The sequence below is a fragment of the Mus caroli genome, unplaced genomic scaffold (assembly GCF_978045245.1).
Source record: "Mus caroli unplaced genomic scaffold, Mus_caroli_1 scaffold_2, whole genome shotgun sequence".
Lineage (NCBI taxonomy): Eukaryota > Metazoa > Chordata > Mammalia > Rodentia > Muridae > Mus > Mus caroli.
In genome coordinates, this window is record NW_028227257.1 from 434,697 (window position 1) to 678,593 (window position 243,897).

Sequence of the window (243,897 nt, forward strand, 5' to 3'; positions counted from 1 at the left end):
TATTGAGACAGGTCTCATGAAGCCCAGGTCTTATCTCAAACTTGATATGTTGCCAAATATGACCTTGAACTACTAATCTTTCTGCTCTATTTCCTCCGTGAGATTACAGGTATGTACTACTACACCTGGATACCAGCAGATAAAGGCCCAAGAGAGGGTTTGATCCAAAACGAGACTGCATAGAACAGGAACTGAGATGGCCTGTAGGAATTAATCTTCAGGGAATGGACCTGGAGAGCCCCAAGGTTGAGGGAAGTTGGGTATTTTGGAGGTATGAGAACAAGGCCAGTGGGTTGTAGAGACCTAGGATGGAGGTAGAAAGAAGGCAAGACTTGCAGACCAGGGCACAGAGCTTGAAAGGAAGCTGCCACTAAAGGTACCAGGCTTTCCAGTCATTGTTGTATTTCTTTCTCTCTCTCTTTTTTTTTAAAGGTGGGGCTTGACCACCTTTTCTCCTTCTCCTCCTCCTCCTCTTCTTCCTCCTCCTTTTTCTGCTTCTTCTCCTCTTCTTTTTAAGAATTATTTATTTTATGTATATGAGTACACTGTAGCTGTCTCTAGGCACACCTGAAGGAGGCATCAGATCCCATTACAGATGGTTGTGAGCCACCGAGTGGTTGCTGGGAATTGAACTCAGGACCTCTGGAAGAGCAGTCAGTGCTCACAATCATTGAGCCATCTTCCCAGCTGCCGTTGTATTTCAAAAAGGTAATGGACCTTCTTTCTCTGTGCGAACTGATCTGATTTAACTAACCTTAGGTTTAAAATATTTGGAAGAAGAATGAATTCATAACTGAGAATACAATTTCTTTTTTTATTAGATATTTTCTTTATTTACATTTCAAATGTTATCCCCTTTCCTAGTTTCCCCTCCAAAACCCCCCATCCCCACTTCCCCTGCTCACCAACCCACCCACTCCTGCTTCCTGGCCCTGGCATTCCCCTACACTGGGGCATAGAACCTTCACAGGACCCAGGGCCTCTCCTCACATTGATGTCCAACAAGGCCATCCTCTGCTACATATGCAGCTGGAGTCATGGGTCCCTTCATGTGTACTCTTTGGTTGGTGGTTTAGTCCCTGGGAGCTCTGGAGGTACTGGTTGGTTCATATTGTTGTTCCTCCTATGGGGCTGCAAACCCCTTTAGTTCCTTGGGTCCTTCCTCTAGCTCCTCCATTGAATGCTGAAAGGTTAAGAGGCTGTTCTTATAGAAGTTTTGCAATTTTATGAGGTCCCATTTGTCAATTTTAGATCTTAGAGCATAAGCTATTGGTGTTCTATTCAAGAAATTTCCCCCTGTGCCCATGTGTTCCAGGCTCCTCCCTACTTTCTTTTTTATTAGTTTCAGAGTATCTGGTTTTATGTGAAGGTCCTTGATCCACTTGGACTTGAGCTTTGTACAAGGAGATTAGAATGGATCAATTTGCATCCTTCTACATGCTAATCACCAGTTGAACCAGCACCATTTGTTGAAAATACTGGGTTTTTTTCCCCCACTAGATGGTTTTAGCTCCTTTGTCAAAGATCAAGTGACCATAGGTGCATGGGTTCATTTCTAGGTCTTCGATTCTATTCCATTGATCTCCGTGCCTATCACTGTACCAATACCATGCAGTTTTTATCATTATTGCTCTGTAGTACAGCTTGAGGTCAGGGATGGTAATTCTGGCAGAAGTTCTTTTATTGTTGAGGATAGTTTTCACTATCCTGTGTTTTTTGTTATCCGAGATGAATTTGCAAAGCTTCTGAAAGGCAAGAGACACTGTCAATAGGACAAAATGGCAACCAACAGATTAGGAAAAGATCTTTACCAATCTTATATCTGATAGAGGGCTAATATCTAATATATACAAAGAACTCAAGAATTTAGACTCTAGAGAACCAAATAACTCTGTTTAAAAATGAGGCACAGAAGCCGGGCGGTGGTGGCGCATGCCTTTAATCCCAGCACTTGGGAGGCAGAGGCAGGTGGATTTCTGAGTTCGAGGCCAGCCTGGTCTACAAAGTGAGTTCCAGGACAGCCAGGGCTACACAGAGAAACCCTGTCTCGAAAAAACAAACAAACAAAAACAAACAAACAAACAAACAAATGAGGCACAGAGCTAAACAAAGAATTTTCAACTGAGGAATACCAAATGGCTGAGAAGCACCTAGAGAAATGTTCAACATCCTTAGTCATCAGGGAAATGCAAATCAAAACAACCCTGAAATCCCACCTCACACCAGTCAGAATGACTAAGATCAAAAACTCAGGTGATAGTAGATGCTGGCAAGGTTTTGGAGAAAGAGGAACACTCCTCCATTGCTGGTGGGATTGCAAGCTGGTACAACCACTCTGGAAATCAGTTTGGTGGTTCCTCAGAAAATTGGACATAGTCCTACTGGAAGATCTAGCAGTACCACTCCTGGGCATATACCCAGAAGATGTTCCAACTTGGAATAGGACACATGCTCCACTATGTTCATTGCAGCCTTATTTATAATAGCCAGAAGCTAGAAAGAACCCAGATATCCTACAACAGAGTAAAGGATACAGAAAATGTGGCACATTTACACAATGGAGTACTATCAGCTATTAAAAACAATGATTTTATGAAATTCTTAGGCAAGTGAATGGACCTAGAAAATATCCTGAGTGAGATAACCCAATCATAAAAGAACTCACATGGTATGCACTCAATTGATAAGTATTATTATTACTGATATTATCCCAGAAGTTTGGAATACCCAAGATACAATTCACAAACCACATGAAACTCAAGAAGAAGGAAGACCAAAGTGTGGACACTTCAATTCTTCTTAGAAGGGGGGACAAAATACTCATGGAAGGAGTTACAGAGACAAAATGTAGAGCAGAGACTGAAGGAATGACCATCCATAGACTGCCCCACCTGGATCTCTATCCCATATATAACAGTATCACCTAACGCAGACACTTTTGTGGATGCCAACAAGTGCTTGCTGACAGAAGCCTGTTACAGCTGTCTCCTGAGAGGCTCCACCAGTGCCCGACAATTACAGAGGTGGATGCTCTCAGCCAACCATTGGACTGATCACAGGGTCCCGAATGAAGGAGCTAGAGAAAGAACCTAAGGAGCTGAAGGAGTTTGCAGCCCCATAGGAGGAACAACAATATGAACTAACCAGTATCCCCAGAGCTCCTTGGAACTATACCACCAATCAAAGAAACACATGGTGGAACCTGTGACTCTAGCTGTATATGTAGCAGAGGATGGCCTAGTTGGTCATTAATGGTAGGAAAGGCCCTTGGTCATAGAAGGCTCTATGTCACAATTTCTTTATAATGTTATAAGTCATCTACAGGTTAAAGTCTATGATTAGGGGATGGATGAATCTTAGTGGTAGAGTACTTGCCTACCTAAAAAAGATATATTAAAGTTCTAAGCATTTTTGTTTTGTTTGTTTTTGAGACAAGATCTCACTATATATAGCCCTAAGTGGCCTGGAACTTGCTATTGTAAACCAGTCTGGTCTCAAACTAACAGAGACTTGCCTGCCTCTGCAAAGCCTACATTTTATACAAGGAGTTTAATCATCTGATATTGGTGCCTATGGAATTCCTGGGCATTCCCTCTTACAGCTCTATGAACAAATGCACAGCTCTGGGGGATAGAGATTTTGGTAGTTAATGCTGGGAGAGAATCAAAAAGATATGAGAAGGTTTAAGACTAGACTATCAAGTGATGTGATTCTAGATTGGAAATGTACTTCAGCTGTAGAATACTTGCCAATCCCCAGGTTCAATACTTAGCACCACTAAGAACTGAGTATGGTGGTGTGTGCCTTTAATCCTAGCACTTGGAAAGTAGAGACAGGATGATCTAAAAATTAAAGTCATCTTCAGAAGTTTGAGGATAATCTGGTCTTTATGAGATCTTAGCTTAATTTGTTTTTTTCGAGACAGGGTTTCTCTGTATAGCTCTGGCTGTCCTGGAACTATTTTTTTTTTTTTTTTTTAATGCATGGTTTTTCTGTGTAGCTCTGACTGTCCTGAAACTCACTCTGTAGACCAGGCCAGCTTCAAACTCAGAGATCCGCCTAATAAATGCTGCCTCATGAGTACTGGTATTATAGGCAAGCACCACCATCACCCAGCTGTAAACAAACAAACAAACAACAACAAAAAACCCCACCAAACCAAGCAAACAAACAAAACCAATATTTAGGACTGGAGACATAGCTCAGTGATTGAGAGCACTGGTTACTCTTCCAGAGGACCCAGAATCAATTCCCAGCACTTGTAAGTCAGTTCACAACCATCTGAAACTTCAGAGGAATCCAATGCCATTTTCTGTCTTCCTGGGCACAAAGCGTGCACACTGTGAACACATATACATGTGTACCAAACTTACACATGTTAAATAAAAATAAATCTAAAACTTGTTCTTGTTTTTGTGTGTCTGTTTTGTTGTTTGTGAGACAAGGTTTTACTATGTACTTTGGCTTTCTGATCACTCTGTAGATCATGCTGGCCTCAAACTAAAAGAGATGTATGCCTCTGCCTCCCAAGTACTGGGATTAAAGGTGTATACTACTATGCCTGGCTTAGAAAAATTGTTTAAAAAGTTTAAATACACAAAAAACCTAAGTGTTTAGGAAAGATGGCGCGATTCATGGTGCCACAGGCTTCTGAAGTTGATGTCTTGACATCTGAACTGGCTGAGGTGCTGGCCTAAGTTCTCAGATGGACACTAAAGGAAGACCAAAATTCAAATGCTTCTGGTATTTTCAGGGAGTAATTCTTAACAAAATCAAACTGGCTGAGAAAGCAGCTAAAAAGTACAGAAGGATATCTGTGGAAAGCAGGACATTGTGCGATGTAATAGTCTTGGGCAGTGAACATGACACTGAGGGTGTAAAAGTGGTTATTTTAGTGTGTCTATAGAGTGTGACAATAGGATCTAAGGGAGCGGTTCTCGACCATCCTAATGCCGAGACCCTTTAATACAGTTTCTCAATGTGGTGACCCCCAATCATAAAATTATTTTCATTGCTACATCATAACTGTAATTTTGTTCCATTATGAATGTAAATATCCCATATGCAGGATATCTGATATGTGACCTTGTGATAGGGTCATTCAACAGCCAAAGGGGTCTCAACCCTCAGGGATTTTACTCTAAGGTGTAACCCAAGTGTTATTGGAAGGAAGTAAAGAGACGGGGTGTGTGGGTGGGGGTGGGCTCACAGGATATTTCCTAGGTTACTTTAAGATGACCTCCTGGCATCTCCAAGGGGAGACAAAATGGTGTGAGTCCTTCACCATTACACACCACCTCTAACACTGTTCACAGCCACTGCTATTTTCACTTGCCCCATTTATGTTGTCAATATCATCTTTATTGCTTCCACCTCCATTGATAAAACCAAAAGCCATCATTCATTCACTCACTCACTCATTCATTCATTCAAGAATATTCTCTTGGTCAAGAGTTATGCTTTAGTTCAGTTCTCTTGTCATATCAGTGTGTACTGGCTGGTTTTATGTGTCAACCTGACACAGGCTGGGGTTATCACAGAGAAAGGAGCTTCATTTGGGGAAGTGCCTCCATGAGATCCAGCTGTGGGGTATTTTCTCAATTAGTGATCAAGGGGGAAAGGCCCCTTGTGGGTAGGACCATATCTGGGCTGGCAGTCTTGGTTCTATAAGAGAGCAGGCTGAGCAAGCCAGGAGAAGCAAGCCAGTAAGAAACATCCCTCCATGGCCTCTGCATCAGCTCCTGCTTCCTGCCCTGCTTGAGTTCCAGTCCTGACTTCCTTGGTGATGAACAGCAGTATGGAAGTGTAAGCCGAATAAACCCTTTCCTCCCCAACTTGCTACTTGGTCATGATGTTTTGTCCAGGAATAGAAACCATGACTAAGACAAATTGGTACCAGAAGTAGGGTATTCTTGGGACAGCCTGATCTTGTTTTGGGGAGGACTGTGGAAGGACTTTGGAACTTTGGGCCAGAAGATCCATTTGGTGTTAAGAGCTCTGTCAAATGTTGTGTAGGAGCTTGGAAGATAATGTTGAGAACAGTGCAGAAGATGGAGGCCTGGCTTGTGAAATTTCAGAGGGAAGATTAAAGACTTTTTTCAGGGCCATTGCTAGTTTGATTTTGAAGATTCTGTGGTTCTGATTAACTAGGGTTGAAGAATCAGCGTGATTAACAAGATACCAGCCGGGTGTGGTGGCGCACGCCTTTAATCCCAGCACTTGGGAGGCAGAGGCAGGCGGATTTCTGAGTTCAAGGCCAGCCTGGTCTACAGAGTGAGTTCCAGGACAGCCAGGTCTACACAGAGAAACCCTGTCTCGAAAAAACAAAACAAAAACAAACAAACAAAAAACAAAAAACAAACAAGATACCAGAACTACTAAAGCAAAAACTTTGCATTACTGGGACTACTGATTCTGGTTAGCTGGAGCTAAGAAATTAGCAGTGATTAAGAAGAGACCAGCATGATTGAGGTGACATCTTCTGGAAAGTGTTTTCTGAAAGCACAGAGGCTGTGTTCCAGAGATAGTCAAGGTTGTACCTTGTGTTGTGGCTGGACTTGGTAATGTGTAAGAGTTACCCAGGTGGTTTTGAAGGCATGAAGGGGTCACGCAGAGCAGCTGAGACTTAGCACTGTGAGGGACCATGGAAGGCCATTGGTGAAGGTGCAGCCTCAGTCACAATTGAGGGCCTAGGACTGAAGGGGTCATGCAAAGGAGTTGAGGCTTGGCACTAAGAAGAGAGCCTATGAGAGGCTATTGGTGAAGCCTAGTTACAGTGGAAGACAGCAGCATTTTGGAGATGCCAGTACCATGAGATGACCACCAAGAACAGCAGCAGCAGTGGAGTACAGGCAGCTGGAGCACTGTTCTCAAAGTTATCTTCCAAGCTCCTATACAACACATGACAGAGCTCTTAACACTGAATGGCTCTTCTAGCCCAAAGTTTCAAAGTCCTTCCACATTCCTCCCCAAAACATGGTCAGGTTGTCACAGAAATACCCCACTCCCAGTACCAATTTGTCTTAGTCAGGGTTTCTATTCCTGCACAAATATCATGACCAAGTAGCAAGTTGGGGAGGAAAGGGTTTATTTGGCTTATACGTCCATGTTGCTGTCCATCACCAAACGAAGTCAGGACTGGAACTCAAGCAGGTCAGAAAGCAGGAGCTGATGCAGAAGCCATGGAGGGATGTTCTTTACTGGCTTGCTTCCCCTGGCTTGCTCAGCCTGCTCTCTTATAGAACCAAGACTATGAGCCCAGAGATGGTCCCACCCACAAGGGGCCTTTCCCCCTTGATCACTAATTGAGAAAATGCCTTACAGTTGGATCTCATGGAGGCATTTCCTCAACTGAAGCTCCTTTCTCTGTGATAACTCCAGCTGTGTCAAGTTGACACAAAACTAGCCAGTACATGACCCAAGCCCTTGGAGGAGCCCAGAAGATCGTGAGTTGGATCCCAGACATTGGACAGTTGGAGTTTTAAAGTTTTGCTTTTGATTGTGACTGTGCCCTGATATTTTTTCCCTCTTGAAGGAAGAAAATATTTTAGTGGATCCCACAGTTAAGAGACTTTTAATTGTAAAAAGACTTTGGATTTTAAAAGATATTGGATATTTTAAAAGGATTGAACTTTTAATATGTAAAGACTGTGGGACTTTTAAAATTGTTTAGATCTTGGGGATGAATAAGAACTAAGGGTTGAGGTTTATTAGTGATGTGTTTGTGTGTCAAGTTGACAAGAGGTCAATTGTACTGACTGGTTTTATGTGTCAACTTGACACAGGCTGGGGTTATCACAGAGAAAAGAGCTTCATTTGGGGAAGTGCCTCCATGAGATCCAGCTGTAGGATATTTTCTCAATTAGTGATCAAGGGGGAAAGGCCCCTTGTGGGTGGGACCATATCTGGGCTGGTAGTCTTGGTTCTATAAGAGAGCAGGCTGAGCAAGCCAGGGGAAGCAAGCCAGTAAGAAACATCCCTCCATGGCCTCTGCATCAGCTCCTGCTTCCTGTCCTGCTTGAGTTCCAGTCCTGACTTCCTTGGTGATGAACAGCAGTATGGAAGTGTAAGCCGAATAAACCCTTTCCTCCCCAAGTGCTTCTTGGTCATGATGTTTTGTCCAGGAATAGAAACCCTGACTAAGACAAGTGAGTTTTTTGTTTTTGTCTTTTGCTTTTTGTTTTGTTTGTTTTGTCAGCTTAACACAAGCCATGGTCATCTGGAAAGAGGAAAACCTCAATTGAGAAAATGCCTTCATCAGATTAACCTGTAGGCAAGTCTGCAGGGCATTTTCTTGATGAATGGTTGATCCTGGAGAGGCCGGTCCACTGCAGGCAATGCCTCCTCTTTGGAGGGTAGTCTTGGGCTGTATAAGAAAGAACAAGGAATTGGGTATGGCAGTGCACACCTTTTATCCCAGTACTTTGGAAGCAGAGGCAGGAGGGTCTCTATTAGTTTGAAGTCATCCTGGTCTACACAGCAAGTTTGAGGCCAGTTAGCACTACACAGTGAGACAAGAAAACAAGAGAAGAGAAAAGAAGGAAAGGTTGAGCAAACCAGGAAGCAGTATTCCTCTATGGCTTCTGCTTCAGTTCCCTTCCTCCAGGTTTCTGCCTTGAGTTTCTCCCCTGACTTCCCTTCATGGTGGACTATAAACTATAAGATGAAATAAACTGTTTCCTCCCCCAAGTTGAACAGAGACAGAAATCAAACTAAGACAATGAGCAACAGAAATGAGATCTCTACCTTTAAGGATCTACAATTGATGTGGGAAAACAAAAATAAATATACAGTAAGACTTAGGATACAAGGCATAGAACAACCTACCCTTAAGGTTTTCACTTCTGTTATTTTGCAGAGCTGGATACTGAAGCCAGTACCTAGAACATGTGAGGCAAGCTCTCTACCACTGAGCAACACAGCCTCTACTTCTAAGAATCTATCTAAAAGAAATTAAACATGTTTATACTTTTACCCAAGATGTTCATAGCATGGGTCATAATTCATGAAACTAGGAAAACCCAAGTATCCATCTAGGGGTGACCAATAAACAAGCTACATTTTCAAAACAATGGGAAGAAAAGCACCTCAGAAATATTCTGCTAAGTGAAATAACCATGCACAGAAGACCAAGTATGGAGCCAGGGTTGGTGTTACAGGTCTTTAATTCCGACTCCTGGGGAAGTTGAGGCAAAAGGATGAAAGCCCAAGATCTGCTTTGACTACAGAGTGAATTCAAGGACAGCTTAATTGACTTAGTGAAACCATGTCTCAAAGAAATAAGAGGAAAATAGGTTTAGGATGTAGCTCAGTGGCAGAGCACTTGCCTGGTGGACACAGGGTTTTGGATTGATCCCCAGTACTACAGGAAACAACACACACACACACCAGGACCATACAAAGCATGATTCTATTTGCATGAAATCTTAGAACTATAGTGTTCTATGATAGTGGGCATGGTAATGAATTTGTTAAAATTCATTTGTATTATGATTAATATGGGTGAATATCATATGTACAAATTAGACTTTAATAGAGATTTTTTTGAAAAGACATAAAAATTGGTGGGGGTGGGGGTGGAGACATGTTTCAGTATTTAAGAGCACTTGTTTTTACAGAGGATCTGGGTTCAGTTCTAAACACGAACATAGTGGCTCAAAACTGTCCAGGGGATCCAATATCTTCTTCTGACCTCCATGGGCTCCTGCACACATATAGTATGCATACGTTGACTCAGGAACATACACATAAAATAATATTTTTTAAAAATTATTTTATGTATATGTGTTTTGTCCTCATGCATCTCTAGATACCATTTTCATGCAATGCCCTTAGAGGTCAGACGAGGACTTAGAATCCTCTGGGATTGGAGCTACAGTAGTTGTGAGCTTCCATGCGGGTGCTGAGAATGAATACTGAACCCTGGTCCACTGAAAGAGCAGCCAGTGCTTGCTTGCTTTCTCTCCCCCCCCCCCCCCCCATGGCTCTGGCTGTCCTGGAACTCATTTTGTAGATCAGACTGTTCTGGAACTCACAGAGATCTCCCTGCCTCTGTCTCCCGAGTGCTGGGATTAAAGGCATATGCTACCACCACCAGGAGCACAATCAGTGCTCTTAAACACTGAGCCATCTCTCCAATCTCAGTATTATTTATTTATTTATTTAAAAAGTTGTAAAAGATTGCAAGAGAAACCATGAAAAAAGGAAGACAGACATAAAGGTGAGACATGGAGGCTGTTTGGGAGCAGTCTTACCCCATCACAACAAAGGGGTGGTCTCACGCACTATTGTCTCGCCAGCAAGAACACACACGTGAGAAACCGGATCCTTCTGCAGCAACTTTATTACACCAGCTTCAACATGAAGAGGAAGACCCCAAGCACTAAAAAGGCGCTGCTTATATACACCTTAGTGTGGCATGTCCACACATGATTGGCTGCTCTCCCAGAGCCTCATCACCACACCCCGGGATGGGCCGTGACTTGGCGCGAAAACACTCTTGCATATGCGCACATTGCTTGTTTACCAATTAGGCCAAGCAGGCACAGCAGTAACCGCTTCCCACAGGGTGGGTTCTTTCCCTTTCTATCTTTTCCCTCCTACTTGTAGAGCACATGTTATGCCCTTAGTAGAGACCCCGGGCCACTTGTCATCCTCTTAGTAAGGGGAACAGGCAACTCCAGATTTGAGCTCTGTGTCAAAGTGCTCACAGATGCCATTTCCTTCCCAGGGTTAGGTCAGGCATACAGAGGTGCACATAGACAGCAAGTAGGTGCTATGGAAGGTGTGAAGAATAGCTAGGTGTCTGAGAGAAACTTTCACGGATACTGGAGAGAAACACTCACAGATCCTGTTAGAGGATGGGGCTTTCATGAGTCCTGGTAGGAGAGTTGGCTATCTCAGGTCCTAGTAGGGAAATAGGGGCTCTCACAGGTCCCACTAGGGCCAGTGTAGTGAAGCAAATTTTCTGTATGGTGTCCTCCAGCTTCTTCAAGGACCACTGTCTCCTAGGGTAGGGTTCAAACCCCTAGGTTAGAATTAGCCAGTCTTGGCTCCTGGAGTGAGTGTGGGAGAAAGATTCCCATGGCTTTCAACCCCCACTGGATTGTACTTTGTTGGCCTTCTTCCAAGGGCAGTGGGCTTGCCTTCAGTAGAAACGTCTAGATGCAAATCCAGTTAAGTAGATATGACTGACCAGGCCCTGGTTTCTCCCACACATTTGTGATGCCATTTTCAGGAATGGTGCCTGTGTATGTGTGTCAGTGATTGTATTTTTCCTGGATATGTGGGTAGTTCCATAACTGAACTGGCTTGAATCCAGAGGCAGCGCAGTAGCTCGGGTATCCTTTTGCCATTCCACCCTTTCACTCTGAGAGCCCTGGCCTGGGTACTGCGGCACTATTAGTTAGCCCTAGGCCCCAGTGACCTTTTCCCCTATGGCCTTGACAGGGTCTGGGAACCTCCGGTCTGGCATCCTGTGTCTTGCCAAAAGGATGTCCTGTCCACCCCCATCTCCCCACCCTTCTTATTCCTCTCAGGAGCTGCCCAGGGGTGGAGATGGGGGTGAGAGGGTGGAGGGGAATTGGAGTCATGCATCCTGAGCCCCCATTTCTCCTGCTGCCTCTTCCTTCTGGACTTGATGTGGATGAGGCCCTCAGCTCAGCCCCTGGGCATGGAGATCAGACTCTAGTTCTCTCCTAGGTCAGACAGAGGCAGTCTGTTAGGCAAGGGCTGGGAGTAGGGGAATAGGAATGGGGAGAAAGGAGGAGATGTTACTGTTACCCTTCTGGCTAGTCTTGAGTTTCCTGAGTATGAGGGGTCTGCAGCTTGCCTTCCAGCTCAGCTCAGTTCAGCTCAGATTCCTGGGAAGCCTGTTTGTTATGGGAAGAGTGAACCAGAAGATGGTCCCAGGGTGGAGAGAGTGCTGAAAGTGCTGTGAATCCTGGAGCATCCCTATTGGGTTAGTATTTGTGGATAAGAACAAATTGGGCCAAGCAGTGCCCTCCTTTACTTCAAGCGAGTCAGCTCTGGGCACTTGTGCTTGTGCCTCTGTCTTCCAGTGCTTTATTTGAGTGAGTGTGTGTGTGTGTGTGTGTGTGTATAAAACACACACACACACACACACACACAGAGAGAGAGAGAGAGAGAGAGAGAGAGAAGAAAATAAATATGAATTTGGGTACAGTAAATGTGTGCATTTGATGTGTGTCTCAAGTGTTTTCCTAAACCTCAGATCTGTGTGGCCTCCCAGATCTGTGGTTGTGAATGGAATACCAATTCTTATGTAAGGTCAAGAATGACCAGTGATCCTAGCATGCCTGGACCTCTGGAGGGTGGGGGATGGACAGCAACTGCTAGGCCCTTTCTCCTGGGCCCTTCCCACTGGGCTTGGTCCACCTTCTACTTTGGCAGCTCAGCCAAGTTAAAAATAGCCCCTGGGCCTCTGGAAGCGGAAGGGGTAGAGGCTGCAGAGATCAGACCAAGAGGGAGGAGGTAGGAGGCAACCCCTAGTGGGTGAGGTGAAGCAGTTCCCTTGTCTCAGGCTAGTGCTCCTGGGCCAGTTGCCCACGTTAGTGAGGTGGGCTCCACATCTGCTGGCCCATTCACAGTTAAGATCCTTCCAATTTAGGCAGCGGTGCGGGAAGCTGTTCATGAGCCTTGCCCAGCAAGGAAGAGACATCCTTGGTGGTCAGCCTAGTCAGCTAGGCCCTGCTCCAAGCCACAACTCCTCCTAACACCCTTTTGCTCTCTGGGTTTGTTCACTTTCTGAGGGCCCTGTGACTTCCCTGAAGGGAGAAAGGTAGCTTCAAGGGCTGACCCAGTCAGGATGTGGGACATGCAGTCCTCAGGGACACATTCCTCCCTCTGGAAGGGTCTGTGAAGGGTTTTTTTTTTGACCATTGCCCCGCCCCATGTGTAACATATATCATATGCCTACAGGAAAGTGCACATGTTCCAGGGATATAGCTTGATAAATGTTCCTAAGCGGAAGACATCTTGTTTAGCACACATAACAGAATGGTGCTATTCTGTGTTTTTGTCCCTGTCATGGATGTGGTGTGGTGAACCTACGCATGCATGACTGTGGGACACATCTCTTTACCTGCATAGGCCACAAGTCCCTCTGGGCATCTGATGGGGCTGCTGTGGCCTCTCCCCTGATGATGTTGGCACTGGCAGAGATTTCAGGGACTGTGTGCCCCTCCCCCACCCCCAGGCTTTTGACCTCCAAAGTGTGGCCTGGTTTGTCTTAGTGGTCTAGAGTCTCCCAAGGAGAAGATGTCTGTCCTTCAGGAGGAATGGCAGATTGTATGTCCCTCTTTACTGGGCTAGGCACACCCAAAGAGGCGCCTGTTCTGGAATACACACCCAGCCTTCCTTCCTCAGGAAAACCTGTGGTCTGATAAGGCCTCCAGCCTCCACCCCGGCACCAGGACCCCCAAGAGGGAGGAAATGGAGCCTGCCACCTGGGGCTGGGGGTCAGGGAGCCTGGCTCTTGGTGTTCCACCCTTGTAGAAGGGCATAGTACTTCCCATAGCTCTGGGGAAAGAGTACTCTGACCACCTACACCATGTGGGTTTGGGGCTGTGAAGTAGAGGGGTACCAAGCAAGGTAGAACAACTGCATGCATCTAGTGCTTAACCCAAGGCTGGGCCTCTACTCTCCCATCAGGCCTTAACAAAGGCTCCAGCCCCTTCCAGCCCCCAATGTGGGGTTTCCTTGGACGCCAGCTCATCCTGGGTTGGACTTGAAGATGGCAAAATGCCCAGGGGAAAAAAACCCTCAGATCTTGCTCTTTGCTACATATCCACAGATCTCAGGACCAGGTAAGTCTGGGTTTATAATACAGCTTTCACCAAAGGTCCCCCAGCCACAGGCCTCCCAGGATCCCAGTAGTAACAAGGATGACTTTTGAGTTCATTTTGTTTGTTTGTTTGTTTGTTTGTTTGTTTTTGACAAGGGTTTCTCTGTGTAACCCTGGCTGTCCTGGAACTCTCTCTCTGTAGACCAGGCTAGTCTCGAACTCAAGAGATCCATCTGCCTCTGCCTCCTGAGTGCTGGACATGTGCTACCATGCCTGGCTTGAGCTCAAATCTGAACAGGAAGAAAAACGTCTGTCAGTTATCTAAGATTGAAACACCCTACAAAATCTCAGCCTATTCTCCAGTCTCTTCCCCAGTTTTCTTAGCCCTCAGCCACCTGCACCATATGGTTTCAACTCTCCTATGGTAATGATGCTAAAAGTTAAGATTTGCAGGTAGTTCTTCAACTATAGCCCATAACTGCCTAGCACCATGGGGGCGGGTGTGACTCCAGCTTTGGTCAGGATGGCTGCAGAGCATCGGGGACCTTAGGAGCCAGGAGGGGAAGTGAGCAAGGTACCCAGGGAAGCTGGACAGGACTTGATCTTGGTGGCTAGGATCCAGGTTTAGGGTATCGCTGGGACAACTAAGAGTCACCAAAGGGCAGGAGCAAGAAAAGCCTTAGGGGGTTGAGGGGCTCATAGAGGTAAGGACCCTAGATTGTGTATGGGTTGGAGTCAGGGCCGGCAAGTAGAGCAATTGAAGAAGGGTACAGCTGGTCTGGTAAACAAAGAATGAGCTGGAAACCTTTTATGTCTGAAGTTGGGTGCCCAGCTGGGATTCATGTTCCTTATAGTGCAGAAGACTGGTAGTGATCCCATCTGAGCAGTCCTGGGAAGGTGGTGGTCTCAAGAACACTGAAGGAAGGAATGGCCTTTCACCTTCATTTCAGGTGTTTTCTGCTTCCTTCAGATCCTAGATTCTGAGCTGTGGGAACCTCCTGGGTTACTGAAGCTTCAGCCTAGAACTCTGCAGCAGGGGGAAAGAGGCAGCAGTGGCTTTGTCTCACACAGCCACAACTGGAAGTCATCCTGCTAGGGCTTTTTGTTTATTTGTGTGTGTGTGTGTGTGTGTGTCTGCCATCACATGTGTTCAGGTATCCAAGGAGGCCAAAAGAAGGGATGGGACCTCCTGGAGCTGGAGTTACAGCTGTGAACCAGCTAATAATCTGTGCTGGGAACTGAACTCTGGTTTTCTTAACTACTAGGTTATCTCTCTAGCCACAAATGAAAAAAAATTTTTTTAAGCAGGACCTCACTCTGTAGCTCTGTTTGCTCTGTACCTTTCTACGTGAACCAGTCTGACTTGGTTGACCTCACAGAGAACCTACTGCCTCCACCTCTGTCTGCCTCATGAATGCTGGGATTAAAGATGTGTACCACTGTGCCCGGGTATTTTGATAGGGATCCTGAAGGGCATTACCTACTGTGGGATGATGCTTCAAGTCATGCTGGAGTCTAGACCAGGGTCCTACTGTTCCATCCTGTGGGGCAGGATGTAAAAACTCAATAGGGGCCAAAATGATCCAAAGACAGTGCACTACCCTATCTCCTGAGTAACCACCTCTGAAAACATCAGATAGGAAGAGGAAGAAGGAGCCACAGGTTACCTAACTGCCACTGTCTTCCAAGTCTCAGCCTCCCAGGGAGTTCAGTGATCAATGGCAGTGGATTGTTTCCTCTTAAACTTGTTCCTTCTGACCTTGTGGCCCTGTTTTCTCTCCTTGAAGCCTGGCCTGCAGAACCTATTATATGTTTACATCTGCACCTCCTTGGCTTCCAGTTCCAAATACAGTCAGCTGTCACTTAGCGCCATGTGGAAAGACAAGTAGTTCCTCTAGTTTCCCCTTTATCTCTTACCTCTACTCAACCTAAGGCCACATCAATCCTAAACATTCCTCTGACTAGCATGATTGAGGTCATGTCTATCTCTTGTTCAAAAATCTCAGAGGTATTCTATGGAAACCCTATCTTGGCTATAGCTGGAACCTGGTTCATCCTACATAGTCCTTGTGGGCCATGGAACCTCATCACAGCTGTCAAACGCTCTCTTGTGGCTCAGTCCACTGAGGGAACTCCCTGCTTGGCTTGAGCTGAGGGCTCCCAGTCCTCAAATCTCTGCAGAGATGTATGTTACACTGTTCTGAGACTAAGCTCATGGATTAGTCTGCTTCTTAGACTTAAGAACCCCTTAAGGCAGGACCATTCGAATGACCAAGGTCCAGATTGGAGTTGGTAGAGGGTACATAGAAACAGGTAAGTGCACTTGTGTGTATATAGCCTGTCAAGGATCTGTGAACAAGCCGGGCGTGGTGGCGCACGCCTTTAATCCCAGCACTCGGGAGGCAGAGGCAGGCGGATTTCTGAGTTCGAGGCCACCCTGGTCTACAAAGTGAGTGCCAGGACAGCCAGGGTTACACAGAAAAACCCTGTCTCGAAAAAACTAAAAAAAAAAAAAAAAAAAAACACCAAAACAAGGATCTGTGAACAATCTGTGAACAATCACCCAGGAGGCTGGAAGTTGGAGAAGTAGATTGGGCTACACAGTGTGTTCTAAGCCGGCCTGGGTTACAAGTGAGACCCTGTCATAAATCAAACCAAACAGACACACAAACAAAGAAATCAACCACATAGGCCTCTACAGTAAGACCCTATCTCAGAAAAAGGAGAGGAGGAGATACCAACAAAGAAACAAAATAGGTAAAGATATAGGTAAAGGCCCATAACACTGGCTGGAGATGGCAGGACAGATCGACATTGACCCAGACCATTGTCCTGGGAAAAGACACATCGTGCATACTCAATGACAACGTAGATAAAATAGCAGAGGTGTTATCCTCCCTTTTTAAATTCTTCTGTTTTTTGTTTGTTTGTTTTTGTTTTTTGTTTTTTTAATTTGAGACAGGGTCTTACTGTGTGGCCCTGGATGGCCTGGAACTCACAAAGATACACCTGTCTCTGATTTCCCCATGTTGAGGTTAATGGTGTGTGTAATTCTTTGTATTTTTCTTAAACTTTAACACAGCATCTTTTATGATTAGCTGGGGTGTGTGTGTGTGTAGCTAGTTTGGTCCTCAGAGCCTTCTCTATGTGTAAAATCATGTGTAGTGGACTCTGGCTACTTTGTGGGTTCTTTTTTCTTCCACCCTTCTCCACCACTTTTTCCACCCTTTCAACACCCCTAGTACTAGATAGGAGAGGGAAAAAAAAAAAAAGGATAGAGAAGAAACATGATGACATTATCCTTAGACTAGTTCCTGCTGATTAGGGGTGTTGAGTTCCTTGGGGCAAGTTGTCAGTGTTTCTTTGCTCAAATCTAGGTAACAAAACTGTAACCAATAGCAACCAACCAACAGGGACCAACCAACAACCCACAATGCCTCTCGGGTCCCTAGCGTTTATATACCCTCTCAATTCTGAGAGTTCCCAGAATTCCAAATGTCACACAATTGCAGAAGCTACCTGCAGCTCACAAAATCACGCTCCTGCTAGAGCACGAGGCAAATTATAGTCAGCTGCTCTGGACAGTCTGAGGCAGCCCCATGTCCCACGCCTGAGCTTAAGATGAAACTGTATTCCCATAATATTTATGTTTTTTAAAAAAAGTCTCACTACTACATGTATATTTACATACAAAATTTGTATGTAGACATATATGTAACTGAGGTTTTTTTTTTTTTTTTTTTTTTTTAACCAAGACAGTCTCATAGCATTTACTGTTGCATGATAATAACATAGAGGCTGTTGTGAACCACTAGAAACCGACTGGGAGCCAAGAGCTCCTTAGGAGCTGTCCACCTTCTATTTTATTTTATTTTATTTTATTTTCTGCCTCTTGCTGGGATCTGGGCTTCTGATTAGGCCAAGATAGGCTAGACAACTAGCCAACTAACTTCAGGGGTCTATTTGTCTTTCTCTGTCCGGAACTGAGATTACAGACACACAGGTGCCACTACACCTCAGCTCTTTATATGGGTGCTGAGGATTGAATTCAAGTCTTTGTGCTAGCATGGCAAGCACTTCACCAGCTGAACTATTTCCCCAGCCCCAAATGGGAGCACCATTAAGGCTGTGCCCATGTAGATAGAGGCTAGCATGGAAGGTGGCAGGCTCTCTAATTCAACAGTGTTCAGGTAAATCTTGTGTGTAGCCTAAAGGCAGAGAGTTCACCACACAACAGCACTCAAAAATATAAGAGCAGTATCCCTGAGTGTGGTTTGTACCCATGAGAGTGTTTTGGGGATGGGTTGAGTACTGATCATTCTCAAGTACTAATTCTTAAAACTGGAAATAAAGACCTGGGCTGAGATATACTGTGAGTGGCCACTCAGAGCTCAAACCTAGAACTGATAGGAGCTGTTTCGTTTTTGTTAATGGTTGGTTTTGCTTCTCTTCCCCCTTTCAGAAAAAAAGTGAACTTTTATTTTGTAGTAACTTTACATTTCAGAAAAGTTGCATGTTGTGCACCACAGAGAATTTCTTGTGTGACCTCTCAAGGTTCCAAGTTTCTCTAAGGTCATTTGCCATTTCCACACGCCTTTGGGAGCACCAGGAAGCCCCGGTTGGCACAGCTCTCCACTGACTTGAGACTTTCTTTGGACATTCCCACCCAGTCCCCAATATCCTCCTCTACCCTCAGTCCCCTCCATGGTACCAGCCCCCAGCATGCCTAGAGATGTCACAGCTCACGTTTGTGGAGGCTGAGACAACTTCTCAGGCTTCTTTTGTTTCCTGTGAGCTTCAGTTTTAAAGGCTTGCTGGTCAGGCATTGAGCAGACAGTCCTGCACGTAGGATCTATGGGGTGGACTTTCTAATCACTAAGGTAAGGAATTTTAGGAAAGAATCTCCAGGACATGAGGTGTCCTCTTGTCGTATCACCTTAGAGGTACCTGACACCCACAGGATTACTCCTAGTATGGGGTGGTACCTACCAAGAATCTCCACAAAACTCATATCTTTCCCCTTCCTTGTTCCTTTTTTTTATGGTTTCATTTTAAATTTATGTGTATCTGTGTTTGGGTTCATATATGCAAGTGCAGGTACTTACAGAAGCTAGCAGTGGGTGTCAGAGTCCCTGGGGCTGGAGTTATAGTTGTGAGCCACCCATTCTAGGTGCTGGGAACTAAACTTGGGTCCTTTGCAGGAGCAGTACATGCATCTAACTGCTGAGCCATCTCCCCAAGCTCCTTCTGGTTCTTCTGGGGGGACTCCAGAAAGTCTTTCCTGGTGGGAGGAAGGGACTACATCTCAAAAAGCATGTCAGGGCCCCATTCCACAGGTGTCTGTGGGCCACGGCCACTGTTCACTTTCTGTCCCAGGCCCGAGTTCAGAAGGAAGAGCCAGGTGAATCTAGGAAAGTAACTCATTACATGGGGAGATGCTGGACACATAGTAGGTACTCAGAGAGCAGTGCTGCCTTTTCCTTCCTCCTAGGACAAGTCGGACACAACAGTTTTCCTTCCTCTAGCATGTCTCAGGTAGGCAGGCTTGGGAACTCCCAGATGGGACACCTGGTAGAACCAGGTGTCCCTTTTCATCTGTGGTGCTATCTGCAGAGCTATCGCCAGCCTGTGCAATGTGAGCTCTGAAGGTTGCAGCCTCTGGGGAGCAGTGGCTTTAAAGCCCCTATTGCCTGTTTGGAGCTACTAAGATGGAATTACAGCCCTAGGCTGCATTGGTGAGGGCAACAATGTATCCCTCCCCAAAGCCTGGTGAAGACCCCAGGTACCTCTGTGTGTCCCTGGGACAGCCAAGGCCTGTCAAGTTCAGGGAAAGATTGACTACTAGGGCTTCTGAGTGTGGTTGGTTAAGGCAAATATCCCTTTATAGAAGTGAAATGTCAGACTACTGGGTAAAGGTAGAGAGGGTGTTTGGGAAGAAAGAAGGGAAAAGAAGACCATAGCAGCGACCTAGAGAAATGGCAAGTTGTGTGGAAAATCTACCTTAAGAGACAGTACACTATACAGTACAAGTGTGCCCAGCTGAGATGGAGGAACAGGGTTTTGCTTAGATTATGGAAGGTTGGTGGACACCTGAGGGTAAGGTGGAAGCAGGTGAGTTCCTAACTTCTGCCAGAACCTTCCCAGGGCTGGTGGTTGGGGAAAGCTGCTTAAGAAACTTTCAGAGGAAGGGACTATGACAGGGTCCAGCTCCACACCACAGTCTAGTGAAGTTTGCCTTCACCCAAAGTACTTACTTGTTTCTGACTAGGCACTGTGGCTGCTTCCTGCCCTGCGCTAGGTCTAGCCCAAAGGTCTGGCTGATCTACCCTCTGCTTCTGCTCTGTTCTTTCCCTGTTTCTTCTCTTTGGTCTGCTGAGGCCTGACCCCTAACCTATTCTCTTGGTCTTGAACTCAGTACCTCTCCTTCCCCCAGCCCACGCTTAGCCAGGCACACAGCAGGTGTGGCTTCACTCCTTCCAGTATGGTTGGAGATGCAAGGAACTCTGGAATGCTAAGCTCTGGCCCTGTAGCTGGTAGGTGGGAGGCAAGGCTTAGAGAGCAAGGGGCTGCCAGTTGGCTATAGCACTTTGGAAGAACGGTTGGGGGTGAGGGAGCACTTGGAATAGAGAAGGGGCGACAGTTGGCAATAGCAGCTGGAGTGGCAGTTGGGGCTTGGCAGGGGCACAAGCCTGGAGGACAGTTGGGGTGGGGCAGCCAGGGTTGGCTTGTAGCCCCTGGCCCTGGAGCAGCTCTGGAGGACAGTCTTGCAGAAGCCTGGACAGGAGGGCAGGTCCAGATGGCTCTAGACCTGGCCAAGCGATGCCCAGGAAGCCCCTCCTATGGCCATGGATCAGTCTTTGCTGCAGACTCAGGCAGGCTTCAGCTCCACTGTGGGATCAGAATGATGTGTGGTGGGAGGTTCCCCCAGCAGCCCCGATATCCTCAGCCTACAGCAGTAGCCTTTCTTCCCTTCAGCTCTTGGACTCTCTAGATAGGGACTTCCAGCAGAGTCCTGGAGAGGGCTGGGACAGGTTCTGGGTGGTTTCTGGGAGAGGGCAGGACTCCCCGGGCTGTTGCCATGGGGACGACTGAGCAACACCACTGGCTGAAGGATAAACAGACAGCCTCTCTGACCAGTGACTGAGACAAAGACAGCCACAGAAAAGCCAGCTGGGGGTGGATGAGGAAATGCTGTCTTGGGAGAAGGTGCCTAGCAATGACAGGGTAGGTGGGTGCCCCCTCTATTAGATAGATATATAAAGATATTTGCTGTTCTGGAATTTTCTTTTCCAAAGCTCCTCCCAAGCTACTCCTTACAAAGCAGACCCTGAGGCTAAATGCAAGTCCCTGATTTCTCTATTGTTTCACAGTAATTAGCCTGAGGTTGGACCCCTTCCTTCTCCTTTACCCCTTGAAAGCCACAGGGTGTGTTGTTGGAGGGCAGGTTGCCATGAAAGCAAGTGGCATGGAGGTCCCTAAGGTTTGCAGAGGACAGTGGGCTTGGTCAGCCACAAGGCACTTAGTGGCTATCACGGTGGTGTCCCAGGGACATAGGATAGAAGGGAGCATATTCCGAGGGGCCTTCTAATCCAAAAGCACATTCATAGCCTGATCAACTTCTGCACCCTTTTTCCTGGCCCCCAGCATCTCTGGCCTGTTGCTAATTCCCTTAGGATCTCCTGACACGCTCATACAGGTAGCTGGGGGGTGACTTTTTTGTTGTTGTTACTATTTTTCAAGATAGAGTTTTACTGGATGACCCCTGGCTGGTCTGGATCTCCTTCTGTAGACCAGGTTGCCTTTAAATTCTGAGATTCACCTGCTTCTGCTTCCCAAGTGCTGGGATTAAGAATATATGCCACCACACCCGGCTTGACTTTCTTTAGAAAAACTGTGTATGTGCATGCATATGTATAGCTGGCTGCCCACTGAGGCTAGATGAGGGGGTTAGGTCCTTTGGAACTAGAGTTACAGGCAGTTGTGAGCTACCCATCATGGATGTTGAGAACCAAACTTAGGTCCTCTGTAAGAGCAGCAAGCGAACAACCTTTTGTTGTTGTTGGTGGTGGTTTTTTGAGACAAGGTTTCTTTGCATAGCCTTGGCTGTCCTGGAACTAGCTCTGTAGACCAGCTGGCCTCGAACTCATGGAGATCTACTTACCTCTGTCTTCTCAGTGCTGGAATTAAAGGTGTGAACACTTTTATAAAACACTAAACGGTCTCTCCAGCCCTTGGGGGGTGACTATGGAATGACTCCAATGGATGGCATGGATCCTTGGTGGCTGCAGGGCCCTTACCATCTGTCTCTTCACATGTCTTGTCTACTACTCACTGTAGATAGCAAGGACCATGCCCATCTTCACGGCACTTTGACCAACCCCTGCAGTAGATGCTGAATGCCATGGTCTGAGTACAGCTGAAACCAATCTATCTGTCTATCCTTGAGAGCCATCTCTAGGGCAGGTCACTTGGTGTGAGGAACTATGGGTTGTGAGTTCCTGAGCCATTCTGGTTATATAACCAACAAAGCAAACACCTCAAGGTGCCTGGGCCAGCTCAGCCATGAACCCTCAGGTCTGCCAAGAGGTTGCAGCTACTACAGTTTTGTTTTTTAAACAATCATGGGGCTTATTATCGTGAAGAACAGTGATAGTATGGAGATAAGGAGTCTTTGTCTCATCTCCAGGGGATTGTTCTTGAGCCTTTCTACAAGCTATATTGTCTTTATGTCTAGGCCTTGTGACCTGCTGTTGGCTTTTGAAGCAGAGAAGACAGGGAAGGAACTTGGTCCAGTCACTGGTACTGCTGCTGGGGTGGAGGTGCAAGTGTGTGTGTGTGTGTTAGAGAAAGGGATATCTGCTCTGTCCTGGCTCATTTCTGAGCTCACCATGACTTCCTATGAATAGCCCTTCTGGCATATGGAGTGGGCCTGTTAGTGTTAGACACGGGGTTTATATGGACTCCCTGAGAGATGACTGAGCCTCATTGTGTTCACAGGTAAGACTCTTCTGCTGCTCCCAAATTCTGCATGGGAAACAGACACAGCATATCATTCACACGATCCTCCTTGAAGGATGCTTTGGGTGCCTAGTTACCTTGGGAGAAACTGGGGCTCTCTCTGAGGGACAGTGACCTTAGAGGTCTCCCCATGCCTCCCTTCCTTCATGGGCTGCATCCAAGACCAAATTGAGAAAGGGAAATGATGGGAAATACTATCTACAGACAGTAGATAGTGCCCTTTGTCCCCTCAAAGGGAGGTTTACATAGCCCGACCCTCCTGGAGGTCAGGAGCAGTGTGTCAGCAGAACTATGCCAGCCATACTTCTCCAAAGATAGAACATAGAGGTGGGCAGAAGTAAGTTGTGGGGGGTTCACTTCAGATAAGATGTGCCAAAAGGGTCCTCAGCAGAAAACCTGAGGCTATGGGCACCTTGGCCACTAGTGCCAGCCTAGATGGGTGGTGAGGAGTGGGCAGGGCATGTGCACAGCCATCTCCTGGAACCCATGAACAGTGAGGGAGTATCCCAGGTTTCATCTTTGGCTGGCAGATGTCTGTTTGCCCTTGCTCACTCAAGGAGAATCCCCTCTGGCCAGCCCTCCCACTGCTGCCTGTGAATGCCTCCTCACACATGAGAAATCCTCCACCAGGGCGGGAGCCTCCCACCTCCCGAGGAATTCCGCTGTGCCTGCCCCTCCTTGAGGCAGGCCGCGGACAGCCCAGGGAGCCTCACGATTGGTTGGCCAACCCCGGTTCAACTCCTCTACGTCCCTGGCCATCTACAGGCTCACCCCCCTTCCCGCTGCTGCGCTTGAGATGTACCGTGGTGGCCTTTAACCCCTACGCAGATCAGCCGGGAATGCCCGCTCCGGGTTCTGCTTCTCAGCGGATCGAAGACACTGGAGGCAAGAAGGACCTGCGGGCCTCACTGCACCACTGGGGGCGGGGTGAAGAGACCTATCCGTGGCTATACCGAAATCGAGATGCCATCACTGGCTAGGAGCTGCGGGCCAAGACAGGGTGGCGAGCACCACTTGTCTGAGCCCCACACCCTCACCGGCAGTTGGATGACAAGAATGACAAGACCGACGTGTGGCAGCCAATGCTCCTAGTTGGTCAAATATGAGTCCCGCTTGCAGACATCGCCACGTGGCCCGCTTCCCAACGCTCTCCTCTGCGAGAGTGCCCAGGTCCCCGGATGGCGGGGGTGAAGACTGACCAGCCCCTTCTGGGCACCGCGCCCCTAGAGCGCGTTTTCTCCGCTCAGCGCGCCTGGAAGTCGCTAAGTTTGGGAGACGCGCTTTCCGCGACGGTTCCGCGGGGCTCGGGCACAGTCGTGACCCAGTCTCGTGCGTCCCCAGGGACAGTGCACAGACATCGCGGGGTGCGCCTACCCGACCCTGCTGCGGTGAACTTGCCCAGCCCACCTCTCCCATCAGGTGGTCTCTGGTTGTGAGACTCTCGTGGGGCGCGAGCGTCGACCCACGGACCCCATTCCTTGCCACTCGCAAGCCCATGGGAGGGGGTTTCCCACAATGCCCAGCGAGCTCCAGCCCGCACTTCCGCTGTCCAGCCCCGCGGGAGGGGGGCGGTGGGCCGCCGGTGCTCCGGCGGCCACTCGGCCCCGGCCAGCCCGCTGCGCCCAGCCGGCGGAGCGGGGGGCGGGGCCGGCAGGCGGGGGCGGGGGCGGGACTGGGGCGGTGGCCGAGGCCAGGGCGCAGTGCGGACCAATCAGCGGCGGCCGGGCGCGCGCCGGGGGCGGGGTCAGGGTCCGCGGGCGGGGTGCGTGGGGGCCGCGGGGCTGGAGCAGCGCGGGGGCGCGCGCCGGCCTGACGGACGGACGAACGGACCGGCGGGCGGACCAAGCCACCGGAGCGAGCGCGCAGCTCGGACCCTCCCGGACGCAGCTCTCGCCAGTGGCCGCGCGATCACCGGTCCGCGGCCACGGCGCCAGCCCGCGCCCGCGCCCCATGGGGTCACAGGTAAGCTGCGCCGGCTCATTGTCCGCGCGGCCAGGCTGGCGCACCACGCCGGGGCTGGGGCTGAAGCCCTGGCGGGAGCCGGAACCGAGTCCGGGGCGGGAGCCGGGCAGCTGCAGCCCTGGTTACTGTGCCCCGGGCGCGCCCCCGCCCTGCCACTGGCCCCCCGTCCCGCCTGGCGGGGGCGCCCTCCTGGGGGCGATGGCGCCCGGGGACAACGCGGCCGGAGACCCAGGCCCGCGGGGCCACGGCCCGAGTGGCGTGGGCGGGGCGGCACGGCAGGTCCCTGCGGGGTTGAACGTAGAGGCGGCCGCGGCGCGGGGCTTCCCGGCCCCTTGGCACCTTCGGTAGCCTCTGCGGCCGCCGGGGTCCCTCTTCGTCACCTCTGAAAGGGGATTTTTCCAGCTGGTAATTTCTGCTGCGTCAACGCCTGGCCCCGGGAGGCAGCCCGGGGGCGTCCCTGCGCCCCCCGCCCTCTCCGCCCTGTGCGTCCCCCGCCCGCTCAGCGGAGCCGCACCCGGACCCGCCCGCGCCGAGTTTGCCAAGAGTCAGAACTGCAGGAGGTGGGCCCTGCGGGGCCTTGGGGGGTCATTGTCTCCCCAGAAGCTAGATGCCGGTTGTTTTAGATTTTCATTTTAATAATGGGCCGAACTGGGGTTCCGGGCCCTCCCAGTGCGATGGAGTGGGCAGCGCAGATAAGACGCGGCGCTCGGAGCGCACGGGGCGCGCAAGGGAACCGGGTCCGCTACAAGTCGCGTCTTTGTTTCCCAGTAAATAGACCTGTCAGTTTCACAGGTTAGCGAAAGTCAGTATCAGACAACTCAATCCCGAGGGTAAAACTGGAATTTTCTGCACCATGGAGAGGGTTCTCGCTAGTTAGGGGATTTCTTGATATGGCTAGCGATTACTATTAGTAGGCGGAACCAGCTATACACAATAGGATTGGATCTGGGAGCCCCGGAGCAAGCTAAATGGGGCGAAAAACAGATAATTTCTAACCCAAAGAAATATAAACAGAAGAAAGTTTGAAATTCTTAGCGAATTTCCTCCGGCTCACTTTGCTACAAATCTCAGCGTGCATTTAGTGAAGGTCACAGTGCGAAGATTGTTATCAGAATGTAAAGAAATGCTAATTAGAAAATGTTTAGTGTACTGCCTAGGCACTGACACCTGTGAATGGTGCACTCGCGCGTGTGCATTGCCTCCCTCGCGGAACGCTGGATTGGATTCCTCCTCCAGGCTAACTTCCCATTTGGGTGCAGATTCGCGAATTTCGCTCTTGCTGGTCCTAGTCTTGCCAGTGCAAGGCAGTGTTTCTACTCAGTAAGAGAATAGTTCGTTCATCAAAAGGAAATTTATAGATTTTCCACGTGAACAATGAAGTAAAGTTTATTGTACTGGGATTCCTCCATTTTGGTATAGTTTATGATATTAGGTACTTTGAACTGAAAAGTTTAGGATACATCTCCATATTATTGCAGAAAAGATAGTGACACTTTGGTTGAAATTATTGCAGATAGAAGTTTAGCATTTTCTTTGGAAACCTTGTAATCTTTTTTTTTTTTTTTTTTTTCCTGAAAGGGAACCATGTTGGCTGTTATTGCCAGTTTCCTCTTTAGAATAGTAGAAAGAACTCACTTTGAGAGCCTAGAAATCCAAAATCCAGACTTGCCACAAGCCTGCCCGAGGACAACATTTAATTAAGATTCTCATGACTCTACCTTGAATGTAAGACTTTTGCTTTCGTTAGATAATTTCTATTCATGAGGTTGGTGTTGGTGGTGCATGCCTTTAATACCAGGACTTGGGAGGCTGAAGCAGAGGAATCTCTGAGTTCAAGTCCAGCTTGGTATACAGAGTGAGTTCCAGGACAGCCAGAGCCACAAAGGGAAACTCTGTCTTGGAAAACAAAAACCTCAAACAAAACAAAAACCCCAAAACAAAACAAGAAAGATAGTTTCTATTCATGTCCTGTTGCTTTATGTAAGTGTACAGTTATTCTGAGCCCAGACCCAACCTCATCTTTTTCTGACTGGTCTCTGTTACCAGGGCCACTGGTGACACTTAGTTCCCTGCAACCCAGTATGCCAGGGTCAGGCTAGTCCATGTCCCTGTGACTTGTGATGCTCCTTGGTCCCACAGAGGAACCAGGGCATAAATGTCAAGAAATGGAGAAAGTGCTTCAAAGATGCATAGAAAATGCCTGAAGGACACGAGGTCTGTCACCGCTGAGGATGTCTTATTTACAAACACTGCTGAACTGAATTATGTTGTAACAGTGAACTTTGCGACTTTGTGTGGAGGTTTTCAAATTAAGGAAAATTGGGCCACTCTGTCCCTGTGGTCTGGTTTCTGGGGCGCTGATCAGCTGCTGTGCTGTACTCCTTGAGGTCTTAGACCAGCCTCTGAGATCTGAAGAGGCTCATTTAATGTACAGGGCAGACAAATACTTGAGCTAATTTCTCACAGAAGTCACTTTCTGTGCTTAGGCATTCTCTTAGCTGTTAGCAAGAAGAAAGTTCTAGAAACAATTGTCTCCCCTTTAATCTGAACACCAGAGTCCTTGCACCTGCCTTAGGCAACTTGTTTCAGGAGCTTCGTGTTCTTTTGTTTTCTCATTTTGAAAAAAAAAAAAAATAAGGCTTTGATTCTGCTTTGAAAACATATGCTAATTTAAATTCTCTGGAGTGAGATTGGATTGTTAAGAATTTGAAGCTGGATGGTGGTGGCATTTAGGAGGTAGTGACAGGTGAATCTCTGAGTTCAAGGCCAGTGTAGTCTAGAGTATGAGTTCCAGGACTGGCAAGGCTACACAGAAACCCTGTCTTTACCCCCTCCCCCACCACTCACAAAAAAAAAAAAAAAAAAAAAAAAAGAATTTCCCTTTGAACCTATTACATCTGTGGGTGGGTAGATTGTTGTTGTTGTTCTTTTTCAAGACAGGCTTTCTCTATGTAGCCCTGGTTAACCTGGAACTCAAATCTGTCGACCAGGCTAGCCTCAACAGAGATCTGCCTGTCTCTGCCTCCAGAGTGCTGGGATTAAAAACATGTGCCACCACCACCTGATGAAACTTTTGTTCCTAGAGTTTGCTGAGTGGCCTGACCCCTAAAAATAAACAGATAAAGGAAGTGTTCTATTAAGACCAAAAGACAAGTCTTTGGAACACTGCCAACCCTTTCCACTCAATCCTCTGTCCTGTTGCTGCTGTCTCTGGCCAGTTCTGGTCTTGAACATGTCCTAAGAGCTGAGCTCTGAGAACATGCATTTGGTGGAGGATCAGATCCTTTCTTCTCTCCCCTTCTCTTATTTTTTGGCTAGAATCTTATTCTTTAGCCCAGGCTGACTTCAGTCTTTGTATGTAGCTTAGGTTGGCCTCAGATTTGAGGCAATCCTCTCAGTTTTTTAAGTGCTAGAATTAGAGCTGTCTGCCACCACACTAAGTCTTCTTTTTGTTAGTTTTGTTTTGAAACAAGGCCTCATGTAGTCCAGGCTGGCCTCAGTCTTATGATATAGTTAAGGAAGTCCTTACACTCCTGATCCTTTTTGCCTCCTACATAATGAGCATTCTAGATCACAGGAGTCCGCCATCAAGCTTGGCTTTCCTGCCATAATTGCTTAACCACCTTTTTATTCCCCTCAGGTTTGTGCTCTGGTTTACAGGTGTGGAGTGTGCCTGACGGTATTGCTTGTAGGTAGAGAAGAGAAAGAACACTTCCTGACCAGTTCTATGAAAGACTGAAAGGAAAGCAAAAAGAAGTCAAATCTGACCTAAGTATGACTTATGTAAGATTTTATGCAGACTAATTTAATTTCAGGGTTTCATTAGTGCCATTTAGCTTTGATTTATATTTTTTAATTACTAAGGATTTATTTTTTAAAGACAAACTTTCTCTGTGTATATAACACTGAGATTAGAGACATGTGCTGCCTTCTCCCAGCCTCTAAGTATTTTAAAACATAATTTGGATTTTAAAAGTTACTAAACTAGTTATCAGTAGCCAGTTGGGAAACATCAGTATGTTTTCAGCATCACACATGTAGCTCTCTGGGTTTTGACAGATATGTTTTCTTAATTGTGTTAGCAGACATCCTAGCAGATGTTAGCAGACATCCTTTTTTCATTCTCCCCCCCCTCACTCCCTTCAGTTTTTGAGACATGGTCTTGCTATGTAGCCCGTGCTGGTCTGAAACTCAAGTTCCTCCTCTCTCTCTCTCTCTCTCTCTCTCTCTCTCTCTTTGTTTTTTGTTTTGTTGTTTTGTTTTTTAGAGACAAGGTTTCTCTGTGTAGCCCTGGCTGTCCTGGAACTCATTTTGTAGACCAGGCTGGCCTCGAATTCAGAAATCCGCCTGCCTCTGCCTCCCGAGTGCTGGGATTAAAGACGAGCGCCACCACACCCGGCTGTCCTCCTGTCTCTTAAGCACTGGAATCAGAGATATAGACATCATCATGCCTGTCCCCGGGGTTTTTATTACTGTTTTTTGTCAGTCAGAACCTTAGGTCATTCGGGTTATAGAAAGTCACGTGGTAGAAGGATGTAGGGGGTGGCCACACAGATGGCTGATGTGACAGTATGTGTGGAAAAGAAGCATCTCAGAGAATGTAGGCAAGATGAGGAGCAGTTTTGGAGTTCCTACAGACAATCCAAGGAAAGGGCCTTCAATATTACACTCAGAGAGACGGTACCCAGTAAACTGCTTTGTCAATATTGGATTGCTGGTGAGAATCGGCAGATCTGGGAACGAAAGGTGGTCTTTCTGCTGGGCCTGAGCAGTGATTAAGGGCATATTGCAGCTTGTCTAGGCACACAGCCCCTTGTGGGCCTATATGGGAAGATCCCTCTTTGCTTTTCGAAAGCAGTGACATAGTTCTGCAGCTGTCTTATTGCAGTGTGTGCGGGTGTCCAGGGTGTTTGCCGAGTTCCTTCTACATTTCCTGCCAGTAGTGCTTTAACTTCTGGCTGTCATTTCACTTGCTCATGAAATAGGAAAGATCTATACATTCACATGAATGATGGATTTTAGATTTTTTTTTGAGATATAGCTTTTTATTGTTTTTTTTGTTTTTGTTTTTGAGACATGGCTTCTTTGTATCTTGGACTGTGTACAGAGGGTTTAAAACTTGTTGCTGGGCTGTGGTGGCACACGCCTTTAATCCCAGCACTTGGGAAGCAGAGGCAGGCAGATTTCTGAGTTAGAGGCTAGCCTGGTCTACAGAGTGAGAAACCTTGTCTGGAAAAAAACCAAAAACAAGACAAAACAAAAAAACCAAAACAACCCCAAAACTTGTAAGTAAGTGTGGGTTTAGTTGTGTGTGTGTGGTGGTGGTACTGCTGGGGATTTGGCTCAGTACCTTCCACTTAGTTTATCACTGAGCTGTAACCCCTAGCCCAACATATCTAAGAGCTGTCTCTATGAAAAGTGGATACACTTGCCTGGCATGGCCCACTTGCTTGTGAACAGGTTACTTGTCTTAGTGTGGGTCACTTAGAGAACTGGCAGTTTAACCCACAGTCTTTGATTTCCGAGATACAAAAGCAATGTTCTCTGGACCTCTACACATAGGGATAGGCATGGGGCCCAAGGTACACATATATTAGTAAAGAGGAAGATGTTGTATTAAGTGCATGAGAACATTTTCTTCAGAATTATTAGAGGAATCAACGAACCAATGAAGGAAACAAATATGAATCACAAACAAAAACTCTACCCTATGCAAGAGCACTGTTCTTTTTAAAGTTTTACATTTATCTACTTGTGTGTGTGTGTGTGTGTGAGAGAGAGAGAGAGAGAGAGAGAGAGAGATACAGAGAGACAGAGAGAGAGAGACAGACACAGAGAGACAGAGACACTGTCACCTGCCTACCATGTGAGTGGAGGTGGCCAGAAGAGGGCGCCAGATCCCTTAGAGCTGGAGTTAGAAGTGGTTTTTCCCAGGGTACTGGGAACCAAACTCAGGCCTTCTGGAAGAACAGCAAGTGCTCTTAACCACTAAGTCATCTTTCCAGACCCAGATATTTTCCACTCTTAATTTCCACTTGCAATATTTACTCTGTATAATCTAATCTAGGCCTAGAATGTTTTCACCCTGTGAGACATACTACTGAATAAGTTCACCCTTTCTTGTTCTTTCTGATTTCTGGCTGGTTGATTCAACTCACCTATTCTGGCAATTAAATCTGGCTTCTCTTGGTTTCTCCTGAATTGCTCTGCTTGGCCTTATACTAACTTGGCAATACGTTCTAATTTTATGGTCCCTTCTCATTTTCTGGCTTATTCTGTCTTCAACTGTGTCTAGCTTGTTCTCTCTGCAACCTGTCTCTGTACAACTGCCCTAGTAAAACTGCCTTCTCTGCTGCTACCTTCACCTCCTCCTCCTCCTCCTCCTCCCCCTCCTCCTTGTCCTCATGCTCCTCCTCTTCCTTCTCCCCCTCGTCCTCCTCCTTCTCTTCCTCCTCCTCCTTCTCTCCTCTCTCTCTTTCTCCCCCTTCCCCCTCTCTGCAATGCTCCCTTAAGAAGTTTCCTTTTTCTCTCCTTGTGAGAATGGGGCATATCCTATCCTGTCAAATATTTCTTTGATTCATCACTTTGTCTGCCATTGAATTAGATATCACTTTCAAACATGGATGCTTCCTTCTACAAATTAATTCCATCTCCATTGTATGTGATTAAAGTTGTGTACTAAGGGCTTGTCTGTTTTCCAGCCTGAGGGATTAAAAGTGTGTGCTAAGGGATGAACCACACCACAACTATAAACAGGTTTTTTCCCAGTAAATAACATAATTTCTGGGTTCACAGTGTGATAAAATATCCTGCAATGGCGCTCCATGTGTGCTATAGTGCTCACTCACACACTGAATAAATACTTGAAAGCAGAAATGGAGTCAAGGACTAGGAGGTAGCTCAGCAGTGGAGCACTTGCCTACTGTTTGTGAGGCCTTGGGCTTCATCCCCAGCACCCTGGGGAGTGGGAAATGAGGCCATTCTGGTTGTAAGAACAACATGAACAGTGATGGGTCCAGAAAACAGAACTGCTCACATGTGCAGTGCAGATGGACAGAGTGGGGATCTGAGTCTCTGAGGAACAAAGATGAGGGGTAAGATTGCTTACAGCAAAACAGGGGCTCCAGGCATGCTGCACAAAACTCTGGTGTGTGCAGTTTGAGTGGGGTTATGATTCATGAGTGTCCGCCAGTCCCTGAGATTTCAGGGTAGTCATCCCAGGAGGTTCAGGTCTGTGAATACAGGACTGTGTCTCCACCATAACCCCATTGAGAATTTGAGAATGAGCTGTAAAGAGAAAGTGGTCCAGTCTTGTTTTGGTGCTCAGAATCGATCTGTTCCGTGTTCTCACTCTATCCCATTTAAAGCACTGAAGCCTGTGAGTGGCAGTATGCTTTTATTTAGGAAGTTCAAAGCCAGTTTGGGAATTTCTGAAAGAAGCAATTACTCATCTTCATTTAAAGATGAGGAGGAACTGGGAACAATTTGCTGTAGCTAGCATTCTCCATCTCCCCATTTTAAGCAGAATCTGTGACCTTCTAAATTCTTACAGTATCTTATGTATCAAGGGTACATGCTCAGCATCAAGGTAACTTTATCTGTATGGTTGTTATCTTTCTAGAAAGCTAAGACACCTGACTAAGACTACCCAGAGTGGTCTTGAGGAAGACTTACATCACCTAAGCTTCTGCAGCGTTCAAAATCTCCTTTCAAATACAACTTTGTCATTTATAGTACCCATTCCTTAGCTAGCATTCCCCTGTGTCTACAGAAAAAGGTGTGGCAACAGAGGACAAGTGCCTAGAGTTCCAAGACACCAAAGATCAGAAAGATGCTGGGGCAGAGGAAAAGGGATTAAAAGGTGCAGAAAGGAAAAAAAAGTATTCAGAGGAACATACATGATCATGGGTGAAGTGTTCTAGTGAATGTTGCCTTTTCCCTTCTTCATGTATTGATGCCCTTAGAGGGCTTCATCTTTTTGTAGCTGTGCATATAGCATGTAGGTACTCTGAATATGGTGTATTTTCACTGCGTGTATTATATGAGTGCCGTGTGTGCAGTGTGATGGTGCTCTCAGTTCAGGGTGTGGGCATTGTGTGTGCAATGTGTGAGTTCTGTGTGCTTGTGTGGATGGTGCTCATGCTTTTTGAGTGCCGTGTGTGTAATGTATGAGTACTATGAGTTCAGAATATGGGTACTGTGCACACAGTGTAAGGCAGCTATGTGTGCAATAGGGTAATTACTTTGTGTGCCCTGTATTAGTGCTTCGTGTGGCTGTGTGGGTACTGTGTGTGTATATATGTGTGTATAGTGTATGGATACTGTACACACAGTGTGTATACTATGAGTATAGTGTGTGGGTGCCATTCTTTTTTTTCTTCATTGACCGGTGCCTATCTGTGAAACCTTGTTTTCAAGTCCAGCATGGGAGCATGAAGAAGGTGCCAGGCCTGATGGATGGCTGAGCTTGGTCTTGTGGTCCATCAGAGAACCCAAGTCTTGTGAACCTAGTTGTTCACAATCTCCTCATTGGGCATCAGAAATCCCTATATCACTCAGACTTGTTTTTCATATTTGCTCTGGGATGTTTCCAAGGCTTTCAGCAAATCCCCACTTGGGACCTATGTCCCACAGGAAAAGGTTGCACCCTGGCAAGTGTTTTGGGATTTACTTCAGGGCATTGGCCTCCAGCTGGGAGGTACTCAGCAGTCAGTGCCCTGCCATCCTAGCTGCCTCTGCTTATCAGAACCACTATGGCAGCCATCTGTACAAGGATGTCAACTTCCCAGCTGTTCTCCTATGTGCCAGTTCCAGTTCAGCTTTCTTCATCTATTCTTCCAGTGTTAACAGCTCTGAGAATTTCCTGCACATTAGAGCTAAAAGGTGGTTTTCCCACAGTAAATTTGCAGAAGAGAAAGTTCTCGGCTCCTGTGCTCACTGAGTGAGATTATCCTGGGCAGTATGATTTGGGCAAGCCTTATGTTCTGAGATCTTGGAGTAATATCCTGAAGATACTGTTTCCAGGGATTATTAACCCTGAATTCATTTGTAGTATGATTCTGAAATGAAACTAAAGAGAGTCGAGATTCTTAAAACCACACAGGTGCTTATTAAATACCAAGAATGCCCTGCATGGAACAAATAAAGCCATTGAGATTGATGACACTCTACAATTAGATGTTTCCTTTTTCCTTTTTCTTTTCTCTTTTTTTGTTTTTCAAGGCAGGGTTTTTCTGTGTAGCCCTGCCTGGCTGTCCTGGAACTTGCTTTATAGACCAGGTTGGCCTCAAACTCAGAGATCTGCCTGCCTCTGCCTCCTGGGTGCTGGGATAAAAAAGTATATGCCACAATGGCCTGGTGTTTCTGTTTATCATTGATTCTTTTTATCTTTTTTTTAGAATTTTTTTTATTGTATGTATATGCGTACACTGTAGCTGTTTTCAGACACACCAGAAGAGGGCATTACAGATGGTTGTGAGCCACCGTGTGGTTGCTGGGAATTGAACTCAGGACTTCTGGAAAAGCAATTCGGTCCTCTTAACCACTGAGCCATCTTTCCAGCCCTTATCATTGATTCTTAAAAGTACGCCTGCTTATGCACTCTGGCTTTGTTTGTTTGTTTTTTTGTTTTTGTTATACTTGGGTAACATTGTATGTGAGAAACTTTTGTGTTTTCTATAAGGAGATGGTTTTTGCTCATTTTCTAGAAACCTACCACACACAAAGAATAATGAAGCAGGAAATTTTCTTTTTTTGTTTAATTTAATTTTTATTTATTATTATTTCTTGGGACAAGATTTCATTATGTAGTTCTTTCTGTTTTGGAGCTCACTGTGTAGACCAGGCTGGCCTAGAACTCACAGTAATCTGCCTGTCCCTGTCTCCTAAGTGCTGAGATTAAAGGTGCATACCACCATCTCTGGCTAGCAGGGAGAGTTTTACTCTTTATGCCCAGGGAGTTTTTAAGAACTTTTCAGAAACCATGAGCACCCTTCTGTGCAACACATGTTCTGTGGCTAGCCCACATGACAGCTGAACAAGGAGTCTTTAATGTTAGGTTCATTTTTTTCCCCATTTTTCTTATGTTGTTGGCAGATGAGACAAGAGGGAGTAGACAGTGACCTAATGACTCTTTTGGTTTAAGCAGTTTTGTTATGGTGGCGCACAGCTTTTGGAAGCACAAACACATCAGAGATGGGAAGCTGGCGTTGACAGTTCCTTTGCTGCTTGCTTCTCTGCTGGTCCGACCTTCTCGTTATTGTTGATATTTTACATTTATTCCGTGTGAAATTGCAGGAGATCCTGAGAAGTGCGTGTAGGACCCAACTAGTATCCCTGCTACTGTGTGGCTATAGGAGGCATGTGCAGTGACAGCATTCTCAGGCTGGAGCTAAACGAGGGACACTCACCAGTGCCTGCTGGTGCCTGAGACAGAGGGATGGAGATTCAGGACCAAGAAACAGGAAGCTTGGGGTGGAAGCAGGCAAATCCTGGTGTGCGCCGAGTGTTTTTCTCTGAGTTCAGAAAGTCCTTGTTCCTTGGGGAGGCACAACTGGACACTGCGTCTGTCAGCTGTCGGCTCACTTGTGGACCATCCTGTTTCTTATCTAATTTATCACAATATTTTTTAAAATTTATTTATTATATGTAAGTACACCATAGCTGTCTTCAGACGCACCAGAAGAGGTCATCAGATCTCATTACGGATGGTTGTGAGCCACCATGTGGTTGCTGGGATTTGAACTAGGGACCTTTGGAAGAGCAGTCAGCGCTCTTAACCGCTGAGCCATCTCACCAGCCCCACAATATTTTTTCAGTCAAGTTGATTTTTGCCTTGTTTAAAAAACATCCATGGAGTTACTTACAAGTTTGATGTCTCAGTTTATTGTTATTATTTTTCTTCCTTTCTTCCTTTCTTTCTTTCTTTTTTTTGAGACAGGGTTTCTCTGTGTTGCCCTGGCTGTCCTGGAACTCTGTAGACCAGGCTGGCCTTGAACTCAGAGATCCACCTGCCTCTGTTTATTATTTTTTATTTTTATTTTTATTTTATGTGTATACGTTTTTTGCCTCTATGTATATATGTGCACCATGTACATGCCTGGTACCCATAGAAGTCAGTTACCCTCCTGTAACTGGAGTTATAGATGGTTGTGATTCACCAGATGGACGCTGGGAACCAAACCCAGGTCCTCTGCAAAAGCAATTGCCTTTAACCACCTAGCTATCTCATACCCACCACTCCCCTTTAGTTTTTCAAGACATGGTTTCTCTGTATTGCCGTGGCTGTCCAGGTTAGCCTCAAACCCAAAAAAGATCTGCCTCTGTCTTCCTAGTGCTGGGATTAAAGGTGTGTACCACCAATGCCTGACTTGGTTTGGTTTGGTTTGGTTTGGGGGTTTTTTGTTTGTTTGGTTTATTTTTGTTTTTTGTTTTTGAAACAGGGTTTCTCTGTGTAGCCCTGGCTGTCCTGGAACTCACTCTGTAGACCAGGCTGGCCTCAAACTCAGAAATCTGCCTACCTCTGCCTCCCAAGTGCTGGGATTAAAAGCATGCGCCACCACTATGCAGTGATATTTTTTAATAATGTGTGTGTGTGTGTACATGTCTGCAGGTGCATGTGGAAGTCAGAAGTTAACCTGTACTGTATCTCTGAACCCCAGACTCTTTGCAGGGATTTAAAGGGATGTACTTTCCAGCCTTACCATAAAACTGCTCAATGAGAACTTGGCGGCTGTGGTCATGTGGCTCCCAGGAAAAGATTACTAATACCATTTATATTTGTTGAAAGTCGTGTGCTGTTTGTATGGGTGTCCATTTAACTTTTAATACTGCTTAAGAATAGCCACAAGGTACTTTACATATACTTATTTTTTGGTGTTTTGGAAGTCAGAAGTCCCGAGATTAAAGTATCTATCAAGCTCTCCTCTACTATGGCCCAGGAGAGTTCTTGTTTTGCTCAGTATCGGGTATTGGTAGCTGTTTTTCAATTGTAAACATGTTTCTCCATTTTCTGACTTCATCTTCACTTGACTTTCCCCATTGTGTGTCTGTGCACAAGGATACCAGTCATAGTGGTTTAGATCCATCCTACTCTATAAGGAGCTTATCTCAATCTGACCATGCCTACAGAAACTCTTTTTCCAAATGAATACACATTTAAAATTGCTGGAGGCCAGAGCCCCCACAGACCTTTTGGTTTCTGACACTTTTCCTATATAGATTGCTCAGTCTAGCGTTTATCAAGGCCTCTCCAGGTATCACTAGCTGTCACCTTCATCAGCCATGATATCCTTGATGGAGTTGTTATTTATAGCAAAGATGGCAGTTAAGCCCCAAATCAGCTAATATGTTCTGCAAACCCATGTGTTCCCCAAGCCTGCAGCAAGCGGGGTTTTCAGCTTGGGAGTCACTAGTGGACAGTGAATAAACACTATGGCAAGGGTAGCAATGATGTTAAGACAAATTGTAGTGTCTCTTTTACTGACAGGATCCTGGGAGATGCAGCAGAGGAAGGAGCACAGAGGAATGAGATTGATTGACACTTTGGGTGTGATGAGTAGACATGGACCCAGAGTACTAGCAGGCAATTGGCAGCTGAGCTATTGAGACTGTGCGCGAGTCCTTATCCAGACAGGATGAGGGTCCCATCTGTGCCACCAGATCATAACAGGTTCCTGGCTCTTCTTCATCCTTGCAACCTTTTTCAGAAAAGCATTTTGTGTGAGTGTGTATATGGTGCTAGGGATCAAACCCAGGGCCTTGACACATGCTAGACAAGTGTTTTATGACTAAACTGGGTTCCCAGACCCAAAATGGCATTTTAAATATCTTCCCTGAAAGTGAACAGCAAATCCTGAAGTATAGCTAAGGAAACTTGGAAATATTTGGTTTGTGATATAGAAACATAAAATAAATTTTTGTATGGTGGAACTAACACTGAGCATTGAAATGCATATGGATATAAAGTTTTCCAGGGTTGCATACGTAGCTTAGTTGGTAAAGTACATGCTTAATATACCTAAAGAGCTGGATTTGATCCCCAACACCCCATGAAACCAGTGGGGTAGGTGTTGTGACACATGCCTTTAATCTCAGCGCCTGGAAAGCAGAGACAGGGTCATCTCTGGGAGTTCTAGGCCAACCAGAGGGTTAATAGTGAAAGCCTGTCTCCAACAACAACAAAATCAAACATAATAAACTGGTTGTGGTAGCACACACATATAATGTCAGCTCTTAAAAGATGAAGACAGAAGGATTAGACAGCATCCTTAGCTATGTAGTAAGTTTGGGACTAGCCTAGGCTATGTGAGACATTGTCTTTTTTAAAAAAAAAAAAAGAGTAGGAAATGGGGCTGATGAGATGGCACAGCAGTTAGAATGCTTGCTGTGCAAGTCTGCCAACCTGAGTTTCATCCTTGGAATTGTGAAAGGCGTGTTCACAGAACCCATGTGAACGTGGAAGGAGAGAACCTGAATTTATAGAAAGAGTTTTAAAAGGGCATTCCAAGGCACCTGCAGCAGCCATAGTCAGCTCTGAGAATGTGTCTTGTCTAAAATGGACTCCTAGGGTCTAGCATGCAGCACTCCTTGGCCTGGAGGGATGGGCCTGCTATCTCTAAGGGTCACTTTGAGTGTGGCCCTGGCTTGAGGTAAGGGATTAAGCAAGGTGGGTCCTTCTGCAGATACGGGTAGGTCTTCCAGAGGGATAAGTGTCTAGGAGATGAGAATCATATCTGTAGAATCTGGTACCAGATTAGAGAGAGTCTGACACACTTGATTACATACTTTCTCAGTTTTATAACAGTGGCATTTGTTTATAACTTGGTTGTATTTAAAAAAATGAAAAGCTTTAGATAGGCTGGTGAGATGAGCTCAGCTGGTACAGGTGCTAGGTGCCAAGCTTGAAGACTTGAGTTTGATTCCCAGAACCCACAAGGTGGAAGGAGAGAACCAGGCCAACAGCAAGCTGTCCTCTGACTTCTACACACGTGCCGTGGCATGGTGCTCCTTGCATAAATATATATATATATAATTTTAAAGCTTTAGATGTTTTTGAATGTACACAAACTTAGCAGACATGTGTCTGTCCCCAGCTGCAGTGACTCCTGGGTCTCTGCTCTGTCCCACTTGTCTCTTTTCCTTTTGAGTAATTTAAACAAATCTCAGACATTCAGTTTTGTCTCAGAGCATTTTATACCCTGTAGGTCTAGCATAGTCAAACACCCAGAAGCCTGAGCATGCCCAGGTTGGGTCCCTGTTTCTCAGACTGTCTCACAGTGGAGTGGGGCCTCTGAACTTTCTTTTATTCTGGGAAAATTCCCTCTTTGTTGTTAAGGAATCTGTCCTGTGGGTTCTCTATGTGGAGCTCATGACATAGTGACCTGGAGCAAGTGTCTTGGGCTAGAGTAGTATCAGAGGGAGGCTGGAAGTACAGAGACCTTTAGTGGGCAGGTGTGGGGCAGGTCCTTCTGTAGATGTATAGTAGTAACACTTCGCTTGAACTCCAAAACCTTTGTGTATATGGTATATGTGCATGTGCAGAGGTCAGAAGATGTTCAGTTCCCACTCTATTGCTCTCTGCCTTATTCTCTTGGGAAACAATCTCCTTCAGAACCTGGAGCTGAACTGTAGCCAGCAATCCCAATGGTCCTCCTTTCTGTCTTCCACAGTATTAAGGTTACAGGGACATACAGGCATGCCCAGCTTTTTATATGGCTGCTGGGGATTTGAACTCAGGCCCTTAGGCTTACATAGCAAGTGCTTTTACCTGCTGAGTAATTTCCTCACCACCCCCCAATTGTATCTCTTATTCTCTTCTCCTCTCCCCCCTCTTCCTCCTCTCTCTCTGCCCTTCCTTCCTTCTTTCCTTCTTTCCTTCTTTCCTTCTTTCCTTCTTTCCTTCCTTCCTTCCTTCCTTCCTTCCTTCCTTCCTTCCTTCCTTCCTTCCTTCCTCCCTCCCTCCCTCCCTCTCTCCCTTCCTTTCTCTTGGTGTGTGTGTACGTGCACACATGCATGGGTCTGTAAAGGACAACTTGAGGGAGTCAGTTCTCTACTCGTACCATGTATCCCAGGGACTCAGCTTGAGTGTCAGGCTTGGTGGCAAGCACCTTTACCCACTGAGACATCTCATCTGCCCTGGTCCTACTTTAAAAAAATATTTATGCCTTTGTACTTTAGCCAAAAGATAAGGAAACAAAATGCATGTGTCTTATTTTGAGGAGACATATATAGATTCTTTAAACAGATTATCACCTATGTGATAATAAGTCCAAGTGTTAAAATAGGTTCAAAAACTTGTATTCTTTCAAAAATTCTAAATTTGCTATTGGCTAATAAAGCATAGGGATATCTTGTGAAATTTTTTAAACCTCAAACATGTCTCAGTTCTTTCATTTTTCAACTGGTTTCTATTTAATTTTTACCAAAAGCAAATTAGGTTTGCTTCTCCTTCCCTTCCCACCTTATCAAAATTAGCCTCCAAGTGGCTCTGTAACTCAGGACAGCCTTGGATGACCTTCTTCCTCTACTTTGGAAGCCTGGGATTACAGGAGAGAGTATCTGCACCTGCTCTGCCTTTACAGGAGGAGAGACAGATGTGTAATTTTACTTAAACATAGTATTTTCCAACTAGTGGGAATCTTCTTATGAAAAGATGGCCGCTTCAGTGGTCAGCACTGGACATTTAAAGATGGCTGCTTCAGCGGTCAGCACTGGAGATTTAAAGATGGCTGCTTTAGCGGTCAGCACTGGACATTTACTTTGAGATGCACTGGATTGTTTCCTTTCAATATTTTCATGTCCACTTCTCATTTTGGAATGAAGACCTATTTTTGCTGGTTTTACCCCCCTTCCAGATGAATGGTCTTTATCTATAACAAGCACTGGGTCTCAACACACATATTCAGTTCTCCAGAAAAGTAGAATTGATGAACCAGACATAGCACTTGAAGTAGAGGGTTTGCTTCTAGGAACGCTGGAACTCTGGGAGGAAAGTGGGCTTGCTTATAGTGTGGTCCGCTCTCTGATTCACTGGCAGGAAGGGAGCTGTCTTCTGAGCAGGGAGGAGCTGAGTTAAGAAAGTATCTGACCCAGCCATCCCAGAATCCTGGTAAATGCCATGGCCTGCCAATCTAGGCAGGTTAAGGTGGTTGGATATTGAATGCCCAGGTGACTCATAGGCTGTCAATCTGGGTCTAAACTGTATACCATAAATTCTGTAGGAACTGAGACATTCTGGCTCTCATATTACTTGTGGCTTTGGGCATGGGGCTCCCGGAAACCTTGCACCAGACATGTGGTGAGGGTACATCCTGCCAGAGCTACCCACAGGCCTGCGGGGGAATTTCTGTCTGTTCTGGGAAGTCAGTGCTTTGGGCAGCTTCTCTGTGAGGGGCAGGTAGGGAAACCAGTCCCTGTCTTTTTAGGAAAGATGCTGCCCCATGATAGCTTTGGGTTCTAGGTGACATAAGGGCAGCAAACCTCACCTGACTCGTGGCCTTCATTCATGGTAGGGACGTTTGTGGGAAGTCACAGATATGTGCTCTGCCTGGCCTTCCCAGTTCCAGCCCTCACAGGAGGAATAAGGTGTTGGGTTTAACCTCCTGGGCACTGACATCTCACTTAGTGGTCAATCTTTGATTTTCTTCATGAATAAGGAACTTCTCCAGAGAAAAGAGTTGAAGCAAATATCTTAAGTATGACAGGCCTGTCTCACCTATAGGGGAAGGGACACACACACACACACACACACACACCTCTCTCTCTCTCTTATAATTTTGGTGTAGAATAGAGTTTATTAAGGGCATGGGGAGGGGAGTTATGAGCACATGGAGGGGGGTAAGGGAATGGAGTGGGGGAGAGGGAAGAGCAAGAGAAAGCAAGAGAGCAAGGGTGTAATTTTAAATTTTTAAATTATATTTTTAATAGTGGTTCTTAAGTGTTTTAACCTCCCTTTTAACCCACCACCCACCAGAGGTAATGGAAAAGAAAGGATACGGAGGAAGTGTACTTGTTTAGAAATGGTTCTTTAGAGTAACTTCCATCTTTGTTGTCTGAAAATCAGCAGCTTAGTTCACATAGAGGATCATTTCACTCGAAAACACTTGACGTATATATCAGTTCGGTAGATTTGGGTTGGTAAACATGAATCAGTAGAGGTGGCACTACCTAACAGAGACAGTCAGATTTCAGCCTCAGCCAGTAGCAGGAGGGACCAGCAGGAATGCCAGAAGTTCTTAGCTGTGCCTCTCTCGAAGCTCAGTGAAGACTTGAAACCAACAAGCTCTATAAGCAAGCGTAGCTCGGCCTCCATCACTGTCCATTGAGTCTTTTTATACTCCCTCCAAACATCATGTGTCCTCTGCAGGTCTTGCTTCAGCATGTGTCTAGCCTCAGTAGCTGTCTGATCACTCTGTCAATCAGTCTGAGTCCACGGAAGTGGCAAGAAACTGTGTCACATCACCAGAACTTTTTCAGTGTGTTTCTCTCTATTGAAGTCCCAACAAATGGAGCTCAACTATGGAATGTAAGGTGGAACAATATCTGTCGTTAGCGGAGACTCTTTCATCCCGTGTCCTTTCACATGCTTGCTTTAGCAGTTCATCCTTTCACTTGTGTCTACTTTAGTTTCTTCACGAGTCTGTCTTAGCTTTTCACCTGTGTTCGCTTTAGGAAAATATCCCTTCACATGCTTGCCCCAACAAAACACCAACACAACTGACTTTCCAAAGAACCCTTAAGTTTCCACTTGATGTACACTCTCTTTTTGTGCGGTTAGTTCCACATGAACAGCTCCCTGAGCACTGAGACACACAGTGGTCAGTGCTCCACCATTTTCTGGTTGGTGGGCATTTGGGAGTTTTTATTTTCCATGATAGACAGAAATTCGTAGAACAGTGGAGGTTTGGGGTTGTTTCCTTTAAAGAGTAGAGTACCAAAGTTAGAGTCAGCGGGCCAGAGATGGGGACATGTTAGTGCACTCCATCCTCAAATTGGCCGACCCAGGACAAGAAGGCACAGCACTGGCTAATGTACCACCATCTTTAAGACCTCACTTCACTTCTGACTAGCAATATGCATCTAGACCTCATGGAGATCTTAAAGTCTAGTACATTGCTCCTGATTTTTTTTTTTTTTTTTTTTTTTTTTTTTTGGTTTTTCGAGACAGGGTTTCTCTGTATAGCTCTGGCTGTCCTGGAACTCCCTTTGTAGACCAGGCTGGCCTCGAACTCAGAAATCCGCTTGCCTCTGCCTCCCGAGTGCTGGGATTAAAGGCGTGCGCAACCACGCCCGGCTTGCTCCTGATTTCTTTAGGTGCTTGTTTATTTAAGGTTTTAACATTAAATTAAGCCAAGCTGTCCGTTTTAGAATTAGCTTTGACCTTAAAAGAATAAAACAAGCCCATGAGTGGTGGCACATGCCTGAAATTCCAGAGGTGGAGGCAGGAGGATCAGTGTTCAAAGCCTTAGCCACAGGTTTGAGTTTGAGATCAGCATGGCCTACATGAAATCCTGTCTTAAAAAACATCAAGGGTTGGAGATGATGGATGGGTCAGTGGTTAAGATGATAGACTGCTTTTCCTGTGTCATATAGCTCACAAGCTCCAGTTTCAGGAGATCTGATCACCTCTGGCCTGTGGGCGCCTGTACTTATATGTACCTAATATTACACAGGCACACATATAAAACACAAATAATAAAATAAATCTCAAAAATATACAATATCATAACAAAGGGTGAGGGATAAACCAGGCGTGGTGGTGTTTACCTGTAATTCCAGTGCTTCAGAGGCTGAAGCAAGAGGATGGCCATGGTCTGAGAAACCTACACTACATAGTGAGTACTGGGCCAGCTGAGGTCTCACAGTAAAACTCTAACTTCAAAAACAAACCAAAAGAGATCAAAGAAGACTTTGGGGCTTGCCTGGCACCCAGCTAAAACTACAAGTTTGGCAGCTGCAGGTATCCCTCGTGTCTTCGTCAGACTTTTATCAGACTTAAGTGGAGCATTGGATGGGTTTGCTCTTACCCTGGGAGGCTTAGGCCCCATGGTCAGCTTCATTGCTTCTCTGATTATAATGAAAAGGAATTAAGGGTTCTTGGGACCCAGAACCACTAAGTATGTACATACAATTCCCATTTCTGAAGCAGGAACTGCAGACTTCTGGGCGTGACCCCAGGTGGGTAGCCCACTGAGAACTTTTGATTCTCGTTCCCCTCAAAGAGACTGGGCCTGCTTGCTCTCTGTCTTTCATTTTCTCTCCTTCATTAATTTCCTTCCTCTTTCCCTTTGCAATGGACCTTGCTATACAGCCTGTGTAGCAGAGGGCTTATTAACCATAAGCCAGAAGTGAAAAAGGATAGATTTGTGTTAGAATGCTGTTTCTTGCTGTTCATCCATTCAGTGTCTGTGGTCTGAGGAGCACCTGTAGCTGAGAGACCTGTGCCCGTGCACCAGGAACTTTTGAAACAAGAGGTCTAATTGCTGAGGGACCATGACAGGGACTTGTGGGTCCTACGCTGCTAATCGAGCACTAGAACATTTTTTAAAAAAAGATTTATTTATGTATTTATTTTATGTATATGAGCACACTGTTGCTCTCTCCAGACACACCAGAAGAGGGAGGGTATCAGGTCCCATTACAGATGGTTGTGAACCACCTTGTGATTGCTAGGAGCCGAACTCAGAACCTCTGGAAGAGCCGTCAGTGCTCTTAACCCCTGAGCCATCTCTCCAGCTCATGAGCATTTCTTTCTTTCTTTCTTTCTTTCTTTCTTTCTTTCTTTCTTTCTTTCTTTCTTTCTTTCTTTCTTTCTTTCTTCCTTCCTTCCTTCCTTCCTTCCTTCCTTCCTTCCTTCCTTCCTTTCTTCCAAGATTTATTTTATTTATATGAGTACACTGAAGCTGTACTGATGGTTGTGAGCCATCATGTGGTTGCTGGGAATTTGAATTCAGGACCTCTGCTGGCTTTGGTCGGCCCCAGCTCAGGAGCATTTCTACCAACAGTATCTGTATACAAATGGATTCCTGTGCTTCCAGCTAGTGCAGCTAAAAGCTTACTTATTTGAAATTCATTCTCTCTCTCTCTCTCTATCTATCTATCTCACTCTCTTCTGTGTGTGTGTGTGTGTGTATGCATTATTTTAATTTTGAGAGAGAATGTCATGTCATGTAACTCAGGCTGACCTTGGATTCAATATATAAATAAAGATATTCTTGAACTTCAGATTCTCCTGCCTCGATCTTCCAAGGGTTGGGATCACAGATGTGTGACACTCTGCTTGGTTTATGAGGTACTAGGAATTGAACCTAGGGCTTCCTGTATGCTATGCAAACATTCTTCCAACCCAGCTACATTCTCAGATATTATGGTTTCTAAGAAAGAAGTTAAAAATCTTAGACCTCATCACTCACTTGCAAGCACAGTGATCTTGGAATGTGACTAACTTCTTGATGAATCCTGCTTGAGTCTGAGTGACCAGGAACCCAAGTTGCCATTCTAACAGCATTTAGCTGTTTGGAGATGAGCTTTTCGCCTTGTTAAGCTGATACCATCTTGTTAAGTGGCTGGCACCTACGTTTTCTTTTGTCATTTTTGTCATCTGGAGAGATGGCTCAGCACTTAAGAGTACTGACTGCCCTTCCAGACACCTAGGTTCAAACCCCAACACCAACATGACAGTTCACAACTCTCTGTAGCTCCAGTTCCAGAGGATCCAGCATCCCCACACAGTCAAAACACCAATGCACATGAAATAAAAATAAATTTAAAAAATTGTAAAAAAAAAAAAAACCAATAGATTTTTGGGTATGTGTGTGCATTTGAGGCAAGTATTCTGTTGAGATATGTATCTTATCATTGCCTTACTTTGTAGCTCAGACTAGGTTAGAAGTTATGATCTTTGTGCCTCTAACTTCCAACTGCTAGGATTTCCGATGTGCATCCCCACACCTGGCCCTGATCAGCCTTTTCCTAATAAAAACCACTCTGTAGCTTGTGTCTAAGGCCTGGAGATGCTTCTGGTGGGAATTTATTCTTGACTGGCTCTGGCAGCCAGGGGCCCAGGGTTAGATTGTGACAGAAACATTCTCTCTTAGGTCTGTGCTGTGGTTTGCAAAGCATCCTTCCTCCTATGCATCTCTGTTTTGAGTTCCCCTTTCTATAAGGATACTAGTCACATCTGGGTGGGATTGTCATCTTAGTTTGGTCAATGTACTTAAATAAGGTTCCATCCTTAGTTATCAGGTTAATTTGAACAAACCTTTAAAACAGGATTTAAACTGTGACAGCAATGGATGTGCTCTCAAGACAGTGTAACAAATAGAGTTTTTACTCTGCCTTGTGCGGGCCTAGGCTCTGTTTTCCTTGTACAGGGCTGGGACTCAGCTTTCCCAGGCTCCCATTCTCATAGTGGTAGCTCCTTTCCCTCCTTCACGTCTTCTCTTTGGTTTAAGAATTTGCCACCTTACTTTGTTTCTCTAAGTACCTAAAATGGAAGATTTCAATATTTCGGGTTTAATGTGAACAAGGTTTTATGGGCTTTTGTTTCATTTTCTTTGAACCCAAGTGATTGAAATAAGCCTGTGTGCTGTTAGGATATGGTCCCCAGGCTGAAATGTCATTGGTGGATAGTGAAGGGTTGTATACTACTGGGTGTGCTGTCTGCTTAAGGACAAAGTGGCTGACAAGCCTGGAGGGCTTCCTAGAACATGAGACACTGTCTTGCTGTTAGGAGATGTGTCCCATTCTTCCATTGTACATCAACAGATGATGTAGTTGAGCCTTTGGACTTAGGTATGGTCTAAAGGTGGAGGCATAGAAGGCAGATTCTGGGCTCAAAGGGACTCTTGGATCCTATGGCTCACAGAGGGACATCTTCCCTTTCCCATTCTACAAAGCAGAGAAATTTCCCTATAACAATTTCCTTTCAGCCAGAGACAGAGCTGGCAATTCCCAGTGTGTGGTCCTAGTTGATGAGGCAGGAACAGGGGTCTGTTCTAGGCTGGTCCTTTCCAATCTCTGGGGCGACTCTTCTGTGAGGATATTCATGCATGGCCTTGCCTAGTGGTTTTCCATGTTCCCAATATCCCTTGAAGTAACAGAATTCAACTGATTTCCCGTGTTGTGACTAGAGTCTCAACCACTTGATTCCTGATAGCTTTCTTGTCTCCCAGCTCATGCTGACCATAGCTCTCCTTAACCTCATTTTAGGCTGTCTTCAGGCAGCCTGATAGCTGTCTTTGCCACTTCTGTGCTGGCAGCTTTAGGCAGCTCTTTTGTTGTTCCTTGCATTGACCCACATGAGATCTGCGGGGCAGTTTTGTCTGAGCTTTGCAAAGGGGGGATACTCTGGGCCAGAATTGCCACACACACTACTTAATGACATGGTCCTTAGCAGGATGCTGGGTGGTCAGTTTTTCTCCATTCCTGGAGGCCCAGGAAAGACTGTTGGGGAGTTGCTTTAGTCTTATTCTATTAGTAGCAATCACAGGGAGGGTCACAGTAGGAAGGGCCATTCAAGGTTTCGAATCTCACAGTGATGGCTTGTAAAACCACCTACCACCTTTCACTTGGAAGCTGTTTTCTGTCTCTTTTGCGTTCTCTATTCTTCTGTACTGTCTGGTCCTTTCTCAAGCTGGAGTTGGCCTGACAGCTGGGATGATCATGGCCTCCACCCAGTTCTGCTACAGGCTCAGCTGCAACATCAAGGCTTACCTACCTGGCTGGAGCTGGATGGTGCTGTTGAGACTTAGAGCCCCTCTCTTGCTACCCAAATGGTCTTCAATGGCCTGAGTCCTGGGGAGAGGGACAGGCAAAGCAAGAAGGGAAGAAAATTAAACAAACCCCTAACTGAAAAGAAATACTCCAAAAAATTAACCAATATTATCATAAGATAGTGAGAAAGGAGAAGCAACCAAAGTGATCTGGGTGGGGTGCACCCCTTAGAGAGGATGTGACATAAAGCAGGTCAAAGAGGGAGGAACAAGGTAGCCCCAGTTTGAGAAGCCAGGCCGGTGCAGAGGGAACTGAGAAAGGGTAGCACCGAGAGGAAGAGGGAAGGGCAAGTGGTGTATGGGGAAGAGGAGTGGGCAGGCAGCAGGTACAGGTTTGTGTTTCATCAGATCTCACTGGCTGCAGAGTGGAAGCAAAGTTCTCCACTGGGTGATGAACCAGTTTCTGTTCCCAGGAGAAAATGTGGGTGAGGCCCCTGTCTCATTGTCTTATGACAGTTAATCAGTTAATGCATTTTGGAGTATTGCTTTCCAGTCAGGAGTTCATTTAATCTCCCTCTCCCTCCCCCTCCCCTCCCCCTCCTCCATCTCCTGCCAACCTCTCTCTTTCCAGCTTTGAACTTAACACAGAGCCCCAGTTAGTTTCACACTTTGAATCCTCCTGCCTCAGCCTCCTGAGTTAGTACTCAGAATTACAGGTGTTCACCACCATGCCTGGTGCTTATTTAACTTTTTAAAGTACTTCTGTGAGGAGCAAAACTATGCTGTAGTGGAATTCACTTTATGCAGCCATGTCATGTCATTTGGGGCTTCACCTTGTGTTTTTCAGGAGAAAAATGAGCCCTTTAAATATCTGTGTGGAGAGGACTGACCGAGCCCAGGACAGGACTATGTAGAGGGATATTTTTTTTTTCTGGGAGAGATTAAGCAGGGCAGCCTTTGCTTTCCCTGGTATTGGGTGGCTACTTGGTAGAAGTGTCGTATGGCTGTCACAAATGCCACAGCTTGAATTTGTGAGTCACAGAACTTTCTGCTCCCTTGGTCCTGACAGGCTGCATTTATGAAAGTACTGGGAACTTTGCTCCTGAGCCCGTGACTTGGCAGAGTCTGTACAGATGCTCTCTGCTTTCCCTTCTCAAAAAGGCATTAATATTAATCATGTGGGATCAGGCCCCAGTGCTCATGGCCTTCCCCTAACTAATTACATCAGGATGACCTATTTCCAAATATGGTCACATTCTGTGGAATTTACATAAGTTTGGGGGCACAATTCAGCCTATCACAGCTGAACAAGAACTTTACAGAATTCTCTGCCAGACATCGTAGAGCACACCTGTCATCCTTGCTAGGTTAAGATAGGTGGTGGTGCAAGCTCCCAGCACACTGGAGGTGGAGGCAGGTGGATCTCTTGAGTTCGAGGGCAGCCTGGTCAACAGAATGAGTTCCAGGACATCCAGGGCTACACAGAGAAACCCTGTCTTGGAAAAACCAAAGGGGGAAAAAGTTATAGGACAACACGGACAACTGAGTAAGATCCTGTCTTAGAATAAAAATAATTAAATAAATGGGTGCTGATGGTATGTAGCTCAGCTGTGAATACTTAACATGAGCCCCTGGGTTGCCAATTTTTTCATCAGCTGTATTGAAGTATCATTTGTATACATACACACACAGACATACATGCACACACATATACACACACACAAACACACACACACACATACACACACATACACATCTCAAACTGCAGTTGCATAAAGTGTAATTTGATGATTCTTTATTCTATCAGACGTTTCCTATGAGCTTTTCACTACTCCTCCCTCATTTCATCTCAGGCTTGGACCTCCTCAAGCTCTTCTTGAGCTTGCCCTCCTTTGGTTTAGCTTCCTCGAATCAATACACTTATGTTAGCAGCCATCCTTCTGTGGTGGGAACCGTCAGGGTGTGCAGGGCATCGCTTCAGGAATACAGGCCTGTACTAGAGTCACAGACATCCCTTCTTTTGATGAGAGGATCTGTTGATGGGTGTTCTCTTGGTTCTGTCTCTTCACCTCTTGAAGGGCATCCGGGCCATTTTCAAATGCAGCTGTTGAGTGGAACTGATATTTATGCACACATCTTTTTGGTCATCCTTGGATTTCATTGGTTCTGACTTTAAGTCATGATTATGTGGCATTGGACATTTTTGTCGTCTATTTTGATGTTTTGAGACAAGATCTTGTTTTATAGTAAGATCTTGCTCTAGCTGACTTTGAACTTATGACCCTCCTGCCCCGACCTCATGAATGCTGGAATTATAGGCATCTATAATCTGGCTCTGCTCTTCAAGATACTGCCAGGTCACTAAAAAATGACTGTGTCCATCCTTATTCCCCTCAGCAGCGTATGAAGCTTCCCATTGCTTTCGTGTCTGGCCATTGTGATTGTGGCGGCTCTAGTGGGTGTGCAGGGGCCTCTCGGGGTTTACGTTTGTGTCTTGCTGGTGGCTGAGTTTAGTCATTGATGTATCTTTTCTGTGCCATATTTGTCATAATGTTTTTCCCTAAGAGTTGTAGAAAAGTGATCATGAGAGAAGTCTTTGTACCCATAGTCTCTTCCAAGTCCATAGGGTCTGTGGGTCACTGGCAAAAGAATCTGAATAGTTGGGCTTTGAGACCTATTTGTGACATTTTTAAGCAAAAACACTTTTTTTTTTTTTTAAAAAGATTGATTTATTTATTTTATGTATATGAGTACACTGTAGCTGTACAGATGATTGTGAGCCTTCATGTGATTGTTGGGAATTGAATTTTAGGATCTCTGTTAGCTTCGGTTGGCCCTGCTTACTCAGTCCCTGTTTGTGCCGGCCCAAAGATTTACTTACTATTTATTTATTAGATATTTTCTTTATTTAGATTTCAAATGTTACCCCCTTTCCTGGTTTCCCCTCCAAAAGCCCCCTATTCCCTCCCCCCTCTCCCTGCTCACCAACCCACCCACACCTGCTTCCTGGCCCTGGCATTCCCCCTATACTGGGGCATAGAACCTTCCCAGGACTAAGGGCCTCTCCTCCCATTGATGACTGACTAGGTCATCCTCTGCTACATATGCAACTAGAGCCATGAGTCTCACCATGTGTTTTCTTTGGTTGGTGGTTTAGTCCCAGGCAGCTCTGGGGGTACTGGTTAGTTCATATTGTTCCTCCTTGGGGCTTGCAAACTCCTTCAGCTCTTTGGGTCCTTTCTCTAGCTCCTTCATTGGGGACCCTGTGCCCCGTCCAATGGATAGCTGTGAGCATTCACTCCTGTATTTGTCAGGCACTGGCAGAGCCTCTCAGGAGACAACTATATCAGGCTCCTGTCAGCAAGCTCTTGTTGGCATCCACAATAGTGTCTGGGCTTGGTGGTTGTATATGGGAAGCATCCCCAGGTGAGGCAGACACTGCGTGGTCATTCCTTCAGTCTCTGCTCCATACTTTGTCTCTGTAACTCCTTCCATGGGTATTTTGTTCCCCTTTCTAAGAAGGAAGATTTATTTATTATCATAAATAGGTATACTGTAGCTGTCTTCAGACATACCAGAAGAGGGCGTCAGATCTCATTACAGATGGTTGTGAGACACCACGTGGTTGCTGTGATTTGAACTCAGGACCTTCAGAAGAGCAGTCAGTTCTCTTACCTGCTGAACCATCTTGCGTGCCCAGCAAAAACATTTTTTAATTGGTGTTTTTATTACTATCGTCATCACTATTATTTTATGATGCTGGAGATTGAATTCAAGGCCTGGAAAAACATGCTGAGCAAGCTTCATTCCCTGTACGTAAAGGAAATTTCAAATAAAATGTTTAACTGCAGTTAAGTCAGATGTGAGAAAAAAAAGTGAGATGAAGTTTGCATGTGGTCAAAGTGTTTGATGTTTGAGAGGAATGTTTATATCTGAAGTGTCATTCAGAACAACAGAGGGGCTAGAGAGATGGCCCAGCAGTTAAGAGCCCCCACTGCTCTTCCAGAGGTCCTAAGTTCAATTCCCAGCAGCCACATGGTGGCTCACAACCATCTGTGATGGGATCTGATGCCCTTTTCTGGTGTGTCTGAAGAGAGCAATGGTGTACTCATATACATTAAAAAAAAAAAACAAAACCCACTTTAAAAGGGATCGGGGGAGGCTAGAGAAATGGTTCAGTGGTTGAGAACACTGGCTGCTATTCCGAAGGTCATGAGTTCAATTCTCAGCTACCACATGATGGCTCACAACCAGCTGTAATTGGATCTAAAACCATCTTCTGGTGTGTCTGTACTCATATATACATAAAATAAATAAATAAATCTTAAAAAAAAAAAAACCCAAAACCCAGAGCTCCCAGGGACTAAGCCATCAACAAAGGAGTACACATGGCTCCAGCTGATCTGTAGCAGAGGATGGCCTTGTCAGGCATCAATGGGAGGAGAGGTCCTTGGTCCTATGAAGGCTTCCCCAGGGTAGGGGAATTGAGGGTTGGAAGGTAGGAGTGGGTGGGTGGGTGGAGGAACACCCTCATAGAAGCAGGGGGAGGGAGGATGGGATAGGGGGCTTCTGGGGGGGGGGTACCGGGAAAGGGGATAGCATTTGAAATGTAAATAAAGAAAATATCCAATCGGGCAGTGGTGGTGCATGCCTTTAATCCCAGCACTTAGAATTTAGGAGGCAGAGGCAGGAGGATTTCTGAGTTCGAGGCCAGCCTGGTCTACAGAGTGAGTTCCAGGACAGCCAGGGCTATACAGAGAAACCCGAGAAAAGCGATAGAGAGGTGTTGTTGTTGTTGTTGTTTTCAGGAATGTGCCCAGGGAGAAGATCCTGAACCTAAGGCTTCTGTGGCACTATTGGAGCCCAGCTAGTAGGGAGTGACTTGAAGTTGCTGGTAATGAGTGAGTCTCTAGGTCACCAGCCCTGAGTGTGAAAGTGCCTAGAACCAGCATGTTGGGATGTGACAGGAACACTAGATCTAAATTATATCCAGACTTTGTTGAGACTTTGTTGAAGCTGACTTTGAACATGAAATCTTGCTTCTACTTCTTTAGTTCTGGGACTGTAGGCATGTTCTACTAGTCTAGTCAGGGTTTGACATTTTCATTAAAATCATTAGTTTCATGGAAGAGCTCTATAGGGCCAAATGAAACACTCTACCCAGTCTGTTCCTTACCTCAATACGTCAAGCAGCAAATTAAGTCAGTGCCTGGAAGTGTTTTGTGCATTTTAAGGTGTGCTGTTTGGCCTTTTCCTATGGGCATCAATCATCACATGAGAGACTGGGGCGGATAGTAGGTATCCCATCTCTAGTAGGATAGGTCTTGCTTGTAACTTTTTTTAAATCATATTTTACATTTACTTTATATGAAAACTAATATTTGTGACATAAAATAAAGTCCTTAAAAATTCATAAACTTATATTTTCTTTGTTTACATTTTATTTTTTTATTGTTTTGCTTACATTAATTTTTTCTTTTTGTTTTTTATTGGATATTTTCAAACATAACATTTACATTTCAAATGTTATCCCCTTTCCCAGTTTCCCCCTAAGAAACCCCCGACCCACCCCTCTCCCCCTGCTTCTCTGAGGGTGTTCCCCCACCCACCCACTCCCGCAGCCTCCCTGCCCTGGCATTCCCCTACACTGGGGCACCAAACTTTCACAGAACCAAGGACTTCTCCTCCCATAGATGCCCAACAAGGCCATCCTCTGCTACATATGCGGCTGGAGCCATGGGTCCCTCCATGTGTACTCTTTGGTTGGTGGTTTAGTCCCTGGGAGCTCTGGGAGAAGGGGTGTCTGGTTGGTTGATATTGTTGTTCTTCCTATGGGGTTGCAAAACCCTTAAGTTCCTTCAATACTTTCTCTATCTCCTCATCAGGGATCCCATGCTCAGTCTGCATCTGTATTTGTCAGGCACTGGCAGAGCCTCTCAGGAGACAACTATATCAGGCTCCTGTCAGCAAGCACTTCTTGGCATCCACAGTAGTGTCTGGGTTTGGTAACAGTGCATGCGATGGAGCCCTAAGTGGGGCAGTCTCTGGATGGCCTTTCCTTCAGTCTCTGCTCCACACTTTGTCTCTGTATTTCCTCCTGTGAGTATTTTGTTCCCCCTTCTAAGAAGGACCAAACCATCCACACTTTGGTCTTCCTTCTTCTTGAGCTTCATGTAGTCTGTGAATTGAAAAAAAAAAGTTTTTTATTTATTATTTTTATTTACATGTATGTGTATGTGAATATATACCATTGCAAGCCCAAGAAGGCCTGAAGAGGGCATCAGGTTCCTTGGAGCTGTAGTTAAAGGTGTTGCCAGGTGCTGGGAAACAAACTCAGATCCTATTCAAGAGTAGCAAATGCGGGCTGGAGAGATGGCTCAGCGGTTAAGAGCGCTGACTGCTCTTCCAAAGGTCCTGAGTTCAAATCCCAGCAACCACATGGTGGCTCACAACCATCTGTAATGAGATCTGATGGCCTCTCTGGTGTATCTGAAGACAGCTATAGTGTACTTAGACATAATAAATAAATAAATCTTTTTTAAAAAAGAGTGGCAAATGCTTTTAACCTCTGAGACATCTCTTCGGCCCTGCTTATAACTTTTTATGACCGAGGACCCTTTACCATCAGTGTTGGGTAGACATAGTTCTGTTCCTGCCAGGGTAGGACCCTCATGGTTGGAAAGTGAAGGCTGCACATGACTGAGCAAGTGTGCCTGTCATTTCCGCCCCCCCCCCCCCCCAGCAACACCGCACCTCACACTCCTGCCTCTCACATCTGAGGGATTCATGTTTGCACGTGGTTTCTTTTGTTGGAGATGTTGGGTCCCATGACCTCACTGCCTGGCTTGAATACACTTGCTGTCTCTGTTTGGGTGTGTGGGCACCGACTGGAGACTCCAGTGTAACGGTTTTCCTCAGTTTTGGCGTGGAGTTAAACTCCTCTTGTTCTATTGGGTCTGTGGTTTAAAGTGACACTCACAGAAAGGTCAGACACCTTATTGGCTGGCAAAGACAGGCCCTTCAGCTGCCACCCTCCATTCTTTGGAGTCATGGATATATTTGCACTGTTCACAGTGTCCTGAGAGTTTGAGTGGAAAATTTCACAGGTCCTTGTCAGCTCTCAACTTTAGTCCCAGCACTCAAGAAACAGAAGCAGGGGAATCTCTCTGAGTTCAAGACTAGCCTGGTCTACATAGTGAATTCCGGGACAGCCAGGATGGCATAGAGAGACCCTACCCTGTCTCACAAAATAAACAACCAACAAAATCCCGAAGTATCTTAAAGTAAATGAGTTGTGGATAAAGCAGGTACCAGAGAATTTGTAGGGGAAGAAAAGCCACTGAAGTTTATGATTCTTCTATATCATCAGAATAGTGTGGTAGCATCCACCCCAAGCAAGTCCATGTCTCCCCAAACCTTCGACCCTTTCTTATACTAATTTGGCATCTTGTCCTTGTGATAGCAAGGTGCTTCTCTATCTAATGTTACTGGTTTTAGCTACTTTGTGGGTTCTTCTTTCTTCTCCCCTTTTCCTTCCACCCTTTAAATCCCCTAGCACTAGATAAGAAGGAAAAAGGATAGAGAGGAAAGGAAAGAGACCCCTGAATAAAGTCAAGGGTTGGAACGGGGAGCAATATCTACTTCCTGCTGATTAGGGGTATTGAGTTTCTTGGGGCAAATTTGATCTTCACCATCAGGATATCTAATTTCTTCTTGTTTTTTCTTTGTGCATGACTACTTAACAAACAGTGACCAGCAACAACTATCAGCTCCCACCTCTCCTCTCAGGGCCCAACATCCATAGACCCTTTGAAAATTACCCACAATTCCAGGCATCACACAATTGCAGCAACTATCTGCAGCTGACAAAATCATAATTCTGCTAGAGCACGAGGCAAATCACAGGCAGCTGCTGAAGTCAGTCAGAAGCAGCTCCATGCACCCACACCTGGGATTAAAATGAAAGCACATTACTGTGTGTGTGTGTGTGTGTGTGTGTGTGTGTGTGTTTTAAAGAAATCAAAATTCTCACTGCAGTACCACAACACAGGTTCTTCTTGTCATTTGCAGGGGTGTGTCTCATGAGCAGGTCACCAGGGTAGTTGTCTATCCTCCTCTCCATAGAGATGTAGGTAGCTGAGCTTGTTGTCAGATTACTATATAATACCACTCCCAGGTGCCCAGTGCAATAAGTTTTCAGTTCCAAAACACAGTTGTCAAAAGCCACTAGAAGCAGATGAGCAGCTGCCATAATTCTGCTTTGATGAAGTTGGCATGACATCCACAAATGTCCTTTTGCTGTTGAGAAACCTAAATCAGTCCTGTCAAATCTCTTGGGCTTTGAGAAACTGCCTGTCCTGTGCATCCCCATGACATACGGACCTCCAAAAGATCATCTCTTTACCCTTTCAGTTACAACGGACTCTTCTCCTAAATAAAAATGTATCCCTTTTCTTACCACAAAAACTACGAACATACTGCTGACTTTACGTTTCCGATAGGATGATAATACATTAGTAATTTTCAGCTTATGTTGAAATTATTTTAGAAATGCAAACCTGGGCTGGCGAGATGGCTCAGTGGTTAAGAGCGCCGACTGCTCTTCCGAAGGTCCCGAGTTCAGTCCCAGCAACCACATGGTGGCTCACAACCATCCGTAATGAAATCTGATGCCCTCTTCTGGAGTATCTGAGGACAGCTACAGTGTACTTACATATAATAAATAAATAAATCTTTAAAAATCCTTAATTCATATTTATCCCCCTTCCCCCCTTCTCCCTTGCTCTTTTCTTTCTGTGCTAGAGATGGAACCCAGGTTTTTACACATACTAATCATCTACTACTAAGTCCTATCTCCAGCCCTAAGAATCTATTATGGGGGATGGAAAGACGGCTCAGCAGTTAAGAGTAGACAGTATTCTTTTACAAGACCCAAGTTTGCTGGGCAGTGGTGGCTCATGCCTTTAATCCCAGCACTTGGGAGGCAGAGGCAACCGGGTCTCTGAGTTTGAGGCCAGTTTGGTCTAAATCGTGAGTTTCAGGCCAGCCAAAGCTACATAGTGAGGTCATGTCTAAAGTAAATAGATAAATAATGAAACATACACTTCCTGGTTTGAATGTAGGGTACTTAAAGTTTCTGATGTCCCCTGTCACTTGACTGTCACTTGCTGTGGACTATAGGCATCAGCTGATACTAATTTAGGTGATTTCTTCCATTTGAAATAAGCTTTGATTCCTCCTTCAACATGAGTTAATCTGAGAGAGGTAAAGCCGAATGTGAAGAATAAAGCCACACCTCAACCAAAACATGAGGGTTGGTATCTGGAAGTGACACCTGCCCTCAGGGCTCTGGTGAACTCGGGGTGTTGACTTGTTCAGTCTGTGAACACACGCTCCCTATGGCCAGTCCTGAGTACAGGTCACTACCTTCTTGGTTACCTGTTGGGAAATTTGGCATTCATGCCAGTGTGGTAGGGCTGATGCACAGTAGGAACACTTGAAACAGATAAGATAGGATAAGGAAGGTCTTCTTGTTCAAAGCCGTTCCCTTAGAACCTGCCCAGGGGCCTGCTGGAGTTTATTCCTGAGCATGAGGAGATAGTTTTCTGCGATGTCAGTGGGAACTTAGGCTGGCAAATTTGGACTCTGCAGATGCACCTGTACTGCCATCAGCAGAAGGAAGACAGACGAGGGTGGGACAGTCTACGTACACTCTCAGGTCAGATGAGAAGAAAGCTGGGAACCTTACTGTGAGTGAGGGGCAGGAGTTGGGAAAGGGATCTGAGGAAAGGGAAGGGTTTCCTGTTTTATTCTCCCAGCCTGTGAGATGAGATGGAACACAGAGTTACTGATTCCCCCCTGGGGATGTTTGGCAGGTTATTTCAGGTGGTGGCTTGGGGAGGGTACAGTGATGAAGCACATTTCAGTTAGTCAAGAAGAGATGGTGCTGGGCCTGGTGGTGCATACCTGTGATCCTAGCTCTCAGGAGGCAGACGCTGGAGGACCTGAGAATTTAACCTCGAAATATATGGTGATACTCTAAAAAAAGGGCCTAGCGCACTTGTTTTAGCAGCATGAGAATAATACAGAGATTAGTATGGCCTCTGTATAAGGATGACATACAAATCTGTGAATTGTTCCATATTTAGAGGGTAAAAAAAAAAAAAGGCTGGAGTTATAGCTCTGCAATAAATAAAATACTTCCAAAGCATATATGAAGCCCTGGGGTCAGTCTCCAACAATACCAGAATGAAAAGATAAAATAAGTCCCTGTCCTCCCTAGAGGGACAGGAACTTATTGCATGGTAGCCCCTCTCATAGGAAGCTGCTGAGAGGATTCCATCTAGTGTAACTCCTTTCTAAGAGTTTGTCATTTCAAGTGAGCACAGCCATTTGCTGATCTGGTGGGGATGTGGAGTGTTTAAAGGGGGCAAATGAGGCTGTGTAATGGCTTTGCCCTTTTCAGGCAGTCTTAGGGGTTGGATTTACCCTTAAATAATTCAAGTGTCAAAATTCTGACCACCCCCAGCACCTCAGAATGTAACCGCCTTTGGGAATATTATTGTTGTAGATATAATTAATGAAGATGAGGTCATTTGGGGAGGCTCTGGGTTCCACTAGGAGGGGTGTCCTTACAGAAAGAGGAAATTTGGACCCAGAGAGCACACAGGTAGAGATGGAATGATGTTGCCACAAGCCACAGAACACCAGAGTTGGCCAGCAGCACCCAAGGCTGGGAACAAAGCAACAGGGGTTGATTTTTTTTTTTTAATCCAGACTTTAGTGTGGCAGCCTGGGTTACAGCAGCCACAGTGGATATAGTGTGACAAATGGTAAGAGTGACTGAGTCAGGAGAGTCACCGTGTATTCCATGGTTCTTGTTGTAGGCCTGTCTTTGTTGAAGGGCAAACTAGAATATAATTGCTTTTTCTATGTTCCTTGGACTCTGGAAGCCCCTGATGAGCTGAGCTGTGGTCAAGCCCAGCCCAGGGGATGGACAGTGAATAGCCATAAGCAGAACCTCTGCAGCTGTATAAATCCAGAAATTTGGAAAATTTTTGGGTCTAATTCTGTGTTTGTCTGCTGTGAATTCTTGCTCTGTATGGGGTTGGGGTTGGGGTTTATTTTTATTTATTTATTATTTTATTTTGGTTTTGGTTTTTCAAGATAAGGTTTCTTCATATAGCCCTGGCTGTCCTGGAACTCCCTCTGTAGACCAGGCTGGCTTCAAACTCAGAGATCCATCTGCCTCTGCCTTCTGAGTCTTGTGATTAAAGGCATGCACCAGTACTGCTTGGCTTTATTTTAAAGTATGTTTCATCAAATGAGAGGGATGGAGACTGCAGGCTAGATTGTTGAACCTAGTTTTTCAGTTTGGGTGAGAAAACAACTTTGTCTACTATGGGTAGCTTTATTTTATCTGAATATTTTAGCTGTTGTATGCAGAAATCTGTCTTGAACTTCAAGTCCATTATGGTTCTAGAAGTTCTTCAGATGTCTTGCCCAGGGACAGGGCTGGTGCCCACCTGCCATTTTCATGACCTCATACTTCCTTAACACATCTGTGCTGCAGAGCCTGTGATGATGATGGCTGCTGTCAGCATTTGTCTCCACTCTGTCCTGGCTTGGCAACCTGGGTGCTGGGTGGGTGCTGACCCTCTGCATGTCCATGGCTGCCATTTACCTTGACTCATTTCACAGCAAATGGTTTTATGTGTGGGTAACTGTTCTCTTCTTCTCCCCACAGAGTCTATAGAAGACACAGCAGCAAGACTCCCAGATGAACAACCGAAAGGAAGATATGGAAATCACTTCTCACTACCGGCATCTGCTTCGAGAGCTCAATGAGCAGAGGCAGCACGGAGTCCTCTGTGATGCGTGCGTCGTGGTGGAGGGCAAGGTCTTCAAGGCACATAAGAACGTCTTGCTTGGGAGCAGCCGCTACTTTAAGACGCTCTACTGCCAGGTACAGAAGACATCTGACCAGGCCACCGTCACTCACTTGGACATTGTTACAGCCCAGGGCTTCAAGGCCATTATTGACTTCATGTACTCTGCCCACCTGGCTCTCACCAGTAGGAATGTCATCGAGGTGATGTCAGCTGCCAGCTTCCTACAGATGACTGACATTGTGCAGGCCTGCCATGATTTCATCAAGGCTGCACTGGACATCAGCATAAAGTCAGATGCCTCAGATGAACTCTCAGAATTTGAGATTGGCACCCCAGCCAGCAACAGTACAGAGGCATTGATCTCAGCTGTGATGGCTGGAAGGAGTATCTCCCCATGGTTGGCTCGGAGAACAAGTCCTGCCAATTCTTCTGGAGACTCTGCCATTGCCAGCTGTCATGAAGGAGGAAGCAGCTATGGGAAGGAGGACCAGGAACCCAAAGCTGATGGCCCTGATGATGTTTCTTCACAGTCTTTGTGGCCTGGAGATGTAGGCTATGGTTCTCTGCGCATCAAGGAAGAACAGATTTCACCATCACATTATGGAGGGAGTGAGCTTCCATCTTCCAAGGACACTGCAATACAGAATTCTTTATCAGAACAGGGTTCTGGGGATGGCTGGCAGCCCACAGGCCGGAGGAAGAATCGGAAAAACAAAGAGACTGTCCGACACATCACCCAGCAGGTGGAGGAGGACAGTCAGGCTGGCTCTCCAGTACCTTCATTCCTACCCACACCGGGATGGCCTTTCAGCAGCCGAGACTCAAGTAAGCCTTTCTTGCGACAGGCTGGGTGTAGGCAGCCCAAGTCACTGTGCTGATAACCTCATGGATGTTGGTGAAGTGGCACATTCCCATGTTCACACTAGTGGCGTCCTATAATCACATTTATTTATTTATTTATTTATTTATATTTTTGTTTTTTTCCAAGACAAGGTTTCTCTGTATAGCCCTGGCTATCCTGGAACTCACTCTGTATACCAGGCTGGCCTCAAGCTCAGAGATCCACTTGCCTCTGCCTCCTAAATTCTGGAATTAAAGGTGTGTGCTGCCACCGCCCATGGTCACCTTCTAACGCCATGAATTAGTATGACTGCAGGGAACATGCTCTGCATAACTCAAAGGCTAAGATGACTTTGGGTCCCTAACAATCCTGGTGTATCCTTCACATCAGTACAGCTCTAGCATGCAGAAGCTGCCTGCAGGGAGCTTCCATGAAACCAACAAGATAAGCTATGGTAGGATCTGTCGCTGAACAGTAGGGAGTCAGTTGAGCAAGCTCGTCCATTTTGAGTTGGCTGCTTTTCTTCATGCATTGGACCTTTCCTTGGTATGGCCAGAGCCACTCAGAGTCAGACTAGAGGGGGTCTCAGCTCTGTTCCCCACCCCAGACTTTGGCTTGGCTCTTGTAGTACTTGGTCTTCAGTTTCTTGCTGCCTCAAACTGGGATGTTGTAACTGAAAACAGCTTTACACTGAGGGAGGAATGTGTCTCATGTCACAAGTTGTCACAAGCACGTTTTACTCTTGCTGAGGACTACAGTTCAATTCCTCGCATCCATGTCTGGCAGCTCACAAACACCTGTAACTCTAGCTTCAGAGAGGTCTGATGTATCTGGCTTCCGTGAACATCTATGCATATACCACCACCCGTATACTTAGATTTTGAAAACTTTTTTTTTCTTTTGGTGAAGATTTATTTGTTTTATTTTATGTGTGTGGGTATTTTACCTGCATGCACAGATACATGTACCACACGTTCCTGATGAAATGAATCTCCTGTAACTGGAGCTACAGACAGTTGTGAGCTGCCATGTGGGTGCTAGGAATTGAACCCAGGTCCTCCAGAGGAGTGGCAAGTACTCTTAACTGCTGAGCTGTCTCTCCAGCCCAGACTTTTATCATTTATTTTATTTTTAATTACATGTGCATGAGGGGGAATGGGGATTATATGTGAACATGACTCCAGGTATCCGCTGAGGCCAAAAGGAGATGTGAGCTGCTCAACATGGATGTTGGGAGTCAAACATGGGTCCTCTACAAGAACAGTATACTTTAACCATCTCTCCAGCTCCCTCCTCCTTGTAAATATTTTAAACTGAGCACTTCACTGGCATTAAGTATATTCATGTTGTACTCTTCTATCCTTCTCTAGAACTTAAAAAAAATTTTAGATTTATTTATTTTGTATGTTTTTATTTCATTTGTTTGTTTTTATTTTTTGCTTCTTGAGACAGGGTTTCTCTGTGTAACACCCCTGACTGTCCTGGAACTCACTCTGTAAACCAGGCTGGTGCCAGACTCACAGAGATCTGCCTGCTTCCTCCTCCCAAGTGCTGGGATTAAAAAAGGCTTGCGCCACTATTGCCCAGCTTTGTATAAATATTTTGCCAGCACTGAATGTGTGTGCACCATGTGTGTGCTTGGTGTTGGTGGAGGTCAACAAAGGGCATCATATACGCTGGAATTGGAGTTGTGAACCATGGGAATCAATGGGTGTGAACCACGGTGTGGGTACTGAGAATGAAAACTCTGTATCCATCAGCCAGTACTGTGTAGCCTGTGCTGGAAGGCCTCTCTGCTTTGACATTCTGTTGCTCTTACTCATTCAAATTCCCAGGGCTGATTAAGGAGGCCAAGAGTACAAAGTCTCTTATCTTACAAGCTGGACAAACTGAGTGTGATCCTTGAGACCTCCATGAAGATGGAAGGAGAGGGAGAACCAGCTTCTCAAAGGTGTTCTGTGATCTCTGCATGGGCACATGCCTGTGCATATGTTCACACATACACAAGTACATGCCATACAAACTATTTTGGAAGACTTTTAATTTTTATTCTGTATGTATGAATGTTTTACCTGCATGTGTGTATGTGCATCATATGCATGCTTAGGGCTCACTAAGGTCAGAGGTCAGAAGAGGGTGCTGGATTACCTGATATTGGAGAAGGTGGTTGTGAGCCACCGTGTCAGGACTGGGAACTGAACCTGAGTCCTCTGTAAGAATAAGGTCCCTTAACTGCTGAACCATCTCTCTATATGTACTTCAATTTTATTTTTTAAAGTTCTTGTACTTCCAATACTGAGCTACAAAGTACAGAGCTAGAGCCAGACTCTGAAATGTTTGTAAAAGTTGGTTTTGCTCAGCATTGCTCCACCTTGGGCTGAGTCGTTTTCTTTGCTGGGTATCTTGAGGTTGGGAAGATACTGAGCAGAGTCCCTGGGCTGTACTGACAAGGTATCAGTGACATTTGTCACAGTTGTGACAGCCACAGATATCTCCTGACATGTACACATGTCTCCAAGTAGCCCCCATGCTCCCTAGGGATGGACTGAGCTGAATCAGAAGAATGTCAGTTATTTCCTGCAGGTTGTCCTTTGGAGAGGTGCTTAGGGCAGTAGACATGGATAGTGATGTCTGCCTACTGGATTTGCTTATAATCCTTAATCAGTTTTGACCCAAACTTGGTGAATGCTGAGACTTTTGGGGTCATTTAGAGGCTCAGGGATCTTGGGAGACATCCTCCACTTGTCTCAGAATACATGTGTGTGCCCAATGGGTTATCCTGCAAGTGACAATGCCGGGGGCACGTATGCCATGGGAGTCAGTGGTAAATTAGGAAGTGGAACAATTCCAGAGCCTGTGGGCTGGAGGTTTCAAATGCAGCCAGTGAGCAGAAGGTGTTTTCAGAATCCAACAAGTGATTTTGGCTGTATACTTTCCTTAGTCTTAAATCCTTGGGTTGCCAAGGCAACTGTGAACTGCCTTTGCTTGGGGATTCTGAAGGCAGAGATAAGGATGTGAGATGTAGGCTGCAGCGTGGGATGCTTCCTGCATGTCACGGTAATGTGTCATCCGTCGAGCCTCTGCCACCCTGGCTCTCAGATTAAGATTAGGAAACATACATCATGACACTTGATGGAGGTCAGTTTGTTTTCATTAAAGACTTAGAGATGGATATTTATAGTAGGAGAAAAGGCTCTGTTCTGAGGATACACATCAGACAGACAGACACATGACAGGTGCCATTTAGGACTCTGAGAGCAGTTGCTCAGCTGTGAAACCGTGAGGTAGGTCCTGACCACTTGCCACGTCCTCTCTGTGTGTCCTCATCCTGGTTCCTGGATCACTTAACTTTTACAAGTGATTTTCAAAACAAAACTGCATTAAAATGCGCAGGTCTGAAAAATCAGTGTTAGAACTGATTTTGTTCATGTGTTAGCTGGTGGAAACTGCCTTAAATAAGCATATCGTAAGTAGTACGTAGCCATGTGATGGACACAGGCAAGCCTTCTGGCTACATACTCATCGTTCTTCTCTGGAGCCTCCTAGGGTGGAACCTCCCCTGATCCATCTGCAAGAGAGGTCAGTGACGGTTCTCATGGTAGCTAGTGACTCGTCTACGAGGTGCAATAGTAACTAGCTCAGGCATGGTGAAGAAACATTCCAGGGCCTCCAGCTACGCTCCTTCCTAAAATATATCGCAAGCATCGGAATGCGAAGCTGTTTTAAAGTTAAACGTTTTGTTGAATTAATGTACTGGCCTTTGGGAAGATTGAACCTCCACATGTTGGGATTGATCAAGATCCCAGTGTAGCTCTAGCTGAAGATGAGGGATTTGGGGATGCAGTGTGACCACACTCAGTGGAACCTCCTTGCCTGGGGGATGGATGGCACGTGCTTTCAGGATGAGCCTCTTTCTATTCCTCTCCGGGTCAGATGCAGCCTACATTTCTCTTCCTATCTCATCCTAGCAGTGAATGGGAGCTAAAGGAAGGGTTCAACGCCTCCTAGACTATCATAGCCATCCTGGTCCACACAATGCAGATAGGAAGACTTACAGGATAAAAACCCTGTGAGCCTATCTCTGTTGCACATGTACAGATTTCGTGGTTGTTAGGAGTATGCCAGGCTGCCCTGGTGCTGACTAGGCTTGAACATTTACTATGCTGTTGATAAAGTCACTTTTTCATGCTGTTGTTTAGACAGCATAACAAATTTGATCATCTTTGTTTTTTTTTAATTTGTTCTTCTTTCATACATTACATCCCAACTGCAGTTTTCTTTCCCTTCACTCCTCTCTCATCCCCAGGTCCACTTCTCTTCTGTTTTCCTTCAGAATTGATCTTTGTAAAGAAAATACTCTGAGCCTGGTGTGGCTTTGAGGAGAAGGTGACGCCACCTGGGTCAACCCGCCCACATCCCACATTCCATAGCACTGATCTGGGCTTCACCTTTCTCCGCTTTCTCTGCTCATCATCTTGTCTGTGTGGTTTTCCTCTGAAATATGACTGACAGAACCTTCTGAAGTCAGTTCTGACTGGACCTTGTTATAGTGTTTAGGTGGCAGTTGGTGACCAGACAGGCAAAATCTTGCTCTTTTGGGGGTGGCTTTGTTGAAAGGAGGACCTGGCACTGAGGTGGAAAAGTTGGTCATACCCTCCTGCCAGTCCTGCCAATGCTCTTGCCACAGAACAGTAAGGAGGCAAGAACAAGAGGCAAGTGAAAGCATAGGTCAGAAACATGGAGTTTTATGGGAAGGGGTGTCCTGGCATTCATGAGTGCTTATGACAGGCTGAGCTCCAGGATCTACTTAGATTCTGATATACCCAGTCTATACAAAGCAACTTCATGAAGGGGGGCAGGTGGACTCCACCCCACAACCTTCCCCTTTGCATCTCTAAGCAGTCCTTAGCCAGAGCCTCCTGGGTCTCATTGCCCCTCCCTCTTCAGGCAGAGCTCTAATGGGAGTGTTTGTTTAGTCATGCTGTTTTCTAAAAAAAAATTGAGTTTACAGAGGGTGAACTCACAGACCGGCCTAAATGTTCTTTGAGATGAGGAGACTGTTGAGGCAAGTGTCCAGTAACCCAGGGGTATCTGGCAGAGCTGGTCGTGTATGGACCCTACCCGAAAAGCTCAAATAGTGCCTCCTGGACTGGTGGAATGTGTCACCTTGGCTGAGAAATGAAAAAACAGGACAGCTGTGTGGATCGATATGCTTTTGGGAACCCAGCAGCCACTTGTTGAAGAACTGGCATCCCAGACCCTGCAGGGATTTTCTGGTTTATTGCAGAGAAGACATGTTCTGGTATGATGCCAAGTTGGTGGGATAGTCACCTTGAGCTGAGCCGCACTTGTCTGTGGTGGTATTCGTTTGTTTTGCTTTGTTTCACTAGATATCTCACTCTGTAGCCCAGGCTGGCATTGAACTTATGACTCTCCTGCCTCCACAGCTCAAGAGCTGACATTAAAGGCACAGGCTTATAGTGGTGCTTTCTACTGTAATGTAGGTCTGTAGTTTGATCACCATGCTATACTCTAGGTGAAGAAGCATCATTGGCAAGGTTCCTACAGAGAGACACTGCCTTTTGGTCACATCCTGGGACATAGGTTCTCCTCTAGCGGCTCCTGTAAGACCCACCCACCCGGCTGGTCCTGTTTTCATATGAGCTTGGAGTTTTATTCTCTTTTTTTTAGAAGGCATAGGCTGTGCCACAAAAGTGCCATGCTGATGCTGGTGCCCAGTGAGCTGGCCTAGTGTAGCCAGTGATGCTTCATTCCATAACAGCACACCTCAAAATCAAGGAACTTACTTATGTTGACATGTTCAGGCTGACAGGTTTGCTTTTTTTCCAAGGCTCCACAATCTGTAATAATTCAGATTAAAACATGGATACATGAGTGAGAAATCAGTTGGTAAACTTATATCTAATGAATTTATTTATACTACTTTAAAAATTATTATTTTTTTTATTATTGTTGTTATGTGTGGTGGTGCACACACACCTTTAAAACTAGCACTCGGGAGGCAGAGGTTGGTTGATCTCTTGAGTCCAAGGCCACCTTGGTCTACAGAGTGAGTCCAGGACAGCCAGGGCTACAAAGAGAAACCCTGTCTCAAAACAAAACAAAACCTGATTATTGTGTTTTACGAGTATGGGTATTTTGTCTGATTCTTGGTCCTCTGAAAGAGCAGCCAGTACTCTTTTTTTTTTTTTTTTTTTTTTTGGTTTTTCGAGACAGGGTTTCTCTGTGTAGCCCTGGCTGTCCTGGAACTCACTTTGTAGACCAGGCTGGCCTCGAACTCAGAAATCCGCCTGCCTCTGCCTCCCGAGTGCTGGGATTAAAGGCATGCACCACCACGCCTGGCAAGCAGCCAGTACTCTTAACTCTGAGCCCTCTCCTCTCCAGCTCCTAGACTCTTTTTTTTTTTTGTTTTCGAGACAGGGTTTCTCTGTGTAGCCCTGGCTGTCCTGGAACTCACTTTGTAGACCAGGCTGGCCTCGAACTCAGAAATCCGCCTGCCTCTGCCTCCCAAGTGCTGGGATTAAAGGCGTGCGCCACCACGCCCGGCTTCCTAGACTCTTGATACAGGTTCATGAATTGACCCTCCTTCCTCAGCCTCTTGGGTGTTGGGATTGTAGGCTTAAATCCACTATGTCTGGTATAATTTCATGTGCTAATTTGAAAGCTTTCGTGTAACGGCTTTCTTCAAGGACTTTTAAGGTTCAGTGGCAGAGGTCCCAGAATTGATCCTTACTACCACAAGATAAAAGAAAATAGCAAACATAATGAAAGTCATTTAAAAAACTGAGGTTAGCACATGCTGGAATGGCTCACTGTCTAAAGGCACTTTTTGCTCTTGTGGAAGACTCAGGTTCAGTTCCTACCATCTACCTCATTCACAACGCCCTGCACCTCCAGTCCCACAGCATATAATGCCTTCTAGCCCCCACATGTACTGCATACACATCATATGGCAAGACACCCATGTATCTTAGATAAAAAGAAATCTTTTTTATTTGTTTTCATTTGTTTTTGAAGACAGGGTTTCTCTGTGTAGCTCCGACTATTCTGGAATTTACTCTGTCAACCAGGCCTGCCTCAGTCTCAGAGATCTGCCTCCTGAGTGCTGGGATCAAAGGCATGCGCCACACTGCCTGGCAAAAATAAATAAATCTTAGAGAAAAGAAAAACTGAGGTGTCAGATGTTGCACCCAGTGTCTTACCATGGGTATTTGTGAACACATATGTACTTGCTGCAAATAGGGCAGCAAGAGCAACCCAAGGTGATTCTATCAAAGCCAAATTTGGTGAACCAATGACTTCATCGGGCTTACTTACTTACATAGCCTGGGCAGGGGTGACCCCAAAAGAGCTACATCACCAAAAAGTCCTATTGCAGCTGGATGATGACCACGTGGATGGAGTCCCTCATTCAGTTAACCATTGACACTCCATGTGCTTTATCTTTTTTTTTTTTTTTTTGAGGCCACAAGACCACATAAGGAATCACATTTATCTGATAGAACGGTGCTTTCTTCTATGAGGAAACATCAGCAAGCCCAGTCTTGAGGTTCACTTTCAAGTATTCACAGCTGTGCCTAAGATAGTCATAGCTATTGGGTCATAAGGACAACCTTCTACAACAAATATTCAGCAGAAACACAGGAAGCTGCTAACCCTGCAGTTCACTGAGATGGCCAGCGCCTTCAGCCTGCAACCTGGGGCTCGCCTATCCCGGAGCTGATTCACATGGCTTGGCCTTTGTCCTGCCGGGGGCACTTTGCCAGGTCTGAGTTTCCACACGAGCTGTGGGCAGCTGTTCTCCAGTCAGAGCTTCACGCTCCTGGTGAGTTGACTCCTTCCCCATGAATGCAGGGCACTGAGATATGAACACATTACTAGACTGTTTGGATTGCCACAACTGGCACTTCAGGACCCCAGCCTTTGTATAATGTGCCACTATGTTTTGTGGCTTAAAGCAACACATTTGAGTTACCTGCAGCTCCAGGAGTCTTGCATGGTCAGCAGACAGTAGACAGATTTCTGCAGCCCTTGGTAATGGCCCACTCCATTCCTACCCTCCCTCCATTCTCATTCTTTAACTCTCTTGCTTCTTCCTTCTGCTACTAAGAATCTTGTGACTCCAGTTAAGGCCTGGGATGGTGTGCCTTCCTTTCCATCCTGCTGACTTCCTCAGAAGGTGACATAGTCACAGGCTCTGGGGATCAGACTGACATCATTTCAGGCTATTGTCAGCTTTTCCGTGGACACGTGTATTATGAGGCAGGCGAGCTCTTTGAAAACTACTATTACCTTTTGAGGTATAATACACATATTATAAACTGGAGCTTTAAAGTTTACAATTAGAACACTATTGTTTGTAACTCTAATATTCTATTAGAGAATTATTCACAATTAAGGAAAATTTGAAGCTAATATGGTGGCACACATCTGTAATCCCAAGCATTCCAGAGGCTGAGGCAGGGGGATTGTTTTGAATTTGTGGGTGGTCTGCCTTGTATAGTAAAACCCAGTTTCATATAATAATTTTTTTTAAAGCTGAGAAAATGAAATAGTGGGTTTATCTGTTGCTGAATCTCCCAATTAACATTTTGTTCTATTTTATTAAATGCCTTCCACTTGAGGATTAGAAGAGACAGCTCAATGGTTAAAGGCACAGAGGATCCAGGTTCAAGTTCCCAGCATCCACATGGTGGTTCACAATCATCTGTAACTCAAGTTCTAGGGAACTCAATGCCCCCTTCCTCACCTTTGCAAGCACAAGGCACATACATAACATGCAAGCAAACCACTCATGTGCGTAAAATAAATAAGTCTAAAAGTGTCTACTTATGTGAAATCCCACCTTATTTTTCAACATATTTTAAAGTGTCGCCAAATCTATTTGCCTCAAGCACCTGAGACAGCAATGGTGAAGGGCTCAGTCAGTCATGTTACATGTGAGCTTCAGTCAGCCCCCATATATAGCTTGATAAGGATGCTTATGGGTATGTTGACTCTTAGTAAGTTCACAGTAGCCTCTATAGGAAGTAATCTATTTACCTTGGAGTTATGTTTTGGAGAAAGTAGGGACAGTTCTTGTCACAGTTGGCTAAATGACATAAGTCTGGAAGCCAATGACAGAGATGCTATCCAAGTACCCACTTGTTTCTAGATCCATGGGTTAGCAAGTTAGATGCTATAGAGAAATACACTTCAAATTCTTTTTTTGTTTGTTTGGTTTTTTTTTGTTTTATCGAGACAGGGTTTCTCTGTGTAGCCCTGGCTGTCCTGGGACTCACTCTGTAGACCAGGCTGTCCTCGAACTCAGAAATTCACCTGCCTCTGCCTCCCAAGTGCTGGGATTAAAGGTGTGCGCCACCACCGCCCGGCACACTTCAAATTCTTATTAACCCCTAAGTGTTAAGTTGCTAAATACTGTTGGTCTGGAAGGATGATTTAGCAGCTAAGAGCACTTGTTGCTCTTATAGAGGACTTGGGTTTGATTCTTAACACCCAATGGATGTTCACAGTCATCTATATATAACTCCAGTTCCAGGGGAACTGATGCCCTCTCCTGACCTCTGTGGGCATCAAGCATAAATGTAGTATGCATATATACATACATGCAGGCAGAGAACACATACAAAATAAACAACATTTTATATATATATATATATATATATATATATATATATATATGTCTTATTGTTTTTCTTAAATCCTAGATCATCCAAAGTACATGCTAGCGTCCCACAGGTATTTGAATAATTTTTAGCTCTTTAAAACTGTGTCTTAGGGAACTCCAGACTCTTCCCTAGTGATGAATGGCTTTTCTTTTTCTTTTTTTATTAGATATTTTCTTTATTTACATTTCAAATTTTATCTCCTTTCCTCATTTCCCCTCCGAAAATTCCCCCTCCCCTCCCCCTCCCCCTGATGAATGGCTTTTCTATTGTGGAGTTTCCTTTCTGATACTGCTATTAAGCATTTCTTTTTGGATGTCAGCCGTGGTCTAGGAGGCCTTGAGCACACAGAAGCATTAATATTTTCTTTATTTCTAGTGTTTTCTTTCTATTCTGTGCATCTGGGGAAAGGGTCTGGGGGTCATTAGCACTTGTCTTCCAGGGGACTTCTCACTGAGGCCTCAGGGCTGTCTTCTCATTAGGACAGGAGCCTTCAGCAGGACGGTGGGCTTCGGTAACAGGATGGGCTCAGGTCACATGTGACATTTCCCCTCTCTTTACTTTCTCACATAAAGGAAAACAGATTCCCTTGTTGGTCACTACAGCTGTTCTAGCCAGAGTGCCTTAGGCCAGTTCACTTTTGAGAAACTGCCAACCTTTCACAGCATGATTCATGTTCTCAGTTATGCCAAGACTCCAGGTTCTCTGTCTCCTCAGTAATACTTGCTGTTTTCTGTTGGTTTGGTAGATGCTGTTCTCACAAGTGTGAAATCATTTTTCTTACAGTGCTGGGGATTGAACTCAGGGCCTTGAGTATGCTAGGCAAGCACTTGCCACAGTCATGCCTGACTTTTTATGTAAGGGCTAGGGATTCAAATTCAGAGCTGCATGCTTTAATGGGAGGTGTTCTTAACCCATTGGGCCATTGCCCCAAACCCTTTCTACATTTTTGATTTGCATTTCTCTGATGGCAAAGATGTTTGAATGTCATTTTGTGAGATTATTGGCCCTTTGTGTCTTTAGATAACTGTCTAGTCAGATCTGCTAGTTGTTTTTATTTACCTTTATTATTGAATTATAAGATATTTTAAAGTCTTGATCTATGTCTTATCAGCTGTATAACTTTGGGATGGAATGTGGTTCAATGGTGGAGTGCTTTTCTAGTATTCATAGGAATTAGATTCAGTTTCCAGCATCATGTAAACTAGGTGTGGCGGCAAATGCCTGCAGTGCCGGGACTTAGGTGAAGGGAGGAGAATCAGGAGTTCAAGGTCATCCTTGGCTGCAAAGTTAGAGGCTAACATAGCACACTGGAGACATCCTGTCTCACATATGTACAGGTAACTATGTGAGCTGTACATCTTCTTTCCAGTCTGTGGGTTGTCATCGAAGCATATCGGCTTCTATTTATTTATCTTGTATTTTGTTTTATTTTTGAGATAGAGCCTCATATATCCTAGGCTAGTCTCAAACTCACCATGTAGTTAAGAATGACCTTGAACTCTCTGGTCCTCCTGCCTCGTCCTCCTAAGTGTTGGAACTACGGGCATATGCCATCATACCTGGCACAAGGTTTATAATTGTGATAAAGCCCAATTTTTATGTTTTATTGCTAGTGCTTCTGATGTCTGACAACCCATCATCAAACCTGAGTTTTTTTTTTCTTCTAAGAGTTTTATAGTTTTAGCTCTAATGGTTATTGGTACATGTTGAATGCCCCCTATTTGAGAAGAAGAGATCCTGTAGCCCCAGAGCTGGGCCTTTGCCCCCCGCCCCCATTGGGAGTCATAGACCTTCTACCTTTGTTATGAGTGAAGCTCCCACTGGACTGTACATTTTTCTGTGCTGTGTGGCATGTTATAGATCTGGGCAGGTGGGATCAGTAGCACAGTATACAAGGCTTCATGTTGCTCTGGGCAAGTGCACAGTGCATAGGGTTGGATTGGATTGACGCTTTATTGCCCTTATTCTCCTGTCTTCATTCCCCAAATGACCTATGTGTACCTCCCTGTCCCTAGATGTGGACCTGACGGTCACTGAGGCCAGCAGCTTGGACAGCCGAGGCGAGAGAGCAGAGCTCTATGCTCACATCGATGAGGGCCTACTAGGAGGAGAAACCAGCTACTTGGGCCCACCCCTCACCCCAGAGAAGGAGGAAGCACTACACCAGGCTACTGCGGTGGCCAATCTTCGTGCTGCACTCATGAGTAAGAACAGTCTGCTGTCACTCAAGGCTGACGTGCTCGGTGATGATGGCTCACTTCTGTTCGAGTACCTGCCCAAAGGTGCCCACTCACTGTCTCGTAAGTGCAAGTTCTGGTGTGTCACTGTGTCTTCCTTTGATTTAAGCACCTCAGTTCAGCCCTTCAGACCCTGGTGTCACTGAGGATGAGGCTTGTAGCTAACCTGTCTGTCAGGCAGATTGCTGCGGGTTGCAGCCACCTTCCAACTCAAGGTCTTTCAGGAAGTAGATTGGCTTTGAGTCTTCTGGGACCAGCATACTTGCTTAACAGAACAAGAAGGGTGTTAGTATGTGGTTATTGGGCAGCGAGAGGGATCAGTGAGCATTTGTTGGAATGGTTTGTGCTCAAATTTGAAGCATCTAAACCTAAAATCCACCAAGCTTACAAATTCACACAATTAGTAAACTTAAAACCACAAGTTCCTTTTGAGCCAGTGGCAGGTCTGGTGCAAGGTGTCCAAGGGACAAGCACTGGCTCCCTCTACTGGTCCCTGTGCCCAGCCTTTGTGCTGGGATTTGTGTGTGGGAGACATGCAGAGAGCCACTGACCCAGGGGTGTGGAGCTTGCTTTGTTCTTGCTAGAAAGTGCCGGTGACATGTGCGTTTTAAAAAAGGAGTTGGATGCTACATTTAAGACCTTAGTGTGTCTAGCTGAAATACAGACCACAGACTGGCTATGCTGCAGCTGAAGAGCAGCTGCTATTAAGCAGCTGGCTCCCCCCAGCTGCCTTTTCCTGTGAGACAGGGGGCATTAGCATCTGCAGAGCTCATAGCCACAAGACAGGCTGCTTCCCTTGTCACAGTACATGCTGACTATAGCAGCCAACTATGTGATGCTGGGAGAGTAGTATGACTATCCTGGGTACCAATCTAGCCCCAGAACTTCCTGTTTGTTTGGTACTCAGCATGAGTGAGAAAATGACTTGATACTTTTCTCTCTGTGGGGGAGGAAGAGATACACCTCACACTGGGGAACATGAGGGGTATGCTATTCCAGGAAGCCTAAGTACATATATAATGGTGACTGGTCATCCTCCGGGCCGCTGAATTACAGGACAGTTTCCAGTCACCTTTGATGCTGGTTCTTTGGAGCATGTTTACAGTTTTGTTTCCATGTGCACTAACATATGATTGGGGTTTTGTATCGGTTTGAGGAATTATGCAGATTACTTATGGCAAATAAAGACCAAAGGTGGAAAATGATGTCTGCTCTCTTTATTTCCAAGTTCCCTATCAAGTGGCCATGAAGGCCAGCTGGGATTAGGCATACTTTCAGAAAACACTTTCAGGCCTTGCTTTCCATGTCTGAGAAGCAGGGGCGGGGCCAATTCATAGCTGTTATGATGTATTGAACAAACAGCATCTGAGAGTGTTGAACATGGCTTGGACAACCCAATGTGGGTGAATGTCTCAAGAACAAACTGTATTTATGGGTAGAGATTGTTGGATTCCTCAAGGTCCCAGAGTATTGGTACAGTTCATGGGGGTGGTTACAGGGGATTTGGAGCACCTGGAATTCACATGAACGGAGGATTTCTGAAATTCAGCAACTTTTGTGGGTAAAGTGGAACAGTAGAGGTGAGGCGAGATTATTCTCACTCTTCCTACATACTCATGAGACATGTATGTCCAGTGTACCGTAAACTCCCCGCTCAGGAGAGCCTGTGGTAAAAACTCCACTTTTGTTCCTTGGTTCCCCAGATACTGTTTGTCCTTGAGAATAATTTTGGAATGCAGGTTTTCTATCATTTCTGTATCTGGTAGCTTCACTTTGGCATGAGCTCTGTTCAAAAGAAATTTTAGCCTGTTTTTGCTGGGGACCTGCAGTAAACAGAGTCAGAGGGCGTGGCCAGCCCTAAGAGCCGACTTCACTTTCTATTTCAGGATCTTTGCTGTCTCTAGGTCTGACGTCAGAAAACCCTTCCTGTCCTGCTGTCTGAGTGACCCTGGTCTAGGCCCTCCTTGCTTTAAGAAGTGCTATAGCCAGCCGGGGGCGGTGATGGCGCACGCCTTTAATCCCAGCACTTGGGAGGCAGAGGCAGGCGGATTTCTGAGTTCGAGTCCAGCCGGGTCTACAAAGTGAGTTCCAGGACAGCCAGGGCTACACAGAGAAACCCTGTCTCGAAAAGACCAAAAAAAAAAAAAAAAAAGTGCTATAGCCAAGCCAGGGTAGTAGATGGCTGGGATGGGGCTATAAATGTGTATTTTCTTTCTTAAATCTCTCTTCTGGAATGAGGTACTTCTCAGTTTGTATTTCATAAGGCTTAGAGGTGGTACAGGGCAGCAAGGTAACCTTGTGAGCTTCTTTGAGGCTTAGCATATGTACCCCGGTACTTCTGCAGATTGCCAAGGCTTTTCCTGATCTGTCCTTAACAGGTGGAATCAGTTTTTGGGTTTGATGTTTTGTTATTTCAATGATGTTTTAAATTCCTTGTTTTTAATATCCTAAATATGTCTTCATATACATTTGTCCTTTTATTTTCTATGTATAGGGCAGAAGTTGACAGAATCTTTCTGGGTATAGAGGTAATCACCTGCATTCCCAGCATCGAGGAGGTTGAGGCAGAAGGGTAGTGAGTTTGAGTTAACCTAGGCTATATACTGAGATCCTGTTCTTTCTTAAAGTGGCAGGATTTGGGGTTTGAGCCTTGACAATGTGTGGTACAGGAAACATACCTGCTGGGCTGGTAGATGCTAAAGAGCAAGTAGGTTATTTTAAACATTATCTTCTAACCCTAAGTGAAGTCTGCCTCCTTCTGTGCTACATTAGAACGAAACACGGAAATATCCAGAAATAAATTCTTGTTTCCCAAAATGTGTGGTTTGTCTCACTGTAGCAAGAAACCACCATGCAGTGGTGTACAAGGCAGTGCCCCATGTCCCGTTCTATCAGCCAAGTGCACAGGTGTGGCCCGCCTGCCTGCCTGCCTGCTCGCCTAGCTCCACGCACCTGGGTAGAACAGAAGCAAGGACTATCAGTAGAATATGATTGAGGTCCATGTGTCTGTCTACGAAGTCATCTGTTGCTTTGGACACCAAGAGAAAAGAATCCGGCTCTTTTCTCCATCGCTTTGCAAACTTTCAGGACTTACGTGGTTGGCTGGCTGGACAGTGTGCTGGGCTGGGTTGTTATGAGTTTGGGAGAGGTGAGTGACTAACTTGGGTAGAAGGGGAGCCCTATTCCATAAACCTGCTTGTGTACTCTGACTAAGCACCCAGTTCACCTTCCAGTTCTAGAAATGAATGCATCCTTTGAGCTGCAGATGTCTTGAAGGATCTGAAGCCTCCTTTATAGGGATGTATAACCAGGAATGTCAAATATGTTTGAAAAGAAATACCTAGTGTTCGGTTGGATATGTTTCGATTCCCTTCATTGGGGGAGCTCAGGGGGCTCGTGCTTCAGCTCTAATGAGTTCCAGGGAGGCACCTGGGAAAGAAGATTACCCTTGTGACCAGGGAGTCAGGAGTCTGACTGTGCTGTGTCTGTCTGGACTTGGTTTTCTATTGGGATTCGGAACTACCACATGAGTTGCTGGCGGCAAGCTTTGTCCAGGCGGGGCTGAGACTTCCACTGTAGGACCCGAAGGACACAAGTCCTGGTGAATGTGGAAGGTTGTTGGAGAAAGGTGACAATTTAGCTCCTTGATGTGGTTTGGTAGCAGCTTTGTGGTACAGGACATGAAGCATAGGTGCCTAGCTATGACCTGACTGTCTGCTCACACATTGATATAGATCTGGTCTGGTCATGGCAATTTTGTATGGAATTCAATAGTATTTAAAGATTTTATTATTGTTATTTTGTATTTTATTTGTATTGTTATTTTGTTTTATTGTTATTTGTTATTTTGGATTGACCCTAGGCCTTGCCCATGGTAGACCAGTGCTCTGCCACTGAGATACTCTCCAGTTATTTTTTTGATTTTGAGACAAAGTCCGAATTTTGATAAATTGACCAATTGGCTGTGTAACTCAGACAGATCTCAAGTCTCCTGTCACATTCTTTTGAATGCTATGATTACAGTCCTGTCTAGTTATGTTGCAGATTTTTCTCTTATTGTTTTTGGGGAGCAGGGTCTCATGTAGCCCAGACTGGCTTCAAGCTTGATATGTAGCTGAGGCTAACCTTGAACTGCTGACCCTTCTATCTCTGCCTCCCAAGTTCTAGGATACAGGAATGTGTATCATCAAACCCTGCACTTGCTGGTTTTTAAATATATACTTAATTTTTATGTGTGCCTTGTGCTTACAGAGGCCAGAAGAAGGTGCTAGATCCCTTTGGAGCTAGAGCTACACCTGATATAGGTGCTGGGAACTGAACTCAGGTCTTCTGGAAGAGAAACATACACCCTTGACTGATGAGCCATCTATCTCTACAGCCTCTCTTACAGTTTTGTTTCTAAATGAATGTAATATGAGTACACTGTTACTCTCTTCAGACACACCAGAAGAGGGCATCAGATCCCATTACAGATGGTTTTGGCCACTACGTGGTTGCTGGGAATTGAACTCAGGATCTCTGGAAGAGCATCAATGTTCTTAACGGCTGAGCCATCTCTCCAGCCCACTGTGCTACTATTTTATAACTTGTGGGTGCTCATTGAGCTGTCTGAGGCCTTGATACCTTTATTTCCTTCTGTTGTACCTGAAGAAATACTGTAACAGCTTGAGTCCATGATTTACAAGAGCAAATAAGACTAGCTGGCCTTAGGAGTCTATGACACCAGACTCTGCCACCGTCTTCACTATCTTTGATGACCCCAAAGTGCTAAACAAAGTGCACACTGATAGATGGTCCCCTGAGAACTGCATAGCACAGTTAAGTCCTGTGTGAATTTTCTATGTTCCTTTCAGGTCCTAAGGGCTTAGGTATCTACCTTAAAAACCTACCCACTGTTGAAGTTGGCACTGAAGCTGGCATACTACTGGACTGTGGACATACTTCTTTCTGTGGCCACAGGCCCCACAGGGCAGAGGCCCAGGAACCTATCTACAGAGAACAAAGGCAGCTTGTTTTGGCTTACAGATTGTTAGAGAATATTTCCTTATGGTGTTGAAACAAGCATTCCAGTACAGTAATCTAATTCTAGATTCACCTGGAATTTTTAGTTCATTTGACAAGCTATATGTTCAGCTGGAAACAGACTGGAACATCTTAGCGTTCTCGTCAGGAGTTTGGTTCTCAGAGGGTAGATGCTGTAAGTTACAGCTTTCTGTGCTACTTCCTCTGTTGGACTCATTTACTTTTAGAAAGAGACCCACCCCAGACAAATCATAAGCAAGGATCCATGCTATTGGAATTGGCTGGTTTGGGGGGACGTTCCCCAAAACATCTCCCACCAACCCTGGCATTATGCACTAGCCAGCTGCACTTTGAGGACATTGACAGTGCTTATGAGATGCCCATGGGGAACACTGGAGTAGAGTGTAACATTTTTACATTATATACTCAGAACTCCAGACAGAGCTCAGGGAGCCAGCACTGCTGCCCTAGTCCAGGTAAGATGTAAGGGGCCACCAGCACACCTGGACAGCCTAAGGCCAATAGTGTATCCTGGGACTTGTCCAGTGAGAAAAGTGTAGAATGAGGACTTGGAACAGCCTCACATAAGGGTCTTAAGAGCCCTCTTGCTAAGGCTAGAGAGATGGCTCAGTGGTTAAGAGCACTGGTTGTCCTTCCTGAGTTTAATTCCCAGTACCACTATAACAGGATCTGATGTCCTTTTTTGTCATGCAGGGATACATGCAGATAGCAGTCATATACATAAATAAGTAAATAAATAAAATTTTTTAAAAAAAAGAGCCCTCCTGCCTCCAGCTTCTCTTTATGCTCAGCTCAACACTCCAAGTGAGCAGAGCCATAGGCTTTCACTAATGCTGACTTCATCCCACAGTGACAAGTGCTAAATAGCTTTAGGTTTAATTTGAATATTTCTCTGAGCTATGTGAAGAGATCTTGATTTCTTGTTTTGTTTTTTAATTCTAACAAAGACATCTGGTTCATATAGCACCTATCATTAAAGATGAGGAGAATGGGGCTGGAGAGATGGCTCAGCAGTTAAGAGCACTGGCTGTTCTTCCAGAGGTCCTGAGTTCAATTTCCAGCAACCACATGATGGCTCACAACCATCTATAATGGAGTCTGATGCCCTCTTCTGTTGTGTCTGTAGACAGCTAACAGTGTACTCATATACATAAAGTAAATAAATATTTTTTAAAAATGAGGAGAATGGCCATCGCTGTTAGGTTTATCTGTGTTAGCCTAGTGTGAGACTCTGCACTCATATCCAATCCTGCCTGGGACCCAACGGTGGAGTCTTTCTCCTCCTGTTCCTGAAGCTTCAGGGGTCACTACCAACCAGGAAGAGGCCTGTTTGTTTGCTGCCTTCAGAAAGAACAGAAGTTTTCAAGAAGAACATGGCTTCAAGCACTGGACTCAGGCGTTAACTAGGTGCCCTTCCTCAGTAGCCTTTCTAAGGCGGTAGCACCAGTGTTAGTGCTCTACTGGTGGCTTGTCTTCTGCGCGTCTGTTCTTGTGGGAATTAATGAGAGCCTTCCTTTCCAGGTGGCCAGTGGCTGGTTGTCTTTGTAGAGTCTGGACAGTGACCAGGTGAGTGACTGGTGACAAAGTGTGTCGTCTATAAAAATCTCACCCAACTTTTTCTCATCTGATGGTTTGTAACACATCTGTCTCTGATTTTAGGCTGGCACCTCTTGTGACCTGGACGATAGGCTGGGCCATTGTTGCTGGACTTGGCTCCAGCTGGTACTCTCCAGCCAGTTCTCTCCAGCCAGGATGCTGGGAACAAGCATCTAGCACCCCTTTGGCCAGTATCTCTCTCATAGGCCTGGATGCCTTTGCCCAGCATGGGGTAGCTGTGCTAGGCAACCTTAGGTACAAACCGCTCTATTCTGAAGTCATCCAAGGAGCCTACAACGAAGATGTTCCATTGGAACAGAAAGACTCATTGTGACTTGCCTTGATATGGGGCAGGAGAGATCTCCTCAGGCACCTTTTGTCAACTCTGAATCGTGTGTTCAATTTGTCTTGCCTGACTCCAGTATCCTAGGCTCTACTACAGTGTCCATTTGCTGCAGCTTGCCCAATGGAAGAACTTGAAGTGTGGCTTCATGTGGCAAAGCAGGTGATGGCAGGTGTATGTGTGGGACACAGAGCATGTATTGACAGTTGTCTGGTCTCCAGTTCTCTACCAGCTTCCAGGTAAAGTTATGTCAGTGCCCTTTTGGTAGGTGTAGCCCAGCTTCCAGGTGTAGCCCAGCTTCCAGGTGAGGAGTTTCACATTGGGTTGCTGACACAAGCAGGCAGAGAGTCCACAGTTCATGGGAAGCAGAGCCATTTACCCCTAATTCTGCTTTGTTCTATAAAGATCTGAGGACTAAGTACAGTCATGACATCTTGCACCTTGCTTCCCTTCAAAGTGTTGAGTTACTGGGAACTGTACTTGTTTTTTTAGAAACTAACACTCTATGTATGTGTCTGTTTTTGCTGGTCTTTTGACAAATGTGTTGGATTTGATGCTAGCTAAACATTAAGAGCAGGTAATTGTGAAGTTGATGGGTGACAGGAAGCCAGGGGAGGACTCACCTTTTGTCAAATAGCAGGAGGGCCCAGAAAGATTCTGAAATAACCTGGGCAGCCCTAGGGAAGAAGTATTCTTGGGACATATTTGAAGATCTACAGTCTGGAGGTGCCCGGTGTGCCCTTAGCCAAGAGCTGATTTTTTTTAAAACGACTTAAAAATGTGGACAGGTTCCAGAGAACCTGAAAAGTGGTTTGTAGTAGATAGTAAGTGACAGGGATGCAGACACATATGGGCTACATGGCTGTCTGCATCATGGTACTGCTAGTGCTATCTTCTTTAAAACAGAAGCCATCAACTATGTGAAATCTCCAGCAGGATCTTGGACACGCTTTGACCTGGTGTCACTGAAATGTTTCACTAAAGTATTGTTGTTGAGGGTTGATTCCACAGCTTTAAAGGCTGCATCAACATGTGACATTCATCTTTCTTGAAGAGTTTCAGTGGTCGGAAGTTGGCTTTATCTGTGTTAGACAATTAGCTGCTACAAGATACTCTGTGTTTACAAACTCTTAAAACCACAGAGGTAGTCTCTGTGGATGGATGTCTACTGCTGGAAAAGTAACTGAGTATGTATGCATTTACTTGTCAACATTCTGCAATAGGACATTGACTCTGTAAGTCAGACTACCTTAAATGAATAATGTAGTATCCACCATAATCATTTTGGCAATTTGTCATGTACTAAGAAAAACACACTCTTTCTAAGGAATTTATTTGTCTAGAGACAGTCTGGGTTAGCCACAAAGTTACTATGTAGTTGAAGATAACTTCAAACTTCTGATCTTCCTGCTTCTATCTCCCAAGTCTAGGGAGTCTTATACAAATATGTCACCATGCTTAGCTTAAAACTTTTGAAAAACCTCTTTGAGCTTCCAGTTTCAACCACAATCAACTTGTACCTTCCAGGCAACAAGCATTTGAAAAACTGCCAGAACCCCTAAAATAACCATCAAAATCCAGCTACAGAGACGTACAAAAACCAAGATGTTACCAGGCACAAAGTTCTAAGGCAGTCCTGTTGGGAGGCCTTGAGGAGGGACACCTCCATTCTAGGAGTATCACAGATACATTTACTAGAGTGAGCACAGAGAGGCTGTATTTTGGGCCACTGACACAGAGGTGGATCTTCAAGTTGTTACCAAAATTACCAAAAGCAAGAAACTACAGATAGGGTACCCCAACTCTGCACACATGTACCTCGGATGCCCTTTATACACAGGAGAGTGCCACTCCAGAAGATAAGTAAAATCTGGAGGTCATGCCAGTCAAATAGCAGAACCAGAATAAGCAAGAAGCTAAGCCTAGGCCAGATGAGAAGATGAGGGGACCCTAGGCTCTCAGGTTAGGGTCTAACCCACCTCAGCCCTTGGAGCTGAACTGGAGCATCACTAGATCAGGCCATTCTCCAGGGTCTGTCTCCATGAGAGTCAACTACAACAGAGGGCAGCAGCCTTTGCCATCTTTGGGGAAAGATCATCCAGCTTGAGATTCCTCTGCTTTAACACTGAATATTCAACATTGAATAGAAAATAACAGAGGATTATTCTTTCCTGACATAACTCAGGACCCTGTAGCTTCATGGATGGACTACATCAGGACAGAAGACAACTATTACTCAGAGACACACAGGCAAGGAAATCAAAGAAAAGAAGACAGGCTAAATGATAGAAGATCTCAAGATAATTGGATTCTCTAAAACAGTATTAAGTGGACAATTTAGAGCTGGCAATGCAGTATCTAAAGTGAAGAATTTGCTGTAAGCCAGACATGGTGTTCACAACTATGAACTCCCAGTACTTGGGAGGTAGAGGCAGGAAGATCAGGAGTTCAAGGTCAGTCCCAGCTGAATATGAGGCAAGTCTGGGTTACAAGAGATCCCCCAGCCCCCAAAAAGGGAGACAAAATAATTCATTAGATAACTTGAAAACAGTTGACATAGCAGAAGACATCAGAAAGTAGATTGGTCAGCTAGAGGTAGGCTGTGGTAATTGTCTGGGCTCAACAGGGATTGTCAAACAAAGAAACAGAACACAGGGACAGTGGCTCATTTACATGGTTGACATTTCAAAAGGGAAGATAGAAAAGAGACAGAAGCAGTAACTGAGAAGATAGCAGCTTTGAATTCCCCCAGTGGCAAAGGACATGAAGGGGTTCAGAAGCTTCATGAATAGCAAACAAATAACAGCAGCAGGGAACAGCCTGCAGGTGCATTGTAGGAAAGGAGTTTTAAATGCAGCCAGAGAAACTCTAAAGTGGATGGTTGTGTCCTTTGGGAACCACAGAGCCAGCGAGCAAACCTGTCTTTGGGGAAAAGTCACCTTGGAGCCTTGACCCACAGGAATAGGATAATTTCTTGGTCAAATACACAAGTAAAGAAAAGAGAAGGCAGTGTTAGATAAGTGGGCCTCAGGCTGAGGGAGAAGTCTTCTAGGTGCTAATGTAGAGAGAAAGTGGAAATGGGGGGGGATAGGAAGTGGGGGAGGCAGCAGCAGTGGCAGCTGATGTGGAGAGAGTGACTCTGAGCAGTACAAGCTATGATCCTGCACAACAGTTAACATTTGTAGTGTTTAAACCTAAATAGAAGTAAAATGATAACAAGGGTGGAGGCTGGCCTATTGACTGGCTCTTGAATTCTCTACATAGCCACAGAGAATAATGACTAATAATAATAATAACAACACATTAAGGCTTTCACAAACAACTGAAAGGCTTAATGGAGAAGAAAATAGAATGACATTTGAACACACACACATACACAAAAGGGTAAAGGACAAGGGTCTAGGGAGGTAGTGCTAAGCACAAGAACCTGAGCTCTATCCCAGATCCACATTACAAAGCTGGAAGTGCAGACATGCATGCTTGTAATGCCAGCAGTGGGGAGGGAGACCCTCTGGCTCACTGGCCATTCAGTCTAGTTTAATTGGTAAGTTCGAGGCCAAGAAAAGACCCAGTCTTGAAGGAAGTGAATGGTTTACCTGAGGATGACACCTGAGGCTGTCCCCCAGCCTCCACATACATGTATATGCATGTGTGTGTGTGTGTGTGTGTGTGTGTGGTATGTGGGTGGGTGGTGTGGTATGGTGTGTGTGCATGCGCACAGGCACACATCACATTAGAAGAAAAGATGATAAATAGAACATCATGGTGGTCTTGAGCCTAGTTGTATTAGTAATAGTATAAAGTGTATTAAACATATACTTTATAATATATAAGTACAAACCAGCACTCAGGATGCTGTGGTAGGAAGAATATGGCAAATCTGAGGCCAGCCTGGGCTACCTAGCAAGCAAATCTCTTGCCTCAAGACAAGGAAAATAAATAAATCCTTATATTAATATAAAAAGATTAAATACCCCCCCTCAGAAATTTGTCAGGTTCGCTCTCTCACACACACCAGACAAGACCTCACCAAGATTAACCTTGAATTCCTGGGTTCTTATGATCCTCTCGCCTCAACTTCCCAAGTGCTGGGGTGACAGGTATATGCTGCTGTATTATTTTTTATTAATTTATTTATTAGTATTATTTCTTTTTAAAAATCTGTTTGCCAGGCAGTGGTGGCACATGCGTTTAATCTTGGCACTTGGAAAGTGAGCAGATGCCAGCCTGGTTTACAGAGTGAGTTCCAGGACAGCCAGGGCTACAATGAGAAACCCTATCTCAAACAAACAAACAAACAAACAAGCCCAAAACAAATTAAACAAGTAAATACATAATACAACTATTTACTGTTTTAAAATTTAACTTGTTTGTTTGAAATAGGGTCTCCTGTGGCCCAGGCTATCCCTAAACTTGCTAAGTTGTTGAAGATGACCCGAGGAACTGATCCTTTTGCTTCTATCGCTACAGTTTTGGACTGCAGGTGTGAGCCACCATACCTGCAGTTTATGCAGTGCTGAAACCCAGGTTCTGCACCTGATAGGCAGCGCTCCATCAGCTGAGCCACATTCCTACTCACGTTTTGTTTTGTTAAGAAAGAGAAATTTATTCAGTCTACTCCTAGGAACAGTGGGCACTAAAGTATTGCCTGCCTATTTGTTTGGTTGGTTGGTTGGTTTTTTCCTTTCAGTTTATATGTGTTAGACACAGAAAAGTTAAAAGAAACACACACACACACACACACACATATATATATATACACATATAAACACATACATGTATATATGTGTGTATATACATATATGTATATATAACAAGCAAACACTATCCTAAAGAAAGCAGATACTTCACAGTAATTTTTTTAAAGTCACTGCATGGTGATAGAAAGGATAGTTATGGATGTGTGCTTTGTAGCTTAACCTTTAGATGCAGGGAGAAGTTGGGAGAACTGGGAAACACGGAGAAGAGTGTAGTTATGACTGGGCTTTTGCCATTCTTTGTAATGGACAGAGCAGCGAGCAAAAATCTCAGTGAGGACAAGATTTGAACAGTTTTCAGTCCTAAACCAACCTTGAATTCCCAGAATAAACCCATCTCGTTGCAAGATGTTATTCTTTTTCTCTATTGTTGTATTCAACTTTATGTTTTGCTTAAATTCTGTGCCTATATTCACAGACATGTTGGCCTATAACAACACAATTAGGAACTCTACAGTATAACAACAAGTACAGAGTATTCCAAACTCATAGGAGGAAAGTTTTACCAGTACAGACCAGCTGGGGCCATATACACCAGCATCAGAGGCCAAGACTGCAGAGCAGGTGCTTCTACTTACCTGCACACTGAGGTTAGACTCCAGCAGTGGGAAGACACTAAACAGCACCTAAACACTCTTTCCTTCCTTCCTTCCTTCCTTCCTTCCTTCCTTCCTTCCTTCCTTCCTTCCTTCCTCCCTCCCTCCCTCCCTCCCTCCCTTCCTCCCTCCCTCCCTCCCTCCCTTCCTTCCTTTTCTGTAGTTAATGTTTTGGAACAATAGCCTAGGTTGATTTCAAACTCAGGATCTTCCTGCCTCCACCTCAGAAGTGCTGGTATTGCAGAATGACCATTTTGTCTGGTTTTTGTCTTCAGAGTCTGCTATATTCAGACTTGCCCCACACTCACTATGTAGTTGAGGATGGCCTTGTACTTCTGATTTTCTTGCCTCCACCTCTTAAGCACTGAGCTTAATGGTGTGTGCTAGAGTGACTACTGTTCACAGCTGTATTTTGTACTTTATGATAAGGTTTTTTGTTTGTTTGTTTGTTTTTGTAACCTAGGCTGGCCTCAAATCAGAATGCTTCTGCCTCTGCATCAGTGATTACTAGGATTACATTCTGTTCAACCTGTAGACCACATCCATAATGGTCTAATAAATAATTGCCCTTTACAGAAAAAAAAAAGAGAGGTTTTAAATTTCTATGTCAAGAAGGAAGAGGGGAAGCCGGGCGTGGTGGCACACGCCGTTAATCCCAGCACTCGGGAGGCAGAGGCAGGCGGATTTCTGAGTTCAAGGCCAGCCTGGTCTACAGAGTGAGTTCCAGGTCAGCCAAGGCTACACAGAGAAACCCTGTCTCAAAAAACAAAAACAACAACAACAACAAAACAAAAAACAAAAACAAAAAAAAGAAAAAAAAAGAAGGAAGAGGGGAAAGAAAGCAAAATTTAAAGAAAGTAGCAGGAGAGAAGTAAAGGTGTCATGAAACAGAAAGCAGGCACACAGAGCACAGAAAAAAACAGAGAGAGATGGCTCAGTAGGTAAGAGCGCTTGCACACAAACATGGGCCCTGCCTGCATTTGAGTTTTAATCAAGTGTGGCAAGTCATGGACATAGAAGTGACTGCCCTAAAAGAAGAAAATTATTATACTCTCTGACCCCCAGATGTAGGAGGCACGTCTCACCACACCAAGGCACAACTGGTTCTCTGGCACCTGCCCTAGGGATGTAGGGCAGGCAGCAGTGGACCTAGGTGTGGAGTCCCACAGAGAAGGCTAAAAATGGGAATATTACTTTTCTCATTGCTGTGATCAAATGCCTGACAAGCAACTTAGGGAAAGAAGGGCTTATTTTGGCTTAGAATTCAAGTGTGCAAGTCCATCACAGAGGCACGGTTGAAAGTGTGAGGAGGCAGCTAATCACATGTGCCTGCTGTCAGGAAGCGGTGACAAATGCCGGTGCCCAGCTGGACTTGTGCTTGTTGTGTGTGCACTCTGGACCCCAAGCCATGAGATGAATGACGCCACAGATATTTAAAGAAACCCAATTTAGATAACCCTTCACAGGCATACCCAAGGGCTTTTTGGCGATTATATATACATACCATCAAGTTGACAATATCAACAATCGAAGGTGGGCTTACTTTAGGGAATGATCACACCTGGAAGTAGCTATCCCTCAAGGGTCCCCTATGTCAAAGCTTCAAATACAGAAATTAGAGGCCATGGTTGGTAGAAAGCATGGGGGCACTTGCTACGGGCTGACACTGTGTAAGCTGTTCAGATTTGCTGCAGTGGAGACTGGTGCACAAGGATGAGTGGATGTGCTTGAGGCAACAGTACAGATCATGTGACTGATATACGCTACTGAGAGAACTGGAAATATACCCACGAGAAAAGTCCTGTGCCTTCCTTCTCACCAAGCACAAAAGGTAGCTTGAGTTAAATTGTAAACTTTTGAAAAGCTGCTTAGCCAACAGTCTATGGCACATTCCCTTTTTGGGTGTGCAACAGAGACAAGGCATCCCTGTCCACCGAGAAACACATGTAGTCATTTCAGCACCACGACTCGACTCTCGAGGCTCAAGTGAATCTGCAGAAACGGGCACACCATGATTTGATTGCACAAAGGTAAAACACTATGCTGCAACAAGCAAGAATGGACTGACTGCACTTCCCCAGACTGTTGTTGACTGAATCCAGCCAGTTTCGAGCAGATGACTCCAGAGACACACATCCTAGAATAGCAAAACAAAAGAGTAGGACAGATCTCAGGGCTGGCTCTGGTTGGCTTGAAAAGATTCTTTGATTATGCTGCAGGTGATTCTTAAGATATGTACACTTTCGGGAGGGCAGTGAGTGGGATGTAAAGTGAATAATTAAAAAAAAGATATGTACACTTTACATAAGATTAAAGTTTTCTGAAGGCCAGACAAGACGTCTCGGCGGGTGAAGGCACTTACGGCCAAGCTTGACTATCTGAGTTTGATCCCCTGAGCCTACACAGTGGAAAGCAAGAACCAACACCCACAAACTCATCTGACTATTCCATATATGCGCCCCCAACTGTGTAAATAAATATAATAACAAATGTTTAAAATTTTTCTGAAAATAATTTTAATGTCTTCATATTTTATTTTGTTATTTTAATACAAAAGGTACATGTATAAATGGAAAAATGAGGCGTAACTTTTTTGGATCCATTAATGAGATGCATCACAAGTACAGTGTTTTGGAAATTGTCACTTGATGAAGAAACACACTCTGGACCATTTATGATTGGTGACTCTGGAAGTACCCACTGACTTCTTTGCCTGCATGTAGCAAACCTGCCCATCCCGTCTCACTCACTGGCAGTTCTCTGCATTCTTGACAGTAATGAAGCGGTCCCTGAGAGACCACTTGTGGGTTCTACAGCTAGAGGGGTTTTGTTGATGTCTGAAGGACAGCCAGGCTACACTGTGAGACCCTGTTTCCAAAAAGGAAAAAGGCTTTCTATTTACAAGTACTTATTTAACATGTATTCTGAATTATGTACTTAAATGTAAATGTGCAGTTACAACATTTATTTTTGTTTTGTTTTGTTTGTTTGTTTTTTGTTTTTCGAGACAGGGTTCCTCTGTGTAGCCCTGGCTGTCCTGGAACTCACTCTATAGACCAGGCTGGCCTCAAACTCAGAAATCTGCCTGCCTCTGCCTCCCAAGTGCTGGGATTAAAGGTGTGCGCCACCACTGCCTGGCCATTTAAAAATTTTTACAGATTTTTATTCACCATGAAAAAGAATATGGATTGAATTTTACCAAATAATTTCAGGTGTATTCAGGATGATTACAGTTTTACTCTTAATTACTAGCGTGGTGAATTTGACCGGTCATTTCTCACAATGAGCAGTCCTTACCTTTCTTTTTTTGTTGTTTTTGTTTTACAGTGTTCTGTACCCCCTCCCCCACGCCCCCTTTAGGTCATTGTCTCATGATTTTTACTTGTCCCATTTACATTTTAAATTTTATTTTATTTACCTGTATAAATGCTTGATTGCATCTATATATGTGCACCATATCAATGCCCAGTGCTCACAGACAACAAAGAGGGCATCAGATTCTCTGGAACTGGAATTACAGACGATCATGAACTACTTAGGTCTTCAGCAGCAAGTGCTCTTAAGCACTGAACATTTCTCCAGCCCCTATAATTTAAAAACTTCAGTATTTTATTTTTATAAATGTGGGGATGGTGGTGGTACCTATGGAGGCCAGAAGAGGGTGTTGGCTCACATGTTGCTGGAGTTAGAGGTGTCTGTGAGCTGCCCAATGTGTGTGCTAGGAACCAAACTAGGACCTCTATAAGGATACTGTGTACTCTTAACTACTGAGCCATCTCATCAGTCACTCTATAGACCAGGCTCGACTCAAATTCAGAAATTCTCCTACCTCTGCCTCCCAAGGGATGGGATTAAAAGTACGCTTGACCACAGTACTTTAGTCTTTGATTATACGCAAATAGGAAGTGTGGATATAACCCCAAGACACAGTCAAAGAAAACATTGTAGAAACTTGGCTCCTTGTTTTCCCTTTCTGTCTTTGAGTGGCTCATTTATTTTAAATGTGATAAGCGGAAACTAGGAATCATGGGAGTGAGAATGGCCATTGTGGAGGAATGTGCCAGGCAGTGTCTCTGCCTAAGGAACAGGGCTCCATTGCCTGGGATGTGAGCCAAGTCAAGACCTAAAAGGAAAGGACAAAAAGCAGCTCATGTTTTCGCTTTTGGGAGCTTCAGGACTGATGACGAGTGTTCCTTTTGTTACATGGCAGATGTCATGCAGAGTTACATGCCAGCTGCTTTGCCTCAAGGTCTCCTGTCTAGTATACACAGAACCCTTGGGATCACAAGGCCATCACTGCCACATGCTCCAGTCTCCTACTGGGATCCATTTTGGGGAAGGCCTGTCTGCAGGAGCTGCACTGCTTCACACACTCCCCTGGCACTGGGCACTGGGGTTGGCTAAAGGCACAGTAAATGGAAACAGGATCTGCCTCTCGGGAATTATTTGTGAGACCCCCTGAAGCACTTCTTTCTTTCTTTCTTTCTTTCTTTCTTTCTTTCTTTCTTTCTTTCTTTCTTTTTTTTGGTTTTGGTTTTTTGAGACAGGGTTTTTCTGTGTAGCCCTGGCTGTCCTGGAACTCACTTTGTAGACCAGGCTGGCCTCGAATTCAGAAATCCGCCTGCCTCTGCCTCCCAAGTGCTGGGATTAAAGGCATGTGCCACCACTCCCAGCTCCCTGAAGCATTTCTGTGGGCAAAAAAAAAAAAAGTAAACAACGTGGATGTCCAATACCGTCATCTCTAATAAGTTACAGATTATTCAAACACTTAGGATATGTGGTTAAAATGATGGCTTCAAAATGACATCACAATATGCTGCGTATGACATTCCACCCAGTGTACATATGATCTTAGCTCTTGAATAACACAGTGTTCATACAAGGAAAAGAGACCCATAAGAAACCAGATTGCTGACCTTAGTGACTGGTTTCCTACCTGTAGACCAGCTTGACTTAAACACACACTCAAAGAAAATAAATCTTTTAAAAATATTTTTGTTTTGTTTTTGTTTTTGTTTTTGTTTTTGTTTTTTGTTTTTTGTTTTTCAAGAAGGTATTTCTCTATGTAGCTCTGACTGTCCTGGAACTTTCTCTGTAGACCAGGCTGGCCTCAAACTCACAGATATCCACCTGTCTCTGCCTCCTAGGTGGTAGGATTAAAGACCTGCACCAGCATGGCCTTACTAAGAACTTAAATCTTAAAGAAAAGGAAGTCTTGAGGAGAGTGCACTCAGCTTTCTGCAGGAACTCAGTATCCTTTTTAGAAACACAGAGACTGGGAATGTGGACAGTAGCTCTGGGAAATGACCTGTTGTGATATATCAGAGCCTGGCTTACAGACACTAGGTACAAACTCAGGGCTTCTCCAGGTCTAGCACAGAGTGCTCAGTGTTCACCGGCCTGAAGCCTATCCTAGGTACCTAGAATGGCAGGAGATTTGAGAATAAAAGACTGTCACACAAGCATGGGGCTCCCTATGACTTAAAGAGGGTCTGCCTGACATTATCAGGCCTGTGCATACCTGGGTGCTCTCGGGGCTGTTCTCTGTGCTCATCAGTTCCAAGACGCACACTGTGACTGTGACTTCAGGAGCAGAGTAGCACTGGGGACACTGGAGGATCCCCTGAGCTCTTGAGGTTGATTGTATCCACTTAGTAGAGATGACAGTGAAGTGTCCTTGCCATAGTGTGCTGTCTGGTCGTCAGGACAGAACTATATTAAACCATGTGGTTCTTCTTTCTAGCTTTTGGGCTTGTGCCATGCTTGGGTGCTGTTTTTTTGTTTAAGGGTTTTTGTTTTGTTTTGTTTTGTTTGTTTTGTAGCCCTGGCAGTCCTAGAACTTACTTTATAAACCAGGCTGGCTTTAGAATTCACAAAGATCCACCTCTCTCTGCTCTCCAAGTGCTGGGATTACAGGTGTGCACCACCACTGCCCAGCTTGAATGCTAGTTTTTCTTATCTTCCTCTCTAGGGTAGTATTTAATGCACCCTTGCCAAACATCATGCTTTGGCATCCAGCAGGATCATGGGTATAGGGAAGCTCTGAACAGGGTAAAGACAGCTGTAAAGGATGACTTGTTCCCATAGCAAGCTGCTGATCTGTTCTCAGCAGACTCCTGGAAGGTTGTCTGTTTTGTGACTCCTAAGAGCTGTGTAGCCACCTCCCTGTACTCTGATGAGTGAGTAGACTGTCTATTTGGAGGTGAAGTGAGGTGGTTGGTCATGTGGGGTCAGGTGCTAATGTCTCTTCTACTGTCTTTCAGTGAACGAATTCACGGTGATCAGGAAGAAGTTCAAGTGCCCCTACTGCAGCTTCTCAGCCATGCACCAGTGCATCCTTAAGCGACACATGCGCTCACATACTGGAGAGCGGCCCTACCCTTGTGAGATCTGTGGCAAGAAGTTCACTAGGAGAGAGCACATGAAGCGGCATACTCTGGTGAGTGCAGGCACCAGTGCATGAGGGTATATGATAAAATGGTCTCTGATGTCCTGACAGGCAGGTCAGGAGTAGGGTGTAGACTACCCACCCCAGTAATAGGTGCCTTGCAGAAGGGAGTATGGAACAGAACAGGGAGAGCTGCGCCCCACTCCCCACCCCGATCCCATTACTGTGCCTCTCCTCAGGGGCTCCAAGCCTGTCTGAGTCTGAGTGCAGGGAGTGATAGCACATCGCTTGTTGGCTTCCTCAGTCACTTTAGAGTGCACACCGCTACCTATACTCTGGCCTGTCTTATTTGCATTCCCACTCTTGTGCCTGGCTCTTAGTTCCTAGCAGGCTATTTTCAAGTAGCAGGTGTTGAATCAGTCTGGCCAAGAAATGACAGAAAGAAAAAGTTGTCCAGAAACAGGTAGGTTGGTTCTGGAAAGATACATCAGCAAAGTCAGGCAGGCACAGGCAGCTTAGGGCAAGCTAGGGTCAAGGACTTAGAGCTCCTAAAAATTAATCAGGGTTTGGGGAGGGGCACATTTAGAGGAAGATGGAGTTAGGGGGTCTCAGGTTTCCCCGGAAGAGCTGGCTGCTTGCTGTGCCATTCTTTAGTTCACTGACCCTGACTGCAGGCCTGCAAGGCCTCCCCCTCCCCACAGGGGCTTATTCAGAACAGGGACTTCTAATGAACCTGCTTGATTAACTATGAGCAGAACCCCAGCCCCTGCCCCAACCTCAGGTCCTAGAGTCCTGTGTACTCATAGCTGCTTGAAGTCTTAGAGCTGGTTTTAGACCTTTTTACTAATGAGACCAGGGAGGTAGCTCAGTCAGCAGAGTGCTTGCCTAGCATTCGTGAAGCCCTGGATTCAATCCCTAGCACCACGTGATGGTATATTCCTGTGATGCCAACACTTGGGAAGGGAGTAAAGAATATCGGAAATTCAAGACATTTAGTTGGCTCAGGGAATAAGGATGACTGCTACCAAGCTTGACTACCTGGGTTTAATTCCAGGACCCACATGGTTGGAAGGAGAGAACAGACTTCCTTCTACAGGTTGTCCTCTGTGTGGACAGTTATGGTGTACACACACACACACACACACACACAGAGTAAATTTTTTGAAAAGTTCAAGGCCATCCTCAGTTAGTTACTAGCAGATTCAAGGCCAGCCTGTGATACCAGTGACCTTGTCTCAGAAAGAGAAACAAAATAACTTTTCACTCGCTCTGTTTGTGCTGAGTCCACAGAGACTGCTTTACAGACTGAGGGGACGCTTAAGTGGGATGTTGCCACCTCCACACGGCTTTTCCTACTCAGAGAATACTGGGTCTTGTTTTTCAGCTCGTAGGTAATGAACAGTCTTGAAAACTCTGCATTTTCTTACCCAAAACAACATTCGCCCTTGATTGAGGATGGGCCACTCTGCCTGCCCTTCACGTGGGGTAGCTGTTCCTACTTCAGGCGTCACCTCATTTTAGAGGAGGAGGCAGAAGAATGATAGGTTCTAAGCCAGCCTGTGTACCAGGCTCAGAATCGGCTTCATAGTGAGATCTTGTATTTAATATTGATGATGCCCCATATGTTAAGACTTGCATGAGAAAAAGGTCTATATAGTTTATATCGTTTCCTTGGGATGCCTATCTTTGAAAAAATAGAGCCCTCTGCGTTAGAGGCAGCTCTGCAGCCCACTATGTTCACCATCTACTGCCCTGACTTCTTGGCAAGCAAAGCCCTTCCAAGCCCCTCCAGAGGTGGAGACAGTGCTGAGGGCCACTCTGTACATTGCCAGGGATCAGGAAGGCGTGGGTTTGTAATATTCTAAACACCATTGTCAAGGAGCATGGCAGCAGATTGCATGATGCCCTTCTCTTGTGCTTCTTCCTGGGCATGTCAGGATGGGCGAGTGTTCTGAGGAGAGGCTCCATGAAACATCTTTGTCACCTCTGAGCAACATAGTACAGCCAATAGTTCATGTGGTAGTCCTCAGGCCACAGGAATCTTAGTAGTGCCAGACTCCTAGGCCTGCTCCTGTCTGATCAACACTGCTGTAACTTGGTCTAAGTTTTGTTCTTCTGTGGTAGAGAAAGGGGGAAACTCTGACTTAAAATGGCAAAGCAAGGGCTTGAGGGGATGTGTAGTTCAGTTGGCAGAGTATTTGTCTAATTTGCAAGAACCTCTGGGTTTGAGCCCTAGCATTACATAAAACCAAGCATGGTAAAACATGTCTGTAATTGCAGAATTATAGAGGCTGAAACAAGGGTATTGAGAATTTCAGGCCAGTATGAGAGAGGGAGAGAAACACATAAGCCAAAGAAATCAAAAAGTGCCCTGTGTACCAAGTTATTAGAGGTCTCATTTCTAGAATCAAACTTTCAGGGAAGCGTGTGAGGCTGGCACCCCAGCTTCAAGGGCCACCAGTTCCCCCTAGTGACAACTCTTTTCAAGTCATACTGTGGGCTTCTTGAGTTTTTCTTAGGTGGTGTATATTTGAGTCTTAATTCAGAGTTCTTCGGAAAGCAACTCTACCTGCAAGAAAGGTGTACTCAAGAGAGGGAAGGCTGGGTGTTCCATGAGATCCTGAGAAGCCCAGGATGGGAGGGTAGCATTCAAGGTCCAGACAGAAACACAGTGCCACCTTGTGGCCAGATCCTTATGAGTGGTGGTGCCCTTTTCAGGCATGCTTATAGTTGGAGAACTGGCAGATTCAGAATAGTGGGAACAAGTTATAATCACCCTCTTAGCTGTGTGCAGCCTGTTCCCCAGCAGTCCTGGTGGCAGCATATGCGGGAAGGAAGAGAGCCTAGAGTCTGGGGAAACTTCTGTTTAAGGAAACCTATTCTAGGGTGTTGACCACCAATCCACCTGTGTATGGCCTAGGGCTGCCTGGCCAGAGACAGTTATGGGCTCCTCTGGGTTCCTTAAGCTTCTATTAAGCTTAGGGTCAGGTCTTATATACAAGGAGGTACAGGTGGCCAGGCTGATACTCCTATGAGTACCCCACACATCCCATCTCTAGGGAGGAAATTCTCCACAGGCTAACTTTCTACAGAGTACACTGGTTCCTATGCACACTTCCTCAGGCCCAGACCTCCTGGCTTCCCTCCAGAAATCCAGACTTTAGTGTTCTGTACCTCAAGGCCCCTCTACTGAGTACTGTGTCTTCCTGCTAAGTACTACAACGGGCAGGGCACTGACTGCCTCTGTCCCTCCCTGGCTGCCACATTTCCTCTGTCATCTCTGTCCTTGCCTTTCAGTTGAGACATAGGACAGAAGGACTTGCCCCTTTTCATGGAAGCAACGTGCATAGCAGCCAGGCTGGGGTTCAACTCCGTTGCCCTGTGTCAGGCTCCATTATGCTTTCCAGTCCATCATCTTCACGCTGAGCCCTCTCCCTCCACTCTTCACCTGTAGCTCCCATGCTGCCCAGCCTACCAAGCTAGCCTGGGCTTCCTTGAAGGCTCTTGCAGCTTCCAACCACAGCTGTGTATGGGCTCCCTGTCCCATGAATCCAGGAGAGCAGTGTTGCATTTCTTAGCTCTGCACCATCTGGGTTGCTAGGCCAGCTCCTCTGCCTGTACAGGGTTAACGTCAGCTGGGCTTCAGAGCTAGGGTGAACCAGAGCCTCTCAGCTCCCCCCACGCGAAAGTTTGTAGGAAGGCTACTTCAGGCAGAGGGAGTAATATGACCAAATGAGAATTAGAGTACTTGGATACAGATACGTTGGGCTCTGGACCAGTTTGTAGCTGGTGGCATGACACCATTTCCCCTGGTGCCTATAGCATCCCCAAGATGGTTTGCTGTCTCTAGTGATATTGCCCATGGGCTCCAGATAGACCTGTTCCCTCCGGTCCCTGTCAGGGGCTGTCCCTCCTGTGTCTCTCATGACCTAACAATGACTGTACTCCTCACCCAAATACTTCACATCTCCACTGACTGCTCTGTTCCTCCAGGTCCACAGCAAGGACAAGAAGTACGTGTGCAAAGTGTGCAGCCGTGTGTTCATGTCTGCAGCCAGTGTGGGCATTAAGCACGGCTCTCGTCGCCATGGGGTGTGTGCAGACTGTGCTGGCCGGGGTGTGGGCACGCCGCTGGACCATGGTGGAGGTGGCGAGGGCTCCCCTGAGGCGCTGTTTGCTGGTGAAGGGCCGTACCTGGAGGATCCGGATGATCCTCGAGGGGAGGCTGAGGAGGAGCTGGTTGAGGATGAGGATGAGGACATGGCCAAGTGGAAGGACGATGTGGGCTTGGCCCATGAGGATGCACTGCTGGGGGATGACAAGGATGATGAAGACTCTCCACAGGGGCCTCACAGCCCCTCTGGGGAGCCTGATAAAGACTTTGCCTGGATCTCCTAGGGGCTCTGCTCTAGTGGGCAGGGTGAGTGATGGCTGAATCGCTTTGTCCACCTGTGTGTGTGTCTTAGTGGATCTTTACTTACCCAGGAGCAGGACCATGCTTACTCCTTGAAGCTCCTCCTAAAGGCCCCTCCTCCGTGCTATACCCCTCTCCATTACAGAAACTGGTCCTGTGAGCTAAAAAGTGGGTGTGACTCGTGACTGGGGAGCACTAGGACTGAACACGAAGTGAGGGGTACAGTGTGGGTTTAAGAAAAGGGAGAGTGCATGCTCCCACCTGTCCAGGTATTAATGGAATCCCCAGCAGGTGTCTAGATGTATGGGCAGGGCTGCACCAAGGCCTGGGCATGCTTCCTCAGGGTATCAAAGGAGCCCTTTGTTGTGAACCTGGCTAGGAATGCAAGATGACTCGGAGTATAGGTCAGGGTCAGCACTGGATACGGTCATGAGGGCAGTCCTGCAGACTGCAGGCCTGAGTAAGTGTTGAGTTTTGCATAAACACAAACTGCTCCATCCACAGCACTGCTCAATCTCCTTCTATCCCCCCTCCCCAAGCAGTCAGGTTATGGGCTATGGCCCTATGTCACTCTGTCCTCTTGGTTTCTGCTGCCCTATGGCAGCTGGTGGAATCTATTGGGCAAAAAGTCCTGCAACCCTCTTACCTCCAGGCTTTGGTGCTTAACACAAAATGACTGCAGATGCCTCTCTGGAAGCCCTAGGCTCCAGGTGCTATCTCTGTGGGAAGCAGCTACCTAATTGGCAGGCCGAGGAGGAGTGCTGTCTGTCCAAGAGGGGACCTGTGGCCGGATACTTTCCACTTTAGGCTCACAGGGTTGAGTTGCCAAGGTCACAGCTCTTTGTTCTGTGTGCACTTTCTTGGAGAACCCCATTGTGCACCCTGAGTTCTGCCTGTGCTTCGGCTGATCCCATATTGGACTGGATAGAGCTCAGCTCTTGCCTTTGTTGCTGCTAACACTGGAGGTGGGTGTTCCTAGCTGCAGTGTGCTGCTATGCCTCTCTGCCTAGGAACCAAATTTTAAAGAAGTCAGAGACATTTTGAGGTGGTTACTACAGATTACTTTGTTTCACATTGTTTTCCTCACTCGACAGGACTGACAGGATTATGGGGGTGGTTCCTTTAACTCTTCACCACGTCCTCTAGCTGTATTTCTGAAGGCTCTCACACTTCTTCTGTGAAGCGTGGGCTTCATTTCCATGGCTCTGAGGCCCAGAGAGACAGCTGTCCACTTATCGGCAGGGTAGTCATAGACATAGATGCTGCAGCCTGCCCTCCTCTTGAGGCTGTTTCTGACAAACTATCAAGACATTCCGTCCCTCATCCACCTCAGCTCCCAAAGGCCCACTGCAGTGGTGTTCAGTGAGCACTCTGATGAGTGCTGATGGGCTAACCCTACCCTGTACAAGGGCTCATAAGGCTACTAAGCACTAGGGCCAATTAAAGAATTTTGGTTTCCCTTTCTCAGACAAATAGCTTTTATACTTTTTTTTTTTTAAACTGACACATCTGTTCTGTTGGTAAGTAAGGAGACACCCGGTAAAACTAATTTAGGTTCCAATGGTTGTGCAGAACTTGTGTTTCTTGGTGGTTCTCCTCAAGTACTAGCTGCCTGAGCTACAGAGGGCACTGGCCTGCTCCTACAGAAGGAAGCAATCATAGCTTCTATTGTTTTAAACAAAACAACAGGAAGAACAGGGCCAGGACTCTCCTATACACAGTGTGTAGGGACAGCTGCCTGGGAAGCTGTGTGTCCGTCCCTCTGTTCACTACCCTCTTGCTCTGAGGCACGCTGGTTCTGGAGTATATTTCCGCCTGTGACGACATAGCTAGACCTCCTTTTACCAACAAAACTCCAGGTTGAGACTCTCTAGCCTTGCCAGGGCCCACTGAGAGCTCCCAGACTCAGTACATCTCTCCCTCGTTTAAAACACCTTTTCTAAACACTTTCTTATAAAATGCATTTGGAAACTAGACCTTTGCTACCACTGTCTCTGGGTTTTTGTATCCGTCCCAACTTCTCAGGCTGTCCTGCCCAAGATGCAGGACCCCTAGCCCACCTCCCAAGGCACCTGTGCCTCCACTCAGGATGTCTTGCTCTGACTGGCTCCCCTTCCAGACTGCCTTTTCTGGCCTTTCTGGGGTTCCCTGTTGGTGCCACAGGGCACTTCCTTAAAACCAGTACTGTACCAGAAAACTGAGGGTCCCAGTTCTGGTCCCACCACCTTCCAAGTGTTTGCCATGTGGCAGGCTTTGTTCTGGCTCAGTTTCCAATTAGAAAGTGGAAATCTAGAGATCCAGATGAACATATCCATCTCAGGAGGCACGGAGGGAAAAGATGTATGTATTGAAGTTTTTTTTTTTTTTTTAAATGTGACTTTTTTTAAATCAATGTTCAAACTAATAAATATTTTTTTATGAAGAAGAAAAATGTGTAGATTACATTTCACATTTTGTATTTTTTTTTTTTTTGTATGTGTGTGTGTGTCTGTATTCTGGTGTTTGTAACACCAAAGTGGAAAATACAGCCCATGGCATGGGTGCTGTGAAGTTGAGATGAGAAAATGATATGACCTTGCTGTGGGTCTCTGGATCCTGACCAGTTTGTGTATTTGGACTCTGAGTTTTGGGGACCAGGACACTGCGAGGACAGGGACCTGACCCAAAAGACACAGCTATGCTTCCAATTTTGCACATCTTCCTTTAAAAACAGGCAACAAAACAAAACCTGAGAAAATGCAAAACTGGAACTTTTTGCAATATTCTGAAAGATAATCTTCCTTTGGCTCATTCTATGACATGTACAACTCTTAAGAAAGCCATACTTAATGGTGATGTTATTTTTTAGATCCTATTGTGATTTGTATGTGGCTCTTTTAGAATCACTTGTAGTGAGGGTGCTGTGTGTGCTTTTCTTAAATATTTATTTTTTTCAACATGCTTTCAATCTGTCAACAAAAAGGAAAAAAAAAGGCAGTGTTTAAAGATTGTTGATTTTTTTCCTGGGAATAATCTATATTATACTGACTTTATATTAATTATTATAAAACTGTGTTTGTACTGAAGATGTGTTCAATATTTGTGGGAGGTTTGTCATAATCAGTTGGTGGGGTTCACTGCTCTGTTGTCCTGCTCTCTAACCACAGACAGGTAAGGATTACCTGCTCTAGTGGTTCTTGCGATTTGTCTGCCTAGGTTGCCTGTGGGTTTCCTTTCTGTGATGGGATTTAGTGTAGACATTCTTGCAAAACGGTCACTTTAAATAAAATGGGAAATTGCTGCTCCATGCAGATGCCTCCTGTGTGGTTTGAATATAGTATTCCTTAGCTCTCACGCTGGGTGGAGGCAGCTGCCAGCTCTTTTGCTTATCATTCATTTCTATTTCCCTCCTAGTTACACTTCTTTCCCCGGGGAGATAAACTTGGTATTTGGAAAACTAAACAAGCAAACAAATAATCCTCAAAATTTTTAATTTTTCTTCTCAACTACTATGGCCAAGACACAAGACACCTGAGCTTCATTAACATGGTAAAATGTCAGCCCCACGGTCCTGGAATCACTGCCTTAAATGTGAGCACGAGACTCCTCTCTCCTTGACCCCTCTCAAAGTGCATCTTAAACAGGCTCTAGTGGGGTCCACTGACATCTTCGACAAGTAGCTAAGTGACAGACAGGGAGGCAAACTGCCCCTGAAGTCAAAGGACAACAAGCAGTTTGGTTTTTGTTTTTTTTCCAAGGCACTTGAGTATTCAGTCACCCCTCCACACCCCCCCCAGAGTCACATCCCACCACAGGTTTGCTGTAGGTTCAGGTTAGGCGTGAGAAGAAGGCCAGGCAGTAGTAGCATCACAGATTGGCTCAGTCCAGAAACTGCTTAGCAGGCTTTCTTCCAGCAGCAAACTGAGCACCATGGGTCCCATGCTATAAACTCTCTGGCACTTTTTGGCACCAACTTTTTGGCGCTTCCTGGAGGGGACATGCAGGGGGTATGGAGAATTGTCAGCTGAGACCTTTACCATGTATTACATGCCCAGCCCCTCAAACTACACACACCTTGGATTGGCCCTGAGCTTGCCAGGCAGGGCTGGTATGTAGGCCCTGGCCTGTGGCTCCAGGTGGCCAGACAGCTCTGGAATGAGCCACAACCCCTGTACTGTTTCTCTCCAGAGTGCTCTGAGACTTGACCCCAATCTCTATCTGTGGCCTCACTTGGCTGATCGGCATGGTCACCGTGGCATGCCTGTGGAACAGCTGAACAGCTGAGCTTAGGAGGCAGAGACAAAGTTAAGAGCTGGCTGTAGGGCTGGTGAGATGGCTCAGTGGGTAAGAGCACCCGACTGCTCTTCCGAAGGTCCGGAGTTCAAATCCCAGCAACCACATGGTGGCTCACAACCATCCGTAACGAGATCTGGCTCCCTCTTCTGGAGTGTCTGAAGACAGCTACAGTGTACTTACATATAATAAATAAATAAATCTTTAAAAAAAAAAAAAAAGAGCTGGCTGTAACAGGTTGGGAAGAGCTGGGGGCTCCAACAATTCTGGAAGCTCCAGATGAGGAAAGGTGAGTGGCATGAAGACGATAGGAGACACTGGGGTCAGGCTGAACAACCCATCAGGCAGCACAGCCACGCCAACATAGAGCTCCGTGTAGTGAAGTCCTCCTTGTCATCACTCTGCACTGGCTGTCTGCCTCCTGCAAGGAGTAGATGTGAGGGCTTAAAAGTTTTGGCAAGGCCTGACCCCACCCTGGCCAAATTCCCAGTCCTACCACATCCCAGGTGCACCAAGTGGCTATGTCTCTGCATCCCAGACACTGTGCGCAACACCTTCCCACAGCTCTTCCATAAGCACTGGAACACGACCTGAATAGAGTTCTGAAGTGATTGGGGCCTCGGTCAACAGTGAACACCCTGTCCTGCCCAACCTAGAGGGTATTTCCCCAGGCCTACCTTGCTATTTTCTCAGAGTGGGCTCCCCAAGCAGAGAGTGGGCTGCTTTAGGAGGCAGCAGGGGTAATGGAGTGGATGGAGAAGACTGGCTGCTGGTCAGGTCCTAGCCCCAGTCTCCTCTGTTGCTGCTACTGCTGTAGCTGCCTGGAGGATGAACCACGACTTCCTTCCAGGGCTCCAAGCCAGATTTCTGCAGGGAAATTCCATGCGGGAACTCTGAAGGCTCAAGCTGCTCTGCAGACATTCTGCCTGCTGGTGCTCTCCAAGTCTCTGATTATGAGTTGCCAGCTGTTCAGGTGAGCCTTGAGGAATAGGGGCAGCTAGCAGAATCTGGCCCCAGAGACTCAGAGAAAGGCCTCTCCAGCACAAGGTAGGGATGTTTGGCATGGCCAGGAAGCAGCATGGCCACCCAAGTGGCCTCAGTTAGGGGCACTCAGGACCCAGATATCTCTTAAGAGTCCAAGAGGCAAGCTTAGAAGGTGGCACATCAGGTTTGCGGGCACTGCTTGTTCCATAGAGGCTTAGAGGCTTCATTGTCCTGGAAAAACAAAACAAGCAAAAAAAAAACAAAAAAAACAAAAAAAACAAAAACAAAACCCAGAAGTTTTGGACCTTGCCCACCCCATACTCGAGCATAGATTTCTGAGTCTCACCTGGACTAAAGGTGACAGCTGGGCCCCCTACACAGAGGGGGCTGGTAGACAGGGTTATAAGGCTTGCAGCAGCCATGACCTTTTCCAGCCGTTTTTTTTTTTTTTTTCCTGGGGGGTATTCTAGAGATGAGGCTGCCCAGCATACATGTGTAAGCATGGACATGTGTGTGGACATCAGGCAAGAGGCCTGGCTCCACCCCCCAAACCCAGGTTGCAAAGCTGAAAATCCAGGAATCATAGGACAGGGGTCCATGAAAGGCCTAAGTTCTCCACGGCACGTGCTTCCTTCCATGATAGCTCCTTCAGACGCTGGTGCTGAGCAGTTCTGAAGGACCACTTAGTGGCCAAGAACAGCAATGGCTCAGCCCTCCCAGCCAACACAGCTGTGGGCCAAGAGCCAGGCCTAGGAGAGTGGAACAGCAAGGCTTTGGCAGCAGTTAAGGAGACTGGGCTCAAAGCACAAGCAGATCCCCAGGGGGTTGAATAGTCAGCCCCTGCTACATAGCCATTCAGCAGTATAGGACTGCCAAGTGTTGAGGTGGAGGCTAGGGCCTAAGAGATTCCTAGTCAGGTTGGGACTCCTTTTACACAGAGGCCTTTAAGACTGACATCTGTGCTGGCGTCTACCACTCCAGCACACATTGGGTCACATATACACACACACACTTGGGTACCAACCACCACCTCACCTCTTTACTGGCATTGGAATATGAACAGAAGGCTTTGGGAGCTGCACTGAGGCTCCAGCCTTGGTTTCCTAAGCTCCTGGGTTCATGGTCTGAGGTTCCTGCAGCTCTGAGACCTTCAAGCCAGCCAGGCCACCAACCTATATAAGGGTCCTGAAATGGGGGTGGGAGCCAGGGGGTGTTGCCTGGGGACCCCAGACTCTACCTCAAATCTGTCTGGTGCCCAACTCCCACACCAGATGTAGCTGGTATGGACTGCACAGCCCCACCCCAACTCAGTCTCAACAGGAATCGTCTGCTGACCTCTCAGCTTAGCCTGGCTTGACCCACAGATACACACTAGGCGAATGTGCACCCCCAGCTGCCACGCCCTCAATGCCCAAAGTTTGCAGACCCGGTGCCATCTTCACAAAGAAACAAACTTTGGCAGTACCCCTGCTCACCAGTACCTGCAGTGATGTGGGTACAGTAACCAGCATACCAGCATAGCACACTGACCCAGGTCCTCTGCACTCAGAATCTGGGGAAACTACAGATGCTAGGTCCCAAACTTCAAGAGTGAGGCAGGTAAGGTCCGCAGACTGGTCTGGCTAGGGATGGGGGGAGCGCTCAGCTTCCAGAGCCTATGCTGCAGAACTGACGCCAGGCTTTCTCAACTTGGCCCCAGGTTGGGGCCAGGCAGGTCGACCTCCGCCCAGGATTTGCCCCTACCTCTGGCCCCCTCCAGATGCCTGACTGGCCATATCCCCCACTCTGCTTTCTTCTGGTGCCTGTGTCTATTGATCCTCTCCCACAGCAACACCTCAAGGAGCCCATGCCTCACTGTCAGCATCCCCCCACTTGCAGGATGCTCCAGGTCAGACTAGTGGGGGCTGGGGGTGTGTGGCTCAACTCCTGAAGACAACTCCAAGACTCACAAGAGCCCTACAGCCCAAGAGGGCATGTTTTCCCAGGGAATTGGGGTGCCCGCAAAGCTACCACCTACTTGACTGGCCTCCTGCAAACAGGTTATTCTTTAACTCAGGACTGTCAACAGCCACCTACTTAAGTAACTTCAAGGGCTGGGGATAGAGGTTTCAGGAGGATCTGAGGGTTCAGACCCCACTGGCCATGTTGTTCCAGACCCTCAGGCCTAGAAAACCACCATGGCAAATAGCTTGTCTTCTCCCTCCTAATCACTGTCAGAATTCTGAGTCTAACAACCAGCTCATGACCTCAGGGCAGGGGTCAAGGACAAGAATCAAAGACTAGAAGGGGACATCTCTAATCCTTTCAGAAAACTCCCACTCCAACCTTCCCAGCTTTCAAAATAAATAGATAGATAGATAGATAGATAGATAGATAGATAGATAGATAGATAGATAGATAGATAGATAGATAGAGATAAAAAGCAACCAAGAGCCAACCTTATTGAACAGAGGTTTAATTAGGCCTCAAGGACTGGCTCTGATATCTGTGCTGTCAGCTGTGGAGGTGGAAGGACACAGAAGGATCTGCAATCAAACCATCCTGAAGCAGAAGCCTTGATACTCTTCCTAACCCATGTTAAAGACAGGATGTGAGGCCTGAGCTGCTCACAGGCCCATCTCCTTGATGCTTTCATACACATTTTCTAAGGGCCCTTGCTTCATATCCTGGCCCCTGAGATTGATAGCCTCGTACTCCACATCACTCCCAAGTGGCAGACTTGTTCTCCCATCCTGCAGGTTCATCTGGTCTGTGACAGGTCTTGAGTCTCTTCTTTTAGGCTTGCAGACCCTAGAGTATAGGACGTCCATCTGGAGAGAAGAGACAAACCCAAGGAGGGCTCGGCATTGTCCTCTGCCAAGGACGGGCTCAGCTCCATCTACCCTGCCCTACCCAGGCTGACGTTACCTGAGTAGCTGGGATCACCTTAGCCTTCTGCTGCAATTCTTGGCAGCCTTGCTCTGTCCCTTTGTGCTTCTGGATGCAGGCATATTCGGCCCCAGGACCAAGCCTGGCACAACTAATGGTCAGCTGTGTTCCAGCCCACACCACAGGGCTAGCAGCCAGGCTGGCCCTGGGAATTGCAGCCAGCCCCACATTGGAATAAGTGGCCTCAGGGCTAGTAGAAGGTGCAGTTGTAGGAGCAGCAGGAGGGGCCCTGGGCAGCTGCCGTGGTGGGAAGGCAGAGTTGGGTACCTGAGACCTGGTGCTGCCCCTGGACATCTCTAGCCAGCGTGGATGCAGAAGATCCATGCTAGCAGGCCGTGGGGCTAGGGATGAAGTCAAGGCAGAAGTCACTGAGGGGCCAGCTCTAGTGGTGGGAGGCTGAAGACAGCCCTACACTTATGGTTTCCCAGGAGCTCACCTATGCTGGAGCGTGGGCCTCGGTGCAGCTCATGCAGTCTGGTGTCAGACTTGCTGAGGGAGCAGAGGTGGGTCTGTCTCAGCAGTGGCTAGGGGGCAAGGAAGGCTGGTTGATTCCCTGCTGTCTTCACCCTGGCCCCTGGGACAGTCTGGCACTCACCATTTCCACTGGTACCAAACTGTCCTGCAGCCCAGTTTGCTGCCTCTGAGCTCTCTTCCTGGGGGCAAGAGTGCTGTTAGTCTAGTAGGCAGAGGAAGGTGCACAGATGCTGGCCCAGGCTCAGTGTGGAAGCACATGTAGAGCCGTCATATGGACTTCTCTATTGTGACTTCTGGCTCTGAACCATACAGGGTGAGGGCAGACAGAATCCCAGGCACATACCTGTGGCAGGCTGTGCACAGTGCCCATAGCCAAAGGAGCAGGGAGAAGCAGCCCAGGACCCAGAGAGCTAGTGGGGCTGAAGGCACTGGTGGCCTCATCCTGTGAAACAGGGAAGAGAGCCCTGGGGACAGAAGAGATGAACACTGGGGGGCTGGCTGCGAGAGCAGTGTACAGCTGCAGCCTACTTGCAGATCTTGCCCACTAGTGGGTTCCTTCTCCCTGGTTGACTCAGCACACCGGAAACCCCCAAGCCTTGCATTTTTGCCGTGCTCTAGGGGGACCCACCTTTCCCTCTCTAGCTAGAGTTCCTGGTAAGAAGTGCTCTGCCTATCCCTGTTAGTTATCAGGAATGGAGATGGAGATAGAGATAGAGGAGCATGGCCAGGGCAGCTATGACCTCAACTGAACAAGGCTGTATGACTAGAGTTCAAGCCCATCACCTGGGGAATCTCTGACTTCACTCTGACTCTGAGCCACAGACCACAGACCTTACCTCCGGCCACCAATGCTCACAGAGTGACCCCTGTGTCAGGCAATTTTCCTAGACTACTCACTATAGAAAGGGAGGGAGGTGTGTGTCAATGAACAGGAGGAGCTGCTATCAGGGCCACGTACTCCCACCCTACTCCTCCCTTCCCGGGGCTCCTGCCTTCCCTGGAGCTGCCCTTTGCAGAGCTGATTAGGGTCTCACCCAGGAGTTCAAGGTAAGTAAAATTAGGGTGAACAACACCCTGCTGAGGTGAGGGCCTGTCTGTTCAGGCTTGGAGTGTAGGCTTCTTTCACTAAGTGGGCCCAAGCTGACTAACCTGGCTACAGCCAAGTTATCAATGGCCTAATCAGGCAGGGACTAACCCTCCCAGACCCCAGAGCATGGAGAGGCTTGGGGGCTGGCCCAGGATAGAAGGTGGGGGAGCACTTACCGAGGCCACCGGGGATTTGCTGCTTGGCCCTGTCTAGGACAGCCAGGAAGATCTTTGTGGGCTGCTGGTGACGCCTCACCTCACTTCCTGTGTTTCTCAGAGCACCTCCCAGCAGCCACACAGCTCTTGCGCAGTTGCTCCCACAGTCTCTGCCCTTCTCACACCTACCTCATCATGGCTAATGCTATCACTAGGCAATTACCACAAAGACCAGCACAGTCCCCTCCACCCCAATGAGGCAGATACCCATTAATGAGGTGAACAAAGCAGGTCAACTGGATGGATTATCGTGGCAGCCAAAAACCAGAAATGAACCCCAAACCCACCCAAGCCAGGTCTGCCTGCTTTTCTCACTGACTATATTCCTAAGGTGTTTCCATCTCACACACCCTACCTGCTTGTGAGTACTGGGACTGAAGAGCCACCTTAGGTTCTTACCCACTTGGTCAGAGAAGGGAAAAGGGAGAATGTTTTTCTCTTGGACTCTTGGACCCTAGACAGAGGCAGTGGCCTCATTTGGGACTCCCACTGCCCACCTGTCTACTCCCAGGACCTACACAGATCCCTGTGTCCCCAGAAATCCTGAAGCCAGCTGAGTCTCCACTGAGAGAATTGTGATGAAATCACTTTAATGTCCTAAGGAGACACCCCAAGACACTGGTAGGTGGGCTTGGTGGGCAGATAAGTGTTCAAAATCAGCCCTGATGTCCCATCTCTACTCAGCAGTGTTCACACTCTAGGCTGACAAGGCTAAATAAGGGGCATCCTAGGAAGGGGCTGGTTCCTCTTCCAGGTGCTGTTTAGGCATCAGGGTGACAGCTGTCTTTCTGCCAAGGCAATTGGGAGCTGGGTCCCAGGGCTTTATCCACAATACAGGCAGGGCCGCTAGAACTCTGTCATCTTCCTGTGAGTGTCTGCCTTCCGCTGTTTCCTCTGTAGGTCGGCCTCCTGAGCACGCAGCTGACCCAGCTGCCGCTGGGCTCCCTCCAGCTTCTCCTGCAGATGGGCTGTCGTCATATTGTGCCTAGGGAAAGCCTGCTGGTCAGCATTGCCTCCTGGCTCCCCACTTCCAAGCCCTCAGCTGCTATAACCAATGCCCATCCTCTAATATCTAGACCATTTCAGACTCAGCTGCTACTCAGGTCAGGTGACCTTTAGCAGGTATCCTCTGGGCATAGCCACTGGAGCCCATACTGCCTCAGCTGGATCCCACACATACCGGCCAGTGTTCCGGGTTAGGGCCTCCTGGATGCCCCGGATGTCCCGTTGGGTCCGCTCAATCTTCTCCTCAGTCTGGAAGAGCTGCAGGCTCAAAGCCTGCTTGGCGCTCTTGCTGGCATGATACATGTCTTTGTTCCTTCTCTCTGGGGTATCCACCCCAGCATCTGGGGTCCCAGGAACCTGGCTTTGCAGTTTTTCATTCAAAAAGTCAAACACATTCCGGGGGGGTGGGCGGCCCTCAGGTCTACTACCACTCCTCCGGCATTTTGGAGGCCTGTTGGACCCAGCCTGGCCTCGCTTTGTCTTCTTCTGCAGTATCTCTGCGCACTGGTCCAGTGATTTCCCTCTAGGCAACACTACAGCATGGATGGGCTCCACCCGGCCTTCTGCATGCCGGCCCAAACCTGAGAAAGACAGAGGCTGTGCTACCTGCTAGACCTTGAGCTGTGTTGAGGCCTCCCTCTCATCTCAGAGCAGCAGGCACTCACCCTTGCCAAACTCATAGCCCATCTTGACGAGGAGTTTGGAGCCAATGCCCCGTGTGTGTACCTCCCAGCCAGCAAAGGCGGAACTGCAGGTCCCAGTGTCCACCGTGTTTGGTTCCACTACTGCAGGAGACAGAGGATTCCAAGTTGTGGGCTCCAGCCAAGGCTACCCAAGAACTTAGTTCCTGTGTAGGGCCTGATCTCCTGGACTTGAGGTCCCCTCGAGTTCCCCAAGCATGCTGTGTGCACTCCTGACAACTCTGTCTTTAGAGATGGCTGTATTGTAACCAATTTCCCTGCTTTAGCTTACTATCTGCCACCATGGACCAGAGCCCAGAAACCACCAATTCACTTCACAGGTTCCCAGAAACATCTTCCTATCTTTATCCTAACCAACCCCTCGGGAAGACTATATGTTACCTACTAGTTCATTTCCTGAAACCTCTATCTCACCTGGATACATTTTCCGTTTGCCAAGATCTCTTCTGCCCTACCCACCAAGCATCCAAGCTCTAAATCTGGGAAGACATCTGAAGAACCCACTCTTTCCTATATCTTACACTCAGTTACTTCCTGTGACTCCTTGGTAGGTCTAGCAACAGTATTCTCATCTCTCTACAGTGTGGTGCCACTTTGCTTCAGGGAATTCTGACTGTTGCATGCAATTGCTTTGTCTCTTTCTTAAATGCCAGCCAGGCCAGCACACACGCTCGGATCCCTCAGGTCTTCACCAACCTGCTCTATTCCCTCACCACTCTGGCTTCTAAGCACTCATTTTTGCCATACCTCTGGCATAGCTGGAGTCACCTGCATCACCAGTGTCTGAGTCAGATGACTCTGTAGCCTCAGTGCGCAGAGGAGGCAGGATGCTGTCCCCCTCCACTACAGTCTCCTTCAGCAGCAATGAGTCAAACTTAACGGTATAATAGCCATTGTCCACATCTAGGGTGACAGAGACAGGCTGTAGGTCAGCAGTTTTTACAGGTTAGGCAACCAGTTAGGAGCAAAGTGGGAAACAGGAAGGGAAGGGGCTTGGGACAAAGGCAGACCTGCTCTTCTTGGGCCCAGATGAAGTCCCAGAGCCCAACCCAGAGGAGGTGGAGAATGGCTGTATGAAGAACAAAGAGGGTGTTTCGAAAAGGGTCCCACCAAATAGGTCCTTGTTGGCAGTCTCACCAGTGATCCGTGCTGGGTGCCACAGGCCATCCTGGTGCTTGGCCAGACATGCAGAGCCAGTCTGCAGTAAGCTTAAGTCTGGATCCTGAAAGGGACGCAGCTCATCCACAGATACCACCTGCCCATGGGAGAACCTATAGATACAACCACAGAAGACAGTGGCTTAGACATGGCCCACCAGGAGCAAGTAAGACCAAGAGCACAAAGGCCATCGCCAGGACACTGCCTGTAATGGAATGATATTCAAGAAGTCAAGACAGGCACACCAGCAAAACACCTATACTTTCATGCCTATGCATTTATGTATACACATGAGCACAAATACATATACTCTTACTCACATGTGAATATATAGGTAGTCTCATATTCTCTCATGCATATACATACACTTAGTTATGCCCAATTACACTTACATATTCATATATACAATCTCTCATACATGCCTGCACATAACTACCATATAGGTACATACACTAACTACACATGTACACATACATATAAATGCACAGAATGTACCCACACATTCACATATACTTTCACAAGACACACATGCATATACACTAAATACATAAATACATAATGTACTCAAACATATATACATATTCTCAACACACACACATACTGAAGTTCTCTCTTAGTACACACAGGGCCTTTTTGGGAAGATGGCTTGTGTTTCTACTCAGCCTTTTAGGTGAACGACAATGTGGCAGAGAGCCTGTGATCACCTCTGTTGATGCTCTTGACACTAATATTCAAGGCAGATGTGTTAGCAGTTAGGATATGCTGAGTCTTCCCCGGGGAAGGGCACTTGGAGGCCAAGGCAGGGTGATTATGAGTTTGGGCCAGTTTGAGCTACAGAGTCCCTTTCTCAAAAATCAAAACAAAAGCTAGAAGAAGGGCTGGTGAGATGGCTCAGTGGTTAAAAGCGCCGACTGCTCTTCCAAAGGTCCCAAGTTCAAATCCCAGCAACCACATGGTGGCTCACAACCATCCCTAATGAAATCTGATGCCCTCTTCTTGGAGTGTCTGAAGACAGCTACAGTGTACTTACATATAATAAATAAATGAATCTTTTTAAAAAAAAAAAAGCTAGAAGAACTTAGTTATAACAATGGTGCTGTCTTTTACATCAGTGCACCTGTAAAATTAAAACCAAAACCAAGGCTGACATAAATCAAGAGGAAATGTGGGGACACATAAGACTGCAGCCATAAACTTTGCCAAATAAAGGCATGAAAAGTTAACCACCAACTACCGCTGTATGTCATCCTTTTCATACAGGAAGTTGTTTTAACCCCAAAGACCAGCTGACAGGATTCACTCTTGGATAGCTGGGGCTTCTTCCTAAGCAGTGATTAGTGGGCAGTGAAAGAGGAAGAAGGAACAGAGAAAAGGTCAAAACTTCTCACAGGTTCACACCGACAGCCTCTGCTACCACACGCTCAGGCCAGGATGTCAGGAAGCGCCTTCTTCCACCAGCTATCTTAGACACACAGCTGTGAGACTGTACTCCCAAAGCACAGTGAAGACTAGCTAGAGTCCTGTTCAGTTGAGAACTGAGGACCAAAAGGATGCATTCAAAAGGAAGGCAGGAACACAGACACAACCTAATTAAATAGTCTATACTCCACTCCCTCACCTTAATCCTTCCTGGAAGTATTTCTAGAAATGTTAGAAGACTTAAAATTTGACAAACATTGACTGTTCCCTAGCTAAAATACTTAGGCAGGTTGATGAGAAGGCTCAGCAAGTAACGGCACTTACCAACAAGCCTGAAGCCAAGGGTTTGATCCCTGGGACTCACAAGGTAGAAGGAAAGAAATGATCCCACAGGTTGTCCTCTGATTTCCATGCTCTCACAGGGGCACTTGCATGTCCCCATACTAAATAAATATTTTTAAAGGGGGCTGGAGAGAGCGCTCAGCAATTAAGTACACCCACTGCTCTTTCAGAGGACTCAGGTTCAATTCCTGGCACCACATGGTGGCTCACAGCCATCTGTAATTTCAATTCTAGATATGTGACACCCTCTTCTGGACTTTATAGGTACCAGGCATGCAAATGGTACATAGACATGCATGCAGGCAAAACACCCATACACATAAACAACAACAAAATCTCCTTGGAGTCAGAGATGTTTCCAATTTTGTATTTAAACAAAATATATTGGTGGTATCATATTAATGCTCAAAAAGTCCTGGATTTGGGGGACTAGAAAGCTGGCTATGTGGGTAAGAGTGTTCACTGTGTGAGCCAATGTGAAGACTCTCAAGTTCAAAACCCCAGTGCCCACATAAAAAGCTGGATGTAAACCTGAATGCCTGGAACCCCAGTGCTTTGGTGAGGACTGTTGGGTCTCACTATGGCTATCTGTGAGAGCCTGTCTCGAGGGAATAAGGAAGAAGCAACAGAGAACAACCAATGCCCTCCTCTACTTTGCACATACAAGATTTTTTAGGAAACATTTTAGACTTTGGAGCATTTCAGATCTGGATTATTTGGGAGAGTGTGCTCTGCTAGTAACTATGCTTTTCCTTTTACCCAACAAGGGCTTCTAAGAAAGGATTGTTAAGGAAGTAACCGTGTTTACAAAGATTTAGCTACTTTTTTTTTCCATTTTAAAGTTTCATTTATTTTTAATTTATATGCATGTATTTGCTTGGCTGTATGCAACACCACATACATGTAGTACCCTTAGAGACCAGAAGAGGGTGTTGGATTCCTTGGAACTAGAGTTGGTCAGAGGCTGAGTTTAGCAGACTTCAAAGCAGATACATAAGTATGCTCAAAGAATGACTAAAGAAATTAAGAATATTTTAAAGTGGAAACTATATCAAAATTGAAAGGTATAGTCCCTAAAAGAAAAATATCACTAGTTTAAGGAGTAGGAGAGATGACACAGAGGGCTGGAGAGATGGCTCAGTGGTTATAACATTTAACTGCTGCTGCAGAGGACCTGGGTTCGGTTCCCTGTACCTACATAAACAGCTCATGGCTCAAGTTGCAGAGGATCTAAAGACTCCTGCCCACCTTGCAGGTCCCCACATGCACATGATACACATAAACTCACATGGACACACACATGCCTTGAAATAAAATATATTAAAATTTTGATGCCAGGGAGTGGTAGTATACACCTTTAATCCCAGCACTTGGGAGGCAGAGGCAGGTGGATCTCTGAGTTCGAGGCCAGCCTGGTCAGATTTGGATTATTTGGGAGAGTGTGCTCTGCTAGTAACTCTGCTTTTCCTTTTACCCAACAAGGGCTTCTAAGAAAGGATTGTTAAGGAAGTAACCATGTTTACAAAGATTTAGCAAGATTCCATGACAGTGAACAGTACACAGGGAAAACTTGTCACAACGCCCCTACCCAAATCCTATTAAAAAGAGAAAACAAATGAAGGGACAGAGTGTTAGGACACTGAGGCTATCCCACTTGTTACTGCAGGTGGACCCTATACAGACCAACAACCCACAGATGTTACACACTAAGTTGGTAGGCCCTATGAAATGAGCCTTTTTAAATTGATACTATGTTAGTTTTGGATCACAGATCACAATAAATCTAACTACTCTTGTGTGGAGGATAACAGGGATGGGTATTGTGCCATGTGTGAGAAAGCAGAGAGACAGTGGGAAATCTTGGTATCTTCCATTCAATCTTACTGCGAACCTAAAATTGTCCTAAAATTAAAAGGTTATGGATACAGTCTCAGGGCCCTGTATGGCATCAAGCACACAAACAAATGCACAAGTGTAACCCCTAAAAGATGAAAGGAGCAAGGAAAATATCTGACAAGGAGTTAAAACAAACAAACAAAAACCAACATTCGGGTTGGAGAGCACTGACTGTTCTTCCAGAGGTCCAGAGTTCAATTCTCAGCAACCACAGGGTGGCTCACAACCATCTATATTGGGATTCGATGCCCTTTTCTTGTGTGTCTTGAATGTACTCATATACATAAACAAGCAAACAAAATAAAGTAAAACAACAAAATCCACTCATGTGGAGCCTGGTAGTGCACTAATCCCTGCACTATGGAGGCAGAGGCAGGTGGATCTGAGTTTGAGGCCAGCCTGGTCTACAGAACAAGTTCCAAGGTTAGCCAGGGCTACACAGAGAAACCCTGCCTTGAAAAACCAACCAACCAACCAACCAACCAACCAACCAACCAACCAACCAACTAAGCAACATCACTCATATCTGGTAAAACTAAACACGAGTCTACAAATCCAAGAAGCTTACTGTCTTAGCCAGTGTTCCACTGGTACAGAACATAGTAGGGGAAACACTTAGAAGCAGAAAGCATTTTATTAGGGGTGTTTCAGAGGGTTAGTTCACTATCATCATGGGAGAAAGCAGACAGGCATGACGCTAGAATGGTAACTGAGACCTATAGGCAGGAAGGCAGGCCAGGGTAGGGAGGGGTGGGGGAAAACAAACACAGAGATACAGCAGACAGACAGACAGACAGACAAGGCCTGGCTTTTGAAACCTCAAGACCTATCCCCAAGGACACACCTCCTCCAACAAGGCCCTACCTAATCCTTTTTAAACAGTTTATCAACTGGGGACTAAGCATGAAACATATGAGCCCATGGGAGCCACTCTCATTCAAAGCACTGAATTTACTGAAGCCCCAAAGGGATAAACATTTAAAAAAAAATCCCATCTAGATAGGACACAGACTGGTAAGGAAAGCCAAAGACAGAAAACCTTAAAAGTAGCAAGAGGGAGAGTGGTGTTCTTCTTACATAAGGAAACAGCAACTGGACAGGTAACTTATCACTAAAGCCCACAGGTGACAATGCAGTTCGGGAGCTGAAGCACTTGTCTATCAAGTGTGGTGTTTGACCCAACATAAAGTGCGTGTGTGTATGTTGGGAAGGGGGTTTTCTAAAACCAGTAAAAAATCATTTGTGATATAGAGCTGCCATAGCTCAGTGGTGTACACATATGTTCTATCTAGCATGCACAGGCCTTGAAATCTCAGTATCTCCTATCCCAGTGAGAGAGATTATAAAAATGAATTAAGTAGAAATAAATACTGGAGCTAAAAAGTATATTAACTGAAATGAAAAGTTCTCCAGAGGAGCTGAACAGTAGAAACTGAACCTGAAGACAGGGCAGCAGTATGTAGCTAATATGAAAACTAGAGAGAAAAGAAAAAAATAAGAAAAAGAAACAGAACCCTTGATAGTACACCATCAAGCATCATGTAAACCCACACAGGCACACGGGGCGATTCTGAGGAGGAGACAGACAGGAGCAGGAAAAAATAATATCCCAGGGCTGGAGAGATGGCCCAGTGGTTGAGAGCACATGTTGCATGAGCATGAGGACCAAAGTCTGTAATCGGCTGGCATCCACCTGTAATTTCAGATCCAAGGGTTTGAGAAAGACAGAAAGATCTCTGGGGTTTGCTAGCCAGTGTAGGTGTGAACAGTCAGAGTGTGACAGAGGACATCTGATGTTCTTTCTGAACTCTGAGGGTGTGGCACAGGCACACACTCATACACATATGTTTAGAAGTTACAAGCATGTGCCACCACATCAGGTTTACATAGCCCCAGGGATAGAACCTAGGGTTTCATGCATGCACCGTATCAACTGTGCTGTATCCCCAGCCCCAAAGAGGTAACTTCTAATAGTAATAATATTCAGAAATGGATCTACACAGGATCAGAGTATTTTTCTATTATTGAAGAATGGAATAATTAATTAAATAATAATTAATAATGAATAAAATGCTAAATTGGTAGTAATTCAAACTATATTGAAATTTAAGATAGTAATGATATAATGAGTATTAAAGAAATAAGTAAAGAGGCTGGAGAGATGGCTCAGTAGTTAAGAGTACTAGCTGTCCTTGGAGAGGCTCTGAGTTCAATTTTCTCTACCCACAAGGTAGTTCACAATTGTCTTTAACTTGAGTTCCAAGGGATCTGATGTCTTTTTCTAGCCTCTGTGGGCAGCAGGCACACAGGTGGTACACAGATATACATGCAGGCAAAACACCCATAATTTCACACATTTATATAATTAAGTATGGTTATAATATCCATCATCTATTTCTCCCAACTCCCCATCCCACATCATGACCTCATCCCAATTCCATGTCTCCTCCTTTTTAAAAAATAATTCAGTGTGATGGTTTGAATAGGTATGGCCCACATAAACTCATGTGTTTGAATGTTTGGCCCATGTGGAGTGCCACCGTTAGAAGGTGTGTCCTTGTTGGAAGAAGAGCATCACTACAGTGGGCTTTGAGGTCTCCTAAGCTCCAGCTCCACCCAGTGTGGAATCCAGTCCCCTTCTGATGCCTATGGATCAAGATTTAAAACTCTCAGCTTGGTCTCCAGCATATCCGCCTGGACACTGCCATACTTCCTACCATGATGTATGGAACCTCTGAAACTGTAAGCCAGCCCCAGTTAAGTGTTCTTTATAAGAGAACTTTATAAGTTGCCTTGGTCATAGTGTCTCTTCACAGCAATGAAACTCTAAGACACTCAGTAAGTCCAATTAATTCTGTCCATATGAGTATGGGTATGGAGCCACTGGCTGGAGTTGGGTAACCTACCAGTGGCCATACATGCTGAAGAGATTTTTATATCCAATGAAACCAACCTTCAGGGCTATGGATATAGCTCAGTAGTAGAACTATTGCCAGCAATCTTACACCCTAACTTTGATTACTAGCTTCAGAGGATTTTCAATTTCTTAAAATTTATTTATTTTATTTTTTAGAAGAAAGTATCACAGGGCTGGAGAAATGGCTCAGTGTTAAGAGCATCGATTGCTCTTCCAGAGGTGCTGAGTTCAGTTCCTAGCAACCACATGGTGGCTCACAACCATCTGTAATCGGATCCAATGCCCTCTTTTGGTGTGTCTGAAGACAGCTACAGTGAACTCATATAATTAAAATAAATATAAATAAATCTAAAAAGAAAAAAAGAAAGGAAGGAAGGAAGGAAGGGAGGAAGGAAGGAAGAATCACTGAGTAGCCCAGGCTAGCCTGGAACTCAGGATGGCCTTGAACTCAGACATCCATCTGTCTCTGCCTCCCAAGGGCAGAGATTAAAGGCCTGTGTCATCATGCCCATCCAAAACCTTCAAATATAAGAACCTTAAAAAAGGCTCAGTATAGCTCAGTGATACAATAATTGCCTTGCATGTCAATGCCCTGGGTTTGACCTTCAACACATACCATACTTTTTACATTAAAAAGTTGCATATAGCCAGGCAATGGTGGTGCACGCCTTTAATCCCAGCGCTTGGGAAGCAGAGGCAGGCGGATCTCTGAGTTTGAGGCCAACCTGGTCTACAGAGTGAGTTCCAGGACAGCAAGAGATATACAGAGAAACCGTGTCTCGAAAACAAACAAACAAACAAAAAAGTCGCATATATATGAAGAATACAAATAAAACTTTTCAACAAGCCAATGCTCCAATATTTCCCATAAGCTCATCCCGAGGAGCCTCCTAGAAAACATGTCTCAGAGAAACAAAATGGCTCAAACCCTAATATTCAGACTAACAGTGTTCACAAAAGACTCATTACTCAGCTGAGACAAAGACCACAAGCTCCCACAAAGGAGATATCACATCACTGTAAATCCTGTCAGGAAAACGTGGGTTATAAAAAGCTTTCTGACAGTCGCCAGTATTTGTGTGTTTTCATTCTGCGTGTCCTGTATGTCCTGCATGACTCAGCAGAAGAGCACCACTGCTGCTGCTCCATTCTTAGTGCCCACACCAGGCAGCTCACAGCTGCCTATGACTCCAACTTCAGGGTATCCAGTGCTCTCTCCTGCCCTCTGCAGGCACTTGGACATACATGTGCAGATATAGACAAAGAGACGCACATACACACACACACATTTGGAACCTGTCTCCTGTGCTTCCAGATCCTGGGGCTGGAGTCATGACTCTGTAGTTAAGAGCACTGGTTGCTCTTTCAGAGGACTGGGTTCAATTCCCAGTACCCATATAACAGATGACAACTGTCTGTAACCCCAGTCCCAGGGAACCTGACGTCTTCTTCGGTCTGTCACCAGCACTGCATGCACGTGGTGCACTGACATGCCTGCAGGCAATACATCGATACACATACAAATAAAGGCTTAAAGAAAAGCACCTATGATGGAAAAGGAAACATGTGATCCAAGAGAGGCTGAGGAAAAACACTGTAGTCATTAAAAATATAGGTGTATGATTTCATATGTCCATTATACATGTTATGTTCACATAAATATACAGGTCACCAACATTTGCTATCTCTGCTACACAAAAGACCTCAAAACAATGTCTGGCTAATGATAATCAGCAACATGGCACCTGTACTGGGGGTCTTAAACATTCTCGTATATGAAGAGAAACCAGAGCTACTACACATTTGGGCAAGAAATGACCTGACCTAGACAGTAATGAGGCAGTCAGTGTCAGCTGGCTCAGATCAAGGAAAGAAAGTCAATTGAAGAAACCCCACAGTCAAAAAATGAAGGAATTTGCAGCTTAATGAGGATTAGAATTATAAGGGAATAAGATCCATCGAAGCAGGGAGCAATGGCACATGCCTTTAATCCCTGCCCTTGGGGAGACAGGCAGGCAGATCTCTGTGATTTTGAGGCCAGCATGGTCTACAAAGCAAGTTCCAGGACATCAAGAGAAAAACCCTATCTCTGAAAAAGACAAAATTAAAACAAAAACAAAACAAAATCCAAAGGGTGGTGAGGACCAGAGGCAAGCAGATTTCTGTTAGTTTTGAGGCAAGCTCCAGGTCAGCCAGGGCTACACATAAAGAAACCCTGTCTTGAAAAAGAACAAAACAAAAATCCATCAAGTACAGGAGACAGGGCCTACACTGGCTTTGCATTTGCAGATTTTCTTTTCCTTCTTTTTTTCCTCTTTCTTTCTTCCTTCCTTCCTTCCTTCCTTCCAAGTGCTAGAACTATAGCAATGTACCACTTTGCCTGGGAAGATATTATATTGAAGATAACCAGCTGGGTGATGGTAGTGCATGCTTTTAATCCCAGCACTCGAGAGGCAGAGGCTGGCAGATCTCTGTGAGTTCAAGGCCAACCTGGATTACAGAGTGAGTTCCAGGACAGCCAAGGAAGGCTACTCAGTGAAACCAGTCTCAAACAAAACAAAACAACCCCAAAAAACAGTAAGTAAGAAAGAAATTGCCAATTGAGGTGTGGCACTCCTTTAATCCCGGCACTCCAGAGACAGAGGCAAATTGATCTTTAGTTAGTTCCAGGATAGCCAGGGCTACATAATAGAGACTCTGTCCATAAGTAAAATAAACCCGTTGAGCATACAAATCACTTACGCACCTATCTGCTAGCATAGGAAGGAAAGAGCCAGAGCAAGGACATGTCAAGTCCACCATGAAATACAACAAGATGTGCACTTGCTTGTAATCATGGCCCTTGAGAGGTTATAAACAGGAGGTGAAGTCAAGAAGATCAAGAGTTCAAAGTCATCCTTGGCTATATAGGAATGGCTATACATGGCCAGCCTGAGCTACATGAGACCCTATCCTAAAGAAAAAGTAGAGAAATAAGATGCGCAGAGTACAGATGTAACATGGAAAGAAGAGCCTAAAGTGATTTGAGGATGCCACAAAACAGGGAATATGGGTGGTCTCTGGGGACTGGAGAGAGAGCTCAGCGGTTAATGTGAGCAACTCCAGTTTTAGGAGATCCAACACCTTCTTCTAGCTTTCTTGGGCACCTACCTGTACACATGCCCCACCCCCACCCCAATCTAAAGATAAATGTAAATACACAGAGCTAGAGAAATGGCTCAGTGGCTGAGAGGATACTGCTCTTGTAGAAGTTCTGAGTATGTTTTCCAGGATCTATGTTCGGCAGGTCACCACCACCTGGAACACCAGCTCTAGGAGATCCTATACCCTCTTCTGGCACCTGTACACACACGTACATACACACACACACACACACAAACACACTAAAAATATATCTTAGCCAGAAATGGTACTGCATGCCTTTAATCCCAGCACTCAGGAGGCAGAAGTTTCAGGCTAGCCAGATCTATATAGTAAGTTCCAGGACAGCCACCAGGACTACTAGAGAAACTCTGTCTCAAAAAAGCCTAAAATAGGCCATGGTGCAAACTTTTAATCCCAGCCTTTGGGTAGTGAGTTCAAGGCCAGCCAAGGCCTTTCATAGCTGTATGTAGTCCAGGACAGCCAGGACTACATAGAGACCCTGTATCAAACCCCCTTACCAAAACAAAATGAGACAAAAGCAACCGATGGATCTTTAGAGGAAAAACATTAAAAAAGTAAAAAATAAATAAGTCAAAATAAGGGGTTGGAGGGATGGCTCAGCAGTTAAGTGCACTGACTGCTCTTCCAGAGGTATTGAGTTCAATTCCCAGCAACCACATGGTGGCTCGCAACCATCTGCAATGGGAGCTGATGCCCTCTTCTCATGTGTCTGAAGAGAGCAGCAGTGTGCTCACATACATAAATAAATCTTTTTTTTTTTTTTCCACTCAGGGTTTTTCTGTGTAGCCCTGGCTGTCCTGGAACTCACTCTGTAGACCAGGCTGTCCTCGAACTCAGAAATCTGCCTGCCTCTGCCTCCCAAGTGCTGGGATTAAAGGTGTGTGCCACCACTGCCCGGCAAAATAAATAAATCTTTAAAATATTTTTTTTAAATCAAAATAAAATAATAATAATAATCTTAAAGAAAAATGGACAATGAAATGGGTTCTGGATTCTGCCCTCAGACTTCCAAGGATCTAGCCCTGCCTAAAATCCTGCCAAGTGAAACTAATTTTAGTTCACTACTACCATTACAATAGAACAAATCTGTTTTTATTTTAGTGGCCCAAAATAAATAAATTCAAAGTACTAGAGGGTTATTCTGGATGACTGAGTTTAAAAAAAAAGACATAGATAAGTTTTAATAATTATTATTTCAGCTACATTCTGAAGTATTTGAGGGTGAGAGAAGAAAATGTAACTTGTGAAAGGTGCTTTCAAGTAGCACGGAGGTCGGGGTGGGCGGGACGGTAGGGCAAGTCAGCAAGAGATTATGTGTTTGAAATTTTCTGTAAGACTATGCAAACTACAGGAGCTGGGATAGGGCTAAGGTGTACAGTAAGTAGTTGGTTGCCTGGTGTGCCGGAGGCCCTAATTCCATCCTCGGCATAGTCAATAAATTTTAAGAAAGAGGAAAAAAAGAAAAAAAGGTTCCGAGCTGGAGATGTAGCCCAGTAGAAGTGGTGGCCTCTACCTGTAATCCTTGCATTTGGAAACTGAAGACGTTCAGGATGTAGTAGAATTGCTGAAGGATCAAGAATTCAAGGACAGCGAGAGTTACTACACTGCTATCTCACAGGAAAAAAAAAAGTTTTACCTTGGAGAAGAATATTGATGAAGGATTGCCCTATCTTTTCAACATAAGCTCTTTCAAACTTCTTGATGTATGCAAGAAAAATCTAAGTAAACACACTGAGAACACTTCTGTAAAAGCCTGTCAGTCACCTGAGGTTTGGACTCTCTGTTACCAACTCTGCTGGGTGCCAAACTAGTTGTGGCGGCAGGCCACAGCGGTGGTCCCGACTGCGTGCCCCTCATTGCTAGCAGCAGAGGGTTTTTACCTGCAGTTCTCCTTGAACCGGCATTTTCCCTCCAGAAAGAACGGACAGGGCTTCAGGGACTTGTGGGTAGGGTAGAGGTAGAGGACTCGGACGCAGGCAGAACCATCCTCCGCCTCTTCGGCGCCCACTACCATAGCGTTGTGATACTCCAGCGTGCCCCAAGCGCTGTAGTAGGGGGCATTCACTTTAGCACCGCTCAGTTCCTCCAGATCTGGGTCCTCCTCTTCCTCCTCCTCCTCCTCCAGTGCAGAGGAGGTGGATCCCGGTTGCACCTCGCTCCCAGGGGCGGTCTCCGAGTCATTGCAGGGGGCGCCGGGCGCTTCCACTTCCTCCGCGATAGCCTTCTGGAAAGCCAGGTACTCAGCATCCTCTTGAGCTGGGCTCTCCTGGTCCACTGTAGACAGCAGCTTGCTCTTTCTGACCGACAGCAGGCTGGCCTCGGTGAGCTCAATCAGCTCCTTTAGATCGCCCTGCAGCTGACGCAGGTCCGCCTGCTCAGAAGCGTCTAGGCCAGCACCGAGCGCCAGCTCTACCTGCTGCAGCTGGGCCCGGTAGGTCTGCAGGGCAGTCTCTAGGTTTTCCTCGTCCATCCCGACCCTGCAGGCGGGTTTCGGAACCTTGACCGCAGACAAAAACAGGAGGAAGAGCAGTAAGAAGAACTCAGGGCAACGCCGCCCCCAAAACCACTACGGAGCCTGAAGAGGGCTGCGGCTCCGCCGAGGGGGACCTGCACGTCACCCGCCCCGTCCTCGGCGGCCCGCAACCCCACCTCCGGACGGCGCTCGCAGCCTAGAAGGGCTTCCGGCCTCGACAGCTAAGCTCACGCGCTAGCCTTCCGCCCTCCGCCGGGCACTTCCGCCGGAGAGCCGAAGCTGCCGGAAGTACCTGCGCGCGGGGGCCGCTGGGATGCGACTCCGCCCGTGCTCCGTCCTTCGCTCCTAGTTCCGTCAGGCACTGTGAGGGGTCAGCGTGAGGTCGTTGGGTTAGGAACGCGGCGGCGGCGGCTCCTCCTCCAAGATCTGAGCAGGTACGGGTGGGCCTCAGCTGGACTGAGGGGCCGGGGTTCTAAAGTCCTGGAACAGGGGGACGGAAGTGGCTTCAGCTGCTGGTTCCCAGGCTCCGTGGGCCTGGCGGCGGCGGGAAACCGAAACCGACCCTCCTCAGAAGCTCTGCCTCTCTGGTCGCTTCCTAGACTTAAGTCGCCGGCCGCGTTTCCTGGTTCTGAGTTGAGGGTTTGGAAAGAGGAGCCTTAGGAAGGCGGAGCAGATCAGGCCGCCACGGCTTTTCAGGACTCCGAATTGATGGTGTATTATGAAAGATGACATTAAGTGGGAGTGGCCCAGGTCTAGCACGTGGTCAGCGATGGCATCAGGGGAATCAGGGTCAGGGATTTTAACAGAAAGGGGTGGGGGCGAAGAGTCAGGATCCGCGAGGCTTCAAGTCTAAAAACTAGCAGGAGAGGCGGGCCGCTGATGAAGCGGGCAGGGCAGGAGGCGATGCCCCCGGTACACACGTTGACATCTCTCAGGGTGCCAGAACAGGATGTACACGCTGCTTTCGGGGTTGTACAAGTACATGTTCCAGAAGGATGAATACTGCATCCTGATCCTGGGCCTGGACAATGCTGGGAAGACGGTAGGTCCCTGCTCTCTCACCAGTTCCCATTCCCTGCCTTATCTAACCCCCGCCCCAAGGCTACAGGTTAGTAGTCACCAGCCTCCTGAAAAGCGAGCCACAGGCAGGGGCGTGCATGGGTGCATGGGTGTGAAGGGATAGGTGGGAAGGACACAGGAAAACTACTCTAGCTGCTGCTATCTAACCCCCTCTCTTTTTTTTCCTCAGACCTTCCTGGAACAGTCAAAAACACGCTTTAACAAGAACTACAAGGGGATGAGTCTATCCAAAATCACCACTACCGTGGGTCTAAACAGTAAGGGGGCACCTTAGGGATATAATCTTAGGAGGTCCCTTAGAGATGGATGCTGTAAGGTCCACAACCCAGCTGACCAGTGGTCAGAACCCTGTTTTTCTATTCTGTGTTCAAGTTCCCTGGGATTGGTACCAGAATGGTTTGTCCCATCCTGGGGAGAGCTGGAACCTTGTGTGTAAAGGTCAGGAGCTAGCTCCTTCTGTCCTCTCTCCAGTTGGCACTGTGGACGTGGGAAAGGCTCGACTCATGTTTTGGGACTTAGGTGGGCAAGAAGAGCTGCAGTCTTTGTGGGACAAGGTAAGACACACTACCTGTTTGATCCTGTTTTTCTCTAGATGGCCCCTCATAGTCTTTTCTGTGAGAGTTCCACATTTACTCCTAAGATTTTCTAATTTTTTTTTTTTTAAGTTTTTCTGGTTTTTCGAGACAGGGTTTCTCTGTGTAGCCCTGGCTGTCCTGGAACTCACTCTGTAGATCAGGCTGGCCTTGAACTCAGAAATCTTCCTGCCTCTGCCTCCTGGGATTAAAGGCGTGTGCCATCACTGCCGGGTTTAAGTTATTTTTATTGGGGGGGGGGTGCAAATTTGTAGACTATTTTCTCACCTTTATGTGGGTTCCAAGGATCAAACTTGGATTATCAGGCTTGTGTAGCAACCACTTTTACCTGCTTATCATACACTTGGCCCTGTCTAAAGGTTTTCTCTTGGATCCTATCCCAGGTTCCCAAGTTGCTTTCTGTCTCACTCTGATAAAAACCAGGGCTAGAGTCACCACGAAAGTGACATCAAGGGAATTCCCCCAGGGAGTACCCAATCTTTTCTTCAATCCCAAAGAAAGAAGCATTGTTCTTAGGGTAGTCTATGCAAAGTGCTTGCTGAGGAACTCAGTGAGGATATAGCCTATCCTCTAACAGGTGGATAAAAATGGCAGAGTTCATAGACAGGGAGGGCCCAAAACCTGTGTTCTCTGAGTCTGTCTGCTTCATTCTAGCTTGTTCTTTTAGATGGCCTTTTACCCTTCCAAGGAGGGTGTTCTCAGAGGCAGACAGCACCTTCTTCTTTAGGCATTGGTTTTCGACACCTGAAACTTCCCTCTGTATACATTCCTCCACTGGCGTCTCCTCCACCCAGCCTATTAGGCACTAAGTCCAGCACTGAGCAGAGCAAGCCTTGACTTTCCTTCAGCAGTCCTTTGTTCTGTAGTTGGTATGGTCACTTGGCCCAGTCCAGTGCTTTAATGCAGGTGCTTTAGTTACAGTGATGTCCTATCAAGTGAAACACTTAGCAGTGGCTTCATTGGCCTTGGTGAATGGAACCTATACTGATAAGTTCTCTCACTCTGGCCACTGTTCTCTGTCTAGAATGGTACCACTGATAGGCAAGTTGCTCTCCACAGTGGGTGCTCTGGTGAACCTTGAGATAGAAACTAAGTCCCCATGTGTGCTACTTATATCTGCCTTAGGATTTTGGTATGTACTTTTCTGACCAAGCAGTATATCTTGTAGCAGTATATCTTGTATACCAAGCCTGGCAGATGTGACGAGTGGATCTAGCTACTTGGTTCCTAAGTCACATAAGACATTTCTTAGAACCTTTGAAGCTGCTAGTACTGCCTGCTGACTCACTGACTTCACTGGGATGAGACCTCATATCATCCTCTATTATCATAAATCCCTCATAAATACAGTAGGACCTGCCAGTTCTCATGCCTCTAGCAATAGGCTAACCTACTGCCCTGCCCCAGAGCTGGCAGCTTCTGTGCCAGGCCCGTTGCAAACCTGGAGCTGTCCTGTATGGGTCTGGCTGCAAAGCCCTGCAAAAGGAACCTGGAACTGGCCTCCAGGACTCCATGGGAAATGTAGGTGGGGAAGGGGTTTCACTGACTGGAATGAAGTACTCCTTGTCCACTCAGTGGTTTCATCCTACCCTGTCTGTAGCATGTTATTTTACCAGTCAGTGTTGACTTCTCACTGAGACCGGATCAGGGAACCAGATTGGTCCTGAGGTAAAGTGGCAAGTGTATGCTATTTGTCCCAAGTGTATGCTATTATAGGCACAGTGTCTCCATTGTTGTGTGGATCTCCATCTCCTGTGCTTACTTTGTCCTATCTGTCCTGTGTTAACAATGCTGTCCCTTGTTGAAAGCCCAGGACTGGCTATATCCACCCTGCAGAAGCCTGAGTTGAGCACTTTCAGTTGTGTTCAGGCAGGGTAGCGTCATAGACAGTGCAGACCTCAGCCCTGAGCCTCTTTTGGCTTCTCAGCCTCTAGGCTTGTCTCCTACTCTTTTCTTAACATCATCTTAGCCAGGGCAACAGGTGGGTTCTCAGGAGGAGCCTCTAAGCAGAAGGTAGTTGATCACCCTGCTAGAGTCAGCAAGTTGTCCTCAAAGGTGCTTTGGTATCTTTACTACTAATCAGTCTCAGAAAACTTTTTAGCAACTCTTCCCACTGGGTTGTGCCCATTTGTGGCCCTAGGATGGCAAAGATTCCCACCACTCGCTGCCTGTCTCTTCCTCTTCAGGGCCTCTTCTGCTAGTTGTGACACACGGTCTCACTATCCAGCTATGAGTACCTCTCGCCCCAGCTTTATCCTCTTCCTTCTAGTACTATGCAGAGTGCCATGGTGTCATCTATGTAATTGATTCCACTGATGAAGAAAGGCTGTCAGAATCAAAAGAGGCATTTGGTGAGTGTAGCATGGCCACTCTGGGAAGGAGAGATGATTGGGAAGACCTACATCTAGGGAATTGTGTGGGGAGGGATGTACTAAGGGGTGGTATCAGTATAATCTGGATCCTCCCACATGTCTGGAACTTTCGTTGAGGGAGGCTGGGCTAACACCTGGATGCCAGTGCCAAGAAAGCCTCGGTCATGTTGCTTGGGCTGTCTAGTATATAAGGGGAAGGGTGGAAGGGATCTGTTTGTATATACCTTGAGCCTGGGCAGAGCCTGCAGTCATGAATAGGACACTGGGTGCAAGGCACCACCTCTCCTGCTTTCCTCAGAGAAGGTGGTTTCGAGTGAAGCACTGGACGGTGTTCCCATCCTGGTGTTGGCCAACAAGCAGGATGTGGAGGTGAGCCCCACAAAGCTGCTATAGAGCCTCTATCGACATTGCAAGCAAAGTGACATGTATGCCTCTTCAGATTTCCAAAACTTGGTGTCCATCCATCCCAATCTCCTCTCTGCCTTTCTTGGCACCCTTCTTCCACACTCTTAGGATCTCTACCTTGCCAACTTCAGTTTCTCTCTGTGTGTCACAAAGAGCTGTCACTATTAGAAGCAGCATGTTCCTATTAGATGTAGGACCCTCAGTTTCTCTCTGTGTGTCACAAAGAGCTGTCACTATTAGAAGCAGCATGTTCCTATTAGATGTAGGACCCAGAGTGCTGGTGTCACCTGTCTTCCAAAGGGAGGGCCAGGGGCTGTGTCTGCGGATGCCCCCAGAGGTTCTGAGAGTATGGAGCCTAGAGAAAGACTCAGGTGTGGGAGTGCCTCAGAGATGTCTAGGTGATTAAGAACTTAAACTGCCCTTCCAGAAGACCCAAGTTTGAGTCCCAGTACCCACGTCAGGTGGCTCACAGCCATCTGGGACTCCAGCTTCTTGGTTTCTGACACTTTTGGCTTTAGTAGGTACCTGTGCTCATTTGTCCATACCCTCCAGATACATATACATAATAAAAAAAAGCAAATCTTCAGTTTTTAAAGTGGGGGTGGAAAAGTGAAGACAGTGGACAAACTCTTAGATATGCTACTTCCCTTTGGACTTCTGGCTATACAAAGTCCCTACCGTCTTACTAAAGAGGCTCTGTATAGTAAGAGCTGTAGAGGACGTGATGGCCAACAGTATCTGGAGGGCCAAGGAAGCTTTACTTTCCATAGGCCCCATGTATTTACCCATTCTCATCTGACATGACCTGTCCTCCACTCATTCGCGTGAGGACTTAGGTAAGTCTCTGGTACTTGGCTGAGGAACACAGGGGTATTCTCTTAAATGAACAAGGGGACAGAGGAACCATTGAATACTACCGAGGCTTCTCACCCCTAGGGCCATGGACCCTGCCTCACTTGGCATTTGAGCTCCTGACTTAGTTCCCAGTGTCCTGCTGGTAGATGTTCTGGGGATTAGTCTTGGAGGTGGTGAGGAAGGTTTTCTTGGGCTATGTGTGGACTTCCAAAGCCATCAGCAGTAGACTTGTTGACCATGTGTGTTGACCACTGGTTTCTATGAGGATGAAGATCCAGGAGCCCTGAGTAGACTCACCCCTACAGAATGTTTAGAGTGATTGACTATGGCCTTCCAGAAAGCCCAAGTGAATAAACAGCTATATGGAGCTAGAGGTGGGAATGTTCTTCAGAGTCTCACTTTCCCTGCCAGACTTGCCTCTCCATTCCTGACATCAAGACTGCATTCAGTGACTGTACCTGTAAGATTGGCCGGCGAGATTGTCTGACCCAGGCCTGCTCTGCCCTCACAGGGTGAGTTGAGATCTTACTCTGCGGTCTTCAGGGCCAAGATTAGCCCTGTCTCACACATACTGTCTCCACAGCAAAGGAGTTCGAGAGGGCATCGAATGGATGGTGAAGTGTGTCGTGCGAAATGTTCACCGGCCACCACGGCAGAGGGACATCACATAAGCACCTCCAACCTCAGTCTTGGACTATTCGTCTCCTAGTGTTGGAAGAGTATTCTCTGCTGGCTTCTATCCTACTGACACTGGGGGTTGAGCTGACTTTGTCTGTTCATTCTTTTATTTGCTTTATGTTTTCTCTAAGACAAACTTTTCTCTGTGTCTGGAAAAGTGTAGGTATTCAGAGACAAACATGGGGCACGCCAACGATCCAGATCTACATGCCCTACACCTCCATCCCCTGACAGAGATTTAGAGCCCTGCCTGACAGACATGTCAGGGTCTGGAACCCTCCCACCTTGTGAGGACAGGGAGGCATGAGGCCATGCCTAGGCCTGTTAGCCTGGTTCAAAGTGGAATTTGAGGTCATCCTACTTGAAATGGGGCGGGGGGGGGGGGGGGAGTTGTTCCTGTGACACCTAGCTGTTTTGTCCAGCTTGCCCATGGAGAAGGTGGGAATAGCCAAGGATTATCTCACTTGGAGAAAGAACCCACATCTGAGAGACCAGCATGGCCCCTAGTTGTTTTGTGTGGAGTTGGATATATGTGTGGGAGAGACAAGATTTCTCTGTAGCCCCAGTTAATCTAACTCTCTGCCTCCTTCCCTATATCTGTGGGAATTATAGGTGTGGGGCATCACACCGAGTTTTCTACTAGGTTCTGATACACTCTCAGAACAGGGTTCAGTAGACCTGCCTGGGAAGCCTAAGTTCCTTTATTAACTCATTCTCGGTCTGCTTTTATCTCCTAAGGAGAGAGCTGATCTTACTGGTGTGTGTTTCAGTACACCCATACACAGGTTGTGTGGTATCCCGAGGACACAGATTTCACTATGTCAAGTGTTGTTCTAGCTAGTGCAGGTGTGTATCACATGTTTTTAGTAAGGTGGGCTGTGTCCCAACAGGGTCCAGGTCAGTGAAGTACTTACTGGGTTTGCATCTCCAGATGTGTGTGAGGTGTATGTTCCATGTAAGGTGCAAGTTCCTGGGGAGGCAGCAGCTATGCTGGGACTGGCCATGCCCACTAGACCTACTGGGTTAAAATTTTCATCATGTGGTCAGGACAATGTTTAAAATAAAGGCTGCCTGTCTAACCATCCCTTCAATCAGTTAGATGATGGTCCCCTATTGTCTGGGCTGACAGTTATAGCCAGCTCTTCTGGAGTACCTTCTGAGGGTTCTCTTCAGGGAGGTTTGGAGCTGTGGCTAAGCCACCGGTTTAAGAAAAATCTAGTGGCTCCTTGTCCAAGTCAGGTCAACCTCCCCATGGGGGCCTGGGAGGGGCAATGGAGAAGTTAAAACCAGGAGGGGATAGATACTGATTCAAGGAACTGTCCTGCACATAGGCTAGGAGCTTGGTTGAATCATTCCTAGAGGACCCTCCTGGGAATTAAGAGTAGGTTGCTTATAAAATGGTCAAACTAAGGGGATGTCCTCTAGCAGAGGGTACAAGATATCACTGGTGTCTTTCTGGCCATCTTTACTCAGTTTTGTCAACACTGGAAAATAAGGGTTCCATGGGGTGACCCTTGGGACACCTTATGGTGGACAGCGAACAGATAGTCCTTCCTATGGATGGTGGTCATCCTGGTGTGGAGCTTGCTAGCTTGGAAGCATAGTGGGATGAAGCTTCCCACAACTTGAGAGTAATTGTTTTGCTGAAATGATTAGCTTTATAAAAAGTAAATATGAAGAAGTCTAAAGTTGGGGTGACATTGACTACAAGTATAGGATAAAGTCCTGTGTGCAGTAAAGAGTTAGCCAGTCACAAGGAAATCTGTACACAAGCACCTCTATAGCTGGGGCAGCCTACCCTTCATCAGCAACTGAAACAATTGTGGCAATGGTGCCTGGTCCTGAACTTCACTAAAGTTGGAGGACTCCTGTCAAAGCTACAACTATAAGGCTACAGGGCTTACTGTGTCACTGTTCTCCTGGTGCCTGCTGCAGCCAGCACAGCCCTTCAAAGGAAATATCCTGGGGTGTTATGTGTGTAAAGTCTGTGATGGTATGTTCCTACTCCTCAGTTCCTACTGAGGATGACAGGGATTGGTCAGTTTAGAGAACTAAGGAGAGAGAAGTCCCGAAACATTAGACATGGAAAAGCAAGAACAGAATGCCCATGGAAACAAGGGACATGGCCCCTATTCAAAGAACAGCTCCTGAGCCCCTTCATTATAAAAGGTAAAGAGGGCCTCTCAGAAACTGGGTTGCCTGCTTTTCAGCATCAAAAAGCAACATCGCCTTAGGCTAGCGTATGGGAGTTGCCTATCCAGGGCCTTGACCTTGTCCTCAAGCTACAAACCTGTTGGTTGGTTAGTTCTCAGAGGAGGGCCTGGACATGTTAAAAGCCAAGCCCAGGTGAGGGCCGAGCAATCATAGTGAGGGTGGCACTGTCCCCACTGAGTATTCCAGCTGTTAAGGGCTTGATAAAGTGGGTGAAAGAGGGAATACTTGAGATCCCCCTACAATCCCAAGCTCCTGTAGTCTCACCACATGCAAGCACAAGGTGAGCAAAGCATACATTCTAGTTAGAAGCCTACGTGTGTTAAGTAGCCTAGGTGGCAGGTGGATGGTGTGGTTTGTTCATGCCCCCTGTGGATGAGTTGAAGCTGCAGTAGGAGCTGTGTTCTAGAGGGTTAAGCTACAGAATTGTGCATAGTTGGTGTGGTGGGGACACAATGGTGTCTAGCTGATGAAAGGGGCAATACAGGGGAAGGATGGAGGGAAGCTCCTTATTGGCTTAAAGCTAACTGGTATGGAGAATGCTGCAAGTCTGGAGAAGATCTTACCAGGCCTTTATCCTCCCATATTTTTAAAAAAGGTGTCTTTCTATAGCTTTGGCTGCCCTGGAACTTCAGGAGATCCTGTTTTAGCAGGGATTGACCATGTGCCACACTTGACAATGCCATGACACACTTTAAGACCACAACACAGACACCATCCTGATAACTTAGTTTTATTGAACAGCCTACACCTTCAGTGGTACATGTGCAATGCCAATATAGGCTATTTGAGGTTTCAGAACTTCACAAGTAGAATCAGATCTCATTGGACAGCCAAACATGAGACCTGCAGTGGGTTTAGCCACATCAGGGCAAGCAAAGGGCTCCATCTGTCTTCACTGGGGCTTCGGCCAGATGACCTGTGTAATGCTCTGCTTCCTGTTAACAGCACCACAAGCTGGACACAGTCTAGAGGCCTGTGGAGATACCTGCTAGGCACTGAAGCTAGGCACTGCTCCCTTAGCCCCCACCACCTGGAGAGATGCCTGATGGGCTGGAGAGGGTTAGACCCCAACCTGGAGTTGAAGTTTCCAACAGGCCCAACAGCGGTAGAAGTCACAGGAGGGGCACTGGAAAAGCACTGTATCCTCAGTTGCACAGGCCGGGCATACAAATTCTGTTGCAGGAGGTCTAAGTGAGCACACTGTCCAGTGCCCTACCATAACCAACATTCACTGTAGCCCCTATTGCTTACTCCAGTGAGGCTTCATAAGCTCATGGGGTAGTCTAGGAGGAAGTTGCATGGGCTTTGGGGTGGTATCATCAGACCTCACACTCTCGTCTGGCCTCTGTCTAAAGAAGGATGAGATCTTACTCTGGGTCTTCTCAGGTTTCTTGGACATCGAGGGCCCTAAAGATAGCAATGAGTGCGAGAAACTTATGGGCTTCCTTTCTGTTAGCCCCCGGTGCAGTGGACTCAGGGTAACAAACAGGGCAAGGGTAGGAGTCTTCCAGTGGGCCCTCACCTGGTTTCAGGTCCTCGTGGGTAAGCTCAGGAGGCACAGTTGGGCTCTCATCCCTGGGACCTGCGAGCTCCAAGTCTTTGACTGTGGTAGGCAGGCCCATTAGGTCTGCACAAGTCTGTAGGAACTGAGGCTTATGATGCCGACGCACAAACATGCCAAATCCTGTGGGGAAACTTCTGCTCAAGCTCTGCACATACTCCTCACAGACCGCCTTCACCACCCTTCCCAGAACCTATGCCCTACACCCAAGGATTACATACTCTGTAGCAAGGGCAAGTGTTCAGGTTTTGCAGTGGTCAGTGCTGCCACCACAGCCACCACCTTGTCCAGGTCATCATCCTGTTTGTATGCCCTCAGAGCTGCCGTAAGCTGGTTGCAGCTTGCAGATCCCAGAGCCTTGTGGACATCAGATAGGTAGTCACTCACAGCAGGCTGGCCAGGTTTTTCTACTGCACATCCCACTTTTGGACAATGGCTGGTGTCTCCTGGTTTGGAGAAATGATACTCCCTTTGGGCTCAGAGAGCTGGAAGGGTGGGAGGTGTGTAGGGGGTGTCAAATGGCTTGGGGAGTTCCCCACCACCACTTCTTTCCAGGAATCCCTGTAGAGTCTGCTAGCTGCTCAGGACAAATAGATTTAAGAACCAATCAGTCCAGCCTGCCTCTTCAAGGATTTTTAAGTCCACTAGGGGTTTTTAGGAGCCAAGGTACCTTTGGAGGTTGGATGGGCAGACAGGTGAGGCTGCCCCTGGTTCAGGTGCTCTCCAGGATCCAGCTGCCTGTCTACACCTTCAGACAAGGTCAGTTTAGACTCCAGCTCTCTCTTTCCTGAAGAGACATGCTCCTCAGATTAGGCCTTATAATCCTCACACAGGAAAGGGGACCCTGACATCAGACCCACCTGACTGTCTTAGAGGGCCCAATGAGTCCTGCTCAGGGGCATACATACCTATACCTCAATGATTACTGAGCCCAAAGGTAAGTTTTCCCTCTGCCATGCCTGCATGCATCAAGCACTGGAACAAGTACTGCTCTGTGGATAAATAAATCCCCTCTCCCACACCTGCCCTCCATAAAGCACTGCAGCAGTAGTAGAGGGGCCAGCTCAGCTGTTCAGGCAGGAGAGAAGTAGGACAGGAGCCAAGACTCTAGCATGAATTCCCTAGGGGAGGTCTCTTGGATGCCTAAAAGTTCAACAAAAAGTGCTACCCTTTGCAGACAGAATCTGGAAGAATATTGGTTAAAGTAGCTAAGCAAGAGGCCAGGGATGCCTAAGCCCATTTCGGGTGTAAACTGCCCTTCAAGTCTGAGATTAAGCGTCTAGCCTGGGACCTTGCTCACTGGTAAAGTCCACAGTTGACTGTGCTTACTCTCCAAAAGGAAGGCTGTTACCTGGCTGGTAGCCACATCGTTGGCCTGTTAGCTGGAAGCAGATGTCCTCAAACTGCTGCTTGTGGTGGGGTCGAACAAACTGGTAGAAACCTGTGGGAAGTAGTTGTCTGAGCCATATACTGTGACTGATGGGCCAGACTCTGTGGACCATGGCCTACCTACTAGGCCTTGTCTCTGGGAATCAGAGTCAACCCTGGGCCCTATAAGCAGCCCCACCTCCACTGCTGTAGTGTTAAGCCTATAGCAGAATTTTGAAAACCAGGGCACCTTTAAGCAGGGTGTGTTTCTTGGGGTCTTCAGCAAAGAGGCAGGTGAGAGAGGCCACTAGGGCTTCAAAGTCATCAGAACTCTTATAGTGCTGCAGGGCCTGGGTAAAGGTGTCAAAGTTAGCTTGGCTCAGTGCTTGCTTCACAGCCACCATGAACATCTTGGCTCTGCCTGCCTGTGTGCCAGCCATTGGTTCCTCCTGGAAGAAATATGATCAAGAGTCCTATCAGAGCCAGCCCTTACCTCCTTCCTTGGAGGTAGTACAGGGTTTTGGATTCAAGGGCACAATGACTTGCCATTCAGGCTGCCTGTGAACCCATCTACCACGGCAAAAAGTAGAGGGCTGCTAGAGAAACAAGGTCGAGGTCTGGTAATATGGTGGCGCTCAGGCCTGTCTGAGATCATACCAAAAGCAGTCAGAAACCTATAGGGAACCTATATGGCCCCACAGCAGAGGACACTTCTCAACAGGCTGCACCCCATTTCTGTACATCTCAGATCTATAGAGAATTATAGAAACCTGTGGGAAGTAGTTGTCTGAGCCATATACTGTGACTAATGGGCCAGACTCTGTGGACCATGGCCTACCAACTAGGCCTTTTCTCTGGGAATCCCTGGGCCCAAGGCAGCTTGACTTAGGCAGCTCCTATCCGTACCATTTCTAGCCATCATCAGGCTCAGGCCTCCACATCTAGTGTACTTCCAGATGCAACAGCCCTCCTGAGCACTGTCTGAATCTTCTTACAAACAGGACAAGGACAAAAGCCACCACACTTGGGGCTTTCCAGCACATAGGGGTTAATTGCTTAGAATGTAACTAAACGTTTCATCTGAGACTGAGAACACACTGTTCCTCCTCATATGGATAAGTCAGTGTCCACACTCAGAAAGAGCCAGCAGCAGGCCACTCTGCTCATTATGGTAGAGGGAACCACAACCAGTTATCAATCCCAAACCAAACGATCCTAAGTGTCAAGACAGATTCCAGCAGAAAAGGTTTTCTGAGCAGAGAGAGTATGGTGGCACATGCCTGTAATCCCAGCAGTTGGGAAGTAAAGGCAGGGGATCAAGAGTTCAAAGTCATTCTTGATTACATACTAAGTTCAATGCCGGCCTTTTTATGACCCTGTCTCAAAACTAAAAAAGGGGGAGGTGGGATTGTCTTCTTAGAGAAAGAATGGTGAACTGGAGGCCCCAGGTTATCAACATCAGAGCTGCTTAACTCTAGCCACACCCTTGTTTGGTTAGAGGTAAGATTCCCACATATGCCCACAAGCAGCTATCTTAGCTGCAAGGGACACTAACTTACTGGATGGTTGACCAGCCTGACTTTCTTCCTTCCTCCTTTTTGCTCAGTAGACAGCCTCTTCTCGCACCGGAGAGATGGGGTGGAGGAGCCCAGTGCCTGAGGGAAACACAGCTATGGTCTCAACCCAAACCCAGAATTTCCAAAGCGCCTGTGATATCCTTTTGAGTTCCCAGGATCCTTGCCTGTATCCTGAATAGAGACTTGAAATGGATGAAGGGAAGGGTCAGACCCTGACTCTGATGGCAACACTGATGTTCTGGACTTTGTATATCATGCCCCTTGACCTTGTTTACAAGTAGCAGTGAGAAAGCCACATGAAGGACACATTTATGGTAACTGGTTGTCAGAGCAGGGATGGAGGGAAGGAGCTCAAAGACAGATCTAGGAACTTAAAGGCTTTTGGGCAAAGGGCATCTGAGGAGAAGGAACTCAAGACACCACTCATACAGCACAGGCTGGGAGAAAGGCCAGCTTTGGGCATACCAGGGGTAGAAATGCTAAATTTTGAGTAGAGTGCCAGACTGACCCACCAAAGAGACATGGTGGTGGCACTATGGGAGCCAGGGTCTGGGGATGAGGCATGGTACAGTGGTGCTGAGTCTCACTTGCCCACCTATGTACTGGGAAGGGTCCATGTCCATGCCAGATACCCTCACCCCGCTTCACACCTGCTCCTCAGATGCCCCAGCCTTCTGCTCATTGTATTCTAAGGCAGCTAGCAGTCCCATGGGTCTCTGCTGGGCAGAAAATGTCTGCTGCTCATACTCCACACACAGGCTGCTCTCAGAGTCTCCAGCAGCTGGTAATCCTAAAGAAATATGTGTTGGCAGGAAAGCTTATCAGAAAGCAAGTATACTGCTTCTGTAATATGTGGTTTTTACCCAACCCCACACACCTATGGGCTTCCGCCTCAGGCTGGGCACATGCACATCCAAACTCATGGCTTTCCTGGTAGAGAGGGAGTAGCTGGACAATGTAGCATCCTTGAGAGCAATTTCTCCCTCACTCACACTTGAGGTCACAGCCTGAGGAACTGGCAAAGGCATCTGTAGAATCATAGGGTAAGGAGGCTTGCATCCACTGCTCCCCAGAGAAGGGATTCAGGCAGGGAAGGGACACAGGCAAGTCAACTGGGCATTTGGAGCTCACAGTTTTCTGAGCAACACGGAAGAACTGGGCCACATCTCGGATGACATGGCCGAAGTTGTCATACACCTTAAGGTAGGGGCGCACCCAGGAGGGCAGCTGGGCTCTGGTGTCAGCATAGGCGAACCTGGAGGGTGAATGAGTGGCTGTCAGTTCAAGTCCTCTACTACAGAAACTAAGGGTAAGGGCCATCCCTGCCCTACAGTCACTACACCGAAGCTTCAAAATGAAGGAGTAGTATCTGTTGGCAGGGCCAGAAAGGTAGCTATAAGCTTCCTACAGGGGAGGATTGTGGATCTAGAAAGGGAGAAGAAATGGGCATAGTCACAGTGTCTTCCTGTACCTGTGGTCACACAGGAAGATGGCCCCATAGTCATGGCGGTGTCGGATAACCCTCCCAATAGCCTGGTTCACAGCCCTGGATGCTTGCTGCTGGTACCATTCCTGCCCAGAGAGGCACTGGAAAGTAAAGAATTTTGGCCATTAGGGTCCTTGTTCCCCAAAGTTTCCTGCTTACCCAGCTCTGTGGTATCTCACCTGGCCTCCAACCCCACTCCGGCCTCTCATCTCATCCAAGAACTGCATCTTGAGGACAACACGGGGATCCATGCGTGGGGGATATGGGAGGCCCGTGACAATCACACCACGACCATTCATGTCTGAGAAGTCCAGCCCTTCACTGGCCTAGAACGAAGAAACAGATTCTCCTCTCCCCTCTTGTCTTCTACCCAGGCTTGTGGTCTACCCATGCCCTAACCCTTTCAGCCACCTATCCCAGGTATTGCAGGAAAAGAGAAAGCTCCATCCTCAGGTCCACAGCTGGGCTCATGTCAATTCTGCCATACTCAGAACCTCCTTGGCTATTAGCACCCAGCACAGCCCCTAGTATAGCTCCCTACTAATTTGTTTGCTGGATGTGGGACCCAAGGCAGGAGCTTTGTTTCATACTACGAAAAGAAACAGGTAGGAAGGGGCAAGATAACCTGCAGAGACCTCACCTTTCCCCGACACACTGCTAAGAAGGTGGCCCCATTAGACGCAGGGGAGGCAACTTGCTGGTAGTAGGCATCGATGACCTATATGGAAAGGATGGTCAATCAGGTTTTGTTCCCTGATCTTATTAAATGAGAACTAAATCTTACTTTTTGAGACAAAGGAGACACCAGGGTTATGAGAGCATTTCCATGATATTATACCAGCAGATGCACATCTAATACCCAGAGTCTAGTGTTTCCAGAATACATAGAGATCCCCATAGACAGGGTAGCTGCTGGGTTCCAAAGATTTGGACAGAAAGATGCACCGCTATCATCTACATGCTAAACCATGTTAGGGGCATTATGGTGAAACACTCAAGAACTTGGAAGTAAGCATAAAGTCCAGAACAGGTAGCCTGGAGTCACCCAGAGTCCCTGAACAGAGATAGTGGTGAGCTGAAGATTTTGACGGGTGCTAGATGTAGGCCCCACCTGACTCCTAATTTGTCTCACAGACCTCTGAGAAGCTGCCTTTGTTCCTGGGTTCCACGAACAGAGGCTTTAGTGCCTCTACCTTCTTGGCCAATCCTTGTACCTGTGGGAGAAAAAGCTAGGATGTAAATGGACAGGTAAGGGCTGTGGCCACAGCCCCGTTTACATGCTCTGTCCAACTTCCTTGCCCAAACTTTCAGTCATATGGGATGATGCTCTCTTTCAGGAATGTAGGGGAACGCACCTGCCAGAACTCCAGGCTTTTCTCCATGACAGGGTAGGAAGGGAAGAAGACCAGAAGCCCATGGGGTACCACGCGAGCAATGTTGCCTGGAAGTGGTCCAGGCAAGGCTTAGAAGACTACTGAGGGCCCTGTTGGTTCTTAAGAGTACAAACTGAGGAGTTCCGGACCCCTAACCCCCATGGACTACGGTAGAGGGTCTAGGACCAGACCAGTTATAAAACAAGGGTTTCCTAAGGAAGGAAGAAAGAATTATGTGTGGAATAGTACTTACTCAGAGCCTTCCCCAGGGAAGATAAGCACTCTTCAGAAAACCTGTACAGTCAGACAAGCTGCTGTTATGAGAGGCCTAGACCCCAACAACCCTCAACACTATACAGACAGGCACAGAAAGCAGGACCCTTTACCTTTTGTCATAGGCAGAGCTTAGCTGAACACCATCAGGGCCTCTGGGGACAACCCCCACCCAGAGCTGGTTCTTGTCAATGATGTGTGGATTCTCCAGACAGACTGGGAATGGACTGGGAATGGCCAGAGGAAACAGATAATGGGATAGACCCAAGTGCTGAGAACCTTCAGGATACTGGCCCATAGAAAGCCCTCAAGTCCAGGCAAGCATCCCCAACCCCACCCACCATGTTCCTAGTGTTGTGACCTCCAGCCAGAGGTGACTCATACATACATCTGCATCTCCAGAGCAAAGGAAGACAGTGGAGCCAGGGTACCGCTGGTGAGGATAAGGGTACGGACTCCTTGGCAGACCAGTTCCCGCATACTCTGGCTGGGACTGAAGCACCAATAGCTCAGCACCTTCCCTGCAAGGGGAACTAGGTATGAGGACAGGACTGAGGTCTGCCATCCTCATTCTACTGTGTTGAAAGAGCAAGCCACCTGCATCCACACAGATCCAGGTGCACACATCAGGACAAAAGGCCAGGTCTGAGCTGAGGCCTGAGGCCAGCCTATAATCTGGCCCCTCTCAGGGATCCAGAGAACAAGAAAGAGGTTGACCCAGAAAGATACTGGCAAATACAGAGAAGATAATCTGGCCACAACAAAGTTCTGTAGAAACCATGACATGTGGCACTAGACCTAGAGTTACTCTACCAAAAGCACACACGGAGGAAGCAGCATCCAAACTCGTGACGTGTCAGGCATAACTGCTAAGGGAATCAAATTCATAGATTCTGGTGACATCAGTAGTAGGTAAGGTCAGATTCAGAAGGAAGCACAGTTCCAAGCAATGCCTGACTGACTAGAACCTCACTCTGCTCATTCCTAGAAATCTTTGGAAGCTCCAGAAATTAAAACACCAGAACAACTTAAAAGTGTTCAGGAACCTGCCTCAGGAACCTGCCCTGCCTGAGGTTGTCTCAAAAGTGGCCAATGACCTCAATAAACTCATTTCCTATGAACACCCTCTAGGGAAAACTACCAAGAAATCACTACCTGAGCACCCACCAACCTTCAAAGGCATCACTATCACAAAGGACACTTCTTGCTGGGAAGAAGATATTTTATACAGTAGGGAGGCTCCTATGGACAGAACCACACCATAGGTCCTGCTGAACTCACTCCACCTCTAACCCGCTCTTCCTTGTAGGCTCAAATGACTTAAACCACAGTATTCACATAAGCTCCATAGGACTGCTTCTGCTAAGGAAGGCTGCACTGTAAGTCACAAAGCAGTCTAAGAGCATAGTTGCACACACTTGAGAGGCGGAAGCAGGCAGATCTCTGTAAGTTCAAGGCCAGCCTGGTCTATATATTGAGTTCCAGGGCAGCCAGTGTTACATAATGAGACCCTATCTTGGAAAAAAGAAAAAACTAGGCAGCCAACGAAAAGAGTAGTCCATAAAGACGGAAAGATGAGAAGAGAAACTCACAGACAAGGCATTGCTGGAGTATGTGAGAGATGTGGGAGCTGGGCAGGGCTATAGCCTTGCTAAGCAGTGAATTTGACATGTAGCCTGAATACCGTCCAAGTTAGCGGTTGCCACAAGGCACATCTGTGAAGCCAGCTGCTGAGCCTAAATTCCACATAGGGTAGGTGGGGCAGACTACAGTCAAGATCTCAATACTATAATACCAATGTAGAGAGTGTTCAAAGGCCCCTTACCATCTGCACAGCAACCCCAGTAGCATTGGTACCACCCTTAAGGTATAAGAAACAGCTGAACCCTAGAGAGTTTATGAGAGGTAGAAATTCACACCAAGCTCACTGTAAGCAATAGAGTCGGCCACCTGCTCTTCAGACATGACTCTAGTGCTGTGGCACTGGCTAAAAGAGGATGAGAGCCATACAGGTCAAAGATAACGTGACTTAACCTAAAGAAGCACATCCTGAGCCAAGTGTGACAGTGCACACCTTCAAGCCTAGCAAGATCTCTGTGAGTCTGAGGCCAGCCTGACCTACAGATCTAATTCCAGGCCAATAAGGGTTACATAGTAAAATCTTGTCAAAACACAAAAACAAAAAAAAACCAGACACACAAAATTAAAAATTTATATTTAAAAAGAAGTGTATTGAACCAGGTGTGGCAGAACCTAGGAGGCAGAGACAGGTAGATCTCTGAGTTCAAGGCCAGTTAGCCTACAGAGGGAGTTCTAGGACAGCCAGGGCTAAACAGAGAAACCCTTTGTTTTCTTGAAAAAACAAAGTAATAATAATAATGATGATAATGATAATAATAATAATAATAATAATATACCCTAAGTCAGGGAGGGGAGGCCTTGCAGAGCCTGGGTTCTGCCACTGCCCTAGTAGGTGTCTCTGGGTGGATACAAGTGCTTCCTGTCTCTGGCTTTCAGTGGGCATGAGCGTGCATGACTCCAGATGTGATGTTATTATTGTGCAAAGGTTGAGCAGGGTAGAGTTTCATGCAGTGAAGATGTGTACCTTGTTTCCTGGATGCAGTGGTACTCCAGGCATCTGACCGCTTAGCTGCTCTCCGGTGGCTGGTTTCAGGGTGTATGTGTACCTGGAAGGACAAACATATACATGTGCCTGCCCAGGTCCTACAGCAACCCTGCCCCACTGGTCTGTGAAACCTTTAGACTTGCCCACATCCTGAAAGCTGCTCTCACCTTATAGGAATGTGAGACACCCAGCCCCACCAGAGAACCAGGGCTGCCTTCCGGAGGGTCCACGCTGAACACAATCTGAAAGGCACAGCAGCAGAGCAAAAGGAAAGGGAGCCTGGGTTGAGAACACAAGCATCTTCATAATGAGATGACAATGCCTCTTAGCCCAGCATCCAAGAGCCCGAGGCTACTTCATCCTTGTCTAAGTCAGCCCTCTACTGAGACAGACAGATGCTCTCCACTTGTCTCATTTGGCCAATCATCACACCCAGGCCGAGGGGCAGTAGCTTACCCCTCATGATCTTTTCTCTAAGTGGCTCCATAGCTCTCTTGGGCCTCCCCTACTGGGAGCCACCGGTGCAGCCAGGATGCAGCTTTGCTGACTAACTCAGTTTATTCTTCCTTCAGTGCCGCTCAGTGCTACTCTAGTAATTCAATATTTAAGATTGTGGCAAGGTTCTTAAAGTCCAGGAAAAGGCTAATCCCAAAATTCCACCTGACAGAGGAAATACCAAGACAATCTATGAAAACAAAAAGGAGTTTATTCTAACTGTATCAGAACTTACCAAAACCTTGACAGATACGAATAAGTAATAAAGCAATACAACAGCAGCAGCAAGAGACTAGAGAATGAAAAGCCAGGTAAAAGCAGACACCTTAGCCCTTCTAAAGAAGGGGTGGTGGGTAGATGCTCAGCCCCTACACAAACCCACAAAACTCTACAGAAGACTTCAAGAACCAAAGGAAACCAGGTGTGGGTTAGGCAGCATGAGCCAACGCAACCAAGCCTCCAGCAGCAAGAAAACCTTTTACCTGAGCTACCAACAGACAGAAAAGGTAGGCAGAAGATATGTCCATCATACAGGGTGAACACACAGGACTCACAAGGCCTCTAAATCAACAAGAAACACAGCCATGTCAAGGAAACACCACTATAACCACAGGGTAAAGAGTTAAACGAGACAACAGAGAGACAGGTTGGAAACAGGTGATGCTGACTTCCCTCAAGAGAGTTTCTCTTTGCATACACCTCCTGCCTCGCAAAGGTAGCTTGTCACCACTTTTGGCCTTTCTTACCAGGCAGATCCTCTTTAACTGTGCTTCCCTGTTCATCTCCAACTAAACCGACAACCCCAAACTCTCATTCCAGGGTTCTGCTGTGATAGAAGTCCCTTACATCATGTGTGAAAGCCTCCAGGCACTGTGTTTTCGCAGGACTTTTCTGTGTCTGCCTAGACTTCTGGCCTTCAGGACATCATCATCTGCTGCTGCCCTGAACCTCCTGAGCTGCCTTCATTGTTCTCATCCCCACCTTACACAACCTGGGAGAGGAAATGGAAGTAGTCTGAACCACTCTTCCCTGGGCCTTGGTCTTGCATGAGTGTTTAGAAACACCCTCACATACCACAACCTAAACTGGCCATGTAAGGGATGAGCAGGGCTCCCTGATTTCATGGGAGTCATGTATTTCTCCAAGAATACACAAAACAATAATTTAAATTTGCCTGGCTCAGCGATTAAGAGTACTGATGCTCTTCCAGAGGTACTGAGTTCATCTCCAGCAACCATATGGTGGCTCACATTCATCTGTAATGGGATCCAATGCCCTCTCCTGGTGTGTCTGAAGAGAGTGACAGTATACTCACATACATAAAATAAATAAATCTAAAAAAATAAATTAAAAAAATCCTTACACTTAAAAGAATAAAAGAAATATCAGGGCTGGGCGGTGGTGGCGAACACCTTTAATCCCAGCATTTGGGAGGCAGAGGCAGGCAGATTTCTGAGTTTGAGGACAGTCTGGCCTACCAAGGGAGTTCCAGGACAGCCAGGGCTACACAGAGAAACCCTGTCTCAAAAAACCAAAAAAAAAAAAAAAGAAATCTCAGGGTGGGTGACTCATCACCTGGTCCTGAAACATCAGACAGGTTTGTGGGAGACAGAAAGAAAATGAATCAATAAGAATTCCATCTGGGGGCTGACAAGATGGCTCAGCAGGTAAGAACACTGACTGCTCTTCCAGAGGTCCTGAGTTCAAATCCCAGCAACCACATGGTGGCTCACAACCACCCGTAATGAGATCTGACACCCTCTTCTGGTGTGAGTAAAGACAGCAACAGTGTACTCATTTATAATAATAGATAAATCTTTGGGAATAAAAAAAAAGAATCCCAGCTGACTAAGAGACTAGTTCCCCCAACTTAGCAAAATGGTATGTGATAAGAGGAAAACTTGACTCTACAGTGTGAGTGCATTTACATATGCAGGTATATGTGAATGTGTGTAAGATGAATGCTCACTACATGTGTGACCGAGGCAAGCAAACGGGGTGGGGGTGGGGATGGGGGTTGTGTGTGTGGGGGTATTCCAATCTAGGAGCTACAAACTCTACTTCTGGCTGACCCTTCTCTGGCCTGACAAAATCTGACTGGCTAGTTGCTTTTCTGTGCACATTCCCACATCCTGACAAAAACTCTTGGCACCTACAGTTATGCAAGAAGAGCTGTGAGATAAGCAACTCACCAGTCACCTGTTCTGCTGCTGAGGAGCTTGCTAGCAAGGATCTGCTTGCACAACACCAGACTGGGGTAGGGAAGGTACCAGGAGCCTTTGGAGCACTTGCCAAAGAAATTGCAAACCACGGGCAACAAAGTCTGGATTCCAAAAGTATGGATAAGGAAAGTATCTCCTTTATAAACAGAGTAGAGAATAGTGTTCTGAGGAGGAGAGAGGTTGTCCTGCTCACAGGAGCCCTCTAGGTCTGGGAATAACAGTGTCTCCTCTGTGCCTGTAGTTGAGGATGAGCCCACATGGGAAGAGTAGAGTAGATTCTTGGAAGGTGTTTCTGATGAAAGGCCCTGCTGGTCAGCAGAAACCAATTTGCTTAGTAGGACCAAGGCTTCTTGCACTGGGGACAAAGCATACTCCATAATGGCTAAATGGCCCAGCTGTGGGTGGTACAGGGGCCCCAGACAACAAGAAGTCATAGACTCAATAGTCATGGGTAGACCACCATCCTAGGAAGCAAGATACCTAGAAGATGCCTACCTAATATGCCTCTGGAGAAGTTCATGTAGGAGGGAGCCAAGTCTGCCAGGACAATCGGGTGCCAAAACCTTCCACATCCCACCAAACATCTGCAGTCTTTCAGTCAACTCTCCACTCACAGAGTGGAAAGCTGAGACTACTACACTCCTTATCACAAAGCTGGCTGAGAGGGAGCAGGCCTGAGCTCATACCTTTCCTATCACATGTACACTTGGCCCCATGCCCTCATTGTGGCCCAGCTACATCATAATCAGACCCACGGAGGTCTCAAGCATTCACAGTCTGCCTCTCCAGTAAGAGGATTTGCTTCGTGATTACAAAACCAAGGCACTTTCTGCTCACTAGCCATAACCCCACGTGGTCCGGAGGTATAGCGTGGGTAGAAGCAAACTGGTGGCTTCACACAGCACCATAGATGAAGGGACTGGCTGTGCCTCAGTTTTTCCAAGGATCAACAGTTGTCATGCAGGAACATTAAAAAAATAATAATAATAAAGAAGATCTCACTATGTAGCACAGATCTTACTATGCAGACCAGGTTGGGCTTGAATTCAGAGATCTGTCCACCTCTGCCTCCCAAGTGCTGGTCTTAGAGGCAAGCATTACTATACCTGACTCCCAGCCAGGAATCTTAAGACGCACTATTAAAACTTAGCAAGGGGGCCGGGCGTGGTGGCGCACGCCTTTAATCCCAGCACTTGGGAGGCAGAGGCAGGTGGATTTCTGAGTTCGAGGCCAGCCTGGTCTACAAAGTGAGTTCCAGGACAGCCAGGGCTACACAGAGAAACCCTGTCTCGAAAAACCAAAAAAAAAAAAAAACTTAGCAAGGTGGGGGTGTACTTGAAGGATGGCCCACCAGTTAAGAGCTCTGACTGTTCTTTCAAGTTTGATTCTCATCACTCATATGGTGGATCTGACCCTGTCTTCTGGGCCCCACAGGTACCAGGTACATATGTGCTAAACATACATGCATTCAAGCAAAAATACCCAATAATATAAAAAATGATTAAAAAAAAAAAAGCAAAAACAAAAATGCCAACAAAACAACAAACCTTAGAAAGGCTAAGCAAAGCCGAAGGTGCCCAGAGGACTCACCACCAGGATCCACCCTCAACTACCTGGTCAGGACGGCTGGTGCACTAGAGCAGAGGACATAGCTGCACTAAGATATATGTGTTCTATACCCGAGGACAACTGCATGTCACACAGACAAGAGAGAGATGACCCCAAAACAGCACAGTGAGAAGCAGGAAGAGACCTGATGAGGTGAAAGGAGTCCAACTTTGTCTCTGACAGTGGCACCACAGCCATCCCTCCTATACCTCCTTCTATTTCGGATACACAGACCATGGCATTTTTAGGATCCATTTGCCTTTCCTTTGAGAAGATACTCAGGCCATTTGTCTCTAGATTCCTCCCAATCTAAATCTAGCTGGAGCTGCTATCAACAAGGAAGCCCTGCCCAGCCCCAAAGGGGAAAAATGAATTCCAAATAGCTCCTGACTTCACTCTTCACAGGATCTTGGTCTTAAAATACCATTCTGGATTTATCTGGCCACTAAATAGCCAAAAAAAAAAAGGCCAGATCTGCCCTCTGTTAACAACGCCCACTGAGGCCAACACTACATTCAGGTCAAAGTAAGATGCTTAGGGTTTTAGACATGTGATATGAGGACCTTTGTCCATTCCCTGAAGCCTCTGTTGTCACTTCCAGAAACAGAGACCCCAACAGTTAAAAGCAGTCCGTTACCTGGATAATGTCCATGAGCTTCTGCAACCCAGCCGTGTTGGTGAACACACCAGTACCTGTGGAGCACACAGCAGAAGAGATGCTGAATCCCACATCACCAGGAGCCATCACTGCCTCACTTAGTTCTGTCTCACGTCTGCTGAAGCAACCAGCCTACCCATAACCAATATCAGGGACAGGATGTGCTAAGGAAGTGCAGCTGACCTGTTCTTTCTGGTGTTAAGGAGCAGTCAGATTAGGGAAATCTCCCCTAAGGACTACAGACTTCCAAAACAATGATTTGGTCATTTAGTGAAATGATATGGGGGAAGGTGGCTGCTATCCCCAATGCAAAGCATATAGCATTGCATGAGACAGTGCACATCTCACTCCCATCAACAGAGTGCCCATAAGGACACTGCCCTTTGGAAACTTGATCTAAACTCAGCAGAACTCAGGTATAGTAGCAAGAGGGAGAAGCCAGTGAGGCCCACATCTCACTAAGTCCAAAGTCGTTGACATTCCTCCCTAAAAGGGAACTAACTAGAAAATACTATAGTAAGAAACCACATGCAGGAAAGATGAAAAGAACATAATGGTTGGCCAAGTGTCACTACTGACCCTGTGTCTCAATCAGAAAGAGAAAGCCAGCTGGGCCCAGTGGCTACCCCTGAAATTTTAGCACTCTAGAGACAAAGTCAAGAGGATCAAGATCAAAGCCAGCAAAAACCTGTCTCAGAAAACCAAGGGCTGGGGATGTGACTCAAACGACAGAGCAACCATGAGTGAGAGCCTGGGTTCACTCTTCAGTACTACTCAGGGTTAGGGTGAACATGAAACAAACATGAAGGGTATGCTGGTGGGGGAGCTTTGTTGACTAGATTCCTGTTCATAAGGAAGGCATGATAGCAACCTGCTGACACTGATGGCCAAGTGCTGACTGCTGGACATGGAACAGTAAGTCCTGCTGTGATGTTTGTCTATATCAAAGTCATTATCCCCTCATGCTCCATATGGGCAACCCGAGACTCACGGCCTGCCAGGTGCTGGATTATCTGGTCCAGTGATTCCAAAATGCAGCCTTTGGTTTGAAATGTTATTTGGGCTTCAGCAAACAGCTCGAAGATGTAGCTGCCAAACAGAACAGAAACTTGAGACTGAGAGGATACAAGACTGTAGTTTCTGGGAACCTACAAGGAGTAGCCTTTGAATTTCCTGCACTCAGAAATAATTGCTGAGGGGGCTGGTGAGATGGCTCAGTGGGTAAGAGCACCCGACTGCTCTTCCGAAGGTCTGGAGTTCAAATCCCAGCAACCACATGGTGGCTCACAACCATCCGTAAGGAGATCTGACTCCCTCTTCTGGAGTGTGTGAAGACAGCTACAGTGTACTTACATATAATAAATAAATAAATAAATCTTTAAAAAAAAAAAAGAAATAATTGCTGAGTACTTCAAGGAGGTTAAAACTGGAAGTGAGAGGCTTCTCCCTGTAGTGGTTTCCTAGCAGGCAGAGGACAGTGGATTACTGTCATGAGAATCACTACCTAACAAGGAAAAGACAGGTGCGTAGGCAAGGGACCACAATTAGGGGTGACCTGAATGCAGGTCCTGTGTGTTTGAAGGCAATAACTCTGGGTAGCAACTCTTAAAAGCCTTGGAAAGAAATGGGGAGGGGGCAACAGAAGCTGCAGGAAGAGGGGAGGCTTTGGCAGGGCCTTCAGGTGTAAGTAAAGAAGGCCAAACAAGCACACCAGAGCCCAGCTCAGACTGGTAGATCTGGATTATTTGGGAGTAACTGGGAATACCTGTAAAGGTTAGAACTCAGGGGAACAAAACAGTTCAGAGAGAAGGCAGGTAGCCCAAGACACCCACACACACACAATGCTTTATGTTCTACAAGCACAGACTAAGTCCTAACACAGCTACTGGCTATAAACCTAGAAGAGCTACCCCTCAACCCCAGCTACAGTCAGTCCCTTATCAGCCTTCAAACCAGGCTACCCACAGTGCTTTTCAGGGGGGGGGGGGGGGCGGGGGGGGGGAGCAAAGCAAACAACAACAGATTATGGGACAATCAAAACCTTCTGGGCCTCTACGAGCTCTAAACAGGCCTCAGTGATAGCACTAAAGGTGTAGTTATTATAACTGGCACTTGCTGTGTCATCAAGAGACCAGAGAGGTTGGAGGAAATAGCTGGAGGAGACACCGTGCAGTAGCGTGTGTTGTTACTCCCAATGTGTTCAATAGCTACATAAAAAGCTGGCAACTGGCTTGAAGAGATGGCTTGTTCTTTCTCCAGGAGACCTGAGTTTGGTTTTCAGATCCAGCTTGGGTAGCTGTAACTCTAGGTCCAGGGCATCCAACACCTTCTAAACTCCACAGGCACCAGCACACATGTGGCACACATTCACACAAACATCCACATATATATAAAAGGAAAATAAGTCTTTTTAAAATATTGGTAATTCTTACTAAGCCTTGAAATTTGAAAAAAGACCCCACTGCTGGGGGAAGTGCTCAGACAAAACCCCCATGAGGACACTATTTATCTCCAACCCCAGACAGAACTCGGGGTAACAAGGTCAGCACCTATCCCTCACCTTCCAGGTTTGGTGACGCCTCTGTCATCCCCAGGCAGCTGAATAGCATCAATAGCCTCCTCCAGGCGAAGCAGGATCACTGTGAGCCAAGGCTATGTCAGGGGCATGCCTCTCACCCAGCCCAGGGAAAGGAAAGGCAACACTTACTCTTTAGTTTTGCAATGTCTTCCAGCTCCATGTTGAGTCCTGGGTGAAAAAGTATATACATAATTCTTCATTTTTTTCTTTTTTTTTTTTTTCCTTTTTTTTTTTGTTTTTCAAGACAGGATTTCTCTGTGCAGTCCTGGCTGTCCTGGAACTCACTCTGTAGAACAGGCTGGCCTCAAACTCAGAAATCCACCTGCCTCTGCCTCCCAAGTGCTGGGATTACAGGCATGTGCCACCACTGCCAGCCTAATTCTTCATTTTTTAAGTGCTGTCTGTAGCCTCAAGAACCAAGGTTTCCAGTGTGGTAGAAAGGGCAGGTGGGAGGGAAATTAGGTAGAGTCCACATTTGAATCATACACAACAGTATGAGCCCACATTCACATTTAGATATGTGCATAAATACATTCAAGCACACAGAGGGTCTCCCTCTCCCTAAAAACCTCAAAATAACTAATAACCATCAGCATGTACCCACATGTGTTCAGACAGAACCTCACAAGGACAGAGAGTAAAACATACCAGGGCTTGCTGGAGGCTGGCTAGGAAGCAGAGCATCACAAGCCCAACACAAAACAGTTGTCCATGGTGGCCATAACTGTTGGGCCAGGTTAGCAGGACACAGAAATGACCTCTAAATGACTCTGGCGGGATCTTAAGCCTCAGCAGTGAGACTGATGATGGGGTATTACCAACCACAGATGCTTAAACACATATAATGATTCATTTTGGTTATACCAACCTGATAGTCTCCAGAATAAGTTATGAGACAAAAATCTCTGGTCATGCCGGGTGTGAAGGGGCTTCGAGGTTGGGTTAATTGAAAGGGTAAGTAGAGCCATTCCATGGGCTAAACCTCTGAACTGAATAAAAAAGAAAAGGAAAGAAAAAGAAAAAAAAAAAAAGAAAGAGAAAAGAAAAAAGCTTGGTGTGGTGGTCCACACCTTGGAGGCAGAGATAGGTGGATTTCTGTGAGTTGCAGGCCAGGATGGTCTCCATAGAGTTACAGCACAGCCAGGGTAGCCTTTCTCTCTCTCTCTTCTCTCGCATCTCTTCCCATTTCTTTCTCTTTTCTTCTCCCCTTACCTGTTTCTTGATTATAGACACTCTAACTGCTCAAGCCCTTACCATCACAAAGTCCCAGCTATGAATGATTATCCTCTGAGAATATGAACTAAGATGACCCTTACTTCCTTAAGCTCCTTTGGTAAGGTATTTTGTTATGACAAGGAGAAAAGTAACTATCAGCATTTAGACATGTAGATGACAATCAACTCTGAGAATCAACTCAAACTTTCAAATTTGAAATGGGGATGTATGTTAAGCATGATCTGCTTTTCCAATATGAACAGTGTCACCACAGAGCTGAAGAATCTTTATAACACTGTTTCTGCTACAAAATCAAAGGGATGAGAACTAGAGATGGCGCAATGGTTAAGAGCACTTGACTACTCTTCCAAAGGTCCTGAGTTCAATCCCCAGGAACCACATGGTGGCCCACAACCACCTATAATGGGATCTAACTATGTCTTTTGTTGTATATGAAAAAAGTATATGTATATGTATTGTATATGATCATACACATAAGATAGATAAATAAAGGGCTGAATGAGATAGCACCATCTCGAAATCACTGATAATTAATGAATTTAGGAATCAAGTAGCTGCAATGTTACTACAAAAAGGGAAGGCAGAAGTAACCAGGAGCCATCAAGAGATGATGAATTACAAGTTGGGTAAGAGATCACTCTTACAGAAACAGAGTTATGGTTGTGATGGCAAATTCTCTTTGATTGGCAGCAAAGAGTGCCCTGAGTGTTCAGTTCATCACGTACCTCAAAAACAATGTGTTTTCTTTTGTGTAAGTGTGTGCTGTATGTACATATGCCTGTGTGTATGTACATGTATATTAGTACCTGTGCACACAGAGGCCAAAGGAAAATATCAAATGTCTTCCTCTATTGCTCATTAGCATAATTCCCTTTAAACTAGGTTTCTCACTGAACCTGAAACTCAATGTTTTGACTAGGCTGGCCAGTGAGCTCCCAGGATTCACTTGTTTTTATAACACTGTGGTTACAAGCACAAGCAGCCACAGTTGATTTTGTGTGTGTGTGTGTGTGTGTGTGTGTGTGTGTGTGTGTGTGTATTTCCTGTATCTGTACTTTGCTTTAAAATTAAATGCAGGGCTGGGTGTGGTGGTGCATCCCTTTAGTCCCAGTACTCAGAAGGCAGAGGCAGGCAGATCTTTGAAGCCAGTCTGATCTATATATCAAGTTCTAAGACAACCAGGACAACACTTTGAGGCCCTGTCTTAAAAAACAAAACAAAACAAAGCATTAGCTAGGAAAAGACATAGACGTCAGAAAACAGTGAAAGAACTAGGGCTGGGGATATAGCTCAACTGGTAGACTGCTTACTTAGTGTGCACAAAGTCCTGGGTTTGACCCCAGCATCAAATAAACCAGAAATAGTGGCCAAAGTTTATAATCTCATCATTTAGAAGGTAAATCAGTAGACCCCGAAACTAAAGTTTGTCCTTTCTTGCCTACACTAAGTTTGGAGCCAGCCTGAGCTACATAGAACTCTTGTTTCAAAAAAAAAGGGAGGAAAAGAAAAACTGAAAAGCAGTGAAAGTATCAGATGAGTCAGTCCTCCCTGGACTACAGAGCAATTAGACAGCACTTCCTACAACTACAATGCTCCACCCGAGGGAAGAGGGAAATGTATAAAGACTCGGGAAGCAAACAGAATTTAAGTGCCCTTATTCATGGGGCCTGCAGTCTTTTTTTCAGACAGGGTCTATCTAAGCAGTCCTGAATGTCTTGAAACTCACTAACGTGAGCTGAAGTATTTCCTTGGCTTATTAATGGTGCCCCATCTGGTATTAACAGACAGAAAGTCACACAACAGGTACCCTGAACTAAGTTTCTCATGCCCCTGAATGCTATCTCGACAAAAGATAGTAGGAAGACCAGACCCTGCTCTTATGTAGGATATGCTCCCAAGATGCCTCTAATAGACTGAGTCTACGTAAGTCCTTAGCCATAAACTTACCTGAGCTGGACGTGTCTACAATGAACTCCTGTTGGAGTTCACCCTGCTGAGTCACCCGGGCTTGTTCCTCCAAAACCTGGTTGATAATCTCCAGTCCTGAAGCCACATCACGGGGAGTCAAGTCAAAGGAGGCTGACTCCTCACATATCTTCTCCTGAGGGCCAAAGTAGACCTGTGTTACAGTAGAGTGGGACAGAATGGGGACTCTAGGAAACAGAAGTGGAAATATAGGAAAGACTGAAGAAGTTTCCAGAGCCCCAGCTCCTAGTCAATAAAGTAAAGTCAAAGTTGATCCAAGGAAATTCACTGCCCAAGCCAATATTTTAGAAAATTATTTCACTTTGAGTTGCCAAAATTCTGCTACTGGAAAATTTATCAGCAAAAGCAGTTATTTTGGCATCAAAAGTCAAATGATACCACCAATCAGCTCAATAATCCCCATAGCTGCCTGGAGCCAAGTAGGAAATAAGGTCCTGTTGTGGGAAGACCTGGCTCTCCATCAGTCTCATCGCAGGCTCCACCGCAGCTAAGGATGAGGCTACTCATCCTCTGAGGTCATTCTACATAGCCCTGAGTAAGCAGGGCCAACAGACACAGGGGTGATGGCGGTGGTGGTTGTCACTGTGATCATGTGCTGGTGAAATGGGACAAAGAGAGTCAAGGGGGAGTGGCGCGCTCCAGAACTATTCATGATGCTATTGCTACCAAAGATGAGAAACTGTCTCCACAGAAGTTTCCTAAAGGTCAAGCCAAGGTCTAAAGAGTAAAGACGTGCTGGAAAGACAAGAGTATGGTACAAGAAAGAGCAGAGCCAGGCTATCCCTACCAATTGTCTAGAAGGGCACAGGCCCAGTGAGAGGCTCTGGTTTGGACTCTGTACCTAAGGGCACATCTGAAGCCCCACTAGCCAGACTCTGGCCCAGGTGAGGCAACTGACAAGCACCTGAGAGAGGAGCAGCACCTAAGGTTGCTTGGTCCCAAGAACCTCGGGTGTCGCTGGATCCAAAGTAGGACTGCTCCAGAAACACTGAGAAAGCTGGGGAGACAGGAAGTACTTAACATAGAGGCCAAGGGGACTCACCACATTGTGAGCTTCATCAAAGATCACAACTGTTCCCTTCAGGTCAATGCTGTGCGCCTTACGACTCTACAAAGAAGGGAAATTACCATGAGCTGAAGTCATGTGGGGCCAGCTAAGAGTGCAGACCGCATATATAGGAAAAAAGGGAACCTGAGGCAGATGGTGCATCATAATCAGGTACCACACATTATGGAAGAAAGAGCAAAGGCTCTCATACTACACTATGAGAACTGGGTCCTTCTCCAAGCGGACTGTGAAAAGCAGACTCAGTTACCTGTCCAAGTCTAACCAAAGTTGGATGCTTGTGACCATCTATACTAAGAAATTGCTCACACAGAACAAAGCAGTATATGTTACAGTCAACAGGATGATCAGGTAAGCCAGCTGAATGGCTAGGTAGGAAAAGGCACTTGCCTCTAAGTTTGATGACTTGAGTTCAATCCCTGAAACCCACAAGATAGAAGAGAACTGAAACTACGAGTTAAGGGTACAGTTGTATTCTCTTTTGTCTTATTTTATAACACTAGGTACCAAACCCTTAAGTGCTCTACCACTAAGCCTGAGCTGGCCTTGTTCTTGTGATCTTTCCACTTCCGTCTCCTGAGTGCTGAGATTACAGGAAGGCATTACCATGCCTAGCACACATTTTTTTTTTTAAGATTTATTTTTATTTTATGTATAAGGGTGTTTTTGCCTATGGGTATAATCTGTGGACTATAGTCATGCAGTACCCACAAAGGCCAGAGGAGGGTGCCAGATTCTCCTTGAACTATACTTAGAGCTCTGTGAAACACCATACAGGTTCAGGGAAATCCAAAGTAGGTTCTCCAGAAAAGCAGTCAGTGAGTGCTCTTAACCACTGAGCCATCTCTCCATCGTGACATCTAGGTTTTGATAGATGTGGATTTTTAAAAAAAAAAAGATTTATTTATTATTATATGTAAGTACACTGTAGCTCTCTTCAGATACACCAGAAGAGAGTGTCAGATCTCATTATGGGTAGTTGTCAGGCACCTTGTGGTTGCTGAGATTTGAACTCTGGACCTTCAGAAGAGCAGTCAGTGCTCTTATCCACTGAGCATCTCTCCAGCCCCAGATGTGAATATTTTACAACCAGTATTCTACTCCCTCATGAAGAATGTAGCTTTGAGCAGGGCAGTGGTGGTGCACGCCTTTAATCCCAGCACTTGGGAGACAGAGACAGGCAGATTTCTAAGGCCAGTCTGATCTACAGAGTGAGTTCCAGGTCAGCCAGGGCTATTCAGAGAAACTCTGTCTCAAAAACAAAACAAAAAAATAAGGAGGAGGAGGAGGAGGAGAATGTAGCATTTCTGAGACTCACTTCTCACTGCTGGCAGTTTCTAGCTTCCCACTCTGGCAGTGGTCAGTAAACTCCAGTGACTGCATGCCTGAGTCACTGGACTAAGGACTTTCTTTTCCTAGAAGGGAGCCACAAGCACACACTGTTGACAGAGCTACTGCGTGGTCTCCATATCCACCAGCCACAGCTGGGACCTCCGACTGCCCCACACCTCACACTTTAACTTACTTCTACCTTTGCTTGCTGCTGATGCTGTTGTTAAGTTACTTTGTGGCAGGGATAGTGCTTGTGTGATAAGGTTCATAGGTAGAAGGGTCTTAGGACAATCTAAGAGTTCTCACCTTCCAGCATCAGGCTTGCTTGGTGATAAGCACCTTTACCAGCTGGACTATCTTGCCAGCATGCTTTGGTTTTTTTTGTGTATGTGTATGTGTGTGATCCTGGGATTGACTACCTGGGCTCACCAATGCTAGACAAATGCTCTACCATTGAGCTAAATTCCTAGACCCTTAAGTCTCTTTAATTGCAGCCATTTCCATCAGAATACATATCACTTCCTGTTGTTTGGGCCTGCAATGACCTTGTGACTAGAGCAGTTAAACCCCTCCACACAGGCAGAAGTGGCCATTCTGTAAACTTCAGAAAACTATCTACTCAGGTTTCTTAGAAGTGAGCTGGGCTGTTCAAGTGTGAGAGCCTTTGTGCACTGTGGATCCAGGTCCTTTGAAAGGCTGCAGCATTTCCTCATTTTCTGAAACTTGCTTTTTTTCTTTAAAACCATGTTTTGAAGTTTTTATTAACTTTAAAATGCTTACAGCTGCATATTCCATTTTTTGATAAAAAGCGAATCTATGCATAGTGTAAACAAACACTGAAATTCTGACCTATTAGAATGTTAACAGGCACATCAGCCATGAACTCTACAATGCATGAATAACTAAACCACTTACCTTTTCACGGAGCATGTTCAATGATAGAAAATAAAGTTCGACCCCAGTATCTGTGTGTGTGTATGTGTATGCATATAATTTGAAAAAGTAAATATACACACTATTCTCAACTAGGATTAATGCTAAAAAAAATTTTTTTTAACTAACAGTGGGAAGATCAAGATGTCTTAGAAGGTAAGGCACGCTAAGACCCCAGCCTCAAGTTCAATCCCTGAGACCTACATTGTGGAAGGAGAGAACCAAGTATCCCAAGTCGTCTGCTGACCTCCACATATGCACAGTGGATCACACATACATACACTCAAACAAAAATAAATTAGTACAATTTTCTTTTAAACTTAACTGATAAAGCCAGGTGTGATGGCTTACGCCTTTAATCCTAGCACCCGGGAGACAGAGACGGGTGGATCTCTGTCAGTTGGAAGCCAGCCTAGTCTACAATGTGAGTTCCAGGACATGGCTGTTATGCAGAGAAACCTTATCTCAAAAAAACCAAAACCAAAAATAAAACCTAATACTCTTGAAAGGAAAAACTGACGTTAGAGTTTACTAATCTTCTCTCAGAGTGTGATAGCATACACCTTTAATTCAGGAGAAAAAGGCAGACAAATTTCTCTGAGTTCAGGCCAGCCAGGGATACACAGTGAGACCCTGTCTCAAAACAAAATAATAAGACTTTAATTCTTCTAATTCTTTTAAAAAGCCTAAGCTTGAAATTTTGATTTAAGTCTAACTTATTTTGTTTTGTTTTTCAAAACACTGTATCTTTGTGTAGTGCAGACCAGGCCTGCCTCTGCCTCCCTAGTGCTGGGATTAAAGGCGTGCAATACCACAGCCCTGCTAAGCCTAGCTTTTTAATCTTTCCATTATGACTGACAATATGAGAATAAGTATGAAATAAGAATCCTCGCCCTCAAGCCAGTCTTGGTCACACATCTATAATCCTATCCTCATCAGGCAGAGACAGAAGGATAGACTAGGATACACAGACACTGTCCTAAAACTTTTCACTTCCAGCCTCTGCATTTAGATTTGCAGTGAGAAGGACTAAGGCTCATTCTGCCAAGCACACAGCCACCTATTCTAGCACCATGGTTTGAAGAACAGATTAAAAATGACAAATTTTAATCCTCCACTGAATTCCTTTAATATGTATGTCAAAACCCTGGGCTACAATAACTCAATAATACAATAAAGCGGTGATAAGTGCTCACTAACCGCAGTGATTTCTTTTTTTCTTTTCTTTTTTTTTTTGGTTTTTCGAGACAGGGTTTCTCTGTATAGTCCTGGCTGTCCTGGAACTCACTTTGTAGACCAGGCTGTCCTGGAACTCAAAACTTATTTTGTTTTGTTTTTCAAGACAATGTATCTTTGTGTAGTGCAGACCAGGCCTGCCTCTGCCTCCCAAGTGCTGGGACTAAAGGCGTGCGTCACCACACCCGCTTACCGCAGTGATTTCTAACCTAGTTCTTCAAAACTGTCATGCTGGGGCTGGCAAGTTGGCCCAGCAGGTAAAGGTACTTGTCTTGTCTTGTCTTTACTGGATCACTGAAGCCTACTTTCTGTCCACTTCAGCTATCTTCAACCTCTGCCATTCAACAGCATCTTCTGCTATCTGCTCTCCCAACTCCAGGTACTAAAATCCAAGCTCTGTAAGAGGTGCCTAAGTAGCACCCACATTCTAAGTTCTTGATATATATTTACCATAGGAATTAGAAGCAAAAGATGCCCACCCAGTCATTACTGACACCATAGGTTACTGACCCTGTTCATGTGGACAGCTATGGGAGCCAAGAATGTTGGTAAAGTGTTTGCCTAAACATTCATAAAGCCTTGGGTTTTTTCATTCTGGTTAGCCTGCCTATGCCTAGGTTGCTCAGAAAGAAGAACTCATAGCTCTAAGCTATTCACAACAGCATCTGGACAGGTATTCAGCCTAATCAGTGATTAAAAAAATTTTTTTTTCTCTCTGAGGACCTAATAAACAAAGGTTCATGTGGTCCCTCCAAAGCCCAGGGATAACCCTGGACATCAGTAGCCATCAGCTTCTCACCTTAGCATCCAACAGGTAATTGTATGGCATAAAGATGATGTCGGCTTGCTGTTTCATGTTTCGAGAAAGGTAGTATGGGCACATTCTGAGGGTAGAAAGAGACAGAAGACCTGTAAGTCCCTTCCCAGGGGGTACCCAGAGAGTACAACTATTACATGAGTCACTGTGCCCTCAGGTAAAGGAGGGCCCCCTCGTTCTGTACACAGAGCCTCAAGGGAACTGGAAACTGACATAGAAGGGCAGCCCGTGTGAGTTTCACTATGTGAAGCTATCATTGTCTTAACATTTGATGGGTGCTGGGTTTGGTGGTGCATACCTTTACTCACAGCACGCAGGAGAGAGGCAAGCATGATCTTAAAAATGAGTTCTGGGTCACCTAGGACTACACAGTGAGTCCCTGTTTCAAAAAAACAAACAACAAAAACCGAACTCCAAAATTTGATGGGATCAGGGAAACGTCTCAGGGACATTCTAAGTTCAATTCCTAGATTCCATGTAAAGTTGGAAGGAGAGAACCAACTCCACTGTCTGCTGTCTGCTGACATCCACACCAACCATCCAGACATAAATAATAATGGTCTGAGAATGCATGCCGCTCAGTCAGCAGAAGGCTTGGCTAGCATATCCAATCCCCACAACCATATAAGCCAGACCTGCAGGTGCATGCACCACCTCAGCACCCTAACACTGAAAGTAAAAGGTCAGTTCAAGGTCATCAATACAGAAACAGCTCAGAGAGGAAAGTACTTCCCATAGAGGCATGAAGAACACAGTCCAGGTCCCCAGAATCCACAGAAAGCCAGATACTGCAATCTCAGAGAGGTGGGAGGCAGAGACAGGAGTTCTCAGACAAGTTAGCCCAGCATTCTCAGGGATAAACAAGGTAGAAAGCAAGAACCAACACTCAAGGCTGTCCTCTGACTGTCACACATATGCCACAGCACCTATACACCCACATGCATATCATACATACACACACAAACATTTTTTTAAAGGGGGGGGGAGACTCGTGGTCATCTTAACCACACAGTGAGTTCAAAGCTAGCCTGTGTTATATGATACCCTCCCTGCCTTAAAAAAAAAAAATCCAAAACACCCTCCATAAAAACAAATTTCAGTTGGGTGGTGGTGGCACACACCTTTAATCCTAGCACTTGGAAAGCAGAAGCAGGCGGGTCTCTGTGAGATCAAGGTCAGCCTGGTCTACAGAGTGAATTCCAGGACAGCCAGAGCAGTTACACAGAGAAACCTCTTCTTGAAAAACAAACCAATCCAGTCCCATTCTTGATCACAGGTTAACAAACAAAAAAACAGGGGCCGGGCGTGGTGGTGCACACCTTTCATCTCAGCACTTGGGAGGCAGAGGCAGGAGGATTTCTGAGTTTGAGGCCAGCCTGGTCTACAGAGTGAGTTACAGGACAGCCAGGGCTACACAGAGAAACCCTGTCTCAAAAACAAACAAACAAACAAACAAAAAACAAGAAAGACAGAACAAGGGCTGGTGAGATGGCTCAGTGGGTAAGAGCACCCGACTGTTCTTCCAAAGGTCCAGAGTTCAAATCCCAGCAACCACATGGTGGCTCACAACCATCCGTAATGAGATCTGACTCCCTCTTCTGGAGTGTCTGAAGACAGCTACAGTGTACTTACATATAATAAATAAATAAATCTTTAAAAAAAAAAAAAGACAGACCAAGCAAGAGGGAGGGAAGGAAAGAGAGGGAAGGGAGGGAAAGGCAGGTTGATAAGCAGCTTGTTTTCTCCTTGGTATAACAAAGTCTCAAGTCTCAATCTGTCATTCTTTTTGCAGTACCAGGAATGAAATCCAGGTCTTCACACAATCAGGGAAGAGCTACATACAGCCTGAGCCGTTCAGGATTTTCTCATCAGCACTTCAATGTACAGAATGTAAGTCACGGATGTGTGTGTGTGGGGGGGGGGGGGGGGGCAAACAGGATCACAAGTTCGTTCTCAGTCACACAGCAAATCCTCAAGTCAGCCTGGGCTATGAGACTCTGCTCTGTCTCGAATAAGGGAAAACCTATACATTTACTACCCTCAGAAGGGAGCTAAGCTTCACACATCACACACACAGAAGGAGTCATCCATGGTATACTAAGCTGGAGAAAGCATTTGGAGAATAAGCACAGACAAAACCCAGCATCCACATGCAAACAGTTCACAGTGGTCATCCTGAGGTGAAGTACAGGATAGGGAACAGAGCTGATTACATATTTCTCACTTCATATTCCTCAGAACTGCTTAAATTTTTTCACAGTGTTGGTTTCATAAAATGAAAAGTAAATGTATTGTGCTTCCCATAGGATGAGAATCTATCAAGGAAGGACAAAGCAGCCATAGAAGAGCCTCACTGGGAGGTCTTACTTTTGTTTGCTTCCATTCTTGACAAGGTCCTCAATATCCAGGATGGAGGTAGCCAAATCTTGCTCCAGGCATTTCGCTGCAGGGAAGACACAGGGTAAGCACAGATGCTCAGGGTCCATTGGAGTACCCAAAGATTCCAAGAGATACTCAAGGCAGAAGAACTCCTATGAAACAGGCAACATGGCATTCTATTCCCTTTCGACTTACCAGAGAAAATCCTTACCAAGTGAACCAGGTCCCCAGGAGAGACCACAACCCGAAGTGATCTCAAGGGAGCCCTGCTCTAAATGTGAGACAGGTACTAGTATAAAGTGACAATATCTCCCAGGGTCCCAAACAGCCTGTCTACACCTGGACATCTCAAAGCAGGACAAGACAGGCCTCGATGCCCAGCCTCAGGAGGTGGAGTGAAGCAGAGCAGCCCAGACGCACAGCTTTTCATCATGGTTCACAGAGTATAAAGAGTAGTGCCACTTGCTCTAGCTTTCTACCAATCAATGGACCCAGATTGGCACCAAATGAAGAGCTAGTACCTCAAAAGCTATAGCAGGGCACAATGGCAGAGCCTACCCAGTTAGTTCAACTTGTATTTTATTCCTTCCCTTACAACAGAAGCTAAGGAATAGCCACTACCTGTGCTACAAGGCCCAAGGCAGAAAAGCCCTTAAGGGCTACCTTGCCATAGCACAATCCCCCAACCCTGAACTACTGAAATGCCTTAGGAAGTGACTGCCAACTCTGGATCAGCTACAGATGAAACTCAGCAAGGCTCCCCTCAACTCCTAGTTCTACTGTCCACTGTGGCTGTTTCATGCCCAAACCAGGTGTCAGGCTCCCTCTCTGAAGGAAGGACTAAGCCCCAACTCTTAGCTGCAGAGGCTAGAAACACACACACAAACACAATGGTGACCTCTCCAAAAATGCCTCTGGGAATAGCAGGGCTAATACAAAAGGAAGATCATATCCTTAAGCAGTACCATACAACAGACCAGCCATTTAGTTCACACTAAAACAGTGACCCAGTTTTCCACATTTTCTGTTCAGAGCTGAGGAAGGGACACCTGTAGAGGGACAGCAAAGACAAGTAAGGCCAGAAGACACAGGTGGAGAGAGATGCCCAGAGTTGTTTCAGATCCATTTCTGATTAATGCCTACGTGGAGATGGCTTGTCATCTACCTCCTAGGTCCTTCTGAGATGCCAGCCAGGTAGCCTTTCAGCTCTTTACCACCTTCTGCCCTCACCAACAGCACCAATACAAGGCTTGTGTGCTGGTTTTATGTCAACTTGACAGAAGCTAGAGTCATCTGGAAGAGGAAACCTCAATTGAGAAAATGTCTCCATTAGATTGGCCTGAAGACAAGCCTCTGATGCACTTTCTCTATTGATCCTGATGTGGGGGATGCTCAGAGCCCAAGCTCACCATGGGTGGTTTCACCCCTAGGCTGGTGATCCCAGTTATCACAAGTAAGGAGGCTGAGCAAGCCACAGGAAACAAGCCTACTGGTAAGCAAGCGCCCCTCCCCAGTCTCTGCTTCAGTTCCAGCTTCCAGTCTCCTGCCTTGAGTTCCTACCCTCAATTCCCTGGATGATGGACTACAAAACCTAAGACAAAATGAACCTAAGATAACTTCTACTTGAAGCCCTGTGAGGCTGCATCCCATTCCGAAGACTAGCAGGACTGGCCAGCTAAAGAGACATGAGCGCATATGAGAACAGAGAAATCAGGTTCATAGATAAACAATCATACAAAGGCCAAGCAGTGAGATAACCAAAGCCAAATGTGGAGGGAGCTGGTCTGTAGCTCATAAAACTAAGCCCAGAAGCCTAAGAAGGAGATAAAAAGAGGTCAGAGCTGTTAAACCAGGTAGAATGGCTCATTTCTGTCACAAGGAACCTAGGGCCCTAAAGGAGCATAGGGCCAATTGCTGTGGCCCTTAAGACACCTTCATTCCTCAGGAATTATGAAAGGAAAGGACAATGAAGGTTAGGGCTGGGGCAGAACATCAAGCTTACAGACATCAAAGTGCTGACCCATACAGTATGGAACACTGGACAGGGTTGGTCTCACAGGAACTCTACCAGAACTCTCTGGCATAATGCAAAGGAATACCTACAGCCACTTCCTCTGCCAGGACTGTGCTATGAATGGAGGTGGCAAGGATGGAGAAGACAGAATGAGTAAATCAAGCAAGCACAGGTCATAGAACAGTAAAGGCAGAACCAGATGGGGAGGGCTGAGGGCTCCCTCATAGAAATGAACAGAATAAGAAGACAGAGTCCATTCAAGGGCAAAAAGTATGGGTCAGTTGGTAGACCTCTTCCCTAGTATACAAAAAAAAAACTAGATTAATCCCCAGTATTGTGTAAGCCAGGGATGGTGACACATGCCAATAAATCTAGTACTTGGAAGGTAGAAACAGAAAGACTAGAAGTTAAGTTCAATCTTGGCTACAAAGCAAGTTCAAGATCAGACTTTTTGAGATGTTGTCAAAATAGAAAAAGAAATGAACTGTTAAGTTGATTCAAAGGTTAAGAGAATTTGTTACCACAGAGAATCAGTTTAGATCCCCATACCCACATCAGTCAGCTCACAACCACCTGTAACTCCAGCTCCAGAGGATACATTCATCAAATCTGGCTTCTGTAGGTACCCACAGCCATGTGTGCACTCAACAGACAGACACAAACACCCTTTAAAAAGGGGGTTGGGGTGGAGGTTGGATAGATGGTTTGGCTGCTATTCCAGAGCTTCTGGGTTTGTTTTCCAATACCTACAAGGTAGCTCACAACTGTTGCTCCAGTTCAGGGGACCCAATGCTCTCTTCTGGCCTCTGCAGACAGCAGGCATACAATTGATACACAACATGCACAAAAGCAAAACATCATACACATGAGAGAGGGTGGCAGGGGAGGAAAGACCTTCCAGGCAACCCAGCACCCACGGAGTAGTCTCTACCGAGAGGCAGGAGCAGTGGCCACAGGCCAGAGTACTGTCCCTAACCAGGCCACTGCAGAAAAGCTTGATGTTGTCGGTATGTATCTTCCAATTTTCCACAGACACGATACTTGGGCTTGAGGACTCCCAGAAGAAGAGGAGTTGTGGGGCAGTGGACTGTGCCAACAGACAGAAGAACTAGTATGATAGTAACAAAATTCAGAGCCCCAATAAAACTCATAACTTGAGAATGGCAAGAGTTCAATCTAGCTCCCCCACCAGGTTCCTGTCCTGGAGCACATGACTATGACACCCCACTGAGGACCACAACAACAGGTCACATAGCATAGAAACCCAGAGTTCTCCATGCTAATGAGGTATCAAGATAGGCCCTGAGTGCTTAGCCAATGAGCTTTCCTTCCTGAGCATCCCTTCCTGCAAAAGGTATTTAATTGCTGGCTCACCCTGAGTAAGTCCTGTGCATCCTCATCCGCCATGAATAAAGCAGTTTGGACAAATAAGGACTGCCTCCTTCATCAATAACCAGTGCAGGGAGGCCTTCATCAAACAGAGCCTCACCTAAGTCTTCTTTAGAAGGCCTCTCAATACTCCTGGCACTCACTCAGAGCTAAGTCAAATCTCCCCAACATGACCCCCCTCCACCGGGGGCATTGCAGCTCCACACTGCACACTACAACCCTATAAACTCATGATTTCCAGAGGTGTCTGTGTGCCCAGGAGTTTGAGAACCATAGATTCTGTCCAGCCTCTGCCATTTCCTACCCAGAGAAACACGGGCTGGGATCCCTCTCTTAGACTGTATTTAGCTTCCCCTGAGCGGCTTGTCAACAGCTGGCACCCAAGCATCAAGGAAGCAACACAACCTAGTGCCCCTGTGTTTTGCCTCCCTGAGTGCAGCTTACTGGCAGAAATGCAGACCCACACGAGGAAGCTAACAAGGACAGAGAATGACAACTCTAATCATGGTGTTTCCAAACTGGTTACCAGGCCCAGACTCACAGTACGCATATGAGACCCGAGGGCTGGTGCAGGTACATATCTACATCTAAGGCGTGGACAATCACATACTGAGACAACGAAGAGTCTTCAGGGACACCAGGACAAAAAATAAAGCAAGCAAGAAGAAACACAGCTGATGTGCTCACCAAAGAGCCATGTCATTATCATATCTCCCCAGCAGCTGAGAACAAAGGTGCCGGGTGAGGAGAGATCCTCTCCCTGAGCTTAGGCTGCTGGGCTGACCAGCAACAGATGCAAAAGCCTCACTTCTAGGGCCCTGGGCAATGAGCAAAGATGTCAGCCCTCAAACCACCAAAGCCTTACACGTGCTCCAGGGCCACATTGCCTGAACCCTCCCTCTTACCTTATGGAGGAATCTCAGTCTGAAGACTAGGGTAGAAACAAGAGGAACTCTAATCTAAAAGAGGCTGAAGGCGTAGACATCCAGCCAGTTGTGCGAATGGATGACCCCTGAGGTTACAGAAAGCAGTGAAGGACACAGCACAATGAGCTTTTCTAGTCATAACTGGGCAAATGAAACAGAGGATGCAACAAACTCAGAGGAAGACAGGTGTGTTCAATTCCCAGCTCCAAGTAATGACACCTGCATTCGAGATCTTAGGGAAACTTGTCAAAGCCCACCTCTGTCAGGAATAGACCAGGCTGCCAACAGGAAAGCAGGAACTCAACATGAACCCTGTTTGACCAGGTCACCTGCTCAATGTGAGAGCCACTCCTGAGTGCGTCAGACCGTGGCGTTCTTGGACTGTGTGTGCTCTTCTCCATGTAATACCAAGGAGGAAATGCCCACCATCAAAAGACACCACCCAAATATACAGCCACACTCTGTCACACAGGGTAGAGCAGACAGGTTATGGTGCTACTAAACTCTAGAAGACTGCACAAGCCTCACCCAAACTGTGCAACAGCCAGTAGGAGTAGCTTGAAGAAGCTGGTCTTACCTTCCACATTGTTGTAGAAATGACAGGAGCGACTTGCTACCTTCTTGCGGCACAAACTGATCTGTAAGACAGCAATTCAGAGATTGCTTACCAGGAGAGGCTGAGAAATGGGCCATCCCAGCCCTAAGGCCTCACCAACAACTTCCCTATGTTAATCTTCCTTGTGTTTTCTAAACTCTGGCCCAGCCCACCAGGGAGCACTGTGTCCAGGATTAGCATCCTCTGGGAACAATTCAGCATTCTAAGATCCAGGTACCATCCAACCAGTAGAACCAAAAAGAGGTTAGGTGCCCAAAAGCCCACCTGCATGTGATTACTCTCCTGCTTCTTCACTTCAGGATGAATACACAGCTGCTCCCGGGAGCCCAGCACACATACCTTGGGCCTGACAAAAGAAAGAATGGAAAACATCAAGGAGGAGCTGCCTCAGAACATGCAGGTTACAGTGTGCCCTAGCAGCAGGAGCTAGCTATCTGGAAACAAATGGAAGCACAGAAAACGTAGGGAACAAAGGAAATAAAAAGTCTAGAATGTGGTAGGTAAGACAAAAAAAACCTGGACAGAGCAACCTACTGTCCAAATTCTGCTACATGGGAGCCCTATCAAGATATTAAGACATGAGCAAAGCTGTCTTGAGAAGCCAGAGCTGACCCTAACCACAGGCATGACAGTTCTGCAAGAAGCCCAGGGTTCAAAGACAGCCATAAGTTCAAAGATCAAAGCTGCTTTCTCACAGTAATGGATATCAAAGCCAACCAGTCGTCACCCCCACATACTACACATATGTGTAGTATGGCTCAGCTGGTTCTGGTATAGCTCCAAACCAAGGTCATTATCCAGATACTCTTCAAGGTGTGAATATGCCAACATACCGGTAGGTGGTATTCCGAAGCTCACGGATGACCTGAGTTAGCTGGGAGTGCGTTCTAGAAGCATAGATGATCTTTGGGATATCTGTGTAGCACTCTGTAAAAGCATAAGGAAAGGCAGTAACTGTGAGGCATATTCTCAGGTGTGTTTGTACATGCAGCAGCACTGAGCTAATTCAGCCCTGTAGACATCTACAAACCTGACTCTAACCCCAGGTATATACCCAAAATGGTGAGGAATATAGATACAAAATTCTACTTAAATTCTGCTCCAAGAACAGAGGAAGCCTGGATGAACTGGCCCTGTCATGGGCTCTTTCCCTTCCCTCCCATCTGCACAAGAGGCCAGGAGAGATGGGGGTGAGGGTGGGTAGAGAGGAGTCACCTATTGAGTCTCCACTGGCAGCAGCAGCACTCCCCCAGGATGACAAGGTCCGACTGGCAAAGAGTTCCCCTTGAACTCTCTCAGCAATCTTTAGGGAAGAAACTGCATCTCGGAGATGTTGCTGCCAGGCCAAGGTGGAACAGAGGAGGCACAGTGTCTTCCCAGTGCCCGTGGGGCTCTCCAGGATGCCATTCACTTTCTAATTGGTGTCAGCCACAATAAAGAGAAAAGCAGGGGATGTGGAGAGAAGTCAGATGACTCTGAGATGCACAGCTCACACCCAGAGGACACAAATTAGTTCATGACATTTTCCACTAAAAGCTGTAAGTTAAGATGTCCTCATTAGCAAACTATAGTGGTACATAGAGGCAAACAGATATCTGTGAGTTTGAGGCCAGGCTGGTCTACATAGTAAGTTGTAGAACAGCCAGGGCTAAGTAAAGAAACCATCTCAGAAAAACAAAAACTGCCCTCATTAGCAAAATAATTTCAGAGCATTACTCCAAATATGACAGAAAATTTCAGCCTAATATAGTCAGATGACTAATCAGGTGCCAAGTCTCAAAATAGGAAACTGCTCTACAATTCTGGATATAGGCATTCACCATATTTGAACAAAATTTGACGTCTTCTATCCCAGATATCAGATGGAAGCCTGAAGACATTTGAGGAAAAAGTGATTCAAATACAAGAAGGCAACCTCAAGAAACTCAGTAGAAAGCTAAAAACTCCACACCCCTAAGATTTAAAGACTTTTTCCAGGGTTCAAACACAAAAGTCAGTCAGCCACAGTAATACATGCCTTTAGCCCTAGCATGCTGAGGGCAGAGACAGATCTCTGTGAGTTGAAGGTAGCCTGGCTTATTCAGGACACCTAGGCTAAAAGTTAGATCCTGTCTCAAAAATAAAATAAATAAACCAAAGTCTCATTTTAAAACTTTCCAAAACATTTTCCCCAAACGGTGAAACCTGGGTATTCCTGCTCCTCTGCATAGAAATGTGCCTCCTAAGCCCATTCCTTATCAAATAGACCCAGCACAAACACCACCTACTCAGAAAGGACAGCAATACATTCTCAAAGCTATCCCTCTCTATAACTATCTCTTTTGTTCACTTGTTATAGTCTCCAACCAAAGAATGCAGACAGACCCAGTCTGGAATGGAGGAGGTAGGGCTACAGTAGGGGTTTGCTGAAGGTACGCCCTCCTTGTCCCCTCCCTAAATTACTGTCTTGACCTTTGTAGCTTTACCTTCTGGAGACATTCTAGCACCTTGGTCATATATTCCTGTTGGCATGGGTAGGGCTGGAAAGGAAAATCCACTGTCACACCATTCAGGACTACCCTGGGCATATCAGCCTATACTGAGGAAGACACGGTGGTAGGCCAAGATGCAGGCTGTTTGGGTCTGTGAGACAAACCCCTCTGATCATCTCAGTGTTTCAGCCACTCCAGGTAAGTGTTGGCAGCATGTGGCAGCAGGTTTCCCTCTGTAAGAATTCCCTACAACACAGACAAGAAGAAATCAGCCTTTGTAGCCACAGACCATTACACCAATCATTTTAGGAAGCTGTTCTTGTGGGGTCAGAAAATCTGTTATTTCCCTATCAAAAGGAGCTTGGAACCTATCATGGTGGCACACAACTTTAATCTCAGCTCTCAGGAGGCAGAGGCAGGGGTATCTCTTAAGTTTGAAGCCAGCATGTCCAGGGAGTTCCAGGACAGCCAGGGCTATGTAGACCCGGTCTCAAAAAATAAAAAGGAGCTTAGAGATCTAAAGATGATTCTCTGACTCACCCAATTCCATCCTAAACTGAAAAACAAAGCAAAGCAAAAACCCCATGTAGTTATCAAAATAAGCACAATGTCAGCACTCTACCTGCAACTCTTCAAAAAGTCTGTGACTAAGAACCTAGGAGCATCCCCTTGTGGCCTGGACCTGAACACAAAATCGTGGAATGTCTCCAACCTTTGATGCTCTTAAGATTGGGATCATGCATCATTCTGTCCAGGTGTGCACCCGAATGCAAATAAAGTAGTGAAAGAGGCAGGGCGTGGTGCTCGAGCCCTAGTTCCCAGCACTCAGGAGGAAAAAAACAGGTGGATCTCTGAGTCCGAGACCAGCATGGTCTGCAGAGCGAGTTCCAGTACAGCCAGGACTACACAGTGACATCCTGTCTCGCAAAACCAAAACCAACCAACCAAAGGTAGCAAAACAGAATCATGACCTGTGCAGCCCTCCGCAAGTCACTAAACTTCTCCAGACCTCCAAGTCCACTGACAGGCGAAAATCTATCCGCCGCCTTGGAACTAGCTCAGGGAGGCAGCAAGAGCCGGGGACCCAGAATGCACCGCGGCCACTTCAGAACTAGCGAGAGCGTGATCTATGACCTCCATCCACTCAGATAAAACTGTCAAGTGACTCCCAGCTCACTTGTCTCGGTGGGGCTGCCTTTCAAAATCCGGTACCAAACAACTGTAAAGACACGGATCCCGCGTGCTCCGCAGTCGGCTTATTGGAACTTCGCGGGCAGATCCGTGTAGCCACGCCTAAACGCTACACTTCCGTTTCCTCCCTTCCGGTCCGCTACTTTGCACCCGGGCGGAAACCGGGTTCCGCGACTTCTGAGTTAGCAGGTTCCCTCGCCTCTGGACGCCAGGGGGCTGCGGGGGGGGGGGGGGGGGGGGGGCTTCGCGCAGTGGACCTGGCCTCATCTCTGTATTCTATCCAGAGCACTTAATATCATCTAGAGTCTCGCTTGTCTCCCACTCTTTTTGCTTGTTTGTTTCGAAACAGGATTTCTCTCTGTAGCCTTGGTTGCCCTAGAGCTCACTCTGTAGACCAGGATGACCTGCCTCTTCCAAGTGCTGGGATGAAAGGCGTGCACCGCCCGGACACTCATCCCCACTTTTGCATTATGAGCTCCATCTTCTGGAGTCTACTAGTTCATTTGGCCAGGCCACCTATATTGTCCGCACAACTAAACAAATCTAAAGCTTTCTTGTGGTTACTGACCTCAAGTCACAAAAGGCATCTTTTCACAGCTGGAGTATATAAAATCCAAATGGCTGCATCTTACCTAGACCCCCGATTAAGAGGGTCTTAATCACTGCCTCCTCTCTCACCCAGGGTCCAGCTTATTTTCCAATCAGTGTCTGCTAGCTGTCAGGTGAGTTCCTCTAAATCTCTAGCACCTAGCACTAGCTGACAGTCAACAAGGAGCTCCAGGGAAGAGAGAGCTGCAAAGTCCTTTAGGGCGGTGCTGACATCAGAGGTGTTTTTTTTATTTCAGGCAATCCCAATAGGTATTAGAAAGAAATTGACATTTCAGTGGCTGGCTCTCCACTACTAATAGATACTTGTTTCAGAGCTTCTCTTTAATACCCAGGTAGTTTCCCACAGTTATGCCAATACTTGTGCATGTGAGATCATACTTACAGAACACCCTGACACACCTATAGATTTCCTTCAGACCCTCATCTCTTATTGGGAATTTGAAGATGAAGGAGGCCACACACACTGGGATGGCACCAATTCCAGGCAAAATTTCCTGGGCTACTAGTGAAGCTGAGACATGAGCTGATTAATCTGCTGCCTGGGTTCACATCAAGACAAGTTTAATTCCACAGCACATAGGTAGTTGCTTTGAGGCAGCATGCCCAGCTTATAATGAAACCATCCTGGAAGGAATGAATATATTCTAAGAGATGCATATGATCTTCCTTTTGACTATCAGGCCATTTAAACAATGGACCCCCCAGAAATTGGAATTCCCCAGGAAAGGAAGGAAAAGAATGAGGGGTACCAGACAGAGAAGGGACTCTTCTCAGGAAAGAAGATTTTATGCAGTTATGACAACTTGTCAGACCACTCTGGCAAAGAGACTGAAGCTAGAGATGATGGTTAGGACCCAAGGCTGCATAGTAATGCACACATCTTATCCTCCAAATAAACCTAAGGATCAGAGCTGTAAGGATCACTTGGGAGATAATTGGACTTTACTGTTCCTCTGCCCAGCGTTGCCATATTGAAAAAAAAATCCTAGCTGGGCGGTGGTGGCATACGCCTTTGATCCCAGCACTTGGGAGGCAGAGGCAGGAGGATATCTGAGTTCGAGGCCAGCCTGGTCTACAAAGTGAGTTCCAGGACAGCCAGGGCTATAAAGAGAAACCCCGTCTCAAAAAAAAAAAAAAAAAAAAAAAAAAAAAACAAAACAAAACAAAAACCCTTTTCTATTTTCACTATTACATTGTCTATTTTTTTTTCCTCTGTGGATAAAACACTATCTCAATTACAGCGTAGATGTAAACCAACTACATATAAGATTGTGATAAGTATAAAGAAGAGAAATAATATTAAAGGGTTCCCCTGACTAGAGGCCAGAAAAGGCTTCCATGAAGACTGTTCTGGGAATATTATGAGAAAAGCTATGTTGCTAGCTATAGGACTTAGTCATAGCAAATCTTCTAGAAAGTAAGGAACTAAAACAGGCTAATAAAAACAGAGTAAAGAGACATTAATCTAAGGACTCCCACTATGTTCAAGAGTATAGTAATGTCTACCTTGAGGTCTGGGAGGTTGGGAATGACTGGTTCTTCCTGTATCTGTCTCTAGGAGTCTCCTTCTGGTTCGCCTTTCTTGTCCTCTTCTCTCTGATGTCTTCCCAGCCCCAGCATATAACAGAAGTTTTACAGGGACTTGCTGAATGACTGAGTATCCTTCTGAGGTGCCAGACTTCTCCTGCACAGTCCAGAGTGAATTCAGATCAGTAAAGGATTCTAATCTGTAACCTCTTAGTCCATAAATAGCATCAGCAAAGCAGCTGCTCATGAACTTTCTTTAGTTGACTTTGGTAAAAACTCAAGGCCTGCTCCCAAACATGGCACCATTCTGAGGCAAACATTTAATATGCCTACTGTACCTTTAGTATTTGTTCTTACTGAGTGCCCAGCACTGTGCTAGGGACAAACAACACAGCTGGTCTGTTGCATTCAAACAAGGACAGAAGTTTATGAGGGAGTATGCCCAAGGTGAGATTATGGCAGTACAGTCCTATGAACCTACCGGGATGCTTTTCTATCTGCAAGAGAAGACTGGAAGGTTGGGAAGGTTACTTCTCTTCTCTTGATCTCGGCAACTGAGTTTAGCCTCTGGAGGAGAGTCCATCTAAAGCACACTACAATACCCAGATGCAGGTACAGTAAGTAACTTATCTAGAGGACATGGCTGCTTCCAAAGGGTTCAACACCATTATTAGGAATAGATTTGTGTGCTTCTCCCTTCTTCCAGCCCCCCCCCAAGCAGAATTCCAATGTACGCACAGAACTGTATTTTCTCCATGTGAATGAGCTTAGTATTTCTACGTTAAAAAGTACCACAAGTAAGCATCTCAAGACAGTATCTAGTACAATTTCCTCCATCTCTTGGAGTCTGGCATCATGGTTTCATCTTATACCCAAAATGTAGAAACTCAGAGAGGTCAGAAACTTCCCCTCCAATAGAGAATGTCGTGTCAGAGCTGGTGCCGGAACCTGCCTCTAGCTCACACCAAATCCATGTTCTAAGTTTCATGTGTTAGCTCCTGAATTCTATCTGGAGGTTCTGAAGGCAAATCAGGAATTCAGGTATTCATGTTGGCAGAATTTGCTTCCAGTCGTGGTAGCTTTAAGGTCTTGTTGACTACAAGATGGCAATAGCTTTTATATCTTTGCCACTTGACTTCATAGTAAGGTCTATCCTGCTTTGAAAGTGCTCCTGTTAGGGTTGAAGAAAAAGCTCACTGGTCAAGAGCATTTGTTGCTCTTGGAGAGGACCAGAGTTCAGTTCCCAGCATCTACACCAGGACAGAATACAACCACCTTTAACTACAACTTCAAGTGATTTGATGCCCTTTTGGCCTCCACAGGCACCTGTACACACACACACGGAGGAAGAGAGAGAGAATAAAACAAATCTTTAGGGAAAGGGGGGCTCTTATTTATTTGGGCCCACTGGATATTCCCTTTCTATGTCTTTTTTTTTTTTTTTTTAGATTTATTTATTTATTATATGTAAGTACACTGTAGCTGTCTTCAGACACTCCAGAAGAGGGCGCCAGATCTCGTTACGGATGGTTGTGAGCCACCATGTGGTTGCTGGGATTTGAACTCTGGACCTTCGGAAGAGCAGTCGGGTGCTCTTACCCACTGAGCCATCTCACCGGCCCCCTTTCTATGTCTTTTAATCCACACAATGCAATTTAATCCCAACTGTCAGATACATAGGCCCAGGCTCAGGTATACATTACTAGGTACAAGGTTATGTGCAATGCTAATAGGCTGGCTCCATGTACACCTGGTCCTTAGGTTTGCCCCTGACTTTTGCCTTTGTAAGCTGCCTCCTCTTCCATAAAGTCTTGGAGGATTTTCAGAATTTTACTTCTAGCCTTATGAGTTAAATGTTTGTGAAACAAGCCCTTTTTGTCTTGATTTCAGTGACTCCATCTCAAAAGTGGATGAGATAGCCCATTAGATATTAGGCTGTCTTGTCAGGAAAGACAAATCATGTGCTCCCTATTTGTCCCAGTAAGCCTTACCTGTCACCTTAGCACAGCCTAGAGTCACACAAGAAAGGGATTTCAACTGAGGAATTTCCTGGATCAAAATTTACCTGTGCCTATGTCTTTGGGGGACTGTCTTGATTGTTCATTGCTAGGCAGTACACTCCTAGGCAGCTTGTTACCTAAACTTTTTTTTTTTTTTTTTTTTTTTTTTGAGACAGGGTTTCTCTGTGTAGCCCTGACTGTCCTGGAACTCACTCTGCAGACCAGGCTGGCCTCAAACTCAGAAATCTGCCTGCCTCTGCCTCCCAAGTGCTGGGTTTAAAGGTGTGCACCACCACCACCCGGCTTACCTAAACTATTTAGGAAGGCCAGAGAAACATAAGCCTGTTTGTGATCCAGAGAGCAGCACTTGTCCGTGGTTCCTGCTACATTTCCTTAAAAGTGACTAGGTTTGGTCAGAGGTAATGCTTTATGGCTTAGCAAGCAGACCTGATTTCAAGTTCCTGCCTTGACTTCCCTCAATGATAGGCTGTAACCTGTAAGATGAAATAAATTCTTCCCCCCATGTTGCATTGATGAAGCTTATTTTTCCCGTCTGGGTCTCACTATGTAGTCTTGGCTGGCCTAGAACTCACAGAGATCCTCTTGCTTCTGTCTCTCAAGTACTGGAACGAAAGATAAGTACTACCATTCCCAGCCCTTGACCAAAACATTTTATCACTCCAGGAATGAAAATAGAACACATATGCATGTATACACTCAACCATAGCAAATCTCTCTTCTGTCTTCTGGAGTCTGACACTATGGCTCCATCTTATACCAAAGAAGCAAAGGCCCAGAGAGGTTAGGAACTCTTTCTCCATCAGATAGAGAATGTGAGAGCTGGTGCTAGAACCCGACTCAAGGTCACATCAAATCCCAGTCATAGGCCTTACCACACCCTTATTTAACCAGAACCTGCTCACTCTCTGGACAGAGTTACCGCAGATATTCTTGTAGGACAGTGTCACCCTTTGCAAACCAGTGAATCCCTTCCTTTCAGTACTTAACAGGAGCTTAGAAGTCATCCACCCTCTAGCAGCCTCTGACTCCCACCCTGACTATGGGACAAGCCCATACTCTGGCCCTACTCCTTCCGTGCCTATTCTGGGGCGGGGAATGAGTCTTATCTCCACATCCTCTAAGATACACAAAGCCATATTACAGGAGTGTCATCCATGGCTGCGGCAGATGAAATATAGGCCTCTTGCTGCATCGTTTTACTTCTCTCCCTCCATCTCCTCCCACTGTCTTGTCTTTGATAGTTGCTGCCCTCGTTTGTTCGTTCACTGTCTGTCGGATCTGTCTCTCTCTCCCTCTCCCCCTTCTCTCTCCTTCTCCCTTCCTCCCGCCCTCCCTTTCCTCTCTCCTTTCCTCTCTTTCTTCCTCTCCCCTCCCCTTCCTTCCACCCCCTCTCCTCCATCCATCCCTCGCTCCCTCCCCCTCCTGCCGCGCCCGCCCTTCCTCCCTCCCCTCCACAGCATTGCAGCATTCGCAGACTGCAGCTCCCAGACACCGCCCGCATCCCTCCGGCCTCCGAAGCCCCAGCCGCCGCCAGCACCATGGCCAGCACCGTATCTGGTAGGGCTCGGGAGCCTAGGGGATCATGGGACGGCAGTGGGTCATACCAGAAGCCATTGTCTAAGCAGAGGCCTCGCCTGATGCCGGAGCAAGTTACTGGCTCCGTTTTCCTGTGTCGGACCTTGTGCAAGGCGAGGCTGGGCTGGCCCTGCAAGAACGGGGGTCCAGAGTTCTTAAGGGGTGGAAGGGGACTCAAGTGCGGAGGAGATGCTACTGGACGCGGGGTAGGAGCCGCGCCCTAGGCAGGGTTGAATGAAACCGGGCTCCCCGGGGCATTGCCCCTTCAGGCGCTGGGGTGCGGGGCCAAGGTGCGACTGCCGCAGAGCGGCTTTGCGGATTCTCTGCCTGCGAACAAGAGTGCCTGCAGTTCGGCTAGCAGGTCCCCTAAGGCTCCAGCTACCTTGGGTTTCAGTGTCATTGCGTCTTCATAGGGGGTTGAGGGGGAGGTGGAACCCTCCATAGAAGCCTGGACCTTGGTCCCTGAGAAATGGGGGGAGGGGCGCAGGGACACAGGAGGGGACCTCTCAACCGCGCGGAGAGAGACTGGAGCCTGCGACAAGCGAGGCTTCCTCGCCTCCATTCCCCACTGTGACTGTTGTACAGGGGGACCACCCTCTGCGATGCTAGGGACACCGGCTCCAGCCAGAAGAACCTCCGCCCTTTGCGCCACTGGGTATAGGTGGAGAGGCTACTGCATTTCCAAACCTTTCCGGGGTGTGGGTGGGGTCTGCTTTCATAGGAAGCCTCCCACACCTCAGACTGCATAGAGGGTCGAACCGAGGCGGAGGAAAGGACACTAGCGGTGTACTAGGTCCCTGCATGGTTGCGGCGGCGCCACTCTTGACCTGAGAGGCTAAAGCTGGACAGCCCCGCCCAGTCCCTAGTCTCAGCAGGGTTTCTTTCTTTCTTTCTTTTTTTTTTTTTTCTTCTTCTGGGTGCTTGAGACTGCAGGACGCATGACACCCACCTCCTGACCTTGGTTTCCTCTAAGAACCTCATGGTCTTGCTGCCTTACCTTCCCTCAGCCCAGAAGGCTGATCGGCGGTCAAATAGGTCAATGCGTGGTTCTCCTTGGCTTTGGCCCCAGGTACAAACTCCACCCATTACACGGTTCCGCCCTGAAGTCGCCCCTTAAGGCCAGAGATTTTCAGTTCCAGCCAAGGAGGGGCCCACATGTGTAAAAGACCCTTTAAGCACCAGCTCCAAAAACGTGGCTCAAACCTTACCTTTGTGCTGTAGCCAGACCTGGCCCCCTTTCCATCAGCCCCAGGTAGCGTCTTCCTCTTGCTTAATGTCTCTCACATACCAGTTTCTTATGAGTTATCCTGTCCTCTCCAAAATGCTCACCTTCCTGCAGCCAGATCACAGAGCAGGCCTGTCCCCAGGCCCTGCCAGTGGTCACTTGTCTTATCTGTTCCCTGGGGATCTGTCTTCCCAGAAGAAAGCTCCCCATTGTCTATCAAAATAAGAGAAACCATACCAAGGAATATGTCCATGACCGCCAGACACTGCCCCTGATTGCAGCTACAACATATGTTACCTCACTTGCCAGTTGAACACTTGGGTTTCCTGCTTTGACATCAGGAATCTCTGACCTACCTGGACAGCACCCCACCCTTCTCTTCAGGTACTCACTCCTGCTGGGCTGGTACTGCTCTCTGAATTCCTGACAGCATCCACCATGCTGAGGTGATAGTTATTTGGAAGACAGCCTCCTGGTACTGGTTCTTAATTGGATGTTATCTGCTATAAACCTGCAGTACTTTCCCGGTGAATGTTTCACGATCAAGCCAAAATGGCCTTTGAGCAACTGTCAGGTTCAAGGTTCCTGATCTGACCTATGAGGACAGCCTATCAGGGGTTTCGATACAAGATGAGAAATAATAATACGGAAAGCTAGGACCAGCAGGGAAGTAGGTGCTAGCTAGCTCAGACTTGACTTCTGGCCTCTTTCAGGATTCAGGTCTATCCTGCCCTAGACCCTGTCCTACTCCTTGTATCCTGTCTTCTCAGCACAGACTGACCTCCTCTAGATATCCACTAGCTTGTTACTGCCAATCTCTCAGATCCTCTAGCTTCTCATCACATGATCTGAAATATGTCCCTCTACCTCCTTTGTTGGATTAACCTTTTATAGTACAAATACATGAGTGGATGTAGTTTATGAAAAGAGAAAACTTGACTAGGCATGATACACTCAGGAGGTGGAGGCAGGATGATCAGTACAAAGTCAGGCTTTGCTACATAGTGAGTTCAAGGTCAGCCTAAGCTACATTATACCCTGCCTTTATAAAGAAAAAAAGAATAACAACCACAACAAACAAAAAGAAAAGGAGGAAGGAAAGGAAGAAGGGGTAGAAGAAGTGGAGAAGAGAAGAAAAAATAAAGCAAGGCTGGAGAGATGACTCACAGTACAAGAGCAATGGCTGCTCCTCCAGAGGACCCAGGTTTGTTTCTCACCACCCACATGGTGGTGGCTCACAAATCTCTGTAACTCCAGTCTCAGGGAATCTGACTATTCTATTCTGACCTCCACAGACATCAGGCACAAATGTGGTACACAGATGTACATGCAGGCAAAAGAAAAATATGCACCCATACATATAAAATAAAATAAAAAGCATGAAGTCAGCCGGGCGTGGTGGCGCACGCCTTTAATCCCAGCACTCGGGAGGCAGAGGCAGGCGGATTTCTGAGTTCGAGGCCAGCCTGGTCTACAAAGTGAGCTCCAGGACAGCCAGGGCTATAAAGAGAAACCCTGTCTCGAAAAACCAAAAAAAAAAAAAAAAAAAAAAAAAAGCATGAAGTCCCCTTTGAGATCTGTCCCCTCCTGACTCCCCCCCCTTTTCCTTCCTGAATTATTCTTCTCCTTCTCCTCCTTCTCCTCCTTCTCCTTCTTCTCCTTCTTCTTCTCTTCCTCCTCCTCTTCTTCCCCCTCCCAGCCCCCTGCAATCTAGATCTAAGCCTTAGAGACTACACAACTTTGGGAATTGATAGAATGGAGGGAGGAATACTGATCATCTAGAACTGCATTTCAATGAATGTTGTTAATATCATCTCAGTAAGCTAAGACCTAGCATTGTCTCTGAGGAATGGAGTAACTGTATTGGACTTACAGAATTCTTGAACATTACCAAGGCAGTAGTCTCCAATGGAGCTGGTTCACAAGTGAATGGACCCGGAACAGTAAGAATATTTTCATTTTAAAAGTGAGCCCTTCTTTCTTTCTGTTGGGGGTCAGGGTCATAGTTACCAGTTTGCCTCCCTTTCTAATTGAGTAACAAGAATATTGGATGGGGGCACTTGATCTGGAAGAAAGCAGTGAGCTTGTAGCTCAGTAGACAGCTCCTAATATGGTTTGTCTTTGCCCTTGGTAGAACCTGCCTATACCGGAAAGGGCAGTGAGTGGATGTTTGGAGAGAACAAAGTTTCACCTCAAAGTGGTAAATGTGGAGGAAGCAATAGTGTCTGAGACCTTACTCAAGTTTACAGACACAGAGATGCTCTACAGGTGGAAATCTCTGCTATTTGGGATTTGGGGGTGGGAGGATTACTTGAACAAGAAACTCCAAGGCCATCTTGAGTAATATAGCAAGATCCAGTCTTTGAGGAAGGGACAAAGGGAAGAAGGTGGAGGGGAAGTGGGTATAGGGGGAGCTACTGGGAGAGTTTCCTATACCTGTACTGTACTTGTCCTGCTCAGGAAACTGGAGGCAGTAACAGGCAACTTTTTATGAGTTTGAGACAAACAAACAAACAAACAAAGATACAAAGTTACCAGTAATCACAGAAAGGTATACTCAAATAAAGAAACAATTTGAACAACTGGCAACCAGAGACATAGAAAGACATACAAAAACTGGGTGTAGTAGTTTATATTTGTAATCTTAACACAGGAAGCTGAGGCAGAAAGATTATTGGGAGTTGAAGGGCAGCCTGGACTGGAGTAAAACCATGTTTAAAAACAGAAAAATCAGGGCTGGAGAGATGGCTCAGCGGTTAAGAGCACTGACTGCTCTTCTGAAGGACGTAAGTTCAAGTCCCAGCAACCACATGGTGTCTCACAACCATCTGTAATGACATCTGACTCCCTCTTCTGGTGTGTCTGAAGATAGCTACAGTGTACTTAGATATAATAAACAAATCTTTAAAAAAAAAAAAAAACAGAAAAATAAAACAAGCAAAAATCCAAAAGGAGAAAGACACAGGAACAGTGATTAGGTAAAAAAGACAGAGGACAGAGACACTGTTCAGACTAATTAGAAAAAATACCTATAGGCTGGGCATTTCTTCTAAAAAGTAGAAATTTATTTTATCTATAGACAAGAAACTCAAAGCCAAACTAGATTTGCTTGTCCAGTGAGGGTTACTTTCTCATTCATAGATGTGTCCTTGTGACTTCATGTGTTGGAAAAACTGAAGCATCACTAGGAGTCCTATGCAGTGAAATCATTAATCTCATTCAGGGGTCTGACAGTTTTGATTTTCTTACTTCAGATAAGGTTGTGCTCCAGGTTGTGCCTTTATGATCTGCTCACCTCCTAACACTACCACACTAGGGCAGGACTTTAACCTGTGAATTTTGGGAAGTGAACATTTGGAACACAGCAGGCAGAGAAAAACATACAAAAAGTGTAAGAGACAAGAGACAGGTCAGGCACGGTGGTGCACATCTGTAATCCCAGTTTTGGGGGATATGAGTTCAAACATCAATCTGATGTACATGATGAGTTCCAGGCCAGCATGGGCTATATAGCAAGACTATCTTTTAAAAAAAAAAAAAAGACCATGATGGTTATACACACCTATACATCCAGCATTTGGGAGATGGAAGATAAAGAATTCAAGGTCATTCTAGACTACAAAGTGAATTTAAGGCCAGTCTGGATTACAGGAGAACCCTTCACAACACAAAACAAATATGCACATAGATAAAGGCCACTGTAGGATACAAAGACCTAGAAATACCACAGGGTCATGGTACCTGCTCACCTTGACTTTACATCCACAGCCTACAAGGAGAAGATGAAGGAGTTATCTGTGCTGTCGCTCATCTGCTCCTGCTTCTACTCTCAGCCTCACCCGAACACCATCTACCAGTATGGGGGTGAGTATCCACACAGCTGCTGGCCCTGCTCAGCCTAGGGCCTGACAACCTTACTTCTCTTGTTTCTTCTGGCCTCTGGCAATGCTGTGAATTGGCTGGAGAGAGTCATTCTGGGAGGAGGGGCCTATGCTAAAGAGTAACAACACCCCTTCTCAACCCTTGTTGGGATGTGTGCTGGAAATAAACCTGTCATCCTGCCTGTATGCCCAAACTAGGCCTCCTGAAGTCCCATCTGGTCTTGTCCTACAGATATGGAAGTGAAGCAGCTGGATAAGCGGGCCTCTGGCCAGAGCTTCGAGGTCATCCTCAAGTCTCCTTCTGACCTATCTCCAGAGAGCCCTGTGCTCTCTTCTCCTCCCAAGAGGAAGGATGCTTCCTTGGAAGAGCTGCAGAAGCGGCTGGAGGCAGCTGAGGAGCGGAGGAAGGCAAGGACTCTCCTTACACACTTGACATTGCTGACCAGGCCCTGTGCTTGGTCAGGGCATTGGGCTGTGTAGTGCAGAACTTGCTGCTGAGCAATTGGTATGAGATGAAAGATGGATGTGCCAAGATGGTAACAAACACAGGGCAATAGGAACCACATTCTTGAGGGGGACCTCGATCATGGCAGAGGGAGGGCAGGTTGATTTCCCCCAGAAAGAGCCCTTAGGACATAAAGCTGAGGCTAGTGCTCCTTTCAGGACAGAAGATCGAGGAGAAAAGGTCTCACATCTAAAGACAGTTAGCTGGGTTGGGTAGGTAGTTCAGTGGAGCCCTGGAAGATATGAATGGGACTCACAGTATCTCCTTCACACCAGCCCCTTTGAAACTGAAACATAGAGAACAAAATTTGTTCTAAGATTGAGATCCCAGAGGCAAAGCCCACTGGACAGGGGAAATGAGTTAGTCCATATACAACAGGACCCAGGCTCAGCAAGTTTACCTTGAAGACTGATGCACCCATAGGTGCTCAGCATCATTCAGGAGGAAGCCTAGGCCAAGGGCTAATCACCCCAGGGATGCAGGATCTCCCCATTATCTGTATTCCAGGGTCACCAGACACTCCTTTCCCCAGCCATGGCTGGATAGAGTGGCACCACAATGTCCCTGCCCAGATCCCTGTGGCCTTTGCTGACAAACAGTGGGGAGCTAGGATCTAGATGACTTAGCTGCCTCTGTACCTACTCAGTGTTTAACAGACAGTTGCCTAGGGGTGGTCTGGAGAAGCCACCACAACTCACAGTCCAGAATTTACCCTGCTCCTTCAACATCTGTGAGGCTGGGAGTTCTCAGCTCAACAAGAAGAGTCTGTGGCTGAAGGTAGTGCAAACGGCAAGCCACCTGGCACTGGAGGTCAAACAGATTTTTCAGTGCAAAAGCTCCAGAAGTTCCAGGCAAACTGGGATGGGGTGCAGGACATTGTAAGGTGCCTAACCTCATAGAAACTAGTCGCAGGAGCCTAAGGAAGAGTGATGAATACTGGTTAGAGCCAGGACAGCGGGACAAGTGAGTCATGGCCAAGCTGGGAACAAAGGGACAGAGCGGGCCTTCTACAACAGAAACTTGACTCCCTCCCAACCTGCTTGGGTTCCAGGCCAGAGATGGTCGAGACCATCCTCTGGACAGCTTCTGAGTCCATGTCCTGGCAGGTGAGGCTCATGGGGCTTGTCTAGCGGCTGGGCACCTGAGAGTGAAGGCCTGGCTTAGGAGGGATTCAGGCCACTGCTCACTAACCCTTAACTCTGTGCAGACTCAGGAGGCTCAGGTGCTGAAGCAGCTGGCAGAGCGGCGTGAGCATGAACGGGAGGTGCTGCACAAGGCGCTTGAAGAAAACAATAACTTTAGCCGCCTGGCGGAGGAGAAGCTCAACTACAAGATGGAGCTGAGCAAGGAGATCCGCGAGGCGCACTTGGCAGCGCTGCGTGAGCGGCTGCGCGAGAAGGTAGGCACGCGAGGTTTTGGGGTGTGTGTGTGTGTGTGTGAAGAAGGTCCAAATAATGTTTTTCTAAAGTTGAGCACTTCCCTCAGCGTTGGAATAAGACCCAGAACCTGGTTCTAGTGAGACACATTCAACGATCACAGTAGTATATGGTTAAAGTAGTTATGAAGCGCTCTGAAGGAATTTGCATGCCGCGGGATCTAGCTCCAAGAGATGGAACTTGTTTACGTTGGAGGTCAGATGCTCAGTCCCTTAGTCTGATTCTTAAGCACTGTGGCTCCAGCACTCCTGAAGTATAGTGGTGCACCTATAACCCTGGAAGTTCTTAGGGACGCCCTTACCCTTGGCCGCTCCTCAGTGTTTCTACCCCTGTCTTCACAGGAGCTGCACGCTGCTGAGGTGCGCAGGAACAAGGAGCAGCGGGAGGAAATGTCTGGCTAAGGAGTATTGGACCCAGCGGCGACAAGAACGTTTTCGGGTTTTGTTTTTGTTTTCAATTCTGTCTAGATGCGAATTTTGTGCCTGCTCCTATCTGCTCCCCTGTAACCCCCAGCTTCCTGCTTTTTTCCCACACTCTGAACTGTCCAGTCCTTGTAACGTGTCTGACCTTGGGCTCTTCCTGAAGGAGCTCCTTAGGTAGGAGATATGGTCCCCTATTCAGACACAAGGCCAGGTGTGGCTGGGGCTCTCTTAGTGGCCCTCTTAGTGGATGTGTTGGCAACCTTAATAAATCTAGTGGCAGTGGCACAAACGTGTGGATTTTCATTCAGGTTCCCAGACTGGGTTGCATGAGAGGTCGTCTTCTCAGCTTCTGCAGGCCAGACAGCAGCATCTACCTGAAATTTTATAGGAAACTGTGGAGAGACTCTGTAGAGGGCAGAGAAAGACTGGGGACCCGCCAGTGCAGGTTGGGTCTACTCTGTCACTGTGGTCAGCCCTGGAGCCTTTGTGCATCAGAGTTAGCAGAGCTGAAGAGTGAGATTACAACATTCTAATGTGGTTTCATGGGAGTCCTGGGCTCACCTAATCCAGGCCCCCCCGGGGCCAATTTTAGAGCCTGTAGTCATTGCATAATGGCTTGTGATGGAGTATTTTCTCACCTGAACTGGTCTGGGTAAGTACTCTCCACCAATGGCCCGTGAATATCTGTGGTCCAGAGAGCTCATCATGGATACCTCCAACTGTACCTACTGTCGCAGAAGTACATACTCAGCCGGGCGTGGTGGCACACGCCTTTAATCCCAGCACTCGGGAGGCAGAGGCTCCAACTGTACCTACTGTCTCAGAAGCACATGCTCTTTGCAAGGCATTAGCTGAGGCATTCTGTGGAGCCACTCTTAATACTCCTGCCCCATCCAGGGGTTTTATAGCCCCTTGGAACCCTGGCCCCTTCCCCCTGTCAAGTGCTCTTATCCAAGAACACTCCTGGACCCTGGAATTCTATCCTCACTTGTTAGCAGGCATGGCCAGGTATAAGAAAGGAGCAGCCACAAATTCTCAGGGAGCTCTTGGGGGTGCGAGATTCTTTAGGACCAGGTGTCTGCAGATTTAGATGCTGGAAGGGTCAGAGTTCCCAAGTCACGCTCCCCACATTCATCCTGAAACCCTTACCAAGGACAGAAAACCTGACTCTAGGCCTCTCACGCTTAAGCATCTAGGCATGGTCTTTTCCTCTTTCTCAGCCCAGGGGCTCCCAATGTCCCAATGGTGACCTTTGAAGATGGTTACCTGCTTGGACATACTGGGAATCCCATGACTTTGTAATAAGGCAGCACTTTCTCTCTTTCCCATGTAGCCCTGTTCCACCACTGAGTTCCAGAAATCATGATACCTTCTTACCTGCGTGGTATAAAATGTGAGGAAGATACATGATGTGTTCTTTAACAACCTAGAACTGAGGCTGCAGAAACCAGGTGGCTGTAGCCATGGATACCCACACACTCCATCAGGCAAGAAAAACCCTTAAGGGCACTAGGAAAGGTCTTTTAGAGCCTATCCAGGAAACAGAGGACACTGGCCATTGCAGTAGCTTGGGAGAAATAGTTCAATCACAAGAGGAAGCAACAGTCAGGACCTGAACTCTATAGTGCCCACAAGTGGGTTTTGTGGGACTCAAAAGGGGAAGGAGAAAAGGAACTGAGACTTAGATTTCTTCTAGTGGTAACTTTATTTATTTATTTATTTATTTTGGTTTTTCGAGACAGGGTTTCTCTGTATATCCCTGGCTGTCCTGGAACTCACTTTGTAGACCAGGCTGGCCTCCAACTCAGAAATCCACCTGCATCTGCCTCCCGAGTGCTGGGATTAAAGGCGTGGGCCACCACCGCCCCGCTAATAGCAACTCTTAAGTAGCCAAAGTCCAGTGTAGCATGCACCCATCTCATGCTCACAGTGAACTTACAAATTAAATTAAATTAATAAGAAAAAGACCCTGAACCAACAAAATGGTTCAGGTAGTAAAGGAACTTTCTGCCAAATCGAGGACCTGAGTCCAATCTCCAGGACTCACGTGGCAGAAGGAAACCAAGTCATTAGCTTCTCCTCTGCCCTCCACAAGCATGCCGTAGCATGCACACTTACACATACATACACAATAAACAAACAAACAAACAAATAAATAAATAAATAAATGCAATTTTAGAAAGCTGAGTTACCTAGTTTTGTGTCTGTCATCTGCTGAGCCAAGGAAGCCTGTGAGCTCACTGTAAGGGAGCATTTATCTTTGCTAAAACTCCAGCTGCCATCATATTTCTAAATCATGATTGTTTTGGGGAGTATGTCAACACAATGTCACAGGAACAAGCTAGAGCCGAGAGTCAGACCTCAGCCTTGTCTGGCTGCTACTGGGGCCACCCCTATCTCCCAAAAAGGAACTTTTCTAAGGGGTGTCCTATTGGACTGTGGGGCTTTCCAGCAGGTCAGTTGCTGATGATAGGATCTGGTCTAAAGTCAGAATCAAATTCTGTCTTGAGGCTCAAGGCTTTATGGATTCCTGAAATGGAAATGCCTGGCAGCAACTTGACCCATAGCTCTATGGACTTGTACTGGGTCACCAGTAGACAGCGGGTTATTCCCAGCTTCAGGGGATGAGGCGATACCCTAATTGATCTTGTGGATATACCTGTCTCCCTAAAACCAAGTGAGAATCATGCACTAGAAAGGCCGCAGGCATCTGCTCAGGTTCCTATGTGGGCTTCCAGGCTTTTCCTGGAGAGATACTGCTTTCCACAACTCAGAGAGAAGCACAAGACTGACATCATCTCTGGTGACATCACTGTTCCAGCTCCTGCCCAGGAAAGGTGGAATGTCTTACATTCACTGAGAATGTAAGACACTGAAGGAAACAGAGACATGAGAAATGTGCAGGATGGGATGGTGGGAGGAAAGGGGGCATCCTGGCGTATCATATGAAGAGGAATCTGCCTGTCTGGGTTCTGGGTATTAATGGTGTTAACCCCAGAAAAGCATGCTTATCAGTGGCACAGCAGAAAACCAGGCTGACCATAGCCAGAACTTCTTAGTTTGTGTGTTAGGGAATGGGAGGAACTTGGTAAGGAATCAAGGGGAAGATGTAACTTGTGAGAGTCACTCTGTGGAGCCTCCAACAACTGACAGGAATGGGAATCTTTCAGGATGATTTCATTTCTCTTCTTGAAGAACAGAAGTAAAAATGGGATCCCTGTGGGAAGGTGGTCAGGGTCTGAGTCATCTATTGCTGCATATTACTCTTAAGGAGCAACTGAAAACACAAATGTCACCTCAGTTTCCATAAAGGAAACTGATACAGGAGCTGAGTATCTATGACTCAAGCTAGGGATAGAATGCCAACACTCTTTGTTGTAAGCCCCTTGAAGCACCTGAATGGCCAGACCCTACCCCTGAGGACTTCCAACCCACTAGATTCTACTCACAGAACACTGCAACTGCCCTCACCAGTCCCTCTGCCCTACAGAGTAAAAAGCTCCCCCAAACTCAGGACTTGAAATCCAACTACCAAAAAAAAAAAAAAAGGCAGTGGTGGTGCACGCCTGTAATCACAGGACTTGGGAGGCAGAGGCAGGCGGATTTCTGAGTTCGAGGTCAGCCTGGTCTATAGAGTGAGTTCCAGGACAGCCAGGACTGTACAGAGAAACCCTCTCAAAAAAACAAAACCAAAAAAAGAAAGAAAAAGAAAAAAGAAAGGAAATCCAACTAGTTGCTGAATTCACCCCAAGCTCTAGACTTGAAATCCCACCACTACCACCCCCACCTCTGAAAATCTCCATCCTGGAAAGCTCCCCTCTCCAAGAAATGCCATATAAAGTCTGTCTTCTGCTAAGTTCTCTGTTGCTTCTTGCCTGAGCAGACATCCACCCTTCTGGGTTCTTCCCTCCCAAAAAAATCCTTGTGTGACATTTGTTGTGTAGTGTGACCTTGTAGTATTTCTTGGCTCCCAACTTCTAGGATACCTTTTGTAGTCCCTGAGCAGCATGCTGCAAAAGCTACCAAAGTGGCAGCTGGTTGTTCCTTCCCACCCCCCAGCCTACTGCCATCTTAAGATGCAACCACTGCAGGGCATGGTGGCGCACACCTTTAATCCCAGCACTCGGGAGGCAGAGGCAGGCGGATTTCTGAGTTCGAGGCCAGCCTGGTCTATAAAGTGAGTGCCAGGACAGCCAGGGCTACACAGAGAAACCCTGTCTCGAAAAACCAAAAAAAAAAAAAAAAAAGATGCAACCACAGCATCTGGAGAGATGGCTCAGTGGTTAAGAGCACTGACTGCTCTTCTGAAGGTCCTGAGTTCATAATCCCAGCAACGACATGGTGACTCACAGCCATCGGTAATAAGATCTGATGCCCTCTTCTGGTGTGTCTGGAGACAATAAATAAATCTTTTGGGCCAGAGAGAGCAGGGCCAGGGAGAGAAGAAAAAGTGTATGAAGACAGTTACAGTGTATTTACATATAATTAATAAATAAATCATATATATGTGTGTGTGTGTATATATATATATACATATGTGTATATGTATATATGTACACATATACACACACACACATATATATGTATGTATATATATAAAATGATGCAGCCACAGGAGCTGTCAAAATGGTGGCACCACACATCACCCTGAAGCTCTCATAGGAGCTGTCCACGGTAGCCTATCTCCTTTTCCACCTCAGCCAACAGCCTTTGTGAAATAACATCGCGGGAGCTGTCCATGGTGGCAGCACCTCCTCTCCAGCCTCCCCAAGCAGTTCCTCAGGGAAAGACCCTCAAACAAAATCATACTGCATACCAAACCTCACAAAAGAGATTTACTGAAGGATGAACCCAGGAGGGTGGCTGCCTCTGCTCAGAGAGAAGCAGCAAAGAACTGGGCAGAATGTATAGTTTATATAAGGTTTCTTGGAGGCGTGGATGTGGGCTTTCCAGAGCAAGTTCAGGGATTGGTGGGATTTTCTCTAGTAGGGTGGGCCTGTGACACTTTCCAGTCACAAGGCTGGGACTACTGTTTAACAGCTGTTAGAAAAGGGCTATTAGGGAAGTCTGGGGGCAGGGGGCCTGGTCACTTTTCCTACCTTGAAGCGGCTGAAACTGGTGTGCATTGAGGGTTTAAAGTTTACAAAAGGAGTCCACTACAGTGAAAGCCTTGTCAGCCGCTTGAGCAGCCAACCCCCACTATACAGTCCTTGCAGACCTGGAATTCACTGTGTAGACCAGGCTGGTCTTGAGCTCACAGAGATTTGCCTGCCTCTGTCTCTCAGTTGCTGGGATTAAAGGCATGTGCCACTATTCTTAGCTTTGTGGGCATACACTGATACACACCACACACACAACTAATAAAGCATTGGATGTGTTCATTTATTAAGTATGTATAGAAGAATAGCACCAATAAGATGAAAATAGGAAAAAGGATTTATTAGATCGACATATAGGATATGGTTTATGTAATCCAACAATGGTTGTCTTAACACCAGAGAAACAGAGAACTGGTAGCTGTTCCATCTACCCAGATGGGTGCCTCAGTAGCCCCAGTGTGGTGCCAAAGTTCCAGAGGATTCTTGAGAGAGCCATTGGTCTTTAGTTCAGGTTGGAAGGCTGAAGAAGCTGAGTGTTGATGACAGAGGGCAGCGGCAGTAACAATGTCAGGAACAACATAAGTGAGCTGGGAAAATGAGTTCACCAACAAGACACAAAAGCAAGCAGGCAACAAACAAACAAAAACCAAACCCAACAAAAATTGAATGTTTTCCCCACAGTCGGTCCTCCTTGTCTTGTGGCTGGTGCTGGAAGCGCTAGTTCTTCCCACTTCAGCTAATGCAATCAAATCCCTTGCTGTTGCTGCTCTTTCAGAGGACAAGAACTTAGTTCTAAACACCCACAGGCCAGGCAGCCCAAAACTGTCTCTAATTGCAGGCCCAGTGGATCCTGACACCTCTGGCCTCTGTGAGGACCTGCACTCACACACACCACATGCCCCCAGGTCTCAGGATGTCCTTCATTGGCACACTGTCCCACCTCAGAGCTGTGTGGTTCCCGGGCTTCCGAGTCTCAGGATTCCTTTGCATCAGAGAGGAAACTTGTACCTCTCCCCTCAGAGCTGTAACACTTACAGTCACACACACCTACACCTAATTAAAAATAATAAAAATAAGTAATTTTTAAAAGGGAAATCTCTCACAGGCACGCCCAGAGGTTACCCTATTCTGGTAATACCTAGCAGGTGAAGTACCCAGAGGCTTGCCTTTCCGTTGCTTCCAGGTGGACTCAGGTTGACAAGTACATTAGCAATCACACTGCTGACAGCACATTTGGTGTGTATACTGAGTGCCCAGGGTCACACAGCACAGAGAGAGATGTGAGAATGCGTCACACCAGACCTGTCTAGTCTGGGGGAAAACCACAAGTACCGAGGCTGAGGGTTCAGCTTGGTGGTCAAGTATTTGCTTAGCATGCATGAGGCCTGGGGTTTAATCCCCAGCACTGTAGAAATGAAACAAAACAAAAATATTAAAAATCCTAACTCTGGCATGCTACTTGGTCCTGGTGGTGAAAGATGCCCAGAGACCTGTCCTCTGCCACACAGTACAGGCAGGCTGTAGACACACGGGGCCGTCTGCCTCCAATCCACATGGCTCAGGAGAAGATGTCCATGCTAGAAAGGCAGGTGGGCTGTAGACAACAACAGGATAACCAGGAGGAGTCCTGCTGATGATTCCATATTGACAGTGTGACCGAAGCTGGAGGCCTTGAACCAGACCAATGACACGTTACAGTGAACATTTGCAAGTGAAGATGGAGGACAGGGGGGTAAACTGAGGGACACACCATGATATGACACTGTAAAAAAATATCAGTTTTTCCTCCCAGCCCTTGTGCTCCCAGAATGATGATTCTGAGACTGGTTATTATTAAATGCCTAGGCCATGAGCTCTGGCACATTCCCTGACTAGCCTGTAACTTATTTAACCATTCAGACTATTCTGTCTTCCATATGTTAGTTACCTCTCCTTCAGTCCCAGCCTGCTTCTTCCTTCATGTCTCTTCATCATCTCTCACTGCTTCTTGCTTGAATATCCTTCCAAGTCTCCTTTTATTTTCTAACCACTTCCCAGAATCCTCTCTTTTCCCGAAAATGTTCCACCTCCTATTTCCTGCCTCAGCTCATTGGCCTTTGGCTTTTTTATTGACAGGTGATGCTTTTTTTTTTTTTTTTTTCTTTTTGGTTTTTCGAGACAGGGTTTCTCTGTGTAGCTCTGGCTGTCCTGGCACTCACTTTGTAGACCAGGCTGGCCTCAAACTCAGAAATCCGCCTGCCTCTGCCTCCCGAGTACTGGGATTAAAGGCGTGCGCCACCACGCCCGGCTCTCAGGTGATGCTTTTAAGAGATTCTTTCTGCATGAAACACTACAGCTTCCATGAGATGTTTTCTATGCTTTGTTCTAATTTTCTGCATGTTTTCATTTTCTTTTGCAGGGGAAGTTGAAAGGATGGGCCGGGGGGGGGGGAGATTTGAGGGGACAGAGAGATAAGTGGGACTTGGGTGCATGATGTGAAACTCACAAAGAATCAATAAAAAGGTTAAAAAAAATCCTAACTCCGTAATAGTGTTTTCATATGGGATAAAGTCATAAGTTGAATTACAGTAAGACTGAGGGGTTGGAGAGATGGCTCAGTGGTTAAGAGTACTGGCTGATGTTCTTCCAGAGGACAGGGGTTCAATTCTCAGCAACCACATGGCAGCTCACAACTGTAACTCCAGGGCAATTTGATGTCCTCTTCTGCTCTGTAGGATTCTGCATTCACATGGGGGCACATAACTCACATAAGCACACGCAGATACACATACAAATAAAAGATAAGTAAATGCATTAATAATAATAATAATACTGAGCTATAGATTGCCCATATACAGTAAACTTAAAACATTCAAGTAAGTGCTGGAGAGATGGCTCAGCAGTTAAGAAGACTGGCTGTTCTTCCGGAGGTTCTGAGTTCAATTCCCAGCAAACACATGGTGGCTCACTCCCATCTATAAAGGGATCTGATGCCCTCTTCTGTCGAGAGGATCTCTTATAAGCATCACTTAATAAAGTGATAATAAAGAAGCCTATGGCCAATGAGCTGAGGCAGGAAACAGGAGGCAGGACATCTGGCAGGGAGAGAGAATTCTGGGAATAGGAACACCGGACTTAGAATAAAAGGGATCATAAGAGCCAACTGGAGAACAAGCTGAAGCTTGTGGCCTAAGCATTTACTAATAAATAATTAGTCTCACAGTCATTATTACTGGGAATTAAGGGGTTGGGAAGATAAGCAAACAAAGAGTTATACTCTTCTAATATGTAGATGTTAATGTAGACAGAGCACTCCTACATTTAAAAAATACATAAATTTTAAAAATCCAAGTTGAAATTTAAGTGTATATTATACATGTGCTATTTATGTTCAACAAACAAATTGATTTTGCTAATTAAAAACAGGTATGTGTATATGTTTTTGAGTTTGAGTGCACATGCACACACATAGCTGTTAAAGGACAACTTTTTTTGTTTTTAAATCACAATCTCTTTTGTTGTTTGCCATTACACTGCATACTCCAAGCTAGCAGGCATGCAAATTTCTAAGGACTCTCCTGTCTCTACCACCCACCTTCATGCACCTCTGTGTCCTTTTTTTTTTTTTTTTTTTTTTGGTTTTTCGAGACAGGGTTTCTCTGTGTAGTCCTGGCTGTCCTGGAACTCACTCTGTAGACCAGGCTGGCCTCGAACTCAGAAATCCGCCTGCCTCTGCCTCCCAAGTGCTGGGATTAAAGGCATGCGCCACCATGCCCGTCCTCTGTGTCCTTTTTATGTGCTCAGAGGACAACTTGCAGGAGTTAGGTTTTCTTTTTCCACCATCTAGGTCCTGGGGATCAAACTCAGATCCTCAGGCTTAGCAGATGCCTCGAACCACTGACTTATCTCACCAACCCTTTCCCCTCCACCTTTGAGATGGGGTTTCCTACTATGCAGCCCGAGCAGGCCTTAAACTCCATGTAGCCAAATTTGGACTAACTCATGATCCTCTTGCCTTATCCTCTCAAGTGCTGGGATTATACCCACCAAACGCTTACTTAAATAATCCTTCCTTCATACTGGGGATAGACCCTAGGGCCTCTCACATGCTAGGTAAGCACCCTACCATCTTATTACCTATTGTCAGCGTGGAGTGAATAATGGGCTTTGCTCTCAGTTCTTCAAGAGCTAGTGACTAGAACCTCAGTATGGGGGCCAAGATGGCTCAGCTTGCTAAACCTGATGACCTGAGTTTGACCCTGGACCACATGGTTGCCCACACATGCTCCACTGCATGTACCCGTGCTTGCACGCACAGACACATGTAACAATAAAATCTGAAGTATGCATCATAGTTTATTATTTTTTAAACTTCTATTATGGTCAAAGTAAATTTTTGTTTTGTTTTTTTGAGGCAGGGTCTCTCTATGTAGCTCTGGCTATCCTGGAACTCACTATGTAGACCAGGCCTTGAAATCCCAGATATCTGCCTGCCTCAGCCTCGCCAGTGCTGGGATTAAAGGCATTTCCCACCATGCCCAGCCTTCAATTCTTTTTTTTTTTTTTTTTTTTTTTTTGGTTTTTCGAGACAGGGTTTCTCTGTATAGCCCTGGCTGTCCTGGAACTCACTCTGTAGACCAGGCTGGCATCGAACCCAGAGATCTGCCTGCCTCTGCCTCCCAAGTGCTGGGATTAAAGGCGGGCGCCACCACCATCGGTACTTCAATCCTTTACAAAAGAGTGTATTTTTATTTACGTGTGTGCACATTCTAAGATTGTGCATGTGTAAGTGCAGGTGCACACTGAGGAAAGAAGATGGCATAAGATCCCCTGCAGCTGGAGCTATAGGCAGTTGTGAGCCACCCCAAATGGGTGCTAGGTCCTCGGCAGAAGCAGCAAGCTCTTGTGACTTCTGTGACTTCTACTATTTTCAAAGCTTTTCAAAATGTGTTTTAAGCTTCACTGTGTCCATTGAGAAAAGTAGGATAAGGCATTGTTTCTTAGACATTAGTCTTTTTCTCTATGTCCAGCCTAAAGTGGATTATCGAAGCCAGATCATCCACAACAAGGCCTGTCCTCAGGAATAGTTCACTGGCAGTGTTCAGGCTGGCAGGCAGTTGCCTCTGGAAACTGTACCTAGAGGCCTAATGTCAGCACCTAGTCTCCATGGCCATCAGTTTTCTGTTTGCTTGTTCTTGTTTTTTTTGAGACAGGGTCTCACTATGTTGTAGCTCTGGCTGTCCTGGAACTCAGTATGTAGGCCAGGCTGGCCTTGAGCTCAAGAGAACTCACTGCCTCTTCAGTGCTGGAATTAAAGGTGCACAGGACCACACCCAGTCAATCATTTTAATAGCTGCAAAATTATCTATTTTATGGATATAGTAAAACTTTAGGGAAACATCCAAACTTTTGGTTTTAACCAAAAGGGTCCCATACAATCTTAACTTTATGAAAGATGACTGAACACCAGCTTAGTGACACTTAGTGACAGAGTATTCTCAGTGTGTGTGAGTCCTGAGTATGAGCTCTCTGTCCCCTCACCAATGGCACTTACAGAAGACCATATTCCACCAGATGTCTACAACTGTTTTTTTTTTTTTTAATTACACACACACACACACACACACGCGCACACACACACACACACACACACACACACACACGCACACACACACATGGTGGTGGGAGCATGTTGGTGACACAGCATGAGGACAGCTTACTGGAATCAGTTCTCTTCTTCCATCATACAGGACTTGGGGAATCAAACTAAGGCATGCATCTTTACCAGCTGAGCCAATTTGACAGCTCATGTGAGTTAATATTCACCACCAACTTGATAGATTGAGAGATATCTAGGAGATCAATAAAACCTATCTCTGGAGTGGCTAAAAGGGTACATTTCCAGAGACAAATCGTGATGACTTTGACTTACTCAATGGTTTAATCTATAGGTTTCTAAACTATGGGTAGTGGGCCTATATGATACAGAAACAGAATGTGTGTGTGTGTGTGTGTGTGTGTGTGTGTGTGTGTGTGTGAGAGAGAGAGAGAGAGAGAGAGAGAGAGAGAGAGAGAGAGAGAGAGAGAGAGGGAGAGAGGGAGAGAGAGAGTGGTGGTGTCATGAATTCCTCGGCAACAATCCAGATTCTTTCTGGCAATATTCTCTTCTATTATATCCTGAGAATTTACTTGTAGCTTTCATCCTAAACATACAACATGAACACTTTGCATTTGTGTGCCATCAAACCACCCCAAACAGCAATGATCCCTGCCTGAAACATTTTGGTTAGATTTGAGACTACTGTGTGCTATAAATTGCAGTGGGTTTTTTTTTTTTTAACTGCATATACAAAGGTTTAATTATGGAAAGTAGGTTTTTAATATTTTTCTACTCCTTAGTATGTATCAGATTTGTACATCTTTGGATTCTATTGTTAGAATGTTTGACTTTTTAAACTGTTGTATGAGTTCATTAAGCAACCTCATTAAGTTGAGCAATCTTTTAGTCTCTCTGAGTGTTATGCTTGTCTAGAGCAGTATTTTCAGCTCAAAATGTCCCAGAGAGGTATATGGATTCATTTCTGGGTCAGAGCAGGGTCTTCTGGGGGTGCATGCTTTCCACTGTGTACCTGCAACACACACTGAATGTTGGCCTTGCTGGAACATAATAATCTATTTAACTAGGACTATTAGAGTAGAAGAAGATCTGGGTTTGAAATAGGGTTTTCTGTTTTCATCCCACATTCCTTATATTTTCCAAGGATTTCTTTGAATAGCACCTAAATCTTTACGTTCTTTTTATAACCACCTTTCTTACCTCTGTACCTGTTGGGATAAGCTCTTGTGTACTGTGTAAAAGGATCACCTGTCAATAAAGAGCAGAAGGGCCTATCGCAAGGCAGGAGGGACTAGGTGAGACATCCACAGAGAGAAAGGAATTCTGAGGAATGTAACTCTTAGCTTTTCCTCCTCAGCACTTTGTCCCCTGTAATAACGACTCGACTCTGAGACTTCTTACTTATTAATAAGTGCCTCAGCCATAAGCTTCAGCTTGTTCTCCAGCTGGCTTATAACTCAACTGCCCCTTTATTCTAACCTGAGTTCAGCTACATGGTTTGTTTCCTCTCCGTTCTGGGGAGAATCTCCCATGTCTGACTATTTCCTAGAATTCCTTTCTCTCCCTGCCAGAACTCCCACCTCCTATTTCCTGCCTCAGCTTATTGGCCATAAGATTTTTTATTGAAAGGTGATGCTTCCATACAGTCCATTACTATACTGGCTGGTTTTGTGTGTCAACTTGACACAAGTTAGACTCACCAGAGAGGAAGGAACCTCACTTGAGGAAATGCCTCCATGAGAGGCAGCTGTAAGGCATTTTCACAACTAGTCATCAATGTGGAAGTGCCCAACCCATGGTGGGTAGTGCCACCCCTGGGCTGGTGGTCCTGGGTTCTACAAGAAAACAAGCTGAGCAAGCCATGGGAAGCAAGCCAGTAAGCAGGATTCCTCCATAGCCCCTGCATCAGCTCCTGCCTCCAGGTTCCAGCCCTGCTTGAGTTCCTGTCCTGACTTCCTCCAGTGATGAATTATGATCTGGCAGTGTAAGCTGAATAAACCCTTTCCTTCCCAATTTGCTGTTTGGTCAGGTGTTTCACCCTGGCAATAGAAACCCAAACTAAGACAATCACTGAGAAAAGTCAGGCAGGAGGTCAAGACAAGAACTGAAGGAGAGGCCATGGTGGAACACTGCTTACTCTCATGGCTTGCTCAGCCTGCTTTATTTAAGAACCACCAGTATAGGAAGAACATCTCTCTCCCTCCTCCTCCACACTATGGAATGGATTAAATGCACTACATTCTTGCCTACAGGAAAATCTTACATTGAGGTACTTTCTCAATTGAGAGTCCCTCTTCTCAAATGACTCTAGCTGTTGACATTAAGTTGACAAAAGCCAACCAATGAACCAGGCCACTGACTTTAAAGTGGCGGTTTTTTGCATTATCATTGAACTTGGGTTGGGCTTCACTTCTGGCCTTCAGGGGATTAAGAGAATAAATTCATTCTATTCATTTGCTTGAGACAAGGTCATGTTATGCAACTCAAACTGCCATTTAACCCTCATTCTTCCTTCCTCTGCCTTCTAAGGTTTGTGTACTTGACACGGTTTCTCTGTGTAGCCTTGGCTGTCCTGGAACTCACCCTGTAGACCAGGCTGGCCTCGAACTCAGAAATCCGCCTGCCTCTGCCTCTCAAGTGCTGGGATTAAAGGCGTGCACCACCATGCCCAGCTAAAACTTGAACTTTTAAGGCATGAAATTTGAGGTAATTTTTCTTAGAATAGTAATAGAATGTATTTTAGGGGAGATATCCTGAAATCATGCAAAACTTGTCTTACCTCAAATTTTCACCCATTAATTTTCAGACCTATCCAGGAGATTTTGTCTGCCACAAGTAATGGTAGGTTTTTTTTTTTTTTTTTTTTTAGATTTATTTATTTATTATTATATGTAAGTACACTGTAGCTGTCTTCAGACATTCCAGAAGAGGGCACCAGATCTCGTTGCGGATGGTTGTGAGCCACCATGTGGTTGCTGGGATTTGAACTCTGGACCTTCGGAAGAGCAATCGGGTGCTCTTACCCACTGAGCCATCTCACCAGCCCCGGTAGTTTTTTTTTTTCTCTATTTCCTATTATATTTATTAATCAGAACTCCATAGTAGGGTGGAACTATCCTGTCTCCCCCTTTATTTATGAAGTATTTGAGCCTACACAGCCTCCTGTTCTGTGGGCATAAAGCAGCACCATTATCATGAGTTGGTGCTCACATGGCCCGCGCTCCGACAGGTGACGGGTTTTTGAGCTACTCTTACACCCTGTGAAGGTGGATCTGTTTTGGGAGTACTTTCTCGATTGTTGGGGAATTAGATTACTGAGGCTGTTGCAACAAAAATAACCACCTAGTAGGTGGCTTATAAATAATCCAGATTTACCACTCACAGTTCTGAAGGCTGGCAGTCCAAGGTCACGGCATGTTCAGTACACAGACAGAGAGGACTGCTTCCCACCTCAGACATAGCACTGTGCCTGTCACCTCCTAGAACCCCTGCTTTCTGCTACTATCTTCTTAGGCAGTGAGGACTCACTCACTTAGGGGTGGCACACAGCAATACCAGGTGATGACACCACCTTTTCCTTCCACAGACACGGCTCTGCACTGATGAGGGTTGCCTATAGTAGGACTAATCTCAGGCACTGGCAATCAGAATCTGTAATTCTGAGCAGGCTGGGGAAGCTGATTTTTTACATCTGCTAGACTCACGATGGGAGAGCTTATGCATGCCTCCAACGATGGTGGTGGTCTTCTACATTCTTCAGCTTCCCTGAACAAATGCTCAGACTGACCCCCAGCTCTTCTCTAGCCAGACCATTTGATCTCATTAGCATTTATTTTTGCAATGACAAACTCACATAACCAAAACAAACAGCAATGACAAAGACTTCCTCATCTCCTTCAGAGTGAAAGTGCAAGTCTCTTATTTACAGTGTCAATTACGTGAAAAATGTTGCTTGTTAGTTTCCCATTCTAGCTGCCACCTGTTAACAGTGAACTCTGTTGCTCCCGCCCAAGCAGACATCCATTTCTACTCTAAGGATTCTAGGATGGGCAGAGCAGGGATCCTGAAGCCCTTGATTGAATTCTAGTGATCACATTCTGAGAGCTGGCTTGGCACTTAGAATTGGCTGTCTTCAGCTGCTTGAAAGCAAAGGGTGGTGGGGAAGATAAGGGTTTTACTGCCAAGACTACAATGTCTAACAGGGTGCCCAGGCTCCACCAGGGCCAAGATAAACAAGTCTCATTTTGACAGGACCTGATGTTACCTTTGAACCACACAAGAACTGCTTGTCTTTGGCTTTCTTTTTTTTTGTTTTTCGAGACAGGGTTTTTTTTTTTTTTTTTTTTTTGGTTTTTCGAGACAGGGTTTCTCTGTGTAGCCCTAGCTGTCCTGGCACTCACTCTGTAGACCAGGCTGGCCTGGAACTCAGAAATCCGCCTGCCTCTGCCTCTCAAGTGCTGGGATTAAAGACGTGCGCCACCACGCCCGGCTCATCTTTGGCTTTCAACTGTAAGGAACTTAATAAATGTTGGTTACCTTAAATACGCGACCTTCCCTACAAGTTAGAAAAATAAAAGAAGAAATTCTTCGGGCACCCAAGACCCTCCATGAGACTTTTATGGCTCCAAGATACTTAAGACACTTAACTTTTTGTCTTATTTATTTATTTATTTTCAGAGCTGAGGTCCCAACCCAGGGCCTTGTGCTTGCCAGGCAAGCACTCTACCACTGAGCTAAATCCCCAACCCCAACACTTAACTTTTAAATTTCATTTAAAACTTTAAATAATGGCCGGGGCATGGTGATGCACACTTTAATCTCAGAACTCAGAGCTCTTTGAGTTCCAAGTCAGCCTGATCTACATAGCGAGTCTGTTTAAAAAAAAAAAAAGTTTAAATCATGTTGGACTACCTGCTGCAATGTCATTTGGTCAACTTCGTGAAAACACCGCTCCGCACTGAGTAGTTTGAGAAAGCAAATTCTCAATGCCTTCAATTTTAAAAAAAGAAACACGATTCTGTTCGAAATGGTTAAGAACGTCTGCATATGAGTTCTAGGACAGTGTAGCTGCAAGGCCGAGGCTGGGTTGCAGAGCACACACCTGGGATACCCTAGTGGCGCCCAAGCACCAGGACTACAAACCTCGGCCTGAACCACAGAACACCTAATTGGGCAGGCACGCAGACCACACGCGCAGGCGCACAAGAGTCCTAGGGGGGTAGTATCTCACCACACTGTTCGCTTCCGCGCTGGGCGCCAAATAAGTCTCCAGGCCCGCCCGGCCCGTGCGTGCGCGGCCTCGGTGTTGCGTCACTAGGAAGCGCGCGCCCGAGCCGCCGCCGCCGCCGCCGCCGCCGCCGAATCCCCAACAAGGAGCGAAGGCTGCGGCCGCCACCGCCACCACCCGCCGCCGCATCCGTCACAGCCGGGCGCCGGAGCAGGCCCGTGTGGGCCCAGGTAAGCGGCATCGGCGCGCCCGCGCACCCCCGCGGCGAGGCTTCTCGCGCCGCTCACGCGCCGCCGTCCAGTCAGGGGTCCCTGCGGAGCGTCAGGACGTTACGGCGGGGGGAGGGGAGGCCGGGGGAGGGGCGGCGGGCGCGCGAGGGCGGCGGCGGCGTCAGGCGCGGCGGCGTCAGGCTGGCGGGCGGGCGCGGGCGCCTGGCGGGAGGGCTCGCGAAGGCGGCTCGCTTCCGGTCTCCATCTTGGCCTCGCCAGAGGCAGGGTCGGGTCGTCCGTGAAAGCCGAGGCGGAAGAGGCTGGAGGAATGGGGAGCGGTTAGGCGGGAGTGGTGGTGTTTGGGACCCATCGGTGGGCACCAGATGGGTCGGGTTCCTGAGGGCGGGTGGAAAGATTGGGAACCACTCATGGGTGGGACCCGTATTGCTGGACCCCTGGCTTGGAACTGAATCTAGAGACCCATGAGTAGGGACCAGGATCATCAGGATAGGGACTCGTTATCAGTGGAACCATGTCAGGTGGGAACCGCGTTGATGGGGACCCATTTGTAGAACTGTGTGGTTGGGGATTATTTTGAGTGGATAATCTTATTGCTGGGAACCGAATCCGTTGGCCCAGTTTTAGTCACGATTGTTGACATTTTTAGGTATTTAGTTGGTTACTTCACTGCTGAGCCAACGTTCTCTGTCTTGAAAACATTTCAAACCCAACAGTTTCAAATTATCATTCTTAATAAGTTAAAATTAAATCGATAACATGACTACCTGTTTAGTTTGTTTCTTCATAGGAAATACGGAAAGCTTTCTGGGAAGACATCCTGGAGTACACATACATACATACCATTTGGATATAAAATGGAGAGTGCCAAGAACAAACATGTCAGTGTATGTGACTGAGAAAAACAAACCTAGGCCATAGACTAACCCACTTCGTGACCTACCTGAAAAGATATTTAGGTGTCCCTTCTGTGCCAGGAGACCAACTCATGGAATGGGCTTGCCATATGGTAAGGTTTACTAGTCCCTACATTTCATCTTCCCACCTCCCTGCCTTCCTAGACAGTTTTAATATCTAGACTGAGGCCATAATCCCAGCATGTGGGAAACATGCAGATGGGTTTCTGAGTTCAAGGTCAGCCTGGTCTACAGAGTGAGTTCCAAGACATACAGGACGACAAAAGGAGAGAGGGGAAAAAAATCTTTAAGACTGGCCTGGAACTAACCTAGGACTTTATTTATTTATTTATTTATTTCGAGACAGGGTTTCTCTGTATAGCTCTGGCTGTCCTGGAACTCACTTTGTAGACCAGGCTGGCTCAGAAATCCGGGATTAAAGGTGTGTGCCACTACGCCCGGCTTATTTGTTTATTTTTATTTTTTAAAAAATTTTTGATCCCAGCACTTGGGAGGCAGAGGCAGGCGGATTTCTGAGTTTGAGGCCAGCCTGGTCTACAAAGTGAGTTTCAGGACAGCCAGGGCTATACAGAGAAACCCTGACTCGAAAAGAAAAAAAAAAAATTTTTTTTTTTTTTTTTTTTTTTTTTGAGACAGGGTCTCTTTGTGTCCTGGCTGGCCTGGAACTCACTATGTAGACCAGATCAAAACTTGCAGAGATCTGCCTGCCTCTCTGCCTTCTGTGTGCTGGAATTAAAGGTATGTATGTGTACACACACACACACACATTTGTTCTGAGATAGGATTATTCTACTATGTAGATTTGGTTGACTTGAAACTTGTAGCAACCTTTCTGCCTCAGCCTCTTGAGTACTGGGATTATAGGTGTGTTCCGCCATCTTCAGGTCAGTGCAGTCTCACTCTGTAGACCAGGCTGGCCTCAAATTCATAAATCTGCCTGCTTCCTGAGTGCTGGGATGAAAGCTATACACCACCACCACCACCTGGCTCAATGTAATATTTTTATTAAAGTGAAATTTAAAATGTTTGTTGAGGCTTGTTTAAAGGTCTTTAAAGCCTAACTCTCAAACACTACATTAGTGAAAACTTTCAGAAATAGGATGTCTGCCAATGCACATGAATTCCTTGTAGTTTTTCTGCCTGAGAAGCATTTGAAGATTGTCTCTGCAGACCTGAATTGGCCTAACCGGTGGATGGAGATTTCTGGAAACTCATAGCTGGAAATGTTCACAATGGAGATTTCCTACTTGACTAAATGGATCTGTTAGTTTCCAGATTTATGTTGGAGTAATTGTCAAAGGCTTGATGTATTCAAGAATATTTTGAATTTTTTTCTCAGTGTTGGGGTTGAACTTATGGCCTCATAAATTTATATGCAGACTTGACAAGTACTCTGCTACTGAATTTTGAAAAAATTTTTTTGTTTTAGTTCTTTTTCATTCCTTTGTTCTTGTTTTGTTTTGTCTTCCTTCTCTGTTGCTCATTTTTCTGTACCTTTTTAGTTAGGAAGAGAAGTGCTGCCTTGTATGTGGTTTCTAATCGTATCCCATGCTTAAGTATATTGGGGCTTGGGAAATGGCTCAGTGAGTAAGCATGCTTGCTTTGCAGGTATGAGAACGTAAGTTCAAATCCCCAGAGCTCACATAAAAGCTGGACATGTGGCAGGAATGTCTGTAATCCTAACTCAGTCACTGGGAAATAGGCTAGAGAGAGGGGAATCCCGAGAAGCTCAAGGGCTACGTAGCCTAGCATGTGAAGATGTGAACAACAAAAAGATCCTGTTTTGAAACAAAGTGGAAGGTGAGAGCCAAAACCTCTGACCTGTGCACGAGCATGGAGGTACATTCTCTGTTCTCCACCCAACACAAAAGATACATTCTGGGTATATGTTCAGTGTGTTCTCTGGGGTAAAGTCAATGTTTCCTTGTGGATTTAGCTCTAGATGATTTTCCTTCTTTAATTCAAACAAATCCTCTGGTAGGACTCATATTTTTTTTTGTTTTTGTTTTTGTTTTGTTTGGTTTTTGAGACAGGGTTCCTCTGTATAGCCCTGGCTGTCCTGCAACTCACTTTGTAGACCAGAATAGCCTCGAACTGAGAAATCTACCTGCCTCTGGGTAGAACTCATTCTTAATAGCTTGTGAGTATTTTGGAAAATGGCCCCTAGTTTCTTCTTGCTTCTTTTTCTTTGTGAAGGTTTCCATGCGATCATCCTTGATATTAGTCAGCTTATATTTCTTGGTTTCTTGGGTCTTTGGGTCAGGGGTAGTATAGGGATTGGATGTTATTGATGATTAGTAGCCCAGAAGTCAACCTTTACTTTCCTTTGGCCCTTGGGGATCCTCCAGAGACCCAGGTTCCGCCCAGAACCAAGATCATTGATTGGCATGTTTATAGGTGGTAATTAACAGGGGGAATCTGAAAAGCTTTGCATTATGCTTTCTAGCAGAAGTTCATAAGAGTAAGATCTTCCAGTTGTTGAGGTTTGGAGCCAGGTGTGGTGGTGGTGCACATCAGTAATTCCAACATTCAAAATGCTGAGGCAGGAGGATCACAAGTTTAAGACTATTTTGGGTAACATAACAAGATCCTCTCTCTCTCTCTAAAACATAAAGTACTGGAGATGTAAAGGTTGGATATATGATTTAACAAAGAATCTCTAAGGGGATGTGCTGTTACTGGCTATTTGGCTAGTTGGTTCTGTCACCAAAGGCTTAATTGTAGAGGCTGGAGTGTGGTTGTGAAAGTGGAGTCTGTTTGAGAACTACTACATACGTGCTGGTTGGTGAATGCTAGTCAGTAACAATTACTGTGTTAAAATTAACTTCTGTCCGGGCAGTGGTGGCGCATGCCTTTAATCCCAGCACTTGGGAGGCAGAGGCAGGCAGATTTCTGAGTTCGAGGCCAGCCTGGTCTACAAAGTGAGTTCCAGGACAGCCAGGGCTACACAGAGAAACCCTATGTTAAAAAAACAAAACAAAACAAAAAGAAGAAAAAAAAATTCTGAGGCCAGGCATCATTGGTCACGGGCTCTTACTGCTAAGCTTGACAACAAGAGTTTGATTTCCTAGGACTCTCGAAGTGGACAGAGAAAATTCTCTCAACCAAGTTCTCTGACCTCAATGTTCTATGGCACAATCATGTGCTCTCACACACATATAAATAATAAACTTGTTTTTAAAAAATTCTGAGCCTAGTGTGATGGTGCACGCCTTTAATCCTAGCCCTCGGGAGGCAGAGGCAGGTGGATTTCTGAGTTCGAGGCCAGCCTGGTCTACAGAGTGAGTGCCAGGACAGCCAGGCCTACACAGAGATACCCTGTCTCGGGGGGAAAAAAAGCTTTTATTACCTGGGCAGTGGTAGTGCATACCTTTAATTTCAGCATTTAGGGAGGCAGAAGCAAGTGGATTTCTGTGAACCTGAGGTCAGCCTGGTCTCTGTAGAGTGAGTTCCAGGACTGTCAGGGCTACATAGTGAGACACTGTCTCAATTCCACCCCGCCCCACCCCCCCACCAAAAGCTCCAAAATTCTTATTTTGACAAAATACATTATCTGTCTGTCTGTCTATCTATCTATCTATCTATCTATCTATCTATCTATCTATCTATCTATCAGTTCCAGAACTTTTTCAACATCCTATATTAAAGCTTTGTTCCATTAAACAGTAAGTTTCCACTTCCCCTAACCTGACCTCAGTGAACTTTGTTTGTCTTTGTTTTATATTGTATTCATAAATTTGAATCTTCCTGTCATTTGCATATGGTTTCTTTCATGTCATATAAGAGTACATTTAACTATAAAAAATAACAAACCTGGGGACTGGTGAGATGGCTCAGTGGGTAAGAGCACCCGACTGCTCTTCTGAAGGTCCAGAGTTCAAATCCCAGCAACCACATGGTGGCTCACAACCATCTGTGACACAGATCTGATGCCCTCTTCTGGAGTGTCTGAAGACAGTGTACACTGAAGTACAGTGTACTTACATATAATAAATAAATAAATCTTTAAAAAAAAACAAAAAACCTATATTTCAGAGTTATAGAACCATTTAAGTCTTTCAGGGAGAAGTATATTAAGAATTCTAGTTCTGGGGGCTGGTGAGATGGCTCAGTGGGTAAGGGCACCCGACTGCTCTTCCAAAGGTCCAGAGTTCAAATCCCAGCAACCACATGGTGGCTCACAACCATCCGTAACGAGATCTGGCTCCCTCTTCTGGAGTGTCTGAAGACAGCTACAGTGTACTTACATATAATCAATAAATAAATCTTTAAAAAAAAAGAGAAAAAAAAAAAGAATTCTAGTTCTTCTACTTCCTTGGTTGTTCCAAACTTATCGCATTATCAACTTATTTTTTCTTAAGATTTTTTTTTATGTGTATGCATGTGATTGTATATATGTGCATCCCATATATGTAGGTGCCTGAGGAGGCCAGAAGAGGGTGTCACATTTACTTAGAGCTGGAGTATAGGCAGTTGTGAGCCACCTGATGTGGTGCTAGAAACTGAACTCAAGTCTTCTGCAAGAACAGCAAGTACTCTTAATGGCTGGACCATCTCTTCAACTCTCATTGACAATTTCTTGTTATTGCCTTTTTTCAAGCCATTTTGTAGGTACTGGAAACATATCATCAAGGCTTTAGTGAACATTTCCCCTCCACCTGTTGTTGAGTTCTCAACTCTCCTCTCCTCCCCTCCCTCCCTCCCTCCCTTCCTTCCTTCCTGTCTTAGTTAGGGTTTTATTACTGTGAATAGACACCATGACCAAGGCAACTCTTTTTTTTTTTTTTTAAGATTTATTTATTATATGTAAGTACACTGTTGCTGTCTTCAGACACACCAGAAGAGGTCATCAGATCTCATTACAGATGGCTGTGAGCCACCATGTGGTTGCTGGGAATTGAACTCAGGACCTCTGGAAGAACAGTCAGTGCTCTTAACCACTGAACCATCTTTCCAGCCCCCCCAAGGCAACTCCAAAAGGACAACATTTAATTGGGGCTGGCCTACAGGTTCAGAGGTTCAGTCCATTATCATCAAGGTGGGAACATGGCAGCATCCAGGCAGGCATGGTGCTGGAGGAGCTAAGAGTTCTACATCTTCATCTGAAGGCTACTAGCAGAATAATTGATTTCCAGGCAGCTAGGATGAAGCTTTTAAAGCCTACACCCACAGTGACACACCTATTCCAACAAGGCCGTTCCTACTCCAACAGGGCCACACCTTCTAATAGTGCCACTCCCTGGTTGAACATATTCAAACCATGACACTTCCTTTTTCTTTTTCTCTCCCCTCACACCTCTTTCTTTCCTTCTGTCAGGATCTCCTGCATCCTAGGCTGGCCTGGAACTTGCTTTCTAGGTTTCAGTGATCTAGAACTTCTGTTTTTTACTGATCCTCTTGCCTCTTCTTCCTTGTGCTGGATAACAGAGATACAAACACCCACCCATTACACCACACCCAGTTCTATGCTGTGCTAGAGATGGAACCCAGGGACTTTATATAATTTAGGAAAGCATTTTACCAGCAAAATTTCATGCCTAACCCATGCTGAATATTTTTATATATTTATTTCCCATCCTTATTTCTTCATGAAAACATGTTTAATCTAGTCTTTTACTCATTCTTTTAGGTAGGCTATAAGTTGGGTAGTTTGTTTTATTATTGTTCTTTATACATTCTCATTGCAAGTTATTAGAATTAAGATTTGTAAATTTGCCGGGTGGTGGTGGTGCACACCTTTAATCCCAGCACTCGGGAGGCAGAGGCAGGCGGATTTCTGAGTTCAAGGCCAGCCTGGTCTACAAAGTGAGTTCCAGGACAGCCAGGGCTATACAGAGAAACCCTGTCTCAAAAAAAAAAAAAAAAAAGATTTGTAAAGTTTTTTCAGTATGTAGCCTATGTGTTTTTTTTTCTCCATTATATTTTCCATTCCCTCCCCTCTCAATTTTTAAAAATTAGTAGCTTAATTTTTAAGGCAGTGTAGGCTTATGGCAAATTTGAGAGGAAGGCACAGAATTACCTTTGGTGGTTAATATCAACTTGACAAGATCTAGAATCACGTAGGAAACCAACCTCTGGGGGGAGCTTAGGTTGATGTGGGAAGACCCACTGTAGCTGTGAGTGGCACCATTTCATGGGTTGGGGTCCTAGACTCAAAAAAGGGGACAGGGAGTAGAGCACCACCATTTTTCTCACTTCCTGACTAGAGTGCAGCTGCCTCATGCTTCTGCTGCCATGGCTTCCTTACCATGACAGACTGTACTCTCAAATAATGAGCCAATCTAGTTGTTTTTATTATCATAGCAATAGGAAGTTTGTCATAGTAACAATTCCCATATGTTCTTCCTCTTTCCCCAGATTTTCTCACTGGGAAAGTCCACAGAATCTATGCTGCAGTTAATAAGCCTTTACTGACATGTCACTCAGCCCACAGCTTGTAGTAGGGCTCAATGACAAATGATTATATAGCCTGCCCTTACAGTGTAGTGAAGGATAGCTTCAGCACCCAAGAGAGCCTGTGCTCCATTGTTCATCTCTCCCTCCCCCACCTGGCAACCACTGTGTCCATAGTGTACCTTTTCCCTAACGTCAGAGAAGAGAGCCTACAGATGCAGCTTCTTTCACTGAGTAACATAGGCTTTTGTTTGTTTCATGCCTTTTAGCTCTAACCCTTTGAGAGCTCATTTTTAAATTTTTGAATAATGTTCCACGGTCTGGAATATAAAGAATTTTTATACACCTGCATTTTTCACAGCCCACCTAAAAGAATGTGCTATCATTGACAAAGAGTGGCAAAAAGGTTATTAATCAGAACCTTTCCTTCCCTATTCCTTTTGGTAGTAGTTCTCCACCCTTTGGTAGTTCTTCCCTATGTATTTGCATACTAGATGGTGTTAAATAATTTTTGCTTTCACCTATAGTAGTACAAGTGTAACTTGGTTTTGTTTTCCCTGAAACCAGGTCTCTTTCTGTTACCCAGGCTTTTCTCACATTCCTGGACTCAAGCGGTTCTACTATAGCTTGGACTGCAGGTCTGCTCAGACCACTAGAGCTAGCTTATTATACATTTTTTTTTCATTTTGAGGTGAGGTCTCATGAATCTGGTCTTGAACTTTTTATCTTCCTGCCTCTCTCCCTCCTAAGTGCCCAGATTACAGGCATTTGCTACCATGCCTAATTTATGAGGTGCTGGGAACCAAATCCGGGACCTTGTACATGTTAGGCAAGTACTTTACTAATGAAGCCTATCTCTCGCCCGTGTTATATACATTTATCTATCTATCTATCTATCTATCTATCTATCTATCTATCTATCTATTTATTTAGCACATGTGTTCATATAACTCAGTACCTGTGTAAATAAAGTCAGACGATAATTTGAGGAAGTTGATTCTTTCCTTCTACCGTGTAAGTCCTAGGTATCCAACTCAGGTCACCAGGCTTGGTGGCAGGTGCCTTTACCTGCTGAACCCCTGGCTGGCCAAGTATGTTATACATACTTGGGTAGGGAGCCTGTCTACTCATCAGTCTGTCTGTCTGTTCTTCCTTCCATACTTTTCCCTATTTTTCTTTCTGAGACAGGATCTTATTTTATAACTGGCCTAGTTCTAGGCTGGCTTAGAACTCATGGAATCCCCTTGCCTTAGTCTTGAGAGTGTTGGGGTTACAGATGTAAATTATCAAATCTGACTGGCCAGTTACTTTCTTTAGCACACTAAAAATATTCTTTGTAGTGTCTAGTGGCACTGCCTATAATCCCAGCAATTCTGGAGGCTAAGGTAGGAAAATTTTAAGTTCAAAGCCAGCCTGGCCAATTTAGTGAGACCTTGTCTCAAAAAGTAAAAACAAGCCGGGCATGGTGGCGCACGCCTTTAATCCCAGCACTCAGGAGGCAGAGGCAGGCGGATTTCTGAGTTCGAGGCCAGCCTGGTCTACAGAGTGAGTTCCAGGACAGCAGGGCTATACCGAGAAACCCTGTCTCAAAAACAAAACAAAACAAAACAAAACAAAAAAAAGTAAAAACAAGGAGCTGGAGAGACAGCTCAGGCTTAAGAGCACTTGCTTCTCTTCCAGAAACCTGGGTTTGACTCTAGCAACCACATTGTAGCTTATGATCATTTGTAACCCTCAGTTCCTGGAAATCTGATGCTGCCTTCTGACCTCTATGAGCCCCAGGCACCCATGTGATGCATATACATACTTGTAAGCAAAATACTCATATACCTAAAGTAAAAATAAATATATCTTTTTTAAAAAGTAGAAAGAGGGCATGCAGAAGGACCTGGGTTTGTTCTCAAGGACCAAAAAGAAAATACATTGTTCTTTACCTTGTAGCCTTTGTAGTTTTTTGTGAGAATTCCAGTTACCATATGATAAGATGTACTTTTTACTCAATATTTGAAGATTTTTTTTTTCCAGTTTGATTCTGACTGGGATGTGCCCATGAAGGTTTGCCAAGCTTCTAGGAATACATGTTTGTCTTTCACTAAATTTGGGCAACATCTAGCAAGTCTTTTTTTTTCCTTTAAGGCAGGATTTTGATCTGTCACTCAGCTGGCCCTGAATTTATAGTAAACTCTTGCCTTTTACTCTTGAGTGCTGAGGTTACGTTCAGCAAGTGTATCTTATTTTTTTCAGCATAATGCATTTCTTTCTCTGCTCTAGGACTCCAGTGACAGACACATTAGCATATGGTCTTGGCATACTTTCGTGAAACTCAGTTGAGCCTGCTTTTCAGCCTATTTCCTGATGCTCAGACTAGATAATTTCTTAGCCTCTGTGTAATATCCCTGACTTCTTTTTCTGTTGTCTCCATGCTATCATAGATCCCATCCAGTGTTGTTTTATTTTGTATTTATTTTTTATTGATCTTTTATTTTACACACACACACACACACACACACTTTTTGGGTGGGGCTGAGATTGGACACTGGGCCTTGAGCATACTAAGAAAGCATTCTACACTCAAATATCTACAGTTCTGCTTATGTTTTATTCTCAGAATTTTGATTTGTGATAACTTCTGTTTTGTGCCCAGACCTCTGTGCTTACTCTTATATTTGGCTTACTCTTGGAGGGTGGTATAGTTAGTTGTCTACGTGTCTCTGTTGACTATAGTAGTCATCTTGGAATAAGCCTCTCTTAATTATTATTTCCTTGAGTGTAATCTGTTTTTCCTGGATCTTTGTATGTCAGCCAGTTTGTTTGTTTGTTTGTTTGTTTGAATTTTTTGAGACAGGGTTTCTGTTTGTAGTCCTGGCTGTCCTGGAACTCACTCCAAGCTCCATAGAATAGAGGTCTGCCTGCCTCTGCCTACTGAGTGCTAGGATTAAAGGAGTGTCCACTATGCTCAGCTGTCAAGCAGTTTGGTTTTTTTTTAAAGATTTATTTATTTATTATTATATGTAAGTACACTGTAGCTGTCTTCAGACATTCCAGAAGAGGGTGCCAGATCTTGTTGCGGATGGTTGTGAGCCACCATGTGGTTGCTGGGATTTGAACTCTGGACCTTTGGAAGAGCAGTCGGGTGCTCTTACCCACTGAGCCATCTCACCAGCCCCTGTCAAGCAGTTTTAAACTACATCTGTATACCTTTAATGTTATTGTATGAAGTTGGTGTTGTTTTAATCTCACAAAGTGCAGACAGTTTTCCTGAAGTAGGGGCTGGACCTAGTTGATTAGGCCAAATGGCTTATTGTAAGCCTTTAAAAACTTCCATTTATTTATTTGTCTGTTTATTTATTTATTCATTCATTCATAGTGCGTGCTCATGCACATGTGCATGTATATGTTATAGTGTATATGTGGTTGTCAGAGGATAACTTGTGTCAGTTCTCTCCTAAGGTAGCTGTCAGAGTTGTTAGTAAAAAGGAGCTTTTACTCCCTGAGTCATCTGGCAAGCCCTGACTGAGACAGGATCTCACTCTGTAACATATGATGCCCTCAATCTTGGGATCCTCGTTGCTTAGCCTCCTGAAGATTTGTAGTACAGGTGTGTACCACCACACCAGGCCCAGGAGCGTTTTGCCTTTGCTCCATCATGTTGTGGACAGCTCCATTTTCAGAGCCTCTGTACCAGCCCTGTGAATACTGTCCATGGTCCAGACTGAAGCCTAACTGTGGTTGTCTTATATTTGTTTGTTTGTTTGTTTGCTTTTTGTTTGTTTGCTTTTTGTTTTGTTTGTTGCTACGATAAAATACCCTGACAAAAGCAATGTAAGCAAGAAAGGATTTATTTCAGGTCACAGCTCAAGGTACAATCACTTTTCCATGACAAGGAGGTCAAAGTGGTAGGAGCTTAAAGTGGCTGGTCACAGGAAAAAGCAACAAATGCATGTGTGCCTCTCAGCTTCCCTCCTCTCCTTACCCAGTGGAGAATAGCCCTTTCTATAATTGAGATGGGTCTTCTCATAGCAATTAAGGTAATCAGGATAATCCTACATTAGGTATGGGCAGAGGCCCATTTCACATGGGATTCATTCTAGATTCTAACCACCATAGCAATCTGCCCAGTATGTCAGTACTCAAAGCCACTGTTTTTGTCATGTATGGTTAGGATCCTGTGAAGCTGTGTACAGTATGTTCTTCCTGTCTATACCATGTCCCACTCTGACTCCAGAGACTCTTTTGTCTTCTGGCTAGAAACCCATGCTGTGCATACCCCAACATTTCATGACTTGGTCTAGGCCTGGCATAGAGCATGGTGTATCTCTAGGCTCTAGAGACATAGTCCTCTAGTGAAGAAGACATCCATTCTGAATTTGGTGCATATGATGGTAGTCTACTACCACCATCATAAAAAAATATTTTTTCAGTGCTGGAAATGTAACCCAGGGCTCTGCCTTTAAATCCCTCAGCCCTAAACTATTCTGTTGTACCAGTGTGGAAATGACCCTGTGACCTGTGTCCTGATTTGTTTGCTTTAGGACTTCAGACTCTGGAGAAGTGACACTGCTGACTTCTGAGCCATGGCAACCCCAGATGTGAGCGTCCACATGGAGGAGGTGGTGGTTGTGACAACTCCAGACACTGCAGTTGATGGCAGTGGTGTAGAGGAAGTGAAGACAGTGCTTGTAACAACGAACCTAGCTCCTCATGGGTAAGAACTCAGCCTCGGTCCTGCTAAGTCACAGTGACAGAGCTTGTGTGCAAGGGTAGGGAGAGACTCAAGATGTCTTTACACACAAGGTCCTAAGATTGAACCCAGCGTATTTTAGGCACAAAGGTGAAGTACAAAGTACAAGCAATAGGATCAATGGAGATTCTAGGATGATAGCTCATCACTGCAATATGGCTCTAAATCTCTTGGTGATATCTCTTTTGATAAATGGAACAGTGGGAACTAAATATTTTCTTTATCACCTCTTGTTCTAGATGTCATTATTGAGAGTTAGATGGCTAAAAAGTCACATCTAACCAAACTATTTGTGGGCAGGGGTTGGGGGGTGGGGGTGCTTCAGGGTTTCTGTGTACAGAAACTTATTCTGTAGACCAGGCTGACCTTGAACTCAGAGATCCACCTTCCTCTGTCTCCCTAGTGCTGGGATAAAGAGCATGTGCCAGGCACTGGCATAGCCTCACAAGAGACAGTTCTATCAGGGTAGGTTGGGGAGCAGGGTGGGGGGAGGGTATAGGGGACTTTCGGGATAGCATTTGAAATGTAAATGAAGAAAATATCTAATAAAAAATTGTTATAAAAAAAAGAAAAAGCTTTTCCAAAGGAAAAAAAAGAGCATGTGCCGCTGCTACCACACGTGACTCATGCTTATCAAACTTTATCTTCCTTTTATCACTTATAGACAGAATTGTGAGGAGTGGGCAGAAAAGTTCCTGCCCCTGACAAGGGGTAGGATGAGGGCAAAGCTGGGGCTGTGGGACTTACTGATCTTTCGCTCCTGAGAGACTTGGTCCCAGGGCTTCTGTCTTGTCTGTGTTGTGTCTTGTATATGTGGCATTGTCATACAGAGCTTGACTTTTCCTGGAGCCTCGGTAAGCTTTTGGCTCACTGACAACAGAGGAAGCTTGAATATCAATCTTTGCTGCCTGCCCTGTTGCCCTGTGTTTTTAGGAGGCTGTGTCTTCAATATCTGTATATCTGGCTGCCAACTGCAGAATAGCGATCTGGCCTCTGCTTGAGTTCTGACACTGCCTTCCTCCTCACAGAGGAAGCTGCTCTGCAGGGCTGGTTTTGGGTAGTTGTGAGTTGAATAAATGTGTGAACCTCCCTGCTTTGTTGATAAAGTATAAGATCCTATCTGTTTTCTTTTCTCTTCTTTTCTTTCTTTCTTATTGTTTATTTTTTGAGACAGGTTTTTTTTTTTTTTTTTTTTTTTTTTTTTTTTTTTTTTTTTTTTTTTTTTAGCTTTGGCTGTCCTGGAAAACAATGTGTAAATCAGATTGGCCTCAAATTCATAGAGCCTCAGATTCCCTCAGCCTCCCATGTACTGGAATTAAAGTGCTACCATACCTGGCCCACTGAGTATTTGGGTTAGATGTTTGCTATGTATGTTTTGGACATACTGTATTTTCTGACACTTACCACTGACCTCATACCCTTATCCAAAAGTCCACTGACCTCATACCCTTATCCAAAAGTCCACTGACCTCATACCTTTATCCAAAAGTCATACCCAGCTTTTCTCTTCAGATTGGGGTAATCTGTGGTTAATAGTGTTGTGGAAGTGACACTGGATTAGAAAAGGCCATGCTTTCTGCTCTAGGGTTCAGGGTTCAACTGGCATACTTCATAGCTATGGTATCCCCCAAGCTTTTAGGGAGATATGGGGAGGGCCAGACTCTACGATAGTCTTCCCAATTGAAGTCCAGCATTTTGGTGGACCACTGCTGGAGGGTTTTAGTCCCACATCAAAATCTTTTCAATATTATCTTTCTCCCTACTTTCCAGGGTCTCATTCTGTAGTATATCCTGGAGCTCACTGTGTAGTCCAGGCTGGCCTGGAATGAAAGGAGACCCTCTTGCCTCACTACCTGAGTGATAAAAAATAGACAAAGAACAACTGAGTATTACTGTCTTGTCTTCTTCGGGTATTTCACACAATGTGGGGTTAGAACTATCTCTTGTGGGTATTTACCATCTTGTAAGAAAGATCAACTTCTAAGGCTATACTAGATATGGGAGTGTTAGCTAGTACAGTTCTCTAGCAGCTGGGTGTTTTATTGGTCTTCATTAGAAAGGTGATTTCTGGAGGCTAGGTTTGCTGTAGTAACTCTGTGAGCAGTTCTCCTAGGATGCCAAGAGTCAGCATATCCCACGGGGTTACAGTAACTGCTCAACAGTAATGAGAAGAAGAGGAGTGTGATTGGTCAGCTCTTTGTTTTCCCTGTTTACCAGTATGTTAATTTCTTTTGCTGAGTAAGAAACTACCATAGGCTGGATATGGTGGCTCATGTCTATAATCCTATTGCTTAGGAGACTAAGGTGGAAGGATTATGAGTTCCAGGCCAGTGTAGGCTGTATACAGTAGTGGGAAAGAAGTGGGCAAGAGAAGAAGGAAGAAAAAACATTTCAAAATTCAGGGGTGTAATATGTAAACGTTTATTTAGTGTAATTTCTGGCTCTGGTTTTATCATGTGTTGGGATGTGTTGGTTAGTGAAGATGGCTTCATCCGTGCTCACTGACAGGCTACTATTTGGATAGCTGTAGTGAGGAATCCCCTAGGTCTGCCATCCTGTCTAAATATTCCAACTGGGTGGCCTGGGCTTTCCTTGGTGATTTCATGCTTTGTGTGGTCTCATTTCCCAACAACTAGAGCAAATTGCATAACTATTCACAAGCTCAGGGTGGACCAAGGCTACCCCAGGACCAGGAAAGTTGTAGATCATTAGTTTTATTGTCACTGTGACAAATAGCTGACAGCAGTAGCTCAGGAGGAGAAGGATTTACTTTGTCTCACGGCGTCGGAGACTTCAGCCAGTCCATTGTTGCTTCCCCTTCTACTTGGCTGACATCACAGTGTGGGAACATAACATGTAGAGGCAGAGGTTACTTGCCTCATGGAGGATGGGAAGATAAGAAAGAGGAACATGAAGGCAAGATGGGAGGGGACTAGGAACAAGATATTTCCAATGACTTCCCTCCATATACTTTTTTCATATAATTTCAACCTCCTAAAATAGTATCGTTAAGTTAAGGCCATCCCCAACACATAAGCCTTTTACTGGGACACTTGATATCCACCTTTTACAAAGATATCATGGCTGCTCCTGAATTCTGACAACATCCCGACAACTCATTCGTCCTCTCCCCCAAGGGCTCTCATTTCATGTCCAGCTGTGTATGATACCAGGCCTCAGAGTCTTGGCTTCATAGGTGACTTGAGGACTGTGTGGTTTAAATGCCTTTTGATCATAGTCCTAAGAATTAAAAACACTGTAACTTCCTGTCTTAAGATTTCTATTGCTGTGATAAAACACCACAATCAAAAGCAACATGGGAAGAAAGATTTTATTTTATGTTTTACTTTATATCCAGCATCAGAAGAATCAAGGCAGGAACCTCAAAATTAGAACTGGAGGTAGGAACTGAAGTAGAGCTATGGAGAAGTGCTTCTTTCTAACTTGCCTCCTTATGGTTTGCTCAGCTTGCCTTATAGCACTAGGACCACCCAGTCTGGGATAGCACTGCCTACAGTGAGCTGGGCCCTCCCATATCATTTATCAATTAAGAAAATATATGTCAGGCTTTCCTAAAGGTCAATCTGGTGGGGACATTTCCTCAATTGAAGTTTCCTCTTCTCAAATTGCTCTACGTAGTGTCAATTTGACATAAAACCAGCCAGCACACTTCCTCTCCCTGTATTCAGCATAAACAGTTGGGATAGCAAGGGGGGCAAATTTGTTCAAAAGCCATGTGATGAATTCTTGTGGGTGCGCCTCTGTCTTAGTCAGGGTTTCTATTCCTGCACAAACATCATGACCAAGAAGCAAGTTGGGGAGGAAAGGGTTTATTTGGCTTACACTTCCATATTGCTGTTCATCACCAAGGAAGTCAGGCCTGGAACTCAAGCAGGTCAGGAAGCAGGAGCTGATGCAGAGGCCATGGAGGGATGTTCCTTACTGGCTTGCTTCCCAAGACTACCAACCCAGAGATGGTCCCACCCACAAGGAGCCTTTCCCCCTTGGTCACTAATTGAGAAAATGCCTTACAGTTGGATCTCATGGAGGCATTTCCTCAACTGAAGCTCCTTTTTCTGTGATAACTCCAGCTATGTCAAGATGACACAAAACTAGCCAGTACAGCCTCTATCTGCTTTTCTTGGTAGGTTCTGAAGGTTGTTAGAGCCTTTGGCCAGGTACTATCTTGAATTTTGGAGAGCAAAATAGAAGCTCTTACAGGCACACAGGTTTGGTTTACTCTAAACCTTTGACAATTGGAGATATGAAATAGTTCAATCCCTATACGCCCTATAAGTTCTCCATTTTTTGCCCAAGATGTTCCTCTTGAAATTCACACATTAATCAAGTTTTCCACCTTCTAAATTGATAAGAGAGGAGTTTCTTTCCTCTGCTATGAGACCTGGTAGTTAGTGTCTCCTTTTGTCCTATCCCTCTATGCTATTTAGGGAGAAACATAAGTTCTAGCCCTGGTATAAATCTATCACAGAACTTCATGGACAAGAGTAACCAATGGATTTTGCTTTCTTGGTATGTTGGGTTGGCTTTGTCTGGGTGACCTCACTCCATAACTAAAACACAGGTTCTTCATGTGATTATCACATATCAAGATACCTGCCTGAGTTTGTCTTAACTATGGAAGGTTCTACTAGTCAGGGCTGGGAACTTTAGAGTCTTCTCCATCCCATTAGTAAATTGATCAAAGTTTGCCTGAGTTAAGTGGGGGGAATAATATAAATGATTCCCTAGGTTGTTGGAAAAAAACATGAAGGATAAAACCTTTTCCATCTGAGGCCTTAGTACAAGGGTAGTATCATGTCAGTTTTTTCTGCAGAACAGAGGAGGCTGTGAATTCTTCCTTGTAGAACCTGTGTAGCCACTAAAGCAGGCATATCCTGAAGGATAGGGAACTTTGCATTTCTAATGGGAAAAGTTTCCATTATACTACTAATTGGAAAATGAGACTTAACTCTTGCTGCATGCTATTAAAAAAAGAAACGAGAGAGGGAGAGGGAGAGGAAAAGGAAAAGATGTCAAGTAGGGACTAGTTAATTTCTTTGTGGGAACTGATTTCCTTCCTGATTTGGGGAGACTTGGAGTATTTTTTACTTAGCCTGGCAAAATTGTTCCCACCTACCATCATACTGTAGCAAAGCTTGCCTCCTGCTGAAAAGAGAGCAGTTCCCAGCAGAAAGCCAGGAGTTTACATGTTTAGGAAAAGTGTACTTTTTTATGTGATGTATGGACAGAAACGCCAGTTTGTTAGCATCTTTGCTGAGAGCTGGGGAGACAGTCTTACAAGTTATGCTGCAGAGGGACTGTCCACATCCATGGAGGAACTTCCCCTCTTGATCTTCACTTCAGTTTCCTCAGCCATCTCCATCTAATGCTGGCCTGTTGCTTGCTGATGACCTTAGTGGGTTTTCTACTGACTCTCAAGTCAGGAGCTGTAGACTCTTCCTAAATAGCACAACTAAAGGTTTTGGGTCTATTTTCCCCATACCCGCTCCTGACTTCCTTCCTTGGAAGAATTTGTTTTGGACAAGGTGTAATTTTAGTTCTGTCATTGTCCTTTGCTTTATCCAAAGTTCTGGCTGAGGAGGGAGGATAGCTTCCTTTCCAAGTTCCTGTAGACTTCTTGGAGTCCGGGTGTTCCCACTTACTATTACTGTTCAGATCAGAGTAATTCTTTGTTGTTGTTTTGAGACAGTTTGTCTTATCAGAGTTTTTCAACCTGTGGGTTGAGACTCTTTAAGGAGTCGAATGACCCTTTCACAGGGGTTGTATATCAGATATCCTACATATCAGATATTTACATTATAACTCATAATAGTAGCAAAATTTTAGTTATGAGGTAGCACTGAAAATAGTTTTATGTGGGGTCACCACATCTATGTTAAAGTGTTTCAGAATTAGGATGACTGAGAATCACTGTTTTAAATAGTCCTGGCTGGCCTAGAACTTTCTATGTAAGTCAGGCTACCCCGGACTCACAGAGTTCTGTCCCCTGAGAACTGGGATTAATGGTGTACATCACCATTAATGAGGAGTCATTAATGTGTCTCAAAAGTTAGATTTCAAGTTTGTATTTCAACTCTCATTCTGACCTGGTTCAAGGTAAAATAAATCTTGAGGATTGGGAAGTAGTGAGCTGACTTACAATCATCACATATTCCACAGGAGAGATCAGGTTAAGTCCTTAGAACAGATATGCCTGCTGTTCAAGGACTAGTTCCTGAGCTTTCTAGATGCTAATGTAAAGTAGAGTGGTCAGGCTGGAGGCTATGGTGGGACTTTAACTAAGAGGTCTCATCAGTGGGTAATTGTGCCCTAGTATGCCTGACACAACTCTGGGTTCTTTCTTCTCTGTAGTAAGTAGCCTATGGGTTGTTTTGTTTTGTTTTGTTTTGTTTTGTTGAGACAAGGTTTCTCTGTGTAGCCTTGGCTGCTCTGGAACTCACTCTGTGGACCAGGCTGGCCTCAAATTCATGCCTCCTAGAATTAAAGGCGTAAGCCAGCACTGCTCACCTGAGTACCCTGTGTTTTAACCCAGAGTAACCTCCTCTTCTTGAACTCTTAGTCTGTTCTTAATATCCATTGCCCTTCTTGGGAATGTCTGGTAAGTCTGAGAGTGTTTGCAAGCCACATGTTGTCCACACTGAGTTACTACTGTAGGCAGCCTCTCCAGGGCCTGGATATCTGATGTTGCCAAACATTGGTACCCTGGCCTTAGGCCTTAACTGCTGCTCCCAGGAATCATCTGTATCTCACACTACTTTTGTTTTCCTTATCTTCCTAGACCCTCTTAGTTAATTTTTATTTGAATATTTATATTTATATGGATGTCTGTATTCTACTTGGGTGCCTTTTGGCTAAAATGCCAGAAGGGAATGTTGAATCCCATGGAACTGGAGTTACAGACAGTAGTGAACTCCCTGTGGGTGTTTGGGATTGAACCCAGGTCAGTTGGGAAAACAGCAACTCTTAACCTCTGGGCTGCCTGTCCAGGACCCTCTTATTCACAAGAGCGTTCACTGAGGAATCCCTTATCTTAGGCCAAGCTTTGACCTCTGATGAATTGCAGACTTGCTTAGAAAATTGCCCATTGCTTGGGTAATGATTGTGGACAACGACTGAACACCATCTATCCATAGGAGAGAGGACTACAGTTTTACAAGCAGCCAGGGATGCCAGAGACCTGTTAGTAAAGGAAAGAGGTCCCAGAGAAGGTACATCTGTGATTTATGTGAAGTTCAGAGGTAGTAAACTGCCTGTAGTTGAGAGGCAGAGGTAGGCAGATTTCTGAGTTGCAGGCCAGGACTACACAGTGATACAGTGAGAGTCCGTCTCAAAAAAAAAAAAAAAAAAAAAAAAAAAAGCAAAAGCAAAAAACCCAAACACAGTAAACCCAAGTATGATATGGTGGTACGCACTTAATAACAGCCAGCACTTGGAAAGTAAAGGCAGGAAGAGCAGCAGTTCAGGGCCTTCCTTGTAAGAAGTTCAAGGCTAACCTGAACGACATGGGACCGTATCTCAAAACAAAACCCTACAAGAAGCTGGGCATGGTGGCACATGCCTTTAATCCCAGCACTGGGGAGGCAGAGGCAGGCAGGTTTCTGAGTTCGAGGTCAGCCTGGTCTACAAAGTGAGTTCCAGGACAGAGGGCTACACAGAGAAGCCCTGTCTCAAAACAAACAAACAAAAAACAAAAAAGAAGTAGCAAAAACTCAGCTAGAATAATGGCTGCCCATGAGGGGCACTGGCTGCAGAGCTATGAGAAGGATGATTCTAGGTATGGCCTGTAAGCAGGTTTCCCTAAGTGTATCTTTAAGCCTCCAGGGGCCTAGGCATTTGTGTGCAGGTTCTGTGAGTAGAAACTTTGGCAATCTCCTAACCAGATTGTGTCTAGGTATTCCACAGTTATCTTTTTGTCATGTTCTGCTTTATTCGTTTCCCAAGACCATAGGCTTTACTCTTGTGCTGCAGTCTTTTTTGTTTTGTTTTGTTTTTTCTAGACAGGGTTTCTCTGTATAGCCCTGGCTGTCCTGGAACTCACTTTGTAGACCAGGCTGGCCTCGAACTCAGAAATCCACCTGCCTCTGCCTCCCGAGTGCTGGGACAACCAACCTATCTTCAGATCTTCTTTTATTGGTAGCATGGTCCTTGGTTTTTGTCCCTTGATCGTCAGTCTTTTCTGCTATTGAGGTTCTTTTTCCTCCCTTTAGTATTTTCTCAGCCTGTTTCCCACCCCTAAAATCTGTTCTTTTCTCTCTTGCCAGAATACTCTCTATAATATGCGAACCTGATATATCTCTCCTGTTTAAAGATCCAAAAGGCTTCCCCAACCTTGGCCCTGCCAGAAGTACCTTCCAATTCCCTGCCTCACAGGAGGAAACTCTTGGGTCCACAGCTCACTTTAAGCACTAAGCAAGCTACTTCTACCTGGCTGAAAAAAAAAAAAAAAAAAATCACCATTTGGGGCCTGGCTTCCTACCAAACAGATACTGTCTCTAGCTTGACTCAACTTGTTGGTCCATGTCCTTGCTTTTATAGGTTATGGTGAACTGTGGGAATTTGTGAGCTTTATGTCCCCTTTCTGAGATCTAGCACTTACAAGACCTCTGTCATGAGGCTCTGTCTTAAAAGAAGTCAAGGGAATAAAAAGAATGCTCACAGCCAGTCCTGATAGTGTGTGTGTCGAATGAAACCTGTACAGATAGCTGCATGCAGTCCACATTCAGTTGTCATAAGCCCTGCCATACTAGATTTCTCCCAGATTGTTTACATAGCCTTCCAGTTTCCAGAATAGATAAGATTCCTGATTGAGGCAGTTTGCATTGGCTCTGTACGTACCTAAGTAGAAATACTGGGTAGAAGTGATCCTTAGTAGTGGGGATACTAGGTCAGAGGGCATGTATTTTGTAAGTAATGGACAAAGTACCCTCACAAGAGTTTTTAGTTTGGGGGGATGGAAGACTACTACTACTTGTTAGTTAATTTTTCATCACTGTAACAAATACCTGAGAGAAACAGTTTAAAAGGGAAAAATTGTTATTTGAGTTTATGACTTCAGTGGTTTCAGAGCATGGTAGTGGGCTTCATTGTTTTTCAGCCATGATGAGGTAGAATATTGTGGCGAATGGACATGACAGGGCAAAGGTGCTCATTCCCTGCCAGCTAGGAGACAGAAAATGACAGGAAGATCTCGGGACAGTCTACATCCCTTTAAAGCATACTCCTAATGTTCTACTTTTTAAAATTAGATTACTTTCTACAGCCTCTTAATAATGCCATCATATTATCATCCATCAAGTGATTAATCAGATAAAGTCAGAGCCTTCATGATCCAATCACTTCCTCCAAAAGTTCCAGCTCTTGCTGGGCAGTGGTGGTGCACGCCTTTAGTCCCAGCACTTGGGAGGCAGAGGCAGGCAGATTTCTGAGTTCGAGGCCAGCCTGGTCTACAGAGTGAGAGTTCCAGGACAGCCAGTGCTACACAGAGAAACTCTGTCTCGAAAAACCAAAAAAAAAAAAAGTTCCAGCTCTTAATACTGCTATATTTGGAACTAAGCCTTCAACAAGTCTAAGTCTAACAATGACATGAGCCCTCTTGGGTGTTTCTAGCTATGCTGCGATGCTGCTGTTCCACTCCTGTACTAGTTAGTCCATCAACCTTTTCCCACAAATATCTTGGTGATAGATACATCCATCTTTGACCATCTAGATGAAAGTAGTTTTTTTTTTTTTTTTTTTTTTTGGTTTTTTGAGACAGGGTTTCTCTGTGTAGTCCTGGCTGTCCTGGAACTCACTCTGTAGACCAGGCTGGCCTCGAACTCAGAAATCCGCCTGCCTCTGCCTCCCAAGTGCTGGGATTAAAGGCGTGCGCCACCACGCCCGGCTAGTAGTTTTTCACTCATCTTTTTTTTTACTCCCAGTGCTGGAGACTGAACCCAGGTCATTGATAACACTCAGTAAACACTCTACCACTGAGCATCCCAGCTCTCACCATGGGCTTTATTTGTATTTCTTAGGAAATAGAAACTATCTCTTCACAGGTTTCTGCTGGCTCTGGTCTTGGACCTCCATAGACTGCCCTCAAAATGTTCTTGTGTTCTCTCTTTTTTTTTTTTTTTTTTTTTTTTTTAAGATTTATTTATTTATTATTATATGTAAGTACACTGTAGCTGTCTTCAGACAGACCAGAAGAGGGCGTCAGGTCTCATTACGGATGGTTGTGAGCCACCATGTGGTTGCTGGGATTTGAACTCTGGATCTTCGGAAGAGCAGTAGGGTGCTCTTACCCACTGAGCCATCTCACCAGCCCAAAATTTTTTTTTTTTTTTTTTTTTTTTTTTTTTTTTTTTTTTTTTTTTTCGAGACAGGGTTTCTCTTTATAGCTCTGGCTGTCCTGGAGCTCACTTTGTAGACCAGGCTGGCCTCGAACTCAGAAATCCGCCTGCCTCTGCCTCCCGAGTGCTGGGATTAAAGGCGTGCGCCACCACGCCCGGCGTGTTCTCTCTTTTAAAAAGTTGTTTATAGGACTGGGTAATGGAGGTGGACACCTTTAATCCCAGCACAGGAAGCACCTTTGCCCTGTCTTGTCAATTCACCACAATATTCTGCCTCACCATGGCTGAAAAACAATGAAGCCCACGACCAGGAGGATCTCTGAGTCTGAGGCCAGCCTGGTCTACAGAGTGAGTTCCAGGACAGCCAGGGCTAAACAGAGAAACCCTGTCTTGAAAAACCAAAAACAAAACAAAAAAAAACAAAAAAAAAAACAACAACAAAATTTTTTATGGTGTTCCACCCCATCCTATCCCCCCATACTAAAAGGGTATGTTGTTTTTAATTTATTACATGTGTGCCATGGTATTTGCGTGGAAATCAGAAAGCAACTTGGAGTAGTTGGTTCTTCCTTCCACTTTTACATAGGTTCTAGGGATTTTCTCACCAACTGAAGACCTTAATTTTATTGATAGATTGAGTGAGTGAGTATACCTTTAAGCTCAGCATTTGGGGGACAGAGGAAGGTGGATCTCTGTGAGTTCAAGGCCAGCCAAAGCTACATAGTCAGAGCCTGTTTCAAAACAAAACAAAGAAACAAGAGTTTTACATTTTTTATCTTTTATTATGCATTTTAATTAAAAATAACAAAAAATAGATAAAACAACCAATTCAGAGTCTGGCATTTAAAAGTACTATACAAAAGCAAGAGAAAAACATGTGGCTGTGGATGGTATGAGGCTCTGGCTGCTTTTTTTTAGTTTTACATTTTTATTGTATATGTATATATGTGTCTTTTTGCCTGTATGTATTCTAGTGTACCACATGCATACAGTGCCCATAAAGGTCAGAAGAGGGCACTGGAGCCCTGCAACTGAAGTTATAGGTAGTTGTGAACTACCACATGGATGCTGGGATTGAATCATGGTCCTCTGTAAAAGTAGCAAGGACTCTGAACCTTTGAGTCGTCTCCTTAGCTCCTAATTTTATTTACTAATTTCCTTTTGATTTTGGAGGATATTTGAGGTGGGGTCTTGTGTAGCCCCAGATAGTCTAGAATGAGCCAAGTAGACTGGGCTTCTCTGGAACTTAGAGTGATCCCCTGATTCTTCTCTTGAGTATTGGAATCATAAGTATATGCTGCTACCCTGGCTTCTATTTTTTTTTAATTAATCAATTAAATTGTGTGTGTGTGTGTGTGTGTGTGTGTGTGTGTGCGCAGTACACACATGGAGGTCAGAAGACTAGGTCCTGAGGATTGATCCACCGTTGTTGGTTTTGGCAATAAGTGCTTTTACCTGCTCAGCTATGTCACTGGCCCTGGCTTCTATTTTTGATTGTTTATTTTGGAATAGGATCTTGTGGCCCAGGCTAGCCTCAAATGTACTGTATTTTTGAGGATGACCTTTAAATTCTCTGGCTACTTCGACTTCTGAGACTGCAGGCATGTACCACCATGCCCAGTTTTATGTGTTACTGGGAAATCAAATCCAGGTCTTTGTGCATGTTACCAATGTCCTCTGAGCTGAGAGGCATCCTCAGGTATTTGAATTTTTAAGCTAAAGGTATCCCTTTTGTGATTTTCAATTCTGTATATAAGAGAAACTGTTACTATTTTATAACTACTACTACTAAGTTTCTCCTTTTTCATTTTATTTTATTTTTTATTTATTGTCATATGTAAGTACAGTGTAGCAGTCTTCAGACACACCAGAAGAGGGCATCAGATCTCATTACAGATGGTTGTGAGCCACCATGTGGTTGCTGGGATTTGAACTCAGGACCTTCAGAAGAGCAGTTGGTGTTCTTAACCACTGAGCCATCTCGCCAGCCCAGTTTCTCCTTTTACAAATGTTTCAGTACTATATGGTTTTACCTTTTGCCTTTGCTTTTGGTTTGCCCATAATTTATTTTGGTATGAGATTAGGGTTGGTCAAAGTGAATTTTTTCTTTTTTCAAAAAGTTTGTGTTTTCTGAGTATATGGCTCAGAGTTTGATTTCTAAAGCTATATAAATTTTATATTTTTAGCAACTTTGGTAAAAATATGAAATTATTATATTGGAAATAGAAAACCTTACTCAGGAAAGAAAGAAGTGTTTTGAATTCCTACATAAGCATTTGTTACTTCTATAAGTTCCTGACATTGGCTTTGCTTGTCCATTGCCATTCTGGGCACTGGAGGCAAAACTGGAACAGATAATGCAGGCTACCTCTTCTCCTGAGAGTGACATGGGCACTTGTCTGTACATTCTTCTCTGACTGTGGAGTCACCACGATTTCTGAATAAAGTTAGAAAAGTATAATTGGTTTGTAGTAATAACAGTCATCCTTCCATGCTGTAGGTGTGCTAGAGGCTACAAAGTATGCACTTGGTGATTCTGATGTTCTTTTTCTCTTTTTAATTGTTCTTTTTCTCTGTCTACCAGGGGTGATTTGACAGAAGATAACATGGAAACAGAAAATGCAGCAGCTGCAGCTGCTGCTGCCTTTACAGCCTCCTCACAGCTCAAGGAAGCCGTGTTAGGTAGGAAACCCTATTGGCTGGGAAGCTGTATTAGGTGGGAAGCCTGCCTTCTGCCTACTCTTGGTTGCAGAGATTGGACAGTCCAGAAATTGAGGTAGCAGCCAAGGCTAAGTAGGTCGTTCCCCAACATATAAGAGATCAGGTCCTGGATCTTCTTAAGGAGGAGGGTCACACTGTATCTGAAATAAGAACTACTTCTACAACCACCGATGGAAAAAAGAAAGAAGAGTCACACTAAGTCTTTGTCCTCTTTTGTATTTTGTTGTCTTGCTACAGTCTCCCCCCTGTTTCCACTGACTACCAGTGAGTGATTGTAGGTGATCTTTTAATATCTATGAAACCTTGTATCATTCAGATTAAAGAATCGGGATACCTAAGACTTGTTTCCCTAACAGCGTTTCAACTATGGCTTGATTTTGTCTTCTAACATGGTTCTTCAGTTGGGCATTGTTTAGTGAGCTTATATTAATATTGTGGATAATAGTTACTGATAACTAGTTAAGTCTGTTTTATGGATTCATTTGAAATTCTTCTTGGGATTGGTGGGAACCCCTACTCCTAGGCTCTGTTTCAGGCCTTCTTGGATCTTGTTTTGGTTTCAGGTTGGTGGCTACTTTCCACATTTGTAGGAAATGCTTTGGAAAGTTTGTAACTCATTTTCTGTTTCTACTTTTTCTTGTCCATGTGTCTGTGAGAAGTGAAGATGGCTGAAGAGGGGGAGAACTTAGAGGCTGAAATTGTGTACCCCATCACTTGCGGAGACAGCAGAGCTAACCTCATTTGGAGGAAGTTTGTGTGCCCTGGCATCAATGTGAAATGTGTTCAGGTGAGGGTCAGGTGAGGCGCACACCTTTACCTGCACTACCTCCTGTTTGGGGGTGGGGGGTGGCATCTGCCTACATTGGACACTGCTCTGGAGGCTGAATCTCATGGGCCTGGGGAGACAGGAGGCACAGCAGATAATCTCTGGGACTGATGAATGCAGCGAGGAAAAAAAGCAATAGTAATTTTGACTGAGCTGAGCAACAGAGACAGGTGAGTGAGAAGAAATACCTAATTTGAAGGAGGATAAGTTTATGACAGTGTAGTTCTTGTCATTTTTCTTATTTATATTAACTACAATTATTTTGGTTAGGTATTTGGTAGAAGCTATGGCCTCTGAGTTGCAAGTGGCTTTGTTTGACAGACTGAGATGTGCTCTGAAGAGACTCCTTTAATAGCTAGGGGATGTTGAGTGGGAAAGGTATTCTCTTTCTGGCAACATGGTAGGTTAGTACCTAAATTCATCTCTTATATTGAAACAGATCACTAAGATGTATTCATAAAGCTGGTTTAAATTTATTTATCCTGTGTGCACCACATGCATACCTATTTCCTGAAGAGGCCAGAAGAGGGCATCAAATTCCCTAGAACTGGAGTTATGAATGGTTGTGATCTATCATGTGGGTTCTGGGAATTGAATGTAGGTCCTCTGCAAGGAAATAAGTATTCTCAACCGCTGAACCATCTCTCTGTCCCTCTACAAAGCTATTTTAAGGTAAAAAGTTAAAAGTCATCAGTCCCAAGACCCGAGTGTGGGTGAGCACACAGACAGAATGCTGAGTCTTGCTCTCGCTCAAGACATGGTCATCTCAGTTTTCTCTGCTGGGTCAAGAAAGTAAAACCTGGGGTTCCTCATGGAATGTTTTAGTGGGGGGCTGGCCTCTAAGATTGGTGCTGATGAGATTCATGACATCGGCCCTCCGCTGTCCACCCTGAACAGAATGCTGGCTTCCAGGTTAAGCAATGAGAGCAGAATCTTGCTCTTTAGAACATTGGCCTGTGGCAGTATGGTTAGAACCTCCATCAGAGAAGAGCTTAGTTTTAAGTAATTTCTGGCGTGACTTCTCCTCAAAATTGACAGAAATAGTTGAAAAGTCCTCTTTCAAGAAATCACCTTTCCTTATATAATTTTTACAAAGTTTAAGGAGGGAAAAAGAGTGCCTTGCATAGAAAGAAAATCAGAGCACTGGACACAGGGGACAAGGTGCCTTGGGTGAGCATGTATAGATACAGAATTAGCTCATAACTAGGATTACAGACATATACCACTGTACCCAGTTTTTTATGTTAGTACTGGGGATCCAAACAGATCCCTTATGTTTGTGCAGCAAGCACTTTACCGACTGAGCCATCTCCCAACTCTAAATAATTAAGCCTGAGAACATGAGTGAAACATAAGCTATTAGACAAAAAACAGACCTAGAAATGGGTAGAATTAAAACCAAATATTTGAGGGATCAGTTTCAGAGGTTAGACAGAGCTGAAGAGAAGATTAGTGATTGGGAGAATAGAACCAAAGACTAAATCCAAAGCTCAGTTCATAGATATAAGAAAGTGACAGGAGAAAGGAGGAGGAAAAGAGATGGCAAATCTGTCTGCAAGGAAGGAGGCTGAAGACTTCATAAGGAGGGAAAACTGCCGTCTGTCTTTTGAAAGACCTAAAGGATTCCCAGATGAACAGAAAGGCTCCCATCTGAAATAATTTAATGTTAAAATAAAGTGGGTTGGAGCTCAGTGGCTGATGATTTGTTTATCATGTACATGGCCTTGAGTTTAATCCTAGCATGACAAGAGAGAAACAAATATCAATACTTGAGTAAGATAAGGTCCCCCTTACCAACCTTTTCAGTTTATTGCATAAATGTGTTATATTAAGTTAAAAAGCAGACTCCAGATTATGATACTTTAAAACTTGTGACACAAGACAGAAAGTAAATTCTACAACTTGCAAGGAAATCTTCATTTAGGCTTCCATGAGCTACAAGCATCTAAAGTATTGGTTTTCAGGATGAGAGATGGCTCAGTGGTTAGTTAACAGCACTGACTGCTCTTCCAGAGGTCCTGAGTTCAGTTCCCAGCAACCACATAGTGACTCACAACCTTCTGTAATGGGATCTAATGCCCTCTTCTGGTGTGTCTGAATAGAGTGATAATATACTCACATAAATAAATAAATCTTTTTTTTTTTAATTTGTTTTTAATCTTCCTAATGTTGCGTGCAACCCTTTAATGCAGTTCCTCATGTTGTGGTAACTCCCCACCATCACATTATTTTTGTTGCTACTTTATGTAATTTTGCGACTGTTATGAATCATGATATGCAATCCCTGTGAAAGGGTTGTTTGACCTTCCCAAATGAGTTGTGACTAACAAGTTGAGAACAACTGATCTAAAGTCTTTGAGCCTTCAGTAGATAATCCTTAGCCATTCCAATCTCTGCCAAAGAGCTGGCAAATGCTCTTGTACTGGCTACCCCATAGTTGAGTTACTTCGTTTGCATTCTGAGGTTGAACTATAGTGTTATTTTAGGCAAATTCAGTGCATATGCATGTGAGTCTACTGGTGTGTGTGTGTGTGTGTGTGTGTGTGTGTGTGTGCATGCATGCGCGTGCCATACACACTTGTCTAGCAACCAAAATACCCTAGATTCAATCTCCAGTACTACCTAACCAAAAAAAAAAAAAAAAAAAAAACCCACATATTTTGTGATCAGTAGTTAGCTTGGTTAGTAAAGGGTTTGCCATGCATGATTGAAAATCTGAGTTAAAATCCCTAGCACCCTCAGCAGGTTTGCTATGAGATCTTGTCTTCTAGTAATATCAAAAGCTACAGTTATAAAGTCTCACCTACATGACTCAAACATTATCTGAAAAAGGATGACACCAGTGAACATACTAAACTGGATAGAGAAAATCCACAGAGCCTCCAACCATACACAAAGAATTATAGGCTACTTAGGAAAACTGGGAGTGGGGGAGGTGATCTTCCCTAGAGAAGATCATGCCAATTAGTTGTCTAGTACCAAATAGTTATCACTGAAAACATGCTTACAAGTAACAGTTTATGGACTGAACAGGTTATATTTAGGTATATATGTATATACATATATGCATGCAATAATAATTTGTAGGAAAAGAGGCTATAAATTTGAAGAAGAACAGAGAAGGGTATATGGGAGGATTTGGAGAGAAGAAAGGGAATGGAGAAATATTGTAATTAACTTATATATTTTTTTAAAGTCCTAGAACCATATTTTTTTTTAAAAAAGCATCATGGTGCATACTGTCATTCCAACACTAAAGAGACAGAGACAGGGAAATCTATGGGGCTTGTGGCTAACTAGTCTTTCAAATTAGTGAGATCCAAGTTTGGTGAATGTCTTAGTTACTTTTTTATTGATGTGAAGAGATACCATAACCAGTGCAGGAGGGTGACTGTGAGCTTGAGACCAGCCTAGACTACATAGTAATTACCAAGCCAGCCATGGATGCATAGCAAGATCCTATCTCAAACACAAATAAGCAAGTAAATAAACAATTAAATAGATGGGAATACTAACTACACAGTAATGCGCAGTGGCTAGTGTCCTTTAAAAGTCAAGGCATAATATGCTCAGGGCCCAGCATAGAGCACGAAGAAGAGAGATGGAGCGCGCCTTTATCCCACATGAGAGGAGGAAAGGAAAGGGGTAGCAAACAGAATAGGTTCCTGGAACCAGAGCACCAGACATGAACAGGCCAGGAAGGCAAGATCACATGAGCAGAGGTAATCAATTGCAGGATGAAAGGCTGGATGCTGGGCACTCCAGTGGTCTTCCAGTGCTGCTTTGATCAGCAGTGTGAAGAGAGTTTCTGTTGGTTATCAGGGACTCAGGTACATCCCTCCTACAAGCAGATGGTCATGACAGTTGTGACCATGCTACCTGCAGAAACTGGTCCATCCGAACTTTATTTTCATTCTTTGGTTCTAGTCATTGCTTGCTTAAGAAAAATGAATAGTATGTTTTACTTTTCTATGCTTTCTGCCTTAGCAAATCATAGAACACTGTTGAGTCAAGAATGTGGTTCTCCTGACTTTGAGGTGGACATGTGTAAGCACTATGCAAGACAGAGCACTGTGCATTTTACATTTCTGTGGCTTCTTAGTGGGCTTGTCCAAGCAAGGTATCATCCATTGGCAGGCTATACGCTTGTGTTTTGATTAATATCATGTTTTTCTGATATGATATGGGTGAATATCACTAAAGGAATAAGTTATCCATAAGAAAGAGATTTGTTGTGTCCTTTCTAGTATAAGAGTACATAAGCTCTCTTCTCTGCTATGGTTTGACCCTCATCTCCTACATAATACACTTTTGTGGGGCTGTAGCATGCTAAGTATCCGGTAGAGAACTGGCTACTGGGGATATTCCAATAGAACACTATATCAGAGTGTTCTATACTGAGACCTGTGGCTGATAGAGCATGGTTGTCTTTCTTGCTGTGAACCCCTAGTGCAGGCTGGAGCAGAGAGGGAGAACAGGCTGTGCTGCAGTTTCACCAGGCCTGTGTCAGGCTGAGAAGGTCCTCTACTGTGTTTCTTTCTAGTATGATGAACATGTGATCAGCCCAAAGGAGTTTGTGCACCTGGCAGGGAAATCTACCTTGAAGGATTGGAAGAGAGCCATCCGGATGAATGGCATCATGCTCAGGTGGGCATCTGACGAGTCTGAGATGATGGGAGGGGTTTGTAGCCATTGCTTTTTCATTTGATTTTAGATGTGTGAAGATGGGGCATTTTAGTTAAGTTTATTTTAATTTCCACTAATTCTTTACTTGGTGGTAGTGGTGATGGTGATGTGTTTATACTTTGAATATGTCACTGTTAAAACTTAAGGATATAATCTGGTGTTTATGTATAGATAAACATTTAGGCTTACTTTTTTAACAGCTCTTTATGCTACCCTTTACTTCTGTCTTTCATTAAAGTCCCTTGCAAAGTGCACAGGTACTTAGGACATGTCAGGCTCACTTTTTTTTATGACCCAGGAGCCATACCCATATCTATGTATCTGGAATTTAGCATGCTCTGTTAGGAGTATTGCAGCAGCCAGTGCCATCTCACTTCCTAAGCAGCCACTCCCTCGGTTACTCTGTTTTCTGTCAGAGTAGTCACAATTTAGCCTCAGAGAAATCAGCTCTGAGTCCTTTCTCATAGCTCTCAGCCTTATATTTCCAAGATTCTCTGTTATCTAGGATATGTCTGATGGGATAGCTGTTGAGACCACAGGCTGAGGGAGGTATGTTAGAATTGTCTCAGGCCAGTACTGCCCATAGGCTAAGTATAGCTAGAGCCTCTGGCCTTCTGTTTATGGGTCATAATAGGCTTGCTGAAACTGGTCAAGTTTAATCGAAGACCTCAAAGAGACAAGAGGAAGTATTTAGAAGGCAAGACCCTGGTGGGTGAAAATAAGTGACTGTGGCTTTAGATATTATCTTCATTTAAGCTTTGAGCAACTCCCTTTCAGTCCTTCTAAAAGGTAAGGCTGTGTCCCTGGAAATGATTCCTACCTCTCTTCTTCAGTACCGAGCCAGTCACCACCTTTGTTAGCTGTGGGCCTGCTCCCTAGGTCCAAGCTCACAGTATAGATACTTGCTAGCTAGTGTTTTCATTTCCCTCATGTGGATAGAATGCTGTGTGGGTAGCCTGGGGTGGCTGTGCCATCTATTCTGCTTTGTGCACAGTGAAAGTTGCAGCCCATCTTCTACCTCAGTGGAACCAGTTGGCAATTTTGGTCCCTGCAGTTAGACAGTAGATGAGATATTTTTAGTTAGGTCTCACCTGAACTGCTCTGGCCTCTCTACAGGAAGATCATGGACTCTGGAGAGCTAGACTTCTACCAGCATGACAAGGTCTGCTCTAATACTTGCCGCAGCACGAAGATTGACCTTTCAGGGGCCCGTGTGTCCCTGAGCAGTCCCACATCCACAGAATACATCCCACTCACACCAGCTGCAGCTGATGGTAGGTGCAAGAGGCTGTCAGTCTTGCAGGTCAATTGCAGCTATCCTGACCAGTCCTTTCTGGCTGCCATATACCTTGTCTGTTCCCTTCCACATGGGGCCCTACAGTGACTTACAGTGTAGGTCAGCCTTCTTTGTAGCCTTCCTGGAAGCACATCTGGGAATTTGTTGGTTTTGTAATGGAGAATCTTTTTTCTGTTTGTTTTTTGGTTTGGTTTGGTTTTTTCTCAGGACAGGTTTCTCTGTGTAGCCCTGGCTATCCTGGAACTCACTCTGTAGACCAGTCTGGCCTTGAACCTAGAGAGATCTGCCTGCTTCTGCCTCCTAACTGCTGGGATTAAAGGCACGTACCACTGCCACCTGTCTGCTCTTAGGGAGTCTTAAAACATTTCTGTTATTTTCTCTTTTTTTGTTGTTTTGTTTTGTTTTGTTTTGTTTTGTTTTCCGAGACAGGGTTTCTCTGTGTAGCTCTGGCTGTCTTGGAACTCACTCTGTAGACCAGGCTGGCCTCGAACTCAGAAATCTGCCTGCCTCTGCCTCCCAAGTGCTGGGATTAAAGGCATGCGCCACCACCGCCTGGCTATTTTCATTTTAAAATAGTAATTCACATATAGAAGGGCATATATAAAGAATGGTTATGGACGGCCTATGTCCCCAGGCCTGCTCTCTCCCACTCAAAGTTTGCCTGAATTGGAGATACATATTCCTTGGTTCTTGGTGCTTTGAAAAACTGTTTTGTTTTTTTTTTTTCAGATCTCTTACTGGGACCTGGATGTAGGTCTTTCCTGCCATTTTGATTTTGGGTGACAGTTTAGGATATTCTTCTCTGTTGATATCTATCCCTCAGAGTTGTAGAAAGGTTGACTTTTATATCCCCTCCCCCTTCATGGTTTTTTGTGACAGAGTTTCTCTGTGTAGCCCTGGCTGTCCTGCAACTAGCCCAGTAGAACAGACTGGCCTCGAACTCACAGAAATCTACCTACCTCTGCCTCCAAGTGTTGGGACTAAAAGCGTGCACTACTACCACCCTGCAGTTTTCTAAAACTTTGTCCAGTTTTGAGAGAGAATTTTTGTAAGTGGAAGTAAGAATAAAGTTGGGATTTGAGCTCCTTGTTGTGTTACCTGGTGAAATTGAGCTGTTTTCTTTTTCTCGGCAGTGTCACTTAGCTATCATTCTACAGTGTTAAGCTGACATGTACTTCCAAATGATGGCTCTATGACCTCTGTTTAACCAGGCCAATTGAGCCTCATCCGGGGATGGGGAAGAATGAGATCCTATGAGTTCTTTCTTTGTTCTCAAAGTGCTTTGTTGTAGACTCGTTGGTCAAGATTTGGCAGAGTCAGAGTTAGGGTTCAGCCCTTCTGACAGTGGTACATTCTCCTCTTCAGAAGCCTAGGGTCATAGGTCAGAGACTGACTTTTGTTAGCTCTGTCCTTAGTCCATGTTTATGGTTTACCATGATCTGACAGTGTCTTTTGCTTAGCTCCTTTCTGGACCCAAAGCACCAGGTATAATAGGAGGTCAGGACAGAGCTCTTCTGGGGACACATTAAAACAAAAGGCAGTGTGGGGAGTGAGCAGTCCAGGTCTTGGTGGCTGACTTGGCTTCCCTTATTAAAATTAGTCACAGCCCTTCAGAGGCTAGTGAGGTGTTTTAAGTATACTCGGAGTTAGCTAAACTATGGTATTTGGTGGATAAATATATTAAATGCATTTTCAACCCTGTAGTGTTTCCAACTGATGATGTGTTTATCAGTGTTTAGCTCCATCATGACTGGAAGAACATCTGTTAGTTTATTCTTGCAAGCCTTAGTGAAATGTTAACCAGCATACCAACTTTATGGAATTATTTTGTAGGTCTTATGCAAAAAAGAAATGTATTGCCGGGTGGTGGTGGCGCACGCCTTTAATCCCAGCACTTGGGAGGCAGAGGCAGGCGGATTTCTGAGTTCGAGGCCAGCCTGGTCTACAGAGTGAGTTCCAGGCCATCCAGGGCTACACAGAGAAACCCTATCTCAAAAAACCAAAAAAAAAAAAAAAAAAAAGAAAGAAAGAAAGAAAAGAAAAAAAGAGAAATGTATAGAATAGCTTTTTTAGTAAATAGTCATAAATAGTGGTTCCTGAGAAAAAGAACATTGACTGTCGGTGACTGTCGGCCAGGGCAAATAGGAGCTGCTAGTGCCATCTCCTGACAGAATAAGAGGGCTTTCTGAGCCCTCTAATTAAGGCTGTAGTGCCTTAGAAAGATAGAATTGGGGTTAGGACTTAGCTTTTCTGGTTATTTAGTTTTTTAGCTTAGAATTTCAATGAGTCTTTGGCTTTAATATCATATGTGTAAGGAGAAGTGTTTCTGTTCAGTTGATTCCATGCATACATGACTCACAAGTATTACAACATTGATGAGTGGTAGGCCATTTGGAAAGTTTCTGGAATATGTCTGCTTCTGGGTTTGCCTCTGTGCTAGATCTGTGTATGAAGCCTTGGTCAGAAACTCCAGAACTTCCAATTACAAACTATATGGTCGTTGAGTTTGTAGGTATCAGCAATGGACTTGGTGATATACTAGAATGGATGGTTTGTCTCTCTTTTAATATAAAAGGATTGTTCTGGCATCAGTCAAATTTAGATGAGTTAAAAGTGACCCACAGGGCAGAGAGAGAGGCAAGGTAGGCAGAGAGCCAGCTCCCCAGCTCCCCGGGCCTGTTTCCTTCCCAAGGCTCAGTTGCAGGGACTTGCACATAGACCTAGAGGAGCAAAATGTTGGGAGCTGCTGAAGTTGAATGATAGCTCAGAGGGTGTTTTCCTGTTCTTTGTGTGTTTAAAGACATCTGTGATTGAAAATAAACTCACTGTGAAGTAGAGAAGTACTTTGTATGAAGTAGAGAATTACTAGTGTATTGTGTTTATCAGTTCTGTGAAAATGGGTGACAAAGGATTCAGATGGAACCTTAGAAAGATTATTAGGACTTAGAGCTCTGGGGGCTGTAATGTAGAGCAACACTCACCCACAACTCTGCCTTACCTGCAGTGAATGGCTCACCTGCCACCATCACCATAGAGACCTGTGAGGACCCTGGTGACTGGACCACAACCATTGGAGGTATATTTCCTCAGCTTCTCAGGATTACGGGTGGGCTCGTGGCTGGAACTATCTACCCATGATCTGATCCTAGCTGGGTTTAGGATCCAACCACTGACATGCTAGATTTGTGGGCTATAATATGGAACTCGATGCTTTATGTGCTGACCTCCTGAGGTGATGTCCTTTACTGCTTCCTGTTGTCAGTTTCTCTATACATCGATTTGTATCCTGTCTACCTGTCTCTTTCTCCATCATAGATGACACATTTGCATTCTGGCGGGGATTAAAGGATGCAGGCTTACTGGATGAAGTCATACAGGAATTCCAACAGGAGCTAGAGGAAACCATGAAAGGCCTGCAGCAGCGAGTGCAGGACCCACCCCTGCAGCTCCGAGGTAAGAGTGCCTGATTCTCCCTCCCGCTAGCCCCAGGCCCTGCCGTGTGGCTGGGATGGAATCTGAACCTGAACACAGCACCCTATTGTGCTGAGGGGCATTGTCAGTAGGAGAATCTTTGGAGTTGGCTCCTTCCATAAGAGGAGCCAGCCCAGCACTGGAGTTCAGGAACTCTAGGAGTAGCCTAGATTTTTACTAAGTGTTGGTGTTGTCCCTTTCAGATGCTGTCCTCCTCAACAACATCGTGCAAAACTTTGGCATGCTGGATCTGGTGAAGAAGGTACTGGCAAGTCACAAGTGTCAGATGGATCGTTCCCGGGAACAGTATGCGCGGGACCTGGCAGGTATGCCCAGCAGCAGTGTGGGGTTTGAGGAGCTATAGGCTCAGCTCTCTAGTTGTGTGTCCACATACTTTTCTGAGACATGGCTGCATAGGTGAACTTTTCATTTGAGGACTAAGAAGTCAGAACAACACTAGATATCATACGTAGAAAAATCAGTAAAACTCCAGTGGCTGTGGTCTGACCCTGTCAGTTCAGAAAGCACAGGTCACTGTTTGTTACCTTTTTGTGATGAACCAATTTATTTAATTTAAAGGACTAGGACAGGGAAATGGAAAAAACACCTGCTCCAGCCAGAGCTGGATTGTCCTGTGGTGTTAGTATATTAGTAATAAACTTTCCCTAGTGATTTTACTTAATTGTATGCCCTGCATATGACTCTGTGTGTGTGTGTGTGTGTGTGTGTGTGTGTGTGTGTGTGTGTGTGTGTGTGAATAGGCATTTTGGTTGCTTTGGTCTAACAACTTTCATGCGAAAGTCACTAGAACACATTGGTGCTGAGGGGAAGGTTTTTCTTATAGCACTTCCACTTTGGAACCGGAGTCTTGGGTCATCCTGAGGGCCATTAAGGGACCCACTGCTGCAAACCTTGCCAACCTTTGGCAAGCAGCCCTCTACTCATCGGGGTGCTGTTGGTCTATAATCTGCTCACTGATTGTACATGTCTGCATTTTCCTCGTGAGAATACTATCTATCCCCATCCCTGTTGTCTGTGGTGATGCTGTGTGTCTCCTGCAGCCCTGGAGCAGCAGTGTGATGAACATCGCCGCCGTGCCAAGGAGCTGAAGCACAAGTCCCAGCACCTCAGCAATGTGCTCATGACGCTGACCCCGGTTCCCCTGCCATCCCCTATGAAGCGGCCCCGTCTCGCCCGGGCTACATCTGGACCAGCTGCTATGGCTTCCCAGGTGCTCACACAGTCTGCACAGATTGCTTTGAGCCCAGGAATGCCTATGTCCCAGTTGACCAGTGTGCCACTGGGCAAAGTAGTATCTACACTGCCCTCCACTGTCCTGGGCAAGGGCTCTCCTCAAGCTGCCCCAGCCAGTTCACCGGCCTCCCCACTGCTTGGAGGCTACACAGTTCTGGCCTCCTCTGGCTCTACCTTCCCCAACGCGGTCGAGATCCATCCAGACACTTCCAGCCTCACAGTTTTGAGCACAGCCGCCATGCAGGATGGCAGCACAGTACTGAAGGTGGTCAGCCCCTTGCAGCTGCTCACCCTGCCTGGCCTGGGACCCACCCTACAGAATGTGGCTCAGGCATCACCTGCAGGCAGCACCATTGTGACAATGCCTACAGCAACTGCCACTGGACCTGAGGAGCACACGGCCACTATTGAGGTGGCCGCTGTAGCAGAGGACCATGAGCAGAAGTAGCTGGCAGGGAGGGTAAAATCCTTCCAAAATGGGCTGGCTGCCTCTCCTCAGGCCACTGCAGGCAGAGGCCACTACAGACACAGGCCACAGGGCTGGCTCAGCACAAGCAGGTCTGATGGGCTGAACCAAAGAGAGGATTGCCGGATGAATCAAGAGAAGAAAAGGGGGCAGAATGTTGCCAGCAACCTGGAAAATCTGTCTTCAACATATAAACTTCCTCCCCTTTTTTTGTGGGAAATACTCTTTTCCATCTGTTGCTTATTAATCCTGTTTACACATTGGGCCTTGAGCAGGAACCAGAGGGTCACTGACCAGGAGGAGGCCTGGGTGCTTCTGGTACAGCTACAGAGCCAGCACCAGAGCCCAGCTAATTATAGGTCCTAGTGCCTGCACCCCCATGGGGCTGAGCCTGCTGGGACATTATTGACACATGTCTTAGGCAGCATGCCTGAGTGTGGAAGCCATAGATCCTATGGATTTGGTCTCTTCCCACAGTTCTCTGTTGGTTCAGTATGGCCAGTGTCCATGTTCCTTCACTGGTGGGAACATGCCCTGGGGCTAAGTGCAGACCCCAGTCAGGAGCCCATCCCCACCCTACAGGCACTCAGGTGGTGAAGGGGTCTCATGGACCTGGCATGTTCTAGACCCCTTTGCACATGGGCTGCAGGTGTTTTTAAGTGAATTGCTTAGTAGCCTTCTAGGGAAAAATCAAATTTATAGTGTTTTCAACCAAAACAATGTTGAGTGCCTAGGCTCCTGAGTCAGTTCTAGGAGGGACCCAGGGCACCAATATATACACACCTAGCCAGGTGCTAGAGGTCTTAAGTAGTGTCTTTCCCTGAGACAAAGCTCTGGAGATTCTTGTGGAGGTATGCCTGAGACTTGGAATAGTTTAAATGACTCCCTGTGTGCAGCTGGCTCTTGTACTCCCCTACAGTTGCCCCCCCCCCCCAATCTCTCCTGGAGGTGGAGCTTGGCCTCTCTGGCCAATACTCAGTGTCTCTATCCTGAGAGCTCCAGGATATGTAAGGCTGTTTAGAGTGGTGGGTTGGTCAGCTGGAAGACAGGATCTAAAATGTTCCATGGAAGGCTGTCTTCAGGCAGTTTTTACAGGTCTAGGTTTGGGCCTGTGCTAGGGGCTACCTAGGCGAGAGTTTTTGGAGCCAAACAATTCAGGGAACAAAGTTTTGGCCTCTTGGTAAAGGATGTCCTGGGATAGTCCTAAGGTGCCTCTTGAATCTCCTGTTCTGTCAATTGAAGGCTTTCCTTTCAAGGGCCCCATAGCAGGAAGGGCCACTGTCCCATTTCACTGCTTTGAAGGCTACCTTATCCTTCCATCCATGCATCCCCTCGAGTGCCCAGATTGCTTTTACACCGCTGCTGTGACTGGACCCTTCCCTGCCCCTGCTCTCACCCCATGTCATGCTACTGAGGTTCTTGTTTTCCCTCTGTTCCATCATTGTTCACTGTGGCCACGAATCAGCTGGGTTTAGCAGATGTTTACCTGTTTATGTATATACTCCTTTTTAAAAACTTGTTTTATTTTTTCATTGAGTTACAAGTCCTGTTATATGCAGCTGTGTGACTTTAGGGGCATTGGGAGGACCAGCAGGGTGGGTACTTCCTTGAAGTCCCTGCTCTACAAGCTCAGACTAGATTAATGTCACAAATAAAACCTTCCTGCCCTAGGAACCAAGAGCCTTTCCTTGGCACAAGCCCCAGATGTCATTTGCTTTGGGGGATGTGGGCCAGTTCCCTTTCTTCATAAGAGCAAGGTTGAAACATTTTTGGCCCTTGCCCCTTAGAGCATGGAGGTACTGGAAGGTGAAGTTTATTTCAGAGCCATACAAAAATAATTCTCAAATCAGCTTCAGAATTAGTTCATAGCACTCCTTCCCAGTGTCCTCAGAGGCTGTCTACAGCCCACCTTCCAAGGCAGCTTCTAGCAGGACAGAGAAGGACCAATAGTCCCGTCTGCATGGAACCCTCAGTTCTGGGAGAGGAAGTGTTATCACTGCCCCACCACGTGTTTGTACCTGCCTCTCTGGTTCCTACTGACTTCTATTGCTGTGTTCCCTGCTTGTTGGGCCATTTAGGACCCAGGAAGGAAGGTCTTCCCCCTCCACATGCAAACACGGGTGCTTGTGGCTGCTTTCAGTTTGTTTTTCTGAAAAGATAGGACAGGATTTGGTTTTGCAGAGGGTGCAAGCTCCTTTCCATGCCTGCCCAGGAGGCACGCAGAAGGGCAAGTTTGAGTTCTTTGAGTTCTACTTTGTATGTGTTTAGCAAGTATCTGCTTGGTACTTTGATTTAAAATAAAAACACTTTTATAATTCGCGTTTTTGTCTCTTGTAATGAAAACTATGAAGAAACCAAATTTAACTTGTAAAACCATGTGTGCCCCTGTGACAGGTCCTTCAGACACATCTGCCCTCTGAGTCCAGTTGTGTATGGTCTGGGTCCTGAAGTCAAGCAGATTTTTTGTTTTGTTTTGTTTTTTGTTGATGGCAGTGGCTTTTTTGTTTTGTCTCTCTACATAGATCTGGCTGGCTGGGACTCAGGGATTCCATCTGCCTCTGTTTTCTTCTAAGTGCTGGGATTAAAGGTGTGTACCACCACTCCCTGTTCAAATAGTTTTAATAACTACACCAGGTCCCCTTTGGCTTCTGTGTTCAGCTTAGAGCGCAGGTGTGCGTAGCATTGGTGCTAGGCATCTCTCTGTGAGCCTCCCTGTCACTGCATCAGACTATGCAGACAGGTAGCTCAGAAACAACAGAGATTTACTACTTACGAGACAAGGCAGACATTATAGAGCTATAAGGAACATGGAACAAGGCGAGGATATCAAGCTAGAGTAACTACTTCATCTTGTCCCAACGCTGAAGTTCCGGCAACTTCTCTAGAGGCTTAGGAGAGGCCATTGAAGCTAACCATGTTCTTCCCTTGCCCGGCTTTGTTGTTTTGTTGTTTTGGTTTTTGGGCATTGTTGTTGTTGTTTAGAGACAGGGTTTTTCTGTGTAGTCCTGGCTGTCCTGGAACTCACTTTGTGGACCAGGCTGGCCTCAAACTCAGAAATCTGCCTGCCTTTGCCTCCCGAGTGCTGGGATTAAAGGCATGCGCCACCACTGCCCGGCTCCTGCTTTCTTGAAGATCCTCTTCAGCACTGTTCCCCTCTTTGGTATTATGATTCCTAGGGGACCAAAGGTGGACCTCTCCTGCATCCTACAGAACAGAAAGGCAGATAGCATGCCATGTCAGTTAATGAGAGTTGGGGCAGACACAGACTTCGTGAGGTGGGTGTTTGTGGGTGTGTGACTTCCTAAGGGGGACCAAAACAACTATCTACTTCCCATCTAAAGACTTGCTGTGATTCAGTGTTCTTCCATGAGCATGCTCCACTGCAATAGAGTCAACAGATGGGCAATGGGCCCTTCCTATCATCACATTTCATGGATCTGCTGTCTCCAGCGTACCTATGATCCCGCAGAAAATCTATATGCACCTCGGATTTAATGCATCCAAAACAATTCTTACTTTCTCCCTTGAACCTGTTAATTCCTGTTGTTTCTTGTCTCTAAGAAGGATGTCACCAGATCTGTCGTTTCTTATCTCTAGGAAGGATGTCACCAGCCACCTGTTGCTCAGGCCACCTTTCTCCAATCTCAGTTAAGATATCCCCTCCTCACCAAGCCATACCCCTCCACCTCTCAGACCAAGACAGTCCACATTTTTCTTTACTGTTATTCTCTACAGTCACTCTGGTCCCAACATTATCAAGGGACCATTTTCTGCCTCTGGGCAAGGGGAATGTCCCTTCATCAGCTCTTCTGACACCTATTCCTGACATTTGTGGCAGTCACCAGCTGCAGAATATAAACCTACTAATTTAGAAGGGTCAGCTTCCTGTGCCCCTACTGAAAAGTCCCTAGAGACAGGTTCCAGCACTGGCTATTTGCTGAAAGAGAATGCAGGAAGAGTGGGGAGCAGTGAGTCTCACTCACTTGCAGTGTTCTGAAGCACAGAGTCCACAGAGGATGATGCTGAATGACGCCCCACATCTGGATAGACTGCAGCTTTCCATTCACCTGCTCAAAGAGGACACATTTTCTCAAATTTTTTGAATATATAACCATTGCTGGATCATGCAAAAACTTTTTTTTTCCTTTTTTTAGTTTTGTAAGTAGGCAGTTGTCTCTGTCCTCTGGTGCATGGCTGTATCATCTTGCATTTCTACCAGCAATGAGTGTGACTGTTGACCAACATCCTCACTCCACGTAGTATACTTAGCGTTTTGGACTTTGGCATTGTGATAGGTGTAGGTGGCCTCTCACTGTTTCGCTGTTTGTTTTGAGATTTTATCACTGTGTAGCCCAAGATAGCTTCAAATTTGTAATCATCCTGCCTCCCCTGTAGGATTACAGACATGCGACACCCCATTCAACTTCCCTATTTAAAAATGATTATGTCATTGTGTACATGCTGTATGTTGGAGTGCATGTGCCATGTACCTTTGTGGAGTTAGTTCTCTCCACCTTTTATATGGGTTCCAGAAGTGGAACTCGGTTGTCAGGCCTATACAGCAAGTGCTTTTACAAACAGCCATCTCACCATCCTTCCCTGTTGTTTTAATTTGTAGTTGCATGATGGCATTTGATACAGAACACCTTTTTAAAAGAAGGTTTGCGCCTGGTGGTAGTGGTGCATACCTTTAATCTCAGCACCCGTGAGACAGAGACAAGCAGATCCTCTGAGTTGGAGGTCAGCCTGGTCTTTTAAAAAAAAGAAAAGAAAGAAAAGCATTTGTTTTTATTCTTAGGTTGTATGAGCATTTTGCCTACATTTATGTATCTGTAACACATCCATGCCTGGTGTTTGCAGTGCCAGAAGAAGATATCAGACGCTCTGAACTGGAGTTAAAAGATGGTTACAAAGCCAGTTGGTAGCTCATACTTTTAATCCCAGCACTCAGAAGGCAGAGGCAGGTAGATCTCAAGGACAGCCAAGGCAACACGGAGAAAAGCTATCTCAAAAAGTGAAACCAAACAAAGATAGTTGTGAGTTGCCATGTGGGTGCTGTGAACTTGTAAATTAAATTCAGATCCTTTGCAAAAGAAGGAAGTGCTTTTAATTGCTATTTCTTTAGTCCTCAAAAGACCTTTTTATGTGCTCATACATCCTCTTCAGGAAAGTGTCAGGTCTCTTGTCTACTTTTTTTAAAAAAAAATTATATATACTACGTCTAGCATGTTAGGGGCCCACAGAATTACAGACAGTTGTGAGTTGCCTTGTGGGTGCTGGGGGTCACTGAACCTGGACCGACTGGAAGGCTAGCTGGTGCTCTTCCCCCACGGATCATCTCTCCAGACCCCTTTTTGCCCATTTTCATCTAGGTCCATTTTGTTAATTATGACTTCTGTTTTATATTTTGCTTTTTCTTTCTTTTTCTTCTTTCTTTTTCCCTTTTTTTTTTTTTTTTTTTTTTTTTTGGTGGGGAATAGGGTGGGGTGGGAGCAGTGCTGGGGAATCAAACACAGTGTCTCACAACTACTGAGACTGAAGATGGGGCAGATATTAGTCTTTTATTAAATCTTTTCATCAGATTTATTTTTTACAAGTATCTCTCCCAGATTATGGCTTGGCTTCTCATTTCTCTTAATATTTTTCAAAGAGCTTTTTTTTTTTTTAACTTCACTTTTGCCAGGCATAGTGGCACGCATCTTTAATTCCAGCACTTGGGAGGCAGAAGCAGGTGGATCTCTGTATGTTATAGGACAGCTAGATCTACATAGTGAGTTTCAGGCCAGCCAGTTCTGTATAGTGAGCAGCTCTCTCAAACCAACCAACCAACCAACCAACCAACCAACCAACCAACCAACCAATAAAAACTGCAGTTGAACTTTGAAGTTTGAAATTTTAAAAAGATTGTGGGTTGGAAGTATAGCTCATTGGTAGAGTACTTGTCTAGTATGCACAAGCTTCAGTCCCAGCTCTAAAGGGAAAAAAGAAAAAGAAAAATCTGCTTACAGTTTGTCAGGCACACACATTTTTACTATTTTTTTTTTTCTGTCATTGGCTGCTGCTACTTTAGTGACTTTTCTGTTGCTGTGACAAAACACCATAGCCAAGGCAACTTTTAAAAGAAAACATTTAACTTGGGGCTCATGGTTGTAGAGGGTTAGAGTCCATGACCACTGTGGTAGAAAGTATGACAGCAGGCAGGCAGGCAGGCATGGTGCTGAGGCAGTAGCTAGGAGTTTACGTCTATTCTCATATAGGAGGCAGAGAGAGTCAACTGGCATGGACTTTTGAAACCTCAAAGCTCACCTACAGTAACACACCTCCTCCAGCAAGGCTGTATCTCCTCATGCTTCCCAGTAGTTCTGCCTATTCAAAGTTAGGAGTCTCTGGGAGCCATTCTCATTCAGACCTCCATAGTGGTTATTCTCATCATTGTGGCTTATCTTTTCATTTTTTTCAGTGGGTTCTACATGGTAGAACTGTTTAGGGAGGACTAGGAGGTATAGTTTTGTTGGAGGAGGTATGTCTCTAGTGAGTGGGCTTTTGGGTTTCCAAAGATTCCCAGCACCCTCTCTGCCTTGTGATTGTGACTAAGATGTGAGCTCTCAGCTGTTCCTTCACTCCACCATCATGGACTCTAACCCTCTGAAACTGTAAGCCAAGTTAAACTCTTGTCATAGTGTTTAATCATAACAATAGGAAATTAAGACATAGGATTAACATGTGTGTGTGCATTTAAAACTTGTATTAAAGTTTCATCATCAATGATCTAATAATTTTACATATGTATTTTCCTCCTTAGTCCAATTATAGATTTCAGTCACATCAGTCTGGGGTTTTTTTGTTTTTTGTTTTGGTTTTTTTTTTTTTTTTTTTTTTTTTGGCCTCTTCAGTCTGGCCTAGCACCTGGGGGCTTCTTTGAAGAGAACAGGAGTCTGTATTGGGATCCTTGTAATGGGGTCGAGCTCAACCTTTAACAGGAACAGGGGGTTGTGTCCTCCCAATACCTCACCACAGGGCCTGGGACACCCATCATCTGTCTGTCTCTAGTGATGCTCACACTGATGTAGCATCCAAGCAGTCACTGTGGTCAGTGCTTACTCCTGAGAGGTGATCATCACAGGAGTGAAAAAGCTAAGCCATGGAGGGATTACAGCTGGGATGAGTAAGATCACAGATCTGTACCAGCATTTGCTTTGTTGTGATGTGTCATGAAATGGGGTATCCAGGACATATTTTTTCAACTTAGGATGGGCATCCTTTGCTGTGGTGGGGATGTTGTTAGAGGAGTAACAGGAGAAGGGTTGGGGCTAGGTACATGTGAGACACTCAGGAAGAGAAGCCAAGGAGACCCTTGGATCTTATTGTCTAGTTCCAGAGTCTAGGTTTAAAGGTCAAGTATGGTTGGTTGGCATGGGAACATTCTGGAAGATTATCTGGCTTTAGCACAGCTGAGGTCAGAGAGCAGGGTCCCTTGTGTCTGTGTGGTGCCTGACCAAGTTGTTCTAGAAGCATTCTTCATTCTACGGAGATATATACCTGGTCCCGAAGCAAAGTTCCAAAGGCTGAGAAAACAATAAGTCCCACACTTCTAAGAACAGAATGGGGTGTGCATGTGTGTGTGTGTGTATTTACAGTAAAGAATGCATTTCTTCTTTAGTAAAGTATCCAAAACTGAGAGACCCCCTTTTCTTTTCCTTTTTAAAGATTTATTTATTTATTATATGTGAGTACACAGTAGCTGACTTCAGACACACTAGAAGAGGGTGTCAGACCTAATTACGGATGGTTGTGAGTCACCATATGATTGCTGGGATTTGAACTCATGACCTTTGGAAAAGCAGTCAATGTTCTTACCTGCTGAGCCAGCTCTCCAGCCCGAGACCCCCTTTTCAATGGCTTCCCAGTATTCCCTACATGAGAGGGGGACCACCATTGAGATGATGCTGGGTTTGGGGACCTGGATCTGTGATAGTTGGAAGGAAGGCTGTTATGAGTAAACCCAACAACCACTGTCTGTTACTGTTCCTTGGTTTGGGACCCCTGTTCTTTTAGATGTGGCTATCTAGTTGTCTTTCAGTTGGACCAAGACTTAGTGTGGTCTTGATGATCCAAAATGGAGATTTGATCAAGAGGTTCTGGTCTGTGTTTCCTCACATGAAGGTCAATATTTTTTCTATGTCCACTTTTCTTTGTATAACAAATATTGGCTCGTATATTCTGCCTATTTTTTCATAGACTGCTTTTCTGGACTTATGTTTATAGTTTAAAATATGTACTATATTAAAGAAGTCAGATTTTTACCTGTGATAACAGTTACAATTTGGGGGGGGTCTGGCTTTGCTTTATTGACAACGAGGGATTTTTTTTTTCTATACAAAATTGTTTTAGTTTTGTGGGATGAAGTTATTGATAGTGTGCTGGTAGATGTTTAACAACCGGTTCTCTGAAAAGGAAAAGAATTCCATGGTGACCTTTGTGGCCTGTCAAGCTATTGACTGAGTCTTTTAACCTACATTGGGAGGAGCCAGCTTCATCATGTCTGCTAGGGTATAGGAGCAAGCAAAGACCTTTGTTTCACTCCAAGGCTAGGATGGCTAATTGGGAACATAATTCTACCTGAGGTTCTTTCAGGCTGTTATGATTTTATCTGTTTACATCTTTGAACCACCTTCTCTAAGACGTTGATGGAGGTCAGTACCATTCTGTCATTTCTGCTTCAGTATGCTAACTAACTGCTAACGAGCAAGCCATCTTTTTCAGAGCGTGGATAGGAGGCTGTTTTACACCTGTATTAGACTCCTGCATGCATATTCTGATCAATTTGTGGACTCTGACCCAGAGATCTGCTTGTCCATCTGCAAGAAATATTAAATATGAATCATTTCTACCAAATACTATAAAAGGAATTAAAAATTTTTTTTTTATCCTCTCTGCTGTGTGTTAAGACTTTCATGTAAATGTTTTAATTCCCTCACCTAGTTAAACTTTTGTTTACACAACAGGCCTCCATCTGCATTCCAGCAATCTGATGACCTGGAGCAGTAACAGTTAGTTCCCTGGTCCATCATTTTCTGTGTGCCAATTCTTTTCAGACTAGCCAATGGGGAAAAGAAACAGTCTTTCCCCACCAGAGTTAGAATAAAAACCAAGCGTATTTTCTGTCACTGAGTGTTTCCTCTTTTGAATACACTGTCTTGATCTACAAGTTTTGCCTTATCTAGACACTTCTGTTGGAGTGGTGGTCTGTCTTCTTTGTGACCCCAAACTTACATATACCTCCTTCTGAGACAGGGTAGCTATCGTGGAACTCACTTTGTAGACCAGGTAGGCCTCAAACTCAGAGATCTACCTGCCTCCATACTTTCTAAAGGTATGTGCCACCAGACCCAACCTAAAACTTATTCCTGACAGACACATCTGTGCTCTTCATGACTTTACAGTTTTGAACAGTGAGGGTTGAGTTCCTGCTAGCTGGGGATTGGCACGCAGCCTCAGCTCCTCCCCCACAAACCCCATCCCTCGCTGAGGAGGAGCTATCATTGAGTATTCCCACCCTCCACCCTATTGTGAGTGACCCAAACCACAAGGAGGAAGCAATCTTTTCTGATACATGGTCATTTCTGCTGAGTACTCAATGTCTGTCTGTCCTCTGCAGCCTGTAAGACTAGAACCCCAGCGCCACAGTGTCCTAGCTCAGTGGGCTACTCAGCCTTTAGGATGACCAAACTGCACTTTCCCACTGAGCTCAGGAAACTCCAATGAGAATGCACAGTGCCCCCAGCGCTTCCTGCTCTGTGATGAGCTCTGGTAAGCTCCCAACATCTCTGTGAATCTGAAGGGGTTGGCTTGCCAAGGACCAGCCATGGCTTAGAGAGTGGTTCTGAGAGAAGTGGGGACTGGAAGGGGTGAAAACTAACAACTCAGAAGTCAAATCTGGGTCTAAGCTGCTGAGATGGCTTTCCAGACTGCGCTTCCCCCATCCCCCCTCCCCCCGCTTCCCCCTCCCTCCTTACGTCCCCCCTCCCCTCCCCCCTCCCCTATGTATGCATGCACACTTGTGAGCTCTGCACTCATGAGTTCTGCACTGCTCTAGACAGCGTTTTCTTGGTATTCTAAAACCTCTCTGGTTGAGATAGCTCTCTCTGCTAGTAAAAATTCTAAAAGCTATCTGGATAGCGCTATATCCAGCAGTTAGCTCCCTGAAAACAAAACACCTAGTCAGGTCTAAAGGGATTCTCTCTCTCTCTTTCTCTCTCTCTCTTTCTCTGTGTGTGTGTGTTGAGGAAAGACCAGAAAAGCTGCTATATTAAAAATTAAAATAAAATTTGGATCTTCAGACCAAGTCAGAAGTCCTGTTAAGAAAAACCTCTTGAAGAGCTCTTTTTGCTCTCCAGAGATCTCCTGGTAGCTCAACCCTCACTAGAGAAAATTCCAAAGAACTGCTATTCCGTTCTGCTAGCTCATCTCATGCAGACCAAAAACCCAGTTTTTAAATTTCCATATCAATTCGCTTATTTATTCCAGGTTCTCTTTTGATTATCCTATTAATCAGCATCCTGTGACCCCAACCTTTTGATTCAGAGACAGCAAACACACATTTTCTCTTAACATTGCAAAAGAATTCAGAGATCTGTCTGCCTTAGTTAAGCCTAGATGACATGCTAGTTTGTTGGGACCCTGCCCTGAAATTATTTCCACCATGCACCGTTTCCATCATGCCTGAGTCTAACCTTGCTCTGTCCTAGGCTGACCTTAAACTAAGGAACCTGCATGCCTTATGCTTTTGTTTCTTTCCGACAAGCTGGCTCATTGTGTACCTGTCTCTGTTCCTTTAAATTCGTGAAACTCCTCGTAATTCATATCGCATCCTTATATTTTTGGATAGTTAAGAAATTATATATTTTCAAATTCCCGTATTTAGAGCTCTTTCCCATAGCCTCAAGGGCTGTCCTGAGGGTTCCAGTGTTTACCATTTTGCAGAGACATAGCCACACCCTCGACTCCTGGACTCTGCTGTTTCTAATTCTCCTGGAGTCATTAATGTTAACAGAGAGGACATTCCTTGAAGGAATGTGAAATATGTACATTATTATACAAAGTTGCCTTATGCCCACAGCAGCCATTTGACACTCCTGGAGGCTCACACCAGGACCCTATTCCAGGGGTAGGAACCATGTCACTCTGTCCCCACGGGGGCCATGCCAGGCACAGCATTGACTAAAATTATTAGCGCTTCAAGGAAGAAGTCTAGTGCCTTTTAGGAACAGGTCCTGCCCCAGCATAGAGTTCTCTGTTCCTTGCCTGTCTGGCCCTGCTCCCAAGGACCCTAGCCCTTGGCTATAGCACCCAGAGTAAATTTCCCAAGGCTCTATAGGCAAAGGCTCTCCCACTCCCAAATGGGGGCTTTTTTTTTTTTTTTTTTTTTTTAATCCTAAAGCCATCTACCCTGGGGCTCATCTTACCGTTCCTACACAAGAGA

At 45.7% G+C, this 243,897-nt stretch overlaps 8 protein-coding genes, 1 long non-coding RNA gene and 1 other non-coding gene across 19 annotated transcripts; 5 read left to right on the top strand and 5 right to left on the bottom strand.

Annotated features, from left to right (window-relative positions):
• The first annotated feature begins 24,600 nt into the window (after positions 1-24,600).
• Zbtb46 (zinc finger and BTB domain containing 46) lies at positions 24,601-98,569 on the top strand. 2 transcript variants are annotated; one of them, XM_021154225.3, is made up of 5 exons: positions 24,601-24,784; positions 59,243-60,212; positions 71,933-72,217; positions 90,753-90,928; positions 94,871-98,569. In XM_021154225.3, the coding sequence occupies exons 2-5, from the start codon at positions 59,276-59,278 to the stop codon at positions 95,273-95,275; spliced, it is 1,803 nt and encodes a 600-aa protein (XP_021009884.2). In that variant the 5' UTR covers positions 24,601-24,784; positions 59,243-59,275; the 3' UTR covers positions 95,276-98,569. The 2 variants fall into 2 exon arrangements, with proteins under 2 accessions (XP_021009884.2, XP_085687594.1); XM_085831468.1 differs by lacking the exon at positions 24,601-24,784 and adding an exon at positions 24,834-25,189.
• Positions 57,542-57,644, top strand: LOC115030429 (U6 spliceosomal RNA). The gene has a single exon (XR_003836032.1). It is a non-coding gene; the product is annotated as a U6 spliceosomal RNA (small nuclear RNA).
• A 175-nt stretch (positions 98,570-98,744) lies between the features above and the next one.
• Slc2a4rg (SLC2A4 regulator) lies at positions 98,745-100,969 on the bottom strand. Its single transcript, XM_085835083.1, is given in 7 exon segments — positions 98,745-99,411; positions 99,414-99,651; positions 99,777-99,943; positions 99,946-100,114; positions 100,116-100,165; positions 100,237-100,329; positions 100,894-100,969. Coding segments are annotated over 7 exon segments (870 nt in total). The 3' UTR covers positions 98,745-99,334.
• A 2,017-nt stretch (positions 100,970-102,986) lies between these two features.
• On the bottom strand, positions 102,987-105,545 carry Lime1 (Lck interacting transmembrane adaptor 1). The gene is made up of 6 exons (XM_021185476.3): positions 105,213-105,545; positions 104,293-104,413; positions 104,071-104,128; positions 103,912-103,999; positions 103,455-103,816; positions 102,987-103,357 (listed from the first exon to the last, which is right to left on the bottom strand). The coding sequence occupies exons 2-6, from the start codon at positions 104,388-104,390 to the stop codon at positions 103,154-103,156; spliced, it is 810 nt and encodes a 269-aa protein (XP_021041135.1). The 5' UTR covers positions 104,391-104,413; positions 105,213-105,545; the 3' UTR covers positions 102,987-103,153.
• A 266-nt stretch (positions 105,546-105,811) lies between these two features.
• On the bottom strand, positions 105,812-120,584 carry Zgpat (zinc finger CCCH-type and G-patch domain containing). The gene is made up of 7 exons (XM_085831472.1): positions 120,504-120,584; positions 119,735-120,351; positions 108,095-108,228; positions 107,705-107,860; positions 106,922-107,041; positions 106,432-106,837; positions 105,812-106,236 (listed from the first exon to the last, which is right to left on the bottom strand). Exons 2-7 carry the CDS (start codon positions 120,322-120,324, stop codon positions 106,098-106,100), a joined length of 1,545 nt encoding a protein of 514 aa, XP_085687598.1. The 5' UTR covers positions 120,325-120,351; positions 120,504-120,584; the 3' UTR covers positions 105,812-106,097.
• On the top strand, positions 120,519-126,467 carry Arfrp1 (ARF related protein 1). 2 transcript variants are annotated; one of them, XM_085831483.1, is made up of 7 exons: positions 120,519-120,761; positions 121,263-121,369; positions 121,577-121,664; positions 121,879-121,961; positions 124,270-124,351; positions 124,671-124,741; positions 126,044-126,148. In XM_085831483.1, the coding sequence occupies exons 2-7, from the start codon at positions 121,277-121,279 to the stop codon at positions 126,146-126,148; spliced, it is 522 nt and encodes a 173-aa protein (XP_085687609.1). In that variant the 5' UTR covers positions 120,519-120,761; positions 121,263-121,276. The 2 variants fall into 2 exon arrangements, with proteins under 2 accessions (XP_085687609.1, XP_021041096.1); XM_021185437.3 differs by lacking the exon at positions 120,519-120,761 and adding an exon at positions 126,216-126,467 and having other exon boundaries at positions 121,252-121,369; positions 126,044-126,144.
• A 2,771-nt stretch (positions 126,468-129,238) lies between these two features.
• Rtel1 (regulator of telomere elongation helicase 1) lies at positions 129,239-166,056 on the bottom strand. 2 transcript variants are annotated; one of them, XM_021179587.3, is made up of 36 exons: positions 165,928-166,056; positions 164,745-164,996; positions 163,495-163,693; positions 163,113-163,206; positions 162,544-162,625; positions 162,241-162,301; positions 157,323-157,398; positions 154,938-155,022; positions 150,614-150,679; positions 149,533-149,686; positions 146,479-146,517; positions 146,332-146,410; positions 144,763-144,860; positions 143,751-143,806; positions 138,956-139,030; positions 138,768-138,849; positions 136,551-136,683; positions 136,276-136,389; positions 136,143-136,183; positions 135,872-135,957; positions 135,653-135,730; positions 135,157-135,234; positions 134,696-134,842; positions 134,502-134,617; positions 134,162-134,285; positions 133,908-134,058; positions 133,681-133,820; positions 133,013-133,108; positions 131,704-131,902; positions 131,437-131,526; positions 130,756-130,872; positions 130,307-130,531; positions 130,047-130,208; positions 129,776-129,931; positions 129,597-129,697; positions 129,239-129,497 (listed from the first exon to the last, which is right to left on the bottom strand). In XM_021179587.3, the coding sequence occupies exons 2-36, from the start codon at positions 164,844-164,846 to the stop codon at positions 129,417-129,419; spliced, it is 3,783 nt and encodes a 1,260-aa protein (XP_021035246.2). In that variant the 5' UTR covers positions 164,847-164,996; positions 165,928-166,056; the 3' UTR covers positions 129,239-129,416. The 2 variants fall into 2 exon arrangements, with proteins under 2 accessions (XP_021035246.2, XP_085687586.1); XM_085831460.1 differs by lacking the exon at positions 130,756-130,872 and having other exon boundaries at positions 129,239-129,931.
• Positions 166,057-171,505: 5,449 nt separating this feature from the next.
• Stmn3 (stathmin 3) lies at positions 171,506-179,431 on the top strand. Its single transcript, XM_021155932.3, has 5 exons — positions 171,506-171,655; positions 176,667-176,762; positions 177,012-177,187; positions 178,492-178,683; positions 179,062-179,431. The coding sequence occupies exons 1-5, from the start codon at positions 171,637-171,639 to the stop codon at positions 179,119-179,121; spliced, it is 543 nt and encodes a 180-aa protein (XP_021011591.1). The 5' UTR covers positions 171,506-171,636; the 3' UTR covers positions 179,122-179,431.
• A 5,129-nt stretch (positions 179,432-184,560) lies between these two features.
• LOC147005690 (uncharacterized) lies at positions 184,561-195,288 on the bottom strand. Of its 2 annotated transcripts, none has more exons than XR_015045548.1 (2): positions 195,068-195,253; positions 184,561-185,911 (listed from the first exon to the last, which is right to left on the bottom strand). It is a non-coding gene; the product is annotated as an uncharacterized LOC147005690 (long non-coding RNA). The 2 variants fall into 2 exon arrangements; XR_015045549.1 differs by lacking the exon at positions 184,561-185,911 and adding an exon at positions 186,530-186,959 and having other exon boundaries at positions 195,068-195,288.
• Gmeb2 (glucocorticoid modulatory element binding protein 2) lies at positions 195,185-234,730 on the top strand. Of its 6 annotated transcripts, XM_085831503.1 has the most exons (12): positions 195,185-195,294; positions 196,082-196,300; positions 196,845-196,946; positions 207,134-207,306; positions 220,279-220,376; positions 221,075-221,202; positions 225,785-225,888; positions 227,044-227,201; positions 230,229-230,300; positions 230,540-230,677; positions 230,899-231,021; positions 231,757-234,730. In XM_085831503.1, the coding sequence occupies exons 4-12, from the start codon at positions 207,176-207,178 to the stop codon at positions 232,395-232,397; spliced, it is 1,593 nt and encodes a 530-aa protein (XP_085687629.1). In that variant the 5' UTR covers positions 195,185-195,294; positions 196,082-196,300; positions 196,845-196,946; positions 207,134-207,175; the 3' UTR covers positions 232,398-234,730. The 6 variants fall into 6 exon arrangements, with proteins under 6 accessions (XP_085687629.1, XP_021012144.1, XP_085687624.1 ...); XM_085831498.1 differs by lacking the exon at positions 195,185-195,294 and having other exon boundaries at positions 195,516-196,300; positions 196,841-196,946; XM_085831496.1 differs by lacking the exon at positions 195,185-195,294 and having other exon boundaries at positions 195,516-196,300.
• The last annotated feature ends 9,167 nt before the right edge of the window (positions 234,731-243,897 follow it).

Bases quoted from the DNA above. Each gene is read 5' to 3' on its own strand.
- Zbtb46 (XM_021154225.3), top strand. From the start codon at position 59,276: ATGAACAACCGAAAGGAAGATATGGAAATCACTTCTCACTACCGGCAT. The intron at 60,213-71,932 runs GTAAGCCTTTCT...CCCTGTCCCTAG, and splicing joins TTTCAGCAGCCGAGACTCAA to ATGTGGACCTGACGGTCACT. The intron at 72,218-90,752 runs GTAAGTGCAAGT...ACTGTCTTTCAG, and splicing joins AGGTGCCCACTCACTGTCTC to TGAACGAATTCACGGTGATC.
- Lime1 (XM_021185476.3), bottom strand. From the start codon at position 104,390: ATGAGGCCACCAGTGCCTTCAGCCCCACTAGCTCTCTGGGTCCTGGGC. The intron at 104,000-104,070 runs GTGAGTGCCAGA...CTTGCCCCCTAG, and splicing joins GTTTGGTACCAGTGGAAATG to CCACTGCTGAGACAGACCCA. The intron at 103,358-103,454 runs GTAACGTCAGCC...TCTTCTCTCCAG, and splicing joins AGGTGATCCCAGCTACTCAG to ATGGACGTCCTATACTCTAG.
- Zgpat (XM_085831472.1), bottom strand. From the start codon at position 120,324: ATGGACGAGGAAAACCTAGAGACTGCCCTGCAGACCTACCGGGCCCAG. The intron at 107,042-107,704 runs GTATGGCAAAAA...TGTCTCCTGCAG, and splicing joins TGACTCCAGCTATGCCAGAG to TAGTGGAACCAAACACGGTG. The intron at 106,838-106,921 runs GTGAGTGCCTGC...TGTCTTTCTCAG, and splicing joins GGGCTATGAGTTTGGCAAGG to GTTTGGGCCGGCATGCAGAA.
- Arfrp1 (XM_021185437.3), top strand. From the start codon at position 121,277: ATGTACACGCTGCTTTCGGGGTTGTACAAGTACATGTTCCAGAAGGAT. The intron at 121,665-121,878 runs GTAAGGGGGCAC...TCCTCTCTCCAG, and splicing joins CACTACCGTGGGTCTAAACA to TTGGCACTGTGGACGTGGGA. The intron at 121,962-124,269 runs GTAAGACACACT...TCTTCCTTCTAG, and splicing joins TGCAGTCTTTGTGGGACAAG to TACTATGCAGAGTGCCATGG.
- Rtel1 (XM_021179587.3), bottom strand. From the start codon at position 164,846: ATGCCCAGGGTAGTCCTGAATGGTGTGACAGTGGATTTTCCTTTCCAG. The intron at 134,843-135,156 runs GTGAGGTCTCTG...TCTTCGTTCTAG, and splicing joins TAGCAGTGTGTCGGGGAAAG to GCCAGTGAAGGGCTGGACTT. The intron at 130,532-130,755 runs GTACCTTGGCTC...TCTCCAAACCAG, and splicing joins TGCCCATCCAACCTCCAAAG to GAGACACCAGCCATTGTCCA.
- Stmn3 (XM_021155932.3), top strand. The intron at 177,188-178,491 runs GCAAGGACTCTC...AACTCTGTGCAG, and splicing joins CAGCTGAGGAGCGGAGGAAG to ACTCAGGAGGCTCAGGTGCT. The intron at 178,684-179,061 runs GTAGGCACGCGA...CTGTCTTCACAG, and splicing joins GTGAGCGGCTGCGCGAGAAG to GAGCTGCACGCTGCTGAGGT.
- Gmeb2 (XM_085831503.1), top strand. From the start codon at position 207,176: ATGGCAACCCCAGATGTGAGCGTCCACATGGAGGAGGTGGTGGTTGTG. The intron at 230,301-230,539 runs GTATATTTCCTC...TCTCCATCATAG, and splicing joins CTGGACCACAACCATTGGAG to ATGACACATTTGCATTCTGG. The intron at 230,678-230,898 runs GTAAGAGTGCCT...TGTCCCTTTCAG, and splicing joins CCCACCCCTGCAGCTCCGAG to ATGCTGTCCTCCTCAACAAC.